The 288,358-nt window shown below is 39.3% G+C and overlaps 1 protein-coding gene and 2 long non-coding RNA genes across 3 annotated transcripts; 2 read left to right on the top strand and 1 right to left on the bottom strand.

Annotated features, from left to right (window-relative positions):
- Positions 1-72,948: 72,948 nt before the first annotated feature.
- Positions 72,949-276,578, top strand: lrp1bb (low density lipoprotein receptor-related protein 1Bb). Its single transcript, XM_032530345.1, is given in 93 exon segments — positions 72,949-73,144; positions 93,553-93,690; positions 115,457-115,576; positions 116,234-116,362; positions 120,010-120,267; positions 121,892-122,054; positions 125,921-126,143; positions 127,689-127,836; positions 127,839-127,880; positions 128,046-128,189; positions 129,420-129,656; positions 131,790-131,970; positions 136,655-136,874; positions 137,854-138,043; positions 139,243-139,365; positions 139,696-139,836; positions 142,315-142,440; positions 143,392-143,505; positions 149,728-149,808; positions 149,967-150,137; positions 152,100-152,282; positions 156,906-157,106; positions 159,023-159,268; positions 162,125-162,322; positions 162,943-163,147; positions 168,910-169,074; positions 169,424-169,668; positions 173,024-173,155; positions 173,363-173,590; positions 173,955-174,129; positions 174,431-174,525; positions 176,901-177,050; positions 187,409-187,549; positions 187,688-187,813; positions 188,042-188,173; positions 193,805-193,939; positions 196,011-196,040; positions 196,043-196,139; positions 196,747-196,873; positions 197,028-197,179; positions 197,818-197,942; positions 198,188-198,559; positions 202,385-202,574; positions 204,660-204,864; positions 207,095-207,287; positions 209,423-209,548; positions 210,592-210,720; positions 210,810-210,929; positions 211,807-211,920; positions 212,127-212,276; positions 212,513-212,635; positions 216,448-216,567; positions 217,476-217,604; positions 218,078-218,200; positions 218,858-218,998; positions 219,223-219,410; positions 221,810-221,993; positions 222,086-222,171; positions 225,295-225,417; positions 231,383-231,564; positions 231,759-231,958; positions 232,354-232,542; positions 232,680-232,828; positions 233,096-233,189; positions 234,989-235,105; positions 235,881-236,000; positions 236,777-236,896; positions 239,642-239,758; positions 240,878-240,984; positions 243,756-243,888; positions 245,776-245,882; positions 245,992-246,124; positions 246,547-246,669; positions 246,830-246,952; positions 249,879-250,019; positions 250,305-250,439; positions 250,783-250,902; positions 251,099-251,340; positions 251,721-251,944; positions 252,814-252,920; positions 254,929-255,045; positions 255,291-255,464; positions 258,183-258,308; positions 258,743-258,907; positions 265,985-266,146; positions 266,685-266,859; positions 267,214-267,318; positions 269,788-269,901; positions 271,772-271,848; positions 272,159-272,249; positions 272,591-272,741; positions 275,026-275,100; positions 276,155-276,578. Coding segments are annotated over 93 exon segments (13,905 nt in total). The 3' UTR covers positions 276,296-276,578.
- Positions 96,208-109,295, top strand: LOC116697916 (uncharacterized). The gene is made up of 3 exons (XR_004334080.1): positions 96,208-96,291; positions 104,736-104,740; positions 109,284-109,295. It is a non-coding gene; the product is annotated as an uncharacterized LOC116697916 (long non-coding RNA).
- On the bottom strand, positions 112,480-112,791 carry LOC116697914 (uncharacterized). The gene is made up of 2 exons (XR_004334078.1): positions 112,703-112,791; positions 112,480-112,650 (listed from the first exon to the last, which is right to left on the bottom strand). It is a non-coding gene; the product is annotated as an uncharacterized LOC116697914 (long non-coding RNA).
- Positions 276,579-288,358: the final 11,780 nt, after the last annotated feature.

The raw sequence follows: 288,358 nt of genomic DNA, 5'->3' as shown, positions 1-288,358 counted from the left end.
TTATTTTTTGGCGAAAGATTGGGTTTTTCTTGCTTATTTTTATATTTCCAATTTATTTCAATTTAATGCGGATTCTGCCTTTGCATGCATACACCTTGATTACTCAGACTTTTGTATAAATCATGCCATACCTCTTTCATTTCAAATTAATTGCGACGGAAAACCTCTCCATTAGACCCATGATTCAGGCGCAAAGATATTTTTGGGCTGTTACAGCGCCTTCCACTTCACAGAAACATGCCTCGGTTGGATTCCAGCATTGGGACCTTTGTTGCATGTCATACCTCTCTCTCTTCACCATTTCCTCTCTACTTTGTCAAATAAGGGCATAAAATGCCAACAAAATAATAATTAAAAAATGAAAGGTCATCGAGCACAAAGAATGAGAAGCCAACAGTATGGTTTGAAAGGATTGCCACAAAGAGCTACAGTCACGCTATTCTGAATTTGAAAACAACTATTTTCAGTAAAAATCACCATTTTGTGCCAACAAAAAGCAGCAGAAGACAGGCAACCTTGGTGTTTAATCTCTTTCAAGTTAAAACCGAAATTAGAGGCTTTAGTGGAAAAAAACAAGGTGGGAGCACACTGATAAACAGCCTTTGAATATTGTGCAAACCACAGTTGGTAGGTATGCATTTCTTGCAGTGTGTGTGTGTGTGTGTGTGTGTGTGTGTGTGTGTGTGTGTGGTGTTTTACTAAACAAGAACAAAGCATTTAAATATTGTCATGCTTATCCAAGCTGCATACAACACAGTCTCACGGCAGTTCAGGAAATTGTCACTTTATTTTTAATCTATTGATTTGTGTACATGGATACAATGTTCTTGTTTTTTTTGCTGTTGCTGAGAACGTAATGTATTTTTTCTGGTTGCTACGTAATGGGAAGTCCTATTAACTATATTACTATCGTAGTCGTGCTGTGACCACAAAACATGCTTCCTATTTCAATGCATTACTTTAATACATTAATCGTCCTCACAAATACAAAAAAACGATTCCATAGATGAAATAACGTGACCATTTCCCAACTGCCGTGAGACAGGGTTGCTGCGCGTTGCAAATAATGAGTCAATTTCAGAAACCCTTTTTAGAAATGACTTTTCTGTATTAAAAATAAAATATCAGAAGCATTTAGTTACTAGTTTACTTTATAGTTTTTATCTCTACAGTAGATCTGTGGCAAACCAAGCCATGAAAACTGTTACTTTATCCACATAGCGACATCATGACTACCTGTTGCTTCCTGTTTGGATTCTAATATTGAGCCTTGTGCACATCGACTATTAATGATAAATCATGGGAATAAGAAAGTTCAATAATCCTTTTTGCATTACAGCTTTTTAATTGTATCCATAATCTGCAGATCCCCCCCCCCCCCCCCACACACACACACACACCACCCACCCAACAGTCTATAAAGTACCAGCATGCACTCAGCAAAAGGCAGGTAAACAAATGGAGATATTAGCGGTCAATTACAGGCTAACACACAATCATAATCATATGCTCATTCACACCTACAGTGCGTGCGTGTGTGCGTGTTTTTCTGGCAATATGCTTCAAGGTTAGGTGTGCAGCAGTAGGCGTAAATTGAGCTTCATGGCATAGCTGGTGGCAAATCAGTGGAAAGTAAAGTCACACCTGCGTAGTGTTTATTTGTCGGAAACACACTAGCTCACAGTCCTAGACATCATGAGATGATGCCCTAAAATGTGGAGAGAAAACCTGAGGTCATTATCTAATAAAGCCTGCTTTGTAATAGAAAGGAGGTTGTTTATTGGGGATACGTGACGCCTGCTTTGTTAACCATCAGTCACAGTTAAGCATACAAATACAAGTGAATTAATTGTGTGTAAAAAGAAAAAAAAAAGAAAAGAAATGTGGAACATACTATACTTTTGCCAGACTTCTCAAAGGAAGTGATGGGTATTACCATGGAAATTAACTACCGAATCATAATGTTTTACAATACTCAAACTCCCTCCCTGTACAACAGCAACCTTTTGGCTTTTGCTCTATTAATTTTTTCTCAATTTGGGTCAAGAGATAACATTTTTGCTGTGTCCTTTTACTTGTTTTATGTAATCCAATAAGTGTGGGCTGGTTTGTGTTTGGCCGGGGCACTTGTGACTGATTGTCTGCCATTATTGTCTCATCATACTCACACGGTGCAGCAGGCTTCTGTTAATGTTGTAATATACTATCTCTTTTCATCTGCCTCTCTCTCTCTCTCTCTCTCTCCTCTCTCTCCTCTCTCTCTCTCTCTCTCTCCTCTCTCTTCTGTCTCTAATATTCTGATTCTTTTCATCCATTTTCAAGGAATTAATAGCCTTTTTTTGTGGATGGAAATCAGAAGCATAATTCTCAGAAAGCTAATTTTACATTTTGGTGAGGCCGGCTGAACAGAAGATAGTACAGACAGCGCTGGTAAAGGTATTTATTTTCCATAAGAAAGCGATGAAAAAGTGCTTAGAATTAATCACTGTCGAGAAATGAAGAACTTTCTAATGCATCTCTCCATGCTGTTGTGACATGTATGTTAATTTGCATTATGCATGCGTTCGTTGGAAGCAACAGATTGCGCGAGGGTTGTTTGGTGACATAGGTGTTATCGCTGCAGCAGTGGGTGTTGTTCCATGATTGTTTGTTTGCTTGCTTTTGAAGTAACGGTTTAAAATGGCCCACATTGATGTACAAACAGCAGTCACTCTGCAATTTTTGTCTGTTTGGAAAAAAAAGTTTTGAGTTGTTGTCAGTTCTGATTGTTCAAGGCCCTTGGAGTCAAAGACTGTGTCACATACGTCCCAGCAGAGACATCACATCTGTTCTGATCATTAAAACAAATTAGATCAGGCTTATTTCCCACATATAATCATACACAGCACAACCTGTAGGGAAAGGCTTTTGTGCATACAGCGCTACAAAGCAAATTACAAATAGAAAAAAAAGAATAGCATGGAACACTATGGAGATACTGAATGTGTAATGAGTTAGAGAATCACTTCCTCCTCATTAACCAGTTAAAGCCAATATAGAAAATAGGATTACCTTACTATAAAGATTAGTGGATTGATGGAAAGGATTACAATTAGACACCCAATAATGTATAGTCAGATAGCACTCATTTAGGCCAGATATCCCTCATTTAGGCCAGATACCCGTTGCCTTTGGCATCCTTTGTGTTGGCATTTTAAACTCAGTTGATTTGTGAGGACGATGGTTAACCTTTTCTCAGATCTCTGCAGGGTAAATCCAGACAGCTTGCTAGACTATCTGTCCAATCGGAGTTTTCTGTTGCACGACTAAAACGACTTTTGAACAGACACGTTCCACCAAAACAAGTTCCTTCCCAAGGCTATTTTGCATCGGCACCGCTAATTGTATCATAATTATTTATATTTAACATTGCAAATTGTTATTACAAAAAAACAGTGCAGAGAAAAATGTGTTAGAGCCTACCCTAGATTGACCTGAGCATCAAGGGATTTACTAAAACATGGAAAAGAAATGGGAGAAGCATGAGTCTGATTATTTGCATTTGAGCCAGAGCCAGAGAAAACCAACCACATCTGTGATGAAGCAAGGTGGGTGTGAAGCCTTGTGCAAACTTAATGTGTGAGTGTGAACCTTGATCACTGACAGGCATGCTCCTGAACCACAGCGTACAACACACAGAGCCAGTTCAAGTTGAAGGGCACTTATTTTAGTCTAGTCAGAAGCACTACATGTATGTAGACATTAATAAAAAATTAAAACACAAGATTATTGAACAGCATAAGTAACATGGGTGCTACAGCTGAGTTTGCCAACACACACCGTTCATGCCCTGAGCAGTCTCAACAACATGCATTATTCAAAACCAAAAGTAAACGCAGTAAAAGCAAGCACAGTGCATATCTCACCATAGTGACACTCAAGCCAGTTTATTGAACAACTAAAATAGAAGATGTTCCATGGCTGTTTTTAGGATAATAGTGTAGGGTCTTAGTGTAGGGTCTTAGTGTAGGGTATCAGTCTATTTTTTTTTTTTTTAATTCATTGTGATGATTATGCTAGTGAATGTTTTCTGTATTCATGTATAAATGTTTTTTGGACTATGAAATGTCAGTAAGTAGAGAAAAAATGCCCATTACAATTTCCTGTAACCCATGCTATTTTAATTAAAGAGCTTAATTTATCCAACCAAAAGTGCAATCCACAACAAGTAAAAACAGCATATCCTCTTAATTGAGAAGCTGGAAACGATGAAATGTTTGACACTTTGACACTAATTGTTTTTAAAAGTATCAAAAACAAAACATAGCCTTCCAATCAATATGTCTGGTTACTGGTTGATAGAAATCACAAACACACCAAAGGAATTAAATCAACTTTCCACATTTACATTTTGACTTTGATTCAGAGCAATAAATCCAAAAGCCTTGCCTAATGATGAAGTTGACTAATGACAGAGTGTTGATTTAGTGGTGCTTCATCTTGTGGCTCAGGAGTTTGGCTCGATCAAATGTACAGCAATTACATGTTGCCCCCTTCTATTAACCTCTGAGATTGTACAACAATCAAGATGGATCTGTCTTCTGCGAATTAATGTCGCGAGACAGTGTAATGACAGTAATTGGCTATGTGACTCTTCCCCTAATCTCTTCGGCAGAGGTAGAAATTACCTGACAAGTGGCTTTTATGACAGAGCGTGGGCTCCTGAGATGAAGCTCACCGAAGCAGCCCGTTAACGGTGTTGACAAGTACGTCGTCTTGTCAGGAGTTTCTTGCCCGTGAAGCTCCTTAAAAGTGACTCCAGTACATAAATCAATTCTAAAAATAAACAGACTTGCAAAAAGTGTATTCAAGGGCCGTCATCATCAGTTGTGCCAAGCATGACATGACGGTTCTCATTTTTAGATGCTCTCTTCTTGACCTTAGTCTTGTTCATCTAAACAACATTTTCATGTCTGACTCAAATTTACCTCAGTTCCTCTGATTCATCATTCATAACAGGCGGTCAAGACGAGGCACATCAGCTCCCTGAAGTCTTTAGTAGTTGCAGAAGTGTGGAGATATTTCTAGACAGCCTGTGCTCTCCTCAGAGCACACGTTTTTCAATTTCTCTGCCATCGCGCTGAGGTCCCTGACCGTTATCAGAGGTCAGGTTCCAGCATCTGTCTGCTCGAGACACTCTTCACAAAGGACATGCTGCTTGTCTCCGTGGATACAGTATCTCCAAGGAAGTCTCAGGGGGATGTCTTTGCTAGAAATTAACTTGAACTTGACAAAAGCTAAATAGAGATCTGAAAATGTTACTTGTGGTGACAAACAGGGATGCTCTTATTTATTATAATGAATCCGTATTGGCAACAATACTAGCCTATATTATATGGATCAAGCATCAATCAGATGGGAAAGATCCACATTAAGGAATAGTTTTAAATTTGGGAAATATGCTTAATCGCTTTCTTGCCAAGAGTTAGATGAGAAGATCGATACCACTCTCTCTGTCGTAAATATAAAGCTGCAGCTATGAGATGGAGAACAACTGAAAGCAGGCGGTAAACAGCTGGCTTTGCTCTGTCTAAAGTACTGCAAATTAAAAAACAAAAATGGCAAAGCAGCACTTTCTTTCTGAGTTTTGACATTACTCCAGGAAATAGTCAGGCACATTGCGCCATATGAAACCATGAGTTGATCTTTTATACTTTTTAGCTTTTTTTAAATTTTATTTTACAAATGAAACAAGCTACTACTAGGCTGAGGTAAGTTAACCATCCCCTGGTCCGTAGCTTTGTACTCATACTTCATTGTGTCAATAAATGTCACAGTGTTTGACCTTTTTATCATCATATATCCTTACATTCACACAGAAAAACACAGTACATACATAAACTAAGTATGAATATCAATACAGATGTTAATGATCATAGTGGATATACAGTACCATAAATATTCCCTTATAAATACACACCAAATAGTCATGCACAGCATATTGCACAGGTCAGCTAGAGTATGATTGCTTATGAATGTGTCATGTGATAGTCCGAGTCCTGAAGCTCACTCTATGAGAGAAATGTCCTGTTTGAGATGTACAATGTGCATCTGCCCAGCAACCTGATGTGCCCAAATCATCACTGTTGTTTTTCTGTCACTGCAGGAAGTTTTTTATTTTAATTCCTTTTTTTTTTTTTTTTTTTTTTTTTACTGCATGTTTGAATTTTTTTTCTTCGTCTTTTATCAATAATTAGTGTATACTGTACGTTCCACATGGGAATTAAAATTGTATCCATGGACTGGGCTGTGATTTTCAGACGGTGAGGAATGAGAAATAGCATTTAGGCTGTGAATCGTTTCTTGTATTAAAATGCTGTCAACCAAATCGAACAACTCTCCCCTTTAAGTGTGATGTGTTGGCCAGCTGGTTTCTTTCACAGGCGTTGTGGGACCTTTCTGCACTTCCAAATCTTTCATTTCCATAGCCGCCTCAGTGCGAATGTCTACTCAAGGCGGTGTTTCCCTGTGGAACACAAGCTCTTCATTATCAAAAGCCCCTCGCCAACAATCCCCCACACTTCTCTGACCTAATGACTTTCTGGAGAGCGGATTCACAGTTTTAAGCTCATCCCTGTTTCTTCTGCATGCTGCAGCAGCCAAGGCACAGCATCCTTGTTTTTAGTCCAAATGGTAGGATGAGAAAATGCGATTGCCCTTTAGTGGTGTTGTATGGTAGTGGTAACTATTGATGTATTTTCTCACACACACACACACACAGTCGAGAACTAAAGTTAACGAGACAAAAGAGACTATTAGTGTGTTTTTAGTGATTGGCAATTAACATTAAGGAGGCACCATCTATTTCAGACCGTTTCTTTTTAACATCCTGTTATGTCATTTAACTGTTGAACGCTCATTCTTCTTTTAAGTGGAAGCTGACACAGGGTTACCCATTGAATGTTGTTACAGTTATGAAGGTGTTTTTAAGACATCAGTGTTATTATTTAAAGTATTAAACACAGGTGCCTTCTAAGGTCTTTAAAAATATTACACCACAAAACCATTAACAAGCAACCAGCATTTTTTTTTTATTTTTTATCTTTGAACATAATTCTTTGAACATATTCTTTTTTTTTTTTTGCTGTGGCATTACTTACTTTGCTGCTTTCAAATGAAACCACCAGCTCTATAAAGACAACATTGAAATCTGTATTCTTAGTTTTCTTCAAACAATTTATATTTTATTTTGAAATGTTCAAACACAAACTGTATTTATAAGAGAAAAGTTATGTGTTGTGGTGTGTTTGTATAAATCAATAGGTTTCCAAAAAACTACATATCCATCACATTTCATATCAGTGGTTTAAAGAACCCAGACCTGTTTCAGTTGCTTTGTACAATAGTTAATTGTTGCTTGTCTGGATGCATGTGACCCCAATAATCAATCCTTAAAGCAATCGTTATAATCATCATAATGACTATCATTGTGTAATGAGGCATGTCTGCATTACATTTGTATTTGTAAATCTGTGCTAATTTACATCATAAGGTACCCAGCCTAGCAACTGCAGATGGTCGACGGAGGAAACAAACTACACTTTAATGTGGTGTCGCTATATTCTGTTCATTCTATATATTACATCTAATAAAAATGTCTAATTTCAGAGCAAGCAATGATGAAAAGCCCTTAGGGCATAAGGACAGTCTTGCCGGCACATTAAGACAAACGGCACGTAAGCAGCTCTACAAGAAACGGCCAATTTTGATTTAGAGTCAACATAGGAAATTGCTTTGTTGTACGCCCATTATTTCTTCTTTATAAAATATGGTTCATTCTGAAGAGTGTAACTCTTGAAAAACCTGTTGTCCAACTGTGGCTGCGAAATGTTATTACTAAGAGGACAAACATAGCTCAGAGGCCTCTGAAGCTAGTGGAAACTGAACATCCTGTTTTTAAGTAAATAATCCATATGTACTGTATGTAGCATTTTATGTAGCTGTACCCCATGATAGCCGCTCCAAAATGAAGCGTGCATACCATACGAGTTAAAAAGCGTATTTGAGTTTTTGTTTTATTACTTTACAAAGGGACAGCAGATGAAAATGAGCTTTTGTGCTAACTTAGGCACATTTACATTTTGAGTTTAAACGACAAATGTTAATTGATGTGCATTGTCCCTTTTTTAAATAAACAATTAAAGTAAAGTGAAAACAAATTATGTGTCAATGGTTTGTCTTAATATTCCAACCCCCTGATATTATGTGTCACACACAGTTGGACGTAACCCAACACTGACGTAAAAATAAACCCAGAAGGAAGAAAAAGTTAACAGCTCACTCTACTCCTACATTCACAGACAAAAGCCTATATACAAGTCGTGCTAAAAAAATATTGTGCGCTGTGGCTGTCATGGATGGTTAGTCATGGACAATAGAAGGAACATGCAATTGTTAAAAATTCAGCCAGTTCTGGAAGTTTTTGATTTGTGACTTACTTTTTGTCATAGTCTTATTCATTTGTCTTTTAATAGTGTTTCACTGGATGCATTTTTACACTATGAATGGTCTAGCTAGTATTTGTCGTCGGCGCTGGCTTTTTTTCTGGCAGTGCATTGGTCCATCAAGAAAACATATATTCTACTTCCCCGAATAATAATAGTCTACATGTACGTTTTTAACAATAAATATATATATACACAAACCTTAATTATGCCCTGACTCTAAAATGGTAAGTTTTTACTTGTGATTTGAACACAATGGACAGATTGTTGCATTTGCAGATGTGTTTGGGGAGAGAGTTCCAGAGGGAGGGGGCAGCTGTGGAAAAAGCTCGTCACCCCTGGTCTGGCGCTTGGTCCTGAGTGGTGGAGACATGAGGTTGGCATCAGAGGAGTGGAGGCTGATGGAAAGGAGTGTGGTGGTGGAGCAGGTCAGGAAGGGACCCTTGTTGTTGAGGGCTTTTTGAGAGAATAGAAAGACTTTGAAATGTTTATGTTGTGGGACAGGGAACCAGTAGACGTTCTGGAGGACCGGGGTCATATGGTCATGGGAGCGTGAATAGGTGAGCAGCAGACAGACTACAGAGTTCTGGATATGCGTACTGGAGGTTTTCTTCAGGTCTCTGGGTGGTGTACCATGAAGAATGTTATTGAAGTAGTCAATTCTGGAAGTGATGAAAGCATGGATCAAGAATTCGACAGCTGAGGAGAGTGATGTGTGGGGATGAGCTATGTTCTGTAATCAATAGTGTATATACAGCGATATTAAAGCCTTTCAGTTTCAGCTACCATGCCATCGTAGGGTGCCTTAGGCCATGTACATGCATTTAATGTCTGCAGTATACTTGACATTTTTTACAGTCTGGGAAATTACATTCTACCCTTTTGTACTCATGACTACATGGAAGAGTTATTATCATAATAACAGGGAATTGTGGCCCTGCTGCTACAAAAAGCTTTTAAAAACATATTTCCTTAGGATGGCATTGTTTAAGGCCCTATTGTTATGTTATGTGTCTGTATGTGCATGTGTGTGGCAAAGTATGAGTACAGGGCATGTGTGTATGTTATGTGTAGTAAGCACCTGCTTGTGTGAATGCATGGACATATTTAAGTACTCAACATCCATTTTGGGAGTGTGTGCGCGTGCTCGCCAGTCCGTCCGACCTTACAGTATATCTCACTGCTACCATTTATGAACATATATGATTTGTCTGGAACAGAAAGTAAAGGAAACTCTCCTGCAGTCTTTGTTCCACTGCATTTTTTAATTAAAGGAGAACATAAGACTGTGTATAAGGCACCTTGCCCCCTGGGAATCTACACACTTTTTCTATTCCATTTTAATAGCTGGTTGTATTTCACAAAGGACGTTCATCTGGCACATCTGACTGGTACTGTTCATATACAGCAGTTATTTGAGGAGAAAATTGAATTTTTACTTCGTCTAACTCTGACACAATGTCTTGTACAAGGGATGCTCTGAAGGCATGCTCTTGGTGAATTTCTTTCTGCTGTCTAAATTACGAAATATTATCTGGAGGATTCAGCTATGAGCTTGTGTTTGATTGAATTGTAAAACATGTGCATAGTATACACTCAGGTGAGTCCTGTATGATCTTTTCTATAACATAGGAAGTGCGGTTAACTGTTAATCTCACCAAGTGACTCTGAGGACTAGGCGAGTGGCATTAGAACAGCTGGAAACAAGCTGTAAAATGGGGAACTAAAGGGTGGAACCATTTCCTTGAAGAAAGAGCACTGAAACATGGTAAACCATTTCAATCAGCCCAGAGCAGCAGGAGACTGCAACGTCCACATTCTACATAGTCATAGATCGGTGCAATATGTGCGGCAGTGATAACAACAAACAGCATCATGCAAAGCCCTGCTGCTGGCATGACAAGTTTGAACTTTTCACATTTCTTTGAATAAGGATAGTGTTTTGGCTTGCAAAATGGGACATACTTATCATCTTTCTATGAAAAGAACAAAACACTAGTCCCTGCTGAGGAAAAAGATCCAAGTTCGAAAATATCAAATAGCTCTTGTGTACGTATGCATTGTTGAATATTTTATTGCCCTCATGTTTAGGGCATTTCTACACTGAACTTGGTCAGGACATTTCTTGAAGATATACCAGGTCATTTGAGAGAAACAATGGGTTTATATAAAGAGTAGCATGGCAAGAAAAAAAAAAAAGCATCTGAATGATCCGCAGGCTGCTGCTGTACTATTGACAGATGAGTCAAATAGCCATCCTCCTGGCTGATATAAGCCTCATTATTTCCAGTGAAAACTGACAGTAAGTGTCAGAGATGGGGGTTTTGTAGCTTTGGGCTATTTGCTGCTCCAGGAAAGTAAAATCAGAACACAGAGTTGTTCTAGAAAATACAGCAATAGCAGGAGCAAGACTTCAATCAAATGGTCAAAGAGAAAGAAATATCAAGTTTTGTCATGGTCTAATTAAAGTGTAGGTTTGACTTTGATTTTTAGAAACCAATACTTGCAGCATCCAATTACAGTATAAACCTAATGCAGTTTTTTACAGAGCTACATATGATGTTGCATGCACATTTCTTCAAAAAGGGCTGCTCGTTGTTGGCATAATAGCATGTCATAATTATTTTCCAACGTATGTCAGGACATTCTTGCTCAGTTCTTATAGTAATGTGTTTATATAGCAGTGTGGCATATTATTTATGCCTATATTTGCCTTAGTAATGTTATGGTCCTTTTGCATTTGGTTATCAATGCTCTCTCTTTGAATCAAACTAGAGTACCTGTTGAACATTTTATTATAAAATAGCAAACGTATGGTACGTATGAGTGTTATATGTTGCACTACATTATAGCGTAAATAAAAAGGTTTGAACCATTTTTTAGTTTATTTACGCATTAATAAAAAAAAAAAAACACAACAAGGCTTGATTCAAGGTAAAACCTTGTGCATGGAAGGCAAGAAACGTCTTATAAGGATACCACTGCTTTACTGTGACACTAGTTACTAAGCAGCAGCGATGATTAGAAAAAACAAAATAAATTTGCTGCTAGTTGTCATTGTTCCTCTTAATCAACAATTTGCCATTAATTTAGGATCCCTGAAAAACAAGGAAAATGTTCAAAAACCTTTTTATTATGGTTTATTTTTTCTATTGAGGAATGGCATTTTAGAAACAAAGGAGGTGTTTTGGAAAAGCGGAGACTCCAAATTCAACTATCCTGTCACTGTGAATGACTTACTGTACCAGTCGGGAATTTTAAATTTACCTTATGTGCAACAATGCCACCATTTTTCACATTCAGAAAACTCTGACATGGAATGATTTCTGTTGTTCCCTTTGACAGCGATGCTCTGTATTTTAAGACTGTGTAGGTGTCATACTATAGGCCATTGTCATCCTGTCTGACTGGAAGACAAAATATTCTCTTCAGTTGTGCTGTGACACAGCCTTTGTGATTTCATCACTTGGATTTTGGCTACTGAATATGCCAGTGGAGACCATAGCTTGGAGCCTTGCCACAGCATCCGGCTTACTGCTCTGTGCCTATGATGGGATTTACTGATAATGTTAATGTAGTCCAAGAACCCCTCTGTACACCAGCGGCCTGTCTCCCACCCCCACCAGCGCCCACCAATGGAAAAAGTGGCCGTAAACCAGAGAATGGAAACCTGATGCACTGTGCCAACACATTCAGTGTGAAACATTGTGTTTACATTTAAACAGTGCCAATTTACTGCTTAAGAGCAACCATTATCAGTTCCATAGAGGCCAAGATAATTGACTGAGAATTTGATTTTCTCAGTCCAAACATGATTATGGTGTTACATAGTGGGTGTCTGCAAATGTTTTGTTGCAGGTTGTTGAGGCTGGAATTCAATCAAAGAGGAACTATTGATAAAGCTATTGCTCTGTCTCTGAGAGAATGGCTCTTCAACAACGATTCACAATGTTTAGAAAGAAAAAGCTGTGTGTCCAATTGAACATCATCATAATTGGCATGTATTTTCTTGAGGAAAATAGTTTTTTTTTTTTCTTCTTCCAGTCAGCATATTCCAGGCTGACCACTATCATATTACCGGATATAATAGCCTTCTTTGACCAAGCACTGTGCTGCAGTGTATACTTTCATTAAAAAAATGCATCACTATAAACAACATTTGTATTATGTGTAAATAAAAGTGATTTGTAAATGGAAATGTACAGTATATGCTCAGAGAGAAGGGCTGTGCCACTGGGAAAATCCTTGTTCTGGCAGTCAAAAATTTAAAAACTGCTGAAATATTACCCAGCTCTAAAACATTTTTTTTGTCCATCATAACATTTTCTTGTGCTTCTCTGAAGGAAATCAGTAGCAGCTGACATTGAAGCCTGTTGTAAGATTTCCCAGGGGGCATGCCATAAGGGCAGAAGCAGGTGGCAAGGAGTCTTCAACATTGACTTAGAGGAAAATACATATTAATTAGTGGGAAATAGTTAAGACTGACTTTCACACTTTTGCACTAGATAGAAATTATCTTCCTCTTTTCCAAACCTAGCTTTTTTATATATTTTCCTCCTGTTTTTTTGCCAAATTAAGCACAGGATTATGCTGCTCTCTTTCTGTGAATACAATCTCTTATTAGCTTTGCTGTTTGTATAGCTTTAACTTCGATATACAGTACATGTAAGTCTCACAGACACACTACCACACAACAGGATATGGTCCAATGTGAGTGGAGAATGGTTGGAGGCAAACACCTTTTATTCTCTTTGTTTTAAAGCCAGAGATGGCAAAAGTACTCGCTTGTTGTACTCAAGTAGAAGTACAGATACTTGTGTTAAACAATACTCTGGTAAAAGTAGAAGTACTGATTTAACTTCTTTACTCAAGTAAAAGTAACAAAGTACAGGCTTGGAAATTTACTTAAAGTATAAAAGTAAAAGTAGTCTTGCGAATGACAAAGCTACCTGGGCCAGACAGATGCTACTAGAGAGCACGCTGACATGGAGAAAAGGCTCTTTATTCTTTATATGCGATTGGCTACATTTTAAATGGCTGTCTGCCAATAGGCCTAAAACATATAGCTTAATTATTGTGACAGAGACTGGGACTCCAGGTTAATAAGGTTCTGACCAAGTAGCAAGATATGAATTCAGTTGTGATTTTGTGAGAAGTCTGTGTATATTCCCATCCAATTAGATTCAATTTGGTATTGATGATGCAAAAATAATAAGAAACTCCAGTGAAATTATTTTGAAGTTAGTGAGGACTAGATTAGGACTGGATTTAAAGCTGATTCTGGTTCGCCCAGATTCTTCGGCCCAGGAGTGTCTGTTAAAACAGACGGAAACAACTTCTCTCTGGTGATTCTTTATAAAATCAAGCATCAGTATAAACATGGGCGTGGGTAGCTCTGCTATGGCTGTGTGTGTGGTAATAAAAGAAATAAATGACCTTGTAAAGGCTACCATACACAATGAATAGGAATCATATATGCTAGTAAATAATAACAATAAACCCACTGTTAATTACATTATCTTAATGAGCAAGGGCGTTCAACAATCGCCATTATTTCGCATCAACAGCCAGGTGTAACCTAGGTAACAGGTGTAACCTAGGTAACAGGTTTAACCTGGCTAACAGGTGAAGAACACAAACAAGCTAACTTTTAAATGTGCCAGAACTATAGACCAATACAACAACAGGATTAAATGAACTGACAGCATAAGTTATATGATTTACAGTTCTAGATCATATAACTTATGTTGTCAGTTCATTTAATCCTCTTGTTGTAATGGACATGCGCCTCACTCCGCAAGTGGGCGCGCAAGCCACACGGAGAAAAAAGTAAGAGAAAAGAAAAAGAAACTAGCTGTCTATGATCTCAACTGATTATCCTCCAGACAGCTAGTTTCTTTTTCTTTTCTCTCACTTTTTTCTCCGTGTGGCGTGCTCGCCCGCTCGCTGTGTGAGGCGGGTGTCCGCGCCATTCTCCGACATGCACTCCCAATCACTCCTGATAGACGAGCTTTAGTACAAAACTAAAGTAACGAGCCAGTTTTGTAAGGAGTATAAAGTACCGATATTCGTGTTAAAATGTAAGGAGTAAAAATAAAAAGTTGTCCAAAAAAAAAAATAGTAAAGTCAAAATATCTGAAAAATCTACTTGAGTACAGTAACAAAGTATTTGTGCGTATAACCTATGCAAGGTTATTCATACTACTTGCAGAAGGTTTACAAATCCGGTGTCACATTGGGTGTTTATGCAGCACAAATGATACTATATCGTATTGTATAAACCCACACTTCCATTATCTGACAAGAGTAAGGGCATTCTGCTCAGTGTTTGGTGAATCTGCTCCTGCTTCAGCAACATCATAGCTGGGAGATTGTGGAAAAAAGTGACACATGAGGGAGAACCTTAAGAGCTGTTTTTAATGTAGTTTTGGGATTTAGTGTTTAAAATGTGCATTAGTGTCATAAGGGGATATTCCCTAGGCTTAATTAAGGGCAGAAAAAAAAGTAATTTCTTCGATAAGATAAGGTGCACCCATTACACTAGCTGGCACAAATTTGAAAAGATAATAAGATCATTAGTCACAAAAAGCAAGTCTTTAACGTGGAGTCCGAGGGAAGTCTTAATTCACCAAAATTGCTCAAACAACAATATGGCCTTTTCTAGAAATTCCTTTGTGAATGGGTTTTGACTCTCGTTTACAGTCGGATCTGATTGTTGTGGAGATACTCTTTTTTTTGGGGGGGGGGGGGGGGGTCTGGGCCAAAGTGTTGAATGAACTGACAATCATGTCCTACTTATGCTGTGGTGCAAATCAGAACAAATTCAACATATGTCAATATAAAATATTGCTGGAATATTTTAGATTTGGCATATTTAGCTTCATCGAGAACATCCTCACCAAAGTGTTTTTATTTCTGGATGTGGAGAGGCAGAGGCTTGCGTTATATTAAGCAAAATTTCTGAGTTTGACATTGACTTATGGTGTCATCAGCAAAGTTTTAGGCTCTTATGTCACATGTTGCAGATAGTGAAGAATGCACTCACTATTCCCTGGGCCTTTTGCTGTAATGCTGTGTCATTGAAGTGACAGAGGCATTTCAGTGAATGGTTTCTAATCATGTCTAATGTTCCATGTAAGAGTATACCCTGTCTCTGTCCTCCCTCATCAGAGGTGTGTGTGTGTGTGTGTGTGTGGTTGTGTGTGTGTGGTGTGTGTGTGTGTGTGTGTGTGGTGTGTGGTGTGCGTGTGTGTGTGTGTGTGTGTGTGTGTGTGTGACAGACAGACAGTGGCACATTTGGCTTCTCAGTGGACCATGGAACTGCAACTTAGATTCTGAAGTGCTCAGATGTCTCTTCATAGCCAGGTCTTTTGGTGCATGACCTTATTCCCTGTGACATTTTCAGCCATTAATCTGCAGACGTATTGTGATGGAGTACCTCTCTGGGGTTACATTGTGCTCGTGTCACAGTATTTTCTAGGTGGCACAGAGGTCGTGCAACCCTATGGTGCTGATGTTGGGATGAAATTAATCTTTGATTCAATCAAGCTGCGATAGGAAGTTGTTTACGATGTAAACAGAGTTAACTGAATGGTCGTTAACAATGTTTAATTATTAATAATTGTTAATTGTGGCACTTCATTTGGATTTAGTGTCAATCACGTTTTAGTCAATCAATTGTTAGTTTCAGTCAATTCAATTTCATCCTTTTTCTGTAGTGCAGTGTATTCTATCTATCTATCTATCTATCTATCTATCTATCTATCTATCTATCTATCTATCTATCTATCTATCTATCTATCTATCTTTAAAAGCACATCTCTTTTAACATCATCTTGTTCCTTTAATATTTGTTATGAAAAAATGTCACCACATTCTTCCTCGTTGGACTTTATACCTCGTAGCTGAATAGTTATCAAAAGAGATTAGCTGTTAAGTGAATATTTATGAGATGTGTTTTGACAAAAGCGTCACTTCAGAGTTGTCAAAAGTGTCATGCATGTACAAGGACTGTAATCTTCACATCACTGACAACTTCTGAATGCCTCTGCAGCAGAACGTCTTAACACAGCATTGAATAATTACCCTGACAGCTGGGCTGCTTTCCTTACTGACCACCCAACAAATACTCAGCGCTCAGGCTAGACATTTGTAATCCCCACTGTGGTCGTACTTTACTTTAAAGACCCCCTATTTATCATTTTTAGCAGTGTATAAATATGTAATAAAGTTTATAATGCATTATAATGTAGGTATGAGAGTGTTTTCTAGTTTTTATTCATGTACAATATTTAACAACAATTAAAACATATTATATGAGGCCATATTTTTTATGTTATTACAACTGGGTTTTACGGTATTGCTGTTCATTATCTATTTATACACCAGTCTCCACGAACTTAGGACTTGCAAATCTGCATGAACTAAAATACAAAGACATTATTAACCCCTTTTGTCTGCTTACATCTACATTATAGTGTGTTAAAAAAACATGTATTAAATGTGTAAATACTGCCCGTTAATGCCAAACAGGGGGAAACAGTAAAGTGTTCCCAAAATGGTTTAGCGGTTTCTCGAGATTCTCCTGTGTGCCGAGCTTGATAGGGATTTACTGTCTCTCGCAGGAGAAATGCAACATCAGGATAACCAGGGGAAGTAGGCAGTGAGGCTGTCAGCCAGGTGGGTTGCAGTAAAAAGGTTAGGCCTGTCAGACAAACAGGGGTGTGGAACCAAGCTGACACGTACTTACAGCAGCACATCTGTCCCCTTCTATCGACATTGCTTTATCTTGAGCAGTAATAACATTTTATAGATCTGTTGACGGACTGTCCGTGGCAGTCATTACACACTGCTTCTCTCTTATCGCAGCCGGCTGAAATTGCATTAATGTTTGCTTTCTGTTCAGTGGGCATTATGGCCACAGGTTGCAGTGAGCCAGTGTCTTGAAAAACCCAGTGATATTTTTTCCCTGATAGTGTGAAATCTAGGGGTGTAATATTGTAATAATGTCACAATTCAATATCGGTTTCCGATATAAAAATAATTCTCAATTTATAAAAAAAAAAAAAAGATTCACAGTATGTAAATGGTGTGTGTGTGTGTGTGTGTGTGTGTGTGTGTGTGTGTGTGTGTGCGCTCGCGCTACTGGGACCTTGAATTTCCCCTTGGGGATCAATAAAAGTATCTATCATGTGTTCAGTAGATTTAAAAAAATTTGAAAAATATGAATAGATTTTTGGAATTCTATGAATCAATTCTGAATTGATAGCGCTTGAATCGTGATTTGAATACAAATCAATTTTTTTTTCTTCTTTTTTTCTTTTTTGCACAATCCTAGTGGAATCATTGCTGCCAGTGGAGACTTCAATTCAAACATGAAAGCCACGGCTTTGCATGGGACATTCATTTTTGTGGTGGCAGCTGTTGCTACAGTCTTTAATAATGCTTTGGCACCACAAACACTCTTGGCAGTAGACAAAAAAAAAAAAACCTCCTCCCCAAAAAGAGATAATATCTAATTGCACAATGATAATGTAGTTCTCTGTCATCTACTGTTTGAGCCATATTGCATCGTTTGCTTCCCCAAATCTTTTCTTGCGTGTGAAAAATGCTAAATAATAAAAATGCCTCACAGCAACAGGAAGCATAGTTGGATCCCCTCCTGAGCTTTGTTTACTCGAGTGACAACTTTAAAAAAATAAAAATAAAAAATAAAACTACTTTTGAACTTTATTTTCATGGACGTGGAAAATGAATTTGGATTCCAGTGGCACTCGTCTTGACCCAACATGTGGGCTGCAACCTCCATCTTTTTTTTGGTGTGGGTATTGACAGGTGGGCCAGAGAGAAAAGCCACCTCCAGCTGTTTCAATTTCTCATCTCTGCTTCTGAAATGATGCTGCTGCTCTGCTGTATGCTTGAAACTGAATTAATAATGTACAAAGTCAATAGGTCTCGGGATCCTATCCACCAAGGTGACTTTGCTCGGGTATTGAGGTACCGAGTGTGACGGGAAGTCCTACAAATTTACTGCTGGTGTAGGGACTATCTCTTGTGTAATGCCTGAGGTTTGAGCTTCTTCTTGAGGAAAGACAGGGCAGTTTCGAGGACAATTAAATTAATGTCCAACAGCATGTGGACACTTTGTATTTGTTTCCTTTTTAAAGCAAAGCCTTAAGGGAACCATCTTCTTACACTTGGTAGCCTTGTCGTCACATTTTCCTTTTGCATTCATTATCCAAGCCTTTTGCAAACTCTGCTGAGAGACATTTCAATTTCAGTGTGTGTAAGCACTCGGAAATGAGATTGTTCTACGTCTGTTCTGTTTTGTGCAAACTAATAAAATATGCATCAGCTGGATGCTATTTGGAGACCCGCTGATCAATACACATGCCTGTTTTCATGAGAATTCTCAGAAGAGAAGCCTTGTCAATCTGTCAGAGATCATTAGCAAGGCTGGTGGTGTGATAGATTGTGGCTCTGGTGGGAAAGAAAATTAAGTAGGCCTGACAATAACATCGCATTACCAATTTTGTATCAGTCTCGTTACTAAACCACGCTGTAAGGAAACCTACTCAGTAAGCACGAACTGGACATATTCCATTTTTCACTGCACTGGACTATGAGTTCTGTGTTTGATAAACACAAGGTTATCCTAGAACAGAATATAAGCCTCTGTGCATAATCCCCTAAACTGTATATCTCACAGCTCTTTGAGCTTTTCCAAATCATTTCTTTTCTTTTATTCCAAGACAAAAGACAGAAAATGAACAGGACAATAAGTCCAAAATTAAATGGTAAGTCCATAACAATTACAAAAGTTTTTAGTCAAAGAACAAGGGTATATAAGAAGTTGTCTGGTGTTGTAGTGTGTATGGGTGTCGGACTAGAAAGAATATAAAAGGTAGAGAGGAGAAAGGTAGGTGGCAAGCTAAGGGAAAGTATGGGCAAGAAGTAAATATAATCGACTGGTATTACTTTTTTATGCCAGTTTCAGAAAGATCGGTCAGAATGACCTGAATCAGCACATAAAAATGTTATCTCAACAAATATATAGTATAAGTAAGATATATATATATATATATATAATATATATATATATATATATTTTACCAGATAGAGTTAGTAGATAAGCAATGAACTGAAATGGTGAAATATTAAGATGGTCTATTTACCGCCAAAGGAGACAACTCAGGTTCAATACCAAGTCAGTTCACTTACTTTATTTCTATTACCAACAAGCACAATGTTCTCTCCTTCAGCATGACCAAAAGCTTCTTTTAACCTTTTAAATTGTTTGTCTTGCTGAAACCTGACATTTTCCTATAACCAGCAGGTGGAAATGTCAAATCCAATTTGTCTTTTTTTCTGTGTAATTCCTGTTTTGTAGAATGTTCCCTTCAATTGCAGCTTGGAATAATCCAAACAAAATCCTGGATATGACTACAGCTGGCCCCAGTTTATTGTTTTTAGCGCAACAACAGATCAGACAAAGTGGAATGAATGTCGATCCCCTGCAACTAACAAGGAGACGGGATGGAGAGTTAGGTCTTTTCGGCCAACTGATGAACAGTGTGGTTGGGAGATGGGGGTACATACTGTATATAGATATATAAATAAAGAGCATTTAACAATGTGTGCTACAATACTTTGTCTTTTGTAATACTATCCCACAGCTCTATGATGTTCAAAAAACAGTTCATTACAGTGAAAATGTTTTTTATAAAAATATTTATTAAACATTTGACTTCCCCAATATCTCATTCACTTACATCTGCAGCCTTTGCGTTTTTATACCTAGTTTAGCCTGTGTGCAAAACTACAATTGTTTTTGGATGCCTTGTATATAAATATAGATTTCAGTATTTTAAGTCTCTCTCATCTAACCTGTATGATACACAATAAATGCGATGTACGGGTTTCTGCTGTTACTTTTGCAGCTAATGTACAGCCACAATGAATCAGGGCAACACTAATTGCAGGCCGGCCTATATTTGCATACACAACTTCACAGCAGATAATTCATTATGCATGTACTTCAACTGGTTCTGAAACCATAGCAGAACATATCTGAAAAGTTAACAGCCCTATTATGACCATGCAGTATGGCAGGGCCTGCTGCATCAACAACAACCAACACACTGTCTAACTTTTTACAAAGCAGTTAATGACACAATAAGCGAATCACACATTTGATAGTAGTCGGCTAGTCAATCAAGATCAAACCCTTTGTGTCTCAAACATTGGATGTTATGAATCTGCCAACAGGCCAATGCACAGTGTGGAGACTGAAGGCCAATTCATTTTGGCTTGCAGCCTTGTCATGCTCCACACATGACCGCTGTTTCAGAGATTGTGCTCATGTTATGCTTCTGTGTTGTGGTCGATTTAGATTGGATTAAAACCACGAACATGCCATGGTGATTTACTTCTCTTCTGCCTCCTGTTGAATTAAATCCATCAGACCCATTCACACACTGTCCAACAAAACCACACTCTTGTACTTTTGGCTACCGAGCAGCTCCACTGGAGCAATCACAGATTCAATAAGTGTCTTGCTTTAGGGCACCACAATGTTACAGTGGGAGGGGGGCACCGGGGCACCTGCTATGTCTGGATTTAATCTGGCACAGACTGAACATAATCTTAAAAGCGCAACTGCTTTAAACTGTACCTTTTTTCACTGGGGAACAGCGAGTGTGAAGAATTTCATCATGGGACATGGCAAAGTACAGACTGAAGCTAGATTTCTATGTGCCAAGCATGCAAATTACTTTGCAACAATGCATAAATATATATACATATAGCCGTGTCAGTAAAGTAGACATTTTATGGTCACCTTTTCAGACTTTTCCTGCTTTGAAGATTCCAAAAATAAAAAGGAAAAGGTAATTCAGAAATTCTTAATTGTTATTCATTAAAACTAAATTTGGATGCAAGCTGGAGCCTGTACCTTCTTGTGTTGCTTTGGTTGTTTCTTAACATGAGATTACCTTTGATTGTTCTTTGTTGGAAGTAGGTGAAAAGCTTTCACAACCTGCCACATGCCAGCTGGTGGATGTTCATCAAAAGCACCTTGTAGTAGCCTAATAATTTTTTTTTTTATAGACATGGACCCAGTGGGAATGGAACTTCTAACCTTGCTTTTTGGCATTCAGTGTTAATACTGTGCTCGTTTCTTACTTTTTTTCCTGATGTCTTTTTCTGCAAAAGTCCTTGATTAGCCTGAGGTGCCTCTCTTGAATCTCTTTCTCAACTTAAAAAATGTTTGCAATGATATATGGTAGTCGAGATATGCTAATGATGTCTTTTTTTTCTTTGGCTAGATGCAGTTAAGTGTCTGTGTGTCTGCTGCCTGAGTGAAAACACTGGTCAATTGGGTAGCTAAATTACTGTCTGGTTGGGTGTCTTTCTCAATACTGTAGCAGTGAGGGGGAAAAACACACTGGCTCATTATGCTTCCCACAAAACTCTACTAACTGACAGTATGCCTACTGAAAACCTCTCATTTATGGACATTGGAGAATTAGCCGGGCAAATTTCATCAGGGGCCAGATTTACTGTACTGTTTAAACAATGCATACGCACAAAAAACCACACACATGCCTTTACCTTCACATAATCTGGTATTTATAAAGGAAGACCTTGCGGTGAGACTGTAAGGTATTCTTCGGGCAAGCATTTACGGTTTTATCTGAGATAGCTGCAGTTGATATGATGACGAGATTGAATATAAGTTGAGATAAGAGTAACACAGTTTGTATGTTGTTTGTCAATTTCACAGATTAAATCATTATTTTTGCAGTCTACTCACCGTTCTGTAAAATGACAATCAAAGGTGCATTTATAAACTTAATTACATTTTTTGTAATGAGTGCATTTCTTCATTCTTTTAGCATTTGATGCTGGATTCAGTAGTACTTCAGTAATCATACAAACAAAGCAAGATAGGAAAGAAAAAAAAATCCCTTGGCTGAGATAATGGTTTGGACTCTACAAATAGTCACAGCCGTGTGTAATGAGGGCTGTTCTGTCCCCATTAGAGAACCTCGCTGATGCTACCACAGTTGGTGAAATCACACTTTGTTTTGCTGTATTTCTCATTGACACGTGCAGTGATTACGTATTGAAATGCAAAAAGATGCTATAATGGTGTTCATTTACTTTTTTCAAAGATGAAAAACAAAAAAATAAGCGGGAGTATATGTATGTGTATGTTTACAGCAGGAAAAATCAATTCGAGAGGATTAAAAAAAAAAAGCATAAATTGTACTCATGCAATTTTTTTTTCATCACAATGAGACCAATTTAATAAGATGACATGTCAGTGTTTCCCATATATGGATTTATTTGTGGCAGCTAGCCACAATATCAACATCGACAGGCACGTATTGATTTTCAATTTTTTGTTTTTTTACTCATTTAAAATGAGTAAAATCTTAGTCCATTTGGATCTACAGTAATGGCTTTCAGAGTTCACTTGAAACTCTCAACCACAAGTAGTCTATTTCTCTCTCTGCCTAGCATTAGCTACGATTAGCTTAGGTAAGCGCTTGTTACCCTGGATTTCCACCAACTGCAGAATGGTTGCGGATCGGCTCCGCTGCGTGTTGGCCCTGTTCTCTGCTGTCCTACATACCCACCAGGTCCAGATATGTTGCGGAAGAGCTGCGGCCATGACTGACAGCTGAAGTCACAAGGACCCACGAGATCTCGCAAATGATTGCGCATATATCACAGGATGTAGTTTCTATAAACAAAACTGCAATACCTCTTACCTGTTGACATCAGGCCTGTCTCCGCCCATTATGACATTTTCAAAGTGTGGTGCAGGGAAATATGATCCGCCTTGAGCACGCTGTATTTTATTTTGAAAATTAACTGGTTGTTTTATTATGTTTCTGTGCTCGAGGAGGGCTGCGCATAGCCGGAGCCATTCCGCAGACATTCGCATTTTCAGTAATGGTCAATTTATGAGGACTGTGGTTGACTGCTCTTTAGATCCCTGCAGGGTAAATCCACACAGCTAGCTAGACTATCTGTCCAATTTGTAAACTAAGATTGGACAGATAATCTGAAACAGACTTAAATTAACATACCTGCTGTCTAGAAGTTCCAGGTGAACAGATTGAAGACAGAGCTCAGTGGTAGTGAGCACAAATTTTAAAATAATGTATGTTAATGGGAGGCATCTTTTTTGTTATAACAGCACAATTACGGTAGCGAGCAGTATTGAAAAGCTGAAAATCAGCGGGAGGAGGTTGGTTGGAGGACAGGTAAAACAACACAGGTCTTTTACCCCGGAGCCTGGGGATCGCGTTCTGCATGTAGTAGTTCCTTTCCACGTTCTTCTTCTCTTAACCACAACCATCCCGATGTTGTAGCGCGTCCTGCGTGTGGCAGTCCGTCCTGCTGTGGTCATCGGAGAGTGGCGTTTCATTTCCCCGTTGTTGCGTCCCACAGAGGCCGCGTATTGTGTCCTGGCGGCCATTGTTGTCACTGTCTACCACGTTTGGCATTTAATTTTCCCGTTGTTGCGTCCCCCAGAGACCGTGGATCGTGTCCCGGCAGACGTTGTTGTCCCCTAGAACAGGCTGCTGCAGCCCAGTCTCATGGCAGTTCATGAAATGGTCACGTTCCCATTTTTTGTGGTGACCACCACAAAATAATTGAGAAAATCATGTCCCTGTTGATGAATCAATAGATCAAAATAACGTTACCATTTCACATACTGCCGTGAGATGGGGTTGGAAGACATTACCGGATGCTGGCTGTGTGGTGATGCCAGAAGCAGCGGGCTGTGGGTCCAAAAGACTGACCGTTTCTCCAGATCACATGTAAATCACGCTCTTCTCTACTAATACCACACAATAAAAATCACATCAGAACGCATAAAGAATTCAAAATGCTCCCCTGTCAACCCCTTCCACATAACATTGCATGTGATGATGAGACAAGGAAAGCTGCCAATCTCGATGGACCTTGATAGGCCCCATTCATAGAGGAAGTACATTATGGGTTATCAAATTAAATGAGTCCCCATACTCACTGAACAATTACAGCACGAATAGACAGTATGACAATTGAACGAGTGCCGGATTGAATTTAGAACTTAAATGTAATTTCTTTTCAGTTGTAATTTTCATCTAAGTTTTATGATTAAAAATGCAAATATAGTAATTTTGTGCCATAAGGGGCAAACCTTTATGACTGCTCAATTGACAATTCTTACAAAGGCCTAAAGAATAGAAGACATTATCCCGCTCAAGTAGAGAAAATTGCTTTAAATGTGACATGAGAGAGAGAGAGACTCTTTACTGTATTTTAAATGACTGAGGAGACAGGGCCAACATGCTAGTAACAGAGGGATGGAGACTAGACAACAAGCTTTTCATGTCTGTAAAGGGCATTGGCTGTGATCTGAATAATAAACTTTGATTCTTTGATTGCCACCACAGACTGATCTCATGAAATGGTGTATGTAGGATACGTAAATTTGTATGCCGTTATTGGTGTGTTATCAAGACGCATACTCACTTTAGCGTGTTTATCAATGCCATTTGGCCTTCTTTGACTTGCATTACCTTGCGATAGTGTGTAAGTTTATGTCGTAGTAAGGAAGAGCGAAAATCCACATTGGGATATTGATAGGGGTGGTGGATGGGTAAAACAAGACAGGAGACCAGGGATCTTGTCTTGCGTGTCACATTTCATAAACTCAACTGTTGGTTCCTTTTTTTTTACTAATGCCAACCCCGTTATTCTTTTCCTTAACCCAACCCACGTGTCAAGTTTCCTAAACTCAACAGTCGTTTTCTTCTTGCGATAACACGGCGAGTGCCTATAACACGCCAAGTGGCGTGCGAATTTATGTCCGCTGTATATTGTAGAAATAAATGAGGCTAGCTCAAGATGCATACAGATATCACATCACTTGGCTTAAGAAAGTCAGCATGTATGTTTACTGTAATGGACTTTCCCAGATTCTGACAGAATTAAGGCTTTTCTTCATGGTATCAAACTTTATATTTACTTAATAGTACAAAACTGCAGCAAAATGGAATCGACTGGCTCCTAAAACAACCTACTCAACTTGACTGCAATACACACTGGTCATTAGGAGTGGGTGGATCTGGGCATTCAATTTAATCAGTCTGCAAAACTATACAAAAAATCTCACAGAGATTAAAGGAAGGATGTATTGCTCAGCCCTTCACAATCTACTGGATCCCCAGACTTGTCTATTCCTTTTTGGTGATGCCCTCCACTGTCTGATCGCCCAGATAAAAATGGGTGCTGATGGCACAGTGGATATGACACATGCCTGTGGTGTGGGAAATCTGGGTTCAGTTCCCACTGTGATACATCAACCAATGTTTCCCTGAGCAAGACAGGTAACCCCTACTTGCTCCAGAGGCGTGCAGCCTCCGACATATAATGCAATTGTAAGTCGCTTTGGAGAAAAGCGTCAGCTAAAAGACATGGAATGTAATAAAATTTTTAATCAAAAGATAATTGACATTCAACATTTTACGTTAGTATTAATTGGTGTGGCACATTTGTTTCTGTTTGTTTGTGTGTGTTTTCTGTTTCTGTGCAAGAAAAATAATAAGTAGTACATAGCCACAGGTGATTTAGTCATTGAGATGTCTGGCTTTCGTCCCACGGATTTATCTTGACCGCAAGGACGAGAAGGACTGAGCATATGCACTAAATGATTGGCAGAGCTAGTGACAATTAAACCGTAGCTGTTAAGCAAAAGTGAGGATTTGGATCATGAGAGATGTCCGCTAATGTCCCTGTGCGTGTCACTCTTGCTTCTGTCTGATGTGCCCTCCAGGCTTAAACGAACAAGCTTTGCTCACAACCGTGCCGACTGTAGTGGGCAATTATGCTATCGCAGCTCCATGTCTCCTGTATTTTAGTGCTATCTTTTAATTGGAGGAACGGGGGAGTCATTTTATACCATGGATGAAGGTGATGTGTTTTACCTGCCTTCAGCTTGCTGAGAGTAGAGTGGAAAAGAATAAGAATCTCTAGCTGCCTCTGTAATGCGATTTCACCCCTAGGCCACAATTTTTAATAGTCAGGTATAGCGCTCCCATTGAGGTTACTTTCATTTCACAGGCATGGCGCGTCTTTTGTGCTAGCCTTGCACAATGGGGATGTGAGATTTTTCAGCTTTGCCATTAACGGCCCTGTATTTAAAAATAAATTACCATCACGTTTTTGGAAGGGTTGCATTCATCATATCTGCAAAAGCGGTTGAGTCCAGTCTCTATGTGAACTCTTTTTGCAGGATGTAACCCTACATGAGCAAGAAAATCAGGTTACAGGTTTCTTTTCTGTGCTTGCTTGCAGAAGGAAAATTACCAAGAATTAACAGCGACTCATATTCAATTTGATTGTGCTGGCAAATGACATGATAAATTATGCATAACTTTTTAATTGGCTGGTGGATGGTGGTTGGGGGATTTCACTTGAGACGTGAAAGGTGAGGTCATGGCGTGTCTTGCAGAGGCAGTGCTGGATGGTTTCCAGAGGTCAAATAGCTGAACACTAGGAGATGGCTACCTGCTGGGCTGCCTCTCCCCTCCAAACCTCTTCCACTGCCCCCCACCACCCTGTCACCCTACACTGCCTCTTGATAGCAGCCAGTTTACCCTCAGGCCAATAAGAGGGACATATACCACATGGTCCTGCAGCATTGATTCTCTTTTTGTATAAATAGTCTTAATATAGCCGCCCTCCTTACAATGCAGGTATTAGAGAAAGGACATGCTTTTGACCTTCATTTGTTATCCTACAAATACTAAAGGGAAAGGCCAAGCTACCTCTGACTAAATGCATCTTTTTGAAATGTAAGAAATTTTTACCAAAGGAAAGGGAAATGTGTTAGCTGCATTCTTAAAATGTAGAATAAAATGGAAAATAGATGTAACATGTAATTCCACACAAGACAGGTAGTTGCAGCAGGATTTACTGTCAACAGGGAATTGATTTAGGAGTTCAAAAGCAGGTATAACAACAACACGAGGATCCATCATGTCATGGAAGATGTTGTTGTGGCAACGCCGAATGGGTGCCTCTGATCCAATGAGTAATCCGGTCTGAAGGTAGACCTGCAGTTTTGCATAACTAGCTTTACAAGATTAAACTAGCTGGACAATGGTAGGTAGCAGAACAATGTATCCAAGGATTTCAGGTGACAACAAGGCTTGTCTTTTTATTTCACTGGCCTTTTAAAGTACAAACTACGTTTGTAGTTTTGAATAATACATACTGACCTTGTCAGCTATGAAAACAAAGCCCCTTACATGCTGTAAAGTTTCACTGACATTTTTTGTGACAGTATACCTGGTGAACTTTACTGAGAGCCAATGGATGTGATTACTGAGATTTGGTACATCACTGTAATGGCCGTGTAAAAACCAGGTCATATTATCAGCTGCAATAAATTGCAATTAAGAGAGCTTTTTAAACGATTTCTTACCACTGCTAATGGTCCATTAGCTTTTCTATTGCATAGTGTGCCTATATGGTCCAGGTGCATCTATATTCGAGGCACTCGAAAAGAGACGTCATCAGTATGTCAAATGTGTGTTGAAAATTAAATCAAAAAATGTCTCACCTGGAGTGAGAGGTAATATTTGAAATTATCAGTGAGATGTGTATCTTTTAGGACCATCCTGTTGTACAGAACTAGAGCTAATTCAGTTGTCAGGAAGCAAGAGAGGTTTCTTAGATAAGGTTAAAGTAAATTAGCTTGTTTTTAGCAAAGTTGGACAGAGAGCGTAATTGAAGCTGATAACGCACGACTTGTTGATATGAAGTCTTGAATAAAGAACTAATGATCATTGAAATTTAGACATAATTACTTGGAGATTACCAATTAATCACTCTCATAGACTTTTATGTGAGGCAATAAAGGCCCAAATAAGGGCTGTCATTGTAAATAGTCAATATTTAACTTATATAAGTAAGACTTTATGTAGTGGTTATAAGGTGTAATCATTTTCTTTGTCCATCCTTTTATGACAGCTTTAAAAGTGTTGTTTTTATGAATAGTATAGTATGGGTGAATTAAGGGGTCTAAATGGAAAATGTTAAACTGCACCTAGATCATCTGAGCACAGATGCTAAATGGCAGAAAACAATTGCTAAAATAAATATTAAAATATAAAAAAAGCTTTCAAGACATAGAGTATTTCAACTTTTTTTTAGAGGAATCTGTGGTGTGATTTTGAATTGAGACACTTAAGAAGTTGTAACATCTGTGTATACTTGCAGAGCCTCAGGCATCCATACACTTAAGTGGGCTGTTGATGCTATTAAAGTGTTGAAGGCCAAGTGCTTTTACAGGAAAACTCCGAAAGGCCAATGTAGTCCTCAACTTCCTTTTTGGAAAACAGTCTTACAGCCTACATTTGCATCAACAGAGCCATTAGCCAAGGTAATGGTTAGCTTTGCTTTATTAGTATTCCCGCCTCCATGCTGCATTACATGCCTCATCTGCATTACAGCACATCAGTCACTCCAATTGTTAACCTCAAACCCAATCCTTATCTTTGCCGCACTGTTGTACACCATTTTGTCTATTATTTAATAATTGCAAAAGCACTTTGTGCCCTTTCATATTTTCAAAGAATCATTTTTAACAGTAGTTTCAAGATAGAGCATGTACTGTTACACTAATAGAAGGTTTTTGGGGAGTGTTAATAAATGACATATTAGAGTGAAGTGTCTTCGGCATGTGTCTCAAGCAGCTCACCCAATGCAGTAAAAACTCAGATTAAGAGTCATGCTTGCATGGTTGAAATGCCCTCAGTAATGTGAGAATAATGGGAGGACACACGTCTTGAAGCTTAATCCAACTAGTAGTATAAATGCAATAACATAATCAGAGTCTGACGTTTACACGGACCTCGTCTTATTCACATCGCTGCATTAATCACATTCTGATTGGATTACTGTGTGCATGTAGACCAATGTCAAGTTTAAAGTGGATTGTCAAAACTTGACTGACAGTTCACCAATTTGATCTTTTTTTTTTTTGGCTACTTGTTTTGTGTCTGACATTGCCTTCCTACTATGTCTTGTAGTCATGAATATCAAAGATGCATTTGAATGAAGTTTGTCTGCAACAAGGTGTTGCTTGTATGTTATTGGGAAAAGATGAGTACTGTAGATACTAAAAGCTTTGTCAGATATTAGTTGCTTTGATAAAAGCGCTGTCCGTGGTGCTGATGCTTAGCACTATTGTTGCAGTGCACAAGCATGGGAGGATTTATAGCGCTGTGGCAGCAGTTTTTCCACGTTATTAATTTCTTCATGGAAAAGAAATACCAATTCATTGAAACAATTCATTACATTGTCTGAGTGAGTTACTAAGTTTTACCAAGCAGGTTAAAACAAATGTTCACCTTTCACCTTACCTTGTAAAGACAACATCTAAACATGAAAAATTTGATGTTGAATTTTATCTTGGGACCTTTTTTTAACTAAGAAGTAATGGCTTTGAAGCCTATTTCTATTGATGCTCATAGTACTAATGAGTCTCTTAAAAGCCAACACATGACCTGCCCCCTTTTCCAACTGCTGCATAAATGGTGAACATGATGAAGGATGTTGTGCCAAGATGCAACTGTTACCTTCCCACCTGCTAGTGACATAGGTTCCCCCCTCTCCCTTTTGAAGCAATGCGTGATGGGAAGACCATCTGATGATCTTGGAAGGGTTTACACAGCACACTGATTTCTGAGGCAATCTCTGAATGCATATACACACACAAGAGGGAGGGAGGGTGGGGAGAGAAGCTGGTTGTTAATAGTGTTTTTATGCAATAATACCATCTATCCTTTTGTCGGTTATATAAAGAAACCCCAATTTAATGCTGTTAGTTTGAGTGGCCCACTTGGTCTCTCCACTGTAACATCAAGTGGTAATGGTGTTTGTCTATCACTCTTGAATATATGGCAACAGCCTCAGTATCTCTAAGTCTTGTTATGAAGCTGCAAGTGCAAGTATCAGATACTTGATATTTTTGTATTCAGCTCTGTCACAGAATCATGGTAATGGGTGATTTTTTAAGGCTGAGCAGAAAAAATAGTTTAGCTGCAGATCAAAAAGATTGGTATTCTTATTGCAGCAAACATCAAGATTGCACTGTAGCAATTCTGAAGACAGTGTGATATCAAATTATTAGGAAGCTAAGAGCGTGGGTGCTTGTTTGTGGAGCAGTGATTAGTGCTGATGCACACAGGGAGGCCAGGATGAAACATTTATGCCCAAAGCAGCCTCTGAGACCCAGCTAGCCTGCAGCTACATCCGCGAGGCACCAGTGCAATCCTTTCAATACACCCGGGAGACTCGCTAAGAGGTGTGACAACTTTATTCTTTTTAGATGCGGCTACAAAGTGACTTTGAGTACAACCGTTGGTCCTCAATAAAAGGAAATGATCCAATCCAGTAATGGAAAGATATATTTTTCAATGACTACTTTTGTCTGCCCATTAATCACACCATATGCCAAACCCAAGTGCAGTAACACTGTGCATTAGGAAATGTGTTAGGACATAACTACCTAATCCCTTGTGTTACACTATTGAAATTGAAGCTATTAAGGTCACGGACTGCAGATTATTTTCAATATTCTAGCTCAATTTCTTGAAAACTATGAATAACTGAACAAAATGGGGAAGGATAAACCTTGTTGACCCTCCTTTTTACTTATAGTTTTGCAATTCCTGTTTTAATACACTATTTTCTAGGGGTGGGAATCTCCGGGCACCCCACGATTCAATACCGATTCAGAAGCCAGCGATTCAATTCTGAGCAGAGTATCGAGGCATCTCGATGTAACAATTTTTTCATGAGAATTTCCATGCGTGATTAAAAAAAATTGGCATTTAAATCTGAGTTTGTTTCGATTTTGACAAATGCAGTTTTAATGACAAATTGGTGTCTATTGCTTTTTTATTTTGTTATCATTTCATGCTTAACCTTTTAAATAAAAATCACTTTTTTTAAATTGATTATTAACTTATCAGAATCAAGCATCGAATCGTTCTAGAGAGAATCACAATGCATCTATCACCCCTTCTATATTCTATCTCCAATTTTTTTTTTTTTATGACCTCAATGGTAAAATCTGTAAGTCTAAAAGCACATTTATTGTCTGTATCCAAAACATCGGAAGGTAACTCTTGTTGTCATCTCCACAAAAGAACCCTGTGGCATAGATTGATTGCTGCTCTGCTGATTCCTATGGACCCGCTGGGCTGTGCAAATGCCGTTTGACGTGGGGTGCATTTTTAATCTGTCAACTAAAACCTAGGGCAGAATTACCATGAACTAAATTACAGGCACAATACTCTTAGAAAATAACCTGCATATTTTAGGCTTTTGGGTGAAGTTCTCAAAGTTAGGCTTGGCTCACTGCCTGACTACCTAAATGGCAAGTGTTGCCTGATGAAAGCAGACAGCAAACACTAGGGTGACCACGCTTGTCTTTTTTTTGGCTTTAGGTTTTAGTTTGACAGTACTGAATTGAATTAAAGATATTTCTTTGAAGAGCGATGACATAAAAAGGACCTTGATCTAATTCACACTTAGTCCACATGTCAAATTGAGATCTTGACTACAGGCAAATGAGGCTCGTTTATCTATTGAAGGCTGTATTGGGGTCCTATGGCCAATTATTATCTTAACATAGTAAAATAACAAAATTGTTTTAAGACCTTATTTTAATGAGCTACTTTTACATCAGCTCAAAAAGGTGACATTGAGTTTCCTTAAAGGTTGGATTAAGGAATATCATTTTATAGGCCTGATCCAGCAGTGCGTAGGGAAACATAACTTACCTAGCTCTCCACACCAGGGGGTGAAGTTGTAAAGAGCTGCTGTTTGAGCAGACACACTGAGACCTGACCTGCATTCTACCCACATCTGATGAGTTTATTCTACACAATCTCGGGGTAGCATACTGGCTGTTGTGTTTGTACACCACTTTATTTTGCAATGGTTTGGTGAGTCATGTACCACAGTGGGGTGTCCACGCATCTGTGGAGGGCCATGACAAAATCAAATTACCTGAAAAGCAACATGTCAAAAATAACTATAATCATTGAGAACAAAACACTACAACGCAAAAAAAAAACAAAAAAAAAAAAAACATGTTTACAAATGGTGTCCTCGTTATGTCCCTTTTTAGCGTTCTCATAAGCTTAACTGACCTTTTAGGTGATACTAATCATCTGTTGCTAATTACTGGTCTACTGCATTATAAACATTAATCATCAAACAAGCAAGGAGCTGTCATAAGTTAGATAATAATAATTATACTTTGAATTATGGTCTACCGGTTGGACACTCTTAACTTTTTGTTAATTATCAAAGGTGATTTTTTTTTTTTTTCTAAACGGACGAGGGTATCTGGAGCTTTTAGCATGCGTCTGTGTAGTACTTTTAATAAACTTCAGAGTTGAGATAAGCTGATAATATTTATTTGAATCAGACTGGATGCATCTCATCACTAAGAAGCACTATATTATGTAGTTCATGGCAAAGAGCCAACTTACACAATTCACAGAAAAACTTTAGCCCCAGTTGAATGTTTTACCATTTTAACATGGAGTCATAGAGCAAAGCATCCGATTTTCCAATAAAGTAAAAGTATTTTTTTTAAAACCTCAAAGGTTGTTTCACAAAATTTTCCTCTGGACTTAACGTTTTCCTGAATCCGCTCTGCTGACAGCTGCAGACTTTTTCCAGTGGCGCAGACACGACGTTGCGTGTAATGTTGTGGACACATGCAACTACTTTTTTGGAATGCTTGCATATCCGTGTGATTGTCACAAGTCCGCAAAAGACATGTTCACTTTTTTTTTAAATAAATCTTTTTAACGGTTTAACTGATATTATTAATCACTCAACATTCTCATGGTCAACTAATCATTTACATCCCTAGCTCTGTGACTCACAATGGATTGATGTAGTGTAAAAACTGGGTTAAGGTGTCTAGCCTTGAGGCTATAGTTTCAGTTTTATGTGATGAGAAGAAATATGGTGATTCAAGGTATAATCCTGTAAGTTTAATTACTGCACCAGTGCTCTCATCCACGCTACTCACCATGTGTCTGTCGCTTGTTTATGGATGTAGCGGACTATGTAGGAAGACAACGTTCCCATCCCTAACCCCACCAACACAGCTGGAACTGGTAGACAATTTCTCCATGCGGGGGGAAATATCATCAATGGGCGCCACACCGGACCGGGGGCTTGGGCACAAAATTCTGGACCCTATACAATGACGTCCTTTATGGGCCCCTCCCCATATCAACAGCAATAATTCTAGTGTCTTTGTGGGCCCCCTTCTCACATAAGGGCCATGTATACTCAGTCCCCACCCCCCCAGTCTGATGCCCCTCCACCAGACCAATTTCAATGGCTGAACAAATCCTACATTTTAAAGCTTTGGAACCGGGCACCTCCCATCTCTAACACACCTTGGAAGCCATTTCGGTTCATGTTTTTTGTTTCTTTGGATTCTACCTACCACTATTTGATGCAGTAGTTTGCTGTCAATTAGACAAGGTATTATAATCAAGAGGTAATTCAGGTGTTGCATTGTATAAAGAAGCTAATAGTTTTTTGACCGTTTGGTAGATGTGTGTTACATTTTCGTTTGTGAGTGATAAGTAGTTGACTACAAAAGGTACCAAATGGCAGTATTTTGTTGTATTACAAACGATAAGAAATAAATTGTGTGTTTATTGGAAACGTTGGACATTTTGGTCATTCGATACACGTGTCTAAAACAATTTGAGTATGCAACCGTGGTGGTGTTCTTTTGGATGGCAAAGGGGTCACTACACACACAAACCTGTTTTCTATAATACTGTGCTTATGTTCCTGTGGCTGAAATGCCTTCATTTTCAGTAATCTAGTATTTGTGACAGCCCAAGATACTGCAATGCATACACTATTTCCGTGAACTGCTTACATCCAGTATGCTTTGTTGTCACTGCTCCAGTCCATCTCATTTGCTTTTTGAGCACTCTCTCATTATATTCTGATGTTTCAGTCGTACAGACTTGTTGAATAGATGCAGACAGAAGAGAAAGCAATGAAATCCTATTTACTCGTGGCTTTCAAAGCAAAAATCTGAACTAAATAAACTGTTGTCATGACTGGGCGCATACTGTACAAAAAAAAGATGGGTTCACCAAAACTGAACCTTGTTTTGCATCTTGCAGCTGCATTGGAATTGTCTGGCTTTCACTGAAACGTGATCTAGATGGTGAAGCCCAAAGTTAATATACAAAAAACATGAATTTCAGGGCAACTGAAAGCATATGGCACTTCTTATCCTTAATGTTATGTTACACATACAATATATAATTTTCTGCCGTTGGAAATCTCTCAATGGAAACTGGATGTAAACAACAGACTGTTGATGGCGGTGGCATGTGTGGGATTGTGGGAAATAGTGTTTACAGACAAGGTAATCTAATATTATTACCTACACGTTAGATTTCGTAATGTTTATTCATGTTATGTCATTCTAAATAGCAGTTTTTCTTACTTAATGGTGTTGGTGCTGATAATCAATTCTATTTGTGGTGGTAGCTGACTGATACATGAGCAATCAAGCCATAATATCACAATATATTCTACATCTCTGTGTCCCCTGCCAGATGGATTTAGCACCGGGGGTTAAGGGGTTTGTTATTCTCCCTGCCGCTGGGACCTACTTCACCGGTGTGGTGACGGACCAGATACCTTGGTTACCCACTGTGGAGAATCATTTTTGGCTAGACATAGGTGCCTGAGGTCTGATATGGTCTGTTCTCACATATCATTAAACTGTCTGTGTTATTTATTAAAATTAGATTTATCTGGGTTTGAACATTGTTGGAAACGTTTAGTATGATGTTAATACAAAACTAAAAATGTATGACAGGAATAGTCATTTCTAGGTCTTAATTCAGAAATCTTACACAATGTATCTTCAACAACTTAAAATAAAACTCCCCCCAAAAGATCTGTTTTCACATCAGAAGACTTGGGGACAGTAGAACTTTTGCCAAATTGGTCCAGATGGAAAGACATTGGCAGATGGTGGATGCTAGTGGAGAGAAACAGGTCACAGATGGGGAAGAGAGTCTTTTCAGTCTTTGGAGCTATTCTTCCAGCAGAGGTTGAACCACAGTGCCGCTAAATCTTTATTGAGCACTGTGACTTTTATTTGTTTAATATTTTGGTCGGTTGTTTGTTTGGGTAAGAAACAAACCCCTTAAAGAATTACCTTTTAAGGACCCTGGCTAAACCAGGAATTAGCAGTAAATGAACTATTTGCAGATGCTCCAGATGTTTTTTGACAGATGGGCCATCTTGTTGCAAATGTGGAAAGTGATCTGCATTCCTACGGTAAAACAGGTGACATGCTCACAAAAATGGCGTGGCACTGTGGTCTACAGTCTGAGAGCCATACCGCCAATACAGTTACTTGCTATTCCCTGCCCCGTGGTAATAGATGAATGTAATTACAAATTTTAAAAAAATGAATACTCAATCTGTATGTTTTAGTCTATATGAGTCTCTCACACTCATACTTGTCAACCAAATAAAAGAGACCAGAGAGCGTTGAATGTTGAGTGTATAAATATTCCATTTGGAGTTGTTTGCTGTCGGTGATGTCTGTGTGGGGCCGTTTCAGTGGAAAACATCACTTGATTAGAACCATTCATCAAGCAGGTGTGGAGTGGCAAGGGGTGATTACCAAACTGGGCAGTGTGTTTTGTCTCAACGCTCTCTCAACAATCTTCACATTTGATAGACCTGCTCTACCAACCCCATCGCTCATGCCGTGCAAAACTGTCCAAAAGAGTCATTTAGCGGTGAATTGGACTCTCTTTAAGCCCATGAAAACGTTCAAACTAATTTCTTGTTAGGCACAAAAACAATTACCCTCTCAGTGTCACTTTAGTCTCAGCATGGAGTTTTCTCGCAGGAAAAGCACAGTTAGAGATTAACTAAAACATGCAGAATATATTAATTCTAGACCTCTATCATTCCATTTCCATCCATCCCTCTGAGGATGCTCATAGCTAATTTGCCATTGAAGCTACATTTTTTTGTTAAGACTGGAGGGCTTTTCTTTCATCTTAGCCTTGCCTCTATTACACATGTTGAGTATGTCTGTATGTGCAGTGAAAGGCTAAATGGAGCTTTGCAATGTGAGAAAATTGGATAGGTCTTCATATTATTGCGCAGGAAAGCATTATTTGTATTCAGAGGATTGGCTGCTATGTTTGGCTAACATCTACCGTCAGGTAAAAGCAACGTCCAAAATATTTCTTCTTGAGTTTTGCAGAAAACGTCGCTTCAGAAGTAACTCTAAGAAGTGCATTTTGAAAAGAAGGGGTTATCTTTCACTGCCCGCCTGTTAGAAGGGTCTTCCTCTACTGAGGAAACACCTTGATGATCTTGTAAACCGGGACTATCTATAGAAACCCAATCTGTTGGAAACAACTGAGCTAAAGCTCAATGATAAGCTATAGGCTGTATGATAATATCCAAGCCCCTGAATCAAGTAAGAATGGAGTAACCTAAAGCTTGAAAAAAAAAAAAAAACTTTATTACTGTCAGCTCAGAGGTGAAGCTTCTCAATCATGTAGTATGCAGGGTAAAAATGTGTAACAAGGAATAGTTTAATTTGTCTCCAGCCATAGTGGGTCCTTGCATATCATAGCACCATGCGCTTATACTGCTTTTACATTAAAGTACTATAATGCCAATTATTTGAATTTAAATGTACTTTGTGTTACTCTACATTATATAGTATAATATATATAGTATAATAGTGGGATGTTGTTACTATTTGCTAGCATATATGATTCCTGTATGCTTTGTGTATAGAAGCCTTTACAATGTTATTTATTTCTTTGCAGAACCACACACCCAGCCATAGCCAAGCTACCCATTCCTATGTTTCTACTGTTGCTTCATTTAATAAAGCATCAACAGAGAGTTGTCTCCGTCTGTGTTCTAACAGACACACTTGGGGCGAAGTTGGAAACCAGAATCAGCTTTAAATACAGTCCTGATCTAGTCCTCACTAACAAGTTTCAAATCATTTCAACTTGAGTTACCATTATTATTGTTTGAGTCATTAATACCGAATTCAATCTAATTGTCAACACCGTAGGCTACTGCATGTTGCACTTGATGCACCACTACAAGACAACTCGACAGATTCCCATTATTCTCGGCCTTATCTAAGAGAGATGTTTGAGATAGTAGACTATGCATCAAGAATGACTGCTGGCCAATTTGCTGTATAATTCTAAAATATAGGGAACTTCTTAATTAATGAATATTTAGTAATTCATATTTTATCCTTTATATTCTTTCCAGAAGCCATATTTAAGCACACACACATACATGTAGATTTCTTTAAATGTTAAGGTGACGATTAAAATAGAGAAACTGGATCTGTGAATGCTCACAGAATCACAATTTAATTCATATCTTGCTACTCAGTCAAAATCTTATTAACCTGGAGTCCCAGTCTCTGTCACAATGATCATATATGGGATGTTTTAGGCCTATTGGCAGACAGCCATTTAAAATGTAGCCAATGGCATATAAAGAGCTTTTTTCCATGTCCACTGAAGTTTCTCAGCTTGCTCTCTAAAAAATGGTTGTCATTCACAAGACTACTTTTACTTCTATACTATAAGTAAATTTCCAAGCCTGTACTTTGTTACTTTTACTTGAGTAAAGAAGTTAAATCCGTACTTCTACTTTTACCAGAGTTTTTTAACACAAGTATGTGTACTTCTACTCGAGTACGGGAAACAAGTACTTTTGCCATCTTGACCAATATAGGAATAAATAAAATAAAGTAAGAACTGATTGTGCGTAGCAATAGGAGCCTATTAAAACTATGAATGTGATGAAAACTGGTGCATTATTATTGCACTAAACCAATTTAAATTTCACACCGGGAGACCTTGTGCTTAATGGAAAGTAAAGTTCTATTTGGGCATTTGCAACGAAGACTGTCCTAACCTGGTCCATCTTTGAAGTTCAATACTGTCTTTTGAGAAGATGATAATAATCACACAGTGTTAACGGTCAATAAGAAAACAAGACTGATTAATTAAAAAAAAAAACTACTTTGCACATTTTCCACTATTATACAGCTAAATCAGCTCAAGGGACAGCAAAGTGATACAAATTAACATTTGAACACGTTTGACTCTGACGCAGCAGTGTCACAACATCTGTCAGAATGCTAGTTTCCCCCCTGAAAATCACAATAAAGTCAAACATGCAGAGGAGGTCAAAGTAGTTGTTTAGCCTGTAGCCTTATAGGCAAAACAGAGGGCGTAAAAGTCCATTAAGCTCTCGCTTCCGCTCATAAAGCATACTGCTGTGAGCGCACAGTAATATCAGAAGAAAAACTACATGAGCATACCAATTTTCAAATGAGCTTTTCTCATCTGAAAGGTGGCTGAGCAGTAGCTGGGCTCCGTATAGAGAGATGCGAAAGTGCACGTTACGCCCCTTGTTTTCCATCACCGTGTCATTATATGTGGTTTTTTGAAGTTACTGTGTGGGGTGGGGGTGGGGGGTGGGGGCCCTAATGTTTGGCTAACTGAGAAGGCCAGGATTTATAGAGTGACTAAAAGGGCAGGGAAAATGGTGGGAGAGTTAAATACAGTGGTTCAGGTGGATGACGATCGTCTGGTAAAAATGACACAGAAAGTGATGAGTCATGGTAATCTGACTGGCGGGGTTATGGAGCGTAGGGGTAGGCTAATGCTTCCTGTGACACGAACTAAGTGGTATGCTCTCTTCTTTTATATATATTCAAACTATCAGACAGCACAACAAGCACTTTAAACATACATTATACGTTTTTATTTTACTGTATTACTGAACTGTATAGTTTATTTTATTGTATTTATGCTCTAGTTGTTATGGGTGTTTTACGGCAGATATGAGCACTGTAATTTCAATTTTTATGGAGGAAATGAACTTCACTTGACAATAACACCATGGCACAGTGTTTTAAAAGCATGTACATTTGCAGTCCAATCCAGCAGCAAACACACAGACACATCAATTGATAGCTGTGGTAATATTTTGTTTTGGTGTTAGGAGTCAGGGTTTCTGCCGCATTTATTTTTCAAACACTTAAAACAAGTGGAAGTAAACAAATGAATCCAAGCACAACGGTTTACTCACTAGCATTCAAAGAACTAAATAGCATCTCACTTTCTTTATTCCTCCCTGCCTAAATTAAAGCTTGCCTGTAATCTGAAAAAATGCAACCTGTTGTAAATACTGGGTGTATTTGACTATTTTTCTTGCCTCTCTGAACCCATGCAATGTCTAAGATTAAGCTGAGCTTCACAGAAAAAAAAGCAGTGGTGCATTCCTTTAAACGCTGGAAATATTTCTGCTCTGTGCTGTGGACGCTAAGAATCTGTGACAAGTGGCATTTGGCCTCTGCTCCTCTGAGTGTGTCGAGAGATGCCAGGTGGGAAAACTTCAGGCAGGGGGGAACAGAAACTAAAGTCACCTTGCCTAGGGCCAACTTGTGCCTTTTCTGGAGTACGTTGGTGTTGGTGCTGAAGCCAGTGACTCATGCTGGCCCCAAGGGCCCCTAGGTCTATCACCTTCAGATGACCATTGGCCCTTGGTGGAAGACACTTACTGCTAGTTTTCCGGCTCGGCCTCAATACAGAGCGGTGGCGGGGAAAATGGGTGCCAACGGGACTTCTTTTTTTTTTTTCGTCCTTAAAGAAAATGCAAAACTTATCTGGGTATTTCTACTCTGATTGAACATTCCCCACTGGTTTTAAATTTCACATATGGTTTTGAGAATTGTTTCCTTTTACGGGGGCAATTCTCTCCTATTAACCTTTATTTTACTAAATGGAATCGGCGAAAACTGGAAAAAAAGAAAAATGACAAAAAAAAAGGTTTCAGAGCACATTTCAATGTTCAGCATGGGAAAAAGGGTTTTTGCCGTCCCTATACTAGCGTTCTTTCACCAAAAGGCCCGGGGGAGGTCTGGATGGGCAACAGCATGGGGGGAAGAATCGCTTGGTTTTTTTGACCTTCTTTTAAACAAAATTTCAAACACTGGGCGGGGCTAACGCCGAGGGGGCAACGGGGCCTTGCAAAAAACCCCGATAAGAACTTGTTTTGGGGAAATTTTTACTTTAAAGGTTTTTTTTTGTTGTGCAAAGAAAACCCGATTGGGGATAGTCTTTCACTTCGGGTTTTCCCGCGAGATCGAGGGGGGGGGGATTTAAACCAAATCCCCCAAAATCCCCCCGGGGTTTTTGAATGCCAAAAACCCGAAATTGGGAAAGGAACGACATCCAGGGCCAAAGAAAAAACCACAGAATTTTGGCCCCTAAAAAATCCGGAAGGATTGAGCCCTAATATAAAAAATTTTCCAATAACTAAATGCAATCCCTTAAAAAAACAAGGCCTCCAGTAAAAGCTTGAGGAGATCCCACACCTAAGTTGGTTGGCTGTTTTGTTTAGATCTGCAATAGCAAATATTTGTGACTTGGGGGTGTGTGGGTTATTATGAAACTCAAAAAATAGGCCCTGGTTTCCCTCTCTCTCTCCTCTCTCTCTCCCTTTCCCCTCTCTCCCTCCCCTCTTTCTCTCTCTCCTCTTCCTTTCACGTGCGCTTCGCTTGCTCCCCGCTCTCGCCGCTCGGGGCCTCTTTCTCTTCTTTTTCTTTCTTTTTTTTGAGGGGGAAAATTTATCATGTGAGGGCAGGGGAAACAAAAGAAAAAAGGGCACATTTTGGGTTTAAAGGGGCAGGCGCTAAAAAAACTACCTACCCACCCAAAATGACAAAACAAGGTATTGACTTTTAACCCCCCCCCCCCACCAACTTTTTTGGTTTTAAACTAAAAAGGTATAGGGCAGCCCGGGGCCGGAAAAACGATGGAATTTTATTTAAAAAAACTCAAATTTTTCACTTTAAAAAAAAAGCAAGTAAAGGGAATTTTGTCAGGGTTTTAAAAAACTTAAAAGTGTTTATTATATTTTAATGAGTGTCGTCGTCAGGATGGGGAAAAAAACAAAGAAAAAAAAGATGAAAGTACTAAAACATCACAAATATGTTGGTAAAAGCTTTTTTTCTTCTCCCCGGTTTTACGGCTAACAGCCATTCATTTAAGCATCATTTTTTAAAAATACAAAGCATACAAATTAACTCTTTTTCCCAAAATAAAAAGGGCCTGAAAAATTTTACCTAAAGAAACGTATCTTTAAACTCAAGTAGGGGAAAAGTTTTGATAGTGAAACGGGAGTGCTTAAAAACTTTTTAAAAGTTATTTTAAAAAATATTCTTTTTGTAACCTTGCTTTTCGGGTAAAGATGACTTGTCAATTTAAATAAATGGCATTGTTTTTAGTTAAAGGCCCCTACTAAGGGCCCCTTAAAAACACCATATTACCCCCAAAGCTTGGGTGCTAGCAAGTGCGATACCTGCCTATTTTCTGCATTATAAATTTGGGATGTAACCCCCATATTTTTTTTTTATTCAAAACTCTTTAATTTGTATTTAGGCTGTTCTGTCTTTTTTTTTAACGATATTTTAAAAAATACCCATATTAAACTTATGGCTACTGTCAAATGCCTTTTTTTCAACAATGCAGGACGAAACAAATTCCTGATCAATACCGTTTTAATTTTTTAATTTTTTGTTTTGGGGGTACTGCTGCGCCCAACCCCCCAAAAAAGCCTTTTCAAACAGTGGTGCCAGATCCTGAGACAAAAACGCACCAGGCATGTGAAAACAAGCCCAAAAAAAGCAAATTTTTTTCCCCACGCCCCCTAAATCCATTGGCCCATTGGTGGAGAGACACTTTGACTGCTAGTGCTCCAGGCTCGGCCTCAAATACAGAGCAGGTGGCGGGAACATGCTGCCAACAGGGACTTCTTTTTTTGTTTTCAGTCTCTAATGAACATGCAAATCTTATCTGACTATTTCTACTCTGCATTGAGGACATTCACTGAACTGGTTTTTAATTACACATATGTGTTTTGAGACATTGTATGCCTTATAGCAGAGTGGCAATTCTCTCCTTATTAACTCTTGACTTATTACTAACAGATGGTAATCTGGCTGAAAACTGGAAGAAAAGAAAAATGAACAAAAGAAACAGGTTTCAGAGCATCAGTTGCAATGTGCAGCAATGTGGAAAATGGTTTTCGACTCGTCTCCTATAACTAGACGTTCTTTCACAGAGCTGCGGAGGAGGGTCTGGATGGTCTATACAGCATGGGAGAAGAATCTGCTCTGGTTTATTGACCTTTCTTTAAACCAATTACAATCATCTTGGGCGGTGCTAAACGCCGCACGGAGCAACGGCGCCTCTGCAAAATAGCCCAGATAAGGAACTTGTTTTGGGGGAACATGTGTACGTTTAAAGGTTTTTTTAGTTGTGCAACAGAAAACTCTGATTGGACAGATAGTCTTGCTAGCTGTCTGGATTTACCCTGCAGAGATCTGAGGAGGAGTTAACCATAGTCCTCAGAAATCCACCGGAGTTTAGAATGCCAACACAAAGAAAGTGGAAGGTAACAGACATCCAGGCCTAAATGAAAGACATCCAGCAGAATTTCGGCACCTAAACAATCCCGGAAGTGATTGAGCTCAGTAATATAAATAATTACCAATAACTAAATGCTAATCCTTAATAAAACAAGGCCATTCCAGCATAAGTGCTTGAGGGAGATCCCACACCATGAGAGTTGGTTGGCTGTTTGTTGAGATGCTGCAATGAGCAGAATGAAGTGTCTGTGAATCCTTGGTGGTGTGTGGGGTTATTAATTGAGAACATCAATAACAATAGGCCTTGGTTCTCTCTCTCTCTCTCTCTCTCTCCCCCTCCTCTCTCGCTTTCTCTCTCTCTCTCTCTCTCACTTTCACGTGCGCTCTCGCGCTTGCTCTCACTCGCTCTCGCTCGCTCGGTCTCTCTCTATCTCTCTCTCTTTCTTTCTTTCTTTCTTTCTTGAGGGGAAAATTCATCATGTGAGGTCAACTAGGCAAGAGAAAATAGGGCACATTTGGTTATAGTGTGCATGGTCTTGCTAAAAAAATCTACCTTACCGACACCAAAGTGACAAAGGCACAGGTATTAGACATTAACACCCCCCCCCCCCCACACACACACACATTTTTGGTTGAGACTACAACTGGTATTAGGACATGCCAGGCCTGGAACACGATGGCAATTTTAATTTAAAATCGGCTGGAATTCCTTCACTATTAAAAATAAATGTGAAGTAAGGAATTTTGTGTCATGGTTTAGAACAACTCTAAACCATGACACAAAGCTTTAAGTATATGTATATTTTAAAATAAATTCTTTAGTACGCTTGCTCTTTCAGTGGTAAATGATGACTTAGTCAATTCTAATAACTGGCATTGTGTTATTTAGCTTACCTAATGCTCCCCTACCTAATGGAAACATTAAATCACCAGTATTCCCACAACAGCTATTAACCAGCTAATGGTGTGCTAGCAAGTGCTGACTATCTGATGCAGGCACTAGATGCAGGCCCTTGATCTCAGATTGAAAGTAGTGTTTTAAAGTAGCTGCATGTTCTTCATCATTAAGATATTTGAAGAATTCCATGAAATAATTAAATTAAAATATATTCTGTGGGCTTACGGTTCCGTGACACGCAGGAAGAACGGTACGGATGGGTGTAGGAAAAGAAGAAAGCGGCTTAAGGAAACACGGGGGACACGACCCTCCGTCTCCCGGGTGAAAGTCCTGTGTTTGACCCATCCACCACCCAATGACCTCCTTATGCAGATTTTCTGGGTTTCATACTACTCGCTGTCATAGTCACTCCTATTGCTACGTCATCTTCTCACTGACTTTACATTGTTTTCCGTGGTGGTATTTTAACACATTCCGTGCCATCACCACGTAATGCGCTCGTAACAGTTTGTGATCATTTACGGAATTCTGTGAGACCAGGCTGACCGGGCCCTGTCATTGCCCTTTTATTGCATATTTTGTTGCAGATGAATGTGGCAGCAGATTTTGGGAAACGTACCATAACAAAATGTTTTGACTTTTTTTCCCCTAATGCTGGTCATTCATTATCAATCAGGTTCTATTTTAATCTATGCAGGCATATTTTTGACAGAAGCCCCATGTCAGCCAAAACCATTAAAAGATGGAATAAATGTTGACTCTGTACTCTGTATGCGGACTTCACCCCTGAAATTGTCACATGAAGCACACTGATTCCTCATATAAGAAGGAGCAGTGCCTGTATTGCCTTTTATGAAACTCAGTTTCCTGAGAATTAACTAAACGTTTATTCAACGTCTTTTACTGAGTCCGCTATGAGTTGCTCCTCTAATTTGTTTGTCTGACAACTACAGATATCAAACACAGGAATGCCCCACACTGCATTATTGACCAGGCCTGTACAATCAGAATGACGAGGCAGATATCTCTGTCAGAGCTTCGATTGGCTCTGTAAAAGACTATTCACACTGACTATCCGCCCCACGATGGATTCCTCCCTCTGGTATTGAGTGCCATCTGTCTAAGATGGGGTCAAAGAAATACAAAGTCCATTATCCATCAGCTATTTCTTACTTAAAATTAACTCCTGTTGGCTAAATGCGTGAGAATTGAACAGTTGCATTTTGTTAAGTGTTTTGTCTACATCGTCTATCCTTGCTTTTTTCTTACCTTTTCTTAACATCTTTTTAACAATCTCCTACAACTTAATTATTAATTTAAAAAAAGTTTACTTCCAGTGGTTTAATTTGAAATCCGGAATAATACAGTATGGGTATATATGGGCAATTATTTACAAAATTACATATGAAGTAAATTTCACATATACTGTTTACATTTTCAACTTTATTAAATATACCCCTCCTCATCCCCAAAAGATCACTCCTCCTCTCACTATCTTACATAGCGAAAAAGCCTCTGTTCATTAGGTGTCAGGGCCAGATTTAGGCATGAATCAGTGGATCGATCTGACCTGGTGTCTCACTAGGCTAGTTGTGCTTGGAAAACAGCTTCAGGCATTCTTGAATACTTTTAGGACCTATGCCGTATGATTCGAGAACAATATGTAATGCCATCTGTACAAAATGAGTAAGAACAAAAAAGCCAACGTTCTAAGCTAAGCATGTTTTGCACTTTATTCAACGGTAGCTTCAAAACCATCACCATGTACTGTACTTGACCAAATTACCAAATGAATCAGAGAAACCTTTGACATCATAGCTGAGTTTAAAAAAGTTAATATCTTATCTATTTTATCTTTCACTAAAATGGATGCATGTCCAAGGTCCCTTGATTAACATCCACACAGCTATAGCTTGAGTCTAAACAAATCTAATTCCAGTATGATGGACTTTTTCCATGGATGGATGGATTTTTTGCTCTGTATGTTTGCTTGTATTTTGTTGTACTTGGATTTCTAAGCATGATGCATTTCTGGCTGTCAATATCTATCTTTTATCCCACAAAACCCAAAAAAAAGCTGGTACAGTTGTCTTCAGGACTGAGACTTACATTTCCGTTCCTTACATTTTGTTATAATTGTCTTAAGCCATTTCTTACAATGAAGATACCCTTTCACACATCTAGCACACAACAGCAGATTGTATGTGTCAGAGGCGTTCTCACTTAGGGACCGTTCGGTATTTATGGATTGGACCACCGGAGGAAAATAGGGGAAGGTCATGTCTTTTTATTGCAAGCTTTTATGAATGTGCGCAGATTCACAAAATGGATCACAACGAGCTAAGGATTAAAATAAAAACCATTAGCTAAAAGCACAAAAAACGAGAGTTTCACGCCAGACCCTGTCGTGTGATTAAACATTAAAAGAAAATAGATTTTGTTGTTGGTGCTTCAAATTTACGAGGAGTTCAGAGAGTGTTGGAGGAGTTGCTGGTACCCTATGAAGACAAGCCATGTGGTGTCTTGAATATGGGTATTGCCTTCAAACTGTTTCCTTCATTTTTTTTGAGAGACAAATAATCAAAAAAGAATAGTTCTGGGACTGCATACTGAATCCGAAATATGGGACACCAGTTTTAGCGGGTTTTGGAGAATGTTCAGCTTCGGCAGCTTTACCTATGCTACAATACACAACGACTGAGGAAGCCTAGTGACGACTCCATAGCAACCATAGCAAAACTCCCCTGGTATCCCCTTAAATAAAAAAGGAATAGTCTCTTACTGGATATACTATGTTTGGTTTAGGCGAGTGGTGTCACCTGTAGAGCGTACAGGGGGCAGGGTATGGTGCAGGTAACATCGTGGCCACCTAGCCGGTTTGTAATTTGGTCATAATATATTTCCCTGAAATTTTCTTACAATTTCACTCTGAATCTTATTGTCTCTCCAGCTAGACATTTTCATCAAGGACTTTGTGTAAATCACCCTTGTTCACACTCAGATGTTTGTTTTCTTCTGGTTTTGTACCAAATGCATATTAAAAACTTCATCAACATGCCCACTCGCCTGCTGTGAGTTATCCAGACAATCGTCTCGCTTTGCCAGACCGTCCTCCAAAGAGCGCTGAAGCATTAGCATTTGGGGATGGGAGAAAAACGTGCTCTGGTTTAATGGCATTTCTTCAAACCAATCAGAATTGTCTTGGGCGGTGCTAAACTCCGCACAGAGCCGCTGCAAAAAATAGTCCTGCAAGAGAAAACTCAGATTGGACAGATAGTCTAGCTAGCTGTCTGGATTTACCCTGCAGAGATCTGAGGAGCAGTTCAAATTCCAACGCAAAGAAAGCGGAAGGAAACGGACTGCACTTGCATCCGGCGGAATTTCATGCAGCAATCCCAAAAGTGGAACGTGAATGATGCAGACAATGACCTGCTTTATTCACACATTAAGTATGGTTTAATGTCCCACTGATTTGGATGTTTGCGTTCTCACTTACAGCTTCTTCATAAAGTCAAGATCATTTCAAGGTGTCTGTGTGTGTGGAAATGTGCTCTACAGTTTAATGTTGTCGTTCATACACCAACACACCATCCACTTAAATCCACTTAACACTTAACTAAAGCAACACGGCCTAGTGCAAATTTAATCCATGGGGTACACAGGTCATGAAACTGTTCAATAATCATTTCCATTTTTTCTAGTTTTCTCATTTAATCTAGAATTGGATAGAGGGTGTCTGCAGAATCCCAAGAGCATACTAAAATCAAATAGTCATTTCACAGCAACATGGGCTCACAGGTTGGAATGTCTAGTGGTAGAAACCAAAGTGATTCATTAAATGAAGTCATATGTTGAGTCTAGTGGCACCACACCTGTTTCCTATTCAGACGTTAGGTGAAAATGAGTCATGGCTTTACTCTACACTGAATGTTTGTATATATCACCTGTAGGGGATTGTTTTTCTAATGGGTTGAAGTGAGACAGCTTTCTGTGCCAAAATACTTTTTGACTGTCAGCGCACGAGCTGTAACACGGTTGTTGAATCTTGTACCAAGTAAGGTCTTTATCAAAGCAACATTCCCACAGCCTTTTATTAAATATGTATAAGCTTAGAAATCAGGTGTTGACATAATGTAGCCTTGGGAGTCCAGTGAAGAATATGTTATGTGCTTGAACCGTTTAATATTGAGCGGTGTTCCTTTGAGTCTCCTCACGTTGCATCATCAAGTTCGTGTTTGGGCAATATGGCCACAAGCAGGATTTATCTGTACTCGAACTAGCATTCCCCTCTTTTTTTAATTAAATTCATTTGTTTGTTTACATTGATACACTTTGAACAACTTCAATTTTAAATGACCATTTCATGTCTCCTTCCAACACCCAACTGTGTTTGCACTGTGTCTTGGCAAAATAGCAAACGTTCAACGCTTATTCAAGCCTCACAAAACAGTTACTAGCTACTACCTCTAAAAACCTTTTGGGAAACAACCCACGTCTTTTACGTTTCAACAACAATGAAAGGCTGGTGTCGCATTGATGGACCATCCTCCATAGCGCCGTAAAGGAGGGTCTAGATAGTCCAAACAACATTTCGGGATAGGGGAAAAAGTTCTCTGGTGTTTGGCATTTCTTTAAACCAGTCACAATCATCTTGGGTGGTGCTAAGTGTCGGGTGGAGCCACGGTGTTGCTGCAAAAAAGCCTTGGAAAGAACTAGTTTTGGTGTACGTTCAAAAGTTGTTTTAGTAGTGCAACAGAAAACTCACATTGGACAGATATCCTAGCTGTAAAATTACAACACAAAGAAAGCAGAAAGTGAGGGAAAACCAGCCAAAAATGAGGGACATCACTCACAATCTCCAGCGTCACATGAACAATCACGGAGGAAAAAACTGTCTGCTGAAAGCCAAGCTAGAGGAGGACAGAGGAGCACGCAGCATGTGTAAATTCTTCCTTAAAAAGTCAATGACAAAACAAGTTTCACAATTTTTTTGTTTTGGACTATTCCGCCAGTTTAGATTTGACCTCATAATGGTTGTCTAATAAAAAATGTGTAGTATTTCTAATTTCAGCTTGCTTTCCAGACATTTAAGAATTGTTGTCGTGACTTTCTGCTTAAAACAGGGAGCTAAGAACTGTCAAAAAGAGCCCCTCCCTCTTAACTCTGTCCTTCAAACTTTGCATCAGAGTGCATTTACAGTATTTTGTTGGGTGCCACTCAGTAAACAAGTAGCGTACCAATTCAAAGTACAAAACCCTCTTTACCTATAATGTTTGAAAGCTTGAAAGCCTCTCGTCTTTTCAAGAGCACGAATTGTTTTTCTTGCAAAGCTTGAAAGCGTTCAACTGCTTTTTCAAAAAAGGTATTTCTATAACTCATTAAACAAGACAAAGTGGAAAATGCTGCATCGAGGAGTAAACCTTTTACATATGGGTGCCCGCTCTACCAACTGAGCAATCCGGGCGCCCCGATCAGCCTAATTTAAGACAGACCTGCTTAAACATTTACTCATATGCCAAGCACACTTTGACTCTCTAACAGGCTGGTTATTCCATGAAGATTTTAGTGGGTTGGTTGTAGCTTGCATCTTCAAGTAGGTGTCCACACAGTCAGAGGGACTGGACAGGCAAATATTCCAATCACTGTGTGTATGTACATATGAGTGTCAGTGTTTCAGGGTTAGCCCTGTGACAGTCCACTTTGGATGAAATATCCAATCATAATCTTTATAATATATTTATATATAGCCTGAATAATTATAGGAATAATACTACTATTTACGTCTTTACTTCTTTTAGTCTAAAGGTTTTCAGACTTAAATTGGTAAATGAATCAGAAAAGCAATTGAAATTTGTCTTTGATGTTGCTCGCTAGTTGTTGTTGTTTTTTACTGGAGACTAAGCTAATACTACAGAGCCCCAGAGGTTACATGGTGGAAAACTTTTGGGGCTCCGTATAATACTGTGTGACCACTTCAATCTTAATTGGATTCCATTAAAAATGCAGTGGTTAAACAGGACTTTGACAAGACCCAGAGAAAATTACTACCTTTAGAAACACCTTGTCTGTAAAAAATTAAAATGCTTCTTGCATCCGCTGATGTGCAACAATCAACAAGGATTCCCACTGAGCAAAAGGCAACCATACAATAAAAATCCTATACCGTATCTGCATCATTCAGCCACTTTGTAGTCATCGATTTTTGTGCAGAAGGAGCTGTTAAAAACCTTTTTGGAAGAACACGCCTTAAAATAAACATTCTTTATGCTTATTGTTTTATGATTTCTTATTAAACAGTAAAGCAGTGCAGCATGGTGACTACATGCTGGTTTGATTATGTGGTGTGTGTATAAATGTTAGACTGCAGTTTTCACTCCAATAACAGAATCTACCATTTGCACTGTTTGTTAGCGCTGCTGTGCCTAATGTTGACGTGTTATGAATATTTTGTTGACAGTGTTGATTAGTGCATGACAGAAGCCAACTGGCAAATATGTCTTCCCGCTGAACACACATGCCCCCATACAATTATTGTTGAGAAATGACAAAACAGGTGAGTGAAAGGATGAATCCATTGAATAAGTTACCATAGAAATGAAAAAAAAAATATATATATATATTTATTATGGATTAGAATGCACAGCCTTATGCGATGCATGACCATACTAATTATATATTCATTTGTACTGTATCTTGTCTGTAAATTCATGAAATTGGATTACATTTCAAGCGTGGCTCCTGGTAAAAAGACATGATAAAGTAATAGATCTCTATGAATAGTTATTTACTCAGTTTATATTTGATGAATTGTCCTTGAATTGTCCTTTGGTACTCAGGTATTTCCCAAGTCAATATATACAGTACATATTATAGGAATATGACGGCAATCGAGTGACTCTAGGTATTCGGATTGAAACATAGTTCAACTACTTTCCATTTCATTATTTTTGATTATGCACAAGGTATTGGAAGAGAAACATTACATATGCCATAAATATCTAATTAAAATGGAAGGAGGGAATATAAAATGTTACACCCCTGAACGGCTTGCTGGGTATTTCGCGGTCTTTGATGCTCGCTACTGTACATTTAAGAACAGATGAACAAAGAGAGACTGGAGAGACCGGAGGTTTCAAACTCAAACATTTCAAGCATCAGCGATCTAAAGCTGCAAGCCAAAATGGCCACTGAAATGTAGGGTAGATGTTTCTTTATTTTAAGATTGTATTGAACCCGCGGTTTACCCTGGTGTCAGAACTGTTATTTTTTTTCTCAGTAGACTGCTGGATTTCATTAGTAAACCCACACTTCACACGTCTAAAATAACGTTATCTTAAACTGTGATAACTGTTGTTGACAAGGCCGGTATAAATTGCAGGTACAGTAACCTATTCAGCAGATTATTTAGTATCTCAATCAGCCAGTCACCGTTGACTGGTGTCTTTGGCGCTCAGTGATATGTCTCTTATAATTTGTACTGGTAAAGTGTTACGGATTTTCGTTATGTTGCATTAGATATCTTGGAACACATGGTTCTGTAACAATGTAATCAGCTATGGATAGCTGAAGGCTACATTTACATTGTTACATTTTGGTTTAAAAATATCAATTTCTATGTTTACACCTTGCATTCACACTGCTCTGGCATTTCAGAGCCCCTAAACCAGGGAAATTTGAAAACTCCTTTGCTCCTGTTTTGGTTTTTGGCATCCGTGTCTCAACGGCCACAAACGGAGACCTTTGGTGACACCGACGCCGCTGATGTTTTGCTGCCGGATTGGGTCATGACGTCTCTTTCTCTGAGACAAAGCTACTAACATTTCAATGGCAACTGCGGGCATCAGGCGGAGTATACATGCTGCCTCCTGTTTACACTGGCACGCGCATGCTTAGTATACAACTATGTTGATGAGATATGCGGTTTGGACGTGTTACTTTAAACGGAGATTAGTTCTTCTACTGGAGCTGAAAACACTTGTAGCACGGAGATCGCTTTTGGCTCAAAACTCAGCTTCAATCCAAAACATAGCAATGTAAATGTAGCCAAAGTCAGTGTAGCTTTATTAATGTTGTCAAACTGAATAATTAGTAATCTGTGTCTTTTGTCAAAGCTGGAAGTTGGTATATTTTATGAACTACAAAACATTTGGTTAATATTTATTTTACATGACAATGTGTCACCACTAATCTAAGTGGGGATCTTATATTATGTAACTAGAATCACATCCTCTGATCCGTTTACTGTGTGTGGACTGTGTGTGTGGACTGTGTGTGTGTGCGTGTGTGTATGAATGTGGACTCTGTGTGTGTGTGTGTGTGTGTGTGTGTGTGTGTGTGGTGTGTGTGTGTGTGTGTGAGAGAGAGAATGTGACTGTGTGTGTGTGTGTGTGTGTGTGTGTGTTTGAGTGTGTGGACTGTATGTGTGTGGATTGTATGTGAGAGATAAGTGGGGAGTGTATTTTTATTTATTTTTTTAAATTGATCCACCTGCCCTTCAGAGTTTCTGGTCACGTCCCCACATGGTAATTCACTGCAATATCTTAAATCCTGGCATTGATAGATTATCCTTCTCCTTTGGTTATACCACGTCAGATTTAACAGACTGCTGCTCCCACAAATCTGTGCTCTATGTTGCCATGACAACTTATTACGGCTACAGTATATGACCCCCCCCCCGCCCCCATGATTCATCAAAGGCACAGTTAGAAGATATGTTGCAAGTAAAATAATTCCGTTGTGGGGGACTGTTAATATGTAATTAAAAACCTGATGCGCTAAACATGATTGCTCTGATTCATTTTTATTTGCATTAGTTACTTTTCTTTCTGCAATATCGAGACAGACACCGATGTTGACTTCAGATCTGCTCAGTGTGCCATAGGCATGTTAATGCACACTTATTTTCTCAAAGTGCAAACTGCTAACATGAGCCCTAGGTGTCTTTATGGCTATGCTAGTGAGCTCACTCTGTTTCTTTTCACTGATTGACTTTTAAAGTAAAGCAAAATGGGGTTCTTACATCCCGTTGTTGCTGCACTGAGCTATGCGGTATAGCTTATGTATTTGTAGTGATGGTGATGTTTAACAAGGCAAATAGTGCATGTACTGTGTGTGGTGTGTTGTGTGTGTGTGTGTGTGTGTGTGTGTGTGTGTGTGTTTGTGTGTGTTTGTGTGTGTGTGTGGGTGTGTGTGTTGTGTATATATATTATATATATATATAATATATATATATATTATATATATATATATATTAATATATAATAACCTAGATCCACAACTTGATGACAACCATGTTAATTAGCCGTATAAAGATAATATTCCAACTAAATAGGGGTCACACAATTTCACTACAACTAGACATTGTTTTTGGGCATTAGGAGCAGTAATGCTGGACTGTTATTTTCACACCTAATTAGACTAGAGAGTGTATAATAAATCACTGCCATCACTGACATTAAGTATTCATGCGTATTGGTACTACCGTATTCCCCTGTCTGGTAATATAGGCAAATTAAATTTTGCATGTGTTTTCTGTCTATTCTATCATTTTCATAAAGAACATAATAAGCCTAGAGAGCTTATTGCATATAACAGTATTATAGTGCTGTTGAAAATGAGTGAAAACATGAAATTGGATTAAGTGAATTTGATTTAGCATGCAGCGCACAATATGACGGGTTATTCGTTTCCATACAGCAGTGATCATTACCAGGCCATGTCAAAATAGTCGTCTCATAATCTTTTAATCGGTCTGTTTAGCATGACAGAGCACATCTGATGACCTTTTCTTTCTTTTTTCTTCTTTTTTTTCCTCTGCGCCATATGTCATGAATCATAGTCATGGAGTTGTCACAGTCAGCTTTCGCCCTCAGACTGGACTCACTGAGTAGTGAGAGAGGAGCTTAACAATCTCACATTGCTCATTCCATCTCTCCACCTTCAGCATGGGCACACCAAATTGATTTTAATCAGGCAATAAAGTAGATCGGATCCTCCCTCTGTTGACTTACTTTCATGCCCCAAAAAGACCGATCTGATCGACTTTCCTGATGGATTTTACTCATAACTGCCCTTCAATACGGACAATCTTTTTCATTTTAGTAGCATTCAGAGAAGACTGATGCTGTATTGGTGTTTGCTGTGAGGTTCCAAAAGTTTATTTATTAAACACTTTGATCCTGCAAATCCTGTCTCCATGAGCTTCTCAATAAGAAAACGAGGTGCAGCTCTTATAATGTGAGAGTGAGCTTTTTCTTTTTCATAGGAGCATGGAAAGGTTCAGCACTACACTAAAGATACTGAAATAATCACCATTCTACCAACATTTGCTTGCTGACGGCATTATTCACGTTCTCTTTACTTTACTTTATATTCTCTTTTACTTTACTTTATATTCTCTTTTACTTTACTTTATTTTCTCTTTTACTTTTCTGGTGACGCCTGTAAATAAGTGGCTGCATCTATATACAAAAAATGTGGTAAGCACCAATGTTCAGGCATTTCTAAGGACTGGTGCAAATGAAATTAAGGGACACATCTTTTTTTTATATCCAAGTTTATGTTTTCTCCTCGAATGAGAGGTTAGTATTATGAACTATAAACTAAATCTTATCTCAGAGAGAAGAACTATAACTTTCATAGAATTTAAATTTCTAAAGTGGAAGTTTTTTAATCTTCAAACTGACAGTGGACTAATCATGTCAATTAACCCATTTAATTATTTAAACTTTAAATAGGTATCTTTTTTTGGCTGTTTATTAAACAGTTGGATCTGTTGAGTTTAGCCTTACTGTGACTGTGGAGGTTAATTGAAAACTGTATAACAGTCTATAAATAAAATATTGTATTTTTTCAAGCATTTAATGAAAGCAGTGAAACTAGAGCTACCAGTTGTCACTTACATTTGATCTCTTACTTTACAAAAACACCAAGCTGCAGAATTTAAGGCTTTATCAGACATAGCTGCAAAGCTCATGCAAGGAAAAAAGATTTTCCATTTTAAAATGTGACCTTATCTTGCTAAGTTAAAGGGCAGATGCACCCTTCAGGTCCATCATTTTATTGTTTGTCCAGCTTAGTTTCTGCTTCAGATCGCATCTAATATTACAAGTTTCTTTGGAAATGTTTGCGCAACCTGAGCATTGCAAAAAATAATGGGCACTAGTGATAAAACTGTGAATCTTGATAACAATAGATTCACATCATTTACTTTGAATAAAGTCCCCAATGTGTCCAGAATGCCCATGGCATGTTTGTAAAACGACTGGGGAAAATACAAAAACAAATAGGTGGTCATAGGTCATGATCAAAACTACTAATGTCTGGATTGGCTGTTACATTCTTTGTTCATTCAGAATTCTACAAGGGCTTGCATATAAGCCTATAATACAAATCACACAATATATCTGCAGGGCAAAAAGACCGTTCTTCCTGTCCCACAGCTTTGGAGAGGAATACAGATATTTTCTCTTTTAGGAAGTATTAATGGAACAAGATTAGTCTTTGCTTCAGGCGGGGATGTGGAAATCACTCTCTTCTCAGCTTTGTTTAACATGTAATATGTGTTGCTTATCATTTCCTTACTTTCATTAGCTTTGGGACCTGCAGCGGCTACTAAGCACACACACTGTACAATGAATATGCATTGGCATACAGCTTCAGAGACAGGCGCTAAAAGTGTGTGTTTCAATTTCCGACAGAAGTAAATTATTTTTAGATAGACGGTATGAACAATGTAAGTATTTTTTGAACATTAAAGTATGTAAACATGTTCTAGTAGAAGCCCAAAATACAATTATCTGAGTTGGAGAAACTCTTCAGTTATTTCAGATATTTAAAACTCCTTGAACTACGTACACTACCGGTCAAAGGTTGGGGTCACTTACAAATGTCCATTCCACTCCATTGTAGACACAATACCAGCTGATCTGAGTGGGTGGCTGATCTTTAATGCAATATCTACATTGCCCATTATCAGTATCCTTTCATCCAATGTTCCAAAGGCACATTATGTTTACTAATCTGATTTCATTTTAAAAAACTAACAAGAAATACATTGGAGAACCCTTTTGCAATCATGTAAGCACGGAATGTAATTTGAAAACTGCTGCCGTGGCAATGCAACTGATCTCAGCTGGTGTTCTGTCCATAATGGAGTGCGATGGAAATAGGTAGTGTACAAATGATTATGCTTGTTGAGTTGACCCTTAAACAAATACTTCAACTCACATCAGTGAACAAAAAAGCCAGATAATTTCCTTGAATAAAAGTAACAAGTGAAAGACATCAGTTTAGTTTTCTCCCGCTTATGAGAAAAGACTTGTTAGTGATAATTTACATTCAGCCCAACTTCCACTGATTGGAATAATTAAACAACAAGTATATCTGGCAATTACTGTATACCAAGAGCATGATGATAAGATGAAGGGAAATGGAATGGGACACACTTTAAACCCTTCTGAAGATATTCAAAGGTCGACTCATCACCTGAAATCCATGCTTGATTTTAGTGCTAACTACAGTATAGCAGTGCAGAGTCATCTTTCTAATGTCATATTATTGCTGCCATATGCACCTGCTTTATCAAAGATAACTACTGAGTCAGATGTGATCTAATTGTACTATGAGTCCTGCTAAGCATGTGAGGAGAAAATTAGAGGCTATACTAAGCTAACACATGAGCTACAATCAAGTATTGCACTCCTTGGCTCTACAGATGATCACTGCAGCTACAACAAACACTTCTGTGCTGGGTTGGATTTTTTTGAGGAGGAGAATATGTTACTTTTTTAGTTTCTTCTGGGTAACACAATAAGATTGGTAATAATTGCATGGAATTGATTTCATATTTGGAATGTAGTAACAACACTTGATTTGTGGATGTTACACAGACTAAATTAGTTTTAGTTTTGTTTTTTTTTCGATTGCGAGACGATAGTCGTCACAACTGGAGCCACATGTGCAAAACTGTAACTCCAGTCACAGCAGCAGTTCATGTGGACCAAACTGTAGTTTGTTTTTCATTACTTAAACACAGTTTTCAAAAGTGTACACACTTATCCCATGGCTTTAATGAGACGACAACAGAGAATAAGCGCAATACCAAGCTTGAGCGTATGGTCGTTTCCACGCAAAGCTTGGCATTTGTCAATATGGACGTGAGCGGGGGCATAGATGAAATGTCACGTCAAATTTAAACTCGTTGACGCACGTTTTTGAGTTAGTGTGGACTTGCGGTGCGGCATATAATCACTTTAACAGGAGAAGAAGTTGTCAGTTGGTCACTTAACGGCAATGGCAGATCTGGCTCTTTTAGAAGACCTATGTGAGCAGAGCAACAGTGCCCAGGTAGCCTTCACACACGGGCCACGATGGAGCGCTCCATCGGATTGATTAAGGGCAGATGGCTCTGTCTTGCATCAGCGGGGGGGTCCAAGTCCCTACTATATACCCCAGAAAAAGTACCGTTGTTTTAACCTGTGGGGTTCTGCACAACATTGCGCAGGAAAACAGGGCACCGTGACTGTAGTGATGGAGTCAGATGACCCGATGCCCAGAGAGCAGTGTCCAGCACAGCCCTACCTGGGGGTTATAAGAAGGAGACAAGATAGTATTCCTCGCTTTCAAAAAGGTATAGTGTTATGTTTGGCAATGATAGGCTATTCAGTACAGGAAACCTGATGATGCACAACATTTTTATTTATTCTTCAGGTTTGCATTTGTCTTTTAAAGTGTCGTTAATGGCCACAAGTGAAAATTACTTTCTGCCATTGACCGATATATTTCGGCTTGGAGACAGGGTCGAGGTGTTGGTCCAGCATGGAGGGCGGAGGACATGCTCTCTCCCTCACAGCCTCCAGTTGTCTGGCACTGACTCATGAACAAAAGAGAAACAAGTAAAATAAAAGACACTGCCTAAACTCTGTTAATGTATGTTTATTTATATATGGTACACACACGTAGGCCTATATAAGCCTGTATATTACTATTAGGACTACAGCATACAAATGTCAAGGATGTATACATTAAATAAACTTCAACTGGAGTCTGATTTACTACACCCACACTGTTGACTGCATCTCTTTCTATTCCGCATTCTACCTACAGCCTAATACCAGTTTTTAGGCTGCCAAATAGGACACATGTTACTTCAAACCTGAACCTGAGATATCACCATTTCAATCTACATCTCTGAAATCTCCATCTCTTAGCCGGATTACGTCTCGCCATGTCCTAAATTTTAGAGGTGAGGCCTCAAGACCCAGAATACATTAGGGTGTGATATTTAAATTAGGATTGATTCCAGCCGCTGCATTTATCAATGTACGACCATTCTTACGCTCTGACTGGTGTGATACTAACATTTCATGAATCCCACGTGAAGCCTGTCATAAGATGGTCTCTGCGCTCATATCTGTGCTAGGTTCTATGTTAGCTTGATAAATGAGGGCCAATGTGCACAACACTGTGGATATACAGCACTTTGTTCAAATGCTAACCCACTGCTGTCAAACACTGGCACACACTCAAAACAGAAACGATTTAAATCTGGTGCCTATCAAACACTGCTGATTGCAATTTTAGCTGAAAGCCAAAGCAGTAGTTAGTGAACATATATGGTATTTAAATAGAGAAAGCTTAGAAAGCCTTCTTTGTATACAAACACCAAATACAAATGAAACAGTACACTGTACTGTTAAGAAACACAGGTAAAAGAGCAAAGATACCAATGTCCAGGTAAGATGTTTGAGATGTTACTGTACAGCTAGGAAAAAGTTAAAAACATACCATATCTTTTCAACTGTAAATACTGTGCTGTTTTGCTGTTTTTTAGAAAATAATGGAGGTGAAAGCAGTGGCAACACCACATTCATTAGTATTTAGAGAGGATGCAGACATCCAATGTAATGAAGAAACCGCTGGAGAGAGGCAGCTTTAGTCACACTATTCTTTATTACTGTCATGCACCTTTTAGTTTTTTTTTCCAGTAATTCCATAAATTACTTGAGACAAAATGCTACACTGCTTTATACTGAGTTTACTATAAAATATATATCTTTTCTTTACAGAAACTATCGAGTAGTGTGAAGTCACACAAATTGTTCAAACTGTAAAAATGAAAAGTTTGTAATTTCTATATTGGTGTTTGCCGCCAGTGTTTTTACTCAGTGTGTTCTCAGTGACAGTGTGTGTTATCTAGATGAGGATGGTCATGGTGTTTGGCAGCACTGAGCCTGTTTAGAGGTGTGTGTGAAGAGTTGTGGTCCTTGGAATGAGTTCTGCAGCTGATGTGAACTGTTTAGTTCAGGTGACTGTTGGTAATGCAGACTGTAGTCAGAGTTTTGCACATGGGGTTTCATTTATGCCCACTGTCATTTAGCAATTGAAAAAACTAAAAAGCTAGCTGTGGCTGCCGAACAAAAACTGTTAAAGTAAAATATCCCAATTCAGAAACATTTCCCCACCACTGGGTCTGGATGGACATACATCTTTATACAAATATAATGAGCTACATATTTCATTACAGAGTTATTTATTTTTGTTTGTAATTTGAGAAAGGAGAAGAAATACTGTAAAAATCCTTTTTTCCGTACAAAAATGAGAAATGTCATAAGTCATTATTGGCATAATACTTTAAAAAAGAAAGTTGGGTTGTTAATTTACAGAAAATGTCAGAGTAAAACCTGAAAACTATAACATTATTATTATTTTCATGAAATTAGGATTTTATTTGACAATGTTTCTTTTTTCTCACCCATAAGTACTCAAAAAAGAGCTAGATGTCTTTTTTTTATATCAATTCCTTGTGCTGATACGAAACATATAGCAAACACGTAGCAGCGGTATTATGCAGGCCTATACAACTGCGTTAAAAAAAAAAAAAAAACTGCTTGGTGATATCTGACTTAACCACCTTAGAGTCTACTGACTCTTTAATGAAACCAGTGGAATATAGAGTACAGTCCCACATGTATCCAAGTGTCTGGCAAAAAGTGCAGAATGGCACCGACCCTGCAGGGTGAACATTCTTAACCCTTGTATTGTCTTCATTTTCGGGACCCTCTCTTATCCCTTGAGTCAAATTGTCCCGTGACTTATATGGGGTTTTAAAAACAAATTCTGAAATAATATTTTACTTCACAATCTATTACCATATATTGTCTTTCTCTCAATTTCAAACCTTTGAGATAACATAAATGTTTAGGGAATGCAATGAGTCTCTACTAGAACACAATTAAAAATGGAAGTGTGATTAGGTTTTTTGTCATAAGGTTATAATTCATGTTAATAATCCTCTATGTAATCATTTTTATCTTGGGAAAAAAAAATAAGTGGGACAATGTTTTGGAAGATTCTTAAACTTAAACTTAGACTTAGACTTAGCTTTATTAATCCCTTTGGGATATCTCCCGCAAGGAAATTAAAGTTACCAGCATCCGATACAGAATGAGAAGGAGAAGAAACAAGAATACAACACAAAAAACATACTGTGATTTAGAGGTATTTATCTCTTTTTTCCCCCCCACCCATGATGTGCAGGTGCAATGCATATAGTGCGAGAAAATAGTTTGATGTATCAAACGTTATGGTGGACACATGACAGGGAGCGGGAAAGAGAGAGCAAGCAGCTTCTCAGTGCTCAGATTATAAAAATGCAACAGTGTGTGTGGTGTGTGTGTGTGTGTGTGTGTGTGTGTGTGTGTGTGTGTGTCTTTCTGTTAAAGAGTACAGGGAAAGAGAGAGCAAGCAGCTTCTCAGTGCTCAGATTATAAAAATGCAACAGTGTGTGTGTGTGTGTGTGTGTGGATTGTGCGTGTGTTTGCACATGTGTGTGATTGTGTGTGTGTCTGTCTCTCTGTGAAAGAGTACAGGGAAAGAGAGAGTGAACAGCTTCTCAGTGCTCAGATAATAAAAGTGCAACATATTGTGTGTTTGTGAGTGTGTGTGCAAATGCATATGTGTTTGTGCTTGCACGTGTGTGTGCAAGAGAATGTGCGTGCATGTGTGTTTGTGTCTGTTGGCATGTTTCTGTGTGTCTCTGTGTAGGCGGGTCAAACTGACCCAAAGACCATATGAAGGATGTAAATATGCTGGGTATAGTAGCATGTTCTCCATTTTTCTTTTTATGGTTTATACATGTTTATCCCAGAAAATGAGGTAAGGCCATTGATTTTCAGCTAGAAAAAATGTATTCTTATAAAAAATTTCTTGTAAAAATTGGAAACGGTTCAATTTGACCAAGGGTTAAAGTATTAATAAATAATAATAAACTATACCTGCAGTGCTAGTATCAGGCAATATGGCACATTAAACTATACCTGCAATGCTAGTATCAGGCCATATGGCACAATAAACTATACCTGCAATGCTAGTATCAGGCAATAAAGCACAATAAATTATACCTGCAATGCTAGTATCAGGCAATAAGGCACAAGTTACTAAGCTAGTCACCACAGTATAGTCTATTACTATTTTACCAAGTGATGGGTTACAAAATACGGTCACACTTTATTTGAAGGTGTTTATGTTTTATGACACGTTCATGACAGTGTCATGTCACTCTTATGTAAACACGTCATAAACATTCATGACATAACGCTTCTATTAGTGTCATTCGGATTGTTATAAGGGTTCATGTGTCATGACTGTGTCATGAAAGTGTCATGTAATCTTGCCATTGTCATGTCACTCTTATGTAGAAAACTTCAAGTAAAGTGTTGCCAAAAATACCACAAAATGTTCTGTTATCGGGGATGTCAGTCTATATATAAAAAAGTGCACTATATCTATTTAGCTAATTCCACATGAAAAGGACATGCAATGGTCCTAGTCGCCATTTTCTCCAGTTCATGGTTCATATCACAGTTTACACAGTCACACTGCTATCATGCTTAATAAGGCTGGTTTGTGTTGTAAGGCACATTGTAAGAGACAGGTTTCCCCGTTTCTAATGGAACGAAAGCTAATCCGATCTGTGTAAGCTGAGGCCCAGCTGTGCAACTTTGTGGAGTTAAGTGGAAAAACTTAAATAAAGGGCAAGTCCATCTCAATCACATGCTTCTATGGTACAGTGGCAGGCAATGAGACAGAAATGTCACATTGGCAATGTCACGTGGTTAATTCAGCAGAAAGACGGTTAAACCAATGTGTCATTTGCTGATTTTGGCCTTTTAATAAACATTGCATTTTGACCGTTAATCTCCACTGACGATCTCTATCTGACATTCATAGACAGGTTTGCATTAAAAAAAAGTCAACGGTTTCTTTTTCTGTGGACTAAATAAGAAAAATGTACTGATGGCAAATCATCTCAAAGAAAATCCTTGTCAGTCTCATTCAGCCATTTATCTCATATGTTTTAGCTCCCTAATTACATCTTGTGAAGAGCCTCATGAAGATGTAAACTAGTAGGCCTGCAGCATGAATAGTATTTACACTTGATTAAAATCATCTCCAGTAGGTGATAACGGGAGAACATAAATCTAACGGAATCTTTTTGTTTTGTGCGGTTTTAATTTTGAGTGTAATTTTTTCATTTTGTGGGGGAGTATACTTATTTGGGAGATCTCCCTCTAATGTAACACCAATTCATTATTTAATTTCCCTCATTAGACTTTGATTATTTTATAGAAACCATTAAAATGTGTTCCCTTAAGTGGCACAATGCTTAAAGGATCTTTGTTTAGGTGGTTACATTTCAAAAGTTGTTTATTCCATTAGCTTTTGTAATACTGTAGTCACTTGATGTATTTAACCCCTTGTATTGTGTTAGGGTCAAATAGGATCCGTGGTTAGTTCAGACTTCTTGATGTCATCAGAAACAGGTATTCTAACAACAACATTTTAGTAAACTCTAAATCTTTAAAGGTTCCATTGCAGGAAAACTTCACATGAGGTTGTTTAACATGAGTTCCCCCAGCCTGCCTATGGTCCCCAAGTGGCTAGAAATGGCTATAGGTGTAAACCGAGCCCTGGGTATCCTGCTCTGCCGTTGAGAAAATGAAAGCTCAGATGCGCCCATCTGGAATCTTAGGTTACCTCCCCTTTCTCTGCTTCGCCCACTCACGACAGAAAGACATCATGGCTTTCAAACAAGTGGTTGGTCAAGGCCACACCCCCAGCCTCCACCTTGCGCACCCATAATATGAGGTAAAAACAATATTGGATGGTAATCATGCTGAGTTGTATGAGTTAAATCACAGATTAATTTTGACCTAATACTAACGATTTGTGCATCTTTCTGACACATTTTGAAGGTTAAGAGATAAAAGTTGATCTAAACTTAGTTGTGAAATTGAAAATGTGTTTATCAATTTTCCAGGTCCCTAGGATGACATGTATGGATATGGAGTTGTTAGATAATGATCAGCTCACTTAGTCTGTGCAGTGGTCACAGTGGGGGCCAGGCAGGATGTGATCCCTCACCATAAAAGCTCTCACTCCAGTCCGATATTACGGTTTAATCTGGAGGCTACACCCAAGGCACTGACATGCCCCACAGAGTATCAGCCCGCATTGAACAAACTCACTGGAAACCTTGACTGGTGCTTCACCCCTCAGGGATGACAAAACCCCATCTGCTTAAGCAGCTATTACTCCACCTGATTGGTAATCATGACATGGAGTGAGGCATAAATCCCTCAGACTGCTGCTGGTTAAGATAGAGGTCTTTGAAGGAACACGGTTATTAGGTGACCTTGGATGGAGCATGGCTCAGGGGGATGTACGTTTCTATTATTGGCAGTATAATGACACATTCTCATGCAAATTAAATTCAAATATGAAGGCGACATTCAAACCAGTGAACAGTTCAGAGAACTTAAAAATGGTTTCTTACAGGAGTGTACATTACAGCTCACTTCAACGGTCTTATTGATCAATAAATTCATTATAATGCATTTTATATGCATAAATTGGGTTCATTCTATTTGCCCAAATTCCGTTGTGGGCTTGTATAACACTAGACCTAAGCAAGTTTTTCTGCAATTTTTTTGATAAGTCAAAAAACACTAAAGAAATGACTGGCCACAAAGCAGTCTTAAAGACTTAAAGCTCTCTAAATTTTAAACTGGCACATTTTCAGTGGTTTTAGTAGTACATCTGCAATACATATATGCTGCAAAAAGTGACTATAGCTGGAGAAATTCTGGATCAACAAGACAATATAGGTTGTTTATTCCTACCCTCTTATACAACTCAAAATACAACATAAAAAGTCGCAGTGAGAGTGTTTTCCGTCCTCATATCTGAACCAGAAAACGGTCGCATTTTTTAAAACTTATTGTTTATGTTGCGAAATGGTCAAAGTTTGAGTACATTTAGGCCCTAAAAGAACTTGGTTAGGTCACGACGAGTTCAATCAGCCCAGGGTTTCCCAATCCAGCGACGCACACAGGGGCGTCGGACTGGGGGAAAAAAAGGGGACTGAGTACCAAGGGCCCTCATGTGAGGAAGGCCCAAAAACATGCTAGAATGAATAGCTGTGGATGCGGAGAGGGGCCCATAGAAAATGCCTTTCTACAGAGCCCAGAATTTTTTGCTACGCCCCTGGACGCGCACGTTCACATAAAAGAGGAATTTTATTCTGCTTAACATCTATATCTTTCATAAAGATACCCATCGGGGAATGGTAATGGGGTTTTCGGTCTCTAAATGTTTTAACTTTTATGAGCGCACCCCTTTCTCTCTGCTCCCCAGCAGGTTTGGTGTTCAGCTTAAGTTACCGCTGTGAAATAACCCGGTAACAAGTGTCGTGATACACAAAACCCTGAGATGAACCTGAAGTTACCTTGTTAGTGCCAAATCGGGCTTTGTAGTTAGAGGCCTCTGGTTGAAGGTCCTGTGTTTGTTTAAAAAGCGCTCATATAGCTCGTACCTCCTATAAACTCCCTGTTTTTCTCCTGTCATAATTACTGCGGCCACTAGAAAGCACCCCCATTTTTTTTTATAGTAGCCTAATTATGATCACTGCTGACCCCACACCTGCAAAACCAGATTAAATCTATACAGCAATATAGCTGTAGCAATTGACTTGGTTCCATGTGGAGTACATGATGCATATGTAATGTCAATCAAGATGGATGTGCTAAATAAAGAACCTGGAACTATAAATTCAGTTTGCCTGGCCACCATTTCTTTGACCTATTGGTTGGTACTTTGCTAACACGCTTTAGCTTGTAACTTTTCTGAGTAAAACCTGTAACAGGTTTTTCAGACCCTGATCTGAAGTTGCAGATTTTACTCAGCAAAGTTAATTAGATAAATCTGAACCTGCTTCTTTGAACAGGCCTTGGTAGAAAGGTAATTAAGGATTAAAACATGTGGTAAACATGATAAACATGACAGACTTGATTACTGATTCTGTCATTACACAGCAGTGCTGTTTCTGTCTCGAGTTCACATAAACAAGGCATAGACATAATTGTTTTTGAGATATGCATACATTATTGTATGTTACCTCTCAAGGTGACTATTCAAGGGGTCTCTTTATGCATTTATTGAACATACTGCCAAAGCATAATTGTGAGTTGTTGTTTTTTTAGGCTCTGATATCTCAAAAAGCCTCATAAAGTGCAGGAGCGTGTGAACACAAGTAGTAAACATAACCCAACATTCTCATATTGGGTGTCAGAGATACTAAAAATGTAACATAGCAAACTGCAAAAAATGAATATTTGCTTTGGTTTGTTTATGGTTTATTATACACGTATAGATCATATGAGTTTGGATGTCGGCATACTGTACCAACAAGTAGACCAAAATGGGCTCTCACACACAGGTACGTGCATGCTCCTCCTTAAGTAGAACAGGGTGAATAGCAGCCAGCAGGGTAAACAGGGTGTTTTCAGCAATGTAAAAGAAGGATCAAAAGGACACTGCTGTTTAAACGTGTGACTGTTTCAGTGTTGACAATATGTTCTTTGGTTACACTTCAAAATTGCCCTGTGTATGTGGTTATTGTGGATTACAATTTTGGACCAATATGAATGCAAATGCATTTAAAAATAAGGTCCAGGGTAAATGATTTATTGCATCTCATAAGATTACTTCTCACCTCTTTTCAAGCCACCAACATGATAATTCACCTGGTAATTATTTCTTAAACAGCTCAATAGCACTATCTCCTAGTCTAGTCCTCAAGACCCACTTGTCCTGCAGACTTGTTCTACCACATCTGATCCAATTAAGAGCTACGCATTAACCTGACAGCCTGATCAGATCAGGTGTGGGCGAGCTTGGCCCAAGAGCACATTAGAGGACTTTAAATGTTCTTGCATGTGGAGTTAAATGACAGTAAACAGCATGCAGCTTAAGATTCGACTTATGAATCATTGTTTTTATTTTACTGGTGCAGGGATTCATGCCAAGGAGCAGGAGGCCATTCTTTCATTGTGTTCTGAAATTTTTCATGTGGTGCTTCCTTGGAATAATTTGATGACATACCCCTGCTGTTGTAGTGAAAACAAAAGTGACCTAACTCTATGGTGAAGGTCAGGCTGCATCTAATAAAGACCCCAAAGTCTCACAGCATTGATTTCTTACCCATTGCATGGCTAGAATACAGAGCTGTTGAGCGTTGCCATGGGCGAATTGCCCTGGGTACAAGCTGGTGTTTCCCAGAACCAGTTATACCTCGGATTTCCAACACAATTACTTCTCTCTCTTTGTGCATCATTATTTTTTCTCTCTCCTTTTTTCTGACACAGATCTCAAGTTGGCTGAGTGATTTCTAGGAATCTTATGTTTTTTCAAAGTTTTATCTGGGATCTTGTGAGAAGAGAGATTTGTGGGCAGCCCAACTGACTTGCACAAATAAGTTATGGGCATGCGTCCAGAAGTGCTGTGACATTCTCAAATCGTTCATCAGCCAGCAGAGTCACGGTTCCCTCTCTAGTCTCCATATTCTGATCAGACTTGACGTTGATGGCATTTAAGTCTAAATACCACATGGCACATGTCACTTCCAGAGATACGGTTGTAATAACGATTCATTATGCAGGTGTGAGGAGTCATTGGGATGCATGGCACTACATTGCATCTTGTAGCAGATTAAAGATATGAAGATTAAGGGAGAGACCACTTTAAACTGTTGTTCTACTTAATAACCTGCTTAGTTTGGCTCATAGTCCTAAACCCATCCATAATGCATATGACCTGCAGCAGCTGGCCAGGACACTAAGTCTGCTCTGACAGTGAGAGAGGGTTTAAACTTGTGTGTGTGTGTGTGTGTGTGTGTGTGTGTGTGTGTGTGTGTGTGTGTGTGTGTGGTGTGTGTGTGTGTGTGTGTGTCAAACTCTCTAAGTGCCTTTGCATTTTTGTGCCCCAGTTGGCCTCAATAACTTGTGAAACTGTTTTATGTGATGTATTCCGACCTGTATGATTGATTTATGTTACACAATCCATGTATCTTTAAGCAGAATATTCCTCCCTCATATACTCAAGACATTTATATATCATCAGTCTGACATCAGTGCTTTTGCAGAGTTAGCACCCACTTCCCTTTCTCTCCACCCATCCTGTCTACATCTACTTCAAATAGTAATTTCTCACATTTCCCAAAATTACCTTTTAAAGAAGACCTAAGACAGGTCTGCTACCTGTGAAAAACATTCATATTTAAATGATTAACTGTTAGACATTACAATTTTAATTTATCATTGTTGTAGGCCTAAAGTGATTCTTAATGAATCCCTTTATATAACAGTTCATTCAACTAAAATGTGCGTCATAGCCTATGTACCTCTTTAGCCCAGCGCCTTATCTTCTAAATGTTGCCCATTTTGTAAAGACTGTCAAAGACAGGGCTATAAAAATGCCACCAAACATCATATGAATGCTAAATACGTCAAGGAACTGACGATGTATGAATTATGTATGTGAGAGTGTGGTATCAATCTTCTCTTCTAATTCTTGCCCAAAAAGTGAGTAAGGGTATTTTCTAGGGATCTTTTGCTATTTTCCCGTAATCGGAGCTCGGCTACATTACCTGACTAGTCGCGCCGATCTTTACGGCAACTGCCGTAAAGTACCCGCTTGTTACTCTTGACGGTAGTTGCGCAATACAAACCTCCACGGCGGTGCAAAGCAAGCATGTCAGAAGTGTGGAAGTATTTTACTCTCGCAAGTGAAGACTGTGAGAAAGGCATAACTGGAAAGAGCATTGTGGTTATTATAACTAAGTATTCAGGTTTGGTTGTTTAGTTGTTTTCAGGACTACGTACGTATTTGTTCAGGACTGAAGAATGGTCTTGTTGATTTTGATCATGTTTCAGTGATCATGCTACTTTTAAGTTGCAGTTTCAAAGTTTTGAATTCATTTGACTGACTTCTGTTTACATTTTAAGTTGGATTGAGATGTTTCACATTAATTTACTGAATTGTGACTATTTGTCAATCTGTTTACACCATATTTAAGATGAGCAAGTGCATTTTATTTTTGCTCAGTGGTCAGTGCACTTTATTTTTATTGACTTTATGGCAGCCTATGTTAAGCACTTACAAGCTAAAAGTGGATCTTGAATAGCACTTTCTTTTTGATAATAGTGTACCAAGTCAGTGTTTTTCTTTTTACTTTTGTCTAAAATATTAAATTGAAGCTGACCTTTAATTCTGGGTAAGATTTTTCATTTCATGGGATATACAATAAGAATAGTAATGCTTTTTGATAAAATATTAGTACAATAAAAAGTTGGGTTACTTGCTCAAATTATATTTGAGTTTGATCAATTTCAATACTAAAGGCAAAATATTGGTTCGTTACTCGAAATCGGATCGGATTTGAGGTTAAAAGATTGGATAAGGATCGGAGGCCTAAAATGCTGATTGGGACAGCCCTAGTATTTTCCAAAATGTCGATAACAGACACCAAGTGCCACATTACAGAAACATATTCTAACTGCTTGTCCTATCTTAACTTGTGTTTCAAAGATGGGAAAAATCTTCCTATTACAGAAGCAGTTCCTGAGCTCATGGCTATGTCCTATCCTATCTCCGACCTCCTATCTTAACTTAATAAATCAAACTGTAACATAACTGTTAATTTGATTGTTCAATCGATACTCGTCCTGTCATTTGTGTATCTTTGATTGGAATGTACCGGTAGGCTACTTGAGAGGGACAAGACATAATATCAACAGCTCTCAATTGTCAATGGTAAGCTAGCTTACTATCATGGACCAAAAAAGGACAATTTTCAAATTGTAAAGGAATGGCCTTGGCAGACAATATGGTCCAAAAAATGTAAAGCATCATCAACTAACTCATGACAGTTTGGTAAAAGCTAAATTCCTGTCCTAAAATAAGAGTTTTATTTACATATATGCAGTTAACCCTCGTGTTGTCTTCCTGTCAACAATGAAAATAAACCCTTTTTACTAAGGTTTTTAACTTTTTCTTATGTTTTTGCCCCTTTTTTCAACTTTCTTGATGTCTTTTTTCAATGTGTGTCACTTTGTTTTGACGTTTTCAACACTATGTCACACTAACTTATTAACTTTAGTTTTAAAGTTATTTTTGGAATTTATGGTCAATAAACCTCATTCATAGGAAATTATACCTAATGTTTGAGTAAGAAAAGCAGAAATTTGGAATTATTTAGACTTAAATTAAAGGAATGGATGTTGATGGAATATCACAGACTGGAATATGTCAACTTTTACTCAATACTATTTCAAAACCACTTTATTTCCATAATTCCATAATTTTTTTTTCAAATGCTATAAAATTAATTAAGGCGCCCCAAAATTAATGGAAGTAGAGATTTGTACTTGCCAAAGAGCATTGTGTGGAATCAATCATGTTATTTTGGGGAATTAAAAGGAACATTGATATAGGAAAACGGGTCAATTTGACCCGAGGACAACACGAGGGTTAAGAGAATGTGTCATCCTGGAGTTTAGGCACCCCTGATTCTTTGTTTGAGAGTAGTCTGTTGCTTTCACATTTTCGTGTTTGGTTTTCAGATGTATTAAACCATTATTTTCTCTTTTCCTCCCGCACTGGTTGTTGGATGACCTTGAGTCCCCTGAATGCAACATAGGTGTAATGGACTATGAGTGTCCTGAGAAGTCCACATACAGCTCTTAGAGCCAAGCAAGCTGAACAAGCTGAAAAAAGCTTTGTACCTCCTTCTCAATCTGCAACTGTATGATAGAGTGAGGACTATTCTCAGATCTGCTTGTTTTCAGCAGTACAGCACATCTTACATTTAATTCCCCACTTTGAGCTGTGTACTACACTGCTGTTTTTATAACACAGGTTTTGTTTTTTGTTTTTTTTCTGAATAGGCCTGTGGCTTTCAACTTATCCACTGTACCATATTGTGAACTGTGTGTCTCATGCAATTCAGGGGACTGTAATGCCTTAGTGGTTTGTAGCTTACCTCCTTGCAATATTATATTATTTAGAAATAGAATTTAGAAAGCTTAATGAAGACCTAAGCTCAAATGTAATCCAGAGTTTAATAAGACTGAGCAAATAGGTGAGTAGATGCTACATTGCATAATGCAGGATGAAGAGATTTGTTTTACTGTCTAAGTGCTCATGTTGCAGTATACCGGACGTGTTTTGTAATTGGGTCAGCACTCCAGAATTCATACCTCATCTCAAGCACAACAAACTACATGATGCAAGGAGTGCTGGCTGGGCCTCCTCCAGCAGGTTTTCAAACCGTCTTCTCTGTTGGCCTGACTCCAAATATCTCTTTGTTCGTCAAAATTTCAAAGGCTCAATGGCTTGAATGTGCCGGAGGTGGCTGTTTGGTGTCAGTAATAAAGCTCATAATAATGTGCCCGGCTGAGAGCCACTGTGTTTTTCCCACTGTAATGGTAATGGAACCAGTCTGCTTTTTTTTAATCTGCTATCCCTGTCATTGTCCCTCATTTGATGTTTGTATATAATTATCTGCAAAATACATAATGCTGTGTAAAACTGCAACTTTATGTATCTTTCTCATGCCAATACCAGCAGCATATGGAAGAGGAACAAAAGAACAACCGAGCGGTTACTCTCCCTGCCATTGTGTGTTTGTCCCATTGTTGTCCCCCTAAAGATGCAGCAACGGTGCAGCCTTTGTCAAGAGGAGAGGCTGTTTTGAGAAGCCAAAGGGAAAGATGAATTGACATAAGAGGTCATTTGGTTGACTCATATTTGGCCCTTTAACTTTCAAGGTAAAGTAACATGAAAGGAGGTAGAACATCAATAGGTAACTGGGCTGCTCCAAGGTCCAGGGGCAGTTTCTTTCATGGCTCCCATTGCTAGTTAAGGAAATGGTCCTTTCTGCCACCAATCCTCTGCTTTCCAATGGCAATCAATGTAGCTTTAAAGGCGAAGGAGGTATCCCTTTAGAGACTTCAGCAAGCTGAGCATGTCTCTGCCAAACTCAAGCCCAGCATGTATCTATTAATGCCTTGCTATTTTTTCAGAAGGAATGTAAATTATGTAGTAGACATATTCAGCTCATATGTAGTTCATTTATGTACAGCAGTCAGTATAGTATGTGTTTAAGAGGTGCCATTATTTAGACTTAGCTACTTGTTTGAGAAAAGTTAAATGATTAGTTTTGGATAGTAATTAATGTCACAATATTGCATAGCCGATTGTATTTTACCACTGAACTGTCAAATCATGCACTGTCCATCCATATTATTAAGGCTAGTTCTTGGTTATTATAATATTTATTGCAATGAAAATCAGTGTCCATTGAGTCTGACGACGTGTTTTTCGCTGAACATCACAATATTGTATTGCTTGATGATGGTTGACTTTTGGCTTAACATAAAAATAGTCTGTTATTATTGAGTTAACAATGTTTTGAGAAACATTTGGCACAAAGTTGGTGATGTTCCAATGTTTAAAAGCAAAATACTCTCAAAATACAACTCTCACCGCTGAAACATTACATTACTTTTTTTTTTTCTTTAAAAGGGGTTGATTGCTTGCTGTGCAATTTTAAGAATGACCCCCTTTTGAATATTTCAAAAGAGAACTTGATTTAAATGGGAAGATTTCTGATATATTGCATCAGTGGGAATAGGAGAGGCAGAATTGATGAGATGTTTGACCTTTTCAGATTTGTCCCTAGGTAGTAAATTTGCTGCAGGATGCCAGGGCAGGGAGCAACGGTGCGTTGAATCATCACGCTCACTGTTCAAACGCTGCATACCTGATCTTCCACTTGCTCCACTCCCACCGCTAATGGGTTAGAAACACACTGGGTTAAAGATGGAGCTAGAGAGCGAGTGGTAGTGCGGGGGGAGTTTGAGCGTGTCTGATTGTCTCTGGGTTAAGCTTAGAAAAAAATGACCATTATTGCTCGGAGCTGAGAAGTAACGACAGGTCACGTTGTGGTGTCAAATATTTAGCAAAAGCTGCTGCCATTGTGCCGAATGATTGAGCTGAGTCACTTGACAGCTACCGGCAGCAAACATGTCAACAATTTGACGGATGCTTGCTATATTGAAAGGCTATGATGACTTTTTAGTTGACTGGGCTTTCACTGAACTCCACCAGTCTCACCATCGAATGAAAGCACTACACCAAGGAGGCAAAAAGATCAAAAGAACAAACTTTAAAAACTGCTTTGTGATAGTTTGCCATTGCGTAAAGGTCTTTGTTAGAGGACAGTAGCTGTCAAAATCACAATACCCGGGCAGCATCTGTGTCTGCCTCTTCTGGTACTATAATCTTGTGGTTTGCAAAAGACATGCCCCTGACAAAAGGACATACAGTACTCTGTCGCTTGTCATCCTTCAAAAATATTCGTACAATAGACCTGCAGCATCTCGAAAAACATTAGCTGTGTTTCTGTTTCAGTCAGCGTCATGCTTCCATTGATGGAACTTTTTTTTATAAAAATTTTCCGTACATCGTAGCCTCTTCACTAGTTCCATTTACTGCATGTGGTTCTGACAAATGTCCAAGTAAAGCCTCTTCCTCTTCACTCACACCCATGTTTCCTCCGGTGAAACATGCGAGCCACCTGTTCACAATCATCCCTTCATTACTGCATCTTTTCTGTCTCTTTCTCCACCCTCTCTTCATGCCATCCAGAAGCCATCTTGTGCGACGTAGGGGAGTTTCACTGCCACGACCAGGAGACCTGTATTCCCGAGGCCTGGCTCTGTGATGGCGAGCCCGACTGCCCCGACGACTCAGACGAAACTTGTAAGTCATTCATTCCATCCATTACTCACTAATGCAAAACTGTCATATGGAATTCTGCCGCAGCGCCTGTTTTGTCAGCGAGTGTCACTTTTATAGTATATGAGGACTTGTGTTAACATGCATTAACTCAGAAAAGGTCTCCTTTTTAGTATCAAACACTCCCTTTTTCTGCCTATTCACTTAAAGTGTGTTAGAAGTCTGCAGTGTCCTCCTTCACAGAGACCACTGCTGTGGTAATTTCGAAGACATGAAACTTGCTCACATCTTCTTTGTAGCTGCCTTGGAAGAAGGCGACAAACGAAGAAGTGCATTTAAGTGTATTTTGTTGAAACTTGGAGTGTTTGAAACACACTTGGCATCCAGGTGGACAGCAGGATTGTGCTGCAGGAATGCTTTTTTAATGTATTTATCCTATTTCAAATATGATCAACATGGTAGTACACTGTAACTGACATACAGTACATTTTGTGCGGCCTCACCCCTGACCCAATGTATACTGGTATAGGGTCCAATCTCTCTTGTAACCTGCACATGGCTAAGCAGGTGGAGAAAATCAGTAGAAACAATTACTTCTTTAATGAGTATCTAACTAGTGTCACTATTGCCATTTAAATTGAGAATTTACAAGTATTTTCATTTCCGGTGTCTATTGATTTGTAATACAAAACCATTCAACTAATGAATATTTAAACTTTTTGTTATATTGTTTTTGTTTAGTGTGTAACACTGTCTCTAGTATATCATTTATTAGTTTGTCTAGTTAGAGGCCATGCACTTGAGGCACACTATCCTCAAAGATAGTCCAAATGAGGTGGCACCAAATCTGATGTTTTACAAGGTGATCAGCAAGTAACTATGATTGTGATTTCACCCAAACATTGTGCTAATGGCACCATTAGCCAGTCACACAGTGAATGGCTGTTTTCTTCATGTTTAAATAATGAATTTGTGCTTGGTGATTGAGGTGCTTATCCTCTTATTGCCACCAGTGGCACATGATACAGTTTGCAGCAAAATGTGGACTGTGTCTCCTGTCCAGTACATTGAACTCATCAAATTTAGAGTGTAATGTCAAACTGTGATGGACGCCATGTTTATGATATAACACCACATTGACGATTGTCATAATTACCTAACCTTAACTCAAACATGATCTAACTATTGGGATTGATGTTATAAAACTGTGGCACAGGTTTGATACCAAATGCATTTTGTTATGGTGTTTTGCACTGCACTTGGTAGAGATCCATGTTTGATCCAACAACATTCTATTTGACTACTACTTACCTACAAGCGCTTGACAGCACAAAAAGCAGCTCATCATTTCAGAATAAAGCTGAAGACAGCCAGTCGGGTTAAAAATGGGGTTTTATTGGGAGTGCTGTATTATTCGGTGAACGAGTGGTAGTGATGTATTGTGCTGTAAAAGAATCTGCTTGGCAGATCTGACTGCACTCGTTTAAACCTTTGTTCTTCCTTCATATCAGAACAGGATTTGTCATGCATGCTCTTGGGTATTGTTATTTACACACTTCGGAGACATAGATTTCCTTTAATGGATAAACAGAGCACTCATTTCATGTTATTATGGGCTGGATTAAGCTTTGTAAATTATGATGAGACTGTCACTGTCACGCAGTCTATCACAGCCCAAAAAAGACAACAAAGCCAAACTATTAACATTCACTCCAGCTTCCTCGCCAGTGTAAGTTATTGGGTATAATTAGGGCTTTATAGTTTTGGCAGTGACATCTGTGCATTAATTGACCACAGTGCACAATAATTATTAATGACCTGTGCGAGAGGTCATATATTAATTATAGGCTAGTTGTGGTGGTACTAAATGCATATGTCAATGCTACATAATGACAGACACCATCTGTTAACATGTTCACAGCTGTTTGCATGCTCTCTAATGTATGAATGTAATAGAGTGGGGACTTGTTGAGGGAGTGGATGTTGAGATAGGGCAACACAACACTGTGCCCCTCAATATGAGTCAGTACAGGAGATATGACAAAGTTTTTTTGATATTATGCCTATGTCTATTGCATCCTTTCCCATGTGTTGTAGGATAATCACTACATATATCAATCCACCCTTAATATATTTTGCTTCTCTTATTGAAGGCCTAATCTTTCAGTCCAGTCCTGTGTGCCATACATGTTTTCCCATGAAAGTCTGTCTAGGAGTGTTCAAAGACGCACTCCACTGATTTTACACGTGGACGTCAGTGAGGAGTTTTGACTCACAGACAGTTCAATGTCTTCTGCGTTCCTGGAGAGGCCTTTGAGTTTGAGGATGTCATCGGGGCATTCTTTACTTGGGCTTGAGTCTGTGTTACAAACTGGAGGTATGGGCTTTAAAATAACTAGGCATTAACTGCAGGAGGCAGGGACATTCTGATGACAAAAAGTCAGGATATCTTCATTTTTAACCATTCTTTTTTAATTTACTAAATCGTTTCTGTATGCAAGATTTGCCAACAGTAGGGTGAGCAAAACATTAGCAAGAAGAAGAAAAGAAGAAGATTTACTTTAATGATCCCCAAGGGGAAAACAACAAACAAGCAAAAGCAATAGATATTCTGTAACGAAGACAGTGTTGAATTCATATTTCAACCTAAAAAACAAGGGAGAGTTCTGAAATGAGTTTGGTAAATATTATAAACATTTAAGTTAAGTTTAAAGTATGTTCATTTCATATTCAGATTTAGTATATTTAAAGGGGGTGCTCCGTTGGCAGTTCCCAGCAGATTTCTGATATTGTCTCTGATTGGTTTCTCTGTCACCTATGATCTAGGGCTGCACAATTAGTCGAATTTTAGTCGCGATCACGATTTTGACTTCCCACGATCAAATTTGCGTGATCGAGCGATTTTTTTTTTTTTAAAGCGCCATTTCATTGAACGCTCCGTTTTTTTTGCAAAGCCAATCTACCACTCCATAAAGCCGTCCGCTCTTAAACCAGTCAGAGTAGTTCCCTGCACCCCGTGCAGCTTAATTTCTTCAGATGTAGACTCTGTAGTTATTCTGTCACAGAGGACAGAGTAACAGGAGGAAAACTCAACAGATAGCAGTCGGTCATACGTCGGTCTCAAGGTTTCACCAGTTTACCAGTAAACGCAACCTTTTGTCCCGTCTGTTGTTTTTCAGACAACAGCAGTGGCTAGTCGGTGCCAGTAGCGTCTGTTAGCTGTTAGCTCCTCTAGGACACACCGGTGCCAATGTCCTCGCATCCGCTGCAATGCTGTTATATGGATATGGTTTTATTTTGCGTTACATGACCCATTTCATCTGTAAAGCCGGGCCTGTGTTGAATCTCTCCTCTACTCTCTCTCCTCTTACTCGGCACCCGGCCACACAGCGGCGCCGGTCCACACTTCTGACATTTGTCCACAGTTTTAATTGTTATTAACACAGCTGTATATTGTTAAGTATGAGGGGCAAACCTGTATTTGTACCAGTCTTTCTGCGGGTAACTCTGCTATCACGGCCGCCATGGCGAAGAACACAGAAGAAGTAATTTAATGCAACTAACTTCAGTTGGTAGAGTAACAGCGTGTGAGACGGAGCTGCTGGACCGACCTGGGCCAGAGATTGACCCATTGCGAGAATAGCATAGTTCATAAAAATGCAGCGCAGTGACGATACAGACGTTTCATACACACGCCGTGTGTATCCGCCGTTCGACCCGTGCTGGACCCGTTCATAATGAGTCAGTCGTCTCTCTGTGAGTAGCGTCCATAACACTCCCTCTCGCAGTTATAAATAGCCTATGTGACGATAAAATTAGTTTTGGTTAAAATCAACAAATAATCGTGAGAACAATCATGCTCAAAATTTTGATCAAAATAATCGTGATTATCATTTTGGCCATAATCGTGCAGCCCTACTATGATCTGTCACTCCCTCTTTGTGGAACTGTTTTAAATATAAGAGATCTAATATAAGCTACACGGTTGCTGTGGGCCATGTCATATAATCTCCAGAAGGCAATTAATTATCACTTCAATTAATGTTGGCTCCATTTTATTTACAATGCCTGCAGAAAGAAGACCTTGCATATTCATCTAAAGAATTTGGCACAGCTCATTATCATGGATTATGTATTGATAGAAAGGGCAATTAGATCTGCCTTGCCCTGCAAACAGAAGACAGGATTGGAATGTATTCTGCCCTCTTGATTAAAAGCAAGGGCTGGGATAACCTGTGAAATAAGATCCTTTTATACAGGATGATATGGACTGAGCAAAGCCGTAGAAGATTAAAATAAAAGCACAATGAATGCACGGTGCAAAGCCACCAGCACTTTGATTTTACTGTGATACGTGTGGGCATTATATGGGCGAATTTATTATCTTAAGGAAAAAGGCAAGGTAATACCTTAAACTCCTGCTGGAAATATCAAAATGTTGGTGCACTGATGGCCTCTCTCTTCCCTGTGCTGGTTTGGTGAGGGAGATGTAATCACTGCATCTTCAGGGATGTGGGGAGGAGGGGAGGAGGGGAGGGGAAGGTGGCCTTGGATTGCCTTACCTAGAGACTAGAAGGATGCACCGGTCCATCCGCTCAGCCGCGGGCCTCACAGGACTGGACAGCTGACGACCGTTATTCAGGGAGCTGGGAAAACAGTGCGCCTTCAGGAATGTCTAAGGAAAACCCAGCTAAATGGCTGTTCTTCAATTCTTGCAAACGCTTTCTGTGCAATACAGCGTCAAATCTTTGCTTTTGGGGCCAGAAAGCTTCTTGTCTGGTAACCATTAAAGTGGAAAGAGAGTTTACTTAGAGTGTGATAATCGCATTCTTAGTTTGTGCATTATGCTTACAAGGACGTCTAAATATCAAGGGTGTCGGGAACACACAGATCTGCAGTTTGCTGGGCATGTAAAATAAAGTGGAACAGTCATAATTCACTTATTGTAAATGTAGTTTCCAGTATAATGTTATGAAAAAACGTTGGTGCTAATGGCTGTCCGCATGCAGTTCTCTCCCTGTATTGATGCTAAAAGCTTGCAAACACTGTCTTAGAACTTGAATCCTTCATGAATCCTTCAGGAAAGGATCTCATGGACTTTTGGCTTGCCTCAGTAGTGCTGCCCTAGGAGCTTTGTGAATCTGGTGGACGTGGAGAGCAGGGAATCCTTTGATTGAATTGTCCCTCCCAGAGGAAAATGCAATAAAAGGGGTCAGTGGCTGACTTCAGAAACATGGTCACAGAAACTGTTTCATGGCTCTAGCTTGGCTCGACCCAATCAACACCGATGATGATTTCAGTGTCCTCGAGGCACCGGGGAGGAGAACTGTTCAAAGACAGCTCTCTCTGGGGTTCTTGCACTTATTCCTGTTTGACAACAGGGGATGGTATCTCTCCCCATGGTTTCCTCTAAAGTCCTCATCGTCTCTATACTGAGCTCATCAGTATCCTACACAGAGCTTGAAAACAAGCAGCTTGATGACCCAACGCTGGGGTGCAGTATGTCAATCTCATGGTTATGCCACATAATGTATTTTAGTGAGGCTAAGTGATATCTTAATGAAGTATCCATATGTGGGTGTCTAGTCATTATAATGCTTATTTGTATTAGAATATTTCTACCTAAATCATTTTTGCTCGAAACTTGTTCTATACTGCCGTGCAAAGGCAAACAACCTTTACTTATTTTGTTGGATTCACTGTGTGTACAAATATCAATTTGGTTGTTTGTTGGAGAAAATAGTGAGTTGTCTTTGCTGTAATTTCCAAATCCCCCAGAGAAGCCAAGGCAGAATCCTGTAACCTCAGTTACAGTTCTTTGTCTTTGTTTTTCTGCATGCTCCAATTGAGTTAAGGATCTCTGCTTTTGTTTTGCTGTTCATCAAAGTGAAATTATGTTTTATCACGCTTGATTGACAGTGTTATGCCTTTGTCTTAATATTACTCATCAGATTTATGACAAACACACACAGTAGCTTGAATAAAGTTTTAAAGCAAATAGTGTTGCAGTTTTTTTTCCTTCCACTAACGTTACATCTAGCTTTTAAGAATGGCCCATTGTGGGCGCCTGGGTAGCTCATTCTGGTAGTGCTCAGTCCTCGACACAGTGGCCGGGGGGGAGACCTGCGGCCCTTTGCTGCATTTCATTCCCCTCTTTCTCCTCTTTCACGTCTACGCTGTCCTGTCACAAATAAAGGCCTAAAATGCCAAAAAATCTTAAAAAATAGAAGAAAAAAAAAAAGAATGTCCCATTGCTTTTGGGCTAAAATGTTGGTGAAGAGCAGCAGCCATGGAGGGAAACACTGCACACATAAGAACACACAGAGTTGGTTTATATTTGACAAAGTATCCCTTTAAATAGATAACCTATCTTTTCTTGTAACCTCATTAAAATCTGTCGCAAACATTCTATGAGAAGTTAAATACAGTTTATGTTAGGTTAATTTTGCCAGTATGAGAATACATAAATTAACATGCTATGTATGAAAAAAAAAAAACACACACACATTTATCATTACTGGGGGCGCCACGATTCTCCAAATCCTTGATTTGATTACATTTCAATTCTAAAGTCACAATTCAATTCAATTCTCAATTTTTACTTCTTCTTTTTTTTAAAGCACAGGTTGCTGTGCCATTTTTAGACCAGATCTGACCTTTGTTTGCAATTTACCACACTACATTGTCAAATATAAAACAATTACTAACATAAATTATAATGTTACGATAACATTCAATAATTCAAGTTGATTTGACATAACAGTTAAAAAAATAATTTGACAATAACCTGCCATCTAGTTTCTCAGTGTTCTTCACAGAAGATGATATTTAACGTCACAAATACACAAAAATAAAAACAATGAAACAGGTTCTAGCACTCTGAATAAATTCACAAAACTTTTGTCATTTTTGGAACATTAGAGATCTGCTTTATCATGTGGACAATCTTGAGTCAAATGTATCGTTTTGGGGAGAAAATTGTGTTGTGTTTGTTCCATAACTTTGAAAGCCGTGGAGAAGCAAAGGCAGAATACCATAACATAAGTTATGGTTCTTTGTTTCTTTGTCTTCTTTGTCTTTTTTCTTTAGAAAGCTCAAAATTGAGTTAAGGTACTCTGCTTTTGTTTTGCTGCCCATCAAAACAAAGTTACTCTTTGCCACGCTGAAGTTACGGAGTTACAGACTATAGAGTATATTTATGACTGTTATTGATCTCACGTTGCGACTTTTTGCCCGAAGACAGTATTGGTGAGAGTGAAACGGGAGACTAGAAAAAGGCAGCTGGTGTGTTGTTGTTAGGATAGCTACAGTAAATCATAGACTACTGTTATCTAAAAGATTTCCAATGTAATGGCTCAATATCTAAATGATTTTGACAATGTGGACGAGGTCGTTAAAATTGGATGGCCGTCTGTATTCATTTACGCCAGATTATAGGCTATCTATCTATTTTATTACAATTCTATAAAACCATATTGAATAGGGTAATAAAATACAGTAGGTGATGTTGACCTTCATTTACAAATGAGTTACTTCTCATTTACATTATTTTATATTTACCTTTATATTAGGCTAAGCATAATTGTGCCAAGATGATTTTATGTAGATGTCATCATTAACATCATGACCTGATTTGATTTAGTGATCAGAAACCAAGTGAGTGATAAAATGGAAGTTGATGCCTTTTGCCTTTGCATGACCCCTTGTTATCTTGTAGATAATACAAAGGCAGAGTACAGTAACTTCCAAATAAGGGTCAAACGTCAAGTTTGAGTTTAAGATTTTTATGTAGATAAATAACTTAATACAAAAAAAGTATTGCCAAATGTTTAATATCCTGCCTACAACTCATTTGGCTGGACAACAAAATAAGTCTAAAGTCATTTTTCTCAATTCTATACTCTGGGGAGTTAAGGTCTTTTGGCTTTGTATGGCAAAATTGTCCAATATCAGTTTTCCTGTCTGGTGATTGGGGTTGGTACTGTATATCACAGCTCTATTTTTGTTTGGCTCTACGCGTGAGATCCTTTGAGATTCCTCTAACAACATTCGACCGCTAAATTTAATTCTGATTGTGAAGTACATTTCTTAGATGGTAAGCCCACATTACCGTTTAAACATTTGGGAGTAGTTTGGCAAAGCCCCTCTAGAAGCTCTGCTTTAGGAGTGCAGAGAATATTTGATCTGTATGTTTGGGATGAAGCTGAAGTATAGTCAGTGTATTTCAGGCTTCCTATCGACATCCTGCAGGGTATTTTATCTGGCAAGTCCCATATTGAAATAAATGTATCACAAATGTGGTGGGTTCCCATGATAATTGGCGCCCGTATAATGGAGGTTTAGGGGGTAGTGTAGCATAGCACCCTATTACTGAGCAGAAGGACAAGGCGTTTTGCAGTATGTGAAGTTAAATTCCCTCCTCTCTATCTTCCCTCTGCTGACACGTTACCCTTCTGTTGACTCAACAGAAAACGCCAAACCTAAAACATGCCAGTGTTCCAAATGCAGCATGTTTCCTGTCAAGCATCTCTTCTACATGTTGTGAGAATTATTCACTTAAAGTGCTAGACTCTTTGAACCTCTATGAGAACATTAAAGTTGCATGATTGTGCTTTCACATCACTGTCTTCTGTTAAGATGACCTGTCTATGGTATTAGAAAGCTCACAGCCTGTCATCACACTCTCTCTACAACATTTAATGTGACTGAGTGTTTGTGCAGCCAAAGTTAATTGGATATCGTGTTTGGCTCTTCAGCCCTGCGTCTGGTGGCTGATTGAGGATCAAATGCACTACATTGTCCTTTGCTATCAACGTATTTAACCTGCCACACGTGTATCGTGTTTGCGTGTATCGTAATCAACTCTTTTTTTCAGCAGCAGCAGCAGCAGGAGACTTTGAAATTAGACTTTTAATTCTCTGTTTCTCTCCCTCTTCCTCTCAACATTTGGAACAGAACTTATGTACACTTCCTCAGGCTTGTGCCATCTGTTTTACCAGTAATTTCAGTAGGTGGGGGAACAGACACAACAAATATTTTGTGTACTTGTGTTTCTCTGTGCTTAGAAACATTCATTCCCATGGAGGCAGTGTCATTCTCTACGATTAAGACCATCTCTTCTGTCAAAATGTGATAGATGATTTAAAGGAACGTCATCTATTTTGCCTTTAACATTTCATCTGCTCATGGTCCGTCCTGTTCTTTCTGCATTGCCCCTGTTTCTTCAGTTTAACACATTCCCGTATGTTTGAGCGTTTGTCTTAGGCAAAACATTAGTGTGGGATGACTTCCGTTGCCTGGTGACAATCGTAGACTCGCTTTATGTCTCATCCATGTCAGAAGTGAAGCACTGGGGGGAAGAACATCACGGCTTTGTCTTTGCTCTCACAACCCCCATCTCAACAGTTAAACTGCACTGACACATTTTCCCTTTTGCCTTCCCTCCGAGAATGAGTATTGTAAAGGACATCGTCCCAGCATGTCACCTTCAGAACCAAAGAAAAAAAGCATATTTTTAAACTTAGCGTGCTGCTTGGAGTACTAAAGTCGACATTATCTCCCTGCTGCTGCGGCAGAAAATAAAGCATCAGAGCGATAGGAGAATTAACTCAGAGCAAACACAGTGACACATTCTTACCACAACACCCATTGAGAGAACCAGCATGTAACATCACTGGGATGAGTGCTGTTCATCTCACAGTTATACAGTAGCCAGGACTTGGCTCTCAGTAAACATATATCAGTGGCCTTTTATTTATTTATTAATCATAAATAATGGGTAGTCTAATAGATAATGAAATGCCTTCTCTTATAGCCACTCTATAAACATGGTCATAGTCCAATGATCATTTCAAGCGAGCTGAGTTAGTGCCAGAGGATATTTAGAAAGAGAGAAAATGCATGCCCTACCGCTCCCTGTGTGCATTCTACTCTAACCATGGTCCTCATTAAAGATGCCTTCAAGCCACGAAAGAAGACACATTTACTTGCTTATAATCAATGGATTTACACTATAAGCGGCACACCAATTTGAGCTATGAAACTCATTATATAGTGTGAAATATAAACAAAGCCAAAGGTTCACTGAACATTATAATTGAATGGAAGAATCCAAGGCCAAGACATATAAGAACTCCTCCATAACATTTGAAAGACATATGGTTAGTTTGCAGTGCAATCCGCATACGCAATTCACCTTTTGAAGTGCTCTTCCTCCTGCCTTGATGTGTGATGTGAGCAAATCTTGACTGTAAAAAAAACAACAACAAGAAAACAATTAAATAAAATGTTGTTTGCCATTGCTTTTGGAAAAAACACATATTAACACTTTCTGATGCTCTTCTATCCTGCCGTCTATCACACGCAGCACAATAACTACTTGGTTTAGGTTAGCAGAGTGTAGTTAGTAGAGTAGTTAGGGGCTAGGTTGTGAATGTAGTGGGACAAACTTGTTCAGCTGCCCACAAGTGCTACTTTTAGGTTTTTAAGATTAATCCTAGAAAAAAGTGGTCGTAGGGGACGGGATGCAGACAGCAGACTCTTGTGGTAAAGTCACAGGCTTTGTTGAATGTAAACCTACTGTAGTTCATCATAGGCAAGTGAACAACAGACCAATGTAATTGTATTTTTGTACTGAGGACATTCCCTTCAAAAGTTTGCCTTGTTTTGTGCAAAAATGCATTTTCAAAGGACGTGGAGTGCATTCTAAATGGGGATCTATTTTATCGTTACAATAATGCAATCCAGAATTCAACATGAGAAAGTAATGCAGTTCAGATAAACCTTTGACGTCACTATTTTATTGCATGACTGACATTAATTTAGATGGGATTATGACAATTTTGTGTATTGATTTATTTGATAGAAGACTGCTAGCGTTAAACACAACACTGTATATCATGCTCAAAATGAGACCATTTTCTCTGAGTATTGGTTTCAGCCTCTCTGACTACAATATACTGTATGTATTATTCATTGGAAGCTGGCCCCAGAACAATTGGATTGGAACATTTGCAAAATGGGTGGTCACCAAAGTATCTCCATTGAGTAATTATGTCGTTGTTTTACAAATACTCATAAATTGGCCCTTTTGCAGTGTTTTTTATTTTTTATTTGTATGGTGTTTCTGAAGTGCAGCTTTACTACATTGTCCTGAGGCTTCTCATTCCTTTCTGCGGACTGATGTATCGATTGTTTATTATAAAGTAGAGCCGGAATGTCACAGATGCCAACACTCAGCTTTATTCCACTAAACAGTAGCAACATTCCTCCTCGCTTTAAAGTACATGTGATTGAATTCTCAGCATAATTCAATCACATAATAACAATAATAACAAAAGGCAAATGGGTCCTTTCTTTGGTATTAGTAGAATCACCTACATACCTGTATGAATGCTGCCTTTTCGATTGAATACACATAACTTGACCCAAAGCCAACAATAACAGTAACATACTATGCAGTAACATATTAGTATTTTCACTAAGTATTCTTCTTTTTAGTAGAGCTGTCTGTCTGACTATATCAAAGAGGGTCAACACAAATACATTAAGGCAATCCTATGCAATGCATTTTTGCCTTTGCTAGACAGGATCATATTAATTTACTATTATTAGTCAAAGTTATGTCAAACCTTGGAATGTTCTTGATTGGCCAAGTCAGTTTGGTCTCTGTCCAAGTCAGTATGTCTTCCATGTGCTGAAGACCAAACTGAAGGTGTAAAGCTGCCGAAACAAGCAAGAACCGAAGATGGCTGCAGTAAAGGCCTGGCAAAGCATCTCCAAATGCTGGCCATGCGTATCCACAAACATGTAAAGGCATACACTTTTTCCCACCAGGGAGTTGTCCAGTTTAAACAATGCCATTGGCTGCTTCTCAACAGCCCCATGCAACAAGCCAGGGGTCAAATTGTCAAATGTCCCGCCGAGGCTGAGAAAGGAGGCAAGATGTATTCAGTACATAGTCCTTCACAACATTTAATCCTGTGGTCATAAAGTAATTATGTTTATTTCTCTGTGTGTGAGGAATCTCAGTCTTTGGATGTTGTGGACAATATTGCCTCAATGTGTGCAATCACAGAAATACAGCAAAAAAGTCCTTTTGACTGAGTGCATCTTTTCAAATGGCAAGGATGTAAAGGTCACACAGGAAAGTAAGTCTTTTAAAGAGACCCTTCAAGTTTAAACTACTGTCTTTTAAAAGCAGAACATGCTGGGGAGAGCTTTGGTTTGCATTGAAATTCATGAACTATTTTTTATTCGTAACGTTAAGAATACTGCTCTTGTTTGCAACATTGTACATCTAGTGCAGGGGTTCTCAACCTTTTGCAAGCTGGGCCCCCCCAAAGCTGGTTCATTGTAGTTGGGGCCCTAGTGCCCAACGCCCCACACACCACGAACGATAGATAGATGAGAGAGATAGATAGATAGATAGATAGATAGATAGATAGATAGGCTATTATTTTTAGGCTCACATTATTATTATTAATATTATTATCATCAGTAGCGGTAGGTATGCCTATTATCATTACTAGGCTATTTTTATAATTGGCAGTAGTACCAGACTTCTAATGTGAGCTTGCAGATATTATTATTATTAGTAGTGGTATTATTATTATATTAGATTATTTGAGTAGTATTAGGCCTATCATCATTACTAGGCTATTGCTATATATTTATATAGGTTACATGATTTATTGTTATTATTGTTATTATCATCTCATCATCATCCCATCATCATCATCATCAGTAGGCCTATTATTATTACTAGGCTATTGCTATAATTGGGAATTGGCACCAAACCTCTGATATTAATTTATGCTTTATTATTATTATTATCACTATGTCTAATAGTAGGCATCATCTGCATTTTTTAAAGAAGCTTGCAGGTTGGTGATATTAATGTGAGACCTGAGCTTGCTTTGCCTTGCAAAGATCCTCAATTCTTGGCTCAATGTTTGATAAACATAGCCTCAAATCATCCTCGATTTGTGCACGATTACGGTATTTAGTTTTTTTACGATTTTTCTCCCTTTATTAGATTGAGTGACAGTGATGTGTGAAAGGAGAGAGAGGGGGGAAGTGACATGCAGCAAATGGGCCACAGGCCGGATTCAAACCCGGGTCCGCTGCGTCGAGGAGCAAGACTCTGTACATGGGCACCCGCTCTACCCACTGAGCTATCTGGGTGCCCGGTATTTAGTTTTGAGTGCAGTCATTTTTGAGAATCCTGCCTCACACAAATATTTTTGCCCGCGAAGGGAAGGAAATCTTCAAGGCGACGTCACAGAGTTCAGCGTATTCCTGCATCAATGATGCCCAGAAGGCGAAAGAGGGGCAGGAGCTAAGGGGTTCCTTCAGTTCGACTGTCACTCTTCAGCTCAATAGTGTCCTGCATATCATTTATAGCTCGTTTGCTGTGCCACCAACGGTTTCTCGAACCCACGCAAAGATCGATAATCCTCTTTAAAGTACGTTGCAAATTTGTTTTAAATAGTTTGACTCACCAATCGGTAGTTTTTTGTACATAAATCCATCCGAACGCTTTCCTCGTGAAGGCGTCGATCAAAATCTTTGTAAAACTCGCTTTACGGCCTTCAGTTTGCTCTTTCTCCTCCGGCGAGGGCTGGAAGACCTGCTGGCCCGTCCGGTTCCGACTGGATCCGTTTCAGGGTGGACAATGTGCGATGCTGTAGTTGCCCGGGATTATATGAGCTGACGGCTTTTCCTGCTTGTTAAGCTGCGGGCGGGTTGTTCAATCCAGGACCCCGTAGAGGTCCAGCGCCCATGTTAGCACGGCACTATGCCACATCTCTTCTTCCCTACCAGCAGTTTGAAACGATGCACGAGTATTTGTCCCTTTGCGGGAGTAGTCCATTTAAGGCTGGCGTAGATCTCCATCTTGCTATTAGTTCTTTTTTTGAAATAAGTTCGAGTTTAGAGAAGTTCCTCACCGCTGTGATATCGGCGGACTCCGCTGCTGTTATTTTGACTTTGAATTTCGCGGGGATTGCGCTTACAACGTAGCTGGTGTAATGACGTCAGCTACGCAAAGGGACAGTAATATCTCGATTTTAATTGGTCCGTGTTTGATATCTAACGGAGACGATTACTGGCATAACACATTTACGTACAAAGGCACGGCAGAGTTGTGCCTTTTGACGTACATGTTAAAGAATACAGGATCAAAGTGTGCATGCGCGGAGGGTGTGTGTCTTCTCTCTGCTCTGACTGCAGGCTGTGCCTGCTGCGCGAGGCTACTGCTGACTGTGGGTGCTTTTGGACGGGAGAGGGGCTCACGGCATCTCCCGTGGTTGAGCACAGTAGGTCTAACTGCAGAGTGATTCGTGCTTTCGAGTCTACAAACACTACAAAAGTCTCCAAAAACACCATTAAAAGTCGCTAGATTTTTAGCTTTTGGAAAAAAAATATACATATATATATTATTTTTTTTTTTTTCAGTTTTTTTCCCCTCCCATCCTGTAGTCTACTCGCGCCCCCCCGGGAGAGAGTCCGCGCCCCCCCGGGTGGGCGCGCCCCACCGGTTGAGAACCACTGATCTAGTGCAAGCATTTTAGCAGTTCACTTTGTTGCCATATAAGACTCCAACAGGTCCCCATATGTCTGTTGGCGCATGCTGTCCATAACAAGTAGCAAGATAAGCATCGTGCACCTCCACATATCTAGAATTTGTCCAAGGATGGTTTTGAGTTTGAGATATGAACATAGAGCTGGGTACAAATCACCCCATGTACTCAAATCAAGCTAAGATATGGGGAAAATGTCTCACCAGCAAAGCTGTTACACGACATTTGTGAATATATCATCCCTCTCCATCAGTTATTCAAGTTAAGCCGCAGCATCACAGAGCCCAGACATCTTTTAACCCAAACATCCTCAAGCTTTTAAGCGTGACAACAATAATGACTTCACCAGTGTCGACAATACACAAACGTGAACAAGTCACTATTTTCCATTGGTTCTTGATGCTTCAGCTCGCGTAAACACACACAAAGAGACACACAAGCAGAATAACCGAATATTCATGACTTTTACACTATATATGTATTCTTCCACACCAGCAACACAGCTTATCAGCCTAGAGATTAATGTTATCGTTACACAAAACACTTCTGGCAACTTATCTGTCATGGTTTGTTTTTACAAACTGCTCGTCCATGAAGTCTTCACCACTGTTCTTAAGTAGTTAGCACTATTTGTCCTACAAAGGCAAAGTACAGTCATCACACATTAATATGCTGTTAACTTTCAGTTGATGCATATGTAACTCCGAAACTGTGCAAACGGTAATATTGACTGCTCATGTTCATTGTGTAAAAATGTCTAAGTAAGGGGAAACAATGAAACTCTCTAATCTTCCCAGGTGAATCTGTGATGGTGTATAAGGCGAGCAATATGTAAATTGGTCCTTACTGGGCTAGAGGCCAAGTAGCTGCATCCAAGCACAGTGCAGTGAGGGAAAACTCTTGCTGTCTCTGCTGTTTCTGACATATTTGCTTTGGTTTGGATTCACCAACATGATTTTGTCATCATGCTTATGATAAGTTAGTTAGATAGATTGTGATTTATGTAGCAATACTAATAAAGGCTGTGCATGCAATGCTATTGTAATTGTGGCATTGACCACAGAAGAGCACGTTACTGCTATAAAGTCATTATGGGAAGTCTACATTGCACTTGCCTCAGGTCAAGCGTCAGGATGTTACTTCGATCAACTGTACATGAAGAAAATGAAATTGTTTTGTCTTAGAGATATGATGAATCCCAATACGTAGACGTCCCCTGCTAATATTTTTCTTTTAGGAATTCATTAATCTGCAGAAACTGGCACTGGCTGAGATAACCTTGATTATCATAATGAACATAGCGGTTGAAATTCCCCACTAGAAGCCTCTTATTCGTAAATTAGATAGAGGTGTTAGTTTGCCCCAGCTGATTCCGCCTCATTCACTCCTCAAAGTAGGCAAATGGCAGCATGGTTTTTAATGAACATGTCCTACAATCGTGCATGAGTCATTTCTTAGAATTCTTTGCTGCAAATTATGTTTTAGGTATGGAGCTCATATTCAGTACAATTACTACACAAATATGGGTTAGATTCCAGCAGTGCAGGTGATTAGGGTTGTCTCAATCAGATTTTTTTGACCTTGATCCAATTTTTTAAATATTAAATATCTGCCTATACCGAATCCAGATCCTATCCTTGTAGTTGATCAGAAAAAAGAGCTGCATACGGTTGATTATAAAAATAACTTAAAGGTCCCATGACATTTTTTTTAGATGCTTTCATATACTCTTAAATGTCCCCTAATACTATATCTGAAGTCTATTTCCTGAAATTCAGCCTTGGTGCAGAATTACAGCCACTTTAGTCAGTCCCACAATAAGCTTGCCTTAGGACGTGCCATTTCTGCGTCTGTAGCTATTGAGAAAGTGAGATTGGGGGGGTGGGGGGAATTCTCTGGAGGGCCAAAGCAGAGAAAGAGGAGAAAACCTTGCTCCTTATGCAAGATTTCAGTTAAGCTTAATGCATTTAACTTAAACTTAAATGAGTCTTTCTTCTCAACACCAAAACAGTTCTCTTTAGAATCCCACCAAACCCCAAACCAAAGAATAAACCGTCTCAAGTTCCCTGAAAACGTAACTGTTTCTCTTGCACTTAATAGTCCCTCTTTGATTGTTTTCTTGTGTTTACCAATGTCAGTTTAAGGGAATAACCTAAGGAGTGTGAAGAATTGGAGTAACCTACTTCTGTAAAAAAAGGGTGACTAAGAAACTCTGGATAGACAATGGTGAGCCCATCTTGGTTCAAAAGTGCACGCCAGCTTAACCAGGCAGTCTGGCCAACCAATCTCGGAAGTGGAATGACGTGGAAATAGACAAGGGACATCCCTACCAGTAACATATGTGCAGGATTTACACTAGATGGCAATGTTTTACGTCAATGTATGGTTGTGTTATTATAACATAAACAGACCTTGAATATTATCGAAGAACCTAAATGTTTCCCACTTTACCTGAATGCGCATATAATGGTATGATTTTTTTTTTTAACTTACCAGGGGGGTGTGGGGGGGCATCTTTCTTCTGTGTTTAACCCTTGTGTTGTCTTCCAGTCAAAATTGAAAATCAACACTTTTGTTGACACTTTCGATCTATGTTTGTCACTTTATTTTAATTTTTCAACACTACGTAACACTAACTTATTAACTTTAGTTTGACAGTTAATTTTGGAATGTATGGTCAATAAGCCTCATTTATTGGAAATTATACCTAATGTTGGAGTTAGAAAAGCAGAAATTAGGAATTATTTGGACTAAAATTAAAGGAAAGTATGTTTATGGATAGTCACAGGCTGGAATATGTCAACTTTTACTCAATACTATTTAAAAAACACTTCACTTTCTTTTTCCAAATGCTATAAAATTGAATGAGACAACCCAAAATTAATTAAAGTAGAGATGTGTACTTGCCAAAGAGCGTTGTGTGGAATCAATCATGTTATTTTGGGTAATTAAAAAGAACGTTAATTTCGAGGACAACATGAAGGTTAAGTGTGCTTGCCCATGTCATCTCTGGACATTATTAATTTGTCAAATCATTACAGGGATCTTGAAGTCTCAATCTAAAATGATTGGAGATGTATGTAACAGAAATTGCTTTATACAACAGACTATCTGTCAGTCTGTCGGCCTGTCTGTGTCTCTTGTGTAGAGTATGTGAGAGTGTACAGAGGCACAGAGCAAAAGTAATTTGGCAGATTTTAAAACATGGCCCAATTTCAAGCAAAATCATACAGTCAGTGGTATACAAAACATTTTCGATTACTAAACAGATGAGTCCTCAACTCAGTTTGAGGTTGCAAAAGCAAACTTGCATTTGTTTGCCTATTATCATGTGTTTCTGTGCACATTTATTATTATTTATGCTTTCTCTGAATTTTAACGATGACAGCTTGCTACAGTACATTATTTTAATACCCCTATACATCTATGGTACACCTCTCTTCTCACTTATTCTGGCTGATAACAATTAATGATAGCTGAATTTTAGGTAGCTGCTTTATTGGGTCCTGGTATTGATTATGCTGGCTTTCTGTCATAACTTACTGGGCCACTTATATAAAACAGAGCAATTTGTTATTCCTACTGTCACATGTCAAAATGTTAGCAGTTTCTATAACATTGAGATGGATTCCTCTCCGTTTGGAGGCACAGGGTCTAAGATTTAAAAATACTTACGCTTTAACTAAATGGACATAAACAGATCATATAAATGATTTTATAAGATTTTTTTTTTCAAGTGACTCTAGAAATACAGTAGCACGTAAACTTTCAGTGCAAGACGTACTGTTAGCAGGCATATTACTGAAGTAATATGTATGTATTTACCAGTGAAGATGATCATCATCACTGGCCTGTAGTGTACTGTTGTACATTTTCCTAATTCTTTTGTGCCCGATCTGATCAGGCACACGCAGTGAGCAGGATGTTTAGGCGTCATTCAGCACCTTGGAATAACAATCTAAGGAGAGAGAAGCTCCAGTTCAGCTGTCAGAGGATGTGTTGCACTGTTTGGTGTACTATCCTGTATACTCGACTTTGAGCGATCATCCAGCATAGTACAGTAGTTTGGGAATTGACAGAGGAATTCTGAATACCTCAGCTGTTGAGAGACCATCTGTGTACCCCTGCATGGCAGATCAGAGCCACTGAATATTCATGCACCATCCCTCCCCTTATCACATTAGATTAGAACCCATGTGGCGAGATAGCAAGGGGAGAGGCTGACAACGCTGTTACGTTGTCAGAGAGTCTTACAGCTTTGTGTTAAATAGCACATTTGCCGAATGGACATACCCCGCGGTGTGGCACTGGGTGGAATACTCTGTGGCAGTGTGTCTCTTTTCTTTAGTGAGTGAAAATGTCCCGTGTTTTGAAATGTTTTCAGTTAAACACAAGCATCTAGCATGGATTTGAGTTTAATCCTAAATGTGTGCAACGTTTGCGTTTGTCATTTCTTTTCAATTTTTATTTTAAATGAACACTGACATAAAGTCAATAGTGTGTAAATACAGTGTACACAACTAGCCTTTTCAAGACAATTGGCGGTACTTTGAAGATCCTCAGTGTATATTTATTTCTAATATGTAAAGTATTTATGTATGATGGATTTACAAATAAATGTTTGTATATGCAGTCTGCAAGCAGCACAAATATCAAAGTCCACCGCCAAAGTAGCTGGAAGAAAAATGAAAAGAGTGATGCTTTGAAGACATTTTGGAGCCCAGCAGATGAGGCTGCCAGTTTGCTCATGTATGAAATATGAACTCTCAGAGACAAGGTCACTTATATTTGACTTACCTAAATATGGCATATATATATAGAGTGTGAATCACCGGGGCTTGAAGAGATAGCCAAGAAATATTCATTAAAAAAGAAGCCTCTCTTGCTGCACTTTTAAAGCCATAAAAATACTTGGGAGGAGAAAACGAATATGAGTCATTATTGTGTCAAGACAGACGCACGACTACTTCTACCTATCCCTTCTGTAAATCAACCGGGGATGACAGCCCTCCTTGCAATGGTCCCATTAATTGCTGCATCTCTTACCTTACTAAGTAAAAATGGATGCTGTGAATAAGTAACTGCCCGGTCAAGATGGTCCGAGTATGCTCGGATGTGAACTCCTGAAGGTGGGAAAACTCCAGGGATTGTTATAGACCCCATCGCGTTGGTGATAAATCTTTCTATTAAGTGGCTGCAGAGGCGTATTGGTAATTGATATCAATGTAGCCAGGGTGAAGATGTGACACATTTATTGTGCTGGTGCACTGGTCAGCTGTGTTTTATGTGCTCTCGTGGCTGCCACATGAATGAGGGTCACCTATGTGCCTCATGAATCCTTAAACAGCTGCTATCTGCTGTTTGCCTGGCTGGCAGGGAGGGTTGGGCAGTTTGTTATAGGATTTCACCAGGACGTCTGCAGAGCAGTGTGGCGAACATCTGTTGTGTGTAAAGAACAATGCTGTGTGAAGTATAAATACATTTACATATGCATAGGTTCTTCTGCTTCCTTAAAACGAGGTCTTGAAGTATCAGCACTTTGAGAAGGCAAATATACTAGAAAAAATGTATTTACCTGCAAGAAATACAAACGATATTGACAATGAAATATGCAAATTCATTTCACAAATGATCTCTTGCTGTAATGGTACATACTGTATGATGAGTACAACATTGTTGAAGCTCATTAGGCTTTGCAGTGCACTGATGCAGTACGTTGTGTCATATGTTTTGTTTTATATTTTATGTTTTGTTGTGTGTGGACCCCAGTAAGAATATTAGGATCCAAATAAATGTGTTGAAATAAATGGAGATACTGCTTTTTGACACTTTGCCGTTTCTTTTCTTCAGGTGCACAGGAGGTGGTGATCAGATGTCCTCTCAATCACATACAGTGCATCGGGTCCAAAAAATGTATTCATTTCAATAAACTCTGCAATGGGGCCAGAGACTGTGAAGATGGCTACGATGAAGGCGTCCACTGTCGAGGTAAGAGTTAAGGATGCTTTAACATTCTGATTCTTTTTTGCCTTGGGTTTAGAAAACATAAAATAATAAGTGTTCTCATTATTATGTTAATTAATCAGATCATGCTCATCTTATTTGGATTATTAAAATAGTTGGATTTATTTTACATATTAAATCTGTTGCATCCGAAAATATATAGCTGTGGGAAATGCTTTACTTTTATTCCCTGTTAGAGATATTCATTATTCCAAAGTTTAATCAAGTTAAAAAATGTGTGTTTTTGGTTGATTAGATGAAAGGATCATTTTCACATTCACTTAGATACACACTGCTCAATCTGTCCTTTGTAACATCCAACTTTTAATGTATGATGGTTGATGATACAAATACAAATGTATGATCTGACACTTTGTAAGTGTTGTGGTTAAACTAGTACTACTTGCCAAGGTGACTTTGCATTATCCTTTCTGTCAGATCAGGCAAGTTACACAGCATGACAGTAGCACCAGGTATTGTGTCATACACAAGTATTTGTTGTTTCTCGCATTCATAGCAACTCTACCAAGCTGGACACCTGGCTTCTGTGATAAGGAAGCGTCTGCCTTGTGATTGCTGCAGTCTTGGCACAACAGTTGCCCCAGTCTGGCAGAGACCTCAACCTTTCTTGACCTGTAAGACAGCTAAAGTCATGCTGGGCTTTGTCTCTGTGTGAGTGCTAGGTGTAAGGATACGGTAGCCGCTGATTCACAGTGGTGAAGAGTCCAAAAGCCTGTTTGTTGGCACGGAGCAGAAAACTTTTGCTCAAATGTCTACACTATTACTTGCATTGATGGATTTACTTGGCACCATCCCTTAGACCAGAGAGTGGAATTAAATCCAGATTGATTCAAGTGGAAAGGCATCATATCAGTGTGCAATATGTCTGTTTTTGGTTAAAAAAATGCCATTTTAAGTTAATAGATCACCTAACAATGGCAGTATAAAGATATCTCCCATTCCATATTTCATGCTGCCAAAGTGTATCAACTGATGCTTTAAAGACAAGGTAATTGAAATCTAATTTAAGCTGCTATATCAGATACCTTCTTCAACTTTGTCCTTCAAACACACAGCAGTACTAAGTAGCGTCATGATAATGCATTCACACTGCAAGCAACTTGTTAATGACTCTCTCTATTACAGATACCCCAAAAGGAAACCGATTAGACAGTACTCTAACATCCTATAGTTCTACATTCAATTAAAATACGATAGCAGTAAGCGTCACTTTGTCCCAGACATATTAAATGAAATGTAGCAAAAACGAAGGTCAGACAAAGATTTTTAATGAAATTCTGTTCTTTAGAATGTGTTTTTTCAGTTTAGTTTTTTTAGACGATGCAACAGCATACAAGACTTCCTTGAACATCATCCACAAGTAAATCAATGCAACACAACTTGAGGGCAAATAATCTGGCTACAGAATATAATAATAAGGCTTTCATGGCACAAATCCTTACCTTTTCTACTTACTTTACAAGCCAACAATATATTTTATATCTCAAAAAAATATATTGTAGTGAAACGGCTCTTTTAAAATACAACATGTAAACAGTAATTCATACACACTGTCTACTACATATCTGTGTGATTTATCTTCAAAATTGGACTCAGATTTAAATAGAAAAAAATGTATTATTGGCCATGCAGAAATTTTGGATTTTTAACAATGTTCTTTATGGCTCCCATAACTCTAACATCTGTGTTTGGTTGTTGTCTTATGATCAATCAAGTTAAATAACCTTACTATGGATAGACTTGTATAGACCATAAGCTATTTTACCTTCCTTATCACAGGTCTATCATCGGCCTCATCTTCATTGTCTGGCCTTTTGCATTCCTGTTCCACACTGCCTCTGTGAACTGCAGACATTGTTTTCTTTTCTGTCCGATGTCATTTCACACATCCCTTGTCAACAAATAGATAATAGGGTGGCTCTGTTTTAAGAAGGCACTGCCTGTAACAACGTGTGGCCTGAATTTTAACTATCTAGCTCTTAATGCAACACTGGAGTCAGCTGCTTGGATGTCCTTGTCTGAATCAGTAAGATTGATTCTTTTTTTTAAAGAATCAATTAGTCCTTTAGAATTTTTTTTTTTTTTGATTTGATGTTAAAACACAACAAGTTATATTCATTACAGTTTGTGTGGAGCCAACCCTTCTGCTTAAGTTGACTCAGAGACACAGTGGCGGTTCTACACGGAGGCCTAGGGAAGCGACATTTCTAGGGAGGCCTGTGCCTCCCTAGAAATGTCGCTGGCCACCCCTGTGGCCCGCCCCCATTATGACCAAATAAAAAGAATATTCATTTAGGATTTTACACGCAAGCGCCATAAGCAGAACTGATGTGCAACGAAACATTCTACACGGGTAAATTAGAGTGGCGCAGGCTAACACTGTAACCGGCCTGCCACGTCCACACGTAGTGCTGCTGGGTGAATCAGGCACTACTCTTGGAGAGAATCAGAATCAGAAATACTTTATTGATCCCCGAAGAGCTACTATTTCTCCTGTTGCAAGAGTCCAAGGTAAGCAAAAACATTTCATCTCGTAAGTGACTTGTTGTTCTTGCGCATAACCGTGTTCCTTTTGTTCCTCACACGGAGAATGAAATCAAGTTAGTAAATGCCGGGTCTCGATATGTTTAGAACTTAATCATAGCTAAGCAAACTCATCAAAGCAGAAGCAAATATCCAAATGTCATTATCCTTGCTAGGTCTACACGATGTTGGGATGTTAACACATTAACTTCATCTGTCTTGGCTGTTGCGTTGCGATAACAAATACATTTGTGTAAAGTAATCAACAGGCTTTATGCCTGTGTTAAGTAGGGAGGGATGGTTAGGCATGAAATGTAATGCTTACCCCTACGTTTTTTCTTCTAATAGTTATCATTAAACGAGGAAAGGCTATATCCTCCTCTTCGCCCCAGTAAACAAAAAGTGAGAAAAACAACAATGAGAGAACAATCAAGGGGTTGAAGTGAAGGAGGAGGGAGAGCCAGAGGAGTAGGGGGAGGTTGGAGAGAGGGCATGTAATGAAAGTGAGGGTAAAGAAGAGGATGAGAAGGATGAAGAAGAAGGTGAGGAGCATGAAGAGGAGGGTGAGGAGGAAGAAAACATACAGGGACAGAGAGAGGATCAGCCAGAGGGACAGTAAGTGGACCCATGTGGATCAAGTACTGCACCATCAGGTTTGTGATGATCTTACTATTTCCAAAGCAATTTTTTATTCCTCTTTTAAGTCAGCTGTAGCATGGGTATCTAAACTCGTGCATACCACCATAAGTACATAAATGTCGTAGTTGTGGCCTATGTTTACTGTACATCTTTCTACAGATACCCGCAAGTCCAAGAATGATGTAGCTACCAGTAAAGCCCAACTGGAATATATTCCCAACCATTTTGATGGGGGACAGAAGATGGAGCTTCAGGCCAAACTGCTGTAATCTTCATCTACGGTTTTAGTATTCTGTCATCATATTGCTATGCATGTAGACATTTTTTCCTTTTTTATGGGCCTACCTCTCTTGCACCTGCACTCACTCTTGTACAAAATAAATGTTTATATGATTTTAAAGTAAAATAAAGTCTATCTTTAAATATCATTTGTTGCCATTTTTAATGTGCCCCTATGGTTAAACACTGGCCCTTCCTTGGCCCCCCTGAGTAAAATTTGTCTAGAACCGCCACTGCAGAGACACACAGTGTTCAGTGTGCTTAGTCCCACACGGACAGACCAAACTCATTGGAAAGCAGGAGAAATTGAGGTCACCATAGAGAAGTTTCAGGCAACCAGCTGGGTCTCTTACAAAACTTTTTCCCCCCTCCCATTCCTGCTCACCTCTTATGAATATACATGCCGAACATCCCAAGAGGCCCTAATATGAAGGTGCCCAGATGGAAAAACCACCAACTCTTTTCGTTCACCTTCAGGAAACTTGCTCATTCTTAATCGCATGCTCATGGCTGTGCCGTGGGATCTCGGAAGTCTCTGCTGCTTGCATTGAGGAAGACAAATGTCAGACTTAAGTAAACACAACTCAGCTTCAGACTTCATCTGTTATCCAGTAAGTAAAATATTTGTAAGTACTACGCTCCGGGGTTTGCATCCTGCTGTTTTGATAGATACTGTATTTGTTACGCCCCTGAAAAGGGGGAGAAATAAAAACGTGAGTGATACGGTTATGTTTCCTCACTGAGAACTTTAATGTAATTCATTTTACAAAAGTACCACATTTTACACAACAGTTCTACAGGAAATAAGTAGTTTTGTAGGGTACAAGGCTTGTTAAAGTCACATCAGCATACACTGTAATTCACTGAAATGCATACTTGAAACACATACAAATAACACGGCAAAATATATCATTAAAGTACCCATATAAATAAATATCACTTTTTCTGGGATTTGGGGTGTTGTTTTTTGTCTCTGGTGCTTCCACACGCATACAAAACTGAAAAAAACTATCCATGCTGTTTTTAGTGAGATACGGTTTCTGAATGTCCTCTGCCTTCAGTGTCTGGGTGAGCTGTTCAATATCTGCACGGCTTTCTACGTCACTAGCCAAGACAAGGTGGCTAACAGTAGCACATGCTAGCGCTAGCATGCTAGCTCATTCTCAATGGCAAAACACTGCTACAACACACACTAGTTCACCAAAAAACTTCCATGTCCCTGTTCTGCAGGTATTCTACAAGTGCCCCTCATTTAGAAGACGTCTCCCAGCTAATCCTTCCTTGGACTGACCAACGTTAGGGAAAGAGTTATCTAGCTGATGGGATCTTACCGAGCTACTGCGCATGTGCGACTCCCAACAAAGATAGTGTAGAAGTGAGATGTCACACTCTGTAGCTGAAACAGAGACCTAAACACACAGGGGGAAAACAGGATCTGCAGCAATGTGCAGTACAACAAAAATATGGTGTTTTTTGAAAATTAAACCATGTAAACCAATTCCTGTACAACCTCAAAATACAATTATAAACCTGAAAATGTGCATAATATGGGCGCTTTAACAGTGTCCATGTTCATTCACAATTAACATAAAATGACAGCTACTCTCAGTACGAAGCTATCCTTTGCTGTAACCAAACGGGGGCTCCTCTCACACACACATATGATACACTCTGCAATTGTAACTGTAACTAACTCAAAATGTTACTAAAACACACCTTAGACACTCTTGACATGTTAGCAAGTTATTACATTTAAAGTAACTCTGTTTTACATCAATAACGTACCTGGAAAAAGGGGAGAAATAATCACGAGAGAGATACAGTGATGTTTCCTCACTGAGAACTTTAGTGGAATGAGGAAAAGACCGCGACTTCCTTGGATGGTATTTAGTAGATCACAGATTAACACTTTTACCCTTAAATTAGGCACCACAAAATAAAGTATTCTATATAATGTTTACATATTCCTCTTACAGATTTTACCCTTTGTACGCTTGATGGACTTTAACTTGTTATCTTAATTATATGAATTTTGAATCAATCTCTATGAACTAGTACTAAATGCATGAGCTTTTTACCTTTAGATATTTTGAGATCTCACATACTATGAACTAATGCTATTCAGTGTATAACAGGCTATGAGTTTTTCCTTTTTAACTTTTCACATATTATGGCAGCACATTTACAGCAGTGTCATCACAAAGATCACTGATAGATTGAAGCCAACTCAACACTGTCATTTTGCTGTCTCCAAAGTGAATGTCAGCAATACACCATTGACTATATTTAGTGCAGTAAATTACACAACTTATTGATTAAAACTGAGTGATATTTTGCTGAACACTGCACACAGGGGTTATAGTGATAGTTTTTGTACGATAATTGCATTTCAGTTTAAACAGGTAAGGGCATTTGACTGCTTAAAACATCTTTCCACTACATCCGCTAATTGAATTTCATGCCCCTAATATTGCTTTTTCTTCTTCTACTTTAGTTTGGCCCAGTTGTAATATTATGATACTGGTGGTGGATAGCCACAGGTTTAACTGAGATTATTTTTCTACAAGCCAAAAACTGGTCAGAATTTATCAGAATTTAGGAACATTAGACATAAGATTTAAGATACTTAATGTCGTTGTTGGCATATAACAAAATGATGTACGTAACATTCATTAAACCGTAGCAGGAGAACAGGATAATAAGAAGATAGAAACATGATAGCAAGATTAGAACTAGATGATAAAATAAATAATAAAGTAATTCCAACAACAAGTTAGATGGATGTAATAAAGTGTTGGGGTGGATAATCAGCAGCTGGGGGGTGGGTGGTATTATTTAACGTCTTCAGTCCTTTAACAGCTATGGGAGGGTGGGGGTTAATGGAGGCCAACACTCTGTGGGGGAAAAGCTGTTCTTCAGTCTGTTTGTTCGGGCTTTGTTGGATCCTTATCTCTTCCCCGATGGCAAGGAGACGAACAGACTGTGTGACCTAGATGGGTTGGGCCCTTACTGATGTTGCCAGCCTTCATGTATGACGGCTAGCAGTGTGTGCATTGTGTGCAAGTTTGGGAGCACAGTTCCTACAATATTCTGTGCCGTTTCTACAACCCAGACCAGTTCTTGGCAGTGCAGCTTGCATACCACACCATGGCACAGAGGAAACTATATTTGAATGCTTGATTCTGATTGGTCAATCACAGCATTCTGCGGTCTGCCATTTCTGTGTAACAGACCGTTGCTAAGTATATAATAATAATAATAACAATAATACTAATAATAATTAATAATAAACTGTGTAATAAGCGGGGCAATGAAGAACGAGATGGTCATTATTGTGATTTAAACCCCTTCCGGCTGATTCAGGTCCTGCATCACACTATCGAGGTTCTTATTCACAATAATGACCGTCTTGCTCTACATTATCCCTTACATACAAATGTACTATGATATGTAGCTACCATAAACATGCTATATTCACATTAAATATTCTACAGATTTGCTCTATTCACTTCACTGACACTAGTGTAATGTAATTGGCACTTTTCTGTGCATATTGTGTCATTGCGAAGGGGAATGTAGCCATTTTTGTGGGAATGCCTACAAAGATCATCAGCATTAAGTTTTTTAAGAGTTAAATAGCCTACTGCTGATAAAGAACATCAAGGTCTGGGCTCAGTCGTCATGGCAGTGTGAATACTGGCATAAGCAGGGCTGTACTATTGTTGTCATGACCTTGCAGTGGTATCTGTGTGCCCTTCTCAGTGCACATGGTGCAAAAGTAGGAAAGCATGCAGTTAAAAGAGAGTTGCATGTAAATTGTAGTGCAACAACCGATAATTACACGTAGGTCACATTAAGAAATGCATGTTACTATACTATACTAAGTAAGAAATACCAGAAATACAATTTCCAAATGTTATCGCATTTGCTGCGTGCAATTTCTAGAGTGAGACCCTCTGTCAGTCTCATTGGAATACTGATAAGTATAATATATATAAAAAATGTCTTTATTTATATACTTATTTTTACTTGAGGGAAAACACTGTTCTGCTGTGATTATTTTTCCCAGCATATTGTTTTCAAAAATAGTACTATAATTGGAAAAAGTCTTGCACTGCCGTAGTTTTTGTTGACAAAATTGCACAAAGCCTTAATCAACAAGCATATAGTTATATATTTTGTATGGCAGTTAATACTGCTAGGTTGTCCTCTGTATTCGGTCTCTATCTAAACTAAAATCAGTTATTTATTTCCTTCCTGTACTATTCCGGATTAAATGTTAATTCAAAACAGAATTGGGAGACAATGTAAAAGATGACTGCTAACATGAGAATGGCAAGCATTTCATAAAGTCTTTCACCTTTTTAGTGACATTTCAAAATGTTAATAAGCACTCAGGTATTTCAATCCCTGACTGAGCTCAGCCCGAACCGTTACATTCATCATGAATTGCTTCATTTAGTAATGGCTCATGAAAAGTTTACATTTACTGCAGAATCAGTGGGCATCATGTGTTGATGTTGAGATGTGGGGCAGAACAAAATCTTACACAGAAAACCATAGATACAAAATTATTCTTTTACCTTCCAGCCTAAAAACAGTGAGGCCTGTGTAGCTAGCTCAGACAGCTCAAGTCACGCTGTGAAAATCCCGCAGGATTCACTGTAGGCATATCCAGAGCCCTACTCTAATATACTTTTCTATGAAAGCTCTCATGCATGTCACTCCCTCATTGCCAATGAAAGAGCGGCATCGCTGCTCACAATACAACCGTAGCTGCCACAGCTATTGCTTGTGCTCACTGTTCCATTTCATCCCCCTGTAGGCTCTGTTTCTGAGGTTTTCCCCCAGTGGGGAAGTTTGTTGCTTCCTGATCTCACGCCTCTCTCTTTGTGCTTGGGCTTTCAAGTGAGTTCTCTCAGGGAAACATGAATCAATGTTCAGTATCAACAATCTAATATCTACTCACACATAAATAAACTGTATTTCCCTCTGTGTGCTTATTCTATTGTTAAAAATTGAGGATTTGAACGAGAATCAGTCCCTCCGTTTAAGTCAGACTGGAACCTATTGCTATTAATCAATCGACATCAGTAGACTTTATTACCTCCCTCTGTGTTGCCAAGGTGATCCAAGTAACAGGTTTAGTCTGTGTCCCATACTCCAAAACTGGGGGAAGTACACTACTGCTATTGTAAGAAGCCTAAATGAAGCTAAACTAGTTATTTTACTTGTAAATACATCATAATCTAGATGTTGACCCTTTAACCCACTGAAGTTAAGAAAAGGTTAGCGACATGGTTTACTTGGAGTGAAAGTCTAGTAGAAGTTGAGTAGAGTGCCCTGTAATGTGTTCCTGCAGAGGACGCTGCAATTTCAGGAGCACAGTCCTATGAATGTATTTCTTCAACCCTAATGACTTAGCGAAACTGGTACACTGTTTAATGGTCAACACTTAAGTTAGCAGGTAGCTTACCATATGAAGGCTTAGGTTAAGTCAAAAGACAGGGTCAGGGTTACAGAAACTACATTGTAGCATCTACATGGATAAACTAGGGTCCTAAAAATGTTCTTAAACCACAGCTTCCACTTTCATGGAAAGTTTTTCAGGAACATGCTACTCCTTAAGCCAGTGTTCATTTCACCCACTATAATGACAGTGTAAGCAAATTTACTCAGCTGTAGCTAATTGGCTGATCTTAAATTTGGCCAAACAACAAAAAAGAAACTCTTGGCTGTTGTCAGGTTAATATGCTCTGTGCATGCTGGGATAATTTACACTTGGCAAAGATGGTTTTCTGAAAAAAGAAAAGTCAACATGTGCCATTTGTGATGCTTGAAAAAAAATAAGGATTGGGCTTAGTGTTTTTACTTTTCATGTCACCAACAGAGTGGTGAGTGTTTTTTTACTTAACCGATGTAGATGCTTATCATAAAGTTCACTGACTCATGCTGTTGAATTTGACCGTCTATTATGGATCGCAGTCATACATGAACGGACTAGCACATAGGACCTTAGCTGCTCCGACTTATTTCAAAACATGCAACAACTGAAACCTAGAAGTCCCTGCTCTGCTGTAACACTGCTCACAGTCTGCAGGGACTTCTTGTGGATTCTAACGTAAATAGAGCGGCAACTAAATCACATCAGATTGCCAAGTTGATCTTTCAGAGAGGTAGATAGCTCAACATCTAGAGTGTAAAGTGTTGTCAGAATCTCTGTTAAACCTTTTAGTACATCATATCATCGTTTAAGCTTACCACTTTAAAAGCTCTAATTTGTGCGATGAACCAACTTGTCATTTCAGTCTGTGAATCTAATATCATCAATAGCTTAAGCCGCTACAGTGCAGCGCCGTCAACATTATCATAAGGGGTTGTCGGTCCGATATCAAAATATTGGCAGACGTGTGTTAGGACTGGCCAACTATTCAGTCAAAATTAATATAATGCCACTTTTCAATGTCGTGATTAAATGTTAGTATGCCTAGTACCACTATAATGTCTAAATTAACGTGGGCTAAATCGGTCAATTTTTCTAGAAAGCTGGGCAAAGTCGACTTTTCTTACCGACCGCTTTAAAAAAACAGAGCCCCAATACTTGAACTATTAGAAAATGCATTTTTTTATTGGATTCTGCTCGAGGTAGGTTGGTGATGGTGCTTATTGTTTTCTTATGTAGACCACAAATACAGACCTGTTTTTAAATTAAATTCGTAGAAAATCTACGCAATTTAAATACCAATTGCAGTATTGGTCTGAAATTCAGCATCTGTTTATGTTCCCCCCTATAGTTTAAGTTACACCTTACAGAGCGTGCTGATTAGTTGAAGTACTATACCTTTACACATTAGATTTATTTTCATTTTAAAAAAGCTCAGGTTAGCCTGAAAAAGAGAATGTGCAATTGATCCCTAATTGTTAGTTTAAATCCAGTGGTAGTGATCCTAATGTTTCTTCAGGGGCATCCTGACACTGAAAGCATTAAAGGTTAAGCCTGCATTTCCATGTTTTCTTATTGAGAATTAGGTGTGATATGCAGGATACATTTTGGCTCTGATCTGCAAAGAAATGACTTGTAAAATGAATAACAAGGTTTACGATGCAGAGAGGAAAGTTGAAAGAACAAACAATGTCAAAGATTGCTTCCTAGAGAGCAAAGTGTGTTGTGATTAAATATATGATCGGACTTTTAAAGTCAACCTGTTTCAGTTTATCTCACTCCAACAGAAAATCAGCACTCAGCAGAAATATTTCACTGAATGCTGCAATATTACAGCGATTAGGTGTGGCTGCCTCTCCCAGCACTCTGCTTTGACAGGCTCTCTAATGTATTTGATTCCAAAATAAATGGATCTGTTTCTGCCACGTAAGGGTAATCTGGACTTTATTCAGCAATGACAACAGCATTGCTGCGGAGAACACAGCCATTTAAGCTATTAGTGGATTTGAATCATAGTTCAGAGTACACTGGCTGTAAAGTAGCAGAAAAGCAAATCTCATTACGGTCATGGAAGTGAGAAAACATTGTCCCCTGGTTTGTCTTCTTTGGCAAACACACACCTTAGGGACTGTTCATTTTTAATTTAAGAGGCTACTGGAGGAGTTTTTGGATCTTTAGTCAAAATAGATTTGACGTTCCCTTCGCCAGTACTGCATGTTTTTTATGACCCTCCAAAAAGATGGGGAAAAAGGCCTGACCCTCCCCAACATTTCATTGATGCCTTCTGTTCTGGTTTGATCTTGGCAAAGACGTACAGATAGCCACTGTTTTTTTACAATCACGACATACATGACTTAACTTCTGCTTTCTCATTTTACACATCACATGGCCACCAAGATGGTGGCCATTTCAGTAGATTTACTCACATATTCGGGATTCAGTATGCAGTCTTTGAACTATTCTTTTTCGATTGTTTGTCTCTCTAAAAATGACGCAAAGTCCATATCCAAGACACCACATGGCTTGTCTTCGTAGGGTACCAGCAACTCCTTTACCATGCTCTGGACTCCACTTAATTTTGGTGCATCAATAAAAAAATCGATTGTCTTTAAAGTTTCCTCACCCGACAGGGTCTGGAGTAAAACAGGTTTTGGTGCTTTCAGCTAGCTAGCGGTATTTTTGTCCTCAGCTCGTTGTGATCCATTTTCTGAATCTGTGCACAATCACAAAATCTTAAACAGCTCGTTGTTCACAATAGGCCTACCTGTGATCGTGGGGGTAGGGTCAGGTGTGGGACATCATGGGGGTGGGGGATGGTGTGATAGTGCGACCCATCTGCTAGCGATTGGGGGCCGAGACTGAGAACTACATGGAAAAATGTGCACCAAACAAGCCACTCTGAAATGTTGCTGTTTTCATGACTACAAAAGTTAAAAAGACATGACCCTTCCCTAATTTGCTCTGGTGGTCTATTCTATAAATACTCAATGGCCCCTTAATCTAATTCTTATAATAGTTTCTGATTTTGACATTCTGACACTAAGATTAATACAGAAAACCTTAGTGTACATTGTTCTTTATTTTCTAAAGATAAAGCCTCTAAAAAGCCTAACCATGTCAAACACACACCTTCCCTCACACCCTCGGTCTCTGAACAGCATTCAATTATCTCACTTGATTAACTTTTCATTACAACTCAAACAAACAAACATTTTTCTCCAGAGTTACGGAGCCTATGATAAGTGATGCTCTTTTTCCAAAATGACTTGCCGTGAATACAGTTCAACAATTTTTGTAGTGTTTCTCAGTGGGTTGAAAATGTGCTGGCAAGCAGCCTTGTAGATGGTAACATATTAGCATATTTATTAAATTTTTGCCCCTCTAATGGATGGAACATTTACAGTAAGTCAAATGGATCGCTCTCCTCTCTGGGGTGGTACTCTGCAATGTGCTGTGCTTTTAGTGTGTTATTCTACCTCACTGAAGTCACTTTACCAGACAAAATGAGGTTGTAATTTTCAATAGTGTTTTATTTCCGATACAAATGCATCTGATGGTTTAAAAGTAATGTCCAAGGGATTTGTCAAAGTATTAAACACATCTAATTTTGAATTCTCTGTCAGATTCTTCTTTGCTGTTTGCGTTCCTGGTCTTGTTATCCTGGTAACACTGGTTTGGGAACTGCCAGGCCCCACTACAAACTGCATAAATAGCAGTAGCAGACACGGGCAATCAATATTTCATACATCTTACTTTGTTGTTCCACAGTCTGGCAAGATATTGTCACTCATATCATTACTATCCCTAATATGAGGAAACAATCTGGTGTCATCAAATCCTATTACAGCGGATTTTCTTCCTCAGGAGTGGTTAGAATTAAAATTTCATTGTTTACTGGAGGATTTCGACACCCACACTCATAATGTTTCTTCCAATATTTAAGGGCATGTCAGAAGCCTGGCAGTGCACCAGTTCTCAAATCCCTCAGCGAATTGTGTTTTGAGGGATTAACAACATTTACTGTCACATTTGAGCCCTAGTTTGAGCTGCAGGATTACATTTCTTGAAAATTACATGTATACGCGCATGTATCTCAATTTCAAGGGGAAATTATACCTTCTAGACCATCCGGACAGCTCCTTGTCACATCAAAGCTGACACACTTAAGCTTCTCAGATAACTTTCTAAAGCCTTGTCAATAAATTGTGTCACTGCAATCAGTGCTCATCTTTTACAAATTCCCTGCACACACGTCTGGAAACTGTTGAATGTTTTAACGCCAGGGAATTTATGACCCAATTTCATATTTGTGGAATCAATCTTGCCACTGGCCACCCAGAGGATACCAACCACAGCTACACACTGACAGAATGGGTTAAGCTCCTAATTTATGGATGGGAAATCCACTCCTTAAAGGTCCTCGAGCCAGCCATGGGTGCACCTTCTGTGTGGAGTTTGCATCTTAATTTGGTCCCACATTAATTACAGACCTTGACTGTGAGCAGAGTTTTGGGGGAAAACTGGCTATTTACAAAGGCCATGGTCATTCCTAAAGTGGAGCCATAATTAGGCCAGATGGGGCAATCTGACTGCTAGCCATGGTGTGGTGAGGCTTCTTGTTTGTATTGGCAAAGCAGTGCCACACTCACCATTTACACTCTACCATCTGTGTGGTTGAATGTGGAAGGTCTGAGCAACTTCTACTCATGTGGTCTCCTAGATAGATGTGTGGATTTTCGTGTGTGGGATGCTGGGGAGTGAAATGTCCCACATATGCAGAAACGCAAAGCAGTTTTGTCAATTGTATAAATTGAATTGAAAATTTGAAATTGAACTAAATTTTGAACTGTCCTTACTTTTGTGTAAAGGAATCATGTAACAATTAGCTCTAGTGATATTACTGCTACTCTAGTGCACATTCTTTTTCCATTTTTCTAAAGAGGCCAAAACATTTTAGATTGTGAAAATAGCTTCTAAGGGTATATTCACTCCTAGCCCAACAAAACCAGGAGCATTTCACCACCAGGTCTGGTTTATTTGGGCATATGTGCAATCAAACTCTGATACGGGGCAAAACAAGAGGGCAGAGATCGCCAACCAATGAGAGACCAGCTTGCTCAACCATGACATTAGTTAACAATTTTGGACCGCTTTTGAATGTTGCCGTGTAAACACTAAAGAATCAAGAGGAAAATGCATGAATTGTATTAAATTATTCACTGAATCTGAACAATGCAAACTGCAGATCAGAAAACGCCCTAAGATCCAGGCTTGTGGGGCGGCGTCCCCCATGTTGAGTGTGGAAGCCTAGCTTGCTAACATCAACCCTGATTCTTAATAGACTATTCCTTTAGGTCCAGTTATATTAACATCTGCTGAGTCATTGGCGTGACCAGACTCAGATTTCCTACAAGTTCTTATAATATTATTGTATATGATACATTTTTTACATTCTCTACATTCTGCCATTAAACAGTATGTGTGCAATATGGCCTAGCCCCCCTCCTTATGGTAAAAAAATACTGGACATCATGGTTCCTGTTATTTTCAGTATAGCATAGGAGACATAAGGACATTGCATTTTCCAGGTTGTAGAATTTAAGCAAATCATAACTTTTTCAAAAAATATATTACTATTACAAACCTATGACAAAGCAGCATAATCTCCTCCTGGCTTTACATGTCTCAACCATACTTTTTTTTTACCAGGCATGATGCAATGATGAAATGAACTGTGTGCATTGCTAGAATAATTCTGTTAATGCATTTGATTAGAGCAAATTAGATTGCAGTAGACTGAAAATTAGACTGGGCTTGCTGTTGTGAATGCATATGTCTCTGTGTTTCAGAGTAAGTAACATTTGACCACAGATATCAGTGATTCAAATCAGTTTTTGTTTTTTTTACAAATCCCAATTTCTATAGTGTGAGAGAATATTGGATGGCTAGGCTCATATTATTTACTGCATTATATCTGTTTGTTCAGAAACTCATGGATATTTCTGCATGTGCTCTGAATAGCAGGCAGTTCTTTTAAGGTGCAGTCATTATATTGTTTTGAAGAAGACACTAGAACAAATTAAGTATGCTGTTTCTTACATCTTCTTTGTGGTTACAACTCATAATTTGCGTGTACTCTTTCCATGTCAGTGCATCTTTCACATCTGTATTATTCTTCAGTTACAGGAGATGGCATGTAAGAGATGTTTTCATTAATTCCATTATTTAATGAGAAGTTAGAGCGTGTATAGATCCCAGTAGATGAAAAGCTTTTGCTAAGTACCTAAATCATATTTCTTCTACATACAGAATGTTTGCAGACCGTAGTATCAGGGCTTCTACATGTATTTCACTATTGACTTTGGTAGCACTGCATAACTCTAGATATGTGAAAAGCATCAAGCAGGCTCAGCGGCAGATATACAATCCCTGCAGCACTCAGTGTGTTTGCCAAAAGGGAAAGCTGATCATCTGGCGTCTTTGAGCAGATAGGATTAGCTTTGAATATCTTCAGCTCATCATGTATTCATTTTGCGTACTGCCTCACATCAGGCAACCATGCTAGTTGCTGTATCATGCAATGAAAAATAATGGAAAGGTCATATGGGGTCCACATACAAGCTTGAGAGTGAGTAAACAGAGAGTACCTCTGACACATTTTTTTTTTAAACAGTGCTGTTATGTTTGTTAAAATATTTTTTTATTAACATAGACATGTCAAAAGGTTTTATGTAGAGTAGGGATGTAACCAGAAATGCAAGTACAGTCTTTGGCTCTAAATGGAGCAATAATTCTTTCTTAGTTAGCAGAGAAGCTATAGTTTCAGAATACAGTTTTTATGAGAGGCAGCCAGTTAGCAATCTGTTTTTAGTACAAAGTAGGGCTGTCAATTGCGATTAATTGCATCACTTTTCACTGTTACTGTTTGTAAGCAGTAGATTACCGGCAACGTGATCTTCACCTGTTCTACTGACTTCACCAGATAATCCATGACTATCCTCTTATTTTACAGGCATGTGAACTCACCACAGACACTTACATTGTTGTGGACTCACAGTGGTACGCTGCTGAGAGTAAATAGGGAAAACACTGGAATTGATATTTGGGGTTAATTTAACCAAATGGGAAACACGGCTGGATGAAACTGCCAGTTTAGATTAATTTACTTATTCAAAGGTGCAGGTGTTGCACCAAAATCTGTGACCCATCGAAATCTGTGTCCTCCCACTTAAACCTGAAACAAACCCTGGCTGACTGGCACACTATAGGTGGGTTTAATATCATGACTGGCACACTATAGGTGGGTTTAATATCATGACTGGCACACTATAGGTGGGTTTAAGACGATGACGACAGAGAAGCCACCAACCAGCGTCTTGTTTACGTTCAACATAGCACAGCAACCCGTTGATGCCGCTGTCGCTTCTGCGTCACCTGGATTGTTGGTCTGATTGGATGAAGGACTTTCCAATTGCGTACAGAGTCATTTGAACTATGCCCGTTGGTCACACCTCATGTGCAGATAAAATACAGAGCAGACTCCCCAGACCAATGCTCAAAGTTAAATCTACTGAGCTCGGCTTGGTCTGGTGATAGCCAGACTAGGTTACTGCTGCATCTCTTCCTGATTTCCCAAACTACAGAGCGTTGATCGCGCCTTCAGAAAATGAGTGCCGTTAAAAGGAATTTGCATTGACTCGTTATTATTAATTTTGACCACTCATAATACAATGCCATTGTTTTTCTGAATGAACACAGGGTAGGCTATATTCAAAGTGTACAGCAGTTAGAAGGGGCAAATGAAGTGTGTGTATTCTAGGCTATTATGCTATGTTTCAGAAAGATAACATCCAATGACAATATATCTACCCAAGCAGACACATCCTACCAATGTGTGGCCTCTGGTACAATAGGTGTGTGTAATATTGATAACTTTCAAACTGTAACTTTTTCCCAGCTAGTGCCATCATGATGGCTGGTTGTATTCAGTGTTTGTCATTTTCGTTGTAGATCTTTGTAGTCCACATAAATATGTCCAGCAAAATCACAGTCCATCTTACCCAGAAAAAAAATAAACACACGTCCTTGTTCTCTGAATTAGTTTGACATGAATCTTTGCTTTCCCAGCTAGCGGCTCATATTCACTGAAAATGTGGCTTGAAGGCTGCGTTATATGTGCACCTATGTGACATTTAGCTGACACATAATGGCCTGTAGTGTGTAGTTTTCCTGTTGCAAAAGGATGCAATTTAACCACTTTCAGACTGTAGATGGGCCTTAATAACATGATTGGTGGGCTACTCTCATTGTTAGCTGCAGCTACAGAGTAGCTTAAGAGTGAATTAGGGTATAAACTTTGAACACATTTAATCACAACCATAACTAAAACTAGAACATTACGGCCATCCTTACAAGTAAATATAATCATGCTTCTATTTCAGACCCTGTTTACTCTGTTTTTTTCTGTTTAATGAGCAAGCATAGGCTGAATAACAGTGTGTATTCTGATATGGAAGACATCCATTTAAATAGGAAAATGCCTTTTCTCTGCATGTTTCTAATTTAGTTTATCGACATGAGTAATTTAGAGCAGAGAAAAGCGAGATAGATACAATGGCTTTATGTTATGTCATAATCAGCATCACATTATGTCAGTGCTGGCCACATTAGGAAATGTTGTTACAGTGCTAACCATCTGACTGTTTCATTAATTTTCAGAGGGTAAAACTGTTATGGTCTTTTGTTAAATTAAGCTGAAATTGCATTCTGAAATTGTGGAAGTGACAGTGTCTTCACATTTAGGTTTTTGTGCATGCTACTTTATTCTGCACATCTGATGGATTACTTTTTTTGTCAGATGTAAATGTAAAATTAAGTTGTTGTTTGTGTTTCTTTTTCACATCTTTTCAAATTAAAGTAGGCCTACAGAAAGGTGTGCTTTGGGTGTGCAGACAAACAAAATGAGAGCTGCCAGGCAGTACAGATGTAGACACCGAGTTGACTCAGACATCAGAATATCCTATGAGCTTTAAACTATTCACAGAGTTAGATCAGGGGCCCGTTAACGCTGAGTCTAACTCTGTAACTCTGAGTTTATTTACCCTGAGATGGGACCAGTGAGTTTTGGTTCCAGAACGACTGATTTGAGTTGGTTCACTCAACTCAGAGTAGGTTCACTCAGAGTTAAGCACGTGCACCACCACCTAAAAAACCTAGCATTAATGGAGCCATGATACTACAACGCACCATGGTAACAACCACAAACAAACAGGTCGCGGAAATTTGAACATTTTGTCAAAAAAGCAACACAGCAAAAGAGAGAGAATTTGTGTGAGATAAAATTGATGGTAAAGTAAATGCGTAAGTTCTAATATAGTGTATTAATATCAAATTTAATCAGTAGAATATTACTTTTGAAATGGTATTGAACCTATAATCTATTTCATTTAGGTGCAATCATGCGGGTCCTAAGCTACTACTATTAATCCCATTCTGAGGCTGCAGCACCATCATTAACAGAATTATAATTCATAATCTTTCAATTCAAAGGGTTTACATCATTCACCTGCAATACTGTGGAACTCATTTTGAATGGCTCTTATTGGTTTGTGTCCAGGGAACACTACAAAAAGGTTTAGAAAACGTTTCAGAGCAAGTCACATTCTTATTACGGCTCTGCATACAGTGGCTTTACTAAAATGATCCGCATCACCAACGCTGCAAAAAAAACCCGCTTGCAAAAAAAGTAATGAGACACAAAGAATCTGCTAAAATATAAGAGGATGTCCACGATGGATGACGTTAATAATATGAGGATGGATATGGTTATGTAGGCTGCATAACTGATAGACTGGGAAGAAAAATTATACCATGCAGATAACAAACTGCACTAAAATGCGCCTAATACAGACTGATTGAATGAATGAGGAAATGAAAGATTGCTGTGTCAAAGGGAGGAGAATGAGAAGAAAACCTGCTTTCCGACCAGGTTAGGTTCACAGAATCAGTTACCATAGTAACTGACTCTGAGGTTAAGTTACCTTTCTTTCTGAAACGGGCTGGAGTTACCCCTCTCTCTCAGGTTTGATCAACCTCCCTTTCTGAAACCGAAAACCCAGAGTTCCCCTCATCTCAGAGTTAACAAACTTAGAGTTTTCACTAAACCTGCTTTCTGAAACGGATGAATCGTCTTTGCAGTATGACTCAACAGATGTGATCCACTTAGATGTTTATGTCCTCCCATCCACAATTTTTTTCTTTTCTTTACATTAATAAAACCTTAATCAGGCAGCATTTCATGCAAAACCCAATAGCCAATGCAAATGAGTTGTATATGAACACAGGGTTATATCCACAATGGTTAAATGAGTGCAGTAAGCTCCCCAAAATCAGAATCAGTTTTATTTGCCAGGGATGAGGACACATACGAGGAATTTGACTTAGGTTGGAGCAAGCCTCCGGGCGGCAGCTATGGAACAGCGCCGCCACACGCTTTCTCGAAAGGAAACAATGCAGACAGCAACATAATATACAATACATAACAACATCACAACATATTGCACAACATGAGCTTTTGCATGGAAGAAGAGTTTACTGCAGGCTCATAATGTATTTACATTTTGGAATTCTAAGGACCTTGCCTACCTTTCCTACTCGTTTGGTGGTTTGAAAAATCTCTCTCTGAAGTAAAGATTTTAGTTTTGTCCAAAAGTAAAAGGGGACTTCTCCCTTCATTTTAATGCTGGTGATTCACGTATTGAATATTTGGAGTTCCTACCAACCAACAAACTGTGAAGTAAGACAACCCAGTCAGTTTTTCGTGGGCTGCCTATATCAGAAAACATTGGAATCATCAAGCAACTCATGCCGTGCTTATGCTGGACCTGTAAATGCGACTTTTGTGATCAGATGCGCCAGATTGTAACTCAGCCTCATACCATCGGAGATGCGCTTTGTTGAGGAGAAAGCAGCGGAGTCAGCGCTAGATATTCATATATACTGTATGTGTGTGTATGTGTGTTTGTTTCAGTTTTCTAAGATCTATATATTTAGAGATTAAAATGTATCAGTATGTTGATAGTCATTTTGCTCTAATAGTTGGAATAATGATTGTGTGTCATGCTTTGTCTAGTGCAGAGTCGTTGTTTCTCTACAACCTGGGGTGTTAAACGTCACTTGGCAACTTTGGATAAATGCTCGCACATTTGTAGTGAAGCAAAACCTCTACGTGTGCCTGACAGTACCACTTTTCTAGTGGGTAGGAAAAAAGGAGTAAAGATTTACCATCAGATGATTAATGCCAACAACCTATCCTTTAAACACAGAAAAGCAATACCGTGCCTCTCAGCTCTTTGCTACTCCAGAATCATTTCACCTCTCTGAGCCAGTAAGAAGTTTTAATAAATATCCAAACAGGCTCTCTGTGATCACTGAAGACCAAAGGCTACTGGGCATTTACCATTTTAATACTTCAGTGTTTGCTTGCTCTCTTATCACCCTGGAAAATAGTTTGCCCCACAATGAAAATTCACTCATTTTCCACTCAACCCCCGTCAGTCAATACTCCTCTGAGGGCTATATGAAATCCAAATACACACCCCTGTAGTTCCATCTTAGCCGTTTCTGAACCTGTGAAAGGTAACAGGGCCATTGTTTTACAGCCTGCATATTATAATATCAAAAACATTGCACTAACTATTTGAGATTGTATTAAATACAATTTGGCTTCAGTGAAGAAGTGTAGTGTGTGTGTAAATGTCCCATTCCTCTGGCTTATTAGTCAACATTACTCACCACATTTTTATTGCTAATGTTTTGTAACAAGCACTAATATATTGCTCTCCAAACAATACAGCAGCCTCATTCATCTAAATGTGTCAGTGAGCTAGCAAGAAAGTTAGACACTGTAATGAAAACTGGACTTCTGATAAATCAGTAAGTATTAAGTGTCTGATCCACTGACATCACATGAATCCAACTCTTAGAAATCTAAATCAAAGACCCCGTTTTCATCCAGAGAGTAATAATAACTGAAGCTGTGATTGTCGCTCAGTTCCGACTGAGCTGTTCAATGTGAATACACCCTGTCAAGAAATGATTTGGTTCCCTGCTGCAGCATTTCATAATGTCTTGAAATTGTTAGAACAGGAAAGACCAAGGACAATCAATGGAAGCTTTTTCTCTTTTGTGCTGTACGTTGACAGTAATTGATGATTGGGCGTGGCATATCAATCTTTCTGCAATTGCTTTGTCTTGAGGGTTGTACATTCACTTTCCTTGTATATATTTTGCTGAGCTTTCATTATGCAATAATTTGCCATTCTTTATTTCTTTCTGTATAAAGGTTAGTGCTATTCAGAACATCATCAACAATTAAAGCATTCAGGAAGTACATGAGAATTGACAATGTTACCACTTCCTGAGGACTGTTATCAGTCAATCAATGTGTCAATTGATGAATTTAGAAGGCAAGGCTTGGTAAAATGTTAATAATAATTGTACTCATCAGCAGTTCTAGGAGACACTATAAATACAAATAAATTCACAGTTTATTGTCATTAAAACTTTTTTTTATTTTTCACCTGTCTAAGTCCTGTGACAGCAGAACAAACACAATTTTCATTTCCATTGGGTGATTCATAGAAACTCTTGTCTAAGAACAGTTTGAAACTCGAATTCTTTTGTGCTAAATGACACGGCAGCAGCCTTGAAGAGGAATTTATAAAAAGTAATTTCCCAAATTCAAAAAGTAATTTCCCATTCCAGTTACCCTTTCATACCCTTTTTCTCCAATTCTCATTCTCTCACTTCTCTCTCTCTTTCTCTTTCTCTCTTTCTCCCCTGCAGAGCTCCTGTCAGCCTGCCACGAGCTCCGGTGCCGATACGGCTGCATCATGACAAGAAACGGCACCTTCTGTTTCTGCGCTGATGGCTTTGAGGTCGGCGAGGACGGGACAAGCTGCAGAGGTAGGATTCAGCTGCTCTGGTGGAGGCCTCCTGCTACGGAGCCTTTCCGACATTTCCTTTCCCTATCCCACACCAATTCCTTCTGTTACCCTCAGCCAGACTTCCTTTCGAGGAATAAGCACAAGGTGCTAGGTATATGAGAACCATCTGTCTGCAGGCAGGGCCTCATGTACAGTGCATAACACCCCATCACACATACATGGAACACACATACACAACCTTATATATCTATATACAGTACACAATTTCTCGGTCTCTTTCACTCCCTCTTTATGCTCTACATACAGTATGTGCCACAGGGCTGATTTCTAACAGCCAGCGAGGACAACAGGATTTTGCTGTCAAAGGTGCTTCTAGATTTGCAGTGTCTTCTTTGGACTCTGCACATATCTTGTATCAACAACATGGCACAGCATTGCATAATTCTGCTGGAGGAAGGGCTTTAACAAAGTAGCCCTGCTTCCTGAATTTGATCCTGTTTTGGGGAAGACATGAAGGTTTACAGGGTACTGCAGCTCCAAAAGTGGCTCATTGGTTATAAAAGTAATTATGCCTGAGGTGTTAGAGTGAGGCCACATTAAGTATACTTTATGTATTTGGGTCATGTTTGAGCAAACGTAATTTGTTACAAATGACTCTTTTTCCTTTTTCTTCAAGATCATGATGAATGTGCCATGTATGGCGCATGCAGCCAAACCTGCACCAACACCTACGGGTCATACAGATGCAGCTGCACAGAAGGATACATCCTGCAGCCTGACAGGATATCTTGCAAAGCCAAACAAGGTGAGCAGCACACTTGCATTGGGAAACAACATCATCTGCATAGTAGGTATGTTTCATTTCTAATAATAAACAGGGCGGTTTTGTTCAACCAGAGGGAAATTCTAGCTTATTGTTTCCTTGGTGCTCACTGGTTTTTGTAGGGCAAGATTAATGTGGTTTAGTAGTGACCACATCCATCACCCACATGGGAATGGGTAGACGTGGTATCAGGATAATGATAAAAATTAATGAGCATGAGATTTTAAGTGCGAGCAGTCTGGAGTATTTTGTACGGAGACAATGCCAGGCGTCACCCTGAGTTATGTTAATGCCTGATGCTGGTAACAAATCTGTCCCGATGAGTAAAACAGCCTACTTAGAAATAAAACAACCAAAAGAAATATTGTGTTTTGGTGGTCCCTTGTTCACAAGTAACAAGCTTAACCTTGTGCGGTATATTTTTGTGTCATGCATTGAACCGTAAAGTGAAGCAGATTTTTTTAAGGGTGTTGTCACTATGGCATATATGGGTTGAAAATAGCTAGAGGCCCAACACACCTTCAGTAGCTGGGGAGAACACCACTGTTGCAGCTTTTAATCAATGTGACTGGTGTCCTACCAGGAATAAACTGAATATGATTACCCATAAACTTAACTGAACCCAATGCTCACATGCATTAATATTAATTTAGCAGAGAGCGATAGTGGTACAGGGATAACTATGGGGTTACCGTTAGTTGTAAAAGCTCATGAATATAAATTTCAGATAAGGCTCTCTGAGCCTAGAAGATGAGGAGCAGCAGGGAATGAGAAACATTAATGTGTTGAGTGTAAGATTGAAGTTAAAACTCTGCACCACAAATGTTCTTTTGGGGGTTTTAATCTTGATTCGATCTCTTCTCATTTGGCTAAGATTAAAGTGAAAGGTATAATCATTTTTATTCTTCGTATTCCTAGCATAAATCTGACTCTACAACACCCTGATGGTGTTTGTGTCTGCTTGTTAATGGACTTTACTGACTCATGCTAGTACCAAACCATAGATTATGGGAGTGTGGGGTTATTGCATGTTGCAAACATTCCTTTATTGGATTTACAATAATCTCAGGAATTACTTTTCCACATTACAGACTCATCACTGCTCATTGTATCATTATAAAATATTTTTTGTTAAAATGTGTTTTTTTACAACAAGCAAAGCTACCAGTTTATAAAAATAAAAGACTTACTACTGGTCTCTTGATACTTTTCAACGTCCCTACACTATCCCCATTTGTTCCTACTCAAAACCTAAATCATCCAAGTTCTGTCTTAAATATGTTGTAAATATGTTACTCTTTAAAGCAATGGTGTACGTTAGCCTGGTCCTCCCAGAGTCTCGTACATTTCATTTGTACAGATAGTCTGATCCCTGGTGGGTTCTATGTCGAAGTTTAAAGTTACTGGATCTGCTCAGAGCCACTCTGGATATCGTTTGGGTGTGACGTAACAATAGGGGAGAGCTTATATTTAGAATTAGCATCGCTAGCGTTAGCCTCAGCCAACTCCTTCACCGCTAACGGAGCGAGCTGGAAAATCAAACTTTTCCCGAAACCCGTGGGGAGGAGGGCCACAACATCATGGCCACTAACAAAACTCAGCAAAGATTGTTCTTGCTCGGGCTTTAACTTCTGGATATTCGGCGGCGTTGCCCCAACGGACTGAATGGCTTTGCATGCATTTTTCTCTGCCGCCTTTACAGAACAAAAACTCTAGCGCACGGTCTCAACGTCATCGTTCTCAGCCACTCCCTCTGTTCGCTAATTGGACCCCCAAAAACTTGGCTGGAGAAAACCCAACACTATACCATGAACCCAGACAAAGTACTGAAGGGAAATAAAAATGGAGCAAAAGTACATAGGAGGGAGAGCCAGGCTAGGTCTACGTAGGATTGATTTAAAATAAGATAAAACGTTCCAGGTTATTCACTAGTAGAACAGTGGGGCTTATTGACTTGTTTTAAATAGTTTTGGACAACACAGGATACCTCTATCTGTACATATATTTGTTTGGAATATTTCTAGTTACCTGTCTCTGTAAATGGTCATTTGGTGTTCCATAGAGCTAATCCTATCACTCCATTGTAAAACTTATTTGCATGAAAAACAGTTACTGTAAGTATTAAATATTGCATACATGCACTGCTAACATTACTTTGCCCGCTATGGCTAATAACCTGGTAGCTAACCAGCAGCAACACATTAAAGTGCTCATAATATGTTCATTTTCAGGTATTTAGAAGTTATATCTTAATTTTCAAACACCAGTTTTTTTCGTACTGCACATTGCTGCAGCTCCTCTTTTCACCCTGTGTGTTGAGCTCTCTGTTTTAGCCACTGAGAGAGACATCTCACTTCTGTTCCATCTTTGTTGGGCATCGTGCATGTGCAGTACCTTGGTAAGGACTATTAGCCAGTCAGAAGCAGAGTGTAAGGGCGTGCAATGCTAGCAGCTAGGCGAGCATTATAACATGTGTTACAAAGTGACACACTTTCGTCACGGAAGTAAAGGCTGGACTACAATAGTCTTATTGGTGTGGACTTTGGTCTTTTTCACTTTGTAAACCTATAACATGCACAAAAAATGTATATAACACAATAAAGGAAAGGGGAAAAGCCAAAAAGCATAATATGAACTTTTTAAATAACATACCTGCAAAGAGTTACTTTGGTAGTTTAGATGCTGGTGTGGTTCTTACTCTTCAGTACCACTGCTTAAAAGACACTCGTGGTTTAAAAGCTACAGTGCAAGTTTATTTTGTACCTGGTTCCCCTGCCAGGGATCAGCCCGCCAGCTGCTGTCAAACACAGACACACGTTTAAAACACTGTCTGACATAAGTTTTCACTGTGAAAAAGGATGACTTCATCTCATTTCAGTCTGTGGGACTTTCAACATGTGAGCCAAAAATGCACTACACAAAGACACACTTATAGTATTTGTCTGTAATTCTTTTTTTATTTAGAATTGTATTTTATGATGTTTTTTATATAAAAAAGCTCTGCCATTATTGATACGTAAGCTAACATTGTTCATGCTTGATTAAGAGTTGGGGCAGACCTCCATCAGGGAGCCTGGCCAAAACCCCATCTACCGCCTAGTGTGAGAGAAAAATGTCTGACTGTGAGAAGTTGATTCACAGGGATAAGGCCTAGCAGTTACGTGAGCAGATTTTCTGATTTATTGCCTATATTAGGAGAATAGCCCTTGACTTGAACTTGTGTGGAAGATCAGGATAAATAAGGGCCCATTTTAGGGGGTGAACCTGATGTCAAAGAATGTTCACGCTCAGTTAAGCCCATAAAGCAGCTTATCTCAGTTTTATCACCTAGGACTGCCCTGCCTTGACTTGACTGTTTCTCAATTTTTTTGTTTCTCTTTAAATCAATCAGCTCTAAAAATCTATTTTATTTTTCTGTGATGCTTTCTACATCTGATAGTGAGTATTTTCACTAAGGCATGATTGCTGTCGTTCTTTGTCTCTTTTTCCCGTTTCTCTATTTGTGTATTTCTTCCTATTGACAGTATTTTCAGTATTGTCATTCAAACCGTTTTTTGGGGAAATTACATGTTATCTTTTCTTTCCTTGTTGTGAAAATAATACCTTCCATATTTTCCCTTTCACTCCAGATCCTGGTGACAGCCGACCAATGCTTCTCATTGGTGGTTCAGACCGTATTGTCATCACCCATCTAAATGGAACAGGCCTCCAGCCCCTAAGGTCTCTGAGTGTAAATGGAACACTGGCATTAGATTTCCAGCACAACCAGGAAAGTGTATGCTGGGCTCTGTCGACAGAGTCCTCTGGGCAACTCCGCTGTGCTGAAACGAGGAATCTGCGTGGATTCACACGGGAACAGGAAATAAGAACACAACAAAGTTTGCAACGTACGTTTTCATCTGTTCCTCGTTCCCTTTTCTTACAGTTTTGCTTTTTATTTTCTTACTTTTCTGATGAACGTGTGTGATTATCTACTCTCAAATCGTGAACACCCACCTACAGGGCGATATACATCACCCACAGCTCTGTCACACAAACGCATGCTCACCCCTTTATTTTTTTTCTCTTTTATATGCCCTCTCACACTCTTACCTGTGAGCTCCCTCTCTATTGTATATCTCTTCATTATTTGTGCGGTTACAGGCAGGTTAGCCACAGTGGTTTGTGCCACTCACCTTTCCCCTAGCTGTCCTTCCAACCTGCAAACTATGTCAGCTTTGCTACTTCAAAAGTGTTCTGTTTCCCTCTTTTTAGTTGTTTTGGCCCAGATTGTTAAGTCTGTATTATTTTCACTGGCTATTTGAGTCAAAAACCTATCCTAATGCTGTCATTACCTATAATTTCAAAAAGTGCTGTAGCCTATCAGACAAGGTATTCACAGCAAGTAACATCTCAAAAACAATGATGATAATTCCTTCAAATGAAAACAAAAAAAATGTACAATGCCATTACATCGTCATTGAAAATAAAATACAAATAATGAAATGTCACTGGCTAGAGAAACCCCAAATTACACAAACACTGTAATTATGAAACAGTACAGAGTATTACTGACAACACTTTCAGAGATAAAGTAGGCTACTGGCTGTACCTGAACATGGGGATTAAATATTGTGCAGTATAATTTCTAACGCAGTTTATGTTTCAAACTAACCTAACAGAAATTATTAAACACGTTAATGGCATCTATATTATGATCATAGTCATGATGCATACCCATGTTGATAGCTGACTATGCCATGCCTACTACTCGCACTTACTAGTACCTTTTGCTAATGTGAAATTAACTCGGTGAGCTTTTTGCATTTTGCTGCAGCAGCCTCAACAGACCGTTTTCTATTAGCCATTGTCACGTCCAATGATGTAAGCCTATAGAATGGGTAAACCCAGTCTGATCTGCTGGCGATTTGATTTTGTCCTGTAATGTTCAATCATAAAAGATTGAGCTTTGTCTGGTGACAGCCAGACTTTAAGGCCTACTCTTCTTCATCATTTTTTTTTTTTTTTGTCTTCTTTTGCGCCGTTAGTAGACGCCCGTTCTGGACATTTCCTGAATGCACAAATTGTCAGTCCGTCCTTAGGTGTCAGGTTATACAGTCCTTTGCAAAACTATAATGGAAACCGAACAGCCAATCAGAATTCTTAGCACTGCACAAATTGTTCACAAGTAAGTGTACGCCTCATATTGACTACTGCATAGCCTTCAAAGGCTTTTGTATGAAGTCTTCTGTGACTCTCTAGAGCTTTTAAAAGCTTTTTAAACAGAAACTTTTTTTTTTAAACTTGGGCCATGGGGAATAGTGTGGACATAAGGGTCTTACAAAACATGCTAATGAGTTGCATTATGGGAAGAGTAGGACCCAGTTTTCTTGTAGCTGGGCAAGGAACTAAAAGATGGGACATCAGTTTCTGGGGTAGTCATGGAATGTGTTGTAAAAATGTATTCAAGTTTATTTGTCATTTTTATTTTACTGTTTTACATACAAATCTAACCCCTATTTGCCATTGCAGATGTGGAGCACATGGCCATTGACTGGTTGACAGGAAACTTCTATTTTGTAGACCGTGTCACTGACAAGATATTTGTCTGTGACCACGCCGGGGACACGTGTGTTACTATCCTACAACTAGACCTGATGAATCCTAAAGGAATAGCTCTGGATCCTCTCATGGGGTGAGTGTTCTGCAGCCTGTGTAGTACACCGTCTCTGAAAGTCCAGCAATGCTCATTTATCATCATGCATCTTTTTTTAAAGAAAATTTAAAAAAGAAAACTGAAGAAGAGGACTTTTTTCCCCCATGCATAACAATAGACTTGTGTGGTAGGATGTGAGTGAGTTACAATGAAGGGATTTAAATGATTCCTTGTCCTCTGACTCAGCCCTCCTCTCTTTCAGCTGTGTAATGTGGTGGAGAGCTGGTGATGGCTTCAGACAGCTTCTACTGTCGAGACCTTCATTTGTATTCACTGTTTTCACCCCAACATCCCTCAGTAGAAAAGGCCCCTGTAGGATTTTCCATTACAGAATATTTGTTTCTGTAGAGTCAAAACATATCTCCACCGTGCTCACAGTGAAAACTGAAACATTTACAGCCTGTCATTGACGGTTGCACAGGACTTATGCAAGCTATGGTTCTTAGCAGTTCCCTGTGTCATCACACAGAGAAAAAAAAGAAAGTAAATAGATGCATTGCATGTGGCAGCTGTACCATAACGTGAACCAGTTTCAGTAGCTCAAAGCCGTCACCGCCCTCGTATTTCCAGTGAGGAAAAGATGAGCTGGGCTTGCTGTGCTTGCGTTGACACAAGCACAGACACCCAGCTTGGAGCATGTTTGAAATCAATCACCTTTTCTGATTTTAGAGACCCTGGTTCAGTAATTATAGTGATACACCTTTTCCATACTCATGCTTGTAGCACAGTAATGACCGACTCCAAACACACTAACATTAGAAGCCTCTTGCTGCTGTGCACCAGCTGTTACCCGTGTCATGCCCAGCCCCCATGAGGCCAAAACACTGTAAACTTTGGAAGCTAAACTACATTGCTTCTTTGTGAATTTCTAGTTTATAAACTCTACTTTGTTCAACAGCTTGTGTTAACTACTATAAGCATATGGAGCTAATCAAAATAGCTGCTGGTTTCCCAATGACGGGAAGTGTTTGGATGTGGTTGACAGCGTCTCTGCATTTTAGTCGGCCATTGGAAAGCAATATGGTTTATGGTAAATATACTTTTACCTTAGAGTTTCTATTTAAGCTTGCTCCCTCTGAGTTACCTCAGATACAACGCATGTTAGGCTGGTTTTTCAGTGGATTTGTCATAATCACACATGGCTCTCACACGCGCACAAGTGCCCATTTTGTTGTGTGTGTAGAAGTCCGCAAGGGAGCTGGAAATGCAGGATGCTGGCTACATGTACAGTATGTCTGTATAAGATATTCATATTTGTAAACCCTCTTCCTGCCTATAATTGGTGGGATATGGGTACAACTGTTTCTGAAGAAGCTAGCCTGAGAGAGTCAGTCTGGAGCAATGGAGTGAAAACAGAAGAAATCAGGGAGGTGTTAGATAGCAGCACGCTGAGGATCAGTGTTTGTAGAGTATGCTCTGGTTTGGCACTCTGTTTTCATTGTTATTTTATTCTTGCTCCGTCTCCCGGCCTTTCTTACTATCAGATTAAGTTTTTACCTTGATATAAGAATGCCTTTGATTGACATTCCTATCCTCTTAATTTTTTTAAAAGCTTTTCGGAGGAGAGTTTGATTTGATTGATTGACTGATGGTATGGTTTGCCCATTAGCTAAAACACTTGCTACCTGTAAGTCCTATTTTAGTTTAGTGAGTACTATGTACCGTTTATGTTAATGACTGGAAAAGATTTACTCTGTATTTTAAAATCCTCCAATGACAAGATGAGTTAAGCCTAGATGATATACAAATAAAAAAAATAAGTATGGTGGACTCACTGGTGTGTGTTACTGTGTGTTAATCAAGATTCCACACCATGCGATGCGCATAATCATCCTGGTCCATCGGAAATTAATTTTATACACTAATTATTTTTGCCAGATAGGAACACATTAAGGAAACTGCTTTAGAAAATGGACAGGAATCTAATGCTGAAAGAAAACAACTGTTTTGTATTTTCAGTTCTGACAGTATATATATTCAGTCTTCTGTTTCACTGTAAGACACACACTATTTTTCACTGGTCCCATGCAGTTTATTTGATCAGGGGTGCTCAGTTCCAGAATTCCATCATGGATCTCATTGTAGCTGCAGAAAGCACAAGTACAGCATCAGCACCATCCTAATCCCAGAAATCCTATCATTTGTATGCCATGTGGAGGTGCACCTGTTTGGGGAGCTGGGCTCCTTGCTGACACCCACAGTTTTTCAGCACAGCCTGGTCTTGGGGTCAAAGGGCAGCCCATCTCTCCCCTGGCTTGACTTGTGCAGATTAAGTCGGCTTCCCGCCGCTCTCCAGCTGTAGCTCGTTATCATTGGAGGTTGTCGGAGCTCCGTCCTCACAGAGCCACAGCAAGACAGCATGGCAAGCTTTCCATGTTAATTACTGTAAGTGCCGACCTGAGCAGTTTTGAATTCTTAAAGTCACTGTCCATGAGTTAAAGGACATTTCAGTTATTTGTCTGATGTTATTCAGTCCCTACTGTAAGTAACACATTAGAGACTACACATAGCACCTGTTTTCCATGATTGCTCGGTATTGCTCTTCTGTTCCACTGGCTCCCTGTATCTTTTAGAATTGATTTCCATGCCCTCCTCACAGCTTTGAGGTACTAAATGGGTTGGTTCCTCTGTGCATCACACATTGTCTATCATTTTAGGTCTACTCACATACCCCAAGGTCCTCTGCAGCATGCCTTCTAAATGTCCCTAAAATTACCACAAAGAAATGGGAAATGCTGCTTTTATTGTGTTTGCCTCCAGGCTATGGAACTTCCATGTATCAGAGAGGCAGCCTCCCTGTGCATTCTTTAAGGCGTTTCAAACATTCTGAATCTTTTTTTTTTTTTTATCTATTTCAATTTAACATTTATACCGTGTTATCCTCTTTCTAGAGTTGGCACCCAACAGGCTTAAAGCGGGCAAGTTTTACATGTGTTTTTAGCCTCTAAACATGTTCAAAATGGCATTACAAGTGCCTACCCATGTGCAGTGGTTCCTTCAGAGTGAACACAGTGAATCTGACTGCTGTAGTGAAAGAAAGGCATGGAAGTTGGTTTAGGTTTTATTTCCTGTTTTCTGGTGAATTCTACACTAGCCAATTGTCGAACTTATACAATCCTACATTCCAAAAGGTATTTTTCATATTTACCACTCTTCTTGCTAATTTTTGAAACAATGGGTCCTTGATTTCAGACAAATTTAGAAAAAAACAGGCCTACAATTTCTTTTTGTAAAATGTCAATTTTGAAGCTGACTCTTTTTAAAAAGAGAACTATGTATGGGGTCTTAAGTGTGCATTTCCTTGCTACATTATATCATGTTAAAAGACTAAGCATGACAGGATAAATTGGCCTCACAAGTAACACTACATTTTTTCTGTAGGTGATGTTAGCCAATTTAACATTGGAGCAGATTAACACAGTTTAATTAATTCTGCAAACTTTTCTCTTGTGTTTTTGTTTTGGAAATGCTAAATAACACCTCGCCCCTAACTTCTTTAAATTTCCATGGTTGTCTTACTATAGCCTCATGCACACTGCATCAACATGTGGACAAACCTACTGTGCCTTGTTGTGTTTGCAAAGCTACAATTGGACAATGAGAAGTCAATTGTAACTTAAATTAACATATTAGGGTTTATATGCAAAGTATTTTTTTTAAATCAAGGTCACACCAAGCAAGCTCGAGAAATTCCCAAAATTGTAGTGTAAAGAATAACATTTAATTGTGATTTACTTCTTGTATAAGAACTAGGTCTTAGAAGATCTGGAGAAGGAATGAAAATCTGCTCTCCAGACAACATCCTTTACAACAGTTAATCATTTAATCACTCCCATTTTCGACAGAATGCTCTTCTTCACTGACTATGGGAACGTGGCCAAGGTGGAGCGTTGCAACATGGATGGCACCAACCGGACGCGGCTTGTGGATTATAAGATTGAGCAGCCTACTGCTGTGGCATTGGACATTGTCAAGAAGCTGGTATACTGGGCAGATGCCTACCTGGATTACATTGATGTGGTGGATTACCACGGCAGGAACAGGCACACTATTATCCATGGGAGCCAAGTGAGTGTCACATTTCACTGTAAGCACTGCTTTTTGTCTTTTGTAGGCTCTACATCATAAGGAGCCATTGTGGACGAATGTCAGTGGGAATCTGAACAGACAATTGGCTTTTCTTATCAGACCTGTCTTCCTCTTCATTTGAGAGGCTCCAAATTGTTGTATTAGAAGGCTGTCTAATTTTCTGTGCTTTATCACTGAAAGACAGGTGGTATATTCATTGCTTGTTGTTATAATTTCGTCTTCATTTTTATATAAAAGGTCTGAATTGAATAGGGGATAGATGTTCATTAAATTGAAGGAATTGAGGCACATGTGGATATGTCTTCCAAATGAGTGTATAGTCTCTTTCCTGTGGTACACCCTTGAAACCTTTCATCACAGATTATGACTATTCATTAAACAACCTTTTCCAGCAACGTGGATTGTACTCACCCTTTATGAGGAAGGGAAAATAATTTCAAACACCTTATTTTGTATGCAGGTGTTCTTTGCATAATATTGCCTCCTTCACAAGAGTGACGCCGTAGACAGAGGACCCTTATGTCCTTGCGTCTGCATTACAAATGCCATGCAGCTCCTATCTGCATATTTCCTTAGACTATGTATTTTTATTTTAGACTATGTATTATTATTTCTTTCATAGCAAATGGTATCAGTGCCCGGAAGTAATAACTTTGCTCACAGTTTTACTCACTATATCACTTTGCTGTTTTATGTAATTTTACAAATATAGCTAATTTCAAGAAGTTATAGTTTTTCATATTTTACCAAGATTTCCACATTTGACTCAGATCAAACCGGACCAAGTATGATCATACTGGACCAAGTATGATCTAACAAGTAAAATTACAATTTGTATATTTTACTCAGCAAAAAAAAGAAGAAAAAATATAATATATACTGTATTATATATATATATATATATATATATATATATAAGTTGTGTGTGTGTGGTGTGTGTGTGTGTGTGTGTGTGTGTGTGTGTGTATGGCCTTGATGGCTACACATGGCTGCTTGCATTTTTTTTCCAATTCCAGCAAGAACCAAATAGCATGCATTAAATTATTTGTAGGTAAAGACGCACGTATAGCATACACACCTTTTTGCTTTGAAAGTTTCCATGTAAAAATAGAGTGCCAAGGCCATGTTCCATAGAGACAGACGGTTGAGTGGTTTGTTTATTTATTTATTTATTCTGCCGCATGTTTCTTGGTGCCCCAGATGTTACGGTGTGACCCAGTGAGCTCAGGTGTACTTCCTGTGAACACAGCTCATCCAGCCATGTCACTTTGTGTGGGTGTCAGCCTGCTAAATGTAGCATGGAGGATGTGGTGTCAGAGTCCAGCTTTTGACCCTGTGTGGTTCGCCCAATGTACAGACAGCGTACCACCACTCCCCCCCCCATGCTTGAGCATCATTAAAGACAAAAGTCCAAATTTTTGCTGTTATTGTTTTCTCCATGTTCCTGTTGTGGTTTTACATAGTTTTGCATCAGGGTTGATGTAAAAACAAACAAAAAACACCATGGGTGTTCTTGTTTTTCAGGTGTCGTATATTTATGCATTAGCTCTGTTTGAGGACTACCTTTATGCTACCCACTCTGGCCCCTCCAAAGGGAGTTCCATTGCAGAGCTGGTACAGATCCACAGGTTCAACATCACAGCAGAGAGCAGGACACTAGCAAGCCTTGGGAATACCAGAGACTACGTGTTTACCACAAGCTCACTCAGCCAAAAGGTGCGGGACATTTTCTTTTAAAAATGTATAGATTAGGTTAACATGTGGAAGTGTGTGACAAAATCCTTCCTATCTTTTGACTCACATGCTGGAGTATGTATAAATACAGAAGGAGGTTGCTTCATTGGCTTATAACTTCTCTGTCTTTTCTGATTATGTCCACAGTCAGGAGTCACGCATGTGAAATAGTTTCATATGGAAAGCCAGGTGGATGTTCCCATATCTGCCTTCTGAGTGGCAGCTACAAGTCCAGAACGTGCCGCTGTCGTACTGGCTACAGTTTGGGCTCTGATGGACAGTCCTGTAAAAGTCAGTGCATATTTTACCTTGGGTTTAAATAGGTGCATCATTGTGTATTTTAGTATATGTCCTTGTTCATATGACGTCATTGGCAGTGCTTCTTGTTCTTAATGAACAAGCATCCTGACTTGTGCCTGAAAAGACCGTTTTGCATCAGTGCTCTCTTTAATATTGACGTGCCAGTAAGGGTCATGTGTCATATCAGAACCAAGGTTGTGCCACACATGCCTCACCCGTACGTAGACTGACAGTGATAAAGTGAAGCACTGGTGGTCACAGACCCATTTGAAAGTGACGTTCCGCTATCGCCCTGTCGTGATTGATTATTGCCATAATGAGGATTTAAGTTTGTCTGCATTTGTTGGCTGGTCTGATCAATTGCTGGACATTGTGTAGTTGACAATAAAAGCAGAAGATCAAATTGATGACACAATCTGAGGGTCCACCACTGTTCGATCGGAGCAACAAAGCATTGAGAGGCTTGCCGTGACACATTTGATTTATTCCCCCGCTCTTAGATGTTCTGATGACACAAGCTATCTCTCTCCTGTTCACGCTTTCCATCTCCCTAAGCATAATGAGATTCGGTGCTAAATGGTAGTGCTTTTTCATACAGCACTCACCGTGGGGTTTGCTATCTGGGTCTCTTGCAATGCTTAATTGTCTCCTGGGTAGTCGGTCTCTCCCTCACAAAATGATAAATTGAAGTGAGGCATGTGTGGTCCTCACCCCCAGCCTCCCAGTCTCTCGGGTAGGGGCTAAGAGCGGAGGAGAGGTCTGATTCTCTCACTGGAAGCCCTCCTTCATTCCTCCTTCTGCCTCTTTGGAGGATCCCAAAGGGTTCGAGAACATACAGTCCCCTGAGCGGCTGGCGGGCTGCCGAGGAGCTGCCTCAGCTTTCTAGGCCTCTCTGTTTGCTTTTCTATACAGACACCATGTATTTTAGATCAGAAGCATTGTTCACAGCAAAGGTAAGTATTGCCATTGTCTGGTTGCTCAAGCATTTTCCTTCTCCTACTGTCAAGCAACTTTCTAGCAGGAGCGTGATTGAACGGGTAGAGTAAAGTCATTGGCACTGATTACTGGCTCCATTAAGGTGAATGGATTGCCCTGGCTCTGGCTCACATATAAGAACAATGTGGCCAGTAAGAGGGTTTAATGCTGGATCAGCATTGATAAATTAGACCACTTAATTGACAATAACAGTAAAAAAAGGCTTCACCCTTTCTTGCCTTGTAGAACCCAAAAACGATCTCTTCCTGTTCTACGGCAAGGGGCGTCCCGGGGTCATCCGAGGCCTAGATATGAATATCAAGTCCAGCGATGAGCACATCATGCCAATCGAGGACTTGGTCAACCCTCGAGCCATTGACTACTACGCAGAATCGGGGCACATCTACTTCGCTGACACCACCAGTTTCCTTATCGGCCGACAAAAAATAGATGGAAACAGCAGAGAGACGATACTCAAAGATGGTGGGTCTAAATTGTTTTTCTAACCCTTGTATTGTTTTCCCGTCCACCCCCCACTTGTTGTCCTCCCTAATAAAAACTGACTGATCTGGTTTGTCTGTAGCATGAAAAAATATACATTACTAAATTCTGACTTACATCTTCTTACGGTAGTTATGCAATTATTATTATTATTATTATTATTATTATTATTATTAGTATATTATAGTATTATCAAATTATGATTAATTATGTTATACCTAGTTTGACGTCCAGATTAAGATTTGTGTAAATTTACCATTGATGATTTGGCAAGTAATGACTGGGCATATAGCATCTTTCCACATTTCTCTGTCTGAATATCTTGGTCACCATGATAATTCAGAGATCTGAAAAATACTAAGCTATAAAACATTTTAAATAAGATAAGATCCTTAATTAGTCCCACAGTGGGGACATTTTCAGTGATACTGCACCAAAGGGGAAGTGCAATGACAAACGCATCAGTGAAAATGCAAGAATAATCAGTTGAGTACACAGACAGAGAGTTTACAATTTAGAGTTATTGATATTACATAATAAGGTGTACATTGATGTTGCACATTAGTAAATTCTCACATATGGTGCATGTGGTCTACTTGGAGCAGTGTTGATTATAATGTCTAACAACAGCAGGAAAGGACGTATGGTAGCTGTCCTTCACTGCACGTTTGGGTTACATTTTGAATACAAAATAAATGTATTTGAATACAAAATGTAACCTAAGTACAACTTCCAAAGAGTTAAAATATTTTCTTTTGATAGATGGATATGATTTAATAATAAGTTTATTACCTACCCATTTTGAAATGTGTGTTCTTTGGCTTTCTCTTTCCTGGAATCATTAGTGCCTCTTCCTCTGAACAGGGGTCATCAAATCATAGTTTTCAAACTCTTTCTTGTCAATATATCCATCAAACATGTTTAGTCCCTTTTTAAAGCCGATTATAAACCGCTAATGTCAATATATAATATATATATATATATATATATATATTTATATATTTTAATTTAACGTTAGCTAGGCTTATGGTCAATTTAGCTTAACTTAACAATTAAGTTAAGTGACTGGTCAGTATCTACATTAAGCTAATGGTAACCTTTTTTTTATTTAGTACCTAGCTAGCTCAAGGATAGTGATATATCAGTAAAAAATAACCGGAAACAGGACTGGTGATGCTCATCGGTGTGTTTTGAAGGTTAACGTCAGCCACCAAAAACGGGCTTATTGTGATTTTTTTTTTTTTTTTTTTTTACAGTAATGCTTTGACTACTGTGATTTCAACTGCAATACTTGACAAGGTTGTAATGCAAACTTTACAGCATTTTACTGTAAAAATCATGTACAGTAATGTTACTGTGAAATCTTAAGTAAATAACTGTAGATTTCACAGCCATTATTTACAGTGTTTGAACTAGTTTTAAACTTAATTTGTGAATTCTTGGTCAATAAAACGTGAAAATGAGACATAAGTTCTGCCCAAAATTAGGAGAAAGTATTAGTTTATTTGAGTGGATTATAATAGACTGGTATATGTCAGATATTGGCTGGGATATCCCCAGGTCAAAACGAACTGATGCTTTTTTTCGCCGACAAAATGAGCAAAACTATTCTCTGAAGAATTGTCTTCAAAAAGGAGTCAAATTGGACTCGAGGACAACATAAGGATTAATAATTACTGTAGCATTTCCCTGGAAAAAATTAAACTGATCGTATGCAATATTTATGTTAGTTATTCTTTTCCGACACGTCTCAACTGTTTATTGATATGAACAACATGTCGGCAGTACGTTTTCAATGTTAAAAAAAAAACGATCACTGTCACTGAATGGCAATACAAATTATTTCCAAACAATTGTTCAAGTGAGTAAAGATACAAAAAAGTGAAGGAAAGTACTGCATATTTAAATAATTTTCTAGATTATTGCATTCATAATAATTTCCTTAAGTGGCACCCTGGGCACAATGCTATCAGAATGTTTTCATTCTAGTACACTTATTTCACACACCATTAAATACAGATATTGTTGTTTGTAGAATCAACCAAAGACACAGTATTTGGTTAAATGTTTCCTTTTGACAAACCTTAGACCGTGTGTTTGGTGATTCTGTTGTAGAACTCGACAATGTTGAAGGAATCTCGGTGGACTGGATCGGGAAAAACTTGTACTGGACCAACGATGGCTACAGGAAGACAATCAGCGTTGCCAGACTGGAGAGAGCCTCCCAGACTAGGAAGACTCTGTTGGAAGGGAACATGTCACACCCCCGGGCCATTGTTGTCGATCCTCTTAACAGGTCTGAACGTTTTTTTTTTTTTTTTTTTTTTTTTTTTTAAATGTGTGGAAAGTGTTGGATGAAAGAGACACTAGAAAATTCTATAGCCAGTAGCTGGTAGCCATTTAAATGAAATAAATGTGTATAACAGGGGAGGTAAAAAATGTACGGGTAGGTGTAGAGATTGAGGAATTGGGAGAAAAATGTATTACTGGCGGCCCGTAGTTAAAAATGGTTTAAAAAAAAAAAAAAAAGGAAAGAAAACTGTACACTCTGTCTTCCAGGCTTTTTTTGTCGTAATCTTTACCAGAGTATGTTCTGCTCTGCTAGTCAGTGAGAAAACAATTGTCTTTACACTCAAAGTAAAAAGATTGACAGCTACTGGATGCTTTATATGATCTCACCAGTGTCATGCAGCAGAATACATCTACATCCTGGATACAGGTAAATCCTGGACTTAGTCATACCCTGGTACACATGCAGCATTAATTTATTTCACCTGGCCTATGTGTCCCATCAGGGCCCTTGTGTGTGTTTCGCCTACTTGTATACTGCTTAAATATCAGCAGATAGTTCTAAGCTGATTTGATTATGCGGTCGGGGTCTGAAAGTAATTAACTGTAATCTGGGATCATTTCTTCGTTCTGGTACTGAACTTTGTTGGTGTGCTGCATGTAGTGCAAAGGTTTACAAAACTGGACCAGTGCAGGACTACATACAGTAGTACAGTCTACTGTATGTATTTATTTGTGATTTATTTTCATAAATCGTGCAGCAATGGGCGTACCTTGCACGGCAGTTGGATTCTCACGATATTATCAGAGCATTGCAGAATCACATATAACGTTGCGTCTGAAATACCAGCCTACCGACGCATTCAGCTCCAGGTGAGGAGCGGCTGGTAGCTTCAGGCTTGGTTCAGGTGTATGCTGTCTGGATCAACGGAAGTACATTTCCAGGATATAGCCTGCCGTCCGGCGTGTGAGCGAGCCATTTGTCGGTTGGCAGGCTTTGCCCCTCACCTTCCGCTCTCTGTGCGTTTCTAATCTTATAATTGCTCTAAGCGATGTCACGCATGTTTTAGGCTACAACATTTGTTGTCACATACAGCAAACATGTCTTCACTATCCTTGAGCTGCCTGTCCCCAGAACACACTGTAAAAAAACATGGTCTCTGTAGACAGCCAAGGGTCTTCACACGGCAACAAAAATAAACTGTGCCCACCTGCACCACAAAGCATACACAAACAGTGTTCCAGCGTTCCAGCCAATAACCGACAAGAAGGATTTGGGGGTGGTTGGTTATTGCGTGCAGAAGGGAGGGGATGGGATGAGGAGGAGGGAGGGTCAAGCTAGTCTTGTTTTGTTTGAAAATACTTTGAACGTCAACAAGAAGCAATGTCACCCAACATCGCTTAGAGCACCTTTAAACTTCCAGCTAGCAAGCTACACTCTAAAAAATGGCAAGCTTTTTTGGGGGGATTGTGCAATAAGGCTGGCCTGCTTAGTTCTTTTTGTTGAAAGAGTGTAAAGATTTACAAAGAATATGTCCAAGGCATTTACTATCCAACTGGGTTGACATGGACGAAAGTTCACACGGCGATTCACTGGTAAGAGCAAATGACGTTTAACCATGGATCCAGCGGATTTAAATAGCTCATGTGACTTTATTGTGTGAACAGTAAACATCTTTTACTATTTAATGTGCAAATGTGCCTTCCCAAGACTATTTAATGTGCCTAGATAATTGTGATTGGTTTGAAGAAATACAAACCACCGCTTTACTAACACGTCAGGTTAGCAAGGAGGCATAAGTCTGATAGAATTGACAGCTCAAAAAACTGTTGGTATTTAATTAGTTCATTTTTACTGCCAGATTTCAAACACAACTGATGTTGTCTATATAAACCATGATTCAGTAAAAAAAGTTATTTGAAGAGAGAATATGGTGGTGTGACATGGATTCATGGTACCTTCATTTTCAAGGTATATAGACGTGGCATACTAAAATGTCTTTTGAACTCCCTCTTGCCTTGTTGTGAAAATATGAAGTCCAGTATGGTTGTAGTAAGCAAAGACCGCTGTGCCTTTGTGTGGATATAAATACCTTTTGCTTCAAGTGTTAATCCTGAAGATCATCTATTTTAGCAGACATCTGCTTGGACTGATGATCACATCATGCGCATTTCAAAAGAATCATTTTAAAGTAAATCAGCATGGTTATACTGAGAGAACATCTGCTGTTTTAATAAGTACAGAGTTGTGGGGTTTTTTGGTGAGAGAAAATCAGGGCTCATGTTGTTTCCCAAACCACAGCTACCAGCTCGTTAGCCACAGCAAACCCAATTTAAAGTGGTTTCTCCGTAGTCCTCGTACATCATCTCCTCCCTATTCCTGTACAAATTTGCATGTGGAGGACCCCGCCAGCAGAGATAGTATTTAACATATAGAGGAGCAGCTCCAAAGCTCAAATTCATTGAGGGTCTTAAGGATCTTACGGATTAACACTTTAAGGTTTAAATCGTCTTAACACACACCAAATCCATAGCAGTGAGAGATTAGTTTTCAAGCCTCAAGAGGGTTGTTCAAAACATCTTGCCATACACAGCTGTTTCACTGATGTAGGTAAATACACCAAGCCAAAACCCCAAACTTATTCATACTTTATTTGTGTCCCTTCCTCTTTTCTCTAACATTTATCAATACCTTACTATAAAAGTCCTAAATAACGATTAGAAGTTGCTGATTTTTCTTTTTGCTAATGTCTGGTTTTCTATCCTAACAATAACACAGATTCAAACATTTAAATACAAGTCACATACATGTCAGTGGTGTAGATTTCATACTGAAGGAAATAAAACACACTGATTTTAAAACGTCAAATCTATGGCTATATAAGATATGAATTTAAACCAATGGAAACAACTGTGGTGAGCCCTAAATTTTATGAGACTAATGAGGAAATAGTATGCAGGTCTTGTCTCAGAATTTTAGCCCTGACAGATATACTGTAGCAGCTGTGTTGGGGGTGAGGAATATCATGCTATTTTTTTGTATTAGGAGAAATGACTTTTACTTCAACCCTCCCACTGACAGCACAACTGATTAGAAAAGCTTGTTTGGGGCTTGTGAGGGAGCATTCAGCATGAACTCGATGGTCCTTTGATCTCTATCTACTCTACTGGAAGGGTCTCTTCAGGTAAAATGGATGCACCTCTCCAACTGATTTCTCAACAGAATTTGCGCTATCTTATTATTTGCTCAGTTTGCCGCTTCTAGCCTGTGTTGACATGATAAGGACTTCTAGTGTCAACTTAACAGTGTCATACGTCTCTATCTGTGCTACATTAGACACCTCAAATAATATCATGCATATATTCACATTTTAAAAAGTGGGTGGCGCTTTGCTCAGCTTCGGTAAGTTTTGGATACCTTTACGAGTACATGTGTATATGTGAGTTGCCACTTATTGGCATGGACAGCAATAGGTTGCAATTATTGTTCTTGTTTGTCTTTTTTTCACTATTCCCATTTTCCAATGTTTGCTGTAATTACAAAACAAATTTAATATTAAGTACATGTATGCACCCTAAGAAGATAGGACAGCTGGCATTGAACTAATACATTTGCCTTTTCTTTTAATTTACCTTTAATTTTTTATTGATTATTTGGTTTGAGCTTGAAAATGTCAGGAAATTGTAAGAAATGGCCATCGCAGGTGCACCGAGTCCGAGGTGATGTGGAGAATTGCTAAATAACCCAGGTTGTAAAGAGGACTTTAAGACAGAGGGAGTCTTGATTCACCTTCATAACCTATTCTGTTTCATCTTCCCTTAGCCGGCCCTCTATCATTGATGAGAAACAGGGGGCAACATTGCTCAGTCAGCAACACACAAAAGCAAATCCCCTGGGCATGGTTACTAGAGAACATATTATGTCAAATCCTTGACCAAATCACGTTTCAAATACCACAGGCCCACTGAGAGTTGCAGTCTCGGTATACGCAAGATACACCGCAAGCTTTATTTTATTTTTATTTTTTGTAGGGGAAATGAGACTTTGCCATGATGTGCTGTCAAGCAGGCCTTTAACTTGCTAAGCCTGAATAATTTCTCAAGCTACGAAGCACTCTTTTTTGACTGCCAGGGATGTGTGATTATTTGGTTTTACATTTGGGACATCTAGATTCCTGTTTATTTCCAACTGAGTCAAGAACTGTCTTGTCATGATCTGAGTTTTCTAAAGTAACAATTGTATGGTTGTATTTCGGCAGTGCAGGTTGTTTTCCTTGTAATGTTCCCTGTATGAATCAAAGCAGCATGTGCACGATTCACTGGGAATTACAGTCATGAACTTCCCGTGGGTGTACAGAACAGAACCCAGAAGACACATTTCACGGTGATATGGAATACATCATTTTGAGAGAAGTCTGCTGAAACATGCTGTCACATATTGATTGATTGATAAGAAATTAAAGTAGAAGGAAGCTGATGAGAGGAGCAACAAGCACAGCCATCTAACATCAGTGTGCCAAGAAGTAAGGCCAAGGATGAAAGAGGAGACAGCTGAAATGAACTGCCTTAGATTGAATGTGGAATGCGATCAGAGTTAGTTTGGATCTGGTGATGACTTATAGAGCTTGCCTGAACTAAGGCAAGGCTTTATGTTTATTGGTGCAATAATTGTGTTTCTGTATGTATGATAGCTGGATGTACTGGACAGACTGGGAAGAGGATGAGGTCAATGACAGCATAGGGCGAATAGAGAAAGCCTGGATGGACGGATCCAATCGCCACATTTTTGTCACCTCCAACATGCTGTGGCCCAATGGTCTGGCACTGGACCACAGCACCAGTACCATGTACTGGTGTGACGCCTACTACGATCACATCGAGCAGATTCATCTCAATGGGACTGGAAGAATGGTGAGTTTCAATACAGATCATACAATGTAGTTAAATGATATAAAACCTCATTTTGCAATCATTTTATTTTTGATTCTGGTAGACTTGAGGGTTAGGCTGCTCGTGAGATTTTAAAAGAGAGCCAGAGGGTGAATATCAAGATCCTGACTGATAAAACCACACCAAATAAACATGTTAATTTGATTTTGTCAACACAACTATAAGTAGTTTAACATCAAAAAATGGTCAATTAACACAGAAAGCAGCCACATCATTCACTAACAATGTGGGTTTTTATTTTTTGTATTTCACAAATGTTTTGTTAATCAAGTTTGTTTTGATTTGTTTGTCTGACTGAGGCCCTTCTACATCTTTTAATTAAATTGTTCATTTCATGGGCTACATGTCCAACTTATTGTCATATTGAAAGAAACTTGCTCTAAAAAAAAACACAACCCAGAACAGTGTTCTACTGTCAGATCACCACAGAATCCTGATACACATTCATTTCACACTGTTGCCATGTTACTGTGATATTAAACAGTGGTTGACGGTTTCAGATCAATATTAAATGATAATGGCAGGGCCCGAAACAGATTTCTATATTTTACCAAAGATGCAATGTTAATCTGAGAAGCTGTGAAATGATTGAAAACTGCATCTCTTCCCACCACAACTGCCAACAAGACAGCCCTTCATTCTCAGCTGCTCCCTTCAGCTGTAGTTGTACTCGCATATTAAGCTAATGAATTATTTGCAAATGCTATTTAATCAATGCCACGATTCTGGCAAACATTATTATAAGCAGACAGCACTGTGTGAATAAATTTGTGCAAAGAAATTGAATCACATTCATCATATACTGTGATCAAATAATGTCTAAGCCCGTATTCAAACAGATATAACCCTGTTTAAGATGATTGATATTTTGTTGCTGATGGCATCTTCCCATAGCCCTCCTGATCTTTTTATTACACTGCATATTTGCTTCATTTTCCAGGTGGTGTACAATGGAAAAGAGCTGAACCATCCGTTCGGAATATCTCATTATCGTAATTTTATTTTTTGGACGGAGTACATGAATGCGTCGGTCTTCCAGCTGGACTTGACCACCGGCGATGTCACTCTGCTGCGGAGCGAAAGACCACCACTCTTTGGCCTGCGTGTCTACGACGCACAGAGTCAGCAAGGTTGGCTGCTTTTCATTCATTTACTCCTCATCCAGTGCCACTGAACCATGGCTTCCCTAACAGAGAAAGGTTTTGCACCGGAAATAGAAGCACTCTGTGCGGTGTGGCCAGGCATTTGTATCCAACTGTACACATTTCTTTAATAGAGATCACTTAATGTGATATATACCTTACAATTGAGATTTTGCATTTATGCCTTTTGGCGCCAAATCTTGTGGTGTAAACCAGTGCATTGATCAACAGTGACAGAGACTTTAAAATCACTTGAGGCTCTTCTCTATAAAGTTCAATAAGGTGACCAAGGCTTGAAGGGGTTTGCTCACCTCTGTAACAAATGATGATGGATTCATGCTGTTAGAAAGCTGAAAAGAACAGATGAGGAGAGGATATAGTTATGGCTGACGGTGGAGAACTGCATCAGCCCTCACAGCAGGCGTGTCTTTTGCTAACCCATAATAGGCATGTAAAAACAGTGCTCACACCCCCACTCCACAATCAGAAAAGGTTGACGCTATTGCTCTTAATGTGGAGATATATAATTGTAAGTGGTCCAGTACTGTGCTTTCAGACTCATTCTCAAGCCATGGGGGTGTAAGTAGGAAAGTGCAATGCCAAGTATGTGATGCAGATGAACGGTTGGCGTCTGCATGCACAGCCTAGTTCACACTATACAGAGATTACTTTCCTGGACATTCCTCCATTGTTCATGTCACGGAATAAATTAATTGGCTGTCCTGTCCTCTGAGTATTAGTGATTGGCTCTTACAGAACCAAAAGCTTTATCTCATTGGCTCAGGCACTGCCTTTGGGCTCAGTGTTAAATGAAAGTGACAAAGGTGTCTTATGCGTTAACTTTATATTCAACAGTATTTTTTCCTCCTCTTTGTCCAGAAAGACAAATTATTCCTCGAGGAAAGATAAAAATGTCAAATGTCTCTCACCCAGTTTTCCCCAATAATTCACTTCTTATAGATCACGTGGCAAACACGTTGCATGTCTTTCCAAGACGGTCGGGGAGTTTAGTATAATGTGATGATTCATTTTTGCAGAGTGTAAAGTGACCCCTGAACCTCTGCTGTGCACTGTACAGATAGGAAAGTAGACAAAACAACAACAGAAACCCTGTGGCCCTTAAGACAGGCTTTAGAAAATGTAGCTTTAAATGAGCAAGACACCTTATTTGGGATCTATTTCTCCAGGTGACAACGCCTGCAGTGTGAATTATGGGGGCTGTGGTACCCTCTGCCTCGCCATCCCAGGAGGCAGAGTGTGTGCCTGCGCTGACAACCAGCTTCTGGAGAAGAACAATGTCACCTGTGCAGGTAGGAGGACATAATGAATCAGACAGAGCAAGAGGCCTAAGATCATCCTGTCCCAGTATACTGTAATCCTGGCTTCATGCTATGGCACAAAGATGAAACAATAACCTCATCTTTTTACATGCAAATCTGCTAATAAATACATACAGCTGGGAAATTATCCCAGTGGGTGTTCAGGAATGAAAGCCAACTTCCTGTAGTTACACATGGGGTCATGAGACATTATTAAAGAGTTTAATATGCTATTATAGCTATGCCAGTAATTTACCCTAAACTCAGACTTCATAGGAAATCTCTGGTTAATTTTCTCTCAACACATTTTCTCTCCAAAAGCCTCCAGCAGTGGCTTTGAGCCACAGCGATGTAAAAATGACGAGTTCCAGTGCCATAATCAGCGCTGCATACGGGCCTTGTGGAAGTGCGATGGCGATGATGACTGTCTGGATGGAAGTGATGAGGAGAGCCACAGCTGCTGTGAGGATGCATACATGTGTCTGCGCTGCAGGCCAACACACAGCATGCAAACCCACAAACACGTTGAATGTACAGATACTGTAATGTCGTTTATGTATGACTTACATGCACAAAGCCATGCACCAAGCAAGAAAAGCACAAGCTTTTTTGGTGGCCTTTTAGGCCTTTATTAGATAGGATGGCTTAGACGTGAAAGGGGAGAGAGATGGGGAACGACATGCAGCAAAGGGCCGCAGGTCCAAATCGAAACTGTGGTTGCTGCGGTGAGGACTGAGCATCTGTATATGGGCGCACGCTCTATCTGGTGAGCTACTGAGGCGCCCAAGCACAAGCTTTTTTGGGGCATATTTTCTCCTGCTGTCAACTTCTATGTTCTTAAATGTCACTGAAGTACGGGTGAAAAGTGTTCCTCCTCCACACTGATGTCTACCCTTTTGCTCTGGTTCTGCTCTTTAACAAATCAGTCGGATAAACACCATGTTAGACGCTTGGATGCTGGTTCATTTTTTTTTTTTTTTTTTTTTTTTGGAAGCAAAGCACCATAATCTCATCCTCTGCCAGAGTTCAAAAAATCAATTACCTGCTCTCCTGGCACATCATGTACGTTTAACATCTACTAACTAGGTTTGTTTAAGGTGGCATGGAGTTCTCCCTTAGAATTTATCAAGCCAAAATTTGACTTGAAACTAGATGAATGCGGATGTCAGCCGTTTAAAGGGACTGTCGTGTTTTGAATGAGCAATTGCAAATGGTTCATGGCAATTTGGTCAGTCTCTCGTCGTCATAAGACAGAGACATTAGCCTTCTCACAACCTCTTGGGACACAATTGAAAAGTAGTTCAGATGGTGGACATGTTGCCTGTGATAAGACCCAAAATGATTGCTGAAGTCATTTGCCGAAAACACTGGTCTCTGGGTAGCACGCTCTGGCAACATCTGGCATTTCCAAACACCAGGTTGTCTCAAAATGAAAGGTAATTTATCACAAACATACAGCACTGTCACAATATCTACACGGAAATTTGCTCTCATTAATCTAAGATGATTTATAGGTGGTGAGGATTAATGAATGTGAATGGTCAAGTAAAATGACATGATTGAAAAGAAAATAAGGACCTTGTTTGCTCGTTCCAGAGAAGCCATTATGTGAAAGTGGCTTAATATAAAACAAAAATTTAAATCACTAAAGCCACATAATAGATATACTTAAGACAACTCTGAACATGTTATGGCAACCCAGTCCAGTTCGTGAAATGGTCACGTTATTTAATCAATTGATTCGTGTACACGACGGACACTTTCATGTTGTTTTTTTTCGTGGTGGTGAGCACGGATTTTAAACTAATGTATTTCAATGGGTAGCATCTTTCGTGATCACAGCACGACTACGGTAACGAGTAGTATGAAATGCCAAAAAATCCACGCAGAGAGGTTGATCGGGGTGGTGGATACGTCAAACAACACAGGACTTTCACACAGGAGACTGAGGATCATGTCCCACGTGTGAAGATTAATTTCCCTGTTGTTCTTTTCCTAAACACAACCGTCCCGTTGTCGCTCTTGTCTCCCGTGTGTTGCGTTTAATTTCCCCGTTGTTGTGTCCCCCTGGAACATGAAAATAACGAGATGAACGTGTCACAAATCAATAGATTAAAAATAACAAGATGATTTCACGAAATGCCGTGAGACCGTGTTGATTATGGAGACTCCACTACTCTCAGTTAAAGGACAAACCACCAAGAAGAAACATTAGTGAAAGTCTCCTCTAAAACATTCTCTTTTATGCTGGTCTATCAGAGGAAGATAACTTGAACTGTGGACTGAATTAAATCCTACTAAGAAGCTGTGAATTTGCTCTACACAGGACTGAGAGAGATCACGCCCGGAGAATTGATAAAGCTTTAATATCAAGAAAACACAGCATTTCACCTTCTTTGGCTGTGGCTATAGAAATTGGAAATGGGATGTTTTATACTATAGGTTAAAGCTTTAGTGCGTAACTTTTTGATATTAATGAACGTCCGTTACATTCAAGCCGCTGCCAAATGAGTTGCTACAAAGCTAATTAAGACTATCAGCTCCACACAACACTCTCTGGATTTCTCAATATCGTTATGTTCACAAGATTATGTTGTCTGGCGACTTTCACATGCAGAAATTCAAGAAGATAATTACCATTTCTAAAGTGTCCATGTTATTTTAATCCTCCGTGTCCTCCTTGGCTACTAGCAGCTGCATAGAAGAGGGGTGGGGAGTGGTGGGCGACCACAGAAGCCTTATGTCATATGGACGCACAAACAGTTTTGTTGTCATTACTTTGAAATCCTCATGGGGGAGATTGAACTATGCACTAAAGCTGTAAGGCTTTGTGAAATGTTTTTTCATTCTTCTTTTAGTTTATTAGCTTTTTCCATTACATGTCATGTCAGCCTGACAGGGACACTGGCTGACTTATTTTTCTGGCTGAATTTTTTGCAGACAATCACACCTGTCCTGTTGATCAGTTTCAATGCAGCAACAATCGCTGCATTCCTAAAAGATGGCTCTGCGATGGAATGAATGACTGTGGTAACAACGAGGACGAGGCCAACGCTACATGCTCAGGTATGTAATGTTCTACTGGTTGTCTTAGATTTAGTTTAGTTTTGGCTGCAGTTTGTTCATAATTATGTCTCATTTCAGAATTCTGGCACAATCTGTCATATTTTTTTTTAATCTGTTACACTTCAGTTGTTCTATTAAAGGATCGCTGAAGTGTAATTTTCTGAAATGGTGATATTGGAACAACATTTTGTGCTTCCAGGATTGACTGTTGCTCACTTGGTTGATGCACTTTTGTAACTGATATAGTAATACATTTCAATCAAGCTTATGTTGAATATAAGATTTAAAGATCTAACCACTCTCTCATCTAAACAGTAAGGCATAAAACATCTTTCTCTACTATTTGTGATAAAATTCAGATGTAATTTATTCATCAAAGTCTTGAACAGAGGTGTCCAGTGTTGTCAAGGCGGTTATTACCATTATGCCTTGTGGCTGTCAAGTAACTTCAGTGAAGTGCAATCAATCTCATTGTGTGAGAGCACTCTCCAGTATCAAAGATACTGTAGTTTTTTCTTGTTGGTGTTGTCACACCTACAAGAAGAAACTATGTCATGGACACTTAGAGTATATCACATTGCCTCTCACGTTTGCAATGGTGCCTCTCAGGAGCTTTTAATCCTTAGAGAATCAATCCATAAGCATTAGCTAGATGATGATCAATGTTCCCTCATAATCAGATTAACATGCATATCCCACATCAGCAAGACACCCCCATGTCTGCTCTCCATGCATACTTACTATGGTGTAACTGACAGCCCGTCAAGAAGCAGCACATTTCCTATGGTTTCCAGACCTTCCCTGCCCTACTGTGTGATTGAGTGATAACATGTTAGCACTGGGCTGACATTGACATCCTGGTGATGCAGTGATCATTAGAGTTGTTGTGCACATCCTACATTGACTTATGCACTTGTGATTGAATTCCGTGGCCCTTTTCTTCTCTCTCAGCCCGGCCCTGTCAGGCCGAGCAGTTCTCGTGCCAGAACGGACGATGTATACCTCAAGCCTGGAGCTGCGACCGGGAGGATGACTGTGGGGATACAACTGATGAAATATCATGCAGTGAGTCACACATGGCTTTTTACCACACAGCATGTGTCACTCTGACTGCACTTGCTCTTTGTGTTGCTCTGCTTTGGTCAAGATGTAAATTAGGCCAGCTCAGTGAATGATTTGAATGCTAAAGGGGGCTTTTAGGACATTCACTAGTTTTTTACTACTCACAGTTAAAAACTGTCCCAATTGGGATATGTTAAAAGCTACATTGAGTAAGATGTTTTATAAGATTCCTCTGAGAGGTGAAAGGGTTGTCAATTCACATTGGGGGCTCAATAATTACATCACCTGGCAGTGAAATTTAAAAACTCACTTTCCATTCGATACTTGGAACTCTCAAAATGTGACTATAATTTACGTAGTCCACGTTGCCAGAAACTTGTCAACGTTCACTGTTTCACTTCTCTAGTGGGTAGGCAGAAAATATGTGCTGAGCAGCACTCACATTTATGGCACTGGAACTCATTATTGGGTATTAATGTAATAATACGTAATTATTATACCTTTTCTTTTTTTTTTACAACTATTGTACTTAAAAGCACCACCGAAAAAACACAATTGCAGACTAAGATGATGGTAATAACTGGACCTGTTACCGTACTATTTAAATTCTCATTTTAAATAAATGTTTCAGTTGTCAACCGACAGTGAATTATGAAAGCCATTACATACATTGGTATGTCCTGATACAAGTAGAGGCAAAGAATTTTGGTTTTAGCCCGCTAGCATTGCTCTAGGGATGGCAATGTCTGACTGCGGGTTGATCTGTCTTTTCGGTCGGTCCAGTACTTTAGTCCATAAAAAAATTTCTCAAAAAATTAGTGGATGAATTGTCATTGAACTTGGTACAGTGTTAAAATAAGATAAGAAAAACCTTGTTTGTCACGAGTGACGGGAATTTGTATTTGACAGGTCAGGCTAAAATGACATTAAATACATATAAGAACATAACGTTACACATAGAAACTGTGTAATAACATTGACTGTACAAACATAAACAGCCTGAATGGAGCTGTCTGATTTTGTCTGTGTATGGCAGTGGCGATGGCAGTGGGAACGAAGGCTTTTTTGTATGTTTTTCCTTCCTTGTTGATGGTGCTCGCTTGCCAAACAAAGTATGCTACTCACAGCTGCTTCTAATTTCTTTGTGACTTCTTAAATAGTTTGCTAGTCTTAGGAGTTGAATAATTGATGCTGTGTGTGGACGAAGAACCCAACATGCCCCAACTGATGGCTTCATCTTAGTGCTAGTGCTGAGTAAACTGCATACTTTTGTGCAGTAGTTCAGTTGTGTCTCTGTGGTATAACACAAACTGCCAGTTTCAGTTAGTAAAAGTGGCAGTCTGGTTTAATCTTGGAAAACATAAATGAGAAAAATACGTGGCACGCCATGATGGCCTGAGCTTTTTTGGAGTTCTTTGAGGATGTATTTAACCTTTTTTATTCAAAGGGGAAAAAGGAGTTCTTTAGGCAGTCAAATATGTCTTTTGCAGTGAAGTTCAACTGGATGAATTAGGAGCAGGCATTTATAAGATGGGTGTAAAGGTTTTAAGATTCCCTTTTTATGACTATTTGTATTAAATCAGCCTTTTACAGTGATAGATGTTTGCCAAATTCTGCACTTTGCTGTATTGCCTCAGCCTCCCTTTGTGTGTCCTAAGCTGGTTCAATATGCAGTCACAAACAGCCAGGGTGTAAGCAGTAATTAAAGTTCATGCTCAGCTTCGTTCAATCAAAATCAAGCTGTGCAGCAAAACATATTCTCTCCCTTACTGTTGTCTGAGCTTCCTCAGGCATTACGTCTGTGCAGGCACTCTACTGTGAAGCTCTGGCAGCTCACTTAGCTTCAGTGGAACTACTGTGGGTTTTTGAACACCTGAAGCTCAGTGGTGGCCGCCTTAGAGATTGATGCTAATTTGGATTTTGTTTGTCAGTAGTTTAGTAGTTGTCACACAATGTCTCATATTGGGCTTTCTGTTCACTTGAAGCCGCCATTATTTATGGATGCCGGTGTTCTATTTTTTTTTTTTTTTTTTTTTGCCAGGCTCACTGTTTACTTGAAACCTTCATTATTTATGGATGTTTTGCTTCATTTTTAATGAATGTTAAATTCCAACCACTCGTGCACTGTCAGTGAGACCCACATTTGTGGGAAATATAGAAGACACATGTCTGATAAAGATACGATATGTCTTCTCGACAGTGCCTAAGGTATGCCAGGCAGCTGCAGTAGCAGATGCCAACAAATCAATTCAAATGTAGTCTTCCATTTCATACTGAAGTCAATAAAGTTTCAGGCATCCTGTAAGGATATTTGAAGAGTAGTGTATACAGTATAAAATTGGAAACAAGAATGTTATCTCATGGGCATACAAATGTCAATCCTGACAATGTCGTCAGTCCACAAAATGCCGTAGAATCTGTATTCCTGTAGCCTACTTACTGCAGCACTGTTAGAGAATATTGATCCTATAGGGTAGACCAATTTAGTTCATGAAGTCTTCCTGACTGCAGTGATGGATGTTGGATCAGCTATTGGCAGACTACATAGGTGGGAATTTGCTTTCAATCTTTCTTATATTATCAAGTTTTTTATATATATTGTACATTGAATTGAAAATTAACTTTCACTGCTTTCAATGCTTTTTTCAGTTTTTAGTCAATAAACCTAATTTACATCTCATAGTACCAATAGAAAAAAAAAATGATTAATTATTTTGACTAACAGATGATGTTGAGTGAATGATCACAGAGTGGTTTATGTCAAAGTCTAGTCAGGATACTGTTTTAAAAACATTAAAAAAAGAGAAAATCAAATGCCATTAATTGAACACAACAACCAAATTACAATGAAAGTACCTGTAGAGAATATTGTATGGGTTCCATACAATGCACATGTCTGCATCCAAGTTATTTTGGGGCAATTTGGTGGTAAGAAGCCCTTATTTCTGAAAAAGAAAATATGAAAACGGGTCAAATTGGACTTAAGGACAACACAAGGGTTAACACCAAGACAAGCATCTACATATGCTTCAATTCTCTTTCCCTCTCTGCCATGAAGCTCCAAATGTGGACTTAGCTTATGGTAGTGCCGTAGTCTATACAGACCATTGTGACTAGACCAGGATGTAACTGTTGTAGCTAGTTGTGCAACCCAACAGTGTGGGGTCAAGTTTAATTGTTTTGATCGGAGGCATTGACCAAGACAAGACATATGAAAACAGAACTTGTTGTAAATAAGACATGGCCTTGCTAGGTTTCCCTTTAGTACAAAGCATTAATCAAAAGAGGAATTTCAGATTATTTTCAGCTTTCATTTTCCTCTTCCATCCATGGCAACCTATAACACTCTCAGAACTCTGAAAAGTATTTCTGGAGATTTAGCAGTATACTTGTTCTGTAAAATATCTCAAAATATGTTTTGCACAAAGTTTGGCTCAGACCAGACTGGTAATATGTACAGCCTCTGGTCCAGACATGCAGGGTTCCCTGGTGATGAATCCCAATCACTCTGCTGAGCATCGGATTTTACCCATGCGCTACCACGAGGTTGACATTTTAGTTTTTTACGTGAAATGTTTTTTTCAACAACTTTTAGGTGGATTTCCTATACAGATAATTAGCACCGCTGTGCCTAAGCAGTCGTCCACCATAATGTTTAGTGGTGAGAAAATATGAATGTCAATCCTGTTGTTAATAAGTTGGGCTGCTGCCTGAAATGATTGCATTATTGTCTGGTTAAATATAAATAATAAAAAAAAATAAAGCCTTTTCTTCTCTTTTCATGCCACGCTTAAAAAAACAAACATATATTCTTTTATATATATTAGAACACGTGTCAAACTCAAGGCCCTAGCCCAACCTAGCCCATTGCAGATTTCTTTGTTTTTTTATAAATATTTTTATTGTTTTAGAGAAGGTATAGTGTACAGTGCAACAGTACAATGACAATTGTAACAAGACACCCTTCTATTAACCCCGTGCCAACCACAACAAACCCTTATGCTGAGAAAAAAATAATAATAAGAAGAAATAATATATATATATATAGTATATATATTATATATATACATATATATATATATATATATGAAATAAAAAATAAAAATATATTAAAAAATAAATAAATAAATACAAAGTAAACAAATATACAACTCAAAATATTAGACAAAAAAATACCTTTCTTTTGTTACTCCTGGTAACATATAATGTAGTTATTTTGCTCCACCATCCATATGTCCCCAGCATGAAGAAGGAAGAGCAGTAAGTCCTTCAAAGTAAGTCAGTAAAGGGTCCCAGGTTTTGTAAAAATTTTCTTGATGATCCTCTGAAGGGAGAATTAGATTTTTTCTAATGTTAGAAACATAATAATGTCAGAAAGCCACCTGGAGGCTTTTGGTGGTGTAGATTATTTCCACTCCATAAGTATTCTCCGTCATGCTATTAGGGTTGCAAAAGAAACAACACTCTCCCTGTTATTGGACATAACAATATCATCGCTCTGCAATGCCAATGTAGGGCTAGGTTGTAGATTTAAACCAAAGGCTTCCTTTAAGATCTTAAAAATTGATGTCCAGAACTCTCTCAACCTGGAACATGACCAAAACATGTGAAGTAGATCTGCCCTGTCTGTTCTGCACCTGTCACAGATGTCATCCGTGTGGGAGTATATTTTGGCCAGCCTAACCTTACTGTAGTGCATACGGTGAAGGACTTTAAATTGAATCAAATTCAAACGAGTGCAGGAAGAGGTTCCATACCCCTGTTGAGAGCCCTGTCCCATACAGCATCTGACATGTTTGTCCCTAATTCTTCTTCCCATTTTACTTTTATAGGGTCCATGGATACACTATAAAGTGACATGATTGAATTGTATAGGGCAGAGATTTGGCCCTTTGAGGTCAGAAGGGTCTGCACTATATCCCCCAGGCTAGAGTGCCCAGGCAATTGAGGAAATTATGAGACATGGGTTCAGATGAAATGACGAACTTGAAGATATCTGAAAAAACTGGACTCGTGAAGCTGAATTTACTGACCAAGTCCGCAAAACTGAGGAACATGTCAGTCATGAAAAAATCTTTACAAGTAGTAAGGCCCATATTATCCCACTGTTTGAAGGTGTTGTCCATTGTAGCAGCTGGAAAAATATTTTTTTTACAGACAGGGCTGAGTATTAAAAGATCTGAGAGATTAAAGGTTTGCCTAAATTGTATCCAAATCTTAAGTGTTGCGCCTACTACCGAACTGGAAGTGAAACGTGTTGGGGAGAAAGGGAGTCTTGACGTAATCAATGCAGCGAGTGACGCCAGTTTACAAAACTTGGCCCCTGTACTACACCAGTCTCCCTCAGGATGTTGAAACCAGTAAACAACTTTTTGCAAGTTTGCAGCCCAATAGTAAATCATTAAATTTGGGAGAACGAGCCCACCCCTCTGTCTTGGTCTTTCAAGAATTTTTTTACGCAGCCTTGAAGTTTTACCTCCCCATAGAAGCCCATCGCAGATTTTTAATCGGCGCGCATATCAATTTATGTTCACAATACATTTAATCTACATGGGCGCTAAACCCAAAATGACAGGACACTGTTTTTAGAACTGCAACTACGCAACACTCAAAGCAGAATTTGGCCAATGTGTGCTGTGTGGTCGATTGCTTTTAAAAATCATTGTTTTGCTTGATAAGAAACTTTTTTGCGTGGCTTTTATGTCAACAAAAATGCGACAAAAGTCGGAAAAAAGCAACAAAAGTCACAAAAATGACAAACTGTGAAAAAAGGCAACATGCAGAATACTGTCAAAGTTATTTGACTTGTCTTAATACATACAAAAGCTTATTAATAAACTCTAAACTTCTGGCCTTGATGTGATTTATTTTCCAGGGTGGCCCTTAATGAAAAGGAGTTTGACCATTCTGCACACTTACAGATAACTCTCAACACTCTCAACCACATAATTCCTTTTCTACGTTTCTTGTACCATTGTCAAGGATCCTGAAGTTATATATATTAAAAAAAGACTATCCACATTATTGAACTTAACTTACTCAAAGAAAAATAGTTCAGATGGGCATAGTGTATATTTTAAGACATGGACGTGTGGCAGTTACCAGTAAAAAACAACATACACTGACTGCATGTACTATTACTTGCAATTAGAAATGCATTGCAAGTATTGGTCTAGCTTGGGTTGGGATTGTAATTAATGTGCACTTCTACACACACCCTTTCAGCCTTTCCCACCTGTGAGCCGCTCACCCAGTTCAGCTGTTCCAACGGGCGTTGCATCAGTGTGACGTGGCATTGTGATTCAGGTGAGGATGTGATTTTTTTTGACGTGTCTCATCTTAGAAATCAAAGCTTGTTCATGAATGAATTTGTCTGTTGATGCCGCTATTACATTTATCAGCGTTGATACATTTCTGTGTTCGTGAGATCCCGCCTTTCATGAGTGAACGATGTGTGTGTATAGAGGATGACTGCGGAGATGGCAGTGATGAAGTTGGCTGCGTCCCGTCCTGCGCCAACTCCCAGTTCCAGTGCACCAGTGGTCGCTGTATCCCAGACCACTGGGCCTGTGATGGCGACAACGACTGTGGAGACTTCAGTGATGAGAACACAACCTGCAGAGGCGGATCAGCACGTAAGAATGCCCGCCTTTCCTTTTAAAATGCTGTGAAGGAGGTAGACTAACTCATCCCCTCCAACATAAGACCCTTGTCAGGATATCCCCCCCGAAACGTTGGCAGGCCCGTTGTCTTTTGTTGCCGAGGGCCCAGCTGGGGCCAGTCCCAGACTGATGGCAGCAATAATGCAGAGCCCATTAGTTTCAGTAATAACAGGTGATGGACGGAATCACAAAAATAAGAAAGACAGACTCCATAGGGCCCATAAGCTAACTGGAGATGGAAGTTTCCAACCGAGTCGCCCCTCTGTAACTGTAGTTTAAAAAACTTGAGCCACCCTGCTTGCAATACACCGTGGAAAAACCCTGCTTGTTATTTTTTATGTCTGACATTTAAATATTATTATGAAGACCATGCATTCATAATTACCCAATTATATGGTAAGACATCACTGGGATTTGCCCAATTGAAATCTGCCTTGCATCAAAGTTATCAGGTAGCACCTTCACGAGAGCATAGATGCCTTTATATCTGTTTTATTGTGCTAATGGTTTTATTTCCAATTCAAATCTTGTTCAAATTTAGCTGTTGCAATTACAAGTTTAACAATTAGTCAGCTTGCCTCCAACAACTTTGTTTTCACACTCACGTGTGACTAATCTTATCTTGTCTCTGTTCGGGTGGATTTTAGCATCAGGAGTTGAATCATTTAATCTAATTACCACAGAAAGCTCATGCAAGCTCCTAGAAACTCACAGCTCACTTGCTTGTCACTAGAATGTGTAGACTATTCATCAAACCGTTTCCTGATGGGAACTGCAGGCGTCTCCACTCCCACGTGTCTGCGTCTGCTTTTCCCCCAGGGAATTGAATCCGTCTTAGCTTTGCCTCATCTGTTGAGGAAAGGTTTTTTTTCCGGGGGCTTGACTTTTAAGTATCAAGCAAATCATCTACATTCAACGTATAATGCCACGATTAAAACAAATACATATTGCTGTTTATTATGTTCTGCTGAAAACGTTAACAACACAAACTCATAATTACATGTTTGGTGTTACTCTATTTTTCTTGGTGTTATTTGATTTCTAACTTATTCATGTAATTCAACTCTACAAATTTCTTCCCATGAATTGAGCATATGAATGATATCAATGTTAAGCCAATATGAAAACATCAAATTCAGGCCAGTTTGTAAAATGGCCACATACTGTTGATTTATTATTTCATGTACATGTCCCTGGGCACAGGGACACAAAACAACGGTGAAATTAAGCGTCACACACTGGCCACAACAACGGGACGGACCGCCACACGCAGGACGCGATCCCCGGGCGCAGAGACATGATCCGCGGTCTCTGTGGCACGCAACAACGGGGAGATGAAACTCCAAACACCTAACCACAGTTGTGGATTTTCGGCTTTTTAATACTACTCGCTACCCTAATCGTGCAGTTATCACAAAATAGGCTTCCCATTTAATTACATACTTTAAAATTCGTAATCAACACACGAAAATAATGGCATTAATGTGATCTGCACACAAATCAATAGATTAAATAATGTGACAATTTCACGAACTGCCATGAGACTGGGCTGTGTATTTGACACTGCTATTTAGTGTATGCATTCATTCTCATCAGAGGGTGTGTCCAGTGAATCCAAGATCTGCAGTGCAACACACACAATATAGTAGTGTCACAGAACCAGTTTCTTCTCTTTGTAATGAAGCGCAGCTGGAGAAGAACAAAATAGAGGCCAGAGTCATTACATAAGACAGAAACACCTCATATATATAAACCTTAGAAGTGAATTTACTTCCCTCTTCAGAACTAACTGACCTGTTATTGCTGCCAAGTGCCCCGTCTGTAAACAGGGAAATATGTCTTATGAAATAATAGTTCAATACGATGGTGCCTTTGCTCACAACAGTGTGCTGTAGATTTGAGAAACTAGTAATTGTGGAATGACTTTTGTTTCAGTGCTGCCATCTGTGATCGAGTGCAGTGAAGAGGAATTCCACTGTGTCACAGATGGAACCTGCATCCCAGAACGCTGGCGATGTGACGGAGACAAGGACTGTGAGGATGGGAGCGACGAGAAAGACTGCGAGGGCACCAAAAGGATGTGCGACCCCAAGGCCAAGTTTACCTGCAAAGATACAGGTAGTGAAAACAGTACACTGCAAAGCATTACATTGAGTGCAAAAGTGAAGGACACATTGGCTACATTTCCATTCACATAATATTCCGGCTTTTGCCTTTTATTCAGAAAATGAGAATATTCCGACTAAGCTGTTTATGTTGCTAAAGGAAGTGAATATTCCACTCATATTCCCGTTTGCATGTAGCTGTGCAAAATATGATTTTTTTCAAAGTTTAACAGTGGCGGTGGACTCGCAAACACACCCTCCCTCTTTCATTCCTTCAACCATTTTCTTGAAAGGTTGGTGTAGCAATGTGTGCGCATATCCAAAAACTTGTTGATATCCAAGTCTTTGATAATGTTTAAAAGTAGCTGTGTTTCTCCTACTTTTTGGGTCTGCAGCCCTGCAAACTGTTGGCTGGTTGGCTTGTAATAGTAGAATATTGGCGTGCATGTAAACATACTCAATGATAGCAGAAATTTGTACGTGAAAATGTGCTAAAGGTGCGTTTTTGCTTTTTATTGTGAATAATAGAAAGCCTTTTAGTCCAAAAGTATTTTTGTCAAGAAGTAGTGAATGAATAATCAATGCCGATTGATTTTATATGGTGTGGAAATATCTTCCAGAAGTTTAAGATAAAGTCGGACATAAAGTATGCAAATACTGTCATAGGGTTGGTTTTTACACTTCAGTAGCCAAATGACACTGACACTGTTGGCTGGTCCGTGGTACAAAATCAGATCCTAAGGCATGAAAACTAAATTCAGCTTGCATTTGAGTTCAGTGAGTAAAACTTGCATCATTCGCCTGAGACAGATGTTATAGTTTGGCGGCCTGGCTGAACTAATTTGAGCATGAAGGACAGTAACACACAGCAACAGTGAGGAGGCCAAACTAACTGACTTGGTTATTGACTATAGTATTGCGTTATATAGAAATGTTGCAAAGACACTTGAAATTTAGACAGCTTCTCCTCTATGTGTGAGTTACATCATAGAAAATAAACATCAGAAACAATCATGAATTTCACTTCTAAATTAAGCATGATGGTCTGGAGTTTGAACACAGGCAACATATATTACTCCCATGCAGAGAGGATGAACCCCTATTTCTTGTAGATAACAAAATACAAGTTATCTTGGACATTCACAGTACTTAACATTCACATTGATGGCTGTAACAAACGCTATCGCAACATTTTCACTCCAGTCCTTTGCTTTGGTCTTAAAGGGAGTGTAAGGATTTTTTTTAAGTGAGGTACTTATCCATAGTCATTTGCCCACAGTGTATGGCGATGGACAGGAGCCAGTTTGGAAGCAGACAGGAGTACCGACACAGAAGCTAAGCAATTTACTGCTGTGGACCGGGGCAGTAGCTCAATGCGCTTTTGCCAGACACAAAAAGCCCAACCTAAAAAATCAATATGGTTTTGTGGCCAGGTTGGGTCAGCGGTAGAGTGGGCACAGATGTACTGAGTGGTTTACGCCTTGATGCAGAGGTCTAGGGTTCAACTCCGACCTGTGACGAATTCCTGCAGGTCTTCCCCCCTTTCTCGTGTAACTGTCCTGTCAAAAATAAAAGGTGGAAAAGTCCAAAAAATAATCTTAAAAAAAAAGACTACATGGTTTTAAGTGTACGCTATGTTTAGAATATCTTTTATGCTTTACCTTGCTGTCAAACAGCCCTTTTCAAGAACTGAAGCCGTTATATCTATCATCAATGCTCTCTTCAGTCCATCAGACTTCTTTCACCAAAACAATCATTTTACCTTGCAGATGTGGAATTGCTAATCTACCACTGCCTCGATTGTTTACTTAGTTATTGCGTTAATTTGGTGAAACTGAACTAACCCTTTAAAACACCAGCTGGCTAGAATATGTTTAGTCGCTGCCTCCATCTGTAGCATACATTGCTTAGCTTCCATGCTGATACTCCTGTCTGCTTCTCCACCATCTACTGTAGGTAATACACGGACTCTAGATAAGTTCCCATATACACTCCCGTTTTAAAATATCTAAACTAAGAGAGCAGGAAAGTATCTCAGTTGTTTAATGAACTTTTTTTAGTGCCTATCAGTTATATATTAAGCTGCCAAATGGCTCTCTTCCCCTTCATAAAAGCTTTAGTCTTTGACAGGCTCTACCAGAGGCTTAACCATCCTCCACTTTGGAGCGGTGCTGTGAAGTTTGCATGTAATTGTTCGACCAATGTAAGAACACCCCAACCCAGCACCCAAACAGCAGCTAAAAGGAGAAGGTCAGAGCAAGTTTCAGTTGCTTTCTGCCTTTAGCTGTGCAGCTTTCCAGACATCCCTTGACATTATCATCAAAAACGGAGGCAATGCTGCGTGCTGAAGGGTTAGTTAGACCACACCAATTATTATTCACACTAATTCTGCTGTGTCACACCCCTGTGCACTGGTGCAGTTTGTTCTGTCTTCCTCAGAAGAACAGAGTGCCCTGTCCAAAAAGAAGATTTAAAAAGGGGTTATGTTGTATTTATTTTTTTATTTTCTTCCACTTTTCAGATAAAACACAGATGTGAGACTCATTCGAGACCTATGCCCAGTGTGAATGCTGTGTTCATGGAGGATTTTTCTTGATCATTCCACCTTTTGGGGATGGATGCAAGTGAAACATAAACACACAGATGGGCATTTTCAAAGTAGAGCTTGAGAGAGATGATTTAGAGAAGTTGCTCTGCACATGTAGGCATTTACAACTTATAAAGTCCACTTTAAGCCCTAGAGTGTTAAAGTGCTCATATTATGTTTTTTTCTTTTCCTTTATTGTGTTATATATCTTTTTGTGTACTGTATGTTATAGGTTTACAAAGTGAAAAAGCCCAAAGGGACTTACCATCTTCCAGAGGAAACACTGTTCAGAAACAGCTCTGTTGTAGTCCAGCCTTTACCTCCGTGATGAATGTCCATCACTTTGTAACACAAACTACACTGCTTGCCTTGTTGCTTGCGTGGCACATTCTCATACGAGGTACTGCGCATGTGCGACCCCCAACACAGATGGAACAGAAGTTACACCTCACTCTGTAGCTAAACAAAAACATGGTGTTTTTTGAAAATGAAACCATGGAAACCTATTCTGGTACAACCTCAAAATACAATTCTGAACTTAAAAATGAGCATAACATGCACACTTTAAATGAGGAACTAGCTGGATGCCAATTGTTAGAGTTCAGAGAGTTCCATTTCATTTTAGTTAAAGAAGGGATGTGTTAAAGTCATCTTTCGATTGACATAGAAATTAGTTTTGGTTCTCAGACCTAGAAGCCTTAGGAGATTTTGATTATACTTTGTATAGAACATAACAGGTGAAATAGTAAATTAAAATGTCATATTTGATATAAGAGATTAACCTACTTACCTGGTGATGGTTCAAGAGTTGATGTCGTATCAAATAAAGTCATCTGAATTTTAACAAAATAAAGAAGAATGAAACTTCAACTCAGGCGTAATCTTACAGTTAAAAAAACAACATGTGTAGAGGATGCCAATGAATATTAGGATCTTTATCAGTATAAAACCCTTAATGATGAGCAAAGTAAAACCAAAAAAACAACAACTATGAATTTACTCATCCATTATTTAAAACTAAGTCTTCAGCTATGCATAGAGTAGGGACCAACATAAATAAAAAAAGGTTACCATCTCTGTAGGAATTTCATCTGTGGATATGCTGCATTTTGTTGAATTAAAGATGACACTTTTAGACGTTTGAGCCTTTCTATATTTTTGAAAGAATATAAAAAAATATGTATTTTTCCTTTTTTTAAATGATAAGCTTATGGTTTAATAAACCCACTAAAAATGTCCCTCTCCCTTTTATGCCTTCTGCTCCTAAAACTCATCAAGTGGAAGTTGTGAGATTTTCTTGCTGCCATTCAAGGTGAAATTGCCGAATGAACACTGGTTGATTCAGTTGTCCAACTGATTAACCTCCTTGTCCATGTGCATTACCACGAGCACACACATTTTGATCACACTTAAAATGAAACATTTCTTTTCCCCAAGTGTCATCCATATTTTACGCATGAAAAGCTTGTGAACTTGAATAGCACATAAGCTCGCATTTTCACATACAACTGCTCACTGGCATCATATTTAGGTATTCAAATTAAAAGTGTCATCTGGCTATTTTTGTACGGACGACTGCAAAGCTTAGAGGTGATACAAAGCCAAACAGACACACAGACACATCTGATCTCACACAAAATCCACAGACAGTCAAACACACACACACACACACACACACACACAGTCCCCCACGTTGGTTTGCACTGATCCGCCATCATGTGGGATCTCAAAACCCTTTGGTGTAGCTTTGATGAAAAAATAGTAAATTGGTATGCTGCCTTATAGCCAGCATACTCCAATGAGTCATGATATTCCCCCATGAGTAATAAAAACATTTGTCTTATCCAAAGTTCGTAAAAACAAGCCCTGAATGAAGCTTTTCATTTAGTAAAGGTATGGGTCGTGTTTTGGGAGGCCCATGTCATCCAGTAGTTACTACAAATGAGATGACATCGTCTGAACGGCAGTGGAACTTGTGACTGTTAATTCTTCATTTGAAGTGCTTAAAAAAGTTGAAGTCTGCCTATCTTCACAATACTTTCTCTACAGGCAAGTGCATCACAAAGAGCTGGGTGTGTGATGGGGACATTGACTGTGAGGACCGCTCAGATGAAGAGTCCTGTGAGTCTGCTGTCTGCAAGCCACCCAAGTACCCCTGTGCCAACGACACCTCCGTCTGCCTCACACCTGATAAGATCTGCAATGGCAAAGTGGACTGTCCAGACCGTTCGGATGAAGGACCTATCTGCGGTATGTTTGTTTTGCATACAGTATATCTTTAATTTGTTTGTTTGCTTGGCCATGGCCAAAAGTATGTGGATACCAGGACATTTGGTCGCTAGACTGACAAGTACAATTTTGAGAAGTTTATACTGATTTTTTTTTTTACTTTAAGTTATAGAAAACTTGGAATCCGTTGTTACCAACAAAATTCCAGCTGACCATAGCTGTTGTTCTTCATTGAGGATCTTTTTATAGCCCCGCTTCAAGCCCACAGGGGGTTAGTGTTTGATACTTAAAAGATATATTTTGGGTGATGAATCACTTTTAAAGTGAAAAAAACAACAGAAACTGTCAAAATAATGACTCCCAAGGCATTTTTGGCTGATGCGTTGCTCCCACTTATTTGAAGGTTCTTTGATTGACATTTCTAAGGATAGACACACTGGAGTTGGTGCCATTGGTATAACGTAGGAGAAAATAAAACAAAAGAAAAAAAGTGGCAAATTAATAAACCACATTTACATTGCAAATGAAAACTGCAGCACATCGGTCCTATTTTTAAAACATAGCTCTTTTATTTTTAACTAATTTACTTCTCTATCAGCTTTGCAGTGTTGCAGTAAAATTAATTGGAAAAGTCGAAGCACCGTCACATCCTCCAATTTTCACCGTAGAGGTTCAGGACAAGTTACCTGCTGAGGCACTTAGCAGCACTCGTGCCAACTCTCACTTTAATTCTTTATCTGATGTTATATCATAGGGATGTTGGAGAACATTTCCCAGAGGGTCCCGGCTACATCCTTTCCTTCACATAGAGCAGCTTAGAGCCTGACGAGGAATCAGTATGTGTTGTCTCAGAGACTACAGGGACAGAACACCAAGTAATATTTTGGCTTCCTGATGATGGCGAATGTTGAAGTGTTTGTCCAGCAGCCTTCAGAGAAAAATAAATATGGCTCTCATGTGACTAGCTAGCTATCTAATCTCCTAAAGTGAGCGGTGTAAACATTGAGGTTCATTTTCTAGAGCGTCACTAACCAAGCCTTTGGGGGGCTCTACAGGACCTTTGAGTGTCTGTTACCGCGGCTGAAAAGATGGCTTCTGCCTCCTCATTGACAATTATGTGTTCAGGGAGACCTTGAGGGACTGATTGATTTGCACAGGCTCAGCAGGACTCACACCCGGCATTAAGCACTGCGACCACGCTCTCCGTCCCCCCCCCCCCGTTGAAAGAGGCCAACGGTGTTCTCACCTATCTGAAAAGACGGGGTCTTAGTCTTAATCACTGTGGGAAAAAAGATGCTAGACCAGTTTCATTTTCACCAAAATACCTTTCCATCTCAACCTAGCAGCTGCGAACAAAAACCAGGTGTGTAGGGCAGAATGCAACTTTCTAACAAGATAAAGAAGTTAAGACATCATCAAAATAATAATAATAATAACAATAATAATAATATTAATAATAATTTCTGTATTAATCCCGGAAGGGTAAATTACAATGTTTTCGCTCTGTTGTTATTACACACACTACACACAGGCCTGAATTGCACACACATGCTTAGTACCTATACGTGCACTAAATGTAGAGATGTCAGAGTGGGGGGGGCTGCCCATGGAAAGGCGCCCCGAGCAGGTGGGGGTTTGGTGCCTTGCTTTATATCACTTTATATCACTTTTGTAAGGAACAGTGCATAATGTTTTTTCCCTGCTTTGTTTTTGAAGCAGTGAATAAAAGCCATTCACCTCCACAGAGAATCTGCTGCGTGAAGGCTTTCTCAATATACAACACCTTTAAACACACTCCTTATGCTTGGCTTAACTCTAGCTCTTGGTTCAAATGCAACTATCTTCCACAGCCGCCGCACATACTGTTTTTCTAAATCTCAGCCTCTCTTTCAGTGTCTGCACAGTTTCTAAGAATGTTTGGCCTTTCTTCACCGCAGATATGTGTCTTGTAGCCAGAGGGGGCTGCAGTCACCAGTGCACTGTGGCACCAGGGAAAGGGGTTGTGTGTTTTTGTCCCCCTGGGCTCCATCTGGACTCCAGTAACAAGACGTGTGAGGTGGTGGACTACTGCAGCCGTCACCTGAAGTGCAGCCAGGTGTGTGAGCAGTACAAGACCACAGTGAAGTGCTCCTGTTATCCAGGATGGACGCTGGACCCAGACGGAGACAGCTGTCACAGCACAGGTAACAGACCTTAGCTCAGCCTTAACCATAAATGGTTGTTTTCTTAGTGATGCTGTTGGCTGCCGTGATGGTGTGTGTCTGTCGCACTGTGTCTGTAATAAGTTTATCCCTGGACATGCTAGTAACTAAAGAATCTTAGACTCCGGGATGGAATCAATTTGTTCTTAGACTGTATGTCTGCAGTATTGGTGCATTTTGAATGAAAAATATGACATTTCAGTATCACATTTTAGTGTGTGTGTGTGTGTGTGTGTGTGTGTGTGTGTGTGTGTGTGTGTGTGTGTGTGTGTGTGTTGCTGTACCTTTTTGCTGTAGCTTTTAACCCTCGTTAACCTGGATTCTGATGTTTTAAACGGTTGTTGTTGGTCTCCCTGTGATTCACTTTGGTTGTAGTAATTTTTACACTTGTTATTTATGTATTTCACATTGACCCTGTTCAGCACTTTTGTCAACTGTTGTTTTTAAATGTGCTATAGAAATAAAATTGAAATTGACATTGTGTGTGTGTGTGTGTGTGTGTGTGTGTGTGTGTGTGTGTGTGTGCGTGTGCGTGTGCGTGTGCGTGTGCGTGCGTGTGTGTGGGGGGGTTTCATGGGTGTGAGATCACACTAGGGCTAAGCAATGTCAATGTTTTCACGTTTTGAGTTGAAAATGCATTAGATCAACCCACAACAAATTTGAATAATTATCTTATGATGCAATAATATCCAAAGGTATTCCATTGTTGATTTTAGGAGAGTTTTTTTTTACTTGGATTATGGTATATTTAGTATTTATATCTACAATTTTTTAAAGAGTATTTATAATGATAATCGTTAAAAATTGTCCCAGAGCTTGTTGTGTTGTGGTCATTGATGCAGTCCAGTCACAATTAGTTCTTGGACTGCATTCCTGCAGTGTTGGTGCCTTTTTTGCTGAATAGATTTGAGGTTTCACCATCACTTTTTAATGCAAGATTCCCACCATAGATAAGAGAAACTGGAAAGGAAAACAACAACAGTCAAGCAACAGAATTGGAAGGTCTTTGTGTTAGTGTTGAGACAGTGGAGAGTCAGTTTGAAGAATAGTAATAGGTGTTGATTTAGAGTACTGTCAAGTCAAATTTAATCAGTTTCAAATCTGCAGAGGCATCTGGGCGATGAGTCTTGTCTGTTTCTATCTGCACTGATGCTAAGTGAGCGAAGCATGTTCCCCTTTCTCAAACCACCAGAGCTTTGTCACTTCACTCAGCTGTGCACAAGTTCACCTCAGGCCTAATCCCACACAGACACACATGTTTCGCCCGTGTAGTGTCACATTATTAATTGAAACTTTCCGCTCTTCTCTTATTGAATAATCTATTTGACGAAGCCAGCTCTGTAACCGCTTGAAATACAATAGTTCCACACACGTGCTGCTGGCTTGTCACGTTCAGATTTATGGATCTCATTTTGATTACTTGCTTCTCTATTTTACTCCCACTCACTTCAGATTTATGGCAGTTGCATCTCTAATCTTACATTAACGCAGGAACACGATACACAATTCTTTCTGGAAGCCAATCAGAATTCTATGGCTTCATCGTAAATCACATTTTGCATACAAACATTTCTATTTAATCTTGAGAGAGGTGTTATTGAATTCTATGTGAAGTTCCGAGCACACATATACTCCTTGTTTTTTTTTTTTTGTGTACGTCTCAGGAATAAAAGACAAGCTACAATGCATGAATAAAAGACGAGCTACAATGCTAGCATGGTAGCATTGTAGCTAGTTTGTCTGCAACACTGAAAAGTGTCATTGAAGCAAGGACACAATTTTAATTGTATTTTTACAGTTCTGGTCCCTAAAGTATGATTTAGTCTAGAATGCTCTGAAGAGAGTTTTAATTTACAAACATTTCTCAGAAGCAGAAATAATCTTGCTGATTGAACCAAACCTCAGTGGGCAAGGCCAGAGAAGTAAAGTATACAAATACTGTTGCCAGCTTTAGGACTTTTCACTAGATTTAGCGACTTCTTAGAGACCCTACAAAATCTATTTCTCAGAAGAGACCACTTACAAATGTATCTCTTTTTTCAGAAAATGGAAAATTGTAAGTGTTGATTCCCAGAGTGTTTGGCCACAAATTGGTTTGGCTGCAACGGATGCATATGAATCTGTTCTACATGGTGGTTTAAACCAGTGAGATAAGTTTGACAGTATGTCCTCCGCACAGTGCATCAAAAGAGAGCAAGCTGAAATAAATATATGGAACTAAAGTAAGGCTTCTGGTTTAAATTCCCCTGCAGAATTAATTTGATATTAACAGCCTACTGTTATAAATGTCCACCATATTTTGAGATCATACATTGACATGTCATTGACAGTCATCCAGTACCTTACTTTAGTGATTAGAACATCACACAACTCCAAAAAAAGTGTTTTGTGTGTGTGTGTGTGTGTGTGTGTGTGTGTGTGTGTGTTTGTGTGTGTGTGTCTGTGAGTATGGGTATGCTAATTATCTTATAATGCAATAACATCCATAAGTATTCCATTGTTGATTTTAAGAAGACATTTTTGTGATGTCTTGCTAACTGTTTACTTTAATATATTTGTTTCTAAAAAATTTCTAAGAACATTTGACAGTAAAATTCTTCAAAAAATGTCCCAGAGCTTTTTGTGTAGTGGTCATTGAGACAGTCCAGTCGAACTCTTGTTAAAGAAAAAGAGGGCCATCATGGCTCAGTAGCCAGTGCAAAACACTTTCTCACAATATCCAATGTACATTTTGTCCCACAACAATGACCAATTCACTCAAAACATCGCTCTGCCCTAGCCTCGGTGGCCCTCTTGAGAAAAACACATTGCTTATTTCCTTTCTCTCTCTTTGGCCAGACCCATTTGAGGCTTTCATCATTTTCTCAATCCGGCACGAGATACGACGAATAGACCTTCACAAGAGGGACTACAGCCTGCTGGTGCCGGGGCTAAGGAACACCATTGCGCTAGACTTCCATTTTAAACACAGCCTCCTTTACTGGACAGATGTGGTGGAGGATAAGATCTACAGAGGAAAGCTCTCCGAGTCTGGTGGTATGGGCACACATGAGTTCATACACCCACATACATAAACATATCTAAACTTAGGACTGCTGTGATGTATTGGCTAAGGAGACTCACGTCCTGCTCATCTGTGCTCCAGCAGCTGTAATGGAAATATGAGTCTCTGTCGATGATAACGCTCTGCTTCACTCTACTGTCGTTACACATAGTCAGGTCTGATGCAGTAAGTTGATATTGTTTCTCCCTGCAAATTTATATCCTTGTTGAAAGTTAACAAAATACTGTAGGAACAGAAGTCTTGAGCTATTGCAGTACAGTATCTTCCCCCTCATAAAATGAAACAGACCCAAAGAAGTCGGCTCTTAGCTGTACCTATTCAACCCTTTTGTGAGGCACAAATAAAAGCCTCTGCATCTGATAATTATCAACAGCTGGATTATAAATATTGGGAGAAAACCCTTTTACCGTGCTTAATGGAACCCTGTAGAAAGAAAGCAATCTTCTTTATATGAGAAGAGCTTTCATCAACACCCCCCCCCCCCCAATTCCTTTTGAGAATGTTTTTACTGGGCACTGTAAAGACATCTACCACCAGTGCTGCTCCCTAGCTACAAAGCCACGCTATCATGTTGTTGTTATTGTTGTTTCAGGGGTGACGGGGATTGAGGTGGTCGTGCAGCACGGTCTGGCCACCCCAGAGGGCCTGGCTGTGGACTGGATTACGGGCAAACTGTACTGGATTGACAGCAATCTGGACCAGATTGAGGTGGCCAAGCTTAACGGAGATATGCGCACCACCCTGATTGCTGGAGGCATGGAGCACCCACGGGCCATCGCTCTCGACCCAGGGCAGGGGTATGTTACTCACTAACTCCCACAAACAGAGCCTGATGGATAGCACATCTACCAGCCTGAGATTATTGGAATAAAGTAAAATTACAACCTCCATGTATTTCTCCCTTCTACATGCTTCGACATCTGTAAAGATGTCTTCTGTGTTAAGGTCCATTAGGACAGCAGATAAATAGAGTACATCAATTACAGTGCTGTGTGCTCCATTCCAGTAATGTCAACTGATGTACGATACAACTGAAAAGAGAAAAAAAGAAAAGAAAACTATGTTTTTCTTTGGAAACATTTTAAGCAAGAACTTTAAATAAATAGCTTGAAATATGCTTTGGTTTATATGTGAGTCATTCCCCTCAGGGCTTTTTCAAAATCAAGGTTGTTTATCCTGCTGAGATGCATGGGGAGAGTGTTTGTAGACTGGCCACCTTTCCTTTGCCCAATCAGCAAGCTCAGCTTGAAAACATCTATGACAGTGCACAATTTTAAAACTTTGGTTTTCTTGGTATAAATTGAGCGTTGCGTTAGTTCACGCAAGACACGGTACGTCATACACTCGCTGATTGAATTAAAAGTTCTATTAGTCACACACCAATCACAGCCATTCTCACATCAGGGTGGTTCATTTAAATATGACTTCCACCTCACTGATCCCTGCTACACGGACCCTGCCTCTCTCCCCGCTGCTGCTGACAACGCTTTGCCTCCACCACCCCAGCCTCCACCATCCTAGTTCAGAGTCCTAACGTCACGGTTAAAATGGGTTTCAGTGTCTTGCTTAGAGGCCCAGTCTTGTATACCGATGTGTTTTCTGCATTGGGTGCTCCCTGTTTTAGTTTTGCATGCTGCTTGGCTGATCCAGGGAGCATCATTAAGAGCGGCGCCATCAGTACTTAGCATAACTGTATTTCCATTTGTTGCAATAAATGGTAAATCTGTGATGGGAGTGGTCCTGACTGAACAAGTGTTATGATAAGCTTTTTCATTTGTTAAATGAGCTTGATGGACGACGTCACACTGGGACCAGCAGGCTCATAACAGGCACTGATGCAGCACACCTGAGAGGCTTTGATAGTGAATGTTGTTTTGGACTGTTGAACAATTTGGCGATCCATCCTTTTGAAATGAATCTGAACTACCTAAAGAGGAAATACTCACGTGGTGAATCCTCCCTCCCATCAGAGACATTGCTTTTAGGACACAGATATTTTAGTTGGCTTAACACAACATACATGTTTGTCATGTTATAATGCCTTTTTTGTTGTTATCATGAACCACACCAACTTGTTTATCTGCTTGCAATAAGAAGCATATTTTATTGTGCAAGCATTGTACATTTGCCTGTTTGTTTGGGAGGTGCTTTCTAATCTCTTTCTAAGTGTGTGTGTGTGTGTGTGTGTGTGTGTGTGTGTGTGTTTCCACTATTTATGTTTGTCTTACTTTTTAATCTGTTAATGAGATTTACTGAGCGGTGAACAGTTTTATTGAGCCTTTTGGGAAGCACATAAAAATGCCTCATAATTGTTTAGAATGTTGTCTTGGTTAACTGAAAATGCACAGTTGCGAGTATTTCACTTTTGTTTCAATTTGTGTAAGATGTCATGGTGGATGTGTAGGGATATCATTATTTTTCAGTGTTAGTCACTTTGTCTGCGGCGTGTCAAATCTGTTTTTAGTTCTCCGATCTCAGATTGAAGACTGGTTGTGTTGCATTGTATAAAAACTGAAAAGTGGAAAGGAAAAAAAAATACGCATGTTACCCACAGCAGCAAAACACAATACATCTGTGTATGCAGTGTTTTTATAGAGCACATGGATCAGGACACTAGTGTCACACTCTTGGAAATTCTGGTCGAGTAAATTTTGTCTCAACTGAGTCACGATGTCCCCATGTGAACAGTCATTGATCCACTATCCACTTGTGCAAGGCACAGATAAAACACATGTGCAGCAAAGTCCCTGAATGATGCGGATTTATGGGGCAGACAGATCAGATGGAGAGCACTGACAGTATTTTAAACATGGTGCATCACTATTAATATCTTGAATAAACCAACACAAAGTCTTCTCTTATTTGCAGTTTAAGATTTACTGATCGGTGTGTTATGAGATGTGAATTTTGATGTGTTGATCAAATAAGTTAGCTAGGTGCATGTTTTAATATCCCACAGAATATTATTGTCATCCCTTAAATGCTATTGTGATTGCAAATATTAAATTTATAAACGAGTTAACATAACAAAATTATATAATAATAAAATTTGCTTCTGGCTGAATAAAGTATCTATCTATCTAATGCTTGTAGTTTTTAAAGATATATTGGCGAAATGTCAAGTGTTACATAACATAAAAAATAATATGGTTCTTTTTAGATATTGTAATAAACGGCATCTGGCATTAATTAGAAATAACTGTTAAAAATCTTGTCAACATACACAATGCTAGCTGTTATTAGGGATGTGCATCGCTGATCTTGTTAAGGCTCGGGGAATATGAGGACCTGGAGGCAGAGAGCAGGCAGGCAAAAGTAGAGCTAGAGGATTTATTTGACCAACAAAACAAAGTTCAAAAAATCCAAGGACAAAACAGAAACCGACTGAAAACTACATGTACATGAAAAACACTACAATGATGTGACCCAAGACAAGGGGACCACAAAGACTAAATACACCAGTTAACAAGCAAACACGGGACAGGTGACACTAGGGCTGGGGAACAGGTGGAACACATTAGACAATCACACAAGAGGGGGACTAAAAGACAGGAAGTAAGTCAAGACCAAAAACAAGACCGTCAAAATAAAACAGGAAACGGAGCCAAATATAAAACAGAAAAACAGACTACCAAAATAAGACAACACACCAAAAGCATAACAGCTCTGAGGCTGATGCAATATGATACGATGTCGATTCAATGTGATTCATCATGACGCATAAGTATGATGCTTTACAAGTCAATATGAGTTTGGTTTTATTTCCTAACCAAATAATAACTTACATTTTACGTTACATTTGTTGGTCTCTACTGCAACTTGGTAAGGAAAAATGCAGTTTCTTTTTGAAAAGAAACCACTCAGATCTTTCAAAAACATATTTTTTGGTAGGGTAATGTTTGTCTCCTGTTTACAGTGCTCTGCACTTTTATAACACCGCACACAATAACCAGGTTTAGGCTGCTCTTGATTAACAATGAAGTGTAGTGCAACGTGCCATAACTACTTGCAGCAGTCGGATGTTCTTAATAGTCTTTTAGGTGGTGAGCTAACCCAGCAGGGAGCAGAAAAGCTGTGCCTATATAAACACAACAAAATAAAATTTAAAAAGAAATGGTATTATAGTTAAAATGAAATAAAAAGGAGGTTGTACCTTTGCACTTTTTGTTTCTCTTCTTTTTGTTATATTGTGCAACTACTGTATATCCAGATGCTTTTGTTAGGCTTGCAGCAGCTGCTGTAAATCAGAGATACGGCTTCTGTACAAGGACTGATACTGATTTTAATAATGTAGGGCCGTCTGAGTGGGGTAGGGAAAAAGAGACACAGGATGACTTGCCAGCAGCTATTCCTCTGATTCGGCCGGGTGCCCCTTCAAACACAGCTGTCAGGGTTTTACCGGTGCAAACACGTGATGAAGCTGGTGAAGGATCACGTCCATGTCACTGCACTGTGGGTTGGCCGAGGAGCCTGGGTGGAGAAGGGTGGGATCTGGGGGGAATAGCATGAGGTGAGATCACATTAGCCTTGCATTGGCATTGCAATTTGCCCTGCACTCAGCCTTGAAAAAGGATTACATATAATACATAAAATATTTAGTGGAGTGATCATGAACAGACTACAGTTTGTAGCCTTTGTTTTAGTAATTACAGGCATGGTGTGTAAGACATAGTATGTATTTTGATCTTGTTGAGGCAATGTCAAATATTGTTTTTAAATCTCAGGCTTTTTCACACAGTTTTGTAATGATGTCAACAGGTTGTATCAGTTTTACTGTGCACATTGAAGATATTTTGATCTAATGGCAATGATTGAGACTTAATCCTATTTTTGAAAAATTCTGAAAAGAAGAATTATCTTCCACCTAACTCGTAGGCCTCTTGCTGCCATGCTCCTCTTCTCATGTAGGCAGGTTTATTTTGTGGCAGAAAAAAAAGAAATTCTTACCAGCTGCATTTCCAATATTCCCAAATATGACTTGAAATAGACGTGTGTTGCTTACTCCAAAAAAATCATTACATTTTGGTCCTTCCAGGTACTTTCCAGTTTGATATATTTTTAAATATATTTGTTTAAGATACACATTAAATACATTAGCGATGTAATTTTATCACTTAGTTATGACAAAGTAATTAATTTTAGTGGTTATGCACTTTCTCTAAGTGCTGGAAACACAGTTCGGAGATTGTATCCCATTCGTTTTCCTATCTACAGAATATAATATATTTTTAGATAAGGAAGTACACAAAAAGACTGAATCAATTTTCTCTTTTGCTAGAACTTTACTGTGGCCAGTATATTTCAGATTAAAGCAAAGCCCAGACATTCCCGAAAATCAATTTAACACTCTTAAGAAATGAGTAATCTTCTCATGCACTCTCCCCTATAGTACTCTTTCACATTTGTGAGGATGACTACATTCTTATGGTTGTACAGAGTAGGATTAATGGGTGCTTTTGGTGCCTAAAGGCACATTTCCATTCCAGGGCAATAATTCTAATCTAATTACTTGAATCCACTCAAAGGAGTGGGTCATCGATCAGGGATGCCTTATTAAGTGAATAAGGCTATTGATCTGGACAAGGATATTTCTTCCTAACACTGTTTCGTTGTCGTCAGGATGTGATTTAAGCTTGAGCACCCGTTTTCCCCTTCATTCTAACTGGCTTTGAGGTCCAAGGCAGGACAGAGGCGATGTTTCTGAGTTAGAGTAGGAATCAGGATACTGCCGATGGTCACATCAATGATGGTGTTCATTTTCAGGCCTCATTGAGCTATAAAAAGTCATAATAAAACAGATGGCCTCCCATTTCGAGGCATGTTGCAGATGTTGAGGGGTTGTACTGGATCGCTGGTGTTGTTCTTGGACAGTCATCACTGCCACTGTCTGTGTAGTATATATCAACGGCGTTTCACTTCCGGGATTGTTTAGGTGCTGCCAGAAATTCCCCTGGATGTTCCTAATTTTCACCCGGATGTCCGTCACCTTCCACTATCTTTGTGTTGGCATTTTAAACTCTGGTTGATTTATGAGGACTATGGTTACTGCAATTTAAATCCAGACAGCTAGCTAGACAATTTGGCCAATTTGACTTTTTTGTTGCACGACTAAAACAACTTTTGAACGTCCATGTTCCACCAAAACAAGTTCCTTCCCTAGGCTATTTTGCAGCAGCAAACCGTTGCTTCATCCGGGCGCTTAGCGCCACCCAAGACAATTGTGATTGGTTTACAAAAATGCCAATAAACCAGAGCATGTTTTTCTCCCATATTGAAATGCCGTGTAGACTAGCAGGCAGCAGCGCTGCAGTGGAGGGACTGTCACTGCGAGTCTACTGTCTGTGTTAATATGTATAGTTACAACAGCATTGTACTGTGCATCCAATTACTGTGTTTTGCAGTATAATAACACTGACAAGAACAAATGGTTGAGAAATTGCTTCCAGATGTTTATGAGGTCTTACAGCCATTTTTAGTGGATCTGTGAAGGAATAAAGACTGTGCATTGTGTATATTGTTACTTGTCAAACGATCAGTGTCTTTGGTTTCTGTCCCAAAGAATCCTCTTCTGGACTGACTGGGATGCTACCTTTCCCCGAATTGAGGCTGCATCAATGAGTGGAGGAGCTCGACACATTGTGTTTAAGGATATGGAAATCGGCGCCTGGCCTAATGGACTGACTCTGGATCATTTGGAAAAGAGGATTGTTTGGACAGATGCACGGTATACCATTAGAGTCTTTATGTTGTATGCAGAAGCATTCACACTTTTTAGAGCTTTCAATACATGCATGACATTTTATACTGAAATTGATGGAGCTTAAATTTGATCCTGCTGGTGAGCAGAATCAAATTTAACTTGAAGCTCCATTCTCCTAGTGGGCATTAAATAATGGAGGGCATACAATATTTAAAGATCCTACATCGTACAATGGCCATATTTGGTTTTAAGTGGGTCTTGAACAATTTAATAGTTCCATCTGTGGACAGGTGGGTACACTTTGATCTGCCTACCTCAATGCATTTGAAGAGCATTTCAATTTTTGCCCTTTGTGTCGGTCTCTTTTGAACAGCTCCGACGCCATTTTCTCTGCACTCTATGATGGAAGTGGGGTCATTGAGATCCTCAGGGGCCATGAATACCTGTCCCACCCTTTTGCTGTGTCTCTCTTTGGAGGCAATGTCTACTGGACGGACTGGAGGACAAACACTTTAGCGAGAGCCAATAAGTGGACTGGACAAAATGTCACAGTCATCCAGAAGACGAGTGCTCAGCCTTTTGACTTGCAGATATTCCACCCCAGCAGGCAGCCACAAGGTGAGAACAGGTTTTGTTTTGGCTTTACTGTTCAGACACTGACAGAAACGGGACATTTCATTATGTTAGCTGGAACCAGCTTTATATATATATATATATATATATATATATATATATATATATATATATATATTTCTTTATACTAATTTGTAATTTGACAGGTTTGCTCTCCAGGGATATGCACAACAGGGACATTTAACCCCTAAAACACTTTCATCAATGCAGACTTTGAAAGGGGGGGGGAGGGGGGGGTGTTACCTTATTTTGTTTTGTAAATATACATTCTGGAAAGCAGAAAGCCTCATGGTTATGTTTTTTAAACCATTTTTTCAAACCATTTTTTAAATCTTTTTTTAAACCATAGTATCAGTTTATTTCATAACAGGAGTGCATAGAAAACAGAAAGGTAATATAAAACGGTTTTACAGTGTGTGCCTCTGCACATTTTGTTCAGTATCATTTAGATTTAGTCTGGCCGTCTGATTGTAGACTTCAAAGAATTACCGTGCAAAAGAGACCCAGATCATATGTGCAATTATAAAGATTCAAGAACAGAAACCCCTTTGTTTTGTCATGTTCAGGCTTGTGCACAAAACGTGGTTGCCTATTCATTGGTTTAAAGTGCAATCTCATCACATCCTATCACATTACACTGTATGGGTAAGTAAAGGCTATAGATTGAAGTTGGCTATAATCCTACTGTAATGCTGAATGTTGACTCAGGATACCTTGTGTTTTTAAACACCTTTTCATTCTCACAGTGTGAAAGAGAAAGAAAAGCAGCATAATGTAATTAATTTCAGCTTCTGCCTCTGCCTTCATTTGGCCTGTCATTCAGAGAGCATGTCTGAATGAAAAAGGTACTCACGCAGACAATTAGCTAGCTTGAGTTAATGGTACCCCCGAATGGGTTTTTCTCACCATCCAAATTATTCTAATTGGCTTGCCACTATATAATGGTTTTCCTTTTCTTCTTTACTACACTGAATGTGACTGAAAAGGGCCACAGAATAAGAACCACAGCTGCCAATGAATAATTGTGGCATATCCAATTATCAAATCGATTGGTAATGTGAATAATGTGCTTTGGTGACAGGAAATATATGAAATAGTTCTGAAACTCCATTCATATTGCCAGCAACCTCTTTTCAGTGAATGTTTCTGAATATGTATCCGTCATAGCGGAAAAGGTGATCAATTCTGTGAGGAAGTAAGCCAAGTGGTGAAGTGATGTGCTGTCTGACAGAAGGCCTACATATGTAAGCCAATCTTTATTGGCTATGCAGATCAGCTTGCAAGACATATTGCCAATCTCAAATTAATTATCTGTTGAATCTTTTTCAATTTACTTCCTTGTGGGGTTTATTTCTGTAAAATGGGTGGTTGTGAAATTAATGATTGATTTGTGCAGCAGATCTACCAAAAATAAAACTTATTATGGAACACCATGGCCATGTGTGCCAAGACCGCCTGATTGACGTATCTGTCTCTATCACAATGAGCCTTTTTCTGCATTGCCAAGTTTCAAATGTATCCGCCTCAGCTTTCATCATATGTAAGCCCCCATCTTTAAATGAGCATTGGTGGTAATCGGGTGTACTATCTATTCAGTGATTCCTCTTCTTCTCCAGTGTGTCACAAGTTAATGTGCTTGTTTCCTTCCTGTATCTGCATTTGCATGTTCACCATAGATAAGTGTGAGCAATTGGGAGTTGTTTAGCAAAGAAGACAGTAAGTGGGCCTAATCCTATTAAAAAAACAGGGGGTGTGGGGTGTGTCCACTCATTTCACTTTTCAGCTGTTGGGTTCAATTCTGAGTCTACGCTTTTGAGGAACATGGAATTAGTGTGTCATTTTCTATACATATTGGCACTATGGCGTCTTTAATATTACTACTACTACTACTAGTAAATACCCTCCCTTGTGCTCATTTTTTCCATCTTGTTTCCTTCACTGAATGAGGGAGATAAAGAGGTGTGGCTGTGGCAAATCCAGTTAGAACTGTTTAGCCACATAATTGTTAATCTCAATGTGCAAAGCTTTACATAAGCAATGCAATATTTATGCCGTTTAGAATATACATGGTTATTTGCAAGCAGACAAACCACATTGTGTCAGCAGTAGTACTAGCATGATAAATGTGATATATGAATATGAGGCTTGGAAACAAATAAGCAAAACAAATATAGGTCTCTCAATGGCAACAAGCAATTGTTTACTACATTTTATCATCACTACATTGGGCTTTCTCTAAATATGACTTGTATTTATTTTTAGGGAGAGCCACCACCATTTTCACTGCCTTAGCATAGCAGCAAGCTTATTTCTTCATTTATTTGTTACAAATACATTTGACAGTTTAGAGAGCAACTAACACATTGCCTTTTGTTGTTGCCCATCATCCCTATAGAGCATGATTCAGGTGAATGCAGCTCAGTTGAGATATATCCCTATTAGCATACTAAGTCAGCTGGGTGCTGTTTCCAGCTTGCAGAGATAGAGTTGCTTTTTTGTTGTCTTAAATAAGCCACATTTGTGATGCAATGGAGCTCTCGAATGTGTTGATGAAGGAGCCCAGGAAATGATCTTTGAATGAGCTTGTTTGACAAGAAACATCCAGAGTAGAAGGAAAAACGCAAATTGCACTATGATGGGACATTTTTAAACTGTGAGTTAGGGGTGCATGCTGAGGTGATTTATTCTAAAAAAAAAAGAGTAGACTAAGATATTCATGAAAACACACTCCTATAAGATCACTGTTCACTTTAAAGCTGTTGAAATTCAGCTTGCTGTGCTTGTCTCGTAGAAAACTGTCTGTCAGTAGCTGAAGGTCTTAAAGGGGATATCCTGCTCCCCTACAGTAACTGCTAACCGAGATAATGTCACCCTTTATTCCTGAGGAGTGACAAGGAGTAAACAATATAAACTATCTTTTTGTAACCTCTTGAGGGACAATTCATCAAGAGAGCAACCTCTAACCCATTAACACAAGTGAACATCAATCAAACTCAGCATAACTGTTCCAAACCCAACATTTTCTCTTTAAACATTCAACATATCTTTGTGCCGTTTGTTTTGAACTAATGCCAGTGTTTTCATATTTCTTTTAAGACCAGTCATGCTTTCAAGCTTTTTTTCCTATTATAAAGCAAGAACAATATCATAATTGTAGTTTTTCAATGATTTGAAAATTGAGTTTCAAATTATGCTGTCAGTGGCACAATCAGGCAGGCATGGAAATGTCATGTTGCAAAGGCAGTTAGTCCTATTCATATGCAGAATTTGTCCTGGCCCATCTCTTTTGATTGCATTCTCAACTTCTCGTGCTAAGTGTTCTGAAATGTTCCTCTTTCAGCCTCAAACCCATGTGAAGAGAATGATGGACGTGGTCCCTGTTCACATCTGTGTCTCATCAATTACAACCGTGTTGCGTCCTGCACCTGCCCGCATCTTATGAAGCTTTCACCCAACAAACAATCCTGCTTTGGTGAGAACAAACCTCCCTTATTTTCCATGCATTCTCCTTATGTTATAAGACACTATAGGATACGATGTAATGAACAGGACAGATGTTTTGCTCTACATATGAATTCCATTTTTGATTGACGGCAGATTTTACACCAAGTTTTTATTATCACACTCTCACCTGCATCTGACAGAATGCATTGATTGATTTTCCTAATCATTTTGCCAGCGTTGAAAAGGTTTCTCCTGTATGTGCGGCGGTCTGAAATCCGTGGTGTGGACATTGACAACCCTTATATGAACGTCATGACGCCGCTAACCGTGCCGGACATTGACGATGTCACAGTGGTGGACTATGATGCCCAGGAGGAGAGGATCTACTGGGCTGACATCAAAACCCAAACCATTAAACGAGCCTTCATCAATGGCACCCAGCTGGAGACTATCATTTCTGCAGGTGGGTGCAGTTTAGATATTCATGCAAAATAAAGTCAGAGTGGTGTGCGGTATGTACTACAGTCAATTTGTGTGCCAACTAATATTGATCAATAGGTACACATAACTGGCTAGAGAGGAATGCAATACATACATACATACATACATACATACATACATACATACATACATGCATAAACACCTAGACACATTCACCCCAAACACCCTATACTGCACATTTCCCTCCAGTCCGCTCCATTGGCACCCCTTGTGGGTAGCATGTAGATCTTCATTTTGCCTATATTTGATGTACCCTGAGCTTTTGCATTTTAGTTTTGTAAAGCACACAGGTGTGACTGTTTTTTTTCCCCTGCTCTCCCTGATAGACATAGTGAACTGCCGCGGTCTGGCTTTAGACTGGCTTTCCAGGAACTTATACTGGCTCAGCTCCGAAAATGACGAGTCACAAATCAATGTGGCTCGCTTTGATGGCTCCCTGAAGACCTCCATCATCCACGGCATTGATAAGCCAAGGTGCCTTGTAGTGCACCCTGCCAAGGGGTAAGTAGATTAGAGCCGTCGGTGCACTTCATCAGTACCTCACCTTCAATGTATGGTATCAGAACACCTGACTGTGGACCTCCTCCTAAACAAGGGATCAAAGCCTTGTTGTTTTAAAGAGGACATGTTTTACAAGCTTGAAACATGCAAATCTTTGCAAGATTGTTTGGTGGAACAAATTGTATTGGCTTACATTCCATATTCAGTTAACACTGTAACATTCATTGACTATGTTGTAAACCTTGTTATATCTTGTGCCTAACGCAAACACTAAGTATTCACCTCACACATTCCCACACAGAAAAATCTATTGGACAGATGGCAACACCATTAACATGGCCAACATGGACGGGAGTAACAGCAAGGTCCTCCACCAGAATCAGAGGGATCCTGTAGGTCAGTATGAGAGCCTTAGAGAGCATACTGAGTTAGACTTCCTTCTAAGCTCCACCTAACAGTTTTTTACATTTCTGAAATTACATTTATTTTCAAGTTCTGTGTGTTCAGTTTACATAAACTCAGTATGTTTACGTTCACGTTATAATCTGATTTGAAATGTGATACAAATGAACACATTGCATTGACAGCGTTTGCAATAACTAAGTTTCTCCAATAATCCAAGTGCACTTAATTTATTTGATTACTGGGTGACTGTCTGGAAGGTGGGCCATTACAAACATCTTATCACCACAAAAAAGACAGCAATTGAGGGAATTTGTCAGTAATCTTTGGTTATGGATTCAATTTATTGTAATTCAATTCAACGTTGCAGCATCAACAGCTGTGCTGCTGCATTCACCACTTTGCATCTATGTTCACTTCATTCGAAACTCATCAGGAGTAATTCTCCTATTCCAACCCTAATTTGACAAAGATAACCTGATGAAGCTGTTTACACGAAGGTTGTCATAATCTCAGTTTGCCTTAATATGTTTTATAATCAATTTATTTCAATGCCTGCACATGTGCCGACTGTTACAAATAGAATGTTGTGCCTGCTGAGAATTTCTCTGTTTTAAGAGTGTTGACAAGAATCAGACAGAACACCCACCTCCTCAGTGGTGATGTTATCTCAATTGGTGGCGTTAAAGAAAGTCACCAGACTCTTTGGGTAAAAGGTGTTGAAAAGGCAATTTCTTTGAAACCTAAACAAACACGAACACAAAGCTAAACTGGAAAAAACTGTTACCTGCATTCACTTGTAACCTTGACTAAATGGATTCCTAAAGAAATAGTATACTTTCAAATCAGTTTGCAGCAACAACAACAAAAAACACTTCAGTTACTGCTGATAGTGTCCCTGTGTTAAAAGCCAACCTGGCAAACATCAGCGCTTCACACAACTTTCAGGGTTGATGGATAACTGCTTCTTTATCTACGGATGCTCTTACACCTTCTGTGCTGTATGTCTTCTTCCGTTTGGGTTTATTTCATGGAGTGATGTACAGGATTGTAATGAGCATTGAACCAGACTTGATTGACACTGATTCCTACTGAGGGCATAATCACTGAGCATAATCACTGACAGAATACTGTCACTGCTGCCAAATTCTAAACATTTTATACATGCTCGCGAGATTGTTTCTATTATTATACTCCATTACTTTTTGAGTGTAAACTCAATGCCAGCATGATGCGTACTTAAGGGGGCGATTGCAGCTCGATTTTGCAAAGACAATCAACTGGTCTTCATTTCGAGTAGCTGTTGTCACACAGCGCAAGGTCAAACGCCCACTTTGTCACACAAACAGCACCGTTGTCTTCCCTGTATTTCTTCATTCTCCTCGGCCTGTCAACAATACGGATAGCATGGTGCACCCATATTTCACTGGATTCATTTATGATGATGGGGTAGACCGGGGGACAAGCGTAAATTAATGATGCATTGTGACTATGAATCTGCCAGACATAAATCCAACACATGGTGGAGACAGTGAGTTGTCCAGAAGTTCTCAAATTGAAATTGCTTTTATTTTCCACCATTCACAGTGGTAATCTCAGAACAACCATCATGCTAGCCAGGAAATGGATTTAAAAGCAGCCAGTCTCACTCTTGGTAATTGTACATGCCAGCTGGAGTAAACATAAAGACATTCCCACCAAATATGTGCCAGTGAAAACATATACCTTTCAATTAGCCCTCACTCAAGCAAATGCATAGGATGTAAACGAGGTTGTGAAATGTACTGTTAACGTAAAGTCAAAGTCCATGGACGGACCAAAGTACGTAGCAGGGATCGGTAGCTGGAGAGATGCCACTTCACCTCTTGGGCGCTGCCAGGTGGTCTTGAGCAAGGCATTGTAACCCCCCCCCCAACTGCTCAGGGCGCTGGTCCAGCACTCGCAGCTCACTCACTCGGACATCTCTCCATTTGTTCATAAAGCTAGTGTGTTGTTGGTGTGTGTGGTGTGTGTGTGTGTGTGTGTGTTGTGTGTTGTGTGGTGTGTGTTGTTGTGTGTGATGTGTATTTCAGGCCTTTGTATATTAAAAGTAATTATATATATTATTTAGCAAGGAATTCGGCACCTTTTCAGTGTTGCATATCAAAAGCAGTCAGGTTCTGTAACGGAGTATAGTCATTTCCCTATCGGATGGAATTGAATCAATTGAAAATTGAATATAGTGTAGTTATAATGCAGTTTTTTTGATGGATTTTTTAATCCATTTAGTACTTGTTTTTGTTTTGTATGTCTCTAATTAATTTCCTGCCTCCCGGAATCATAGCACAGTGAGTGCTAACTTGGTGTGCTCTCTTCACGTGTCCTCACAGGTCTCTCAATAGACTACACTGCCAACAAGCTGTACTGGATAAGCTCGGCCAATGGCACTATCAACAGGTGCAATCTGGACGGCAATGGGCTGGAAGTGCTGGAGACTCTGAAACGGGAGTTAGCCAAAGGCACAGCTCTGGCTGTGATGGGTAAGTGGAGCTTGTCACGAGTGCATCAGATTGCCATTGAGGATTAGTAAGAGTGCGGAGGGATTACATGTTTAACCAGTTAAGTGGCTGTAGAATAGAGCTATTTAGCCAGTCCCTCGCAACAGTTGTGTTTGTCTCTGTGTGAAGTAGCAGGGGCATTAGATAATTAAAACACGGTGCAGCAGTGATTGATGATTGATTTTCTCACCCTTTTCGTAATGAAAAGGGAGGGGGATGTTCATTATGTGTTGATTCTGGGTATCGGTGTTGAATCCAATGAGCCACATCATCCATCAACTACATGTAGGTTCATTTAAAAAATCTCCTGAAATCCAAGTCATGTGCTCGAAAGAAATTGTACCTGTAGCTCACATTACAACAGTCTTTCGCTTACAAAACAAAAACAAACCTACAGGGCACCCGGATAGCTCAGTTGGTAGAGCGGGTGCCCATGTATAGATGTTTACTCCTTGACGCAGCCGGCCCGGGTTCGAATCCGGCCTGCGGCCCTTTGCTGCACTGTCACTCCCCCTCTCTCTCCCCTTTCATATCTTTGACTGTCCTGTCAATTAAAGGGCTAAAATGCCCAAAAAAATAATTTAAAAAAAAAACCTACAGGCTTACAATTAACACCGTATGTCAGTGTTACCCAAAATACACGAGCCGTGCCATTACACTATAGAGTAATGGTTGGGCTCATCTCATCTCACTTTTGGTACCTGGTCCTTTTTTCCATTTTGTTTTCCACTGAGGATAGTACCTCCTTAGTGTAGGTAGGTGCCGTGACATCATTCTCAATGACACTTGCTGAATCCTTTCATCTGCAACCAAACGGAGGCACCTCTGCTCTGTCATTTGTACAGAGTAGTGTACGGCGTGGTTTTGAGGGCTGCCATTTTTTATGAATCAGGTTTGAGTGAGTAAAAAATAATGCAGCCGCTATTGACAGAAGCTTGGCTGGTTTGAAATGGCTCTGTGGGTCTGTGCAGGATTTCCCGTGTCGCGCTAGTGATGGTTCTTTCTGACCAATCGGTGGTCTGCAGTGTTTTAACTCCCATCATCTAGTATCGGCTCAGCTCGCATAAAACCTCGACCGAGGTTGTACCAAAAAAGTACCAGGTACTGTCCTCAACGTTTGATAATGGACAAATTATCATGAGCGAGCAGAGTGAAGCTTTGCTGTCCTGTATCATGCAGTGCAAATTCAGCACAAGAGTGCAAAGATCTCATTGCACAATAATTATAAAATTGAGTGCAGTGATGTACAGAAATCAACCTTAATTATTGATAATAACCAAAAAAGTAAGCTTATTTGGGCTTTATATCTATACTTTAAATGGGTAAAAAGTAAAATGCCATTCAATGTTTTTGCTTTTTATCAGATCAGAATTACAGTTTTAAATTGTCCTTCCACACTGCTGCAATCTTGACAACTGGGAAGCTTCCCAGTGATGCAAATGAATTGTCCTTGCCAAGATGGGTAATGGGAAGGGAGCAAACATACTGAACAGAGTGTGTGTGTGTGTGTGTGTGTGTGTGTGTGTGTGTGTGTGTGTGTGTGTGTGTGTGTGTGTGTGTGTGTGTGTGTCTGGACCAAAGTGTAATTTTGATTTTATAAAAACAAAAGCGTGTTGTCAGGGTGATACTTTGTGTTTTTGAAGCTTGTTATTAATCATTTCATGTGTGGCAGGATGTGCTGAGAGCATAAACACACTGTTGCAGAAAAACAGCAGTTGCAGAATGGAATCCCACTGTTTAGTTAGCTGTTAGCAGTCTGCAACTCCAGGCAACGTCTTTTTGGTTCATTTATATAGGCATTTCTTGCAGTACAGACTATGGAGGACTGTATCTTATATGGAGACCTTATTATTGCATTTCATGAATTGGAGATAAAACTGGAGGTGACATAGACTAATGGCTTAGTTCCTGCACAGTAGCAGGTACAGCAAAACAGTGAAATGATGTTCGCTAGTCTCCATCAATCACAATTAATGACATTTTGTTATGTTGTGGAAATTGTTTTGAATGGTAGAATGAGCAGCACTGTATTGTACTGTTATATTACTTTGTTAAATAGAGACAGTCCACAGTGGTTCAACAGTATATTGCATATTGCATGGTAATGAATTACTAAATATAGAAGGTGGCAATCTAGGGGATTTGTTCTGTTACATTTGTATTTGTGCAAGCATGAGAGTGTACTTAATACTTTTTATGAGATCTTTTCTCTTTCAGAGATTTTGTTTTGGCATTTTTAGGCCTTTATTTGTGACAGGATAGCTTAGACATGTAATGGGAGAGACAAAGGGATGGCATGCAGCAAAGGGTCGCAGGTTGAAACCAAACCCGCAGTTGAGGACTGAGCCTCTGATATATGGGTGCACGCTCTACCAGGTGAGCTAACAAGGCACACATCATATCCTTTTTTAATAACCTAGGCATGCCATGGTTGGCTTAGCCTACTGTTTTATAAATGTTGATCTACAGGATCAAATATTATCAGATATTACATTTTTAACATTAAGCTTAGTGTTTAATAACACAAAATAACTAGTATCTCCTGTTCCCTCTTTATTAAATTATACATCAGCAATGATACAACAGTATTCGTAAAGTATGTGGAAAAGACTTCTCATTGAGTGTTACAGCATTACAGTTCACTACGTGTTTACAGTATATTTACATGCGTTTCAAACTCATTGTACTATTTTAACGCTACAACATTAATGTGTGCTATATATACGGTTGCTGAGCAAAGGGATTAGTACTGCATTTTGCATTTGGTGTCATCCTCACTCGATGCCTCCCTTCTTTGCTCCAGACCATGGAGCATAGCTTGTAAACTGTATATGGTCAGCTGTAAATGAGGCTGGGTAAAGACAGCAGGACAGCAGCCAGGCATTTCACTTCCCAATCCTGAGCTTATTTTGTTGACAATTCAATCAATTCAATTCATTTATTTTAGTATCAATTCATAACAAGAGTTATCTCAAGACACTTTACAGATAGACCACACTCCAGAATTTACAAGGACCCAAACAGTTCTAATAGTTCCTCCAGAGCAAGCAACAGTGCGACAGTGGCGAGGAAAAACTTCCTTTTAGGCAGAAACCTCGGTCAGAACCAGGCTCTTGGTAGGCGGTGTCTGACGGGCCGGTTGGGGTTAGAATGAAGAGTGGGCAATAAAAATAGAAAAAATTAGTAGTTTGTAGAAGTTCTTTGTATAGTTCATGGCATAGCAGGACGCTGTGCGGCATTACAAGGCACAGCAGGACGTAGCAGGACGTAGCAGGACGTAGCAGGACGTAGCAGGACGTAGCAGGACGTAGCAGGACGTTGCAGGACGTAGCAGGGCACCGCAGTGTAGCAGTTGAACATGGCATCACAGAACGTGTAGCGGGACCATGGCGATTGCTGCTACCCTGATTCGGAGCCTCTCTGATCCAAGGGAACATGTGGTGAAAAAAGAACATAAGGACTCGGGGAATGACTCCCCAGAAATAGGTTAGTAACACGCATTTCTGGGACATGGGATGCACATAATGAAAGATAGAAAGATAGAGGAGAGAGGAGCTCAGTGTATCAAAATAAGTCCCCGCTGTCTAAAACTATTACAGCAAAACCAAGAGAGACGAGGTAAAGAGAGCTCCAGCCCGGCCGGGCCAGAACTCTCCCCAAACCGGATCGGGCTGTATGCCAAGTCTCCCTTTAGTTCTATTATATTCTGATTATATGATAGATAAATCTGAAAACTATGTGACTAACTACTACTCCCTAACATTATTCGATTCTATGCCCTAACTAGTGTATCAAAATAAGTCCCAAGCTGTCCTAAACTATTATTACAACAAACCAAGAGAGACAAGGTAAAGAGAGCTCCAGCCCGGTCGGCCAGAACTCCCCCCAACCGGATCGGGCTGTATGCCAAGTCTCCCTTAGTTATATATATGAAACTATGTGACTAACTACTACTCCCTAACAATATTCGATTCTATGCCCTAACTATAAGCTTTATCAAAAAGGAAAGTCTTAAGCCTACTCTTAAATGTGGAGACGGTGTCTGCTCCCGGACCCAAACTGGAACCTGGTTCCACAGGAGAGGAGCCTGATAGCTGAACGCTCTGGCTCCCGTTCTATTTAGAGACTTAGGAACCACCAGTAACCCTGCATTCTGGGAGCGTAGTGCTCTCGCAGGGTTGTAAGGTACTATGAGCTCTTAAGATAGATGGTGCCTGACCATGAAGAGCTTTTTTTAGGTGAGAAGAAGGATTTGAATTCTATTCTAAATTTTACAGGAAGCCAATGCAGAGAAGCTAAAACAGGAGAAACGTGATCTCTTTTCCTGGTTCCCGTCAGAACACGTGCCGCAGCATTCTGGATCAGCTGTAGAGTCTTTAGGATTTTTTGAGCAGCCTGATAGTAAAGAATTGCAGTAATCCAACCTAGAAGTAACAAATGCATGGACTAATTTTCTGCATCACTTTTTAGACAGGATATTCCTGATTTTTGCAATATACGTAGGTGAAAAAAGGCGATCCTCGAAATTTGCTTAAGTGGGAATTAATGGACATGTCCTGATCAAAGATGACTCCAAGATTCTTCACAGTGGTGCTGGAGGCCAGGGTGTATGCCATCCAGAGTAACTATATCTTTGGATAGTGCGTCACGGAGGTGCTTGGGTCGGAGAGCAATAACTTCAGGTTTATCTGAGTTTAACATTAGAAAATTACAGGTCATCCAGGTTTTAATATCCTGAAGGCACGTTGAAGTTTAGCTAACTGATTAGTTTCATCGGCTTGATGATAGATATAATGAGTATCATCTGCATAACAATGAAAGTTTATGGAGTGTTTCCTAATAATACTGCCTAAAGGAAGCATATATAAAGTGAACAGGATTGGCCGAGCACAGATCTTGTGGGACTCCATGACTAACCTTGGCGTGCACAGAGGATTCATCGTTAACATTAACAAATGAGATCGATCTGATAAATAAGACTTAAACCAGCTTAGAGCAGTCCCTTTAATGCCAATTAAATGTTCTAATCTCTGTAATAAGATATAATGGTCAAGGTATCAAATGCAGCGCTAAGATCTAATAACACAAGTACAGAGATAAGTCTTTGTCTGATGCAATTAGGAGGTCATTAGTAATTTACAAGGCTGTCTCTGTGCTATGATGAACTCTAAATCCTGACTGAAAATCCTCAAATAAGCTGTTGCTATGCAAAAAGTCGCACAGCGTTTGGCGACTGCTTTCTCAAGAATCTTAGAGAGAAATGGAAGGTTGGATATAGGTCTATAGTTGGCTAAAACATCTGGATCAAGGTTTGGTTTTTCAGAAGAGGTTAATTACAGCTACTTTAAAGTACTGTGGTACATAGCCTGTTAATAAAGACAAATTGGTTATATTCAGTAGTGAAGTGTGACTAATGGTAAAACTTCTTTAAGTAGCCTAGTCGGGATGGGATCTAAGAGGCAGGTTGATGGCTTAGATGAAGAAATAATTGAATCAAATTGATAAAGATCAAGTGAAGCAAAGCAATCAAAACGTATCTGGTTTTACAGCTGTTTCTAACGTTCCTGAGTTTAGAGATAAGCCAGTTAAAGGCAGGTCTGGTGAATTTTGCTTCTAATAGTTATAATTTTATCATTGAAGAACTCATAAGTCGTTACTACTAAGAGCTATGGGAATACTTGGCTCAGTAGAGCTGTGACCTTCTGTTAGCTGGCTACAGTACTGAAAAGAAACCTGGGGTTTGTTCCTATTTTCCTCTATCAATGACGAGTAGTACGCTGCTCTGGCATTACGGAGGGCCTTCCTATACGTTTAAGACTATCTTGCCAGGTTAAACGAGAATTTCCAGTTTGGTGGAGCGCCAGATCTTCTCAAGTTTCCGCGATATTGCTTTAATTTGCGAGTTCAGGTTATACCATGGAGCTAACTTCTTTGTTTATTATCTCTTTTTTAGAGGGGCACAGAGTCTAGAGTCATTCGAAGCGAGCCTGCTGCACTATCAACAAAATGATCGATTGGGAGGGACTAATAGCATAGGAGTCCTCCATTACTTTGGGACTTGGTAATGAATTAAATGCTAACAGAATCGCATCCTTAAATTTAGCTACAGCACTATCAGATAGACATCTTGTATAGGATGTTTTGCCTAACGGCGTGTTAGTTCAGCAGTATAAACTCAAAAAGTTATCAAACAGTGGTCAGTAGGAAGGGATTCTGTGGGAACACTATTAAATGTTCAATTCAACACCATATACAGAACAAGATCGAGGGGTGGTTAAAACGGTGGGTCGGTTTTATGTACACTTGAGAGAAGCCAATAGAATCTAATAGAGAGATAAACTCAGTGCTAAGGCTATCATCTCAACGTCACATGAATATTAAAATCCCTACAATAATAACTTTGTCCGTTTTTAGCACTAAGTTCGATAGAAACTCTGCAAATTCGGATACAAATTCAGAGTATGGACCAGGTGCTCGGTTACACTATAACAAATAGAACTGGTTGCATTGATTTCCAACTTGGGTGTGAAAGACTAAGAACAAGACTTTCAAATGAGTTATAATTTAGTTTAGGTTTAGAGTAATTAGTAGACTAGAATCAAAGATAGCTGCAACTCCACCTCCTCGGCCTGCGCCTCGAGGATGTGAGTATTAATATGACTGTGGGGGGTGGACTCATTTAGACTAACATATTCTCCATTACCCAGCCAGGTTCAGTAAGAAAAATAAATCAATATTAGAATCTGATATCAATTCATTTACTATACACCTTAGAAGAGAGAGATCTGAGTTTAAGAGTCCACATTTAATTCTCCTATTCTTTGAACTATTGCACTTGTGGTTTTAATTTTATGAGTTTTCATGCACGGCTCCTTTCTGTTTACATTTGATTTAAATAATTTTAATGGTCGGGGGGCAGACACCGTCACTATGGGATTTTTACTAGGTAACACCTGGAATAAAGGAGCAGAGAAGTGTGTTAGACTGGACTCTGCCTCCTGGTCCCAACTAGGATTGTCAAGGATTAGGTCCACCAATAAACTTGTCAATGTTTCTAGAAATGAGAGCTGCTCCAGCCCAAGTGGGATGAATGCCGTCTCTCCGAATCAGACAGGTCCTCCCCAGAAAGACTGCCAGTGATCCACAAGCCCACATCATTATCTGGACACACCTCGATAGCCAGCGGCGAAATGACGACATGCGGCTATACATGTCATCGCTGGTTAGATTGGGAGGGGTCCAGAGAAAACTACGGTGCCCGACATTGACTTCGCGTATGTACACACCGATTCAACATTAATTTAGTAACCTCCGATTGCCGAAACCGGGAGTCATTAACGCCTACGTGAATAACAATCTTGCTGTATTACGTTTATCCTACCAGCAGTTTCAGATAAGATAAACCCGTTCGCCCGCTCTAGCCCCCGGGATGCACTTAACTACGCCGCCCGGCTTCGCAAACTTCACGTTTCTCAGAATGGAGCTCCCGTAACCAGATTGTTTCTCAGCGGGGGGGTTGCTGAGGGGAAATCTGTTAGAAACGCTAACAGGCTGGTGGCGGTCGACGTCTTGGAAAGCTTACGACTGTCTTTCCTGAACAAGGAACAAGCGATGCCAATTCAGAGAAATGTCCTTCTGCAGATGGTTGGGTTTTGGCTCCATGGTGAGAGCTGCAATTAAGGGCATTGGTGACCATTCACTCTGTTAGCCCCAGCGTTGTCTATATCTCCTCTCTGTTTCTTCTTTGTTTTACTAGCTCAGCAAAGATACCTAATGGAAAAGTATTAGGATTCAAATATGGATTTGCAGAATACATGTGAACAATTGCTTTATTATTCTCTCTTCTGGTCTGTAATAGCTGGATTGATCAGTTGGTTGTGATTATTAGGGTCTGTAGCTCTCTCACACCGTGAGGCGGAGGCAGGCACACAACCATTAGGAACAGGCAAAGCTTATTCTACTGCAGTGGTAGTGCAGTTCTATGACAGGAGTCATTTTGTCTCTGATTGCTGCAGAATAAAATATTACCTTCTTTTGTGAAGGTTTTGTGATGATACATCTCCAATTGACTGGCTAAACGAAACCCTGACTCTCAGCTTCAGAGAGCAAAATGACTGTAATCGATCAAACTGACAATTAATTTGATAAGCATGCAGCAGTGTGTTAAAATGAATATGCCGAGGTGTTTGTTTCCTTTTGGCTTTTTTTCATTTTTTCATGCATGTCCTATTGTAAGAGACAGTTGTGAAAAGATGTAATGAAGGCGCTATTAGTGACACAAGCCCGATCAACTCAGATCCTCAGGCTCTGTAATAATTGGATTGGCTTGAGGGAAAGGTGAGGGCTTCCATTTAGAAGGTGTCGGTGATCCATCAGCCTTGACTTGCCTGGAATCAAACTTAGCAGTTGAGGTGGAAATTGAATATGATGTGCCACAAGCGAGCAATCACAGCTCGACAGTGGCCGCCGTGGCATCAAGTTAACATGGGGTGCAAAACTAATCTAGGCTAGCATGCCCTCCGGGTTCAAATGTTTTGTAAACTGCATGTAGACTGTCATTCTCACTCATGCGAATGTGTCTGATATGTGAAAATGAGTTTTTTCATTCCCTTTAGGGATAACATTGAGCCCAAAGCTATTAGTGCAAGTGGGAATTGTTTCTGTGTTTTTTATTCAAAAATAAATCAAAGAGGATGCAATAACAAAACAGTGTCACATCCAAGGGAATGGTGGAGTGAATGATTTGGTAGATTCTTTTTTTGTAAATTGCTAAATTGTCTGATAAGTATCAATGTCACTATAACATGTTGTATTGACAGCATAATGTTTTTGCTTTTCTCATCTTTAGCTGAGCGGTTATATACTGTAGCCCAATAAAATAACACACCATCACCATCAATGCTACTCTGAAGGGTTGAATTGGCACAAAACACAACCAATTGTATTTACCAGTAAGTCATTTCATAAGTGGTGTCTGCTGCTGCTTAACAGCCTAATTCCTCAGCCGACGGTTGCTGAACATGAATTTGTTAGTTATGTTTTACTCCTTGAGGGAGATGATTCTTTACAATAGCCAATTTTTTATGTTGCTTTATTAATAGGTTTTGTTTCTATGTATGCTGCCTATTTTAAAGCATGCCTTCTCTAGTAATGGTTATTTTTAGCAATTTTGGCCCTTTCTAACAAGGACTAATATCAGCTTCCTGTCCACCCCATTTGCAGTGTCTATTTTGAACCGAGAGGAGCCACTTGACTCTTCTCCACTTTGCACTTCAGTGGGATTTTAAAATTGAGAGTTCCTGTCACGTCTGTAGAATCTGTGGCAAAGTGCCTGGACTGTGCATCACTGATTTCTGCTGAGTACAGAGATGAGGGTTGTGTGGTGGTGACTGGGCATGCCTGGGTCGGGATCCTATTGTGCATGTTCCTCTTTAGAAAGATACACCCATCACTAAATGCTTGTGACCGCAGCACTGTACCGAAGCCTGGTGCTTGACTGTCACACAGAGCCAGACCGACCAGCCAATTTGTCAGGGAGAAGGTGGTGAAACTTCATGACACACAATACTACAGGACATGTTCTCAGTTGCCCTGGCCCAAGCACTTTGCTTTCTGCTGAATATCAATGCTCACAAATTATATGCATGCCATAGTCATATATTTATAAATGATGTGTACATTCTCCCGTTCCATTTGTAGACATGTCATTGAAAATTACATTTGTGCCCACATCCCTGCATATTAACCCCGGGCTTGGATAGCTCACCTGGCAGAGCAGAAGCCCGTATGCAGAGGCTCAGTCCTCGACGCAGTGGCTCAGGGTTCGAGTCTGACCTGTGGCCGTACTGTATGTCTTCCTGCTTTCCTGTCTTCAGCTGTCCTGTCCATTAAAGGCTAAAATGCCACAAAAAATTGTAGAAGTGCATAGAAGAGTCCTTGTCCCAGTGAAAACCTTTCCCAAACATTAAAGTAACAATGTTTGAACCCTGCAAGATGCATGCATCATTTTCAGCAGGTGGACAGAGCAGGGAACAAGGTATCCCAGTCTTTAATCTTAGATCAGCTCAGAGAATGCTTCAATTCTTAAGGGGCTTTATGGCATAAGAGTGCCACCCTCTGTGGATTATAATGAAAGCTGAAGCACGCCATTTGCACTTGGAACTGGTATTTGGTTGTGCTAGAGCGTTTTTAAGATGGTTCTTTGCATCACAACATTATTTGCATATAACTATTGGTGAAGAAGACATCTGCAGTATTACCTGAAGTACAGTTTGCACTTGCAGTGCATCTGTGTCTATGTGTTTTACATCCATATCAGCAAATGACATTGATGGTTACAGGCGGCAAACTCTGGTGGGCAGACGAGGAATCGGCACAGCTTGGAACAGTTACCAAGAGAGACGGACGGAACCCTGTGATCCTGAGAAACAAGACGAGCGGGTTGGTTCATATGAAAGTGTACGACAGGGAGGGTCAGAAAGGTAAGCATGCTAACAACAGAAAGACACAGATAATGACACTGAAACCCCACACACACACACACACACACACTCTCACACACACACACTGATTTATGGTTATTTATGTCTTGCCTTTTGCTGTTTGTGCTTAACGTTCAGGAATAAACCAATGCCAGATGAACAATGGAGGATGCTCACAGCTCTGCTTCCCCACTTCTGAAAACACCCGTAGCTGCTCCTGCACTGTTGGCTACAACTTACGTAGCGACCGCATGTCCTGCGAGGGTACGCTTTCCAAAATATTTATTCTATAGCTGTCAATATACACATATGTTTCTATGAGCATCTATTTGTTCTGCAGTTACTCGTATTGTGAAGCATGTTGTTAAGTGCACAACGTTAATCTATACATATACAATATATATAAATATATACAAGTCAAAGGGTATTTATTATTTGCAACGCATTAATATTTTTGTTTAGGGTATAATAGGTAATTCGTCGTTCTTTTAGGTGTTGACTCATTTCTGATGTATTCCATCCATGAGGGAATCCGAGGAATTGCTCTTGACCCAAACGACAACAGCGAAGCCCTCATGCCCATTACAGGAACACTATTTGCTGTGGGAGTTGACTTTCATGCAGGTATGCTATTTCATAAACAGAGGGACTTTTTATTTAATTTTGAATGTAAGGCAGATACATACGTGATACAATATAAATATATAAGTGTATAAGTGTAGAACTTGAATAACAGTGTGATGGTTTCATGTATTAGTAATATATATATAATATATATATATATATATATATATATATATACACACAGTACAGGCCAAAAGTGTGGACACACCTTCATTCAATCCATTTCCTTTATTTTCATGACTATTTACATTGTAGATTATCATTGAAGGCATCAAAACTATGAATGAACACATGTGGAATTATGTACTTAACAAAAAAGTGTGAAACAACTCTTAAATATGACATATGTTTTAGGTTCCTCAAAGTAGCCACCCTTTGCTTTTTTGATAGTGCTGCAAACCCTTGGTGTTCACTTCACTGGTGTGCCTTGTCAGGGTTAATTATTGGAATTTCTTGCCTTATTAATGGAGTTTGGACCATCAGTTGTGTTGTGCAGAAGTTGATACACAGCTGACAGCCCTATTGGACAACTGTTAGAATTAATATTATGGCAAGAACCAATCAGCTAAGTAAAGAGAAAAAAGTGTCCATCACTACTTTAAGAAAAGATGGTCAGTCAGTCCGTAAAATTGCAAAAACTTAGAATGTGTCCCCAAGTGCAGTTGCAAAAACCATCAACCGTTACAACGAAACTGGCTCACATGAGGACCGCCCCAGGAAAGGAAGACCAAGAGTCACCTCTGCTGCTGAGGATAAGTTCAACTGAGTCACCAGCCTCAGAAATCGCAAGTTAACAGCAGCTCAGGTTAGAGACCAGATGAATACTACACAGTTTTCTAGCAGCAGACACATCTCTAGAACAAATGTTAGGAGGAGACTGCTCAAATCAGGCTTTTATGGTCAAATAGCAGCTAGGAAACCACTGCTAAGGAGAGGCAACAAGAAGAAGACATTTGTTTGGGACAAGAAACACAAACAAGGAATGGACATTAGACCAGTGAAAATCTGGGCTTTGGTCTGATGAATCCAAGTTTGAGATCTTTGGTTCCAACCACGGTGTCTTTGTGCAACGGAGAAAAGGGGACCGGATGGATTCTACATGCCTGTGAAGCATGGAGGAGGAGGTGTGATGGTGTGGGGGTTCTTTGCTGGTGACATTTTTGGGGATTTATTCAAAATTAAAGGCATACTGAACCAGCATGGCTACCACAGCCTCCTGCAGCAACATCCCATTCCATCCGGTTTGCGTTTAGTTGGACCATCATTTATTTTTTAACAAGACATTGACCCCAAACACACCTCCAGGCTGTGTAAGGGCTATTTGACCAAGAAGGAGAGTGATGGAGTGCTGCGCATCCACAGTCACCGGACCTGAACCCAATCAAGATGGTTTGGGGAGAGCTGGACCGCAGAGGGAGGGCAAAAGGGCCAACAAGTGCTGAGCATCTCTGGGAACTCCTTCAAGACTGTTGGGTAACCATTTGAGGTGACTACCTCTTGAAGCTCATCAAGAGAATGACAAGAGTGTGCAAAGCAGTAATCAGAGCAAAGGGTGGCTACCATGTTTTCAGTTATTTCACAGGTTTTTGTTAAGTACGTAATTCCATATGTGTTCATTCATAGTTTTGATGCCTTCAGTGATAATCTACAATGTAAATAGTTATGAAAATAAAGAAACACATTGAATGAGCAGGTGTGTCTAAACCTTTGGCCTATATATATATATATAATATATATATATATTATATATATATATATATATATATATTATAATATATATATATGTGTATTTGTGGTTGTAGTAGATGCACTGAAGTTGCTAAATCACGTACTGTATATCATGCAACACCCCAACACTTTAAATTCTACAGCACAAACCTTTCCTTCTCAACTGAAATCAAAAGGTCTTTGGTATACTAGCCTCAAACCTTTTGAATAATGGTCTGTAGGCCTGTGGAGTGCAGCATAGATGAAAGAGTAATAAGTTCACATTACAGGGGGAACCTCAGCATGAATAACTCTTTCCTCACAACCCTCTGAAACACAAAGCAATTCCCAGGATATTGTATCAAATGAAGGTACCGTAATGTGCATTGCAAAGCATGAATCCAGGAGTTTGTGCTACCGTTTGTTACATCTCTGCTTCCTTCCACATTGTATATATATATGATAAGAATTAAAGATGTATTACACCAAAAAATGCTATGAATATACTATAGGTTGGGAGCGTTCCATATATGTAATACATTGCCGGTGAATCATTATAACAAAAGCTGTGTAACGGAAATTGCATATGCACAGCTGAAAACGAAAACAAACTACATACACACAACGGTGCAAAGACTATTGCAGCAATTATTTTTGTAAAACCACCACCAGATACAAAATATATGCTTGGGTAATTTCACATATATTCTTTTGCTTTCCTTATGTAGGTTTGCATAAAACAAAACAATAAATGTTATGCAATAGGTCGCTAAAACTGATATAATATTGCTAACCGACAGCTGTGGCAGAGGCAGAGATCAACACACTTACGCTGTCACTTAAAAGAGTCCATTATCTAATATAATACCAGAAGACTGGCTGCAATAAAGTCTGGGGTTACATTATTGAGTTACAGAGACATTGTTTTTGTTTTGTTTTTATATATTGTTTTTCTATGCTATGAACACCCCAATTGAAATTCTATTTGCCAACATAAGTCAATTGGGGTGACATCCTCCTCTCTGGAGATAAAACCCAAATTATCTACACGGCAATGTCAGAAGGTCAGAAAAGGTTTTCTTTTTAGCCATGGTCAGTCCACCACTCCAGACTGAATTATCTCAACAACTACTGGATGGGTTTCCATGACATTTGTTGCAAATATTCACAATTCCCAGATGATGAATTAAAATGACTTTGATGATCCCCTGACTTTGAGTTTAGGACCCCAAGCAGGTTGAAATATGTGGTTTTCAGCCAAATTTCACAATAACTATTGGATGGTTTGCCTTGCAATTTGGTACACACATTAATGTACATCAGGATGAATTGCAATCAATCAACAAGTATCTTTCCCCCATCTAGCACCATCATCAGGTTAATATTTTTCCAATACTTGCACTAATTATTTCTGTTATTCCATAATAGAGTCCAATCCTCAGCTGCACATTTTATTAAGAGTTAGCGCATTTGCTTATTATCAAATTAACAAACTAATCTCTAATCAGTTTAGTATGTTAGCATGAACATGGTAAACATTGTACTTACGGAAAATCCGCAATTCTGCGTGTTAGCAGTTTCCTTGTGAGCCTGTTGTCATGCTGACTTTAGGATTCAGCTCAAAGCATAGCTATGTCTACGTAAGTTCAACCTTACAGAAGTCGCTTGCATGGCTGTAGACTTTCAGTCATAGTAGTTGGTATTCATATTATCTAATACTGTAGGTAATGATAGAAGGTGGCAGTAGTCTCTATTAATCAACCCCAAAGGGTGTAAAGTCCCAATGTAATATCATATAGGCATTATGATACACTCACCTAAAGGATTATTAGGAACACCTGTTCAATTTATAATCAATGCAATTATCTAATCAACCAATCACATGGCAGTTGCTTCACTGCATTTAGGGGTGTGGTCCTGGTCAAGACAATCTCCTGAACTCCAAACTGAATGTCAGAATGGGAAAGGTGTTTTAAGGTGTTTTAAGCAATTTCGAGCGTGGCTTGGTTGTTGGTGTCAGACGGGCCGGTCTGAGTATTTCAGATCTCTCTGCTCAGTTACTGGGATTTTCACGCAGAACCATTTCTAGGGTTTACAAAGAATGGTGTGAAAAGGGAAAAACATCCAGTATGCCTCAGTCCTGTGGGCGAAATGCCTTGTTGATGCTAGAGGTCAGAGGAGAATGGGCCGACTGATTTAAGCTGATAGAAGACAAACTTTGACTGAAATAACCACTCGTTACAACCGAGGTATGCAGCAAAGCCTTTGTGAAGCCACAACACGCACAACCTTGAGGCGGATGGGCTACAACGGCAGAAGACACCACCGGGTACCACTCATCTCCACTACAAATAGGGAAAATAAGCTACAATTTGCAAGAGCTCACCAAAATTGGGCAGTTGAAGACTGGAAAAATGTTGCCTGGTCTGATGAGTCTTGATTTCTGTTGAGACATTCAGATGGTAGAGTTAGAATTTGGCGTAAACAGAATGAGAACATGGATCCATCATGTCTTGTTACCACTGTGCAGGCTGGTGGTGGTGGTGTAATGGTGTGGGGGATGTTTTATTGGCACACTTTAGGTCCCTTAGTGCCAATTGGGCATGGTTTAAATGCCCCGGCCTACCTGAGCATTGTTTCTGACCATGTCCATCCCTTTATGGCCACCATGTAGCCATCCTCTGATGGCTACTTCCAGCAGGATAATGCACCATGTCACAAAGCTCCAATCATTTCAAATTGGTTTCTTGAACATAACAATGAGTTCACTGTACTAAAATGGCCCCCACAGTCACCAGATCTCAACCCAAGAGAGCATCTTTGGGATGTGGTGGAACGGGAGCCCTGTGTTTGCATCCCACAAATCTCCATCAACTGCAAGATGCTATCCTCTCAATACTGGCCAACATTTCTAAAGAATGCTTTCAGCTCCTTGTTGAATCAATGCCACATAGAATAAAGGCAGTTCTGAAGGCGAAAGGGGGTCAAACACAGTATTAGTATGGTGTTCCTAATAATCCTTTAGGTGAGTCTATGTAAAGTAAGCACTGCACTTAACCGGACCTTTTCTCTTCGGGAGAACAACAAGTCACTCATTACACAAGTAATTGTCTGTTATCCAATAGCTATCAAGAGAGACTGAAATCTGATTCTGAATCTGCGGGACTTCAAAGGTCGATAGCAATTTTGATGTGTGACCACAGCTTTTGGAAAAGAAAAAAATAAGCCGAGTCCGAGACAATATTAAACATCGCCAAAGTAAAGAACAAGATTGCCTGTTATTACTTTAGGCCATTGAACATGCAGATGCATTATCAAGTCCATCAAGAGGAGCAGCCGATAGCTCTCGCGCATCTTTTACTTGTCATCACAGCTGCCAGGGGAGAACAGATGAAAAGCCCCAGAGCTGTATTCTGTCATATGTGTGCTATGTGTTAACAGAGTGTGAAGGCAGCAGGAAATGAACAAAGTACAAACAAGCGTACAGTATAAAGCCACCTAACCTCCTGACAACCTGTACAGAGCCAAATTGACAGGCATGCATGGAGATGCACTTGACGACTGCACCATAAATAAATTACGCACTGTTTTATTTGCTTATGTAATGGGGCTGTAAAATCAGAAAGGGTCTGTAACCGTTTTACCAACACCGTGTTTTGCACGAGGCAATATACTGCCCTGTAAAATTTGGCCAACTATTGCCTTGCCTGTTCAGGCACTGTATGTCAACACAGAGCCCTGGATGAACTGTGTGGGTATTTTCACCATCATACTTTTATAGTCCCACAGAACATTTGGTGCAATGGGCCTTGCTGCAGTAAAATGGGGTTTCATGAGCTGCTTTGTTTGAGGACATAAATACCTTTGTGGCAGCCGCATTCATCACATTTTCACTTGTCATTAACTGTATTGTATGTTTTGCAGGAAATGACACCGTGTACTGGACAGACATGGGCTTGAACAGAATATCCCGCGCCAAACGTGATCAGACGTGGAGGGAGGACATCATTACGACCGGCATCAGCCGGGTGGAAGGCATCGCTGTTGACTGGATCGCTGGTTAGTATCGACCCTCACTGGGCACTGGACTCCATTTCCGTTGGCTGTCATTATTTTAGTAATCGAGTATTCTTTTTCATCTCTTTATTTATGATTCAAAGGATTACAACAAGGTACAAACACAAACAGAAAATATTTTACATTTTAGTCAAATTAGTCCAGTTAACCCACCCTGGCCAAATGTAGGTCCTAAAACAAGTAAGAAATGAATAAACATTAAAAGTACTAATCCCATAAGCAGAGTTAAGAGGTCCACACACAATGTTTCCAATATGTCAACCATTTCCACATTATTAGTTAACCCAGTGTCCATATTATTATACCAAATGTTTAAAACCTTAGTTATACCATGTTGAGAAATTACAGTTTCACAAAAGAAAGAAAGATTAGGAGAAGGTAATGAGTACAAAATGTATGAGTCCATGTAAGCTAAGTAAAAGGTTATTATTCTGATTGTTCCAGTGATTAATTGAGTAATCAGAGAAGAAATACTTTTTTTTTATTGAAAAGCAAAAATATACCATAGTGGTTTAATTATGGAAAAAAATAAATTTGTATTGCCTAAGTTACATACAATAATATCTTTAAAAATTGCATTTAATTCCATATTACGTTGTTTTTAAAGAAAAAGTTCACTGAAATGCAAAACAACCTCAAGCTAAGACATGTATACATTAATCATAAATAAACATAGCCTTTGATTGGGCAACTTAACTTTAAGTTATACTTAAACTATTTTCATTTATATATTTGATTACAATGCTACACAGCTCTGTTACACATAAGCTATCGTTGATCAGCTGTTTCTCTGTGAAGAGAGAGGGAAAGAAAGAGGGCGCAACAATCAGCGGTTTTTCAAAGGTATAGTCAAGAAGTCAGCTCTTTAGATCAGATTTTGGTCACCACCACACATTTTTGCATCTTTGTTTTTGGTGGTACTTGTGTTTGGTGTTGCTTCATCGTACATAGGACTCTGTGATTTACTTCTGTCTGGTCCGCTTCGTGGAATGAATGATTAAGTTACTGGATGTTTTATGTTGAGATATGAAGCATTGACTTTGTATTATTATTATTATATTATTATTATTATTATTATTATTATTATTATGGTAAGCTAGCTTGATTTTGCAGTAGACACACTGTACGGTCTTTTTGTTTTAATTACGTTTGAAATAATTCCAAAACTTTGCACATTTTCTGTCTCTTCTCTTAGCCCCTCATAATGTGCGCTATCTTTCTTTCATTTGTAATCTGCGCCCCCAGTCATCATGGCATGTGTCAACAGCAGCGTCAGCCTGGTGTGCGACAGTAATAATCATCCGTGCGAAAACAATGATTAAAGAAAACTTTGAGGCGAATAACTTTGCATCGAGGGTTTTTAGTAATCAAATTACTCGATTAACTCGAGGAATCGTTTCAGCCCTACTGTCAACTTGGTATGGATTGGTGAAAAAATCACATTACATGCACTGCTTCTAGTTATGGCATTAATTAGCTGTGTTTGTTTCCTTTAATTGCTAAAAAAGCATTGAGCCTACATGGCAGAGTTGGATATCTTCCACATAAAATAATTTGCAGCGTGTGCAAGATTATTTAATTGTATTACATGTGTAAAATCATGATGCCACCTTCTCATTAGGGCAGCACGAAATTAACTAAAATCCAAATCACAATTATTTGCACATCTTACCTTGATGACGATATATAAAAGCTAATTAATCACGTTCTAAATCATCTTTTCTGAAGCCAAAAGGTTTACAGACAACGGACACTGCTTTTTTTTTTACTATGTGTTTGGATTATTATCCTCCATTACGCTTTCCATGCAGCTGACTGGTCCGGGCAAAGTCACATGACTACACACGAGGTAGAATATTTTTAAGGAGATAAAAGGCTCATCAACAGGAATAAATTATTGAAAGTATCGGCATGGAAAATATCGAAAGTCGATAAGAGCTTCCATACATTTTCGAGTAGTCATTCAGCCCTACTTCTCATGTACCTTGTGGCCGTGAGGATCAATAAACTACTGCTGTATTCACACCAGGCTTTTTCTGTTTTTTCTACACAGGAAACCTTTATTGGACAGACCATGGTTTCAATCTATAGAAATCTCGCGTCTGAATGGTGCATACCGCTCAGTGGTCATATCTGAAGGACTTGATCAGCCAAGGGCCATCGCTGTGCATCCACAGAAAGGGTAGGCCCAGGCTTTTTGTGTTTTCAAAAAAATGTTTGCACTATTTGTAGACATTTGTAGAAATGGTTTGGAAAGCATTTACTGTAGACAAGAGCCTTTAATGATGGTTAGCAAGCAAATCAACATTCTCAAGTTGGTCATGCTGACTGAGAAATATCTTGGTTAATGTCCAACCGAGATATTGGCAGACCAAACCTATTGACTATTATAGGCTTATTGCATTTGTATTGATTTTAGTGTGTTGGCAGTAATGCAAACAGAGGTGTTCTATTAAGTTATATCTTTAAGGCATTTTTGACCCTGATAGTTTAAATAAAGTTTTATATTTATAATTAATTTCACATTTAGAGTGTTCAAAATGTACTGTTATCATATACATTTTTTATAGTTACTGTCATCAAAGATGGAAACGTTTGTTGTTCAACTTTAAATAATATACCCCAGTATACATTTTAGTCACACCATTGACCAAACCAAATTTGAGGGAACATTTCAGAAAACAGTTGTTAATATTCTCCAATTAAATCAGGTATTTCTTAATTGTATTAACTCTCTTTTCATGTACAGAATTCAGTGTGTTTTTTTGTGATGCTGCTGTGCTTGCCAGGTATCTTTTCTGGACTGAATGGGGCCAGAACCCCTGTATTGGTCGCTCCCGTCTGGACGGTTCAGACCAGGTTACCTTGGTCAACTCAGGCATCATGTGGCCCAATGGGATTTCCATAGACTCCGAGGTACAGTTGCACACGGATGCACAAACACTATCACCTCTTACCCCTCCGCTCCACTCCCACATACTGTACTTCCTACCTCATCTCTTTTGTGGCTGAACTATGATATTGCCTGGGAAGTTCGGATTGTGATATGCATTTTAAAATTACATTCCAGGAAAATACATTATACTGGTGCGACGCCCGCACAGATAAGATCGAGAGGATCAACCTTGAAACAGGTGAGAGCCGGGAGATTGTACTGTCAGTGGCCAACGTAGACCTCTTCTCAGTGGCTGTGTTTGGGCCTTACATCTACTGGTCTGACAGGTAATTTATTATTTTCATAAATGCACACACATTCAATGCCCTGCAAAGTCCATAATACTAACCTGACAATAACCCTTTTACTTCAGAATAAACAGAATCCTCATAGTGAGGTTCACCACCAATTTTTGTAACTACTCTCTGCAGAATTAAGTGTTATCAAGCCTTCCTCACCCTTATGTCAATGTTAAGCACACCTTTAAAATTTAATGATGCATTTTTTATTTTTTCGTCAAATGTGTCGCTTTATACATTTTCATACACCTGTAGTAGTGTAGTGTTGTGGAATCTCTGATGCAACAACAGAATGAGACAGGTTTTAAACTATTGTTTAACAAATAGTTGTTAAATGATTAATCCCATCTATTTGGTTTGTTTGTCTATTTTGTATGTTTTTAACCTTTTTTGCAGATCAATCATCTCTTTCTCGCCCCTTTAAAAAAGCAGACCACAATGGAGAGAAGTCCTTAGTCTTTTCGGATTTTTTATCTTCAACAACTTGAAATGCATTTCAGGACTGGTTGACTGCAGTCTTGGATTTTGCTTCACCATTGACAAATGAAACGATCCATCTTTATATCTATCTATCTAACTTTGTCAACCCCCCCCTTTCTTTCTCTCTCTTTCCGGCTGTACTTCAGGGCTCACTCCAACGGTTCAATCCGACGTGGCCTCAAGACTGACGCCAGTGAGGCTGTGACCATGAGGAGTGGTCTGGGGGTCAATTTGAAGGATGTGACAGTCTTTAATAGAGGCAGAGAAAAAGGTAGAGGTCTCACTTTAATAGTCACATCGATTCACGCAATTACTTTTTTATCACAGTCTTTGCCTGTACTTAGTTTTTAAAGGCCCTTTATAAAATCCACTTTGCAAGTACTTTGTGGCTGCTACACTGAACCTTTGATTTTCACCTGTAATGTATTAGTCACATTCAATTTTAACATGATTGCAAGGGGGCAGAAACTAATGTTTAATCAGTAATTGAACATGTTCTTCTTTGTGTATTTTAAGGTACAAACCCCTGTGCCAGGAGCAATGGAGGCTGCCAGCAGCTGTGCTTCCACCTGGGTAGTGGTCGCCGGACTTGCTCCTGCGCCCATGGCCGCTTGGCAGATGACGGCTTTGCCTGTGAGCGCTACGAAGGTTATCTACTTTTCTCTGAGAGAACCATTCTAAAAAGCATCCACCTTTCAGATGAGAATGACCTCAACTCACCTGTCCAGCCTTTTGAAAATCCAGCTTTTTTCAAGAATGTCATAGCCCTGGCCTTTGACTTCAGTCAGAAGACATCTCGGACCAACCGCATCTTTTTTAGTGACGTCCATTTTGGAAACATCCAGATGATTAACGACGACTGGACCGGAAGATCTATTATTGCAGAAAGTGAGTGGTTTTTTTACATTATCACAACGTCCCCACAACACACATACACTTCTGATGCTTCAGTATTAATTTAGTATTACTCATCATTCCCACTCTCACATCTCAATTATATATTTTATTATTTATTCATTATTTTCATTTCCTATTTTTCAGAACTGTTCATACTGTTCATATTGTAATATAATAACATAATACTATTTTATCCCAGTACCCTTGCACTACGCACATTTAAATAATTGTATTGATCTCTTCATTGCACTCATGCCTCTATATTGTTTCTGTTTAGAGTATGTATATATTGTGTCTATATTAGTGTGTATATTTCTGTTTTGGTTGATATGTATGTGTAAGCACAGTGTGAGTAACAATGCTCCAAAGACAAATTCCTCGTATGTGTCCTCATACCTGGCGAATAAAGCTGATTCTGATTCTGATTCTGATTACTGGTGTCATGGTGGCCAGGTTTGACTGCACAGGAATATTACCATCTTCAATCAATACAGTCGCTTCACTTACGCTTTAAGCACCTGCCTGCTTCCAGAATCGCATATTTACGCTGTGAGCACCAGTGTTGGGCAAGTTACTTTCAAAATGTAATGCATCATCGATTACTAGTTACTGTCATTTGAAAGTAATTAGTTATAATACAATATTACTGTCTCTGAATTGTAATGCTTACACTACTTTTGCATTACTTTTGAGTTACTTTCACCAAAATAACTTGGCACCACCGGATCAATGAAGTCTCCTCTTTATCTACTTTAATACTGCAAACATTATTTATATTATTTTTTATAATTAACATAAATATGCTAATTAAATAAAGCTATAAAATAGAAGTAATATGTACAATTCCCAAGTAGGAGAAAATGAAAATACTCAATTAAACTTACTTCCATGGCTAATAAAATGTTATGATATTACGTGTAGCAAGCCTAAACATTAATTTCCGACATGTTTCTATCTGTCAGCAGCTCGGCATATCTGCTGTCTGCGTAATAACTCCTGGAAATAATATCCATCTCGCAAATGTATCCGTCTCTGCAGTCACCTCAACCATCGAATACAGCAACAGGAAATATCCTCACGGCTTTTTTTTTTCTTGTGAAGAAATATTTTGCCAGTTGGTGAATTCTTTAAAAAAACAAAACACCACTAAATGTTGCGTTAAAATGCGTTGTAACTTGTGTTACTGAGATTGTAACGAGTATAATATTACTGGAATGTAATTAGTAATGCATTATGTTACTGCGTTACAGCAAAAAGGAATACATTACTGTAATTGCGTTACTTTTGTAACGCGTTACTCCCAACACTGACGAGCACTGCCAACATGCGCCTGTAGTACAGAGCAGCACTGTCGCTGTGCAGATCCAGTAAAGGCACTTTACAGACTGAAGCTGCTGCCTTGGTGGCGTGGCATGAATGGCATGTATGTATTAATTATTTTTTTTTACTACCGTTACTCATCTGAAAAGACCATTTAATACTAAATCCGAACAGTAAAATGTCTACGTTTGAAAGGTTTCTGGTTACTGGCTGCCATCGATTAAATGATGGGGCCAATCCCTCTCTATTCCTTCACTAAATCCCAGTCAGTCCTGTCTTGATAAGCATGACTGGAGCCAGATGAACAGCAAAACCCTCTGTTCTGCTCGGCTAGCATCCTCTGCCATGTGAAGTTCCTACTGGGAGAACAAACTGGGAGACTGGCAGAGTGATCCCCCGACCTATCTCTCACACCCCTGCTGAGCGAGCTTTCTGCTTATTTATTTATCGTGTAGAAATAAACAAATGGTTATAAGTACCCTCTGTTGGGGTTTGAAAGTGCCCTTCACACTTTGGCACTTGTGAAATGCAAAATCAAAGTGGTGCAATTTGAGTACAATTTAGTCTTTGAATGCATAATACATGCCTGTGAGTTCTATATTAGGGAATGGTAACACATTGTTTGTAGGCTGTTAAATTGCATGCAACTGTGTTAGGGTACCATGACCTTTTTTTGTTTCTTTAATTATCCTTTAATTCCTTGTTTCTTTAATTATCGTATTTGGTGTTATGTGAAAGCAACACATCCATCTGGTTCATATTCCTTTTGATTAAACTCCCGTCTTTAAATGTCCAACCTCATGCTCATTTTCAGGTTCATAATTATATTTTGGGTTTCTACTAGAAAATGTTTACTTACTTTTATGTTCAAAAGACTTTTTTTTTTTACTCTCTTGCTGAATAAACCGGTTTGTTGACGGTAAATTTTAGCGCTGGTCTTTTTAAGCCCCCTCTCCAAAAAAGCCCAGTCTGCTCTGATTGGTCAGCTCTTGGACTCTCTGCACACAACACTACGGAAGTCTTGAAGACTCTTTGAAGACACAGTTATTGAATACATTGAAGTCATTTCTCCGTGGATTAAGCGCTTTGATACTTTTTTTCCACTATTTATACAGTACCTTGACCCGCTTTATAATCATAAAAAACATGTAAATCTCACTTTTTACAATATGGAACCTTTAAGCAGCTTCTAACCCATTACAGTTTATAAAAGCAGGACTTTTTTTTCCATTTTCCTTCAAAAGTTTCTGCCTGCATTACGCCATTGAGGAAAGGTGAAGATGTTAATCATCCATATTTCCCTAATTAAACTCCATGTCCCCCATTAATTACTCCCTTGGCCTGCCAACAATTTGTGAAAAACTCCATGCTGCCAGACGCCTTTTATTGCAAACTATTAATTAGTGATCGGCTGACTCAGGTAGTGTCGTCAGTATTCTAAAAAAACGTCTATGGGGTTTTAGATAAGGGAATACAGCCAGAAAGTTATCTAGTATCAACCACTTGCTCACCATTAAGCCATATTAGGGGATGCATTGCCAGATGAAAATGTGAAATGGCCGCAGATTTACTAAATGTTCCATTCACCAGTAAGCAAACACCGAATATACGCACATGGAGCTCAGGCTCGTACACAGGAGGGGTAGAGAGTACCAGCAGCGAGGCAAGGAGGCATTTCATTGGTTCTTTCTATGCGGACTGCAAGGCAGTGATTGGTGGGCGTTTTTACAGGATTACAGCAGCTACAGATGGCTTCTTTTTCAGAGCCCTTAACCTATTTATTCCTGTTAGGTTGTAAAGAATATATGACAAAAAGTATATGTACAGTATATATATGGTTGTGTTTTGATATAGTTACCAACCCTGCCTTTTAATTATTGTGTAATATTGAAACAGTGGAGCTCATTATCAGTAGGTCATATATGAAAATCTTGCCTAAAAAACTGAATTTACATTAAATGATTAACACTGAATAGACAAGGTGTTCTATGTGGGATCACTTTGTCTCTCTCTCTGGAGGTCTCCTCCCTGTCAGTCCATTCTTGCACCTGGGAGGCTGCAAAGGCCTTTTTATATTTTCTGTTGGGGAAATTGGTTCGCAATAAAAACACATTCAGTTCCTGAGTGTCTGTTGCATCAACAAATTGTTGTCTGCCTAGTGTAGTGAGGCGTGAAGTCATTCCCCTGTCAATCACCAAGGAAACATACAGAAATCCCTATTCTAACCCAATTGGAGCCTGCCATCTGTTACAAGCAAATTCAATATCTGTACCTATATCTGAACCAGGCAACTTTGCAGTTTAGTAGCCCCCAGACGGCAGTGAATAACTTCGATGCTTTAATTCAGTTTGATAACATTACCTAAAGGCCACACATCATGATATCGACACATGCTCCCTGGGCCTAAATTTATGAAAGAAAAAAAAAATCCAGTTACATATTTTGTATCATGTGTGTTTTTTGTTAAGTAGAGGTCTTATGTGACTGTTCCTTTAGATGTGGGCTCAGTGGAGGGCCTTGCCTACCACCGGGCCTGGGACACCTTGTACTGGACTAGCTCCACCACCTCCACCATCACCAGACAAACTATAGACCAGAAGCGAGTCGGCGCCTTCAGCCGTCAGCCCGTGGTCACTCTCTCGGAGGACGACCATCCACACGTCCTGGCCCTGGATGAGTGTCAGAAGTGAGTAGCTCTTCTAAATCCGTAAACACTCTGTCTTTCACTTTATCTATGAATGATTCTATACAAATGATTGTATCAGTCAGTTAATCCACAATAAATCAGAACCTAAGAATATCAAGTCAACATTATTCATACACCTTTTATTCATACAACCTTTTATGCAAGCATGCAGTCCAAAGTGTTATACAGAAGAGAACAAAATTAAAACGACACAGAAACACAATACAAATAATGTACAATAAAAATACACAGGTTTAAGCAAGACTAAAAGTTGCAACATTAAGACAAAGTGTTTAAATTTATAAATAAAACCATAAGTTTATTTGAAATAGCACCTTTCACAGAGTCACAAAGTGACAAAAAATATTAGACTCTGACCATAGCTTATTTAAAATGATTCCAATCATGTTTTTGTAATACGTTGTGGTTTGTAGTAGTTTGAGAGAATCCACAAAATAAGACGAAACCAGCGATAAGTGTGTGTGTTTTTTCCCCTCACAAGACCCTATTATTGCTTTTCAACAATGATGTTTTCTTTATAGATTGTGTTTCGGCTAGCATTTTTTGCACTGTAGGTGTGTTTTGTCAGTTCTGAACGGCACCCATAGCCTTTTGCAACCTGATTTACAGTTAAATGTGTGTGCCTGTTCTCTCGGAAAAGGTGTTGTCTGTTGTTAAAAAAAGAACACCTCAGTATTCCTGTCACATGAAGTTCAGATTGAGCACTTGCATATTCATGAATGTAAAATATTTCTGCGAGCAGTCTGAAAAGAGTGAGCATCTTTCTGCTTTTGATGTACTAACTAAATTCATTTATTGACCTCAGACTATATCCTTTGGCACCATATCCATTACACTCCAGAAGCACTGTCTGATAATTAAAATTCTCACTCCGTGATTAATAAGCAGTCCCTGGTTGCGACTTCTGACCGAAATCCTTATTATCACACTAGGGTGGACTTCCATGTCTTCATCATAGTGTGACATGAGAACCCAGGAGCTAAAAAGGATTTTTAGATCTGGTTTATCTGCATAGCTGTGTGTTTGAAATGTGCACCTTCCATCTTGCAACCCTGGAAAAACTGAGATATAGATCTTTCATTTATTTACACCATTGCTATTATCTGTGTTTTTTATATTCTTAGTCCTCACTGAGGAGAAAGTGAATAAATGACCTTCGTCTCGCAACGTGTGATGCTAATCCGTTTTATTTAATTGAAACTGAGCTACACTTTATCAGTGATGAGCTCCTTCAGGGATAAAAGGGGAAGCCGATGACAGGCCAAGGAGGTCTCTGCAACATGTTGATAACTGGGCGGCACGACTGCAAAACTCCAGCGAAGAGAAGAAACATTCCCCTTTTCATTTGGGTTTGTTTTGCCGGCATGGCAGGGAGTTCCCTGGTTGACATGTTGAAATGGCGGCTGTGATAAAAAGCTATCATTCCTGCTCCCTGAATTAATTTTCAGACTACACATATTTGTTTTGTAGTTCTTGCTCAGGTGTTGTGAAAGGTGAAATAGTGCTTCTTTTGACGAGGGCGGGGGTCTCTGCTGGCATATACACACTCAGATGAAGCCAATTTCTATTGCTAAATTGCAAAGGAAGAGAGTTATCTGCTAATTAGTAGTCTATATCCACAATGTTCCACTTCTGGGATTCCTCTTCTGCTGGAAATTCTGCCGGATGTCACTCTTTTTGGATGTCCCATTACCTTCCGCTTTCTTTGTCTTGTAATTCTAACCTTGGTAGATTTCTGAGGACTATGGTTACCTGGTCCTCAGATCTCTGCGGGGTAAATCCAGACAGCTAGCTAGACTATCCGTCCAATCTGACTTTTCTGTTACAACTAAAACAACGAACACATTCCACCAAAATAAGTTCCTTCCCGAGGCTATTTTGCAAAGGCACCATGGCACAGTTTGACGCTTAGCACCGCCGACGACCAGGATTGGTTTAAAGAAACTGCAATAAACAAGAATCCATTTTTTCCCCATCCTGAAATACTGTGTGGACTAGTCAGACCCTCCTCTGCTAGCTTGTTAGTAACTAAATGTTTGGTTTGTTTGTCCTCTCACATGTTAGCCTGATGTTTTGGACCAACTGGAATGAGCAGAGACCCAGCATCATGAGATCCACCTTAGCAGGCAAGAACATGAGGATTATCATTAGTTCTGACATCCTGACGCCCAACGGACTGACTATTGACCACAAAGCAGAGAAGCTCTACTTTTCAGATGGAAGCCTTGGCAAAATTGAGAGATGTGACTACGATGGTTCCAGCAGATATGTGAGTATAAAAGTACTCCTGATTGCGCTTGATTAATTTCAAGCAATATCTTTTTTCCCTTTGTAAAAATACAAGCTTTTTACTTTTTTATTTAAATGACTGTCCTTTTATAAAGTATCCATGTTTTAATTAAAGTTCCACCCTTGTATTGTACCCTTTGAAGTTACCATGAATGAAATGAGAATGTGTTCACGAGAAACAACCCAGTGACTCTCTAGTTAGAATAAATTTCCCACATTTCTCTCTCATTGATGGAGATGTTTCATTACCAAACATAAGAGAAACACGGATGTCAAATTGATCTGCCCTTTTCTCCTGAAATGAAATTTTCTTTTTTTTTTTTTTATCATTTAATCTCCCATCCCTACTGAGCTCCTAAAACATGATCTTATATACAGCAGATAGGATCTGAAATACCTCTTGATGTTCTTTCTGAGATTTCAGCTCTGACTGTACAGATGGTTTCCTTAATCACAGAAGCTATTCCCTGCTAAAGTAAAGAATATCAGTGAGGGTAGTTCTCAATTTGTCTAAGTTGCATGCATAATGTATAAAAAACCCTGCTGGATATCTAAAAGATCATCATACAATATGGCCTTTTTTTCTAAGGATTTTAGTTTTGATTTGACATGACCTCAGCACCTCAACACCTTGGCCCATCTCAATTAGTTACCCATATGTTTGCTGAGCTGGGTCACATGGCTCAGAAAGTCCTCACCTTTGGGCCCCCAGCTGCCCTTGCTGCAGTGTAGTCCTGCTAATGAAGACTTTGCAGCGAGACCGCTCTGGGTGTACATCACCATTCCAATTAAAATGTGTAAATTAAACAGAGGTTTAGCTGATAACTTCAGCACTTACTCTAACTGCGGATGTGGAAATTGTAAGACAACCCATCCATTGTTTAGAAGAAGCTTACTGTGGAGATGGAAGCCTAAAGCTTGTTGTCACTTTAGTGTGTTCTGCTCAGGCCCTAGAATAGATACTGTAAAACACATTATAGAACAGATTTTTTTTGTCATATAAATGTTGTCTTGAATGAAAGGGGAGCGTCCTCGAGGGCCCAGCTACCCTTCATCCTGCAACACTGACATTACATGCTGACAGTGTGGTTGGCAGTAGAGAAGAACAAAAGCTGTGGCAAGGACCACTCCCCTGTGCCATTTTGAGAGTGGAGACCCATGTTGTTAATGAAGGCACTGCTTCACAAAGGGCAGCTGTGTGCACGATAAGGGAAGATGTGTGCATGTGTGGTGTGGAAAAGATGCCCTTTTTACCATGGAAAGAGGGGATATGAATTGAGAGCTGTTAGTTTGTGTCATGTTTATGCTGCCATGTAAAACCAAGGCTCATTGAGGTGCTATGTTTGGAGTTTGTCAACGTGGCACTTGAATGTCCTTATTTTAACATTGCTCAACAGAGAGAGAGAGTGATAAGAACGTAGGAAATATGTTCACATTTATCCAAAACACGAGTCTGGCACAACGTAATATGTTGCTGGCTGTGAACATAAAGTCTCCCACATCTAATTTCCCATCAATATGTTCCATCCAACTCCATCTGGCGTGTTGTCTTTCTCTTTCCCTCTCTGCCTCTGTTTCTGTCTCCCACTCACCTGATGGCCAGTTGTTGCTTCCACACGCTGGGCTACTTTAATCAACACCTGTCCTATTAATCCCAGTATGGCACAGGGCTAATGTGATGCTGCTTACAAGCCTGTCCCATTAATGGCTGAGACTACAGAGCTGCTGGAGGCTCTGACCCCCCGCCCACCACCCCCCGAAGCCTGGAGAGTCCCACCAGGAGGAATCTGATGGATTCCTGCCTCTCTGCCAATGGCACTGTCATTTATTCCCCCAACATCTGGGTTAAGCAGTCATCTGGGCTCCGGGGGTGATGTGTTGATTAATGAGTCGAAACGCTATCCTCCAAATGTATTCTTAGGGTTGCACTCAGAATTCTGTCAATGGTTCCTCCAGCCAGATTTTGAAAAGAGTTATTGGTTTGTTAATAAACTAAATAATTTCTCTGAGGGGATCAATTAAATGTTCTGTTTCTGATTCTGAAATGGAAATTCCCAGGTTATAACTGGACCTTCTATTCTGGCATATAGAATCATTCACATATACTGTATGTATGGAATGTGCAACCAGAGTTGCATTTGATAGCACTGCATCTGAAAAGCATGATGGACAGCAATCCTAACATACGTGCTTTGCTCTACACTATTTAGGTCATAGTTAAATCAGGAGCTGGAAACTTCTATGGGCTCGCCATCTATGCAGATTTCATCTACTGGTCAGACTGGGCCCGTAGATCTGTGCTCCGATCAAACAAGTACACGGGCGGTGACACCAAGGTGCTTCGAGCAGACATACCTCATCAACCAATGGGAATCATAGCTGTGGCCGGGGACACAAACAACTGTGAGTATTTAAACACCTGGAGATGAGCTTCATTTAATGACCATTGGATGGTGTGTGGTGTCTGCAAATATTTGTGTATTATGTGTGTGCAAGTGGCTGGGCGATGATGTGTGCCCATGGAGTTTACACATGTGCATATTCGTTGTGTTAGTGTTGTTTAGGACAATCGACCAAAATAAACATGTTGCTGTATGCGCTTTTTACTAAAGCAAAATGAGAATATTCCAGAAAACTGTGCTCATCCGTGCCAGTTTGCATGCACTTGTGTGTTTTCATTTGTTTTTCCTCCCTCACTGCTTTGACATTTTTTGACTGATTTGGGCTATTTATAGGCAATACCAATGTATACATTTTTTTCTTCAAAAGTTTTAATTCACCACTACTGGCTGTTCTCTTTTGCTTCCTTCCATCTGCACATCACTGGTAAACCATGACCAGGGACTATGGAAATTAGCTCAACAAATGTATTGTGCATTGTCCTGTGAAAATCGAATTAAATTTAAAAAATGAGGATCAAAAAATCCGAGAACGATATATCAGCCAATATTATTTTATTTACTAACCTGGGATGTAACAATGATATGTATTGAAACAGCAAATGTATGTGATCTTTTTATCTTAAGATGAGGTACATCTAATAAAGGTGAACAGTGAACTGAATGTAACTTAAAGAAATCTGAATTTAAAGGTATAAACAAATAACAAATGACAGAAAATATACCATTCTAAAAGTCACATTTTCTACACAGATATGTTCAGCTAATATTGGCTGATAATCTCGGACGACTGGTAAATCATACCAGCTGTACTTACTAAAAGCAACATCTCTTTTGGTGTATGAAACAGCAGATATGATACATGAACTTGGTCTTATCTGGAATGGCTAAAAACAAAAACAAAAAGTTTCAAATGTAATTAATTAATTAAGTAACCTATGTTGTAAAGGGAGTCTCTAAAGTGTCGTACAAAGTGTTATTTCCAAGGACAAAAGGAAATGGGCTTAAGATTGCCCCGCTGGTTGGACTCGGATGCTGAGAGCTACTCCTCGTTTTTCTCATCATGGGAAATCATCACATCCTTTGAACTGCCTGGACACAGCTGCAAGGCTACAGCATAATGTGCAGTGACCAACAATCGGTCATCACATTGTTGCCCTCTTATTGCATTTTCCTAGTCATGAATATCCTGAATATAAATAATCATATAAATGGTTTAACTGAGCTGCAGAACAGAGGAACGTTTTTTTTTTCTCTCATGAATAAAATACTCATGGCTGGAGGGCAGGTAATAACAGAAGGTCTCCAGTGGACATGCATGTCTCTGAACACTTGCACTTGATACCACGTCTCATGTTGCTAAGCTTCTATTACTACCTTTTTTTCTCAGGATTGGACAAACATCTTCTATTGGGGGTTATTCTGCAGTTTGGTCATGCAATTTAGTGCAATACATGATACACACAGCTTTTTCACACGGCACGCCATGCAAAGAAAGACAAATTATGCCACGTTGTGATACATCTGCTACCTGTCAGGATAGTTGGCACCTTTAACAACAAAACAGCCCCTTTTATTCATATGTTGACCACTGTGTATACTTTAAATGAAAACAAAATGTAAGCGCAGCATTTCCCTGTGCATATTTAAAACAATAATCTGTCCTAGAAATGTGTTAAAAGTATTATTATCTGATTATTTCTAGTTTAGGAGTTCACTTCAATCAGTGCACAATGTCAAGCCAAAGCACATCACATCATTACATGTCCATCTCAGATGCAATTGTATTTTACATGAGAAGAGTTATCAGCTATATCAGCCATTAACGGTGATGATCGGGTTTGGTGTCAGGCCCTCAGATTCTAAACACAAGAGCTCCTTTTTTAGATTTACACTACGTACAATTTAGGAAATGCCTAATTCCTATAGATAGATACAGTAAAAACAGATAATCCAAATTATATGCCAATTTCCCATGGGATTTTTATGATTCATTTGGAATGTGTTAGGCTCAGAAGATAATCCCATGGGTGCATTGAGCATGCAATAGTGATGACATCTAAAAGAGCGTGTCCCGGGGGAGATTTACCTCTGACTGTTTCTGACTGCTTAATGGGTTCTATTTGACTGTTATTGAAGGTGAGCTGTCCCCATGCCGACACATGAATGGAGGCTGCGGTGACCTTTGTCTCCTGACCCCTGATGGGAGGGTCAACTGCACTTGCCGTGGAGAACGTGTGCTGTTAAACGACAACAGATGCGTGTGTAAGTCATGAGACGCTTTACATTTATTTATACAACAGAGGCTAGCCTGTGGAACATTCTCAGTACAAGCTATTGATTGTAATGACACTCTGTATGGATACATTTAAATGCATTGTGTAATCTGGCTTCCATCCACACTCATGTTAAGCTCGTTTTTTTTGTGCTGTTTACATGAACCTTTAATATCTTTGAATTGATTCCTTTGAACATAACCGCGCATGAACAGGAAAGCCTGCTGTCTCGTTCTCTTTGACTAAGCAGTGAGTGTGTAATGGTTTCAGAAGTCATAGTCAATACTGCTCAGGAAAATAAAGCTATAATGTGACTAAAGATAGCAGGAAAACAAAGTTGAAAGCATCGGGTGTCACGGTTACCTGCTTAAAGTCACAGGACTAAAGCATTTCAATGGTGTTTGGCTTCCTAATTTGACAGATTGCTGGTTGAATTAGAAATGCAATGTGAGGATAGACCATAAGGTGGGAGGAGCTGTTCAAACGTGGGAGGTTTGGCCAGACTAAACATGGCAAGTGATTCAGAAGAGCTGGATGGTAGCCCGGATGTCACAGTAGAGGACGACAGTTTTTTTTTTTTTTTTACTACAGTGCCATTCTGCTTATTACAGCAAGAAGTTTCATATTTTTATATTGTAAAGCTGCAGGTAGCTGAGCAGAGACAGGGATTGGTCAAAGTCTGTGAAGATGTTTATTGTTGGATTTACTAAGTGCTATGTTGACATTGATTATTAGACCAGTGTACTTGATCAAATGAGAATTAGTTACGAACTAAAGAATGTGCCAAGCATTTCACAGCCAGATTTCTCTCAGGTTAAGGTATAAGGGTAATGTGGTTATTTAATGCATCTAAGTACAATCTTTACAACTGTTGACCCAGCATCTGGGTTGTTGGAGTATATGTGGAGTAAAGTAGGCAGTGAAAAGTTGCCTCTGAGCTTACCTGCATGTATGACGTCTGTTCAATAAGTACAGTTGAGCTTTCAGCGTTTGACGTTCATAGTTCATTACCTTCATTGTCATCTTCTGCAGCAGAAAATTCCTCCTGCAACATCCACACTGAATTTGAGTGTGGGAACGGCGAGTGCATAAACTACCAGCTAACCTGTGACGGCGTGGCCCACTGCAAAGATAAATCGGACGAGAAGATGCAGTACTGTGGTGAGAAACGCTTCACACCTTTGTGAGATTTCTGATACTGACACAACTTTGGTCATTTCTAACATATTTATGAATGTGACTGTGTTCAGACAACAGGAGCTGTCGGAAAGGTTTCAGGCCGTGCTACAACCAGCGGTGTGTGGCCAACAGTCGTTTCTGTGACAGGGTCGATGACTGTGGGGATAACTCTGATGAAGCTTTCTGTAACAGTGAGTCCCAGCCCTTTGATCTCCTGTTCAATCCGTCCTGCTTCTGAGGGCAGGATCCAGCGACACTAATGCTTATATTAATACGCCACGCTAGGCCACATGCTGTGCTAAGCCTTCACTGTCTAATGAGCCCCAAGATCATAAAGAGTTCACAAATTCAAAGAGTACTCCCAACACCCCCACACTTAAAAGCTGCCTAGGCAATATTGTGTATCCCTTCAATATGGCCAGACTGATTGTTTTTTTTTTTAAACTTGATGGTGAAATAATCCAGTAAAAACTACGGTTGTGCTTATTCCACTGCTTTTATTGGACTATGGTGGGATAATATCAGGGTGTTTACTGTACCAAGCTGATTGAGCACACAAGGAGACGGTTGTGTTCTCATGATAAATACGCACCTTCCAATTTAGCAGGGATTTTCCAGATGTACCTTATCTCAATACGGTGTATCATCTTTAGCATTGCATTTCCTTGTTAAAGTGAAATCAATAACACATTTCTCTATTGCCATTAGAAAATGTAATTAAAGTAGTATGTATGCCATATACTGATAATGTAATGCAGAGAGTTGAAACGGCCAATGTGCAGTAGTTGGTAAATGAACAACAAAGCCAACTTGCCCATCTTTTATGTCATTGCTTTAGCACACAGTCATGACAGTCAGGCAAGAATCATAGAACAGGCAGTCCAACCGCACAAACATTCCCAACTCATCACAAAACTTTTTTTTTTTCTTCTGCCTGTCAGTTTGCAACCGGGAGCTAATTTTAACCACCCCCAGTAAGAGTTTCTAAGTATTGTTGTGAGATGTACCTGTTACTGCCTCTGAGTGCTGTTTCTGTTATCTTTTTGAAATGCTAATTCTCTCCCCCAGATGTCACGTGTGGCTCATCCGAATCCTCATGCAAAGATGGGAGCTGTGTACCCAGCTCAGCCTGGTGTAACCAGGTCATTGACTGTGCCGATGCCTCAGATGAAAAAAGCTGCAGTAAGTCCTTTTAGCCCGTGATTTGCATTTTGCATTTTGCAATTTACATTGTGAGCACACAGCTCTACCTGTAGCAGAGCAGATGGTCCCAGTAACTTAAATCTGCGCTTGTCACGCGGGTCTGATTGAAAGATTGCCCTTCTCACCCTTACCTCCACGATCGCTTCCATTGTGACAAGTATTGTGGTGCTGTGTTTTGTACTCAGACCACACCGACTGCTCTCACTTTTACAAGCTGGGGGTGCAAGAACAAGATTTCATCAGCTGCAACTTCACCTCACTGTGCATCCACCCAACATGGATCTGTGATGGTGCAAACGACTGCGGAGACTACACAGACGAGACCAACTGCCAGGGTGAGCATCCAACATAAATTCACACACACACACACACAAAGACGCACATTTTGCGTGTGCATTCAGGGACAGATTAAGGAAGCCAGCTCCAATTAGAAAAGACTTAAGACGGATCTAATTTTTCAGAGATGATTATGACAGTGGAATCAGATATTCAGAGAGAGCTTAGGAAAACATAATGACCTCAATCATTGCTAATGCACAGAGGACTGATGTGGTTTTGTTGTTTGTCCCAGTTTCCCATGGGCAGAAGTGCGACGAAGGCCACTTTGCTTGTCCAAGTGGGAACTGCATCTCCAGCGTGTGGCTGTGCGATGGCCAAAAAGACTGCGAAGACGGAGCAGATGAATTCCAGTGTGGTAAACCGACAAATCCTACCTCTCATGGAAGAGCTTCCACACAATAAATTGAAATGTTTTGTTCTCTCAACGGGTGGAAATAGATGAGGTGTTTGTTTGCTGTACACAACACTGTCGGCACTTGGAAGAATATTTATTTCCCATTAACAAGAAGCTATTTGTTGTAATGCTTTTGTCATTTGAAGAGATCCAGGCCTGTAACAAATAATACATACAGCATATAAGGAGGAGACAGAAAGACAAGAGATGATTGTTTATCATGCCACGAGGAAATTTATCTTCACTTTGTTTTGCTCCCCCTTATTGTGTGTTCAAGATTTCTCAAGTGGGTGTTGCTGCTTGTTTGAAAGTCTAATTCCGACCCTGAATTCGGAGTGAGGCTGTTGAGGACACAGTTTTTTTCCAATTCTCTTTTTGAATTATAATATACAGCACTTCCAGTGTAACAATGAATTAATAAGGCATCAGACACTGAAACGGTTATACTGAAGATGGGGGAAATGTGGGTTCGATGGAAAGCGGTGACATATGAAAGGACTGCACAGTACAATGCCAGTCCTATACTTCCCTCACCAGAGGCATTCTTCCCTATGCTTTGATTAGTGCTAATTTATGCAGAATTTTCCTTGACAAAGTCAAGATATCTCCAGTTAAGCAGGTGGAGCATAATTAAGTCATGTTAGTGATTAATACAATATGCCATTGAAGCCAATTGCTTGCACACATACCCATTCACGTGTCCTTGCTTTTTGTACCAAAGCAAAATGGACTGGGTGCTTCCATGCAGGTGGTCAGAGTAGCTGTTAAGCTTCATCACCGTCACGCACATGCACGAGGTATTTAAATCTGATGGAGTAGTCAACAAACATTGTGTCAAAAAAAACTCTACCTGTATTTGAGTTGTCAGCCTATTGAATTGTCTAGCCAATAGACTAGTGTAACAAGTCATGAAACAGCCAGCAGTTTGTTGTATTAAGAAAGCATTGCTTGTGTGCAGACCTAGAGAAGTATTGCATTGCATTCTCTGTGAGGCAAGAGAGATGGAACTATAGCAATTTGCAAATACACCAAACACATCCAATTCCTGACACACACACACACACAGACGGACACAGACACACACACACACAAATACTGAGACATTGTGTATCCCCTTTTAACAGTTTTTCCTTTTTTACTCTCTGTTACTGGTGGCTCTACGGATGACAATGTTGGTCTATCGGTCCAGCACAAACTGTAATATTTGTACAACTATTCAATGGATTGAGACACAAATTTGTACATTTAAGGTCCACAGAGGAGGAATCCTAATGACTCTGTTGGACCGCTTACTTTTCATCTAGCACCACCATGAGGTTGACATTTCTAATTCTAGTTCTTGGATGGATTAGATGAGTAGAAGGCAACACACCAGTTGCTTTGTCTCCTTTGCGGTGCAGGGAATTAATTCCCCTCACGATCCAATTCCAAAGAAAAAAGTCAATTCTCCCACACACGTACCACCTCTCCAATGATTTTTTTTTTTTAAAAGAGTCAACGTTTCAGTCACAAGGATCTTTTTCAAGACATTTCAACAATCGTAAAGGGACACGGTGCTTAAACACAGCCCACAATCGCATGCTAGTCAACAGCTGTGCTGGAATTGATCTATTATCCCACACAAAAAACCACCCACTCAATACTCCCTCAACTATCAGAACATGCAGCATCCATAGTTTGACATTCATTCAAAATCCTTTTGACAAAAATAAATAATTAAAGTTAATGGTATCTGTTAATATAAAACATATTTCAAAGTATATAAATGCCTGTTCTATAACTATAGATTCACCCATGTAAAATGTACACATCAAAATATATTTAGGGGCAGGCCCACCCAAAAAAAAAAAGACATAAAAACAGAAACGATTGCCTTTAAATTGAGCACAGATATCTATAGTGTCCAAAGGATGAATCCTAATATCTTTGGTGATCCCTTAACCTGTCATATTTCGCTGTCATCAAGTCAGGTCGAATTTGTCCAATACATTTGGTTTGTGATGATGCTAATAAACAACGGTTAGCAGCCTATCACACTAAACTAAGATGTTGTTGACCATGTGAAACGTTATACCTGCTAAACAAACGTAGGCATTATCATTATGAATATGATAGCGTGCTGACACTAGCATTTAGCTCAAAGGCGCTACTGTGATGAAGTAGAGCCTCACAGTCTGACTCTAGACGCTTTGTATGATTCATTGGCCTTCAAACCATCCCGATCCTAGTAGGTTGGGACTGATAACAACTAATTTCAAGAAGAGTAACTCAAATAAAATTTGACCACAGAACTTAGATGTCTTTGCCTTTGAGAGTGTTTGACTAAGATGTTGCAGATCATACTTGTGTGCTTTGCTCTTCCTGTATAATTAACCAGCACATTTGTTCACTGCAGCGGATAGAGGAAGGCAGTTCAGTGCAATTCATTTTTCATATTTAATGCTCTTCGAGTTATCTGATTTATTTTGTAAATTGACCGTGAATGTTGTTAGGGAGATGCATAACACATGAACAGTATTTCCATTCCTTTATCTAAAAACGTCATTTGAAATGATAACATCCTATGCTTCAAATGTGCTCATATCAGAGCTAATATGAATAATGCCACAATTCTTTGAGAAGTTCTGAATTGCTTTTCCAGGACAAATAGACAATATTCCCATTTCTCTGGGTTAATTATCATATAAAAAGCTCCAACCACTGATAATCTGCCTGCAAAGGCAAAGTGGTTTGAGGAAAATGTCATTACATTTCAGAAATTTTGAATTCCACATCTGATTAGATGAAATAGTCATTTGTCAATTCACAATGCATGATGCGCTTTTCCACTGTGTGAAGACAGTCTTTCTTTGATACATTTAATGTGCTGTGGACCTGCCATTTTGTTATACACTTGAAACAGCGGTGGAAGCAGCATTTGAAGTGCAAATGTAGTATCACCTTCAGAAAGTCTGGGTAATTGTGTTTTCCATATTTAGCCATTTAATGTTTATCTTATCCTTATCTTACACCATCGTATCAAGGCACATACAGCTGGTGTGATGTACAAAGTCCTGACAGCAATGAAAGCAACGCAGTGTGAGAGCCCCCCCCCACACACACACACGCTCAGTAGGATCCATAATTCCTTGTACTGTTGTATGACCTGGAGCACACATCCCCCTTCCCTCTCCCGACATCTCATCAAAGCTCTTGCAGACTTTGCCAGGCCTGACATCTGAGAGAAAGAGACCACTGAACGACTCCCTGGGGAGAGTGGGTGGCTCAGTGACACAAACTCAGTCAGCACAAATTATGAATATATCCCCTTTTTACACAATTGCTTTTGCACAGTGATCAGCAGAGTGCTCTCTTAGTTGACATCCAGCTGTTTCTCGTCACTCTTAGCAACATGGCTTCTTTTCAAATTAAAATCAGAAAAAAAGGCTTGGTACTAATTTTTCATAATTACTACTAAGGTACTTTTATATTGATGGGATGTTTTTTTGTTATTCTTATTTTGGGTTCAGTTGATGCTTGTATTAACCGCCACAGCAACCGGGAGCATTTCTCAAAATGTTGTCTTCTGTGAGAGAAAAGGAAAAACAGTAGAAACTAAGTAGAAAAACTCCAGAGAAAAACAAGCAAGCCTTGAGGCAAATCAAAGCCAGCCCACTAGTTGTTTTGATTAAAGAAATGTTGCCCCTTCTATAAGGTGTGCCGCTTTTTTTTTGTGGTTTCCTCTCTTTGTTTGATTTATGGCACTGAAATTCTTTTCCCACTGCCCTCTGCAGACTCCTCATGCTTGTGGAACCAGTTTGCCTGCTCAAAGAACAAGTGCATTGCCAAACAATGGCTGTGTGATGGGGAGAATGACTGCGAGGACGGCCTTGACGAGAGCATGCAGATCTGTGGTTAGTGCCCTTTCAGGTGTCATAAGCAATCTGCTGTTGTTAAAGGTCACATCAACTATACAGCCCCATGGAGATGTATCAGCAGAGCTGGAAATGAGTGGACAGAAATGAAATCTCTGAATCTTAATGAGACAACAAATGAGACCGCAGGCTTTTCTGATGATTCAAGTGAGCACTAAGGCAAATAGATTTTTCATCACTAAGGGCCCAAGAGGCACAGCTTTTTTTCAATGGGCAAATGAGATGTGTGTGTAATGAATTTTAGAAAAAAAAATAAAAAAAGAATCCAACCACAATAAAGAGAAGAGACAAGAATGTCTGTGAACATTGGTTGTGTAATTGGATTGTAATGGAGTGTCAAGGAAATATAAATGAAATGGCCCAGAGGTTTCCCAGGCACAATTCTTGTCAAAAACGAGATATGCATTTTAGCTATAAACGCCTAATTGAACTTCTGTATTTACCTTTGTATCTCAGTGCCAGGCAATTTTATCCACTGTTTTTTTTCCCCCTTAAAGGATGACCTAAGATAAAGGGGGAGTATTGCTGACTCATAGAATTTCAACAAATAATTGTTACTCACAATAGAACAGTACAGTAATTATTAGCTTTCATAAAAAGGAACTGCTGATAGGACATAAAGAGGTATCACGTCAAATCCATAACAAAAAACTTTTTTTATTCCATGAGATGTAATATGTAATATAGCGTGTTATCTCCTATAAGGGTAGGACAATTGCTTTTCATTTTTGGAACTACTGCTTAATGTTCATGATAACAGAAGGTACCATCCTGACTAAATATAATGCATCTGCATCAGTTGTACTCATTCTCCTCTGTGGTGCTATGTGACCCATTGTATTCTTTGACTTTGGAAAGTAGAGCATGTGGTCCTGTTTTCTTCTCAGGCTCAGTGACATGTGCTCCAGGGCTGTTCAGCTGCCCGGGGTCTTATGCCTGTGTTCCGAAACGCTGGCTCTGCGATGGTGAAAGGGACTGCCCTGATGGGAGTGATGAACTTTCTGCAGCTGGCTGTGGTAAACTCTAGTTCAACAAATTGAATATAACTCCCTGCAATGATAAAAGAAACCCTGATGTGATCCCAGAATTAAGAAATCATTGCTTGTTTAGAATTGTACATTTCAGAGAGTAAAACAATACCACGTAGATCAGGAAACCCTCTAAACACCTACGGAAATTGCAAAATTTAATTCAAGCAAGAAAAAGAAAACAAGTGTAAAATGGAAAGTCGTGTACAATGTCATTTTTTGCACATTTGCAGTCTTCTCCAGATGGTGTAATCTGGATCGTCTTTCACAAATTGGTCCTGGCTCATTCCGACTTTATACATTCTAATCTGATTCAAGCTTACCAAACAATCAGTTAAAAAATTAGAAAACACAGAGACCAGAGGAGTAGCATAAGGCTCACTTATGTTGACGTTTTACATATCCATTGATCCATTGTATCCAATGATTAGCCTTTAAAAACATTTCTTTTCATGCATTAGCACCCAACAACACATGTGATGACAGCTCGTTTCGCTGCCGCAACAAGGCATGCATCCCTCAGCGATTCGTCTGCGACCATGACGACGACTGTGGAGATGGATCTGATGAGTCAGTGGAATGTGGCAAGTAGATTTCTATTTTTAATTCTTTTTTATTTTCTTTATTACTAATGTAAAGCATATTGAAGAAAAACAAATACTTTGGAGCACATTGCTTTATGCAGTTACTGCATTCTCTGGATAATAATAATGCTACTACTACTACTACTACTACTAATAATAATAATGATGAAATATTTTTTAAGCTCTGATAAAAGCTTGTGATGATGATGAAAATGCTTTGTATTTTTGCACCTGGTTTATTATAGATCAGGCCATGTTTCTCTTGAGGAGTTGAGTTTCTGTTCTTTAGGATTTTTTAATATTACTTTTATTTGGTGATAATATTGTAAACACACAGACACCCAGCTTTTATTTGCTGTGTACAGTGTTTTGGCGTCTCAACTGGCATCTGAAGGGAATTCTCTGTCCCTTGATTTGTGATTTTTGGGCTGATGAAATATTTAACTGTACCTGAAATATTGGCCAATGCAGCTGTCCACATCATTCTACAGTACCTCCTGGTGGCTTGATTAATCAGCAATTATTCTATATACTCCATGAGAGCGCTTCATTGCAATATGAACAATGACTGTAGAAAGCTTTATTTTTTCACCTTTTGCACGTGATTCTCCTGGGTGTAACTTGATGAAAAAGTGTCTCTCTCTCTTCTTTCTTCAGTCTATCGCTCCTGTGGATCGGAGGAATTTCGCTGCAGGGACGGCCGCTGTCTTCTCAGCTCTCAGTGGGAGTGTGACGGCTACGCAGACTGTCCCGACCACTCTGACGAACTGCCTGTGAACCTCAAATGTTTAGCCGCAGGTAAGACTGCTGTTTGGCTCGCTGCTGGAATCTCTTCATCAGTGTCACCCAGCAGCGCCCACTCGTCCAGGAAACTGGCGGAAACAAAAGGCGCCACATCCAGGAGAGCTTCCTTGAAAGGAATTAATCTGTCAAGATCCATTGTCAGGTCAAAAACATTCCCCAACTTTGTTGAGAAATTACAGGGCGTTGTGCCAGTGACAGTCATGTCTTGCTCTTTTCAGGAAGCTTGTGCAATGGCTCCTTCTTCATGTGCTCCAATGGACGCTGCATCTCTGAGGGGAATCTCTGTGATGGGAGAGATGATTGTGGAGACCGGTCAGATGAGCGGAACTGTAATTTAAATGAATGCTTGAACCGCAGAGTCAGTGGGTGCACACAGGAATGCCAGGATCTTCCTGTGGGATACAAGGTAAGTGACCAGTGGACTAGTCACGGTTCAGTAGTTTGGAGTTGCATTAGTCCTCAGAATCACTTGCTGACTACATTTAGTTCCATAAAGCCTAATTCATCTAGTCTACCTTTAAACCAGATGGAAACATAAAGTACCTTTTTTGACTGCAAGAACCTTTCCAAGGGACTTGGAACATGGTGTTTCGACCAGAGACCAGGCTCTAAAATAATTCCCAGGGACATTTTACCCCCCAAAAAGTACCTGCTCGGTAGGTAGTACTTTCTGAAAGCACAGGAACTTCCGGGGTGGGGTTTGCAGGAATGGCCATTGCTGATTGGTCAAACACACACAGCGCCGCTTCTTCAATTTGTGTACCACTATCTTCACTGATTTAGGACCATTTTAGGACGAGGGGAGAACGTTTCTCTTTGTTTGATAACATTTGAAGTAAAGTTACTGCTTTGCTGACGGTTTTTCCGACTCATTTAAAAAAAAGAGAAAGAGAAAAGAAGAGAGATTGTGCGAGTGAGCTGAGAGCAAAAAAGCGAATGAGAAAGAGGTTCCTTTATTGTGATTTCTTAGATAACTTACATTCATTAAAACAAAATATGTTCTTTGCATGTAATCCATTCTATACATAGGAGCGTTTGCAGTGCCCAGGGGCCAACTCCTTGTTTTTTCATTTTTGGTCAGGGGCACTGACAGCAGCACTAACCTAACATACATGTGTTTTGGTGGGGAGGAAACCCAATCAAACATGGGGAGAACATGCACTCTCCACACAGATAGGCCATGTCCGCACCGGGGATCAAACCCGGTACTCAACAGTAACTGCTTTCTGTGAGGAGACAGTGCTAAGCACACAATGAATGAGAGAATAAAGATGTCAATTTTTGTAAAAGTCCCTGGAACGTTGGGTCAAAACACAGCTAATCAATGGAAAAAGCTATTCAGGACAACCGGTAATAATATTAAAATTTCAAGTAGACTTTACTGACCTACAGTTTTCAGCTCTGGAATCATTAGTAGCAGTTTAAGTAACTAAAGCCTAACTTTACACATAATTATACAGATGAAGATGGGTTGGAGCATACAGTACATACATTTAGTTTCTTACTTTTTGAATAACCTTGAACGCTGCTTGACAGTCTAACGATATGCCAGCAACTGTCCATGCTCCCACACTGTGCCGGGCTATTGTGCCGGGCCTGGCAATGGTGGCGTGTTATGTCAGGCTAAAACCAGGTCAAGGCCATATCCGCTGGAGTGCTCTGCTGGCCATCACTGGCGTTGTCAGACTGCTGCAGTCTATGCCTTTGTCCATGGATTTCCATCTCCTACTCTTTCATAAGACAGCGCTCACTGCGTCGGAAAAGTGTCTGAAAGCACAAAAAAACACCTCTTCCCTGTCATGTCAGGGGCAGAGCTGGACAGAGAGCACATCAATGCAGACCCTTAGCTCATCCATTCGTGGCCTGAACAGGGAGATCAGCAGAAAGGCCTTCAAGGTTATAACTGTGGATAAGAAAGGGATTTGCTGTGGGTCCATGGCAGCTGATACAAGCACTTTTGAGTTATATTTTGGGCAGAGCCCTGGTTACTGAAGTGCAATGGAATGTTTCAGCCATGGTACCTTATGTCTATATCACAGCTTTGATGTCATCATATATGTTGGATGCTAAGTTTTAATTCATTTCCATTGCTTACCTGCATTACTCTGAGAAAAGGGTACTTGTGTCTGAAATATATTTTCTGCTGTTACAGACTGAGCTAAAATTACTTTAAACAGCCTGTTTAAGTGCACTGATTTTATAGCCCAAATCAAGAGTTGTATAAAAAATAACTTAAAGGTGCCCATTACTTTGTGGTAATGTCTGAAGTTCTGCCATGGAAAAAATGCCTTGGTTACCTTGTTTCAAGCCATATAGTGTGGTATAGAAAGCCTGCAGGAAGACTCGACTTGTGCCAGTTTCCAATGAGCTAAACTGCTTGAATCTGATTGGCTAACAGCTAACCAATGAGAGCCTAGCTATCAGCATCCTTTACACAGAGCAAATGGGAGAGCTCATGAACAGTAATGAGCTAAGGCAACAGGAGGTCAGGCTGACCAGCTTTTGGAACTGGCCTCATTTCTCCGTTTATTTCTTTTCAGTGGCTAGAGGAGGACAGATGAGGTAGCAGTTCATTCTCACATTCACAACATAACACAAGCACATATGGATCTAACGTATTTCAAAAAATGCAAGTTAAAAACGGTTGTGTGTGGCAGGGCACCTTTAAGAACTTTCAGACACGCCAAAACCATTTCATAACATGAATTATTTTTACAGTTTATTTTTAATAGCTAAGTGATATTATCTTGCATTTCCTGAATTCATGATCAAATTTCTATTATTGTTGTGCTTTTATGTCATCAGTGTAAATGCTGGCCTGGCTTCCACCTGAAGGATGATGGGAAGACATGTGTGGATGTTGATGAATGCTCCGCTACCCTTCCTTGTAGCCAGCGCTGTATCAACACTTATGGCTCCTACAAGTGCCTGTGTGTGGATGGCTACGAAGCCTTGGAGCGCAACCCCAATACATGCAAGGCTCTGTCAGGTCAGCCTTTTTTCATCTCTCCACTTGTAGAATTTCAGTGTGTAACTGTTAGGTCTCAGCGGTCTTCTAACGCTGCATGTTCCCTATTTCAGCTGAAGAGCCTTTCCTCATTATGGCGGACCACCATGAGATCCGGAAGCTAAGTGTGGATGGCTCAAATTACACCATCTTGAAACAGGTAAGCGATATCTAAATCCCCAACATTGGGCCTGTAGTGACATTTTACGCCATTATCACATTGTGTAGAATGCTAAGAGGCAAGATAGTGAAAAACAAATTACAATTGTGTCCTCTTTTTGTGTTTCAGTAAAAATCTCCCCTGCCTCTTGTACACAGTCTAGCTATACTGTATATTGAGGAAGTATGTTTGTATGGCTGTTTTTAGTAACAGTGTAATTATGTCTGCTAAATGTGTGGAGTAAACGGTACCTTTGCAAAGAGAGTCAAAGTTATCCGATACCTTATTGAATAGTGAATGAAAGGTTTAGATTACATTTTTGACATGATAGAAAAACAAAAAGATATACTTCAGATTTTGGAAAAGATGCACAATGTTTACAGTCTGCCTTAAATCAACTAATGTGCTCCAGTCTACGTACTTACCCTCGGATAGAACTACCCTTCATCTGAAAAGCAACTGATTCAGCTGCACAGTCCTGAAAGATGCATGGTAAACCTTTTTTACACTGAAAATGATGTATTCCCTCATTTGCTCTGCAGAAAATAATATGAGCGTAAGTGCTCCTCAGCCTCAGGGAGTTATTTCCACAAGCCGGATTAGTGATTATACCTGAAAATGTCGCACAACCTCTGTAAGTTATTGTTCTGTTTAAATGAGATGTCCACTGTCCATTATTATTTCCCAACATCCCACTACATGGGCACAGGGAACTGGCCATTCTGATTGGCAGAGAGCAAAATCCCCCTTTAGGGGACCCCATGGAAAAGCTGTTTCAATCATTCCTAGGTCTCTTCACAGCTGCTCTGGGCAATGCTTGAATCTGACTGTTGATTATCACAAACGGGTGGCTGTGATTTACTGTAAATCAACCTTGGGCTATCCTACAGCCTCCTCTCATAGTCATATTAACCTCTTGACTCCATGTACTCTACTGTCTGTATCGGAGTTCTTATAGGCCACAACTCACTTTAATCACTGCATGTTAGCGTTAATGGACGCTAGAGAGGGAAATACGCACATGGCTTTACTAAGTGGTGTTGGATACTTTACTGACCTCATATCACTTTACCACACCATTACATACCCTGTTCGGATTATATCTGCATGATATTATGCAGATAGATTTTTAGAAATGAGCCAATCCTTTCCCTGATTGATTGCTTTTGCTGTTAGCATTAATGTGTCATCCCACATTACTTTATATTGATACATTTTAGCATGTTGCCACCAAGTTAGATTAGCTATTACAATATAAATGCCTTTAAAGTCACTTTAAAAGTGGAGCTCATTTCAATTTAAAGCGTGCGTTGGTAGCCTGGACTGCATCCACCGCCGTGAGGTTTTACTGTCAGACGTCTTATTTTAGAAAGAAAAGCTGTTGAATGTGTGGAACAGGAAATCAATAGCATGTTGACAGTGATGTTGATATGAGCACTGTAAAAGCCTGCATGCAGCCACTTTTATAGTGTTCATAGATCTTTTTCATTATTATTTTAAATTCCTATTAGTTTTTCAGACTAGTGTTACATACACGGTTGTGATTTGTTTTGTAGTTGGTTGGTATTTATGGTCTACTGGGAAAATGAATGGGAGACTTATTTCTGGATAGAGACACGGATAAAAGGGGCATGCGGGTTTGATCTCTATGGCTGATGTTTGGAGTGGAGAAGGGTTCCCCCAGGACACTTTGCCGCCTGTCTGTGAGGGTGTTGATGATCTGATGAAGATGTCTCATTTCGCCTGTCAGATTATCTGACACCTTTTGTCGGCACCCACAGTGCGAGACAGCAGGGTGGGGGCATTTGTTTGGTGAGCAGCTCTGTCTGACTGACAGTGGGGTCCTGTGAGCATGACAGAGTAGGGAAGTACCTCACTCTTTTGCTTCGATAGGACTTCCACTACACAGAGCATTTGGAGACTCCACTGGCTCTTCAAATGCTCGGTATAGCTGGAAGCATTAGAACCTAAGGGAAAACCATCTAAATCAATATTGCTTGTACAGTAAATGTCACATCACACGCAGATACTGTAGGAGTTGGGCTTGTTTTTTTTTTGTTTCTCATCCTGTTCGAATTTCCACTTCCACTACCAGTCAATTTCAAATAATTAATTAGACTGAGCTAGGGCTGCGCAATCAATCACAATTTTATTGAAATTGCGATGGACTAGTGCAATATTGTTAAAGGCAATTTATGTGTCAAACCTTTCTGAATGAAGTATTGTGGTGCTGCAGAGACGTCCCGTCCTACAAATCCTATCCTACACACTTTGTTTTTGTCACTTTGTTTGGCCTTGCAAAAATCAAACTAATCATTTAAATTTGACAATTTAAATGATGCAAACATGATCATTCCCTTCATTATTGTGAATCATATCACAATGGAAATATCAGTCAAAATAATCACAATTAGATATGTTCCACATATCGTGCAGCCCCAGACTGAGCTCACTGAATTGTTTGGATTGACAAATGCTGCTTTTGACAGAGAAAAAGCGGCCCATTAGCACAGCCGTAGCAGTTTCAGTCCTCTGTCAGTGTTGACACGGGATACATACAGTCATTGTTGAGTATAGGTCACATGACTGTCACAAGCTGTCAGAACACACAACCACTGTAACTGCATGAGTAAAACAGAAGAGAATAAACTTGAAGAGTAAAAATATGCTTTGTTACGTTTACGTACATAGCGCGAGGAAAACGTGAACCATTATACTGCCTGTGTAGATAGCTGCGCTGAATAAAAGAGGAGCATTTCTGTTGACACGCATAAGACGGATGACTGAAAAATGCGGCAAAAGCTGTTTTTATCTATCCATGCATTAACAGTATTTGGGTTCTGCAAATTGCGATCAACAACACTTGCTAGTAAAATACATCATGGGTATGCAGTAAAGAAGGAATTAATGATTCTATAGACCTTCATATTATCGTCATAAAACTGTGTGAAATTTGATAACCAATGTTTATTCTGTTGTACAGCTTTGTTGCCAACGAAAGTGGCTTCTAATATATATTTTCACCCTCCCAGGGAACTCAAGATTCCTTGGTTTTCATCAAAAGTAAAAATGTTTCTATGTACTTGTGCTATCTCTCGCTCTCTCCCTCTTCTGTATCCCCAGGGCCTTAACAACATCATCCACATAGACTTTGACTACAAGAAGGAATTTATCTATTGGGTGGACTCAACCAGGCCAAGTGGTCGAAAGATCAACAGAATGCGCTTCAATGGGAGTGACCTCAAGGTACCAAAGGATTTAGTTACTGGGAAGGCCTGCTATGTGGTGCCTTGTGCCACTTTACCCAAAATCCATTGGCTTTACTTTGTCTGGTCCCTGTTTAGCTTGTATTCATTGATTTTTCCCTTGCACTATCCAGATGTATTTAGTTGTTACTAATTCATTTGAATTATCAAGATGTGTTCTATTGTGAAGATGCTTCATCTGTTTGAATTCAGAAGTATGTTGCTTAAGAGGCTCATTATCACTGCTCAGTTAAAGATGGGTGCCCCTTATCTTTTTATATAGTCAACATAATGGATTTGTTCTGTTGGGAGCCAACAGCCTGTTCGCTTAACAAGAACACATGTGTGTCAGTGATAATAGCAGTATCATCAATAGCTTTTACATAAATGAAATAAGTTGAATGAACAAATGGTGCCTTCTTGTCAAATCACTAAGTTTGGGCTGGGTCATAGGATCATGGCACAGACACTGGGGACAGTGGGACGTAGGCAGAACACCTGCTGGGCCCCCATTCCACATCTCATTAGCATTGGTGTGTGGGGGGTTTTAGGCTCATTCAGCTCAATTACTCCCACAATCTCCGTTTAAGCCATTGCCACAGCTTAGTGAGAGGACAAATGGTCTGAGACACAGATCGGGGAGCTTCTCACATTGGGTTAATTAAAAGAGCCACTGATATACAAGGCTACTGGTATAAGCTTACAATATCAGGAATAATAGGTTAGGTGTTTCATCTGAAAGGCACAAATTAATTGAATTATATGGTTTAATTTAAACAATGTAGGTTAATTATAGTTTTTATCATTTATTTTGTGTATTTAAACAATTCTTAAGAGTAAACGTCTGTTGCCCTGCACTATGTGGGTTGAAACTTGTCGTTTGCATTCGATAACTGATAGAAAACAACCACTGTGACATCAATGATCGATGTCATCCCATAAAGTGAGATGCAGCAGCAGTTTTCTGCCGTATGTAATTGGGTTTACCTCCAACATCCAAAGGTTAATTGATCTGTGTCCAATCCCTGGTTGGTCGCTAAGCTATCATTATTGAAGCAGTCAATGTGACATGTCGCTATAGTGACCAAATAAAAGGGCAGAAGATTTGTGTGACAGCTTTCGACAACTGCATATATCAAACAAACTCTGAATTAATCTGCTCTTCATGAGCCACATCCAAATGTTAACATTACTCGCGAGTTCACCTTCAGTGTAACGTGAAGGAGGAAAAAAATAAATAATCTTTTGATCAATAGTGAGGTGTTATGGATTAAGTCCACCAGAAGGACTTCATGAAGTGAGTAACTCCTTTTTGCCCGAGGAGACAGATGGAAAATACTGCACAGTGAGTGACACTTTATTGACAGTTGAAAGCTCAGTTTTGTCAAAATTACGGCTTAGGGGACAGCATAGCCTTTTGCCAAGACTACTGTATATTTTCTTGCAAATTATGACAAAAAAGGCCTCAAGGCACATTGTGTTCCTTAATAACAGATTGCACGGTTGCTGGCTATTTTTTATTTATTATTTTTATAAAAAGGGGGGGTTTAAAAGGCATTGGCTTTATCTGCCAGCTGGCACAATGGTTGTTTATTCTGAACAACTGCTTTTTCAGACTCAAAAGGCTAGACTGTCTTGGGGATATGGAGTTCCCAGATCGTTTCTAGATTTTGTTTACATCAGTTAAATACTTTCACTTATATTTTAATCAAATCTCTCACTGAGATTAGCACAGTGAGAGGAATAAGATCAATAACAAGAGCATCTCTCTGCTGCCCTTTACCCTACCCACTTTAATCACAGTATTTACATTTACACACTTAAATATACAATACTTCTACAAAGAGTACTCTTTTTGCAACCTAAAATGTTTCTTTATTGAATTAACAGAATTCTACACTACCATGTGTTTGCACTTGAACCTGTTTGGTAATTGCACTGAGGTTGGGGAAGTGGTGCAGCGCAGCATGTGTTTACACAGATCAAGTAACGCAGTGCTATGTAGGTAATCATATTTGCATTAAATTGCATCTGCGTATTCATCTAGTCAAACATCATGTATTGTGCATATGTGCACGTGCAAGGAGCACAATTTATGGCTTTAGATCTTCAAAATCACACAGAGAAGTTATATGAACAATGAGTTTAGCTTTTTTACACTCTTTTCTAGATCAGCAGATAGTATTGTTGTCAATGCATTAGGACTGCAACTGATGAATATTTTCACAATTGATTAACCAGTTGATTTACTTTCTCGATTAGTTGTTTGGTCTATGCGATGACAGAAAACGGTGAAAAATGTAGATCAGTGACGACGTCCTTAAATGTCTTGTTTTGTTGACAACTCAAAGATATATTTAGTTTACTGTCACAGAGAAGAGAAGAAACAAGAAAATATTCACATTTAAAAAGCTGGAGTAAAAGTATTTTTACTTTTGTCAATAAGAAAATGACAAACCGACTAATCGATTATCAAAATAGTTGGCGATTCATTTAAAAGTTGACTATTAATCAATCAATCGATTAATCTTTGCAGCTCTAAAGTGCATGTCAAAGTTGAATTTGTATGTGATTAAGAGTCACTACAAGTCTGTACTGAGTGAGAGTAATTATATTCATACTGATGTCAGCCACTACTGTAGCTGTCATACAGCAGCTGGAATGATTTGTGCCCTCTATATGTACTCTCTAATTTGAGAAATGTGTTATGCATATTTATGTATGTGTCAAACTACAGTGTTACCTTAAAGAATTAGTTTAGTTCAGATGCAGCTCATCATTCTTACAAATTACATGCACAAACTTTCTTCACATCAGGCAAGTAAACTCTCTTACATCAAGTCCAAGTGAAATCATTTTTAATTGCAGGCAAGAACCAAATCCTGACCTCAACAAAGCTTTCCACATGTTTTACTTCTAGCCAAACTCGAGCAGTTAATGTATGAAATATGTAAGGAGCTCAATATTAGTTATTCCAGATATTATAGAAATATTACAGATGTATCACATCTGACACAGTATGCTGTATGTGACACATTTACTTTTTAAAAAGCTCACGTTGTGGTCTGCAGTTATGGTTATTAAAAATCGCCCTGCACTACCCTTCAGCAGCATTTGTGTAACTTGTGCAGCCATTACCATGGTAACGCATGTTAATCAGATCTCAAATAAATCACAAAAATGTTCATTTTGGCTCTGGATGTTAACAAGACTAATATAAGCACTTGTATTTGCTTTAATGGAGGAAAAGTTCTCAGAGAAAGCATAGCCTACTCAACACTCTAGATTGGTGTTTGTGGAACATTGTGGAAATGTGTTTTGAGGGATTTAGATCTGTTTTATTGATGTCAGAGTTGAAATACAAGAAGTTCCTCCTACACTGTTAGACAAGTCTGTAGAAATGCAGGCTAATTTCCTTTGTTAATATGAAGGAATTTTCTGTAATGATTTTTTACAGGTGTTTTTCCGTGTTTTGATTTTTTGGAAATGTCTGTCAAGGGTACAGAGGATACAATGTAAATTTACAGAATTTTCTGTTTGGATTAACAGAAATGTTCGTAATTGAAAAGGTACTGTTAATTTTCTACCAGGACATGATTTTTTTTCTTACATTGTCTTGTCAGAGGAAGTCCCCCTCCTTTACACATGCTCTTGTGCTTGTCAGTACTGCAACAATTCTAAGCTAACCTGGGCTCGCCGAACAACAAAACCCAGCTGCTAAAGGCTAACTTAGCATGTAATAGGACTGCACGATATTGGAAAAATCTTACATTGCAATATTTATTTCCCTGGGATATATATTGCGATATGAAAGAAGAAAAAGTCATTTTTAAAAGATGACATAAATATCTTTATTTGGAAATAATGAATCATTCTTAACTACTGCGGTGATTTTTGTAGGGAGTGCATCTACATAGAAGAAAAAATGAAAAAGGATCTTTTCTAATGTAAACCATTCTTTGTTAAACTTCAATCCTTTACAACACCAAAGCAAGTAAGCTAAGCACTGTGACTAACGTTACTCTTCTGAAGTGATTTTGGAGAGGGAAATTAAGTAGAAATATGCTGGTTGACTAGCATGCCACCATGTATTCATATAATATCAATCCAGGCTAACGTGAATGACAGTGACTGCATGTTGCTTCCTCTAAATGTCAAGTTGTGGTCGACTAGCGGGGCCAGCTCGTTGGTTTGATAAATTGATCAGACCTGCATGTCACGCGCACTAGCAACAAACTCTGTGTATCCAAGAACTATTAAATCAGTGGAAATGACGTTATATCAGACACAGACGTCCGTAGTAGATCAGTGATACGTTTCAAGCGTCGCGGCTCCGAACCGTAACGTTAGCTGGGATGGACTGACCCCTTGGATCTTTAGGCTAACTATATTAGCTTTAGCCTAGCTGGTAGCTGCTTTCTGCTTGTTTCTTTAAGGTAACTATATTAGCTTTAGCCTGGCTGGTAACAGCTTTCTGCTTGTTTCTTTAAGCTAACTATATTAGCTTTAGCCTGGCTGGTAGCAGCTTTCTGCTTGTTGCTTTAGTCTAACTATATTAGCTTTAGCCTGGCTGGTAGCAGCTTTCTGCTTGTTGCTTTAGTCTAACTATATTAGCTTTAGCCTGGCTGGTAGCAGCTTTCTGCTTGTTTCTTTAAGGTAACTATATTAGCTTTAGCCTGGCTGGTAGCAGCTTTCTGCTTGTTTCTTTAGGCTAACTATATTAGCTTTAGCCTGGCTGGTAGCAGCTTTCTGCTTGTTTCTTTAAGGTAACTATATTAGCTTTAGCCTGGCTGGTAGCAGCTTTCTGCTTGTTTCTTTAAGGTAACTATATTACCTTTAGCCTGGCTGGTAGCAGCTTTCTGCGGGGGAAATGGATGGGAGACGTTGTGATAATGTTGCATTAATCAGGGGATTTAGTTTGTATTTGCAGCGAACATAAAACACTGGCTGCTGTAGCTTCACTGACTACCCATCTAAACTATGACATCAGTGCGTCAGCGGCAGCTGCTGCCTACGGGACTTTTCTACATACGGAGAGCTTCACTTCCCACAACAAAGCCCGTCGGACTAACGTCACATACACACGTTGCCCACATGGCTACCTGTCTTAAAAGGGGAAGGGTCAGCGGTAATAATCATGTAAAAGGAGAACGGTGGAACATTGTAACGTTCTGCAATGTGACCATCGTACATGCGCACATCGCGATGTCGATGCTAAAACACTATCGTTCAGCCCTAACATGTAATGTTAATTATTTTGGCTCTTCTCCCTGCATGTTGCGTTGAATGAGACTAAAGCTGACCTGGATGAGTATATGTCTGTCATATTTCCTAGAGGAGTTTGTGCTGTGTTGAATTGACTCACCCGGCGCCAGAGCCAGGACTGATGGCTTTTTGGGCCTCCCTTGTTGAGACGGCTAGCACGCAGAACTGGCGCTCCAGCGTCTCTGTCGTCGTGTCTGCACCAGCCCACTCTTTGGTGCTCTAGTTTAGTTTTTAAAAGGTGTATTTGCAAAAGTTCTGTTATGGAAAATCAACAAAACTACTCTTCAATCAGAATCAGTTTTCCCAAAAAATAATTGTCTCCAGCGTGTTTGGCCTGTAGCGTCAGTCCGCTTTAGGCTCGCCGCCTGCTTCCTCAATCAATCTCTCAATCATTCTCCTCCACACACCTGCAATGGGTGGGTTAAATCAGATCAACAACACCACACTCCCTCATGTGACGTGTCAGTCGGCCCCTATCCATTAGCTTATCACACCCACTTCTCTGAAGACACTAGACTGACATAATAACAGTATGAAACTAATGAAAGTGCAGTATTAGCTTAAATTCCTTATATTTCTTAACAGTAAATCTGTTTTGTTTTTAGTTTTTTTTATAGTTCTTTACATTCATCCGTGGATGAATTTAGAGCAATAGACAAACCTTCATACTGAAACTGATATGTCGCTTCTTGCTTTACTAGGTTGTCCACAAAACAGCAGTGCCCAGTGCTTTAGCAGTGGATTGGATAGGAAAGAATCTGTACTGGTGTGATGCAGAAAGGAAAACACTGGAAGTGTCCAAAGCCAACGGCCTCTACCCTACTGTCCTGATCAGTTCTAGCCTCAAGAACCCCATGGATCTAGCTCTGGACCCCCAGACAGGGTAAGCATATTATCAAGGATTGGTTTCACAGCTTGAGGGAGAAGACTGATAGATTTACTCTTTTCAGATGTTTGGGAGCTGTTAGATCCAGCTCTCATATTGGCTCTCATTTTGTGTCTGTGCAAATTTTAACCCTATCATATTTTTGTCTGCTGTGCTCATCACTCTTTGAAATGTGCTATACTTCTGAATAGGTACGTGTTCTGGGTAGACTGCTGTGAACCACCTCACATTGGGCGTATTGGCATGGATGGCCGAGGGCAAACGGTTATCATTGACAAAGAGATCTATAGCCCCACTGCTCTCACTATCGATTACACCAACAAGAGGCTCTACTGGGCAGACGACAACCACATCCTGCTTGCCAACATGGATGGGACCCAAAGACACAAAGGTGAGACTAACTTGCTGTCCATGTTAATGGAGTAGTTGGACATTTGGGGAAAGTACACTTTGATACCATATCTGTCTGTTGAACGTAAGGCTGCACAAAGACTAGCTGTACTTGTTCTAAATCTGATTAAAAATTGTGATGTAGATTTTAAACTCTCTCACGCATATTTACACCCTATCGTTGAATAAATGTGGATGTGGCTGTTTCAATATGTAAAAATATACTGTAGGTTTTCCACTGAAAAAAGGTACTAAAAAATTATTTAAGAATTGCTATAAAACATCAAATCATCAGTTAACCTGATAAATGGTTAGTTGTGGGTGTGATTAATTGCTATATTTCATTTAAAAAAAGAATGTAATTGAAGTGTGTAATGGCCATTTGTCCCTCTCCAGTGTCCTATGATCACATCCAAGGGGTAATGGCTCTGACTTTGTTTGAGGACTTTGTCTATTGGACGGATGGCAAGTCCAAATCACTACGACGTGCTCACAAGACAACTGGCGCTCAAGGGATGGAGCTCCTCAACTCCTGGCAAGCCATCAAATCCATCAAGGTCTACCACTCCCTGCGCCAGCCTGAAGGTATGAAATCCATCTGCCACTCATCGTCTTTCTATCCTTGTAGAGCAGTTATTACAGGCCTCCTTTATAGTTTCAAGAAGGAAATGTTTGTGTTACACAGTTTTAACTCAGTGATGCACTTCTGTCCTTCTGTACAGTACCCAAGCACCAGTGTCAGATTGCAAATGGAGGATGCAGCCACCTGTGTCTTCTTTCTCCCGGTGGGGAACACAAATGTGCCTGTCCCACAAATTTTTACTTGGCTGCTGACAATAAGACCTGCCTCTCCAACTGCACCTCCAGTCAGGTTAGCCATCTCCCCTCCCACTTCTTAGTTTATTTTGACAATACTATTGCTTTTCTATCAGTACTTTTTTCCCCTCATGGCAAAGTGCTTTACTCTCATACTGTATACTTTTCTTTTCTGACATGTACTGTCGGGTCTAGAACAACGTTGTGTATTGATTTTGAACTTTTGCTTTGAAGAATGTTGAAACATAAACAAAGAGTCAAATATTCCCTATGTTGACCTCAAATTCTGTGTTTTTTCTACATGTGTCTGTGGTACTAATAGTTTCGCTGCGGGACAGATGAATGTATCCCTTTCTGGTGGAAGTGTGACACGGTGGATGACTGTGGGGATGGATCAGATGAACCTACCGACTGCCGTGAGTGCCATGTTATTTAAAGGTTGGCTTTAAAATAGTGGCCTACTAAACCAGAACAATCCACCTACTGTTCTGGTGAGCTTTAAGGTGGTATTATAATTACATTCTGTGTTTGTGGTTTTGCTGTTCAATGTAATGTGTTTTGTTGTTGTTGTTTTTTATATTGTCAGCATTTACAGGCATTCCAGGGCTTAAAGTATTCCGGCAGCGTTCCACTTCTCCGTGAGGAAAAATAAATAAATACATTCAGGAACTTGCACGGGGTTTTATATTTTTTAGTTAATTGATCTCACCTACCAATTGTATGAGAAGAACGCAACTCTAACACAGTGCTTAAAGTACGGGCCTGGTGCCAGATGTATGGGGTGTGACTATTTTAGAAAAATTAATAAATTAAAAAGTCCACGGGGGATTTGTTTTTGATGCGCAAGGTTTAACCAATCGGCGAACTTCCACCTACTAATGAAACGAGTTCTAGCCAATCAGATGCAAAGTAGGGCGGGTCCTTGTCGAAAAGTCTCCGTGGAAACGCAGCTAAAAAATGTAGCTACAGCTTTAGTTGAGAAAGGAGTTAAAAACAAAAGGCGTTGGTCATGAATAGAGGACAAGAGGAGAAGGGTGGAGACGGGAAGCCGTTTAGCACTTGTTGCCTCAATTTGAGCACCCGGCTGCAGCGTATGTTCAGGGAAGATACTCACTGTACGGCAGCAGCGGTAAGAAAGGGCTTGCTAGTCATTAGACGCTAGTCACAAAGCTTCGTTCCGTGTTCTCTGTCAGACGAGTACGTTACAGCATCGACGGCTGCGACTGCGCCTGCGCTAACCAACCGTTTTTGTGATAAAAACGGTACGTGTGTGCACGTTCATAGCGGAACTCGATTTGTCATTAACGATGGCCGTGGTGTAAAAGCTTTCTGTAAACCAAACTGCCTTGACAAAACTTGTCTGTTAGAAATCAGCATGGCAGTTATTGAAACATAACGGTCTTGTCCCAGAGTTTAGACGTCTGGCTTTATGAAAAGCTAAACAAAGTTTTTAATAAATGTACATGAAGAAACTATGTCAACATGGAGAAAATCATGAATGAAATATTTCGCTTTTATGATGATGACGTGGCCAAAGTAACAACACAACATCTAGAAAGTTTTGTTTTCATATTCATTCAATGGATCAATCAAGGATTATGATATTATTGCAGTATGGAAATCTACATTGACACTTATTAACATATTGTTGGAAGAATTTAAAATGTATCCAAAACTTTTTGACTCATTAAAAATGATGACTTGTATTGTTGTGTAATGTAAGGACTTTAGTTAGTTTTAGTTTAATAGTTTATTTGAACATAAAAACAACAACAACATTAAAATAAAAGATTTATATACATGCATTCCTGCATACATATATAATTAAAATGACATAAATAAGGTCATGTACTTTTTAGCACAGTCTTCCAATATTGAAAGTCATTCAAACGCAACAAAAATTTTCCATGTTCAAAAGGAGTAGGAAGAAGTTGATAAACAACTTATCAAGTCCGACCCCCTTTCTCTACTTTTATCCTTTAGTAAATCTTATTCTTCAGTTATTTACACATTATTATTTACACATCCTAGACACAGATGCATACATACACAAACACTTATAAACCCTCTTTTTTATTATATATATTAAATATATATATATATATATATATATATATATCTATAAATATATATAGACTTTAACTTTTTTGCCAGTCAAATTAGCTTTAATGAGTGCATCTCGAAACATTACACTGTGGACTTTCCTTTCCAACAGCGGAATTCAAATGTCAGCCTGGGCGTTTTCAGTGTGGCACTGGCCTTTGTGCTCTTCCGCCGTTCATCTGTGATGGAGAGAACGACTGCGGTGACAACTCGGATGAAGCTAACTGTGGTAAGGATGGAACAACTGTTACTGTTTAAGTGGAACATATAAGCGGTTCTTTTTATCGTTTTCGAATTTATTGCTGTGCTGATTTCTGCAATTGCCACAAACTTGTCTCACTTACAGAATCTATTAAACGGTGTGTCCATTCATGTCACGTCTTTTTTCATTTTCTGGTACTTTCTGGTCCTCGATGGTACAATTTTGTGGTAAAACAATTTGTCGATGAATAAATTAAGTCATCACCACAAAATGAATCAAGACCATTTTTTAAAAATAATTAATTGTTTGAATAATTAATCATGCAAGATTAAGTAAATTGAAAATTGTTGTGCTTTGTTTGTCAGACAAAACTAAAAACTATTAAAATGTCACTACCTGTTTTCATATGTATCTACTTCTATTTATTTAATACAAAGTGCAAATGTAAAATGCCTCATTAGCAACCAATGTGTGTTTACGAAACATTTAAAAATAAATATGTGATGGCGCAGTGGATATGACACATGCCTTTGGTGTGGGTGCGATAGATCAACCAATGTGTCTGTGAGCAAGACACTTACCCTTCTGGAGCAACCCCTAGTTGATAAATAGCAATTGTAAGTCGCTTTGGATAGTCAGCTAAATGACATATAATGGAATGGAATGTAAAATGTAAGATTAGTCAGAAACTGGCTGTATTGTAGGGTAAATCACTACCAGTCGGTAGTCGTAGTTTAGATGCTGAGCTTTGTCTGGGCTCCCAGCATTTCTTATTGATGCCACCTCTTGTTTTCTCTTTCAGAGACATACATCTGTCTGTCAGGCCAATTCAAGTGCAACAGGAAACAGAAATGCATCCCTCTTAACCTGCGCTGCAACGGTCAGGACGATTGTGGAGATGGAGAGGATGAGACAGACTGCCGTAAGACACTACTTTATTACTTCAAGACTAATTGTCTTAGAAATTGCTTTGAGCTTTTAGACCGGGTAGTCTGCCTTTACATTGCAGCCAATGCCTTGATAAAAGTCCATTTTTGTAAGTTTTTTTTTGTTTTATCAAAAGATATAATTTAGTGGATTCAACTAAATCACCCTATTGTCTTTTTGACATGTTTGATTTATTTCAGTGCTTTGACAAACTATATGAATCCATTAACATTACATAGTCTTCATTAGATATTCCAAAGGCAGCCCTTGTTATGGCCTGTTCCTCAGAAAAAGGATTAGTTATGGAATCACACAGAGGATAAGGACAGATTTTCTCTGCTATGATGTAACTCATTCGAACATCACACCCGCATTCAAGTCTTTCAGCTACATTTGTCTTGCATGTGATTGCAAGAGGGGTCAGAGTGGAGGGGAGAGGATGCAAGAATGTAAGGAAGAGAAAGAGAGACTTTAAAAAAAGGCTTTCATTAGTGGGAAGCTAATTACTTCACCCCTTCTTAGACTTCCACAATGATTGGATGTGGTTTTGAATGCACTTTTGTAATGAGCACTGCACCACGGAAATTAAAATGCTATCTGAAACAATGTGCGGATTTATAACAAGCAACTGCTTGCTATAATTAAAAAGGTATGTGAGTGTGTTGAAAAAAAATGAATGGCCACCTCACTGGTTCGTCACTGTAGATTTCACTCAGATTACTCGGGTTATTTCTACAAAACCAAACGCACTGCCTTCCACTCTGCCTACAGCTGAAAGCACCTGCTCTCCAGACCAGTTCCAGTGCAAGGCCTCCATGCATTGCATCTCCAAACTTTGGGTTTGTGATGAGGACCCTGACTGCGCAGACGGGTCAGACGAGGCTAATTGCGGTGAGTTGTGGAAACCCACTTAACCATAAATCACCCCACTTCATTTATTTCTCAGTTAAAGGGGGGGGGGGTCCCCTGATTCAGTCTGTATTAATTTTACACTTGGCTTCACTCTGGTCTGACTCAGTCCTTGCATGTGTTCTCAACGCCTATCTGATGATGTGCTGAGGGAGAATTCTATGAAGGACTGCTGTTCCTTTCTTCAATAAGAGCTCAGCATTATAATCCCAGTTTGTTTGGCATTTTTAGCTGCTGTGAGTGACCTCACTAACACAAAATCCATTATTACTAGGGCAGAGGCACCTTGGGAACTTTTTATTCCTCAATAGGAAAAAAAAATAATTTCTCCGGACAGGACAACTCCACAAAAATACAGAGCTCTTACTAAGAAGCAGTTGGACCAAATTTCCCTTTTCAGAGAGATAAAATATAACTTCGGACACAAAGTCCGTCATGATGTGCAGTGTCTTTTTTACATTAATTATTTTATTCTGAAAATAGTAGCAAAACGACACTTTCAAAACATGTGTATGCCGGCACTGGCATGGCACAAATCACACCGGTGTGAGCCTGGAGGAAATGTTTGTCCCACTTTCTGTAGTTCACTAATGTTTGACATAAGCTCCTCAAACTGGATTATGGGCAGTTTTTGTCAGTGTCATCTGATAAGTTCTCACCACTTCAGAGCACTTAAAAGAGATAATACTGCTTCATAGCTATTTTATTTTCCCTTTGTACTACCTCAGACTGTTTAAAGAAGTTGTGCTCGTTAGCACCGTAATGAGCTCTGACTGAGCAGGAAAATATAGCTTTTTTTCCCCATATCACATCCCTTGTATGCTGTTAGTGACTGAGCTGCTTCCTAATGAATTGCTGCCTTGTGTCCTCCGTTGCTGCTCTCAGCTTTCCCTCCTGATTCTCTCCTCCTGCTGTCATGTTGGAAAGAGATCCAGGCAGAATATGCCACCCTCCCCTTTTGACGCATCTCTTCCCTAACTAATAACAGCATTACCTTGGCTATTATCCCTGATGATGTCTGCACTGAAATGACTTGTTAAAAGCAAGCTCTCAGTTTGACTTTGAAAAGCCATTCTGAGAAAGTATTACTGGAACAAATATCAAAGCATCTGTTCTTTTTTAAATGAATGCAGATATTTTGGATAATTTTAACTCTGGAAGAATGTTTAACACTGGCATGCCCGATTCAAGACTGAAATACTTACATCCATAATTTTTCTCACAACAGAAAGCCCCTGTTGACACACAGACAGACAGACAGGCAGACAGACAACACACACCACACACACCACACACAAACACACCATACACACACGATACATTCCAGTTATACAGCATAGACAGATTCAAAACAAAGTTAGGTCATTAAGTGCATATTTATTGAAGTGTGTGATTGAAATTGTGTACCCTGGATCCAGACCTCTGAATTGCACAAAGCCTACACACACAGGAGTCACGGTGGAGGCCCGGTGGGGGGGGCTACACGCCAGAAAAAGTCTACAACATTGTTTTAACCTGAGGGGTTCTGCACAACAAAACAGGGTGCCATAAATGTAGTGACGCACAGCCCCAACTGGGGGCTGTAAGAAGGAGACAAGATATTACTCCTCGCTTTCAAAAGGTAATGTTATGTTTGGCAATGATAATTTAAAATCGGAAACATGACAATGCCCAACATTTTTATTTATTCTTCAGGTTTTTGTATGTCTTTTAAAGTGTTGTTAATGGCCACAATTGAAAAATTTCTTTCTGTTGACATATTTCGGCTTGTTTTTCCAGCCCCTCTTCTTTCAGGAGACAGGGTCAGGGTGATGGTCCAGCAAAGGGGGGGGGGGCTGGGTCTGACTCACGAAAAAACCACTAGTAAAATTAAAAAAAACACTGTATAAACTCTGCTACCGTGTGTTTATTTAAATATAGGTACACTTAAGAGATCGCAATAAGCCTATAAATGACTATTAGGACTATAGCATACATATGTCAAGGATGTGTAGATTAATAAACTTCAGCTGGAGTCCGATTTAACACGGCAACACTGTTGACCGCATCAGTGATCTCTTTATATTCTGCATTCTTCCTACAGCCTAAGACCAGTTTTTAGGCTGCCGAATAGGACTCACGTTACTGCAAATTAAACTTGATGTCAGGGTTTCAATCTTCACCTTTGAAAAGTGTCCCTTCTTAGCCGGATTACTTCTGGCCATGTCGTGAATAGTAGGGGCGAGGCCTCGAAACCGGCCTATATTGGGCCGTGTTGCATTTATCAATGTACAACCATTCTTACGCTCTGATTGGTGTGATACGAACATTTTATGAATCCCACGTGAGGATTTCTGCGCTCACATATGCGCTGCTTTCTACGTTAGGTTGATAAATAAGGGCCATTGAAACTAAAACAGTGTGTGTGCGGTACAGCAAAGCTCAAATCAAATGCTTCATCATTTGTTGTGTTGTGAAATTCTCTTGGATGTTTTCTTGAAGATATTTTGCTCACTTCCTGTCACAAATTCTGTTGAGGATGATTGGTAGCACAGTCAGGTATTTCATCTTACGGTGTGTTAGCCTCTGGAGTGCACAGTGTGTTTTGAACTCAGTGTCAGACTAGCTTGGGGAAACCCTGAGGAAACAAGGATTACACGTAGAAAATATGATAGCTAGCACACGATTAATATTCATACTCTTTGAAGCCATTTTCATCTTTATGTTTGTTTGCTCCTGACGAAAAAGATGAAAAGACCTGCGGACCTCATGAATTCCGCTGCGAGAATAACAACTGCATCCCAGACCACTGGAGGTGTGACAGCCAGAACGACTGTGGAGACAACTCAGATGAGAAGAACTGCAGTGAGTACCTGGCTCCTTCACTTTCTCCGAGCTTAGTTTGTTCGTTTGTATACACTGCTGACGTTCTGCACACACTTAGGCAGTGAAGAATTGGACTTTTCTGAAGATGCTCAAGTTACCCTCTTCCCATCACTATAACCACCCTGCCACCTCTCTCTCTCTCTCGCACACGAATGCGCACATACACAAACCTTTGCATCTGTCCACCCTGGGTAATATTTCCCAATATCGACTCAGCCAGGCTCAACTCTCCTTATTGCATACCCTTCTTAACTGTGCTGTTTCTCTGAGAGTATTATGAGGCTCAGACTCCTGAGCTCTTATCAGCTCTTCTCTGTAATTTACCAAGCTCATATTCTCTTTTGTTTAGATATTCATCATCACTTTTAGAGGAAAATCTTTATTTACTCATGAAATGATAATGGTAACCCACCTTAGTTTTTTTCTGCATTCAAGAGTGTGTGTGTGGGGTGGGGGTGGGGGGTTGTTTAGCTGTACAGTACATCAAATAAGTTGGCGCATGCCTTCTGTGTGTTTTTGCTGAATGTGCATCATTTATGTGATTGATAAGATTCTTATTCCTAATACCTATAAATGACTCTTAAAATGCAAATAAAAGCCAGTCAAGTGTTGGATGGCAAAGAATTAAGCCGGTGCACCAGCGGACAGTGGAGAGGCTGCAAATCAGATTCTGCGGCAATGCCTGCTGGGAGTCTCTGTTGCAGCACAACTCATAACGCACACCCTGTGTTAGCTAACAGTCCATAATAACAAAGGGAGGGTCCCAGACATTGGTTCTGATGCAGCTGTTTAGCTGCGTCCTAATATTGTCCTCAGGGACAGATTTGTATTAAATGACACACACAAGCTTTTTGGCTCCAGAACGTATGTTGCCCCCTCCATTGTGAGAGCAGCAATAAATGTGTTTTACATCTTCATCAGCTTTGCCAGTTTGTCAATTTGTAATACAAAATGACTGTAATTAGCCAAAACGGTGGTTTTGCCAACACACAATATTTGGCCGATAACTTCATGGGGGGGGATGTGATGTTTGCTATGTATAATGCTGCAATAAAGAATCAGTTTGGCATAATTACGTCTTTGTTTTTGTCGACTTAGAGCCAGTCACCTGCAACCACAAGGACTTTGCCTGTGCCAACGGAGACTGCATCTCCTCCCGATTCCGCTGTGATGGAGACTATGACTGCCTGGATAATTCAGATGAGGCCAGTGTTTGAGATATGTGTACCACTTACTTATAAATCAAAGAGGAAGGTAACCCCACATGAGGGCTGCTAATGAGGCAAAGATATTTGCAAGACACTACATTAAGAAAAAAATATTGCACACTTCAAAATGGCTCCAAAAGAAGAACCCTTTTAAGTCCAACATCTACATTTCAGACATTTAGCCTTTTCTCGCATACAGTGTTCCCCTCCATTGATGTGAAAAGAAATCATTCCAAAGACGTGGCTTATATAATCACGTTGTAACCAATTTCTTACATTATTAGGCTGGCAATACTTGCTGATACAACATTTACAGTCATTTTACATTAAAGGTAATATTGCAAAGAGACTTTCTAATTACAGTGTAAACGGTCTTCATTGCAGTATTCACTTATGGATACTGTGATTTTGTCTGTAGTTGATCCCTTGTAAATGTGTGTTAGTATCTGATCTTGCAGCCCATGCACAGATTAAATATCCCAATTTAAAAATTAAGATAAAATTAGAAGGGTTTTTTGCCACAAACAAAATAATCCCATTCTGGCTTTTCATCGTGTTGATCCAAATCTACTTGTCATGGTCGCTATATTACAACAATTCTGGGCAGAAAATATCTTTGTGATGAGTTTTTGTACCTTCAAGTACATTAGTGCATGAAATACCTTGTGTTTATTTGCTGTCTTAAAATTCTAATGCCCCATTCCTTTCAGTGAAACAAAGACTGCTTGTTTTGTTCGTAAACATGCTTGAATATCTAAATTTGTGAAGCTTAAAATTGCCATTGAAATTTCACGCTCTTGTAATATGTGAACAAATAACTTAAATGGGCCTTTATCTAGCATTGCACGGTGTAAGCAGATTATTTGCTGGATCCATACAAAAAATGCTCAATCAGTGGTAAAGATTCAGTGCAATGTATCATTCGAGGACCCAGGTTTATAATGATTTATTATTCTTGTATTGTTCTGCACAGCATTTCATTTGTAACATACGGTAGAATACATTTCCATGTGAAGCAGTGAAACCCTAATTAACCCCTTAATTATGTGTTTTCCCACTGCAAACTTTCTGGGTCATTGCAGGCAAATAGTTTCAGGAAAGACAGTCGCCTTTCAATCAGCATTACGATGGTTATTAATTTTAGTTATTCATAGTGTTCATCGTGGATTTGATTGGAGATTGGACAATGTCCATTCTGTTATTTTTGAACTGCCAATATTTACTTGAGCATGGTAAAATACTATAATACATGGTTTCTTTTGTCCTGTTTTAAAACCCAAATGGTTTTGACTTTTATTGTACTATCATAACCAGATACACCCAGCATTGCCAGATGGGAAATGTTGAAGGCAAAAGGAGTAGGATTTTTACCAAAAAAAAACAGCTATTGATTCATACAAAATAATCCTTCCCAATCATCACTTATGGCCAACTAGAAGTGTTTGGCGCCTTCTGTATCTGCTGAGAGTGAGACCCTGCCCTGTATATTCTTACTTTGCTGCGTTTCTTGTCAACCTCTATAAAAACATAGCAACCAGGTGCCAGATCGTAAGCATCACAGACTGTGGTGAGCACACATCCGGGTCAGGAAGCTGCAAAAATGGCAGGTACAGTGCCGAAAAAACAAATACAGCGAGGAGAAATGCCATGCTTGGAAAGCTTGATTTGAAAGGAGAGTGAACCTGGGGTCGGCTTCCACCTGCTAGTGAGCACTGTAACCCTCGGGTAGTCGGGGAGGAGCTAAAGATAATATTTTGGGTCTTTTCCCTTTAGTAAAGTGACAGTGGATAGACATGAAAGGAAAAGAGAGATGGGGGGGGGGGGGGGGTTGACACACAGCAAAGAGATGCAGATCGGATTTGAGCCTGGGCCGCTGCAGGACTCAGCCAACATGGGGCGAATGCTCTTACTGGCTGAGCTAGAGCCTGCCCCGGGTGGATGATCTTTAATGCAATATCTGCATTTCCCATTATCAGCAACCATTCATCCAACGTTCCAAAGGCACATTCTGTTTCCTAACCTGATATCATTTAAAAAAAACTAACTGAGGAAACATTGGAAAACCCTTTTGCAATTATGTAAGCACATAATATAATCTGAAAACTGCTGCCCTGGTAAAAAAAAAACAATGTACCAGTATTCTGTCTACAATGGAGTGCAATGGAAATTTCTGGTTGTGTGTATGTATGGTGTGTGTGTGTGTGTGTGTGTGTGTGTGTGTGTGTGTGTACATACATATACATATATATATATATATATATATATATACTGTATATATTTGAGGAAAATGATTGTATGCGAGTCATAGCCAGAACAAATGGGTCATTTTACAAAACACATTAGAGTTAAAGCCATAAACCAGGCTTATTAAATAAATAACTTGGCCCACTGGATATAGAAGAACAGCCGAGTTCATCATTGACGTATTGTGAGTGGATAGGAAAAGTGCATTATAAATAAATAAAGCTACTGGCCCAGGTCCTAAAGCAATACAACTTTAAAGAGGATTTACAGTACAGCTGAGGAAGCATCAGGGCGTCTTCACCTACTTAACCCCTTTCAAGCCCTTAGGTCCTAAGACAGTGTACAGTGAGCCCTGCCTTAAGGATAGTACTTAACAACCATGACATCATCAGTGGTACTTTTAATATTTCACTGATTTAAAGTGTTTTCTTCTAACAGTGCACTGTTTGCTAATCATTTTGTGACAATGATTTTATACCATATACTGTACATATACATTATTTTGTTACTATATTCATTTACAGAAAGGTTGCGAGGCACGCTGTGCAGTTGACCAGTTCCGTTGTCACAACAACCTCTGCATCTCGCTCAAGTGGCTGTGTGATGGCCAAGAAGACTGCAAGATGGGGGAAGATGAGAACAACTGCCAGGAAACAGGTTCAAAACAAATTCCCTCCAGTTTGTGAAATAGTCGAGAAGTATACTGCACAGTTATACTTCTGTGCACCGCTTAGTGAAAAGAACTTGGTGCATAAAACACTGTCTGTTTGTAAACCTTGTAAACCTCTGGAATATATTGTTCTTCTCCGTAAGAGCGGAGTTCATACAATTAAAGGTCCCCCCGTGTATAGAATTGGCGATAGGTGTAAACTGAGCCCTGGGTATCCTGCTCTACGTTTGAGAAAATGAAAGCTCACATCTGGGCCGATCTGAAATCTTGCTCCTTATGAGGTCATAAGGAGCAAGCGTACCTCTCCTTTCTCTGCCTCTCTCGCCCAGATAATTTGGCCCACCCATGAGAAAGAGAGACACATCATGGCTTTCAAACAGCAAAGTGGCAGTTGGTCAAGGCCACACCGCCAGCCTCCACCTTGCCCCCCCCCCCCCCCCCCCCGGCTGTAATTCTGCACTAAGGCTGAATGTCAAGAAAGGGACTTCAGATTCAGTATAAGGGGACCACTAAGGCCTATATAAAAGCATCCAGAAAGCACCATGTCACAGGTACTTTAAGTCAATTTAATTATTCTGCTTTGGGTGTAAGAAGAGGTTATCTTGTTGATGTCATTAGCTGGGAAAGGTACTGAGTGTGAGTCAGTGAGAGATTCAGTGTTGCCCTGTGTAAGGTCATTGCTGTCCTAAGAACAATGGCAAAGCCACACTCGTGGCAAATGTTCCCCTATCAATGTTAGAAGTTGAAACAAGGTAGCCCTCATGTCATGGACATAAATCCATTATGTTTTTTACCATTGGCCTTATTATCATACTACATCTCATTAGGAATTAGTTGAAGAAATGACCAGTGTACACACTGTCCTTAAAGGTAGAATATTTAATATTTCTGCATTAAATGTCTTAAACAACTGTACTTATGTTATACATTTAGTTGAGTTGTCTACTTATACTATCCCAAATGTTTTCAACAATGTTCAAACCCAGGGAAATGTTTTATTTTATTTTAATGACACAGGATGTTTCATTTAGTTGCCTGTCGTTGGTGTCATATCATCTTTGACCCCTTCTGGTTCCCCCAACTTCCGTCACAACACGGGAACCCAGATGACCCATTTGGGAGTAATTGTAAATAATACTATGTCACAGAAAGAATAGTACTCAGTAACCGCAATACAGCTTTCTGCCACATGGCATCATTTTGTCATCGATTACATGCCACTTGCAACACAGTAATACAGCAGGGACCTTATTTATTGATACACATCGATCCTCCCAGCTTAACCTTAAATGCTACATTGACAAGTAGCTCATGCTAATGCTTGCTGGGGAATGTTCTAAGGTTAACACACGCTGATCAAGTTATTTTAAGTATAATATTTTTCAACAAGGTAATGTTAAGGTACTGTGCCGTATACAATAAAAAGTATGAAGAAAAGTGTGTGTGTGTGTGTGTGTGTGTGTGTGACAAGTTTTAATAATTCCTCTCCAAGAAACCACATTTTCAGTCAGCATTAGCTTCATGTGGAGTTTTCCACTTGTTCATCGCGCAAGTACCTACAGTATAAGGCTCTCACCTGAGTGGTTTGTAGTTGAGAAAAGACTTAGACTTAGACTTCTCTTTATTGATCCTTTGGGATGACTCCCGCAGGAAATTGAAAGTTCCAGCAGCAGTTTTAGCAAGAAAAAAAAGAAATAAAAAATAGATAAAAAGACAGTATATAGACAACAAAATAACAATAAAAATAATAACAACAATAAGAACATTCGTCAAATAAACAAAGAAAAGACCATAAATTATTATTAATGTGTCAGTGTTTAGTCCAGTGTTAGAAAAGGCGGGTTGTTGATTGCTGTCCTTTTGCCCTTCTCCAGTAGCCCCTTCGTGTTCCGTCAACGAGTATGTATGTGCCAGCGGAGGGTGTGTGTCAGCCAGCCTGCGGTGTGATGGACATGACAACTGTCTGGATGGCTCAGATGAGGTCAGTGCAGCTTCAAAAGCAACCAAAAAAAGAGTTTGATTTGGTTTTCCCTGGTTGTACCTGACAACATCACTAGAGTGGACAGTTTTACGGATTTCTTTGCTGACAGATTGGCTGTGTAAAGGAGTGCAGAGAAGATGAGTTTCTCTGCCTGAACCGTGCCCACTGCATCCCTCGGCGCTGGCGCTGCGACGACGTGATGGACTGCATGGACCACAGTGATGAGGAAAACTGCAGCCAGGGTAGGTGTGAGTGTGACCTCACATGACTGTCAAAGTGTTGTGGTGGTTGTGATGTGTTCGGAAGACCGAGATTTGGGGTTTTTCAACCCTGAAAGCGAAAAGGATAATTCTCATGTGCTGTCTTAAATCTTTACACTGCACATGTTATTATTGAACAGATAAGCCCTGTAAACCATTTCAAAGCATTTAATATAAAGACCCAACAACCGAGAACAACATAATGAGAATGAAAGATTTGAGATGAGATGAAGAGATTCAGACGTGGCTAAATGATCCGGGGCTGTTTGGACATTATGTTAAATTATATGCCATTGTATTGTGTCATAGACATGTGTTCAGTCATATCTTCTAATAGCTTGAATGCACTTTTCTACCTAACTTAAATAGTTAAAAGTCTTGGGGACCTATCTGTGTAATTGCAGGTGCTTTCTTCTGCCGGGCAGATGAATTCATTTGCAACAACACTTTATGCAAACTCCACACGTGGGTGTGTGACGGCAAGGACGATTGTGGAGATAATTCAGACGAAGACAGAGACATGTGTGGTGGGTTGAAACTGTCACTCAAAACGCTTTTTCTTTGAACACAGCTGATGTAATTTTTTTATAAACCACTACTTTCTTTTTTCAAGACAGAATATTTCCTTGTCTTTCCAGAAACGATTGCACACACCTTTTTGAACTCGTCTTGTCTTTTAATCTCCAGCAAAACTTCCCTGCCCTCCTACAAGGCCCTTCCGTTGCAGAAACGATCATGTGTGTCTGCGCACAGACCAAGTCTGCAACAAAGTGGATGACTGTGGTGACAACTCGGATGAAGAAGAGTGTGGTGAGCAGAGAATGCACCAACACAGATCTGATGTTGTATCTGTACTAAGAAAACGTTCACGGGACAATACAATTAAAGTACAGAGTGCAGAACTCTACTTCTATTATTTGATAAACATGGTCCCCTGAAGGACTTCTCCTTGACCCACAGAGGTGCAGCTACCATTTCATTCTGATAGAAAAGCTTATTTGGATTTATTTTGGGCTGGGCCAGAGCTTGGCTACCCATGATCACTGAAATGACATAACAAATCTTAAACGACAACTCCATACTGGCTTCTTAACAAGACTCCTCACTGATTTTGCCTGTCTAGTAAGTTTTCTATCTCAGCTTGTTTAACACATATGATTTTTGAGGGCAGATAAGGTAAATCTATCCAGAAAAAAAGGGTTAGTTTTTTTCATTCAGGTTTTTTCATTATTATTATTGCATTTCTGTCGCCATCCAAAGCTGGACTATCAACATAACGTTTTTCTCGTGCCCGTGTAGTACCCTTTACTATAGAATATTAAACACTGGCGGGTTGATAAATGTTAGTATGCTTAGCAGATTTTCTCTGATAACATGTTGAATGACTTTTGCTAATACTGAAAGTAACGTGTACATATGTACAGTATGACATTTAATAATACAATCCTGCACAGTTTGAAAATCATGAAAAGCATATTTTGCATTCATATTTGGGCTTTACCATTTAATACTTTCATACCATTTGTTAACATGTGTCTCAAGATTGAGGATTTGTTTGGACATGGAAGACAGGGGGTGTAACTGCCACTGTGTGTAAATGAGAGATTTACAGGCTGCATTGTAAACCATGCGGTGTACGTACCATAGTTTAGTAATTTATGTATTGAAAATGACTTATTTTCTGTGATATGCCCGAAAACATAACAGCTGCCGATCCTCTTGTAGTGTCCTGACATGTTTCCCCAACACAAGCCTGGTGTGAATGATAACACAGAGTAGACAGGAAAGGAAGGGACGAATCACTTCTCTCATCCTTCGATCATTCATTCCTTCTGTCGTCAATTCATCTCCCTTGCTGAGTCCATTGATACATCCATCCATCTCCTACCTCACTCCATTACCTCTCGCCAGACATGTAGAAAGTACTAGAGACCCAGACTTGAGTAAAAGTACACGTCCACTATCAAAAAAGTAACTTGAGTAGAAGTTGAAGTGCTCTTTAAGCACATCACTTAAGTGTAAGTATAAATTATCGGTATTCCAAAAGAATTTTGTGAAGTTTTAATGTATTACTCAAGTATTGAAAGTAAAAGTGCAAGTATTGTAGTGTGTCATGTACATGTTTATGAAAAGGAAACTTGTTTTGGGGAAAATAAAAGTACTCCGGGCTGGGTTTTCCTAGTAACCTTACCAAAAAGGCTACACATGTTGGTATAAAATGAAAATGGCTGGTGGATTTAAGACAAATAATAATAATCTGAATGAATGAAATTTGAACATATCTGTTAGTGGCTTGTTGATCTTTACATTGTCAATTTCCTATTCAGACCTAGGCCGGGACACATTTGATAAAGTACTTATTGGACTTTAACTTACCATTGCACTCATATCATTTCACAATACGAGCGTAGCTGTCCTCAATTTAGGTCATTCTGGGTCTCATCTCCGGTTTTTCCTGCATCCACCGTGTGTGTGTGTGTGTGTGTGTGTGTGTGTGTGTCAGTTGTGGGGGGGTAACTGAGCAGCAGAGAGCCGACCGGATCGAAACAGAAGCCGCTTTCAGCGACTTTTGAGTGAAAATGTTACAGCGTACAGTACATTGATGTTAAATTGTTTACAGGTTGGCAACGTTTTGTTGGGAAAATGTGAGATGTTGGAGTCACACACGTCTTGTCTTCATATCAGAAACAAGGAATTGAGTTGGGCGACGTCTGTGTGTTACGTTATCCCGTTCTCACTCCCGCTTGGTCAGTGGCTTTTGGAGTCACATTCTGAAGCAAAGTCTGGCACGTGGTGAAATTTGCTGAAAAGTTGGGGTGATTGGTCAAAAGTGCGAGTCGCACCAAATTCAAGGTGATTGGTTATAACGATCCAGCACATAAAAAAGTTATTGGAGTAAAAGTATTAAACTCATCCAAAATATGTACTGAAGTAAAAGTGGAAGTAGGAGAAAAAAATAATACTCTGGTAGAGTACAGGTACAGCCTTTTGTACTTGATTTAGGTAGTGAAGTAGTTCTACTTCGTTACTATACATCTCGGTCCATCCCTTCATTCTCACCCTAATTGCACCGTTCCCTCCATCCACATCTCTATCACTTCACATTGTTCTTTCCCTTTCATCCGTCGGTTGTGCTCTGGGTGGATGTTAAACTCGTATTCTTTCCTGGGATAATTTAAGTGAATTGTTGACCAAAAACAAACTATATGCAAAGTAACTTCAGGCTTAATAATTAGCAAACAGCTGTCTCTGTGATAGTGTGTCTTGAAAACAGCTAAAGATTCACTCTCACTAATAGATCAATTTTTAAAGTAGAACAAAAAGGTATTCTTTACAAAATTATTTGTTTTTCAGCAAGTAATCAAGGTAATCGGGGACCTTAGGGGATCACATTTATTTTCAAAATGTAATGAGGTAAAAGTGAAAGTAAGATTGAATTAGAAGTAAATAATTGTGGTTTCCCGCATGTCTTCCCCCTCTCACTCCTCTTTCATGTCTCAGCTGTCCTATCCATCAAAGGTGGAAATGCCCCCAAAATAATCTTAAATCAAAAGGAAGTAAATAATTGTCAATAAGCTCTGTCCCCTGGTTCACATTTCATAAATATCATCTTCTACTACAACATATTTTGAAACTGAAAGCAGCATATTTGAACTTATATACTATATAATATTTGGTGCTGCATGAGTTATGTTTTTAGTTGTCTTTTTCAACTGATGCTCTGTGTCTAAAGCAGAGGTGGTGGCCGGGAGACCTCGGCCTTGTGGGAAGACGGAGTTCACCTGCAGTAACCAGCGCTGCATCCCAATCCAGCTGCAGTGTGACCTCTTCAGCGACTGTGGCGATGGCGGCTCGGACGAGCAAGACTGCAAGGCCTGTAAGCACAGCAGCAGTTGACTTGAGCAAACAGATCAAAGAAGCTTTCGCAAGAGATGAAAAGTTTTGAACGTAATTTGACGTTATGGAGAACCACAGCAATCTCCTCGTTTTTATAATGCAATGTTATTTGTAGTAATATATGTATGCCCATGTTTGACGTGGGCTGTGAACTATTTGAATAGAAGATGATGCACTCTCTGCTTTGCACATCAAAAGCAAAACACAGCAGGTATCTAAGACACAGTGGACTGATGTGTAATCAAAGTCCTGTCTTTATTTGTAGTTTCCAGCGGAGATGTATGTGGAAAGAAAACAAATCCATGTGGAGAGGATGCCATTTGCAACCAGACAAATGCTAATGCTATATGCCAGTGCAAACCTGGCTTTAAGAGGAACCAACAGACAGGCCTATGTGAAGGTACTGTATCATCACTTTTGCTCTTTATTCCCATTGTCAACATTTTGTAGTGGACTGTTGGGTTAACAAGATTAGATCAGCTAGGTTAAGATATGGTGATAGTTACGTTTTTGTTGCAAATACTGCCAGGTGTCACATTGTGACAAGGTATTCCTTGGGGTTTCATCATGAAAAGTCATTAGAATGTTTATAACTAATATCATAATCTATATCTACAACGTTCCACTTCTGAAATTGCGCCAGTGCCTAATCTCTTTTTTTGGCTGGATTTCTGTTACCTTCCGCTTTCTTTGTGTTGTAATTTTAAACTTTTCTTAATAAAATTAGTCTTTTTTTTTTCCAGAGATAAATGAATGTCTAAAGCTTGACACATGTCCTCATTACTGCACAAACACGAAAGGATCGTTTAAGTGCACATGTGACCGGAATTATAAGGAGATCAATGGCAATTGCATAGCAAAAGGTATGTTTCTAATGTTTAATATTAAACATTCTTTGGTGTACTCTTCGTACATGCTAATTTAGTGATATTACCCTCATTGTAAAATAAGTGCAATGTTAATCTTTATTTGTTGTCAAATACCCAAAATGGAATTTAGCCAATGTTCTTTTGTTTTTCTTTCTTTTTTTGTTTTACATATTAATAACTCACCGGACAGGACCAGAAGATCGAGTGCTCTACATTGCTAATGATACTGAAATCCGAAGTTTTGTATATCCATTTAACCAGAGCCACGGACACAAACTGCTCACACACATCGAGGATAATGCCCGCATTATCGGAATGGATGCTCTGTTTCACCACCAAAGGTTTATCTGGGCTACCCAATTTAATCCTGGTGGAATTTTTTACAAAGACAATCTAGAAAGAAGTCAAACTAAAACAAATGTCAGAAACATTGTAAGTATATCTAATGTGTGTGTTTTTTTTTTAATACATCCTAGCAAATTTGTAATGTCTGTTGCAGATTTTTTCAACTCACTGAGTTCAGTTGTTGAGAAAATATGGATAAAGAGAACAAAAACAGACTACTTCTTAAAAAAAAATAAAGCTATTGTAATGTGTCAGAAATAATCCCTAAATATGTGTATTTCTTACTACAGATATGAAAAGCATTAAGCTAAATTATGCTATGACTGGTCAATTGCTCATGTTGTCTGTCAATTTACAGTAACACCAAATAGATCCTTGCTATTTCTTCTATGAGACACCACCCTAAGGGAATGTATGCACACACAGTTGTACAGAGCACCTGACTTTGTGGCTGTCATTGGTTGCAGTGTTCAGACTTCCGTCGACCCAGAGATATTTCTGCTGACTGGATCACAGGCAACATCTATTGGACTGATCACTCTCGGATGCACTGGTTCAGCTATTACACAGCCCACTGGACTAAATTACGATATTCCATAAATGTGGGGCAACTTAAAGGACCAAATTGCACCCGCTTGATTACTGACATAGCGGGAGAGCCATACGCCATTGCTGTCAACCCAGCCAGAGGGTAAGTTGTTGTTGACATTGTTTATTTTTCCCCAATGATGAAAATAATCACTCCTATCAACAATTAGGCAACGTTTCTTGCCAAACGTGCTGTTTTGTTGCCTCTCAATAAAAGCCCTTTACTGGCTAAGCACTGTAATGTGACCCAGCTACAGAAAAGTGCACACTTGGCCATCAAGATAGCTGTGAGATGCTAAATCAAGGATTGACAAAAACATTAAGATATGGACACTTTTCTTTGAATATTTTGTCAGTGGATCAAAGTGGAAAGCGTTGCAATTTGAAAAACGTAATCAATTAACCATTGCTCAATGGTCATTGAAAAATGTACAGTAAATATAAGCATTTCATTAATTACTCAGCTGCGGTTGAAGTAGCTTTATCTGTTACCTATTACAACGCTTAGTGTTACTACTCACACCAGCTCTATAAAAGGTGCCCTTCAACCACAACAAAGCCTCCACATCCACGTGTGGTTGTGATGCATCACTCACACAATGAATCCAGAGGCTTTCCAAATGTTCTCATCAGCTGCATCGCCATCTAATACTTCATTAGTTGGCAAGTAAAGATGTAAAAACGTTGTCTGCCATTTATTAGTTTTGAAATTGCACTTACATTAGGTCGTTAAATATGACATCATCACCAAGGACAATAGCGTTTGTAAGAATCTGTACTGAGAAACAAAATGTGTTGCTGTAGCAATTGGACATTATCGGGCTATATGAGTGTCATAAGCATTCATTTATTAGGCTGTATAGGCACAGAGGGTGGCTTTATAGGCATTTGTATTTCTATGCGTACTGTCACAAGAAATAACATTTACAAGAAGATTGTGTCAAGGAGGTACAGTATTTCTCTTTGTTGCAGGATGATGTACTGGAGCGTAATAGGTGATCATTCTCATATAGAGGAGTCTGCCATGGATGGCTCCTTACGCAGAGTGCTCTTGGAGAAAATTCTCAAGAGACCCACAGGTAGGTTTTTTTTGTTTGTTTTTAAGTCAATAAATTATTTACGTGTTACTGCCACCAGTCATTGATCACTGAAACAGAAATCATTGGCACAAACGTGAAAGGCTTGTGCGCGTGGATACGCATCCTTCTGTAAGTTCACTGCAAACACACAAAAAGGGGACATGCCTACAAAAATATTGCTGGGGCTGTTGGTTGTCAAAACTACTCAAGACACTGATTCAAATTCAATGTATTCACATCTATGTTTGGTCAGCTGCCCTAATTTTCAGACTATGTAATTTCAAAACATTTAAATAAGACACTCTACCATTTTGAGGGAAAATATCTGCAACACTGGGCCCCTTTGACATCAGTTAAGTGCTTGTACGTATATGTAATCACGGAGCTGAAAGTTCAGTGATTAAATGTGCGGGCATGAAGTAGCGATAGGTTAAGAGTAACACCAGAAGAAATGAAAGGTTGCCTTACATATACAGTGGATGAAGTAATTAGGGAGGAAAAACACTAAACAGTTGTTTTGCTACAAATGGTTTTAAGTTGGATCAGTACCTCAATCTTCCAGTTAAACTGCATTGCAATATTCATCTATGCACAAAGGAACAATTCACATCCATATGTCAATAATAAATAGACATTAAATAGAATTTTTTATTTAACGTTTATTTTAACAGGTAAGTCGATTGAGAGAATTCTCATTTGCAACAACGACCTGAACACATTCATGCAGTTACACATTGATAACTGGAAGCTGCCCAGTACAACCGCAGTCTGAGCCGCTGGCCTTCCTCAAGGGCACCTCAGTGGCCCCAGATTTTTATCCTGTCGGTCTGGGGATTGAATCCACGACCTCCTGGTCACAAGCTTGGATCTTTAACCTCTAGGCCCATTGCCCTAGTAGACATTGTTAGTCACAGCCAGAATCTTATTCATTCACAAGCACAGATAAGGAAGTAACAAAACCATTGTGTTCTCTCTGACATGCGATGCACTGCATGCACGTCTCTGTAATTCATTAAATATACAAAGCACTGTATGATATTTAATTGGCTGCCAACCTTAATTAGCTAATACTACATTTGTCATGGTTGATAATGCAGGACAGAACAAGGAAAGGACCCAAATGCAACCATTTGAAGTAGCTGATTGTATGATGTTTTCAGAGGTTTATTAAGGTTATCTAGGAACGCAGGCTGTTTAGCAATGCAGACTTGACCAGGCTGGGAACAGGCAAACGGCAGGAGTTGGCAGCCAGGTAACAGGCAACAGAAACCGCATTGCAACTTGAATGAATCTTGAACTTGAATCTGACAAAGGAACAAAGGAAGTGGACCAGAATATGTAGAGACTGGCTGACTTAACAGAAAGATGTAACCTGCTCTGTATTAAATGCATTGATTATAGTGCTGGATGGACCCATGAGACTCATATACTATTGTCTTACTATGGTGAATATTTATATGTTTATATGTACCACATATACACTGCATATTATTCCACAGACAGTGCAGTTACAGCTTTTAAAGTCAAAACTTCTTTATAGCCACTTGAAAATGTGTTGGTGTGTCTATAGGGAGACAGTTAGTGCTGATCTAGTTTTGAAGAGCAGCTTTGGCCTCTTTTAATTCAAGGGACCCATGCTCTGTCTTGGTCACAGAAAGAGGAATTCATCATCTGTAGAAAAATGCAAACCTATTTAAACGCCCCAGCCAGGTGCTCAATTATCCAGCCAGACTTTTGGGAGAAAGTGAAAGTGAGTCACTGATTTGAAATTGTAATGTAAGCAAGCCAAGATGGTAGATCGACTGTGATTTTGACACAAGCAAAACTGATGTTGAAGGCAAACAGCCAGAGGGAGATATAAACAAGAGAAACCCTGCTTCCACATCCTGTTAATCTGCAACATGCATATAACTATTGTGACCTGAAGGTCTCCTCCATTGAGGGATTCTATTACAATTCCTGTGTAATTTGTCAACTAAATGAATCTCTTTTCTTCATCCTCCCACAGGGCTGGCCATTGATTATTTCAACCAGCGATTATACTGGGCGGATCCTGAGCTCTCACAGATAGGGAGCGTGAGACTGGATGGCTCGGACCCTCTGGTGACAATCAGTGACAGACACGGTAAAGACAACTGAAAACAAAGCACAACTTCTTTTAAACACATAATATCCACGGTGCACGTTGGTTTCTTTATCTTGTTATCAAGTAATTGCAACAACACCACTGCTTTTGTGTCTCAGAAGGGCAAGCTACAAAACAATCTGAACAATCTGCCTACGCAAGATAGCAAACATCTATCATCTCAAGGCTGCAAGTGTTCTTATAGGGTTACCTGTTATTTTCTGCTTTCTTTGCTGGATTTACAGGCATTTCCCAACCATATAGAATTGATATATTTGAAGACTACATCTACGGAACTGGACTGGATCACAAGGTCTTCAAGATTCACAAGTATGGCAAACAGTCGGTGGAATTTTTCAATTTGGGGATGGAGAAGCCCACTAATGTTTTGATCTCCCATCGTTACAAACAGCAAGATGGTAAGTTGTCTTTTTTAAAGTTTTAAATGCAGAATGAGTAGGATTAGTCAGTTGCGGTTTGTAAACACAACATTCAAAGTTGGCCCCGTCTCAACGAGGGTTTTGGTGCTCACCCAGGGTTATGGATGCATGCAGACGATCTGGCACCTGGTCGCAATGTTTTAAAGAGGTTGACACCCAGAAACGTCCTGAAAACAGAAACCTGAAAAAATACAGGCATGGTTTCTGCAGATGCAGACACCACCACACAATTCTAGTGGGCCATAAGTGATGATTGAGAGGAATTATTTTTGTATACGTATACATTAGAGGTGTCACGATTCTTCAAATCCACGATTCAATTTGTTTTTTGATTTCCAGGTCATAATTAAATTACATTTTTGATTAAAACATTTTTTTTCAACAAGGCCATTAGTTAGCAGAAGGGTACTTGCAACAGTTGGAGTTTCTCTGAGTTTTTTTTATAGCGCAGGTGTATGCACCATTAGTTTAACCACGTGTACCTGAAAGCACCAATCGTTGTTTGTTAACAACGAAGGCAAAATGTTGCCACACGGGTGATTTCAGGGAAGCAGGATGATTTTCTGGTGTTTCTCTATCATCTCCAAATCCACCAGTGGCCATGGTGACTTAAAAAGTCGAGCTGCAAGCATTTGGTAAGCTAAGGTTAACCTGTGCCTTTAGCTGCATGCTTCCAGCCAGTTAGCTACACTGTGTCTGTTGTTGTTTTTTATCTTCGGGCTTGTGCAAGCAGGGTTGGGCAGAGAAAAAAAATACTGTGGGAATTGCCAATCCTGCTTCTGATTTCGATTAATTATAATTAATGGATTTCAAGTCGTGATACCCCTAAAATACATAGTTTATTTTTAGGAAAATCCTACTAATTGTGCCTTTAAGTAATACATGTTCATGCTACTGTGTATGCATATAATATCTTTTGAGGGTTTTATAGAGAGGAATTATAGAGATTAAAAAATGAAAACAAATCTTTCATAATTTAGATTTACATCCTACATTTTTGTTCCAGTTTATATATTTCTTAGTTTTTAAAATGTATATTGTATTTTCTAGGAAATTCTGTTTTTGGTAAATTTGACTTTAAGGTTTAAGGTATTTCTAGGGCATGATTTAAGACTGATTAAAAATGTGCTTCTTCTTCTTAAGACTCACATTGCCTGTGACGTTTATTCTTGACCTGTAAACAGTATTTACCAGTGATTAACGAATAAAACTGGCACATTAAACAACCTTGACACCAACTGCGTATATGTTACTAATTGCATTCAAGTATCACTGTGATAAGCAAAAAAAATCTAAATAAAGAATAACTTCCTGGCATCTAACAAGCTGGAGAGTGTTAGACAAAGAGCTATTGTAACCAATTGTAACATGCTAATAAAATGCACTTGTACAAGGTGCATGTGGAGAGGGTTTGTTAAAGATCATCATAAACAGTTATTAGAAGGAAAATAAAATTAGTTATATAAAGGATTAATTGACTAAATGGTGTCTGGTTCATGTCTTTGTGTGGGTGTTCAAGGGTGATTGTGGTTCTTTAGACCTTAGTTACATGTAAACAACGCATAATAAAAGTATAGGATGAGCTATACTTGTGTAAAAAATTGATAAAAAATATCTATTTACATGCTATGCCTATTGGTTAAACAATATATAAAGAAACAGCACATGCTTTCAATTCAAGGTTGATAGAAGCTCTCATTAAAGCGTGTTACTGTTCCAGGAGTTCAACATAAAACGCACCCATCTGTTTCCTGAGACACAGTTAATCAATACAACCATGTCTTCTCACTTTCTTCATGTAGTGGACCAACTTCAGTTATTTGTTACATCTCTGGTGTTAATGGTTAGAGAACATCAGACAGCTCAGTCTTGGTCAGTTTTTCCCTTAAAGGGCGGCTGTTCCACTCCCCGGAGACTCATTAAGTCAGCCATTTAGTGTGTAGTGTGAAGTCTGTGAATGGAAGATGTGCACAGCCTGCAAAAGCTATGGCATGATATCTTCAGCAAAACCCTAACAACCATTTAGATTTGTCCTGGGCTTTCATCTCTTAAATCGTTGTGTAAGAAATCTAAGAAGTCATTATCTTGAGTGTATACTGTGGAACCATTAATGATAGGCGGAGACATCAGTGCAGTTTTTAAGTAATCAATCAACAATATGTAATGCACCTGCAGTTTGGACAGTCTTTAGCACTCTGTTAGATGTCTATGTTACTTAAACTTTTAACAAAAAAGTAGTGATTGCCAGAGCTCTTTTATAGCTTGCAGATTCTGATTACCATATTGAACTTAATGCAACCCGCCTTTGTTGAAATGTTTGGTATTTTGACTAAATTCAGAGTATTTTTTAATGACGTATCCACATTGTTTTGTCTACCCAGTGTAGGCGGCAGCAGGAAGAGCACTTCAAAGTGCAGCTAATCAATTAGACACTAGTCAATTCTTAACACGTTCCACAATTGTTGATTATTCAATTTGGAGAAGAGGCCCATGTGAAGTTATTCATATGCTTTAGCCTTATGGCTCTCTGGGCTTCAAGAAAATAACACTCTCCAAAACAGAAATAAAACACTTGAAATAAATAGCTTCACTCTAAGAAAAAGCAAACACTTATCACAAACAAACGGGTCTTTGTCATCTCAAGCCAGACTGACAGATTATCTTCTTGGCTCTCTTTTTTTTCCACTTTCTCCATAGCATCAAATCCCTGCCTGAGAATGACTTGTGATTTCATGTGTCTACTCAACCCAGCGGGTGCCAGCTGTACCTGTCCAGAGGGGAAGGTACTGGTCAATGGCACCTGTAGTGATGCCATCATCTCAGGTAAGCCTACTCTTGCATCTTCATGCATAGTTAAGATCACTTATGTAATTTTGCCGCAGCTATAATGGTGGATGATGCAAGTCTTCGCTTGTGGTGTGATAACCAGAAACAATTTTCACTTTGAGGAGATTTTGATATGCACTAAACGCTGCTTGTAGCAGCATTGGAAACTTGTCAAAATACAGCACCAAAACAAGGTTTTAGCTGACATAGCTTGGACCACAACATACTGTATCGTGAAGATTTGATTCATGTTGAGGTTGAAAAATGCCGCCTTGTGCATGCGTTTTTTGTTCTTACTCAACTATTAGAAAATTCAGGTTCACACCTCTGTGGTTGTTGCTGTCTGACAATAGCAGCATAGCACTGTTTTGCGTGATTGACTTGCTACACACAGCAGCACAGTAAGTGATATGGGCTTTGCTGTTGCGAAGGTGAACTGTGCCGTCCCCCCTGCGAGAATGGAGGCCGCTGCTTAGCCAATGAAAAGGGAGACTGGAGGTGCTACTGCTGGCCTGACTTTTCAGGGGACCGCTGTGAGGTCAACCACTGTACAGACTACTGCCTAAATGGAGGCACCTGCATGGGCTCACCTCTGGGTAAGTCTGCTTCAAAATATACTGCCTGATTCCTCCCTGAAATTGCAGTATATTTCATTGGCACTACTGTCTTTGTGTCCAGCCTTTGTTGAATAATCTCTATGTTGACATAGCTATAATTTGTGAAATTCTACTCTCTAAAATCTAAGCATCCAGTTTGTGGATGAATATATGGTTCATGTTAGGCCTGGGTAATAATTCAACAGGATAATTATTGTTTTCAATAGAATCGTGTCATGATGTGTCATGAAATCATATAGTGAAATATCGTGATACACAATTACATCATCTAAATTGATAAAAACAATCTGAGTGAAACTCAGAAGATTGCAGTTTCATTTTTACATCAGACTTTGCATTACCACTCAGTTCAATGTGATTAACAAACCGGACTCCAACTGACAACCTTCCAGTCACAAGCTGTTCCAACCATTAAGCTCCATTACCCCACAAACGTGCATACAGCAGTACTGGGTTCTCTCTGCATAATAATGGTGGATAATAATGTGTAAAGGTCGCTCTTGGAACTGAATTGTTGGTTAAAATAAGTTGTGAGTATTGTTTTCCAACCAAAGTGTGCAGGATTTTCTTCATTCATTCAGCTTTATTATTCAACTCCTGCATGCCTACACCCAAGCATTCCGCTTCTAGGAATACTCCAGTGTAGTTGAATCAAACGGTTGTAATCAGATTACTCTGTCAATTATATAATTCACACAGGGGCATGTAAAAATAGGCTTTACCATGTGGTTTATACCAGAAAACAGAAAACATGCTACATCATGACATATTCTTATTGAGATATGAAATTACCAATATCAGGATAGTAGTAATGTGTATATATAGGTATAGTTGGCCATATCGCCCTAGTTCATGTTATCCTTGATAATCAGCTGTGGGCAGACCAAACTTTGGCTCACATTTGCCACATTACCCCTGCCAGTTGAGCAGGTTTTGTCATTGATGACTCAAATATCCATCTTCCTCCATGTTGTGTTCTGGAACAAACCACTTCTACCCCACAATTGAGCAAATATGCTGAGATGTCAGCGGTGGAATTGAATCAGGATGTACAGCCCCTTTAAACATGTTATCGTTGAATTATAAACCTGAACATCATCTTGCCATCATAGCAATTACACACATCTCCATTTCCATTTGTCAAAAAAGAAAAAGAAAAAAAAGATTCACCAGAGCAATTGCCCTGATACAAAAAGTGTGGTTTGTGTTCCCACATTCATGTTTTATAATGGCAGAGCCTTATTAAAATTATTAAAGCTGTGTTCATTTAATGACACTCCATAAATGAAATACCAAAAACCAAGCAGTATGTTCGATTGAGTCATAGCAGTTACGCCAAACAGTTACAGCCTTTTTAAAGCATAGAATAAAATCTGGACAGGAAGCACATTGATATTTTTGATAAAATAAATCTTTTTCATCTTGTTTTCAAATTCTGTTTACATTCTTAAAACTGCTCTATGTGACACAAACAGTAGCCAGGATAATCACTGATTCTCATTAAATGAAATAGAGTACGCCAAGATTGCATTCAAATCATGTTGCTGGCTGTGGGAACCCTGCAGGAGGGCTTCAAGACTGAGGAAGAGACGGCAGGGCTCCTCTTAGTAACAATCAGTCTTAATTTGTTCTCCATTCAGCGGCTCCGTTGTTGAAGTCCAACATGCTACACTGGATTATGAATTGTTTTCCTGTTTGTGGTGGACAGTTGAGAGGAAAATGAAAGTGTTGTGCTGCCGGGGACACAGTGCCTTTTTCTTTCATTCATGCCTGGAAATTTGTCTGTTGAAGAGGTCTTGCTGCATTGACCCCATGTCTTTGTGGCATAAGTTATATAGCAAATGGCCAGGGCTTAAAGTATTCCGGCAACGTGCCAGATCTCCGGCGTGCCGCCGTGAGGAAAAATACATAAATAAATTTGGGAACTTGCATGCGGTTTTATATTTTTGAGTAAATTGATTTCACCTACCAATCATATGAGAGGAACGCAACTCTAACTCATGCAGAGCTTAAAGTACTCAGGCCTGGTGCCAGATTTCTGGAGTATGACTCTTTTAGAAAAATAAATCAATGAAAAAGTCCACATGGGATTTGTTTTTGAAGCGCAAGGTTTAACCAATCATCGAACCTCAGAGGCAAAGTAAGGCGGGTCCTTGCCGAAAAGCGAGAGTGTTGTGTGTGGTCTCTGTGGTAACACGGCTAAAAACAATTTAGCTACAGTTTTAGTTGAGAAAGGAGTTAAAAACAAAAGGCGTTGGTCATGAATAGAGGACAAGAGGAGAAGGGTGGAGACGGGAAGCCGTTTAGCACTTGTTGCCTCAAGTTGAGCACCCGGCTGCAGCGTATGTTCAGGGAAGATACTCACTGTACGGCAGCAGCGGTAAGAAAGGGCTTGCTAGCCAAGACGCTAGTCACAAAGCTTATGGCAAGCCCTTTTAACATTTAAAAAAAAAAAAAAAAAAAGTTTGACTATCCGGAATTAACATTGTAGATATCAATAACGTCTCTATGACTAGTCGTAATTACATTTTGGATAGTTGGAATTGTCATTCAAGATATCTGTAACGTATTTGTGGCTAGTCAAAACGACAGATAGAGATATCTGAATTCAGTTTTGACTTTGCAAAACTGAATTACAGATATCTACAATGACGTCATTGAAAACGTCATTCAACGCGTCACACATCTTAAATGACAACTGCAGAAATCTGTAATTCAGTTTGGACTAGGCAAAATGAAAGTTAGAGATATCTCAAAGCTCATTATGAGGAGAGTCGTCTTGTTGTGGAAAGTAACGCTGAATCCTCATTTCTTGCTGCCAGCTCCTGGCTGCAGCATTAAAAAGACGATTAAAAATACCTACGCCCTCTGGCTGCTCCAACATGGTGCTAATGTGCTAATTACACAACTAACAGGGGCTAGCTATGTGATTTGATGATTTGAACAACACGCTCTGCTCCCGCCTGGGGGATGCGGGCCCAATTTTCATATAGATATCTGCAACGTCATTTTGCCTAGTCAAAACTCTAATTAATGATATCTTTAATTACATTTTGACTAGGCAGAATGAAAGTTAAAGATATCTCTAATTTCAGATATCTCTAATTAAAATTTATTTCAAGATATCTATTTCTTGATAATAGATATCTACTATTAAATAACGAATATCCCTAACTCCAGTTTGAGATATCTACAACGTCATTTTGACTAGCCATAATTCCAGTTACAGATATCTTAAACGTAATTTTGACTAGTCATAATTCCAGTTACAGATATCTTAAACGTAATTTCGCCTAGTCAAAACTTAATTTAAGATATCTGAAAGGGACGATATAGATATCTTGAATTGAGTTGAATTAAAGATATCTTGAACTGGAGTTATGAATAGTCAGTATCCAATTGTAGAAATCTCAAACTGGAATTACAGATATCTAAAATTCAGTTGCGAATATCCGTAATTGACATAGTAGATATCTGCAACTGAATTGTAGATATCTGTAATGATAAACCACATACAAATTAATGGCAAACGTGATGTAATTTGTCCTAGGAAGAATGTCTTTGTGGATATCTGAAATTACAATTGTGGATAGGAAGAAAGTATTTGCGGATATCCGAAATGTTCTTTTTGACTAGGCAAAACTGAAATAAAGATATCTGCAACACATATCCAGTCTAGCTTTTAAATGTTAAAATGGCTTGCCATATAAAGCTTCGTTCCGTGTACTTTGTCATTCAAGTACATTACATCATCGACGGCTACCGCTGACCGACCGTTTTTGTGATAAAAACAGTACGTGTGTGGACGTTCATAGCGGAACTCGATTTGCCATTAACGATGGCCGTGGTGTAAAAGCTTTCTGTAACCCAAACTGCCTTGACAAAACTTGTCTGTTAGAAATCAGCATGGCAGTTATTGAAACATAACGGTCTTGTCCCAGAGTTTAGACGTCTGGCTTTATGAAAAGCTAAACAAAGTTTTTAATAAATGTACATGAAGCAACTATGTCAACATGGAGAAAATCATAAATATACTAATTTGCTTTTATGATGATGACCTGGCTGTATATATATATATATATATATATATATATATATAGAGAGAGAGAGAGAGAGAGAGAGAGAGAGAGAGAGAGAGAGAGAGAGAGAATGTGTGTGTGTGTGTGTGTGGCCAAAGTAATAACACAACATCTAGAAAAAAAATTTTTTCACAATGATTCAATGTAGGATTATGATATTATTGCAATATGAAAATCTACATTGACTCTTAATTTAATATATGGTTGGAAGAACTACAAATGTTTCCAAACCTTTTTTATTCTTTAAAAATTATGGCGTATTATTGTGTAATGTAAGACGGACTTGAATTGTTTTGCCACTCAACTTAACTTTAATGAGTGCATATCCAAACATTACCCTGGGGACCCCCCCACTCCCCTCCAAAAAAAAAAAGGTTTCAGGCTCAGGTTTTTTTTCACTTTTAGCCCTGAATGGGTTTCCTAAAGTCACTGGTTCGGTGATAAAAGGGGACTGAGGCGACTTCACAATCAATTAGAGGTTGGACATTTTCCAGTTTAATTTTAAGGTGTCATTGAATGTCTGCTTTCCTGTCCCTTCAGCTGGTTTACCTACACTCTAATGGACCTTTTGGCAACAAAACAAATACTCAAACCATAGACACACAACTGTTCTCATTTGTCTATGCTTTTATGGCATTAATGGCTGTCTTTGTAATATGAGTTCAGAAAAATGTGAAACATAGAAAAAGCCTTGCAAAGAAATAAATAAATTCAGTTATAAGACCTAATAGGACCTAAACTCAATAATCATAACGTTACCACCATTGTATTGTTTCTGACAATAGGGGCTACAATAGAGATGATTTAGATAATTGTTTTTTGCAGTTGACATTAATGAATGGCTAACAAACTTAGTATATTCCTTTAAACTGATATGATTCAATCTACCTTATAAAATTCCAACATCTGAAATGAACTTCAGGTAACCCACCAAAGTGGTTGTCCTCATCTGACTAGATGACCTGCATTACTTCAGTCTATGGTAGTTTAGAAAGCAAACAACTTCCTGGCTAAACTTAGCAAGCAAGTAAAATAAGTACTGCACTCTTAGCTCCCTGTGGGGATTTCCGTATCCAAGCCACCTCATCTTCCTGCAGTGTCAAAGACACCTGTCCTGACTCACCGTAATCTTGGTAATGTTGGAAGGGTCTCAATGAAGCTAATAGGGTTGGTTTTAAGTTCAACGTGTTATATTCAGGGTCATGTCAAGTAAGAAGGAAACTTGTTCAGGTAGCCAGATGTGACATGGTAGATAGTTGCTTTGATGAACCCCATGTTTGTGTAGAAATTAAAAGATGGCACTGTTATAGCGTCATCCGGACAAGGAAATGCCTTTGTTATGTGTTTACTTTTTTTCTACAGTTGTATTCTGCCTTTTTAAATTAAAAGTAACTCCTGTAGAGAAAGCTTAAACCCCCAGCATCCATTGAGTTAACAGAAGTAACTGGAGGCAGAATGATTGTCTCTTGGACATTTCAAACCAAGATTATCCGAGCCACAGAGTGTGAAATTACCAAGTAGTGTAGTGTGACCTACATGGCAAGATCTGTACCCATGGCAACTTAGTTGTATACTATGCACGCAGTCACGCCTAGGAAACAACAACTGCAACAATTTACTGAACATCCGTTAAACCAGCCTGGATTATTCTGCCTGTCCATTATGAACGTGTGAGTCAATCATGGTGAAGAGTGCACTGCTTTTGAAGGACTATGAAGAGCTGATTTGATTGAAACATTTCCACCTACTGATAATGTGTTACTCTGACTAACAATGATTCACACTCAGCCTCAACCAGGAGAGTTGTGGGGAGATACCCCAGATGGTAAAGGAATGGCCTTTCCTCTCAAGTGTGTAATATAAGAATATGTAAGATAGGTTACAAAGCCATGAAAAAAAAACATCAAGTAGAACCACAGTTCCCACATGTTGAAGCGACTTAAGGTACTTTTGATATCTGATTAGGATGCTTCTTGAATGCCTCCCTCTTAGAGATATGCCAGACATGTCCGATAAAGGAGAGAACCGTGGGCCGACCCAGAACACGCTGGAGGAATTATATGCATATTATGTCTGGCCTGTGAACGATTCGGGATCCTTGGAGGACATAAGTGAGACAAAGGGCAACGGAGCTCTCTCCATAGGTGCCAATCTGCGGTCTCCTTGACCCATGTATGAATATGTGTCTGAAATGATGGATGGATAGAAGGATGGCTCTTTGCTTTTACTCTCACCAAAGTCATGGAGGCTTTTTACTGCTTCTATTTAACATTTGTCCTCGTGACTATAAGGATTGTCTTTTGCATACAATATGTAACTATGATGACATGATTGATAATGTCAGATTGATGGCCAATCGTGCACTGGACCTGACCAAAAACAGTAAAGTGTTGGGCATTTAGATTGACACAAGCATAAGCATGTAAGAAGTTTTTTATATATATACTTTAACCGGTCAGAAGTTTGTAGTGTAATTTGTTTTAAAAGAGTCATTCTGGGGCAACCTCCTGCTCACCCAGTAAGAACTTGCGCTCCATGTAGGCTGAGTCCTTTGCAGCGGCCAGAGTTTGAGTCCGACCGGCGGCCCTTTGCTGCGTGTCAACCCTCATCTCTCTCCTACCTTTCCTGTCTATCCACTGTAACTATATAATAAAGGGAAAAAAATATTCTTTAAGAAAAAAAGTCAGTCATTTGGAAAAACAGCTGAGTCATTTAGCTTTAAGCCAACATTACTGAAATTGGAAGTGCATTTGTTTGGGACTATGTGCAGCCATAAGCGCTAGAGAGTAATTACGGCAGAAGGAGTTTGTATGTGAGAAAGACACAACACAGAACGTGTCATCCAGTGCAACAGTGTGTGCATTGATATGTTATGTTAAAGATATGTCATAGTTTTTTACTTGTGAGTAGGATCAATGCATTGTTGTTTTTTGTCTTTTCAGGCTCTCTTAATTTTTCCTTTTTTGTCTTTGTCCAGGTAAGTCTACATGCCGCTGCCCTGTTGGCTTCTCAGGGCCTTTCTGTGAGAGGAGGGTTTGTGACAACTACTGTTTAAATGGGGGAACATGCGACATCACTCAGGGGAACCAGCCAGTGTGCCGATGCATGGCAGAATATACTGGGGACCGTTGTCTTTACCGTGAGTCCCCCCCCCCCCCCCTGCGAACCCAACAACTTACATATGATTGACATTAGCCGCAAGAACACTCACAACAAAGCATTGATTTGAATTCAGTTATGCTGCATGCAATCTATAAAACTAAGCATTTCAAAGTTCACACACTTCCAGTGTGGAACAAAAACAACCCCCCTAAAGTATTTTCTTTCCACAAACACCGCTTTTGACTCTATTTGCAGATAAACAAAATCAAAATACTACCATCAAACAACCTTTGGGTGTTTCTGTGCTGAAGTGATAATGTATTTCCTTTTGCATTGCTTTGTCATAATGGGTTGTGGGAAAATAACTTCAACTCCACATCATTAGTATTTTCCTTGTCGTTGTTTGCCCAAGGGGTGACATCATTTCATCTGTGGCTAAGATGTCATTTGATGTGGATAATTAGGTCCCATCAAAAACTGTGTACAATTCCAATCAAACTGTCTTAAACTGTGTTCCCAGTTTCTCATTACACACTACCTCTCTTTCTCTTTATATTTCTGTGTCTGTGGAACAGACATCTGTCATCACTACTGTGTGAACTCCAAGGCCTGCACACTATCCAGTAGCGGGTATGTGGAGTGTGTGTGTCCCGCCAGGTTTGAGGGAAACAAGTGCGAGGTGGACAAGTGTCTTCGATGTCACGGCGCTCCCTGCCTCATTAACGAGGAGACAGGAGATGTGGTTTGCAAGTGAGTGCTTGGTATCTGCTCACTTTTCTTGTCCCTCATCCCTTTTTGCTATAATGCCAAGGCTGCATGGTCCTCATCATTTCTGGAATAGCACTAGTTCTACAGTGTATACTCAGGTCTCAGTTGCTCTATCTGCAGGCTGCAAGCTAAATTAATTTGTTTGATTGAACCTGAAAAATGTATTGGACCCTACAGCAATTTAACTTCTGGTAAAGCCAGTGAATAAGAAGCCAGGTGAACTATCCCGCTTTATATGAATTATGCATATGTTTGACAAACCACCACTGACTCATTTTGCTTCTTGTAAAAGTGTAGTTTTATGTTGCTAGCATCACTTATTTCTTTACCCTCCAGTTGCACAAATGGCAGAATAGCACCAAGCTGTCAGCTGTGTGACGGATATTGCTACAATGGAGGCACCTGTCACCTGGACCCTGACACCAACCTGCCTTTCTGTCAGTAAGTCACTGCTTAATGGGTGAAGGAAAGTGGGGGAAAAACATGTAATGCTCTCCACTTGTGTTCACACTCTCACTGTTTCCATTCAAATGCTGGCTCTGTGCCCCAGAAAGCTTGGTCTTAGAAGCAACACTGAAAATCACCATGGGGTACCATTTCCCTGCTTGGAGAACAAGATAGATGTCTTCCTCTGGAAAGAAATCCTTAAGTTGAGGGAAGGTTTGATGTCACTATGTGGGGGCCATGGCACAGCAAGGGGCTGACTGCCAGTACACCATATTATACTGTGTGACACCTCACCGTGGCTTATGGTTTTTAGGCAGGAAAAAAAAAGATTTCAAAGCGCATTCAAAGCTTGCCATTCTGAACATATCACACTGTTCCTCCTTGCAGTAAAGAGCTGATGTCAGGCCTCACTGACTCTCTTCAGTATGAGGTTTTAGAAGTTCTAAAAAAAGAAGCTGAGGTATGTGTCAGTGGTAGAACATGTCATAATACCCAACGGCACAAGCGTGTAACAGACGAAAGCTTGACTGGCAGACACGAGGGAATTATTTTGGAAGACTACTCAAAGCGCTGCCCATAGATTAATACCACCTCATCTATAATCACATGCAGTGGTGTGTTAAAAATCTCTCCAAGGAGGAAATTGGAAATTCATTTCAAAAGCCTAACTCTCTATTTTTTTTTAACTGCCCATTGTCCGGTGTAGTTAAATTGAAATTTGCGGTCATCACTCACAAATTCCAGGGGATAGAATCAATTTCTATGCAAATGATCTTATTCGATGAGGTTAACAGATCTAGATAATGTGGTTTATTATTTGCAGAAAAGAACAGAGATTATGTGAGATGATGGATATGTCAGTGTCAAGAAATCATAATGTTTGCCCTTAATACTCTGAGTAAATGCATATTTCATCAAGCCTTCCCAAAGCATAAACCTTGCAGGGCAGAACTGCTTCAATTGCAAACAATTCTTGCACTAAACACTGAAAAAGGTTGAAGAGATTTTCAAAATGCATGAGTCAAGACAGCTATGGTAAACATCTAAGCCCTCACTGCTATTCAGTGAGTAATATTTGCATATTCTTCTTGAAAAGCATTTCAACTATACAATTGCTTCTTTTTCATACAATGCAATATATCTCACTTATTCCAGCAATTGTGTCAGTATTTTAAAAACAGTATTTTAATCGGAAATATAAGTCATCTCTGAAGCTGGAGCTGAGAAACTGGCTTTGGACTATGTGTGCACAATGGAAGGACTTTCTTTCAGATGAAAATACGTTCTTGACGTGGCACAACGTTTATCTGTCACTTTGGCTTCTTCTGGCTTCTCTTTCCTCTTTCCAGACCAACTATGAGATAACTTGTTAAGGGTGTCTTTGCAAAAGTGGCTAGCACTTTGGACCTCAGTTTGAACAGGTCCTATATTTGTCTATCAATAAGTCCATATTGTTTATAAAATTTGAAAGTTTGATTGAAAGTGATTTTGATTGTTATCCAGATACAAATGTCCTAATTTTAAGTCATACAGGTACAATAATTCCCATTCCCCAAATTTGTCTTACAATCTTCCATTTTAAGGTATTGCAACCTTTTTTTGGTAACACTTTATAATAACATCACTCATAAATGGTTAATTGATAGTTAATTAAGTTATTAGTTATTTTATGGTTTACAAACAATGACTTGATAATGTTCACTAATTAAAAGTAAGGCTACACTATATGTTTTAACAGTTTACTGTTGCAAACATTACAACAACATGTACATTGTATTAGGTATTTGTTTATGAAAAGCAGATGACTTATAAACATTTAAGAAGTTGTTTGTAAGCCGTCAATAAACATTTGGATGGCTATAATGAAGTTGCAACTGATGATTATAATACCTTTTAATGGTTAATAAATAATTTTTAAAGCATCTACAAAATGATTGAGATTATCAGTGCACTATTATCAGTGCACAAATAATGAAATAATCATCTCTTTTATAGATCATAGATCAGAATGCTTTGTAAATGCTTAATGAAACACTTATTTATCATTATCAAATTATAATAGTTGCAACTTTTATAATACACACCCAAACAATGTTTATAGATGGTTTACAAACCAATTATTAGCCCTTTATTTCAAATGTATATATTTTTACCATCTTAAACTGAAATGAAGTGAAAATAACATTTTATTTTGCCTTGTTCTATTTTATTTTATTTTTTGTAATCAATTGACCAAAAAACCTCTTTTAAGTGTTATTACAATTGCATACCTTATTTCTCTTGATTTGTGTTCATATATTTATTTTTTGCTAATTTTCTTGATGCGGACACAACATTGACTTACTCCATTTTTATGATTGAAGCTGATAAAAGGGATGTCAGTCTCCATTCATCAAGCAGCAAACAGTTCAACAATATTCATTCTCTGGGCCCTTTTATCACTCCCAACACAATGTTTTGCAGCTGCACGTCAGGGTTCAAGAACCAACGTTGTGATGAGCTGGCCAACCCCTGCGATTACTTCTGTCAGAATGAGGGGATGTGCACATTAACAGCTCTTAACAAACCACGCTGCAAGTAGGTCCTTCTCACCTCTCCAGCTGTATTCAGAGCCCACTCACCCCTTTTTGTCCATACCCCCACCCCAACTCCATCTGGCTCCATTTCAGCCTCAGTCCAGTATATGGGCTCTTGGTCACAGCGACTTATCATGTAATAAGTGTAATAAAGTAATGACTTGTCAAAAAGTAACCCAAACAGTGAACTGAGAGTCAGTGTAGTGACATTAATATTTCCCTAGATCATAATGACATTTAAATAATTTTTGGGAAGTCTTAATGTGTCTTTATTAAATACTTTGCAGCCATTTGGTTGTGACTGGAGTGTGCCATTAGTGAATGATCACTACTGTGACATATAATAATTACTTAGCTTGTAAAGTTGTTGTCAAACACTGGTTTGCCCTTTTACCAGCAACAGCTTTCATTTAAACTGGAGAGAAAATGTTTTGTCACTTGCTCATTTTATTTGTGGGAATAAAATTGACTTTGAACTAAATTGCTTTTTACCTTTTAGAAGACTTCAATAATTGACATTTAGTCAGTTCATTTTTTATTAGTGATGTTTTTTACATCACGTTTGCATTATTATTTTTAGGTCATCCTTATTTAACCAGGAAGTCTTTGAGATATGATAATGAGCTTTAATTTTGCTAGTTGGCAGATTTTGTGCTAAGCTAAGCTAACCAGATGCTGACTCATACCTAAAGCACAGACTTGTGACAAGTTGTATCAAACCTTGTATCTGACTCGGCAATAAATCAAATAGGGATTTTCCCAAATGTGTCAAACTAGTCCTTTTATATTACTTATTGTTTTTATTAGTAGTAGGAGTAGTAGGAGTACTTGTGATAGAAGTAGGAGCAGCAGTGGGGCACAGTAGATTAAGGCATTTCAAATTTTGTATTCTCCTTGAATTAGAGCTCAATATTTTCTATTTTTATCACATTCTGAGCAGGTATGAGCTAATGTGGCACTTATTACATTATCAGTTGCTGCATGACTCTGTACATTTGCCACCCATCCACCCATCTCATGCAACACACAGGAATCGGGGAAGGGGAACTAAAACGTGACAGTCTCTGTGACGTTGGCATCAGTCTGCAACCTGTGCATGATGGCAAGTTGAAAATGTCCGTTATTGACCAGTCAAGTGTCTAACTTAACAGGCTGAACATCTTATCAGTAATCAGTGTTTATCTTTAACGCCTTCAACACAGAGTTAAGAGAATTTCTTAAGGAATTAGTCTTTTCATGGTTCACGCTTCCCAAAGGAGAGCAAACTCCCCGATGCTCCCAATTTCCCATTAAATTCATGCTGCTGTGACATTTCGTTCAACAAGGGTGTGATTCATTTCCTGTATGTATGGGGCTGCATTCTTATTTTCGATGATGTTCTGATTCTTGGAGTGCATGTAATTTAGAGTAATTTCATTCTGTCGTCATCCAGTCGCAACTACCAGATCCCTCATGCTTTAAAGACCCATCTGCGTCAGTCGTTGTGAAATTAGATATCACCTCCTCTAACAAGGGTCATACATCACGCCCATCGGATCCCATTGGAACACAAATGAGATGACGACTTGTTGTCCCGCTGTCATACTTTTGTTGTTTTTCAACACTGAATATTCAACATGTAAATTCACATACACACACCGTTTATGGACACAACATTTATGTATACATAGTGCTCTCTCTCCAGGTGGTGTTTTGTTTGTGTTGGATCAAAGCACTTCATAGTGAGAATCATAATGTGTTGTATATGTATGTATGCCACGGTTACATCATAATGTAGTTCATTTTGCAAAGGTGTTTTCTCAGCAGTTTTTTCCCGCTAGGAAAAATATTCTAACAGTAGTTTATTTTTACTCTGTTTTGACCTCCTTCAGATGTTCAGCCAATTGGGCAGGAACACAGTGTGAGAGGCCCGCCCCTAAAAGCAGCAGATCAGACAATACCAGCGGGGGTGAGTATTGGGAATTTCAAGTGTTGTTATAAAACCTTACATATTTCCTGTATGAATATTATCATTCATACTGTGTCCCTATTCGATATCAGTCAAATCTATCGCAAATGATCATATTTGTAAACATCCACACATTCTTACTGCAACACGTTATTGGACTTGGTCCTGATTGGCACCCTAACTATAGATTTCCTGAACTCTATACAAACTGCCAATCAAGCATGGTTACATACAATGTGTCACTATCTGAGTCCATCTTAGCTCTTTTCATTTATCTCTCCACACCATCTCTCCTCTGTCTGTCTCCCAGGGAGCATAGCCATCATTGTGCCTCTGGTCCTGCTGGTAATCTTGATTGTGATGGTGGTAGCAGGTGTTTACATCTGCAGACGGAGACAAAGGTAAGTAAATAAATAAAGAAATCTGATATAAGTAAGAGAGAGGCTTCTAAGCAGCAACAGATGATGAGAGAGACAACACTACGCAGCTTTGAAGATGAATGGACATCAGCTTTATAAATGAAATGTTTCTTGTTTGTTTCAACATGCTCAGCAAAATGCCTGATCTCTGCACTGAGCCGCTGATTATAATCCAGCTTTTAGGTCTGCCAAGCAAAGTTATACACTCCAAGTGTGCCAAGTAGTGTGATGTGATTTGTTGTGTGGAGCCGGGAAAAGCTGTACAGCATGTTGACCTGCATGTTGTGTATCATGTTAATGACTCCTGGCTCCGCACACCTCAGGGGAAAACGTGTCCAGAGACAGCCCATGACAAACGGAGGGATAAACGTGGAGATTGGGAACCCGTCATACAACATGTATGAAGTGGACCATGACAACCATGCTGATGCAGGCAGCCTTCTGCGACCCAACTTCACGCTGGATCCTCACAAGGTTGGCTTTATGAGCTCAGTATTAAACTAACCACAATGCCAACAGCAAGCTGAAGCTTTACATGTGCCTGAAAGCCAATTTGTTTTTTTTGTTTTATGCAGTGCAACATTACAGCAGCATATTGCTGCCACTATGACAAAATATACACAAGCTTGGGTTCTCATTTTAACTAAAGTAGTTTCTTGTTTTAACAACGTCCTTCTTATAATGTTTTTCATGTATTCATTATCACTTACATGTCAAATTATTCCGTTTTAACAAGAAACACATTGTATCTCGTTACATCATAAAAACTGTCAGCCTGGGGGTGTACAACCACTTATCTTCTCTGCCATCAAAGCTACACACAATAATTAGACAGGGGCACAAAACAATAAGAAAGCAGCTCACCGCTACAGTGAATCAAATTTAAAAAAAACTTTACATGTCGCAATCAATGCTAAATGATTGATCAGTTTTGTGATATTTATTTACTTCCTAATTATTTATTGTATCATCTTGTTAAGATTAAAAATGTCTTTTACAAAAGTATTCGATAAGATTGATCAAGAATGGTAAGATGTATCTTTTTATGATTATTGCGGCTGTGAGCAGTCCAAAAGAATGCTGCCGCAAGGGACTTATTTTTCTTCTTCTTCCATATGTACAACACACTTAGCACTGCTGTTACCTAATGTAATTGTTAACTGGTAAGTAGAAATAATTGTGTAACACTGCGTGCTAAATTGTGCGCAGTGCGGTCATCAAAAGTGTTCGCTCCCAGCTTCACCCCCTCTCCGGCAAAGCCCGAAGAACCAGGTGCACAGGTGAAGCAAACAAATATATCACTTCCACTCAAACCGTCATGAAAACGCCCACCACCTACAATACCAGCGCACAACACAATAATCAATAAATGAGACCATAAAGAACATAATGTGGCTCCTACAATGATCTATCAATCAATATGGTTATTCATGTTATATGAATGATCTACAGTGTCTCTTTAGCCATTGACTGGATAACAGACTAACTTTTTTTGTTGTTAACTTTTAACAAGATGGATCTAAAATTAGGTTTTTCAAATTATGAGAATTTATTTTTGCTATTTTGGGAGTCTGTCAGTACTGTATGCTCAGAACTCATCGTGAGAAGAAGTCCACTATTTCCCCAATTTTATTTTATTTAGCAGCAAATACATTTTAGGTGCTGTATATTCTTTTTTTAGGAACTCATATTTAAGTTGCCATATGTATTGATGTCCTCTTACACATTGTTGAAAATTAGTGCAGTGCTTGAAAAAGTGAGAGGAGAGGAGCTGATTTGATCGGCCTTCATTGATGCCAATCCTTATCACACCTGCCAATTATATTGTACTACACGTAAAAAATACTATTATAAATAACACGTTGCAGGAGCATCACTGTTGCACCAGCATAGTCCTGAAAATAGGACACCTTGTCAATTACACCCAACTGAACCTGCATAATTGCTTGTGCTTCGACTCATTGCATCTGTATCCAATAATGCAAGTACAAGGGTGTATACAACAAACTTAATGTGACTTAAAAAAACAATTTAATTACAGGAAAGAGCAAGGACACCAACAACCATTTTCCAGCTTTATAAAACATGATTGTGTATTGTGGTCTTTGTCTCTTCTTCAATAACTGTCATAATGTGATATCTGGTGTTGGGATAAATGAAATTATTTTACATCTGTTTTTTTTAGAGATGTAGTAAAAAGCTGGCTACAGTTGTGCAGTAATGTACAGTTGCCATGAACCAAGGGGACTTTTCATCTGGCTGGTGATTTATTCTGTTCATGGCCCTCAACCCCACACTAACACTCAGCATATCAAATGAATCATAACACCTTCACTGATGTTGTTATCTAGCTCACCTGCGAGAGCCTCAAGCCTAATACTATTGCTTCTTCCCCTGCCAACTTTGACATTTGCTATTGCCAGTCCAATCTGGCTGTATTTTCAACAGAGGCATGCCGGCTTGAATCTAAACTAGCTTCTGTATTCCACTACACTCTCTTGGTCCCCGACAATAACCTTCTTCTTTAATTCAGTGCAGTATTATTTTGAGTTAAACAAAACTCAAATAGATTCATTCTTTGTTGCGCTATATAGAGGAAATTTAGTACAACTAGACTAATTTTTAGAAATTTGTGGAAAGACTTAAAAATAAAAAATAAAGTAGTTGGCCATGCGTCAAACTGTTCAGTGTTAGCTGTGTTGGTTTTAGTGAATTTAACTTTGCACTGTAAACAGAGGTGGTGCTTGTTGTGTTGCAGGGCTGGTGTGTAAAATCCAGTGATCCTCACACCTTAGGCATCAATTCTGTGCCCAAGGAGGTAATCCCTGGACAGGTGAACAATTCAAACTTCACTTTGTGTTTTCCCTCTAGAAAACAAATTCAATCTCATGTAGGCAAACAGTGTGCACTGTGCAGTTACCTGGCGCACATTTTAAACAAATTGATATGACGACCTGTACCAAATGAAAATCAGGCCAAAGTGAGTCACGGTAACATACTCCGTCATCTCTAGCCGTTTCCTACATCATTTTGTGAGAGCACTGCAATATACTCCTAATATCAAACAAGTTGCATTATACTTTGGCATGTAGACAGTGGGCTTGCATGGCTTTACTGTATGTTTACAATGGCTTCTTCCTGCATGTTGCTGTCTGTTACTGTACTATTGCTCACTGAATAGCAATCTACTTATACGTTATGCATGAGTCTTGTCTTGTGCTTTTCCGATAGAGGTCAACTTAGATGTTTAGCCCGCTTTTTGAAACGTTGATAATCACAGTGGACTTTCCTTAAAGCTGCACTAATCAATCTTTTCTTATATTAACCTCAGCTCAAACGGCCCAGTGTAATGTGAAACAGGAGGTAGCTTGTAGGAATGAATTCCTCTCAGCTCCCCTAGTTGTTTTGTGTCTTTTAGGTCTTTTTTTCTTTTCTTTTTTTTTTCTTTTTTGCAGGCTGTCCAACAAACTCTCAACCTTATAACTTACCTTATCAAGCTTTTCAGCAGATGCAACTCGGACTGTAAACGGACTGTACGCTGGTGCCCAGTACAAAACAGCAAACAAAGTTAGCAACTAGCTACAGTAGTGAACAAAGTGAAGTATTTAGAGCCAGATGTTTCATCTCATGAGTTGGTGGGGACCAAAACAGAGCTAAAAGAAGAGTAACTATTCACCAGGTGTACAAAACATGACAAATCCAGATGAATCATAATGCTATTCCGTATCTGCTGGCTTTTACAATTTTAACAACTTTGTAAGTTAATATGTTAGATGTTGTGTTCTCAACAAAAAATGGATTAATGCAGCTTTAAGACTCCCACTGTTCTTGGAAATGTATATACAGTAAATAAATAATTTTATCCATCTTTTTCCCTTCCTTTACAGCCCATGAACTACTCAAACCCAGTGTATGCAAAGATCTATATCGACGGACAAAACTGCCGAAAGCCAGTCATCAGTATTGATGAGAGGAGAGAGCTACTCCCAAAGAAACTAGAGGGGACAATTCATGAAACCGCCGCATAGCCTAACTTTACACTTTGTACTTCTTTTTTACCACAATGTATAATACGAAGGAGGAAACAAGAATTTTTCTATTTCCTATGAGGCTCTTTGGTTTTACCGGTTTAGCATCAGCATAATGTCCTTGTTGGTGTGCTGAAGAGATTTATTTTCCATTTACTGTTTGCTTTCTAATGTTAGTCAAACATAAATTATACAGCGATATACTGTATACTCTTTGACACTGAAGTAAAGCTGCTGATTTGCAAAAACTTTATTAACATCATAAGCCACACTCATGCACAAACCAAGGCGATTTCCGGCCAATTTCAACGTGTAGCTCTTTTTTTTTTTCTTATTGTAGTGCTGTCAGTAGTGAGACACATTAAAACATCGGTGCTATCTACACCGTGTTATCCTCCTGCTAAAGTTAGCACCCAACAGGCTTAAACAGGGCAAGTTTTAAACAGGTTTTTAACCTCTAAACATGTTCAAAATGTCATTACCAGTGCCTACCCATGTGCAGGCATTCCTTCTAAGATAGCACAGTGAATTTGACTGCATGAGATGTGACAGAAAGCCATAAAAGTTGTGACAACCGACAAGTGTGGACATCCGACTAGTGTGTGGAAAACAGGAAATAAACAGAGGTATGGATTAACACAACTTTTATGCCTTTCTGTCACATCTACTGCAGTCAGATTTGCTGTGTTCACTTGGAAGGAATCACTGCACATGGCTAGGCAATGATAATGACATTTTGACCATGTTTAGAGGCTAAAACAAGTTTAAAACTGGCCCTTTTTAAGCCTTTTGGGTGTAAAATCTAGCAGGAGGATAACTCGGTGTAGACTGCACCGATAGTTGTCATTTGTCTCGCTACTGACAGCACTACACATTAAAAAAAAACAGAGCTACATGTTGAAATCGACCGGAATTCTTCTTTAAAATGCAGTGCTGAAATTTGTACCCATACCTGTTTCTAGTCTGAGTGGAACCTGGACGGTGTGTTGTTTTATGAAGGTAACGAAGGCAGGTTGGCTCAATTTTTCTGAACAAATGTAAGTATCGAAGAGAGGCATTAAGAGGGTTGTTTCTAAGGCATTTTTCTTTCTTTTTTCAACTTTCATATGATGTATGGACCACAAAGCTTCACAACTGAGCAGTGAAGCTTGATATTTTTTAGGTTTTGTCTCTTTTTTTCTCTTCTCGGTATCTGACAGATCTACGAACTGGATTTCCAGTGGAGGCCATACTATCAACATGATCTTTTCTCACACAATATGTAATTCCTTAGGTCTTCTGTCTTTTTAATTTCCGTGGATAGCCACCTCCATCCCCCCAGTTTCTACAGTGACATACCACATGAACTAATCTTTTGGTGAAAGCGATTGAAGCCCACCTTGAATGTTCTCCGATCAGATTCCCAGATCCTGTACTGTACACTGAAAAGACAGATACTGAATACCATATTTTTCTAGGTCTCATATATCAACAGATGGCTTCAAGTTGTAGACAAGGAAGAGATTTACCACAGCTACAAAAAGGTGAAGAGTTATAAACACATCTGTTACTTCAGAAAAGAAGATGATAATTATAAGAAATTTTATAATTTTGTATTTGATTTGTATGTTGTTTGGCTGCTTGTATTTTGAAGAAATGTATTAAATGTAAGTAATTTTTATATAAAATGTAAATCCATATTGAATAAAGGGGGCTTATTTCCACATGTTGTCCCTTTCTAAGGCCACGGCAGATCACAACACTGCCTATTCAACCAGTGATCAAACTGGCACAGTTGTTATATTCCCCTGGTTCACATGGCCACTGATCTGAAAGTCAATCAACAGTGTGAGGTCTTTTACTTCTTGAGCAGAGAAAGGTGGCTGATGGGAGATTGGGAGATTATTGTCCTCCCTGTGTGTGAAGGAAGGCCGACATCCTTCATTACCTGGCGGTGGTGGCATAGTCGCTGTGCCACCTGCTGAATGATAATTCAGTCTCCTTTTTTCTTTACTCGCGATGGCTGTCTCTTCACACACTTCACCTTCTCCCTCACCATGGCAACCAGAGGAGGCATCGGCACTCCTGCCCTTTCTCCGTCTGTCTGTGCTATCGGCTGGATCTGCCAGCACACCCAGTACACCACATTTTGATGATGGTACGAATACATGCCGCTGTTTTCAAGTGCTTCAACTGTCCTCCATGGTAAACCGTGGTAGCACTGAGGATGCCAGTGAAATCCACTGTAATGACACCTGGCATTTCCAAAATGTCCATGTGAATGTTTTTATAGATCAGACTATTTTCTGCAAATCACAGGCAGATATGCTGAGGGAAAGAGGACTTTTCACCACTGTGGAAGGCTCTGCTGCAACTGTAGCTAAGACCTGTAATGCAGTGAACTAATCTAAATGAATCACAGGTTTACATTTGTCTGAGCTGATTGAGGTCTCTTGTGTTTTATAGCATCTTAGCAACAAGATGTGAGGGTTGTGTTGTTTTTTTCTTGCAACACTGTGGTTTGTCACAAGGGACAAAGGAGCAACCGACTGTAGCTTTTTAAAGTTCTGGAAGAAGTACATAAAACTGATACTGATTGGTACAAAAGATGAGCCATTCTATTGAAAAAATCGGGGTTTTCTTTTTAAAAACAAAAGTACAAGCCTTTGTTTATTAAAACGTGAAGAGAAAAGTAATTTCCAACTCACCAAGAAGGTTTCTGTAAAAAAACATCCACTCAACGAGTAAAAAATGGAGCTGTGTATATCACTAACAGCGAGCAGAAGCTAAACATTATGCTTTGCATAAATGTGATAAAACAGTCATCCCATTCACTTTGGGACTGCAAATCAATGCTGGATTGACCTGCACTCTCTAGGCTGATGGTTGTCATGGTATTAAGAGCCAAGTTGAAATCATAATTGATTGCTGTGACATAAACTTATAGTATCGTTAAACTATCCAGGATTTTATGTCGAGCAATATTCTGATTCCTTTTTTTTTTTTTTTTTAAAGAAACAGAAATTCCAAATGGTGATTGAGTTGGGGAAAAGGTTCCAGGAACCAGCAGCACTTTCCACCTCTTAACTGTACATCAAAGATACAAAGGTACAAAATAGCAAAATGCTCTCATGTAACATCATCATTGTCATCAGTGAGTGTCCGCCAACTATGAAATATGTTAGTACTGTCTACAGTTGTGCAGCAGCCAAGTAGAATAATGAAATAGTGAATAAAAAATAAAGTCCTTGATATTCCCGTGCAAAGCTCCGTCGTCCAATATTTGAGCAATATTGGTTGCCTAGGGGCATATCATTTACAAAATAGTCTGTAGAATCAAATGGAAATAATAACTCACATATGGTTGCATTATTATAGAAAATCTGATTGTTCAGCAGCAAACTATGTGATGTTTCAGATGTTCGTACATAACGACCTGAAAGCCTTTTCAAATCAATCTGCCCTTTGACTTCTGTTAATTTACATGACTTTGATATCGAAATAGGCCATACAAAGGTGAATTAACTAATGTTTTTAGTACGTCTCTGCGCACAAAATGACTTGCTGTGGAGGAGTTATTGATACTAATAATAATAACCGGTCTTACTTTTTACTATCATAACCGTCTGATTTGATTATAATCCATGATGTGTGCCTTTGAATTTGTGCAAATTACAGGCCATTGCCAGTGGCTCATGATTTCATTTTGGTCACTGATTGATGGCAGTTAAAATCCTAGATTTAATTCATCAGGAAAAGGGACTTCTAACAATGCATCTAACTGCTAATGGAATGCCCAGGTGGCCTCTCCACAAGCAGTGTAACCTCTTCTGCTGTGTAAAATGATCTTATCCATCTTCTTGACGATCTAAGTGTTAGATCGTTGGCTTTTTAAAAGGCGTTTTTTAAGGATCTGATTTAAAGACAATCCATTCTTTTTTTTCTTTGTCACAATACTGCTTTAACGACACCATGTTGCCCGCAGTATGAACTTTTTCAAACAGTTCCGGGGTCCTCTAACAAGACTTCCGTTGCTACTAAATTCTTTTGTTTTCCCCCTGCTGGATTCCAACAGTAGTTATTCTTTTTACTATTTGGTAACATTTTTAAATTCAACTTTCCTTCAAATGAAGACGAATGGGCAACCTAATGGTAAACAGCAATTTTAGAGGTTTTGATTGTGCTATTGATTAAATATAAGAAACACCCACCTCCTTATAAACGGAACAACAAATTTATGCAGTTAAAAAGTTGGTGTGTGGATTATGAGTAGAGATTACTTTGTCACGCGAGGTCAACATTGAGTTTCTGTGCTAAAATATTTAAACTGAATTCAACCACCAGCCATGTAACCTAAAAACTAATGTGAGAAACTGTACTGGATTGTTAAATTTCAGATGGCCTAATAATTGTCCATTATCCCCACTGTGCTTTTCAGTCTCAATTGCGCACTACGGTAGTCTGAATCAGTAAAAAACTAAATTATTAAATATGCAAAGTACAGGAGGGAAATAGTTTTTTCGATTTTGAGGCTTTTGAAAAGAGTGTATGTACAATGCATTTAAAATTCACCCCAGGCTCTCTCCATACAACTAGTCTTGAACTAAAGAAGACCTCCAGCTGCACAGGGAAAAGTGAGAAAAGGGCTTCTGCCCACTCAGCCCCTAAAGTGTAACAAAAGAAAAGAAAAACTGAAATTTGAAAACTCGTCCTGAACTAAGAAATGCCTGGCTTTCCCCTCACCTTGCCTATTGATTACTTGTCTCTTTTCCACTTAGCAAGCATCACCATTCTCCTGCATAAACATCAGAAAAACCCACAGGGCTCATCTCTCTGACAGAATCAATAAAAGCAGGAGTCGTATTCACATTATAAACAACGGCGGTTGCATACTCATGCTACAACCCTGCACCAAGGAAAGCTGCTTCTTTCTCTCTGTGCGGTGAGAGGCAAAGAGACTGTAAGAGTAACTGAGAGAGCCACAATGACCTAGCGTGAACATAGCTAATACAATCTCAACACCCACGTTGGTGATTTAAGTGCTCCCTGTTAGACACTGACGAACAGGTGATGCTAAATCGTGGTATGGTCATTTAAAAGTGAGGTAATGGCCAATAATGTTGGAAAGGTCACCTAACTGACAACATCCCATCATGCAGCAAGACCAGAAATCCCCTTAAGATTAAATATCACTGAATATTAGAACAAGACTAAGAACATACAGTATTTCATTAAGCCTTCATTAGTTCTTGAGGCGAACACCCATCAATAAACTCAACCATTACTGTGAAACACACTGCATATTTTGAGCATTTTTAAACAAGATCATTTTGTTTCAGTACACCAGACAGGGATTTAGATTGAAATAAATTTCGAAATGAAGTTCAATGGCGATAGTAATTGAAAATATTCTAAGTCTAGATGCATGCTTAATCTTTGGTTTTTGTATGAATGTTGCCAGTGTTTCTCAGTATTGTCAACAACAATCCTCAAACCTCTAGTGTGATTTTATTATACAAAAAAAGCAATTAATGGCTCCTACTCAACAAGTCATCTAAACCAATCGACTGCATAGGATTTCTGTTCCTACCCTCTAATACAACCCACAGGAGCATTTCCTATAAGTGTCCCTAAGGTTGCAGCAGATCAACATGTCCTCATACCTAAATGTTACAGTCACTGTTTGGTCAGCTTTAGGCAACAAAAACTACCTTATTATGTTTAGAAAACAAAATAACTTTAATTAGGGTTTCAGAAAAGATTGTGGTTTGGGTCATAATAAGACGATGTCTTGCGTTAATTCACTTTCGTATATAAGTACATGACGTAATTATGCATTTGACCTAGAACCTGATGTAGATACGATTGTAATGTAAAGTTGAAATAACTCAACGTTGACTTTGAGTTTCAAACGAGACACTCTTCTGAGCCAAAGTGGAGTTTCTTTGACCCATCTACCCCAACACTACCAGACTTCCTCAGTCTTCATTCCACGTTACATGACTTCCTGCTTTGCTCTCATCATAATTTCTATGGCCGTTAGAAGTCGTCACATCACAATTAACGTACATATGGGACAAAATAAGCTGCTTGTACAAAAAACCTATGGGCTCATTTTTCAGGGGAGGACAGTCTCATACTGTACTACCGAGCCCAAATGAATGTAGCCATTATACCTTTTACAGTGTTCAACATTAGAGTACTCCACAAACAGTAAGAACCAAGAGTTTGATCGTATATCAGGAAGTTGGGTGTGGAAGGTAGACGTGCTGACCTTGTGGAAATAATTTAGATGTCAAAGGTAACAAATTATACCGACAGGGTTCATGAATTAGTTTTTATCACCAAGCGTTTTGGAATGCCTCTGCTCTGTCCTAAAAAGATCTGTGAAATGCCTTCTAGCTTTACTACCTACTCTCATCTATCTTATTTCTAAAAGCTGTATACGAAAGAATGGATCTTTTGTTCTAAAAATGTTGGTCAACAAGTTGTTGTATTTACGACGTGCAGCAGGGACGGCCCGGAAATGTGGAGGATGTTCCATGTCCTCACAAACCTTGACTAATGACCAGATTAGGAGGGGAAATGGGGCTGAATTGTAATCCCTATGGGGAAAGCTGGACTTTCTATAAGCTTGGCCAATAAATCTGTGGGAGGGTCCAGTCTTTCTTTGACAGCTTTTGTGTGTCTGCAACAATTTTTCTCTGTTGTTGATCACAGCAGCATGCAGCGCTAAAAATTGCATGCTGATTGGATGCCGCACATTTTCTCCCTTAATTCTGACACTTTGACACGTGTATTGACTATTCAGGCATTTATCCACAAAGAGATTACAAATTGCTTTTTAGATAGCAAAAGAAAAGGAACAAAAGACACAGCAGCAAAAAAACAAAAAAAACAAGCCTAGATTATACAAGAAAACAAGACTCTAACCTAATCCACTCTTTTCCCAACTTCATTTGCATACATGAGACATTCACTCTAGTAACCTGGTTCAACACATACATGTCAGAGCAATAGTACAATATAGAATTTACATAAAAGTAGTTACAGTGGATTCTGTGGATCTTTCTTGTGTAACCCTCAAATTTCACTGATACGGTGGACTTGCGCAGCGTTACGGATATGCAGTATCTCTGTGCTGCATGCATGTTAGCAAGCAGAACTCAATATTGCCTTTTCAACTCTAGAATGACCATCAACAATTGCATGTACAGTGTATTTAATCCTAAACCAAACGCTACAGATCCTCAAAATATACAGTTCCTCAAACCCATAATACAATTTAGGATTACATATATCTTTGGTAATAACATGAATTGAAGAACCCAGAAATGGCATCAATTTTCAACATACATATAGTGTTATGGGACAGCTGTTTTATAATATTGTCCAGTTAAAACTGGACAATATTTTCTGTTTTGTGCAATAACGCTGGCCTGAAATGTGTGCAATACTCAACTGCTACTATTTTTATTATTATTATTACTATTATTATTATTATTATTATTATTATTACTTTTCACCATTGCAACTCCTTAATTATGTTAATTATGTAAATACTGTATCATAATATTCCTTTAACTATGTAAATACCGTACATATCCACACTCCTTATATTTCTTTATTTATATTTCTACTTTTTATACTTTTTGTGCAACTGCAACACAGAGTTTCCTTTCGGGGATCAATAAAGTATTTCTGATTCTGATTCTGATTAAGTCGCAGCCGCTTGCCTTTCCAGATAAATTTGGATACTGCTGATTGTAACTTAGCCAGCAGGAGTGGAGGAAGGTAGCATAGAGCTAAAATGTAAACTGCTTAACGGGGATGTTATCAGAGATGTTTAAATTGCGGGCAGAGTCATTGAAATTAATGAAATTTGACCAGTTAATTTTAAAGCCTTATAAGCTTCTATACTCCTTGCATAAAGATAAAAGGTGAGGAAGAGACTGAGATGGGTTTTCTAAAAAGACCAAAACATTGTCCTTAAATAATGAGACTTGATGCTGCACCAATGCATATCGGGGACACCATAATTGATATCCGAATGTCTTGAGCTTGCGGCTCTAGAGAGAAGACAAATACTGCAGGACTCAAGGGGCAGCCTTGGCATGAGGATCTAGAAACTGGAAATAAAGAGGAGGAGTGACGTAGAAAGCCGTGCAGATGTTGAACAGCCTATCGGAGACTGAAGACAGAGGACATTCAGGAACCGTATCTCACTCAAAACAGCATGGGTAGTTTGTATATGTGTGGCAGCACCAGAGACACAAAATAACACCCCAAATCCCAGAAAAAGTTTTTTTTTTTCATAATATGGGCACTTTAAAACACATGGTAGTTAACAGTTAAACCCCTTTTTTTTAAATCAATGGGCAATTTAAAAAAAAAAAAAAAAAAAAAAAAATCTGAGGATAGCCATAGCAACAATAATTACAAAACTATGTCTATGCAGTCAATTTTCACTGGTGAATTTAAACAAGCCATGGAATAAACCAACTACAAAGAAACTTAAGAAGATGATGGACCTTTTTCCTGTGGTACAGTAAGTGGCAGATGCAATAATACACTCTGTGTAAGACAGAAATTCACCTCAACCTCATCAGGATACCTTGTTGTGTCACATCCTTTAGTTAGACGTTATATGTCTTTTTATGGCAACAGAGATATGAAAGGTTCATGTTGCAGACTTAATCCCAATACAATCTTAACTGCAGCCATTAGCCATGATGTATATTTGAAAATAGCCACTGTCTCCACCTCTCTATTCATATCCTCCCTCCCTGGAGACTCTCTCAGATGTACTGAATTAGAGGGGGAAAATGGAGAGAGGAGGGGAGTATGTAGCGGAACAATTGTTCCCTACCTCAGCAATATAGTGTATGGGCGGGAAATGAAAGAGGTGGACTGGAACAGAGGAGTCTGTATACATTATTTGTTCGGATACAGCCAGATATGCATGGCTGGGGGGGATTGTACTCATACACAGCTCACCTATTAGTCACAGACTGACCACCTCTATGGGCCATTATCCGTGATGGATATATACTAGCAGACTGTAGTGTGTGGGGTACTCCTCTCTGCAAACAAATTCATCCAAACAGGGAAAAAATAACTAATGGTAACACTCCAAAAGTAGCTCTGGGCTCGCCTTTATCTCTCCATTCCTCAGTACCAAATTGGTGGTTTTCTGTCTGCCTGTCTGTGGAACCTTTTAAGGTGGCCTAGAGAAGGAGAGCATTTGAAGCATCTGGTTGATCATCAAACAGCAGCCTGTCTCTCTGAGCCATAGTCACAGTTGGCAAGTCCGAGTTCTGTCAGGCTGCTGCTATAATCACACTATTGGTTTAAATCCACTTTGTGTCAGTCGCACAAGGCCCTGCCAGCTTACAGGAGGCAAAACCCGCTGTGGTGGCAGATCATGAGGAAATGGTTTAGCCCTTCTAGATGTTTAGCTTGTTTTTCATGGAGTCTCTTTGTTATTTGAGTCCCACAACATGCTAAGTGCACAAGATCCTGACCCTTTCCGCTGCGAGAGGAATGAGGGGTGATGGTCGGAGGAATTTCAGTTAAATTTTGTGGCCCAGCAACGGTGAAGCTTACTCGATAATTGTGATTGCTGCCCAGGACCCCTCAAATTCAGAGAAATCAATGCACGTATCTGTCTGTGGAGCTATGAGCTTAAATGAACAGGTAAAACTCAGGATTTTTCTCATCTTTTGGGATCTGTCAATGCGAATGTGGACATTTTTATTTTAAAGCCCACTGAGTTAAGAAGTCTGTCTTGTTCGGGGTTTTTCATTGTGTAGTTTCCTGTATGCTGCCTTTATTGCCATGGCTGTAAGCTTAATATGTTCCTCTCAAAGAAAGAAAGAAAGAAATTTAAGAAAGAAAGCAGAGTGGATAGTTTAGCAATAGGACCCAGACAACAATCAGAAGCTTTATCAAAGGGGCAGAATACTCACCTTGGCCTTTCTTCCTGCTTTGCAACCTACTTGAGAGACAGTTTTTTTGGTAGTTTGATTTTTTTTGCTATGTGTGGTGAGGGACAAAAACATGGTCCAATTTACCTGTTTGCAACTGTAGCTAAGTTCCCATCCACTTGGCATTGAAATATCTGAAGTTAGGTAAAAAAAACTCACGCGAATAAAGCTGGTGAAAGTGTGTTTCCATCCAACTGCTTTAAAGCGAATGAAAACCTGTGCGTAATGTCGTCACATGCTGTTTTGCGGTCAATTGTTATATCAAAAATGATTTTAGACATTATAAGGTGTTTCCATTCATTTTAGCACTGAATTGCACAACATTCAAGCAGACATTTGCGAAAATGTTTTTCTAGACAAAATGGATTGCGCCATGTACCAACACATGATCAACATTGCAATATTTCTTCGTTTTGTGGTGGTTTACAACCATAAAAGGACCTGAAACTTAATCGCAATTCATTATTTATCCGGCAAATAACGTTTCCATCAGCGTTGATCGCATAAGCCGTATATCGATCAAGGGAAAATCCTATGAGACGTATTTCCTTTGAGTTGTTAAATATGAAATTTATGAAGTTAAATTCCATTCCAAGGCATTTTTCAATATCACATAATTCAGATAAAAGCATGTGGATGGAAACATAGCTTGTGTTCCAGTCCAGCAATTGTTCCAAACAACCAGGGGCTAAATTGCTTGAAAGAAAGCCAGCCATTGTTTTTCCGCTGATGTAGCATACCTTTTCATTACTGCTGTGTCAAACGGAGCTCAGCATTATAGAAGCCAGTTTGAATCCATGACTACTTGTGTGGTTTGAGTCGCCCTAACCTGCTGTGTAATTTATTTACCGGTGTGTTGTGTATGTACACACAAATTCTCTTTAGCGAACATCTACACCAACCTAGAGAGAGTCTTGTTTTGTCCCATACAGTATCTTAAATGTATGTATTGGTCAAGGTTATTTTCCTTTCCTTTTGTAAGATAAGATAAGATAAGATAGACTATTACTCCAACACTGGGGAAATTTCTGTATACAATTCTTGTATTTCTTGTGCAGCCAGAGTTTTCTTGGCCCATGGAATGAAACATTAATAGTAGAGAAACATATGTGCAGGTCGGGTGTTCAAGGTAAACTCTTGCTTGTTATCCTCCCATTAAACATGTTTAAAGCAGACCTTCTGTGGGCGTACGGCTGTGCGGTATGTCGACTTTTTAAGGTATATCAAGATATTTTCAGACGAGATATGGGATAAGACAATACCGTTTCAATAGATATAGTTTGATGTTGCATAACACACATGTCTTCCAAAAAGCTGTGCTTTTGTTTGCGTCTCCCCTCTCTCACACTCTCCTGCAACCCAACTCGCTCACAGGCTCTTCTGCAACATGGTGGGAGACACCATAGACATACTAATACTCTTTGTTATGTCTATGGGAGACACAGCCTGGTCCACATGGCTGACATCTGGTTACCTTTTTTAATTGTTCGCACAGGTGTATATTTATTTAAGCGGGAGAGGAAAACATGTATTTGTTGTAAACTCTTCATGCTGGTAACGTTCTGTGAGTAAGCGAGAGTGAGATGTGACCTTCTACCAGATTATCATCGCTCATAAAAATCCAGCCCAATGACAATACAGACATTGATTACATGAGGCACATGTAATACTGGTGACCTGCCAATGCACAATCCACACGCGCTGGACCCGTTCATTTGAGTCAGCTGTCTTTCTGCGAGTAGAGAATCCAGTCTGCAGTGTAGTTGAAACACTTACAAACCAGAGAATTGTATAGCATTGTAACCTCTCTCTCGCACAGCGGCCGACAGGGGCAAACGCCCTGCAACTTAAGAAAACTCATGCAAATAGACAAATCACAAGAAAGTTAAGAAAACAACTTCATTGATTTGACAAGACATGCACCGCATTCAGCAAACGTGCTGCAAATACACACGACACAACCAAATACATAAATGCGCTGCAAACGTAGAAATGCTGCAATAAGAAAAGCACACAAACCTCGAAAAAGAAGCGATGCTAAAAGAAAAGCATACAAACCCAGAAAAACAGCAGCCCTGATATGGCTTAAACCACGTCA

Source organism: Etheostoma spectabile, chromosome 11, assembly GCF_008692095.1.
Source record: "Etheostoma spectabile isolate EspeVRDwgs_2016 chromosome 11, UIUC_Espe_1.0, whole genome shotgun sequence".
NCBI lineage: Eukaryota > Metazoa > Chordata > Actinopteri > Perciformes > Percidae > Etheostoma > Etheostoma spectabile.
Note: the sequence above shows the minus strand (reverse complement) of the source record. Positions and strands in the feature narration are given on the sequence as shown.